General features: G+C 48.1%; 11 protein-coding genes across 21 annotated transcripts in view; 3 read left to right on the plus strand and 8 right to left on the minus strand.

Moving 5' to 3' along the window:
* Positions 1-1,187: 1,187 nt before the first annotated feature.
* Positions 1,188-30,321, minus strand: SLC12A3 (solute carrier family 12 member 3; the record flags this gene model as incomplete). Of its 3 annotated transcripts, none has more annotated exons than XM_080645614.1 (26): positions 1,188-1,996; positions 7,534-7,601; positions 9,025-9,160; positions 9,700-9,786; positions 10,987-11,098; positions 12,057-12,158; positions 12,675-12,752; positions 13,823-13,905; positions 15,108-15,214; positions 16,292-16,432; positions 16,647-16,758; positions 17,747-17,846; positions 18,473-18,628; positions 19,698-19,799; positions 20,551-20,674; positions 21,106-21,213; positions 21,480-21,634; positions 22,949-23,033; positions 24,249-24,379; positions 24,567-24,678; positions 26,141-26,251; positions 26,618-26,757; positions 27,067-27,162; positions 27,835-27,910; positions 29,421-29,564; positions 30,003-30,321. In XM_080645614.1, 26 exons carry the CDS (start codon positions 30,282-30,284, stop codon positions 1,855-1,857), a joined length of 3,090 nt encoding a protein of 1,029 aa, XP_080501740.1. In that variant the 3' UTR covers positions 1,188-1,854. The 3 variants fall into 3 exon arrangements, with proteins under 3 accessions (XP_080501740.1, XP_080501738.1, XP_080501739.1); XM_080645612.1 differs by having other exon boundaries at positions 29,421-29,567; positions 30,003-30,284; XM_080645613.1 differs by lacking the exons at positions 29,421-29,564; positions 30,003-30,321 and adding an exon at positions 28,648-28,700.
* Positions 30,322-40,423: 10,102 nt separating this feature from the next.
* On the minus strand, positions 40,424-134,275 carry NUP93 (nucleoporin 93). Of its 5 annotated transcripts, XM_080645862.1 has the most exons (22): positions 134,197-134,275; positions 118,696-118,888; positions 115,426-115,543; positions 79,475-79,537; positions 73,295-73,423; positions 63,768-63,842; positions 61,276-61,365; positions 59,406-59,545; positions 57,257-57,389; positions 55,901-56,058; positions 54,879-55,044; positions 54,531-54,624; positions 53,588-53,779; positions 53,078-53,204; positions 52,920-52,992; positions 52,602-52,646; positions 50,964-51,080; positions 50,145-50,263; positions 49,218-49,335; positions 48,714-48,797; positions 47,003-47,131; positions 44,383-44,644 (listed from the first exon to the last, which is right to left on the minus strand). In XM_080645862.1, exons 2-22 carry the CDS (start codon positions 118,872-118,874, stop codon positions 44,534-44,536), a joined length of 2,460 nt encoding a protein of 819 aa, XP_080501988.1. In that variant the 5' UTR covers positions 118,875-118,888; positions 134,197-134,275; the 3' UTR covers positions 44,383-44,533. The 5 variants fall into 5 exon arrangements, with proteins under 5 accessions (XP_080501987.1, XP_080501988.1, XP_080501989.1 ...); XM_080645861.1 differs by lacking the exons at positions 115,426-115,543; positions 118,696-118,888; positions 134,197-134,275 and adding an exon at positions 40,424-40,545 and having other exon boundaries at positions 44,503-44,644; XM_080645863.1 differs by lacking the exons at positions 115,426-115,543; positions 118,696-118,888; positions 134,197-134,275 and adding an exon at positions 94,280-94,660.
* An 11,125-nt stretch (positions 134,276-145,400) lies between these two features.
* On the minus strand, positions 145,401-147,573 carry LOC308235181 (metallothionein-1E-like). The gene is made up of 3 exons (XM_080643916.1): positions 146,976-147,573; positions 146,352-146,417; positions 145,401-145,637 (listed from the first exon to the last, which is right to left on the minus strand). The coding sequence occupies exons 1-3, from the start codon at positions 147,001-147,003 to the stop codon at positions 145,546-145,548; spliced, it is 186 nt and encodes a 61-aa protein (XP_080500042.1). The 5' UTR covers positions 147,004-147,573; the 3' UTR covers positions 145,401-145,545.
* A 4,313-nt stretch (positions 147,574-151,886) lies between these two features.
* Positions 151,887-153,756, minus strand: LOC308235180 (metallothionein-1F-like). The gene is made up of 3 exons (XM_080643915.1): positions 153,612-153,756; positions 153,004-153,069; positions 151,887-152,657 (listed from the first exon to the last, which is right to left on the minus strand). Exons 1-3 carry the CDS (start codon positions 153,686-153,688, stop codon positions 152,567-152,569), a joined length of 234 nt encoding a protein of 77 aa, XP_080500041.1. The 5' UTR covers positions 153,689-153,756; the 3' UTR covers positions 151,887-152,566.
* A 5,005-nt stretch (positions 153,757-158,761) lies between these two features.
* LOC308235182 (metallothionein-2A) lies at positions 158,762-160,200 on the minus strand. The gene is made up of 3 exons (XM_080643917.1): positions 159,516-160,200; positions 159,210-159,275; positions 158,762-159,002 (listed from the first exon to the last, which is right to left on the minus strand). The coding sequence occupies exons 1-3, from the start codon at positions 159,541-159,543 to the stop codon at positions 158,911-158,913; spliced, it is 186 nt and encodes a 61-aa protein (XP_080500043.1). The 5' UTR covers positions 159,544-160,200; the 3' UTR covers positions 158,762-158,910.
* Positions 160,201-170,009: 9,809 nt separating this feature from the next.
* On the minus strand, positions 170,010-173,130 carry MT3 (metallothionein 3). The gene is made up of 3 exons (XM_080644405.1): positions 172,356-173,130; positions 172,049-172,120; positions 170,010-170,224 (listed from the first exon to the last, which is right to left on the minus strand). The coding sequence occupies exons 1-3, from the start codon at positions 172,384-172,386 to the stop codon at positions 170,115-170,117; spliced, it is 213 nt and encodes a 70-aa protein (XP_080500531.1). The 5' UTR covers positions 172,387-173,130; the 3' UTR covers positions 170,010-170,114.
* A 3,243-nt stretch (positions 173,131-176,373) lies between these two features.
* On the minus strand, positions 176,374-178,804 carry MT4 (metallothionein 4; the record flags this gene model as incomplete). Its single annotated transcript, XM_080644909.1, has 3 exons — positions 176,374-176,555; positions 177,005-177,070; positions 178,774-178,804. 3 exons carry the CDS (start codon positions 178,802-178,804, stop codon positions 176,464-176,466), a joined length of 189 nt encoding a protein of 62 aa, XP_080501035.1. The 3' UTR covers positions 176,374-176,463.
* Positions 178,805-201,697: 22,893 nt separating this feature from the next.
* On the plus strand, positions 201,698-220,923 carry BBS2 (Bardet-Biedl syndrome 2). Its single transcript, XM_080646094.1, has 17 exons — positions 201,698-202,081; positions 204,030-204,257; positions 205,453-205,578; positions 205,811-205,873; positions 206,902-206,979; positions 210,591-210,695; positions 210,779-210,865; positions 212,475-212,610; positions 212,850-212,989; positions 214,281-214,425; positions 214,517-214,688; positions 215,270-215,399; positions 216,529-216,660; positions 217,239-217,376; positions 218,265-218,377; positions 219,441-219,589; positions 220,257-220,923. Exons 1-17 carry the CDS (start codon positions 201,965-201,967, stop codon positions 220,361-220,363), a joined length of 2,166 nt encoding a protein of 721 aa, XP_080502220.1. The 5' UTR covers positions 201,698-201,964; the 3' UTR covers positions 220,364-220,923.
* A 2,665-nt stretch (positions 220,924-223,588) lies between these two features.
* OGFOD1 (2-oxoglutarate and iron dependent oxygenase domain containing 1) lies at positions 223,589-237,477 on the minus strand. Of its 4 annotated transcripts, none has more exons than XM_080643724.1 (14): positions 237,257-237,470; positions 233,780-233,925; positions 233,554-233,600; positions 232,811-232,911; positions 231,070-231,186; positions 230,173-230,264; positions 229,857-229,985; positions 229,448-229,561; positions 228,008-228,087; positions 227,436-227,749; positions 225,269-225,391; positions 225,042-225,100; positions 224,292-224,375; positions 223,589-224,064 (listed from the first exon to the last, which is right to left on the minus strand). In XM_080643724.1, the coding sequence occupies exons 1-14, from the start codon at positions 237,408-237,410 to the stop codon at positions 223,984-223,986; spliced, it is 1,641 nt and encodes a 546-aa protein (XP_080499850.1). In that variant the 5' UTR covers positions 237,411-237,470; the 3' UTR covers positions 223,589-223,983. The 4 variants fall into 4 exon arrangements, 3 of the variants coding, with proteins under 3 accessions (XP_080499850.1, XP_080499852.1, XP_080499851.1); XR_013959163.1 differs by having other exon boundaries at positions 223,590-224,064; positions 224,292-224,540; positions 237,257-237,465; XM_080643726.1 differs by lacking the exon at positions 223,589-224,064 and having other exon boundaries at positions 224,132-224,540; positions 237,456-237,477.
* Positions 237,478-237,629: 152 nt separating this feature from the next.
* On the plus strand, positions 237,630-253,032 carry NUDT21 (nudix hydrolase 21). 2 transcript variants are annotated; one of them, XM_080643727.1, is made up of 7 exons: positions 237,630-237,915; positions 240,695-240,895; positions 241,752-241,815; positions 243,115-243,204; positions 245,884-245,959; positions 246,780-246,894; positions 248,455-253,032. In XM_080643727.1, exons 1-7 carry the CDS (start codon positions 237,800-237,802, stop codon positions 248,474-248,476), a joined length of 684 nt encoding a protein of 227 aa, XP_080499853.1. In that variant the 5' UTR covers positions 237,630-237,799; the 3' UTR covers positions 248,477-253,032. The 2 variants fall into 2 exon arrangements, with proteins under 2 accessions (XP_080499853.1, XP_080499854.1); XM_080643728.1 differs by having other exon boundaries at positions 237,637-237,915; positions 247,809-248,777.
* Positions 253,033-256,059: 3,027 nt separating this feature from the next.
* The window catches only part of AMFR (autocrine motility factor receptor), a 28,992-nt gene continuing 2,725 nt past the window's right edge, over positions 256,060-282,326 (plus strand). The window contains exons 1-12 of the mRNA XM_080645407.1: positions 256,060-256,680; positions 264,847-264,939; positions 268,074-268,238; positions 269,781-269,933; positions 272,471-272,511; positions 272,667-272,799; positions 273,633-273,766; positions 274,763-274,873; positions 275,398-275,588; positions 276,201-276,304; positions 279,658-279,792; positions 281,232-281,315. Coding sequence (XP_080501533.1) covers positions 256,090-256,680; positions 264,847-264,939; positions 268,074-268,238; positions 269,781-269,933; positions 272,471-272,511; positions 272,667-272,799; positions 273,633-273,766; positions 274,763-274,873; positions 275,398-275,588; positions 276,201-276,304; positions 279,658-279,792; positions 281,232-281,315 — 1,935 coding nt within the window. The 5' untranslated portion in view covers positions 256,060-256,089. The remainder of the gene's footprint in view (positions 256,681-264,846; positions 264,940-268,073; positions 268,239-269,780; positions 269,934-272,470; positions 272,512-272,666; positions 272,800-273,632; positions 273,767-274,762; positions 274,874-275,397; positions 275,589-276,200; positions 276,305-279,657; positions 279,793-281,231; positions 281,316-282,326) is intronic.

The following is a 282,326-nucleotide window of genomic DNA, read 5'->3' on the forward strand; positions in this document are numbered from 1 at the left end:
GCTGAGCCAAAGGCCAGTGGGACTTGTAACAGCCTGAGACCTGAGAAGTGCCAATGTCCTTTGGTCCTAACCCTTCATAACTGAGTGGGTGCTTCAGGGGGCTGGGAGGGGGCTGAGCAGACCCAAAGATGCCTTGTTCCTCCGCCACCCCGTCTACTGGAAAAGGCCCAGCCAGGCGCGTCCGCCAACAGCTCGCTTCACGCTACACACGTTCACCCAGAACGGAGATGCCTTGCAGGAGCCCCACCCACCAGCACTGGAGTCTCTTCACGTTCATTCTGCTCCTGCATCCAAGTTTGGCTGGTGCAAGCATTCCGGGGGTGTTCAATCCCGGGAACCCAACACCTGTGCATGAACAAGGCCCATCTTCCCCAGGTTCTCAACTCTGACCCCCATTCTACGACCACCCACAATGCACGGGCTCTACCCCTTACCAATGGCTCCTCCCCCCATCCTCTCACCTGACCTTGGGCCCCACAGGCACCTTTCTGACCCTTTGTCCAATCTTGCACCCTCCTGCTGCTTCTCCATTCCTGACCTCCCATACCTGCATCCCTAACCAACCATCCATTCTCCATCCCCAACCAAATCTAAAGCTGAACACCCTGGCATCAGACTCCCTAAATCCCTCCCCTCCCTGGAAGCTCTTTCTGGATCCGCCTCCTCGAGTGTTATTCGTTAGTTCTCCTTTCTTCCCTCGGGGGTGAGGACCAGAAGGGCAGAGAGGCCCATCATAACCTTTCTCATCAGCTTTTGTCGAAAAACCTCAGGGCACAAAGGAAGGTCTACGCTGTTTTTCAAACCGGGGTCGCCCCCATTAGTGGGTCCCCCACTCATGAGTGGATAGCAACCAACATTCAAAGGAGAAGAAGAATTAGAGCAGCAGATATCGGTGTGTCACCCTGAGTGAGGATAAGTGTGTAAAACAGTGGTTCTCAACCTTTCTAATGCCGCGACCCTTTAATACAGTTCCTCATGTGGTGGTGACCCCCAACCATAAAATTACTTTCATTGCTACTTCATAACTGTAATGTTGCTACTGTTAATGAGTCGTAATGTAAATATCTGTGTTTTCCGATGGTCTTAGGCTCTACAGCAGTGGTTCTCAACCTGTGGGTCGCCTAAGACCATCGGAAAACACAGCTATTTACATTACGATTCATTAACAGTAGCAACATTACAGTTATGAAGTAGCAACGAAAATAATTTTATGGTTGGGGGTCACCACCACACGAGGAACTGTATTAAAGGGTCGCGGCATTAGGAAGGTTGGGAACCGCTGGTGTAAAATATCCAAGGCTTGACGTAAAATATATTCCTTACTGTGGGCTGCAGCCCTTAACAGTTTGAAAGTCCCTGGCCTCCCAGAGAAGCAGGCAAACAACGAAGACACATTATTATTGAAAGCGCAGGGGTGAGAAGTGGTTAAAGAAATGTGCATGATTATGGAGGTTCCCCTCACTGAGGGCTACAGGTATGTGTATGGGGGGCGCCCCTTCTCCTGACCTTGGAGGAGGCAGGCATGGAAACGTCTGCACAAACAGCCAACACGCTGACTCAAACTTGTCCATGAATCAAAGACTGAAATCTTAATTTGCTGTCATCAAAATCAAAAGAACTTAAAAGGACGATGGATTCACCAGAGAAATGTTCACCCAGCTTCAAAGGCTCCTTCTCCAGCCCGTCAAACCAAGCCCGGAAGCCAGGTCCGATGGGAGTGGGGTCCGGCCAAAGTTTGGAAATCTGCAGCTTCCTCAGTCAGATCCTTGGGTGGGACGGAACTCGGGCTTCTCCCGTGGAGAGGTGGGTGTCCCAGGCACCCTCAGCCTCGGGCAGGCGTGGCCACGCTGGGAGTTACTGGCAGTAAAAGGTGAGCACGTTTTCCTGGTTCCCTCGGATCAGGATGACGGGAGGTCGGAGGTCCTGGGACAGCGTCTCCAGCCAGGCCATGTACAGCGAGCTCGGGCACTTCCCCTTCCTCCCTATGGGCAAGGTGCTGAGGGGCAGGGGAAAGGCAGGCAAGGAGTGACCCGGGGGCCTTCCGCACGCGGCCCAGCTCAGAGGTTGGCTTTCTGAACGCCAACTCTGTTTCGTGACCCCTTCAAGCCCTTCTTCCCAGCCACCCCCAGAATGACCTGTCACTTCCCTACAAGCACGACTCTAAGTGGACTTCCGGCCGTGGAGCATTTCTGAATGAAGCCATGGCCTGTAAGGCACCATGGTCTGGTCCCCACCAGCCTCCCGGATCTTACCTCCTCCCACCCTCAGCCTTGCTCACAGCTCTAGAGCACAGCGCTTTCTTATCGCCCCTGGAAAAGATGGCAAGCTTGGTCCTGCCCCAGGGCCTTTGCACCTGCTGCTCTCTCCACCTGGCAGGCAGCGCCCCAGCTCTTTATCTGGTTGACACTTTTGAATCATTTAGATCCTGCTCAAGTGCACCTGCCTCCCTCGTAACCCCTCTCCCCTGCTTCCCTGCAGAGAAGGTCTCTCATCTCTATCACATCACCCTGTGTCATTGTCTCCACAGCACTTCACACTCTCAAAACCCTCTTTTCTTTCTTTCTCTCTCTCTCTCTCTCTCTCTCTTTCTTTCTTTCTTTCTTTCATTCATTGTCTCCCCACACTAGAATGGATGTTCACTCATAAGCAGGCAGGTCTGTCCTATTCACTACCCTTTCTCCTGCGCCTAGATAGCCATGGGCAAACTACAGCCCGCGGGCCGGATCCGGCTGTTCTATTCGGTTCTCTTGCTCTCCCCTCCGCTCCTTTACTTTGAATTTATATTAGTTCACACAAACACTCCATCCGTGCTTTTGTTCCGGCCCTCCGGTCCAGTTTAAGAACCCATTGTGGCTCTTGAGTCAAAAAGCTTGCCCACCCCTGGTAGAACATGGTCCGATCAGTTGGGATGTTAAGTGGGTGATCCCACCCCTCAGGCCACTCCAATCAGGCCAGCCTTGCCTCTCCAGCCACACACCCGCCTGCAGCCACAACATGACACTTGCACACACGTGTCCTTGTCCTGCCCTATAGGTGAGGCCCTGGGAGCAGGTCTCCGCCCTCGCCCTGGGAGGGCCCCTTGTCCAAACTGCAATGCTGTGCAAATAACTCGCTGCCAGGGAAGGCTGCTCAGCCATATTCTCATGGCTGTTTCAGGCAGGGACTTTTACCGTCTTGAGATTCCCAAAAGGCATCCTGATGCCACAGCTGCCCTGCTGTCGGCGCTGGGAGAAGCCAGCGGCTCACAGAGCCAGCCGGGTTACAGGAAGTGGGGGCCCCAGCACCTTACATGGGGCTGCACATCTGCAGATTTTGTTTCAGCTGAACCTCAAAACAACCCGGGGGGAGAAAGCAGGGCCCACAGCTGGGGACACCGGGCAGAAAGGATGGTGCCGCGTGACGCTGGCGTCAGAGAAGCCTTCTGAGTCGGGGCGTTGTCACGCCATCAGCCATGTGGCTTTCACAGATGGCTCACTGCCCGAGCCGCGTTCTCTGCCCTCGAGTGAGGACACACATAGCTCCCTCCTGGGATGTTTGTGAGCCCCGAGGAAGACGAGCACTCAGAGGGCACCTCGCCAGCGTTCATCCCATCAGCAGCTGTTCTCATCACTTGTTATTACTGACCAAGCTGGTGAGTGGCGGAGCTGGGACTTGATCCAAGGTCCTGGGACTGCCCACCCCAGCTGCCTTTGCTCCCTGCAACCCCCACTTCCGCTGAGAAGGGAATCGAGGCCCCTACACAGCTGCCCCTTATTTAAAATTCCACCCTCAAAGGCTTCACTTGGGCCTAGCTGGCGTGGCTCAGTGGTTGAGCATCGACCTATAAACCAGTTCTACTCCCAGTCAGGGCACATGCCCGGGTTGCGGGCCGATCCCCTGTGTGGGGCATGCAGGAGGCGGCCTACCAATGATTGTCTCTCATCATTGATGTTTCTCCCTCATCATTGATGTTTCTCTCTCTCTCCCCCTTCCTCTCTGAAATCAATTAAAAAATAAAGCTTCACTTGGGACACTACCCTCTTCTAAAAAGCAAGGTCCAAGGCCTGGGGAAGGCGTGGGGGCACAAGGACATGCAGTTAGCCAAGTGTCACCTTGGTCGGGATGAGTTTGTGACCAGTGACTCTGGGGAAAGGGAAGTGGGCATATGAAACCGAACTTCCTGATTTACGCTATGCCAAAGGCTGAAAATGCCCTCTGGGGACAATCACATCATTTTTCAGGCACTAAATTCAGAAACCTCCCAGGTCACGAGGGGACTGGTGGCTGCGTCTCAGGGCGGGGGACACCCCTCACTCCTGCGGGGGCCAGCGCCAGTCGCTGACACGCTAGTCCAGCTCACAGGAGGTGTGCGCGTTAAGCTACTAATCTTTAGAAAAAAAACCACTCCGGGGCAAGGGACTTTTTGTTCAGAATTGCATCTCTTAGCCACAAAGAAAGGCAGCCTTGGATCTAACCTACATGCAAAACCGGTGACCCTGCGTCAGAACTGCTGTCACAGCTTCAAAGCCCAACCCCCACTTCACAGCTGTGAGGCCCCAGGCAAGTTGCCTAACTTCTCTGAGGCTCAATGTCCTCATCTCCAAAGTGTGTGCGTGTGTGTCTGTGTGTGTGTGTGTCTGTGTCTCTGTGTGTGCGTGTGTGTGTGCGTGTGATTGAGCCTATCAGACACTCAAGGTATCCAGCCTGTGTGTGGCGGGTGGTTAAAATAGAGCCACTTCATAAGAGTTTTGAAAATTAATCAGGCCCAATATCTTAAGTGTTGATTGTTATTTTGATTGTCACTATTTGGCTTTGAGGAGGGAGTCTTTATAGGAAAAAGAAGGGTCTAGATCCCCAAATTAGGCCAGAAATAAGGTTGTCGATCCGGGCAGAGCTTGCTGGACTGGTTATAGGCTGCTTCCGCGCAGGTTAAGCAGAACTGAAACACGGCCATAATCAGATAAACGACTGACTTGTAAGCAGCAAACAACCAAATTCTGCCTCAACCCTGCTCTGGAGCATGGCCCCATGCATCTGAAGATGCTGGAAAATGTGATGCTGTCATGTTACTGAGGCTTGGGGGAATTTCTGCTTCCTCAGAATTTCTGGGGAATGCAGGTTTCTGGAAGGAATGGAGGAATGTGCCATTTTCCAGGCCCCTGAAAGTGGGGCGGCAGTCTGGGTTGGAGATTAGTGATGCAAAAAATGCAGCTACGTGCTGTCCCAGAAGAGCTGGCCCCGCAGCCAACAGCCGGCCCCGGTGGGCAGCAGCTGGAGCTGCCGCCGTGGGGTGGGACGCTGTGTGCAGGCGGCTGCTCTAAGGCCACTGGACTCAGTGTTCTTTGTATCGGCTAATCCCACAAAGGCTGGTGGGCAGGGCATGGCTTTCCCCGTGGGGTCTGGGCGGTGAGGGAGGAGTAGGAGGGAAGCGGTGCCAGCAGGTGGCAAATTAACCTAGAACCATAACAGGCCCGAGTGAAAGCGAATCTTGGAAGTCATTTCGTGTAACTCTTTTCTAAAATCAGGGAAACTGGGCTCAGAGAAGGAGGGCTGCGTGCCTAGGCCACTCAGTGGGCCAATTGCAGAGACAAGTACAAGCCTGCTGCTCTGAACAGAGGTGGCAGTCAGGGGGAGGGGGGCATGCCCACGCACCCCAGCTGGCACACACCAGCTACCACACCCAAGGAGACTCTGGGGAGCCGTCCCAGCATGAAGCCAGTCCCACCGCCTTGCACTGTGACCCAGGCTTCACCCAGGCCAGTAGGTCCCCAGGGGACGTTCTCTGGGGACCTACTGGCCAGAGGCTTGGAGATAACCCAGCACTTTTCCTCATTAAAGGAAGCATTTTCTTTGCACAAAAAAATCGATCTCCCTAAGAGCCCCAGGGAGTGTCAGGCGAGCCAGTTTCCCGGGCCTGCAAACTGCACCTTTGCACAACCTGTGCTTCAAAGGGTCTCATGCTGGGTTTAACGCCAGCTGACCCCATCCTGAGATGCCGAATCGGTTTTGAACAGAGGGCTCCCACATTGTCATCTTGCATCAGGCCTCACACATTGAGCCCATGATCCTGGTTTCAGGCAGGAAAACAGGTTCCACAGGCTGCTGGCTGGCCTGCGGGATTCCCAGGGGCTACCCCCACCCTCCACCCCCGCCCCCGAAATGCAAGAAAGACCGGTATTCACCTCTGAGTTGGGGGGGGGGCTTTGGTGGCATCCACTGGGAGACCCTCTCTCTGCCACTGTCACCTCCCACTTACTCAGCCCTGGCCAGTACCCACCGGAGGAGGCACATTACTGGACACGGGCAGCAGCCACGGCAGCCCGAGGGCTGACCGGCTCGGAGCCTGGGCAGTGGGCTGGGGCGGCCTCTGCTCCTCCTGCCCAGACTTGGCACCGACATCAGTTGGGGGTGGCCGGCGGCCAAGAGGGCTGGGTGATTCCCAAACAAGCAGGAATCGATTTCCCTCGAATGACCTGGGTCCCCTTTGCCAAGACGAGTTTGGCAGGAAAAGGCGACAGGGAAGGGAAAAGCAGCGGTGAGGGGCGTCAGGGAGGCCTGGGACGGGTGAGGCCTGTGGCTGGGCCAGCTGGCACGGACCATCCTGAGCTGTGAGCTGCCCCAAAGCAAAGGACAGCAGGCCAGAGGGGGAAGGAGGAGATAAGAGGGGTGGGTCGGTTAACAACTGCTGGGCAAAACCAACAGGAGCCGGCACAGCCTGTGTGTGTGTGTGTGTGTGTGTGTGTGTGTGTGTGCATGTGTGTGCGTGTGTGTGTGCGTGTGTGTGTGTGCGTGTGTGCGCGTGTAAACATCCGCTAACTGCCAGGTGGCAGGTCCACATTTACCTAAAAGGGGGAGAGGCCAGGCGCCACCAACGCCAGGAGCCTCTGCTTATTCACACGTGGACTCTCCCGCCTCTGCCCACGGCCAGCCCCAGGCGCGGACACGTCTTCCTGAGGACCCGCGGCCACCTCGCTGCTGTCAGAGCCACCCAGAGCTCTTCCCCTCTATTTGGTGTGTAAGACGCTCAACTCCAGGAGCGGACACGCTGGCTTTTCCGCCAGCCACAGCCGCGGGGTTTAGACTCCCTGCCCCAGGACCTGGTCCGTCCTTCCTTCCTTCCTTATTTTTTAAAATATATTTTTATTGATTTCAGAGAGGAAGGGAGAGGGAGAGAGAGAGAGAGAAACATCAATGATGAGAGAGAATCATTGATCGGCTGCCTCCTGCACGCCCCACACTGGGGATTGGGCCCCGCAACCCGGGTATGTGCCCTGACCGGGAATTGAACCATGACCTCCTGGTTCATAGGTCAATACTCAACCACTGAGCCATGCCAGCCAGGCTCCTGCTTTTTTTTTTTTTTTGCTAGCAATGGCCCAATAAACGCTTTAAAAAAAAAAGACTTTCAGTCTTGTGAAGTTAAGACTTCTGTTTAAGGGTACTCGGGTGAGACTGTGGGGCAGACACAGCCCTTCTGCCTCACAGGGGAAGAAGGTTCAGGTCCCCAGCAGGGGCCACCCTCCCAAAGCCGCCAGGCCCCCCTCTGCTACTCACATGACCACGAGCGCAGCGTCTCGGGAGTAATCCAGCAGGATCTCATTCAGCCGCACCTGCCGCAGGGACTGGGCGAGGAAAAGCCACTGGTCACGTCCCAGGTCCTCAGGGCCAGTCCCCACCCAGCTCTTCAATGTTGCAGACAGGATGCGTGCCTTGTCCCTAAACATGATCCGTTCTCCTGCCTCCGAGAAGGAAGCGGCCCTACTGCGAGAAGCCCTCCTGGATTTCTCCTTGCCTGACCTTATGACCACAGCCAGAAGGACAGTGGCGGGGGAGGAAGAGTTACGGGGGGCGGGGGGACCACCTTACGTGGTGTTGGGACAGCGGATAGTTCAGCACAGAGAGGACTGAGCAAGGAGCGCGGACTCCCTGGGCTCCATCCATCTGTGAAATGCGTGAGGCCCACCCCGGGGGATGCGGGGAGATGGAGTGACACAGGCACCTGATAGGGTGGACCCGAGCAGGGGTGGGACCATCCTCCATCATAGGCTCATTTGGACTCTCAGCTTTTCCCAAGGAGCGGGGAGCTGTGTGTGCCTCTGGGCATGGCCTCTGGCTGACGGGCCAGGGGATCCCCAAAGCTTGCGTGGGGCCGGCGTGTGGGGGAGACTCCCGCCCAGCCCAAGCCTGTCTCCAAACTGTTTAGAAATGACTGGCACCCGAGTCTGGTAGCAGACGGACACCCATTTGAGAGAATGGAAAATTGAGGGACGCGAATGAACCTAGTCAAGGCTCCCAGACCGCACATTACCGACATCAGGGGAGGAGGAGTTCCTGTGGGCGCTGCCCTGCGGCCTGAAGGATGTTTAGCATCATCCTAGCCCTCCGCTCACCACGTGACAGCAGCAAACCCACCCCCCAGGGTGACACACTGTGACCCCCAAGCCCCTAACCTCAAACCAGCCACAGTGGCCACCCCGCTCCTTCAGCCCTTCTGAAAGTCCTGAGGGTGCTGTCTGGGGAGGGGGTGGCCACGGCTGTGCCTGCATCTGGGGCGGGGCCTCCAGGCTAAGGGGAGGAGCCTCCAGGCTAAGGGGCGGGGCCTCCAGGCTAAGGGGCGGGGCCTCCAGGCTAAGGGGCGGGGCCTCCAGGCTAAGGGGAGGAGCCAGGCAGCTTCTTGGGCCGCACAACCCCCTCAGCCTCCCCACCTGTCTCACGAGTCCCCACCCGCACAGAGGTTTGGGGAAGAGAGGGAGACGGACTCCGGGCCATCCATCGCCATGGCGAGGGGGCGTCAAAGTGGGCAGGAGGACCAGGATCTCATGCCCAGGATGGCTGTGAGTTCCACAACCCACAACCGGTTACCCTTCTGCGCACCCCAGGGACTGTGGCTTGAGGATGCCTCCAAAGCTGGGTGTGAGGGGCAGGGGAGCAGGGCTGGGGGCAAGGGGAGGGTGTTAAGGAAGCTCAGGACGCCGGGGCCCAGGGTCCTGACCCGGGAAAAGGCCTGACACCACTCCCCCCAGCAAGGCCCTTCTCCCTCTGCACCTTGACTCTATTCTTGTTCATCTCCTCATCCGAGATCTTCCAGGGGCAGTCCCGCCTCATCTCGGCCACGGTGGCCTCGTCCTTGAAGCCGTCATTCAGGCGGAAGGGCGCAATCATGTCCTCAAAGCGCTTGGTGCTGGGACAGAGCAAGCCGGGAGACCAGGTAAGAGGGCCTGGTTTCCATGCACCAGGAAGAGCTTAAAGAACCCTTGACCCCGGCCCTGGTCGGGCACCTGCTAGAGGCAACCAATCGATGTGTTTCTCTCATTTCAGTATTTCTCTCTGTCTTTCCCTCTCTCTTGCCACAGGGAGATTTTCTCTAAAAATCAAGGGGAAAATATCCTCGGGTGAGAAGTAACAACAACAACAAACACACACACACACAAAAACACACTTGTTCTGAGAAAAGCACCAGCGGCAGCTTTGGGTGCCTCCACCCAGGTGTGCTTCTGGCAGAGGCCAGAGCTCTGATATGCACAGGAAGGAACCAAAACGGAAAATAAACACCTGCGAACTCCCACCCTCCTCTTCCGTCCCATGAGCCCGGTCTAGGCGGGGAGGACAGCGCCCCTGCCCTTGGCTCACGGGAGAGAAAGGGGTGATTGTGGAGGGGCCACAGGGCATAAGCCGCCCCTTCTGCCTGGACCCCCACCCCCCCACCCCCAGAGGACTCACTGCTCAGCCCGCGGCTTCTGGTTGATGTCCGGAAGGATGTGAACTTCCTGGAATCCCAGTCGGAACTTGCTCAGAAGAGAAATGATCCTGGAAGATGGAGATTTTTTTAAAAATATTTCTTTTTACTGATTTCAGAGAGGAAGGGAGAGGGCGAGAAAGAGAAACATCAATGATGAGAGAGAATCATCCATCGGCTGCTTCCTGCACACCCCACACAGGGGATGGAGCCGGCAACCCCAGCATGTGCTCTGACCAGGAATCGAACTGTGACCTCCTGGTTCCTAGGTCACCGCTCAACCACTGAGCCACACCCGGGCAAGATGCAGATTTTTTTTTAATATAGAAATATTTTTTAATGTATCTATTCATTCCACAAATTTTTATTGCTTGCCCGCTGAGGACACAGCAGCGAGCAAAACGACGCAAATCCTGCCCTCATGGAGTTTACATTCTAACCTGAGCAGGGGGCAGGGGTGGGGGGACAGACAATAAGTGAATTCTGATACGGCAGGTCAGCTGACAACGAGTGACATGGAAAAGTAATTGACCAGTACCTGTGACCAGCTCTGGGCTAGCACACCTCACATTTTAATGTGTCTGCACATCTGATCAAAGAGGTGACCAATAAAACACAGGCAAATAAACCAGTGTCACCAAATTCTGGCTGGATGCCGGTGCCTGCCAACCCCCCAGCCAGGCCTGCCCTCTCTGACTTAGGTAGGAGATAAGCGTGGGTCCCCCAGCAGAGAGCCCTTCCGCAGAGTCAGCCACAACGTCGGAGGAGAACTGTCGCTTAGTCCATAGAATTTGCTGCCCCATCTCCTGGCCACTGCAGTCACTCGTGGACTGGCTGTGGTGGCTCAGGGGTTGAGCGTGGACCTATGAACCAGGAGGTCACAGTTTGATTCCTGGTCAGGGCACATGCCCAGGTTTGCAGGCTCAATCCCCAGTGGGACGAGTGTAGGAGGCAGCCGATCAATGGTTCTCTCTCATCATTGATGTTCCTGTCTCTCTCTCCCTCTCCCTTCCTCTCTGAAATCAATAAAAATAGATTTAAAGTCACCTCTTGTCCCACTAGGGATGGCAACCCAAGCTTGGTGGGGACATGGCCCTGCGGATTCTAAGCTCTGCCTCATTTCCCAGGAGGAGGGGTCTTTTCCAGCCTTCATTTCACACGGGTTTCTCCTTGAGCAGATGTGTGATTTTAAAATGTAACATCCCTCCCTGTCATGGCCGGGACTGGGGCATCTGCATCTTATCAAGGGGACACAGCCCGCTCCCCCTTACGCCTTCCTCTCCTGGTCCATCCTGTTGATCTGGCCGCCCACGAACACTCGGATCCGACATTTGCTCCATCTCTTCTTGCGGCCGAGGAGGTAGGGGATGAGGAGGGTGAGGCCTGCCAAGGAGGGTCCGGGGAATCAAGAGGAAAATGCTCTCAGGGTGGAGCTCTCTCTGGGTTCTCACCAATTCCCGTCTCCAGACCTCAGTTTGCCCATCTGTATAATGGGCATGCTGGCGTAAACCAGGTGGCACAAGGGCTCTGTGGGCTCAGGGTTATTCGGCCTGCACTATGTTTTCCAGTAAGTGAGCTGGCATGTAATAATTGGGGGGTGGCACTTAAAATCAGGATCTTGGGCATTTCTTGAAGATTGAAAATTTGACCAGTGGGTGGAGGCCCTCAGCCCTCCCTGTCATCTCTCCACACAAGGCCAAGGACCGGCTGTCACTTGTGACTGCATAATCTTGGACAAAAATTATTTTACCGCTTTGGGCCTCACTTCCCTTATTTGTAAAGGGGGGTAATATTAGTTCCCACCGGGGGGCTGCCTTAGGTGAAGCCACGTGAAGCACTTCGCGTCAAGCATACAGTAAGTGCTCAGTCAAGGCGGCTGTCACTCACAGAACATAGTCTATTAGAGCAGGAACATCAGAGGTTGGGCCGACAGAGCTGAGTCATGGGTTTTAAGAAAAATGGGAGAGAGCGTATTTCTGTGGGAAGTCAATACCCCTGAGCTTTCCTGGGCACCAGCCCCCCTTCCCCATTTATGTTGTGTGCTGCGCCCCCTGAGGCCCATCTAGTCTGAAGGTTCCAGCTCACGTTGACATGGCCCCTCCCTGTAAGTCCCCATTTGACAGCTGAAAAGCTGGGGACCAACAGAGGAGCCCACCTAGGCTCCCCCAAGCCCAGGGGTGGGTCCAGGGGCCCCGGTCCCCCCTTTGCAGGGCTCCGAGGTCCCACCAGAGGTCGTGTCAAGAGCGGCCAGGAAGGGCAGGCCAAGAGACAGAGGGCTGCGGAGGGAAGATGGCTGGGGAGGACACGTGTGTGTGTGGGGGGGGGGGGGGGGGGCGCTGACCTCCGTCGTCGAACAGCCAGTAGATGTCGATGGTCTTCTTGCCCTGCTCCGACTGGAAGATGGTGCTGGCCTGCTCCTCCCGCACCAGGGCCTCGGGGTCCACTGCGGAGCGGAGCGGAGGGGCGGTCACCAGGGGCAGCTCATTCACATGCCCGGGTCTGCCTGCGACAGCTGCCCTGGGTGGTGGACTGGCTGTCCCGGGGGCTGCTGAGGGCATGCCTGGGGGAGGAGGTGACTCAGAGCACCCCCAGTGGCCCCTCACAGATGCCCACAGGATGCCCCAGCTCCTGCACTGTGGGTTCCCCTGCCTCCCAGAGTGGTGTGGGGGTGGGAGTGGAGGGGCGGGAAGACTGAGGGAGAACCCTGACATTTGAGCATGGCCAGAGAGCCTTGAGGGGGTGGGACGCAGGCCCCAGAGCCTGCTGGGTAGGTTCCCACGATGCCCAGATGCCCAGACAGGGCCGCAGTCATTAATACTGCCCAAGCCACCCCACCCCCACAGTTACCCGACCCCAGAGATCTCAGGGGCCCCCTGCCCTTGACCAAGCTCCCCTGCGACCCCCACTAGCTGCTACACAGGGGGAGAGCCCTGAGCCCCTGAGTGGGCTGGGGACTGACGTGTGCCAGAGACAGACGGCCGGGCCCTGCTGGCGCTGGCTTCCTTGCCGTCCTCGGCCGGATCAAACACGGGGTTAACTGCAAGAGAATGGATGACAGCTGTGTTCCAGACTGTCCTCACCTGGGACCCCCGGTTCTTTCTCCCCCTTTTGCAAGGAAGCAAGTCCTGACACCCCACCTTCCACGGATCTGACCTGACTCTTCCCGCTGCAGCCCCACCCGCTTGCTCTGTCCCTCAGACAGCTGTCCACGCCCCCCCCCCCGCCCCGCTTCCTCGCAGTCCTGGTGGGGGGTGCCCCGGAACCAGGAGCGCCTTCCCCTAGGGCCCCTGCTCAGCAGAAGGCGCCCTGCTCAGAGAGGCTGCTTGGCCCCACCTGTGGTGGTGACACGGTCTGACGAGGGTCCCCTGCGTCTCCCAACAGCGCGTCAGCTCCCCAAGGACCGACTTAGTTTTGCTCCCTCCGCACCCCCAGCGCCTGGACCAGCGCTGTCAGGAGCCTGGCTGCCGCTCTGCGTTAATGTCCACTGACTGCCCCGTGCCCCGTGCCGCACAGGCCTGGCCTCGTTGACAGGATCCAGGCCCTGCCTGCGAGAAACAGCGGCCACCCCTTCCACGCCCCTGGCCCACCGCCCCCATTTGTTTTCATGCATGTCGTTTCTTTTGCATGAACTGAGTCTGCATACTCATACGTGACTTTACACACTAAACACATCCCTACTCCGTGCCCAGCGATGGCCTTGGAGACCAAAACGTCCCGTTTCCACGGCCCTCCTGTGTGTTTTCCTCTTCCAGTGATCACCTGGGCATTCCTCTGCCCTCTCTCCGGTCCCCCTCGATCAGGTCCTTCTTAGCCCATCGGGTCACTAAAGCACTGACCGGGCTCAGCTTGGAGGCCTGCTCTGCCCGCAGCGAGAAGCGTGACCTTGAATGGACCATGTCCCCTCTGTGGGCCTCAGTTTCTCCATTTGGAAACCTGATGAGCGCTAAGGGACCATGAAAAGCCAACGTCTAGGAGTCTGTGGCCTTCATTCCTAACTCATTTTCCCCTCTCTTCCCACTACCACTTAAAAAGAATTGGGTTCTAGAACTTTCTGGGACCCTGTTCTGGTGTTTGACAGGGGTGCCCAGAAGCAGGCCGTGCACTCACTGTGTGCCTGCATCACCTCCGAGATGTTGAGCCCCTCGCGCATCCTCATGACGCACACTCCGTAGTTGAAATCAAAGGCGTCGCTGGAAAGAGAGGAGGTGGGGTGAGGCCCCTGCAGCCCCGGCGCCCATCCCCCCAAAAACCAGAGGTGTGGAGCTGGCCTGCCTCCCACCATCCCCTTTCTCCTCGCTGGGCCTCCGTCTCCCCATCTGTGCAAAGCGCAGGCAGCATGCAGGGTCCCCAGGACCCTCTGGCCCTGAGGTTCGTGCACTGTGCATCCCAAGGACCCTGCACTCAGGGGGAAACGCAGTCAGACCAGTCTTCGAGCCACGCCCTGTCCTCCTGACACCTTTGAATAATCCCCAGGATTCTGGCTACAGGGCGGGCGGGGATTATTACCTCATTTCACAGCCACAAAAGCCGAGTTTGGGGGAGTAAGCTGCCCACGCTCACACACTAAAGAAGGGGTTGTCCATATGGATCATGGGTCAGAGTACACTTACTGCAGGTGGCCCCAGGGCCCCCCATCAGGGCTAATCTAACAGGCTAAGCCCCGCCCTCTCTGGCTCCTCTGATTGTGTCTCTGGGACAGGGACCTTTCAGGGGCTGGACTCGTGGCATGTGGAGCTGGGGGAGCGGAGAGCAGGTGTCCCCGCCTCCTGCTGTGACTCTGAGAGGCCGCTGAGAGGCCCGGCTCAGAGTCTGCAGCTGGCTCTGAGCAGACCTGGGACTCAGGTGCCCCAAGACTGCACACTGCCTCTCGGCACCACGTCAGTGCCGAAAAGCCACTCAGACGGGCATTTTCTGGACCCTGCACAGCAAGAGCTCAGCGAGGGAGGGTGTGGTTTAAACGCTGCCCTCCCACCCCCTCCCACCCAATCCATTCCCCATGCTCGTCGCCTCCGCAGAGGCCTGCTTTCACCGCCTGCTCCGAGGTGCCATCTCACGGTCCTCGAGCTGGCTACCAGGCGGGCACGAGGTTTTCACCTGGACACCCGCAGCTTCAACTTCTCCGTGAAACTGGGAGATCCGGCCGTGCTGGCCCGTGTGTCTGGGCACAACTGACGGGAGCCGAGCGGCTGTCTCCAGCTCGCCACAGTCCCCCTGTGCCCTGGAGGCCCGCGCCTGGGCCGCTTTGCTCTCTGTGTCACCCCTTTCTCAGCTTTGAACCAGTGTCTCGGTGTCGTATGTCACCACTGCTCCCCCTCCACTCCCCAAGGCCCAGAAACCCCATGGCCCAAACGGACAGACCCCGGGCCCCGCCTCCCTGCGAGCCCTCACTCACTGCAGGATGCCGATGTAGTCCTCCACCGTGGCCGGGTGAGCCGACTGCCAGTTCGTCTTGAACCCGATCACCAGAATGTTGGGCTTCATCCTCCCCAGACCCACGGCCTGCGGCGGGGAGGGACGGGGTAGGGGGTCAGGCCTCACATCCCCGGGGCCCTGGTCTGTGACCAGGGTGGGGCCCTGGGCCCGGCTGCTCTCTCCACCACGTGGCAAAGGGCCCAGGAAATATACCCCCTTGTCCAGGGTCCTGTCTGCCTAGACACACCATGAGAAAGCCAAAGCCACCGCCACAGCCACCCCTGCGGCCTGTCCACGCCTGGCTGGCGACTGGACTGTCCCATTTGTTCTGGATTATCCCAGCGCCTGTGTCTCTCTCGAATTATTTCTCAGAAGAAGGGACTTGACCTAGGATGTCAAGCTTGGCATACTCCTGGGTCTCTAATCCAGGCGTCTTTGATAGTTCCCTGTTTTTTTTTAATGTTTAAAATATTCTATAATATTTCGAGGTGAAATTCAAGTAACAAAGTTAATCATTTTAAAGTGTATAATTTGGTGGCATAACCCCAAAAGGAGATCCTACATGTTCTTTTTATTTATTTTTTTTAATTTTGAGAAATCTTGAAAACGATGAAAAGGGATTCCCATGTGTTGAGCCAGAATTAACACCTGTCATTTATCTGTGCATCCCATTTCACAGATGAGTAACTCGAGCAGTAAAACGACTTGATCTGCGTGGTCGTTTCCTATCCCTGAGTAGTGTCCGCACATGAAAACATTTATTAAACTATACACGTAACATCTTTTTTTCACTTTGCTATTGGTAAATTATATCTTTAAAAAAAAAACACTCAAGCCCTAACCGGTTTGGCTCAGTGGATAGAGCGTCAGCCTGTGGACTGAAAGGTCCCAGGTTTGATTCCGGTCAAAGGCATGTACCTTGGTTGCGGGCACATCCCCAGTAGGGGGTGTGCAGAAGGCAGCTGATCGATGTTTCTCTCTCATCGATGTTTCTAACTCTCTATCCCTCTCCCTTCCTCTCTGTAAAAAATCAATAAAAAATATTTAAAAAAAAAAACACTCAAGAGGACACCAAGGCAAGAAAGGTGGGGCTCCTGTTGCAGCAACGGGGTCTTCAACCAGCCCCCGGGCTGTCCTGCCTCCGGGCCACACGGAGCCACGCACCTGCATGAGAACTTGGACCCCGCTGCGCAGGTCCTCGGCGATAACATCCGAGTAGAAGGCCTTGATCTTCCTCTTGTTCAGCCACTTGGTGTGCCCGTTGGCGATGGCCCGGAGCTCAGGCATCCTCTGTTTGCGGGGCCCCTGGGTCGGGGGGCGGGAGGGGGAGGCAGGTGACATCAGGAACTGCCTTTGCCCCTGGCCTGAAACTCAGCCCCGCTCCTGCCCTGGAGGCTGCCCGCTGGGCTGGACGAAGGGGAGAGGAGGGAGGGGGAGGGGGTGTCCCTTGGGTGGACATCTCGCCCCAGGCCCCTGAGGAGCACAGCCCCACCCCAGCCCACCTCCAGGGGGCACTCACGATGAGCACGTGGCCGCAGACCATCAGGCTGAGGTTCCGCGTGAAGGTGCCCACAAAGTCCACCAGGGCCGGGCGGAAGTTGGGGGGCCCCGTGAGCACCAGGCACTGGGGGCTGAGGAGGGGAAGGGCAAAGGGATGAGCCATCCGGACAGAGCCCACGGGGGCCTGGATGCCGACGCCGGGGCCCGGATTTCCACCACCTGCTGGCCTCCCTGCTTAGAACCACGGTGTGGCCTCCGGGAGGCCCCTGCTCACCGGACCTCATCTTCCCGTCCGTGACCCAAGGGTGGCTTTCGGGCCCTGACAGATTCCGTGGTGGCCGTCACACTGGGTCTCCTTTGTCCTTCCTGCTCTGCCACCAAACGCTCCACTTGGCAAACCACCCTTGTTACTACTCTCCCTGGTGCTCCTGCCCAGGCCAGCGTGGTGGTGGGAGAATAAAGGTGGAGTGGGGAGGCCTGTCACGTACCAGCTCCCTGTGTCATCACCTGGGTGGGTGGCTCAGCCTCTGAGTCTAGAGGCAGCCCAGGGTCATGGTCAAGGGCCGCTACCAGACTCAGTTAGACAAAATTGGCCACTGCGCTGTGTGACCCGGGGCCAGTTACCTAACCACTCTGTGCCTCAGCGTTCTCATCTGTGAATGGGGTTAGTCATTTCATACTCCTCAGAGGCTGTGGGGGGACGGCGTAGGGCACTTGCGCAGCGAAGCAACGTAAATAGAAGCGATCGTTAGCATGACGATCTGGCGGGAAGGGGGTGGGGAAGGGGCCCTGGGGGCAGGACGCTGCTCAGTAAGGAGGGGACCAGCTTTGAAGAAGCTCCTCAGTGGGCCTCTCGGATCCCTGTGTGGCCGTTCCCCCGCCTGTCGCCCTGATGGAGCCCTTTGCACTGCAGAGCATCTTCTGAGATACAGACAGGTCACCCCTCTCACCTGGTCCCCTTGGTTGGCAATGTCAACCCCGCCCCTGACCCCCGGGCGGGCACCTCTGTTCCCTCTCTGTGCCCACCCTGCGTCTGCCCTCGTCAGCGGACAGGTCTCCGCCTGGAGCCTCCCGGACAGGGCACGTGGCCGGGTCCCGGGCCCCCGGCGCTGAGCTCACCGGTAGTTCTTGATGTGCTCCTCCACCTCATTGAGGCCCACGGAGTAGCTCAGGGCCATGTTGTAGGAGCCGGCCTGCACGGAGGAGCCCCAGTTCACCTCTGGGGGCAGGGGGAGCGTGAGATCAGAACCACAGGGAGAGGCAGACACGGGGGGCGGGGGTGGCATTCTTTAGGACCCAGCACCCAGGGGAGCAGGGCCGTCTGGCACCTGTTCTTAACCTTGACACATGCCATACGGCTACCTGTTATACATCAAGGTATTAAACTCCGCCGAATGGTCCCCTCCCTTGACAAACAGACCTTGGCAATGGCCTGAAGGCCACGTTCCGATGTAGAATTTAGGTTTCCCTGGAGCTCTGCACCGCCCCCTGGTGGCTGTCACCCCAGCATCCTTGCCTGCATGCACGCAGACACCCCTGCACACGGGCCATGGCGTGCCCCCTGCCCTACAGTCAGCCAGCCCTTGGCCACCCTCAGGCCTAGTGTGCACACCAGGGGGCCCACTCTCAGGAGGACGCGCCTGGCCAGGCGGGGTCCTGGGTGCCCAGGGGAAGGTCTAGAAGTGAGGTGTGGGCTTTCAGTGGGCACATTCCCATGCCCCTCCCGCCACGGGGACCCCGGAGCCCGGCGCAGGGCCCTTAGCTGGGCTGAAGGGTCGGACGGCCTGCTGGGTGGCCTCGGGGGAGTGGGGGACCCCTAGGCCCTCGCAGCCCGTCACCGCGCACCTGGCTTCTTGTAGATGACGTAGAGCAGGAGGAAGAGGACCACGCCGATGGCGATGAGGGCCGCCCACCAGGTGAGGAGGAACATGATGACCACGGAGATGACCGCCCCAAACAGCGCCGCCCACTTGCTGTAGTATCGGAAGGAGGGCCGCCACCCTGAGGGGGCACGCAGGTCAGTGGGCACGCTCGGCGCTGCTGGGCAGGCCTGGGTGGCAATGCCAACAGGGCCCAGAGCCGGGGTCCAAGCCTGTGCCCACCCCCCCACCCTCCCTCCTGGGGCTGGGCCTGGAGGGCCCGGGAGGACCCCACGCCCTTCTTGGCTGGTGTCCTACCACCTCAACAGGCAACTCCGAGGAGGAGGCAGCCCGCTCCGGCCACAGACGGCCACGAGGCGTCAGCGTCAGCAATAGCACGGCTCCCGCGGGTGGGGCCGAGCCAAGGTGAGGTGGAGGGCAAGGATGTGCTCTGCCCGGCTCCACACTGCAGCCCATCCAGGGCCACAGCGAGCGACAGCTGCCCCTAACACCACGTGGGGGCACCATGGTCCAGGGTCTAGCAGGCGTCCTCAAACTACGGCCTGCGGGCCATATGCGGCCCTCCGAGGACATTTATCCGGCCCGCCGGGTGCCGCTGCCTGTCCTGCTTAGCAGCCGACTTGTCCCGGGCCCGCAGGATAGGAATTTGTTCATAGGTTTTTTTTAAACTATAGTCCGGCCCTCCAATGGTCTGAGGGACAGTGAACTGGCCCCCTGTTTAAAAAGTTTGAGGACCCCTGGTCTATAGGAAAGGCCGCCCCGCAACCAGCCCATCTGCAAAGTGGGGCTAATTAGCAAAAGTCTTCCTCGAGACTCTTGACTGCCATCTGCCAGAAAATGTTCATAATAAATATTCAAATCGGTGACACCTGCCAGTGGTGCCCCCTGGAGTTGTGCAATGTGCAACCTGCAGCAACCCCGTCTGTGGCCTGGGCCAATCCCCTTCTTTTTCTGGGGATCGGACTCCGGACTCCGGTAAGACGGGCTGGACATGTATCCGTGACGGTGCACACTGCGAGGCTTGGTAAAGGGCAGCTACTATTATTATGTAAATTGTGCCTTTCATTGGTTTGGATTTGAGAGGCGACCTTGGTCTGCCCACCTGTATCCATGCCTCCCATTACCCCACCCCCCCATTTCATCCCAGATCCCCACGTGCCGCCTCCGCTGGAGGGTGAGGGGCTGCTCACCGGGTGAGTTGGTGATGGAGGCGTGGAAGCAGCTGAAGTTGATGAGGGCGTAGGAGCACAGGAAGAAGTTGGAGATGATGGGGGCGATGGTGTTAAGCTCGGCTTCATGGACCCAGGGAGAGAGAGGACAGCCTGTTGGGCAACTCTGCCAAGGAGCCGCCTGGCACCACCCTCCAAGTGTGGGGCACCCCAGACAGGCCTCTGAGGCTCAGCGAGTCTCAACCTTCTCGTCTGTGGAATGGGCCCAGCCTTTGGGGAAGCTCAAAGGGCCAATGTTTGGTAAACTGTCCCGTGCCAGCTTTTAAGGGGATGGAGAGCGCCGTGCGAGTGGACCCACCCTGAGATGGGGTGACCGAGCACAGGGGCCGTCGCCGTTGGTGTGTGACCACAAATTACGGTAAGAAATACATTTCACACCGTGACCCAAGGCACATGTCGTCTTTGATCTGAAACCCTGAGACCGCATCACAGTCCCCTACAGTGGAAGCTGCTCAAGACCTGCCCCGCTGCATCCCCGGGCACAACTGTGAATCCTTGTCTCGGGGCCTGCTTCTGGGGATCCCAAAACAAGACAAGCACCCTGTCTGCATAGGATCCCACTGAATGGCCACAGGAGCCCCAGCCCAGAGCTTCTGAGGTCACGTCCTCAGTCTGAGGTCCTCTCAGACCCCCCAGACAAAAGGACATCAAATCCAAATCCGGGTGGGCTGCAGGGGGACCCCTCAGGGCACAGCCAATGCACCGATGTTTCTTACATGGACACCTGCCAGGCCGGCTGGGCGCTGGGCACACGGGTGAGCAGCAGGGAAAGGATCCCAGCCCCGTGGCCCTCGGACCCCGGGCAGCCGCTCACCAATGATGATGAAGGCCACGGCGATGGCGTAGGCCAGCAGGTAGCCGCGGATCGGCTCCTTGTTCTTGCCGTAGCCCTTGCCAAAGAAGCCGATCAGAGGGTACAGCTGGTCCTCGCACAGGCACTGCGGGCACAGGACATGCGCTCAGCCTGCGGCCGGGACCCCTCCTTCCTTCCTCTCCCCGCCTCTCCCCTGCAGCTGCCTGGACTCAGTCCTGCTTGCTCCCTTTGGACCTGGCTTCTGTTAAAGGAGTGATCCCCCCGCCCTCCCCGCTCCCCAGGAAGACAGTGAAAAGGGAAAATGAGAGGGTGGGTGGCATGGGGTGAAGCCTGATGGTGGGGTGGCAGACAGGGTGCCAGGTGCACAAGGGAGAGTTTGGGTGGGAGACACACCCCCACAGGAAGGCGCTGCTTCCTGCAGGAGCTGGCTCGCCAACCCCTGTACTCCAGTCTAGACGCCTGCCACCTGTCACCTCCCGGCCTCTGTGGCATCACCCGGGGACCCCTGCACCTGGGCCTCCTGGGTACCGACCAGCCCCCCTTCCGCAGCCCCACCTGGAAGACTTTGGCGGCTGAGACGAGGCAGGCCAGGGCAGAGGAGAGGGTGGCCCCGAAGATGCCGGCTGTGATCAGGGGTGCGAAGCCGGATACCATGCTCATAGTCTGCAGGGACACGGGGTTCAGGGCAGGCATGGTGGGGGGACGGGCCCGGAGCCCCCACCTGGGCACCCCAGTCGCCTCTTCTCACAAGGGCTGGGTCCTGACGCCTCCATCTGAGTCCACAACCATCCCCCGGGATCCCAGTGGCCACCCACGCAGGGACTGAGCCCAAACCTCTTCCCCCCATGCCTGGGCCCAGCGCCCCAAAGCATGTCTATCCTCGGCAGCCCCTGTGTCCCGTGGGGCGACCTGCTGGCTGGCCCGGGTACCTGGTAGTAGTTGATGAGGCCGTAGTGGCAGCTGTGCTGCTGGGAGCACTCGGTGAAGTTCCAGCCGTAGCCGCAGGCCAGCCCCTCGCAGGCGCCCAGGCCCGGGGTCACCGTGTCATTCAGGTTCCCGGAGGCGTCACGAACCACGCAGGAGCCTGAGGAGGAAGGAGGGCCTGGGGAGGTCTGCTCCCTTCCCTTTGCTCTCCTCTGTCCCGCCCCCAAAACGCTGGCCACTTCTGCAGAGAGGGAGATGCTGCCGATGTGATACAACGATGTAATAATAATAATAATAATGATGATAATAATAATAATAATAATGATAGTAAAGACACTGATACTCGCTAACACACAGGAGCACCTACTGTGTGCCAGGCACAGGCCTGGGAAGCAGGTGTTACTAGTACTTTTATTGTCTCACTCCAGAGGCACAGCGAGCTCAGGTGACCTCTCTGAGGTCCCAATGTCCTTCCTAACGCGGAGGCCCGGGCCTCAGACCTGCCTGGCAGTGACCTGGCCCGTGTCCCTTGGTCATCGGGGAGTAGCTTCCCTCACAAGGAGCAAGAACCCCCGTGGGGATCTCGGGGAGAGGCAGGTGACAGCAGCTCGGGCCTGGGTCAGAGCCCGGCTCCACCGCTTTCTTTCTTTCTTTTTTTTTATATATACATTTTATTGATTTTTTACAGAGAGGAAGGGAGAGGGACAGAGAGTTAGAAACATCAATGAGAGAGAAACATCAATCAGCCGCCTCCCGCACAACCCCACTGGGGATGTGCCCGCAACCAAGGCACATGCCCTTGACCGGAATCGAACCTGGGACCCTCCAGTCCACAGGCAGATGCTCTATCCACTGAGCCAAACCGGTTTCGGCTCCACCGCCTTCTGTTTCTGCTGCGGCCAATACCTTCTCGCTTGCTTTCCTACGCTTTGTCTCTCGATTGAAATCTTTCCCATAAGAGGACAAGAACTGTCACCTCGCCAATAACATGATTGCTATTCCCGTCGTCGGAACATGGTTTCCACACCCTGGGATCTGTAACCTTGGATTTGAAGGAACTGAAGGGCCTGGTCTGATCCTCCCCGTCCCCCCATGGAGATGTTCTGGTCACCACAGGTGGCCTCAAAATAAGGTCCATTCCAGGTGTGGCTCAGTGGTTGGTGTCAACCTATGAACCAGGAGGTCATGGTTCGATTCCCGGTCAGGCCACATGCCCAGGTTGTGGGCTTGATCCCCAGTGTGGGGCGTGTAGGAGGCAGCCGATCCATGATTCTCTCTCATCATTGATGTTTCTCTCTCTCTCCCCCTCTCCCTTCCTCTCTGAAATCAATAAAGATATATGTTTTTAAAATAAAATAAAAATAAGGTCTAAGCCTCTACTTCTTGGGGTTGCAAAGTCCTCCCAGCCCAGCTCTCCCTGTGAGAGATCTGAACCCCACGCTGTGACCCCCCCAGCTCTCTGGGCGCTACTTACCGATGGTGGCCGAGATGGCCAGGTAGGAGACGGTGGTCCAGAAAATGGCCATGAGTGTCCCCTTGGGAATGGCGATGGCAGGGTCCTGGGAGGGAGGCAGAGCCGGCATCAGCGATCCCAGCCCCGGCCCTTGTCGGAGGCTCGGGATGGGGCCCAGAGGAAAAGGGACTTTGCAATTGGGGGCTTACAGGAGGACAGGCCACAACCAAGGTCACAGGGCTGAGACCTCATCCAGGGCCCCGGGAGCCCAAAGCGGGAGAGAAACTCCAGCCAGCTCCAGGCCGGTCCATTTGATGTTCGACTGCAGCCACAGGCACCGGCAGGTACGCAAGAAATACCCGCTCACACCTCTCATTTGCTACGTTTCACCACTAATCGCTCAACAGACATGTCCTGAGCGCCTTGTATGTGTCTGAGCGTTAGCCGGACAGAGACGCAGAGGTAGGCCTCAGTCCTCCCGAGGCAATAAAGCCCTGACATAATGGACCATGTGCTGACGGCGGTGCTGGGACAGACGTAAGGATGGAGGTGTTATTTGCAAGAGGAACAGACTGGCCCTAGCTGGTTTGGCTCAGTGGAGAGAACGTCGGCCTGCGGACTGGAGGGTCCTGGGTTCGGTTCTGGTCAAGGGCACGTACCTCAGTTACCGGCTCGATCTCTGGCCCTGGTCAGTGTGCGTGCAGGAGGCAACCAATCGATGCATCTCTCTCATCATTGATGTTTCTATCTCTCCCTCTCCCTTCCTCTCAGAAATCAATAAAAAATATTTTTTTTTGGAAAATGAAAGAGGAACAGGCTTTGTGAGGTACAGAAACAAGGGTAGGGAGTCCCAGAGGGCAGGGGCAAAGGCAAAGGGGGTGAGGGGGGCAGGGCAACACGGCAAAGCAGCAGATCCTGGGCTGGGGCGGAGTCATGGCTGTGGTGACATTGACCTTGAACACCGAGCTGAGGAGCCTGCCTGCATCGAGACAGCGGAGGGCCCCGGAGGGTGTCAGCCCAGCAAAGATCTGTGGGATTCGGCCCGAGTTTTGGAAGTCAAGCTGGGTCCGTCTCCCCCTTAAGCTGACTCCCAGGAGTGAGGGAGGACACTAGCCCATTTTGGGGGTGGCCCTCAAGGCCTAGAGGGTCATTGATGCCAACCGACAACCTGAGAACTGAGCGGAGTGAGCGGCATTGACTTGCACTGAGTTGCGTCGGCTGGACTGGGTTTAGAAGGTCTGCCCGTGGTGCCAAGCTCAGTGCCCAGGGGGAGACCTGGTAGGCAGGGCCAGGAAGAGGGAGGGGCAGGCGTGCTGCTCACCTTGAGGTCCCCGGAGATGTTGGCCCCCGCCAGGATGCCTGTGGCCGAGGGGAAGAAGATGGAGAACATCCCGAAGAAGCTGCCGTCCGGGCCCCGCCAGTCGGGCACCAAGTTCTGGACAAAAATGTCCCCTAGAAAACCAGGGCCTGAGTCAGGGCTTCGCCCCCTCACTGGGCCCAACGGGGAAGGGAGGGCATTCCCGTGGCAGCTCCTGGCCATGGAGTCGGGGATCCCACCCTCCTGGTGCGCACAGAATAGGCCAGCTGGATGGGCAGACTGTCCCTGTCCCCATGGGCAGGGGCCCCAACCTGCACGTACCCCGGTAGCTGAAGAAGCCCCTGGAGGCCTTGTCCTCAGACGGGGGGATCAGCGTCCCCACCAAGTAGTTGGCAAAAGAGACCATGATGACCATGAAGAAGAGCACCTGGGCCTGGGGGCAAAGGACCAAGAGGTCAGATGGCCTGGGCCCCCCCTCTTGAGGGCACCCCAGCAGGGAAGAGCCTGCTCGAGGTCTCTCTCTCTCTCTCATTCATTCATTCATTCATTCACTCATTCATTCATTCATCATCATGCTGCAGGCTCTCCTAGGACTTGTTGCTCACACAAGGCTCTTGTCTTGCTGAGAGAGAGAGAACATGAATCTAGAGCAGGGGTGGGCAAACTTTTTGACTCGAGGGCCACAATGGGTTCTTAAACTGGACCGGAGGGCCGGAACAAAAGCATGGATGGAGTGATTGTGTGAACTAATATAAATTCAAAGTAAAGGAGCGGAGGGGAGAGCAAGAGAACCGGATAGAACAGCTGGATCCGGCCCGCGGGCCGTAGTTTGCCCACGGCTGATCTAGAGTGAGAACAGGGCTGTGACAGGGACTGGGTCGGGGGCTACGTGAGCAGGGTGGCCTGGAAAGGGGTCTTTGAGGGTCCTAAGGAGAGGGTGATGGGGCAAAGCTTGGTGCACTCAAGGGGCGGCGAGGAGGCCAGTATAGCTGGAGGTCAGAGTGAGGGGGAGAGAGGAGAGAAGGTGGGGGCCAGGTCTGGCCAGGCCTGCCAGCTGCAGCCCAACATCTATCCTCCTCCCATTTCCCAGTGCTAACCCTCTGACTGCTGGCTGGAGAGGGGTTCAGGTGAAGACCACGTTCCCCCAGAGCCCCTTCTGCTAGGGGTGGCCATGAGTCGGAGTTCTGGCTGGTGGGATACTAGGGGAAGGGATATTTCCCTTCCTGCTGCCTGGACTGTGGACGTGGTGGGTGGGTGGGGGTCCTCATGGACCATGGATGAAGGTCACACCCCAGAGGTGGAGAGGCCACAGGAGGGAAGGAGTCTGGGTACCTGAGCCCCAAGAACCAGGGACACCTGGGCTGTTAGAAGAGAGAGAAATGAACGCCTCTTGTTTAAGGCCCCTTCCATAGGGGCTCTGTCACAGCGGCAGATCTTAAAGCCTTGCTAATACAGATAAGAAGAGGTAGGCCCAGGTGGCGTGGCTCAGTGGTTGAGCGTCGACCTATGAGCCAGGAGGTCATGGTTCGATTCCCAGTCAAGAGCAATGCCCGGGTTGCAGGCTCGATCATGCAGGAGGCAGCCCATCAATGATCGTCTCGCATCATTGATGTTTCTCTCTCTCTCCCTCTCCCTCACTCTCCCTCTCTCTCTCCCTCTCCCTTCCTCTCTCTGAAATCAATAAAAACATATATTATAAAGAAGAAGGAGAAGAAAAAGGAGAAGAAGAAGAAGAAGAAGAAGAAGAAGAAGAAGAAGAAGAAGAAGAAGAAGAAGAAACATATGTTATGAAGAAGCAGCAGCAGCAGCGACAGAACCAGGAGCAGGACCGGTTCCCTGCTCCCATGACTCCCACATGACACCCCCAGGTCCCCTCTCCAACATCCAGGCCTCACCTTGGACTCCCACTCCATGCCAGCCAGGGAGATGGCCAGCAGCACGGTGACGGTGACCACGCCGATGATTCGGATGTCGTTGACGGGGTCCACGATGGGCGAGCCGTACTCCTGGGGGAGGGGACAGGCTGGCTGCGTGCTGCCCTTGAGCACCCCTCCCAGACTCCTCCACCTGAGTCACCTCATTCTGGTGACCTCTCCCAGGGAGACACTGACCCAAACACCTTCCCTGCCAATAGACCCCCCAGAACAGCTGCTGAGGGCCTGGGCAAGTGGCCCTCAAGGCAGCACACAGCCCTGATGGGGACTTCTGGGGATGGCCTTTCTTTGATGGGATTGTCATGGTCACCCACAGCCATCAGACTGTGGCCTTGGTCCCTGATGGGCAAATGGGGCCAAGGAAGGCCCAGCCCGCATGGGGTGAAGGAGACAGAGAGGTGGTGGGCTCCCTCTGCCCGGGGTCAGCCTTGGCCTCACCTGGAGCAGGTCCCGCACGGTCTCAGCGAAGCCCACCGTGTGCATGGCCACGCCCACAGCGTTGGCGAAAGCAAAAATGAGGCCGATGGAGCCCCCGAGCTCCGGGCCGAGGCTCCGGGAGATGAGGAAGTAGGTGCCACCTACGGGGGACAGAGCCAGGAGCCATGAACCCAGCGGAGTCAGCTGGCTGGGGTGGCAGAAGCGGAGGCTGGGAGAGGGGACCACGGGCTCCAGGGGGCCACGGTGCAGAAAATAACCCAGGCCATCCTGTGGGTGTGCAGAGCTTGCCCCCCAACCCCCACCCGGATCCAGAAGGAGCCGCCTCGGGTGCCCCAGTTTGGGTTGGGCGGTGGGAAGTGGTTCAGAGACCATTCCCAGGGTGAGGACTGGGGGACCTACAAGAGGAGGGGGGGTGGGGAAAGGTAGTAGTGGGGTGGGGGGGGGCCTACCTGACTTGACCTTGCCATTGGTGGAGATGGCTGAGATGGAGAGGCCTGTGATGGAGGTCACCGTGACTGACAGCAGGATGATGATCCAGGTGAGGACTGTGGGGTGGGCGGGAATGTGGTCACCCCAAAACTCAGTCGGGGCATTTCCCAGGTAAAGGAGCCATGTGAGACACCCGAGTCAGCCAACTGATTTGCCATGTAACTGAAATCACTTCCCCTCTCTGAGCCTCTGTTGACTCATCTGGAAAACGGGTCTCTGCCTGCCTCCCTGGTCGATGAGGGAGCTGCTGAGCCAACATGTAAAGGATCACTAGGTATGGGGGGGAAGGTACCCTCCTTTAATAACAAAAAGTAAGGTAATAGTTACCATTTGGTGAGCACTTCTGGGTGCCCCGTCCTGTGCTGGTCACGTGCACCATAGAAACCCCACAATAGGTCTGTGAGGTAGGGACAGTTACCACCCCCCTTTTACTGATGAGGAAACCGAGGCTCAGAGAGGTTAAGAAACCTGTCCAAGGTCACACAGCAGGGCACAGAGCTGGCATCTGAACCCGTTCTGTGCAGAGTTTGAGCTTCTAACCCGGATGCTCTGTAGTAGAAATTCGCTCCAAGAGGTTAAGAGACTTGCTGAGGGGAAGAGCCCTGGGCTGGCTGACTTCGTGTCCCGTGCTCCTCTGCCCCACCACCCTGCCCTCTGTCCCTGCAGGGGACAGGGTCTCTGCTGCCCATGTTCAAGCTCACCTTCCCCTCCCTGCCAAGGGCACTCACCAATGCCCGCCTGGGCCGTAATCCATGGGAGCCGCAGGTAGAGGATCACACCCCAGATATTGAGCATGCAACGGATCTGGGAGGAGAAGGGGGGTCAGAGGCCGCGGGGGGTGGGGGAGCAGAGACCCCAAGACCAAATACACAAGTCCCTGTCCCCGGTTATGGCACGGCACCAGGCACCTGGGCCTAGGGGCGTCTGGGCCCTTTCTTTGCTTTACCCAGTTCAGTGCCCTTCTGGTTTTGTGGGGCAGGGAGGATGGGCTGCCCACCCCCTTTCCTGCCTCCCATTGGGGCCTGAGAATGGGCCGCAGCATCACCACCCCTCCCCTACTCCAAGCCCAGGATCCCGTGTTTGGCAGCGCCAGCCATGGCCCCCAGGGCTAGCTGTTGGTGCAGGGGCTGGCATTTAGGGGGAGATTAGCCAATGCCCCACATACAGGCAGAGATCAGGCCTCGAGTTGCTGTGACTTCAGCTGCCAAATTTAAAACAGAGCCAGAGGCCTTGGCTGAGGCTGAGATTCCCAGTGGAAAGTACTGCCCCAGCCAAGTCTTGGGTTGGGACAAGGGCATGTGGGAGAGTCCTAAGGCCCTCCATCTGCTCGGAGCTGCTGAACGGGCTGGGCTGGGCCATGTGGGGCTCTGCACTCCAGGACTCCAGAGTCCGGGAAGGAGATCCAGAATCTCCATATGCGCCTCTGGGGGTGCTCACGGGTCCGATGGAGACACGGGGCACAGCCAGCAGGCAGCTTGGCAGAGTTAAGGTCAGAACCCAGGCCCACTGCCTCCCAGAACAAGACTAGAGCTTTGTCTTACATCTCATGCCACCCCCTCCACATAGTCCCCTAGTGTCTTCCAAAGCCAAGTTCACGTGTTCCTTTGCTGTCTGGAGACTTCCTGGTGCTCTGCCCCTTCCCATCATGGAAAATGAGAAAAACACATTTGTGGATTTGTGTGTTCGGTGCTGCCCTCTGGTGGCCTTTTGGGGGGAAATGCCATTTCTTCTTATATCTCCCAGGCAGGCATTGCTCCAAACACTTTACATCCATTAGCTGGTTTAATGCTAATTATTTCACAAATAAGGAAACTGAGACACAGGTTAAGCAACGTGTCCAAGGTCACAGGACAAGTAAGTAGCCAAAAAGCGATCTGCCCCAGGGCCAGGTCTCCGTCTGGGGAGTAAATGGAGGTCAGGAAGCTCAAAACCAGAGAAAATGGGCTGGGGCAGTGGTCGGCAAACTCATGAGTCAACAGAGCCAAATATCAACAGTACAACGATTGAAATTTCTTTGGAGAGCCAAATATTTTAAACTTAAACTTCTTCTAACACCACTTCTTCCAAATAGACTCGCCCAGGCCGTGGTATTTTGTGGAAGAGCCACACTCAAGGGGCCAAAGAGCCGCATGTGGCTCGCGAGCCGCAGTTTGCCGACCACTGGGCTGGGGGAAATATGCAGGTGGGGAAACCGAGGCGCGGGATAGGCTTGGGGTCTGCCCGGACGCTAAGGCCTGAGGGTCAGAGCTGAGGCTGGGCGGAGCTCCATCTCCCCACCCCCCGCTCCCCGACATCCTGTTTACAGCCCACTCACCATCACCCCCTTGACCCAGCCAAAGCGCACGGGCTCCTCGGGGCTCTTCTCGCTGCTGGCGCCCGCCTCATCCTCCACCAGCCCGTCCGTCATCTCATGGCTGGGCCGGCTGTCGAAGGCCAGGGCGTGCAGGTGGCTGCCTTCCTGCTGGGAGCCGAGACCGCGGTGAGGCCGGCAGGAGTCACGACCGTGCAGCTCTCAGCCCTCCACCCTCCACAGCCCAGCCTCCCAGGCAGCAAACCCAGCAAGGCTCTTCTCCGCTGCAGACCTTCCCTCCCTCCTCTCTCCATCTCCTTCAGGTGTGTGCAACCTCTGCTTGCATGCTTCCACGGACGGGGAGCTCATCACCTCCCTAGGCAGCCCTCATTTGCTTAATTGGGTTGCCGAGGACTGGGCAACGCCGCACATTACAGGTACCCAGAGCTTCCCACTCCCATGTCCAGGGTTCATTTGGGCCTCTCGACCCCTGAGGAAGACACTAATCCTCATGGCATAGGTGACAGAGCTGAGGCTCAGAGAGGGTAGGTGACTGGGTCAGGTCACGCAGCAGGGAAGCGGCCAGTCTTCTGAGACGATGCTTACCTTAAGGAAGGAGTGCAGGTCAGCCAGTGTGGGCCGGACCTTTCGGGGCTGGCCGGGCAGGGCGCTGTTGGCATAGTGCTCGTAGGCCGGGACCACATCAATAGTGTTGTAGCCAAAGGTTCGCATGTACAAGGTGCTGCCGTGGGTCAGGTGGCTAGGGTGGCTGCTGTCGTAGGCAGCCGGCGGTGGGGACTCATCGCTCCCCAACAGCGTGCTAATGGTAAAGCGCCCACTGCACAGAGTGGGGTCCCCCGGCGTCTCCGACCCCGGCAGCTCTGCCATGGCGGCTCTGGGTGGCAGGGGCGGGGGCCAGGGTCGGTGGGGACACGCAGGGTGGCTTTATAGGCTGGGCCTGCAGCGGGGGGAGGCAGGGAGGTTGGCCTAAACCGCCCACAGCTGGTGAGCAGGGTCCCTGGACGGGGTGGGAGGCAGAGCACCTGCCCACCACGTGATCTCGGAGGTAGCGCCCCGCCTGGGCCCCCGAGGGCTGGGTGTACAGGCCTGATGCCCCGCCCCCGCGAGGAAGGCCCACCCAGCTCCCGAGCTCCCAGCTGCAGGCCTGAGGCTTTGTGTCTACACAGCAGCCCCCTCCGGCCCTGATGAGCCTGCTTCCTTCCCTTCTCCCAGAGGTTCCGACCCCAGAGCCCTCCCTGGGGGATGCCCTGCACACTCACTCTGTGTCCGTTTGCATCCCGGGCCTGGGTGGCCTGTAGGCTCACAGAAAACCACGATCTCCCATCACCCCTGTTGGGGTTTGCCTCTTTCGGCAGGTCACCCAACAAACCTTTAAAGTCCACCCACCCCGCACGGGTGGCGACAGGAGCCGGGAACATGGATGGCGGGCTCATGGCGGGGCCACTGAGTCGGGGGAAGTGGAAACTGACCAGGCGGGCTGTGCGGGGAGGGCGGCCACAGGAGAGAGCAGCCTGGACCGGGGTCCGGAGATGAACAGGGGCCCAAAGGCCACCACCAGCTCCAGGCATCTGAGCTGGGCTTAGGCTCAGGCTCGGGCCAACCTTGGGAGGGACATGGAGGGACACACTTCCTCTCCCTCCCGTCGTTGCCTCTCAGACCTGGGTTCTCAGAGGTCACAGAGGTCACCGGAGGACCAGCCCTGAGATGCCCAGTGTCCCTGGGATGCCACGGCTCCGGCAGCAAGTGGGCACTGTGGACAGAGGACTTGCAGAGGGCCCGCAGGCTCACCTTCGCCCCTCGCTCCCGGTCCAGAGGGCCAGCACAGGTGTGCCAGCTGCGAGCCAGGACAGGTGCTCAGGCTGTTAGAGCAGCAGCTGTGTTAGGGAGTCACCCTCCAAGGCGAGATGTTTAAACTGGAGCCCGGGAGCCCCACAAAATTGTGGGCACGTTTTTATACCCAAGGGCCTTTTTCTGAGATTTTATCCAACGTGCTAGAAGGCCGCCCTCAGGGGTGCAGATCTGGGCCTGTCACGTTCACGGATGACCCCAAGCAACTAAAGAGCACTGAGTAGGTCCTCAAAAAACACCTGTTGAGTGAATAACACAGGGGACCAGGCTACAGAGGGCAGAGAGCAGCCGGCAGCCACAGGAGCCCTTAGTGGACAGAATCACCCCAAGTGGGGGTCAGTGCAAGGGGCAGCTCCTTGCGGGGGTGGGGGGAGGCCTTCAGCCGGGCGTGGGGATCACAGGATATGGTCACTGTGAACCTGTTTGCAGTTTGTATATTTACCTTACGTGGTAATTTTTTAAAAAGACTTCTCAGGGGCTCCTCTTCGTGACCCCCCGGCTTGCCTACCCCCTTCCCAGGAGTCCCAGCCCCTCCTCGGAGAGGCCTCCGCAGGAGTGTGTCCCCAACCGCGTGACAGCGGCCACTGGGGCCAGGACCCCAATCATGGTCAATGTTCTACCTTTCCACCCGACCCCATCTGGTGGGGGAGTTACTCATTCCCTCCCTGGGCCTCGGGGCAGATCTTATCACCCCCTCGCTCTAAAACTGCCACCTGATTGGCGATTCGCAGCTGCCCAGCACCATTCCTCCACACCTGGGCCTGCAGAAGCTGTGGAAAATTCCCGATTAAGATCTCAGCAGAGGAGGGGCCGGAAGGGCCAGGCAGGTCTCCAGCAGCCCTGCGGCCGTGGGCAGAGCGAGGGGCAGATTTGCCGGGTCACCCTGGTGACCTCTTCCTCCCTCCGAGATGCTCAGGCCACGGAGGCTCCAAGGTCCCTTCGAGCCCAGGAGGGGCACGTTTGCTGCTTCGAGGAGCCTTTCCTGCCCCTCCACACCCCACTGGGGCGGGAAGGGGTCTAAGCAGGACCCCGCCAAGGGCTTCTCAATAGAACAAGCTGGTGGGACTGTAAGAAGCCCTTGTGCCAAACCACAGACCCCAAGAAAGGGGGTTCCTGCATGTGGTGTGATCTCATTCATTGGAGACCTGCTCACAGACCCACTTTTTATTTTATTTTATTTTTGTTGATTTCAGAGAGGAAGGGAGAGAGACAGAGAGAAACATCAATGATGAGAGAGAATCACTGAGCAGCTGCCTCCTGCACGCACCCCACTGGGGATCGAGCTCGCAACCCGGGCATGTGCCCTGACCGGGAATCGAACCTGGTTCATAGGTTGATGCTCAACCACTGAGCCACACTGGCCAGGCTTTTTTTTTTTCTTCCAGACCCTCTTTTTGATGGGGACACAGTGCTGAGTCAGATGCAAGTCCCAGGACTTCAGCGGCCAGGGGGCCCCCAGAGCCCTCAGGTCTGAGACCCGGGACTCAGAACCGATGCACCTGGCTCAGCAAAGCGCTGTGACGGGGCCGTGGGGGGTCTCAGGCTCCGTCTCAGCTCTCAGTCTTACCTGACCCTAGTGGGCCTTGGCTTTCTCGGCAGCAAAATGGAAATGCCACCCACACCTGTCAGCTAGGGCTCACCTGTCCAGGGCTCACCTGCCCCTGGCCGAGCGGCGAGGGTCCCTTCAACATCTCCCGATTCTCAGGACAGAGAACAGGGGCAGCAAAGGAACCGAAAAGCCTCACGGTCAGGAAACCCCTAGAAGCGAGCACCCTAGACACAGGGCTCTGGCATGTGGAGGGCGGAGGGCAGGGGCCCTGCTGCCACCTCCGAATCCCAGCGTCCCAGAGGCACCTAAGCATTGGTTGTGCCCCTTCTGTATACCAGGCCCTGGGACTCACAGCCTGGCCTGGCGGACAAACCGGCAGAGGAGGGCAGCGCCCAGGAGAGAGAGGGGAGCTGGGAGGGGAGAGGCTGGGCACCGATGGAGGGGATTCTGGGGCACGGGGTTCGGGAAAGGCGTGGTCAGTGCCAGGGAAGAGGTGGTGAGGTGGGAGAGGAGGGACGACATGGTGGGAGCTGAGGCTGGAAGGGGTCCAATCGTGTCTTCATTGACACACATTTATTGAGTGCCTACTGCATACCGTGCACAGCCTGTGCTGGGCAGCAGAGGCACGGGGGAAGGAGACACAGGCCCTGCCCTCCTGGAGCTCACATTCTAGCGGGAGACACCGACAGCAGATGAAGGAGCAATCATTGTGATACAGTCAGCGATTAAGTGCTACGAAGAAAACAAAGCTTGCTTTTTGTTTTTGCTTTTTGAGGAGGGGCATTTAGGCCCCTCTGAGAATGAGAAATTTGAGCTGAGCTCCAACAATGAGAAGCCACCCGTATGCCAGCAGGTCTGAGCACTGGGGTTTGGGGACGGAGAAAGGGCATGTGCAAAGGCCCTGGGGCAGGCATGTGGTGTGGGCGGGGCCCCTGTCGCTGGAGCAGAGGGATGGAGGAGATGGGTCTGAGACATGGAAGGGGGAGCATTGGGCCTTCCAGCCAGGGTTAGAAGTTCCATGTTCTCTTGCGTGATGGTCAGATTTATATTTTTCAAAGATCCCTTTGGCCATTGTGTGGGGAATGGACTGAGGGAGGCAGGGTCAAGGCAAGACTAGTTGGGGTCAGGGGGCCGCTGTGGGTGGCAGTCGCTGAGAAGCAGTGGGGTGGCGGAGCCCCCAGAGCCAGCCCATGGATTCGTATAGGGCAGGGGCTCTGGAGAGGAAGGGAACGGGGAGGACACCACGGGGAAGCAATGGTCTCATGATGGTCTCACTTCTGGGTAGGGAATCGGAGAGAAGGGCCGTGAATGCCGAGGCAGGAGCCCACCCTGGTCCTGGAGTGTGGGGTCCCTTCTGTCTCTGGGAAGCTGCTAGGGTCAGCGGTGGTGTGGTGAGCAGGGCAAGGCAAACAGAACTGGCCAGGGAGGGCCGGCGGGGCTACGGCAACAGGCAGCAAGGACAACAGCATCGTCGGGGAGCCTGGGGCTCCGCCCTGACTGCACACGGATCTGAGCTTCACGGGACAACCCCCACAAATGCTGGTTCCTGGGCCCCGGCGGGAGCTCCTATAAACCCGGGCGGAGGAGGGCGGAGGGGCCACGTCAGCATTTTGGGCTCCCCGCGGACACTCGCCAGAAGGACACTCTGTCACACAGACTCCCCAGCCCACCCCGTCCCCAGGTCCGAGTCCTGGTCCCACGAGGCTCCCTGGAGAGGATGGGTATGATGCAACCCTGGTGTCGTGAAATAGCCGGGTAAGAGGAAGCGCTGCTCGTCGGCCTGATTCACAACACCAGCTGCAGCAACCATACCAGAACTCCGCCGGCTTGCTCCTCCGGACGAGGCTTCGTGGCTTCGAGACAGCGGCGGCTGGGCAAACATCTCCCCCGACCCCGACCCCACTGATGCCTGCCCTGGACCCGCAGGGCGCCAGGGCCCGCGGTGAGGGACAACGGGTCGGTCCCTGCCCACGGGGGGGCTCACAGACTTGATGGCTCCGGGAAGGGGGGAGCAGGGCAGCAGCAGGGCACAGGGTCACACGGGAGGGGCCAGGCTCTGGGAAGGCCTGGGGAGCCGGAGGCTGGATTGCAACCTCCGCAGCAACCAGGACCAAGACACGGGCTTCTCCTGAGCCTGGCCGACCACGAAGTGTGTCTACGGCATTCCCGGTCCTCCTACCTGGACAGTGGTGTAGCCGTTGCACACTGAAGGACCTCCAAGCTACTGGCAGCCAAAGCCAAAAGGGTTGGGACCCGGGCTGATGAGTTAACACATTTTCATTGTTAAAGGAAGGACCCCTGTGGTATGTTTTTCTCTCGCTCTTCGCGGTCAGACTGGCTTTTTAAAACCTATTTAGCCCACATTCACTCCACAAGTAAATACAGGCATTCATAGCGGAGTGGGCGGTTCTGGGGGACACACAGCGGGCAAGGCGTGCTCACTCCCTCCCCTCAGGAGCACCTGGTTCACCGGAGGTGGCAGAGCCAGCAAGAGCCACCACCCAAGGCGTACAGGCACAAGTCCCTGGGTAAGACGCTGCCCGGGTTCAGAGAAGGGGGAGGTTCCTCTGGCTGGGGCAATGGTAGAATGGGGTGATAGGATAAAGGCAAAAAGGAATAAGCATTCATTTCATGAGGGAAGTGGCCAAATGTTAGCTTGGAGCTTCCTGGCAGCCGAGGCAAAAAGTAGATTCATGATCAACGATCACTCTCTGATAAATCTCCACCACACCTTCATCCCTCCATCCCAGCTGAGAAAACTTTTTAAAAATTATTATTTAATATGTTTTTATTGATTTCAGAGAGTAAGGGAGAGGGAGATAGAAACATCAATGATGAGAGAGAATCATTGATCGGCTGCCTCCTGCACGCCCCACCCTGGGGATCGAGCCCACAACCCAGGCATGTGCCCTGATGGGAATCAAACCGTGACCTCCTGGTTCATGGGTGGATGCTCAACCACGGAGCCACACCGGCCGGGCCAATCTGGTCCCAGCTCTTTAGCTACCAGAAAAGGTGGGAGGACACCAACCCATCCTCCACTCACTGTGTCAGACAAGGCGTTCTGTTCGGGGCAGGTGCTAACATTTATTAAAAACAAACAAAGCGCTGGGGTGTGGGAGGCGCAGCGGGAGGAGCTGCTCGGGAGCGGAAAGCAGAGAGGCGCCCAGAGGGAGTGGCCTTGGCCCCGTGCAGTCATCAGAGCGCCGGCTTTTACAGAAACCCACCTTCAGAGGATCCTAGCAGCTCAGAGGGGCTTTCCCACGTCACCCGCTGACCTCATCAACATCCCAGCGCAGAACCCCAGGGGACCTCCTGCTGGTGGCCGCCCAGCATCCCAGGGCTCAGCTGCAAGATGCCACTTGCCATTCGGCTGCATTTGTGCTAAAGTGGGGGAGAGGGGTGGGTCCAAGGGCAGTCTCCCCTCCAGACGGGGTTGCTTGGCTGGGGGTGCAGGTCCCACAGGGCAGGAAGTTTGAGGAGTGCAAGTCGGGTCCTTACCCCCAGGGGAGCTCCGCTAGCAGCAGCACTGAGCACTGGAGGGGCTCCGGACAAGCCCTCAGGGCACGTGACCGCCAATGGGGGGCACAGGGAGGCGGGGCAGTTGGACGCAAGGAAAGAACATCCTCGATGAGGGGCCAGGGACTCCCCCATAGTTGTCAGAGGTCATTCACTTGTGATTTCCTGGAGAACGTGACACTAACCCCCCAACATACACACAGTGGTGCTCTTCAACTGGAGCCATTTTTACTAGTTAACCAGCAACATCGAGGACCGTGCGGCATGACCGACTTTGACCTTGGTGGGGGCACAATGGGCAAGCTGACGCAGTGGGCCTGGGCATGGTGCCTGTTCTTCCTAACCTGTTAGAATTTTCATCTTCCTGTTTAGTGCATCTCAGACACTGTGATTTGTGGACAACCAGTGTGGAGGAGTGGGGTGGGGGATGGCACTTAGGGAGGCCCAAGGCCTACCCCACTCCCCGCTTCTGGTCAGAACAAGGGGTCCTGACCCTGTTCTTGACTCAGGGCATGAAAGGTCACCTGGGGAGCTTCAAAAAAAAGTGAATGCCAATTAAGCCAGAAGGTCAGGGGGCAGGGGCTTGGCAATCAGTTTGTTTGGTTTTTTAATACGTTTTTATTGATTTCAGAGAGAGGAAGGGAGAGGGAGATAGAAACATCAATGATGAGAATCACTGATCTGCTGCCTCCTGCACGCCCCCTACTGGGAACTGAGCCTGCAACCTGGGCATGTGCCCTGACCGGGAATCAAACCGTGACTTCCTGGTTCACAGGTCGACGCTCAACCACTGAGCCACACCAGGTGGAAATCAGTATTATTTCAGAGTTCCCAGGGCTGAGAACGAGAGCTCTGAACAGGAGGGAAGATGCGCTGACTGAGGCTGCACACAGCACAGTCTGGCTTCTTCAGAAAGGCAGTGCTGATTTAGCGTTCCTTAAACGTTACCTCCCACGCCGTGAAAGGTTTTTAAAGGAGCTCATTTCGCCTGGGGAGACATAAATTCATAACTGGCCACCAGCCCTTTGTGCTGGATTCCTTGCCCAAGGCCCACAGGCAGCCTTTCAGTATCGATCTGTATGGACCCCCAGATCGGACCTCCCCTCCTCTCTCTGCCTTATGGACCACACCTCCCCTGGTGTACCCCACGCCCCACACTCACCTCTTGAGCAAAGGCGGATACCCTGTTACGGTCAGGCTTCTGCATGGCCAGGAAGGGATGCACGTGCGGCCTTTGACCCCTGGCAGGTCCCCACCTGGCTCCAGGGGCCCTGCACTCACCTGAGTCCCGCTGTCTCTGCTGCTTCAAGGTCGTTGGGGTGGTTCACAGCTGTTCGGCACCGCTGGGGCCAGGCCAGGAGGGGAGCCGGCTCCCTGTACCGGCTGCGGAGACGGCCACACCCACACCATGCCCCGAGTCCACAGGTCTGAATCCTGTCACTTGCTCATGGCTCCCTCACCCCCTCCCCGCCCCCACATCTGCCCTTTCACTCACTTCTTACGGCTTCCTATTTTATGATGGTTTGTGTGTGCGCCTGTGCACACACCTGCTTCTCTCTCTTCCCCAACCACACCTAAGCTTAGGAAAGCAGGGGCGCCTCCGTCTCAAGAGCACCCCATAGCTCTTAGCCCTGCGGGCCCTGGCGGTTCCGGAACAGCGACACTCTCACGCCAGCCTGTGGAGAGAGACGCACTTTTACAGGCAGAGGCCGTGGCTGTCCACTCTCACAGGAAAGTGTAAGCTCCTGGAGGGCAGGGGGCTGACTCACTTCACCGCTGTGTCCCCGTGCCTGGCACAGGGCAGAGGCTCAAACCCGTGCTGAGCGGCGTTCTCCACCTGGCGTCACAGAATCAGCAGGAACCCCAAGTCAAATCTGACATGTCCATATCTGTCCCCTAATGGTAAATTTTTAGCCTCACTTCCTTGACCTCATTTTGTCTCGAGGGGAAAAAAAGCCAAACCTGGGGTAGGGGGTCACTGATGCCGCTCTGTCACCACGGGAAGGGCCTACTGTGAAGGACAGGAGCTGGTGGAGGACACACCTCTACAAGGCTCGGAGCAGGGCGGCCCGAAGTGACCTTTCCTGAGGGCTCGCGGGGTGACAGGTAAGGGGGGGGGGGGTGGCGATTTTAGAAATGGACTTAAGCTTCCCAGTTGGCTGCTGGAGTGGGAACTGGCACCCTGCTTTATACCTGAGCTAACCGGCTCAGCGAGGACACTGAACGTGCCCTCAGTCCCAGGATTCCAGGGGATTCTAACCCAGCACGGTGGACACACCTCTCTCTACAAGGCTCGGAGCAGCCCAGCCCAGCCCAGCCCCGCGTGGGGTAGCTGTCTCTTGGAAACTCCGGGTTCTGAGGCCTGGGGCTGCTGCCCGCTCACTCCACTCCCGGCTCTGCACCGAGAGCCTCAGGTCTCAGCTGGTCCCCACTCTCCCTCCCCCACCCCCACTGGTGCTGGGTTCTTTCCTTTCAGAATTTAGTTTTCAAAGAATTTAGCTCCAAATCCTTGTCGGTCCTGTGCTTTCCAATGCTAAGGACCCCGTGGCCCGCCACCAGGGGGCCACCTCTCAACCGGCTGGGCTGTATGGGAGGAATCCAAGTGCCCTTTTCGGTTTAATTTTTTTTTTTTTTAAACGCAGGGCAGCTGACCCACCAGGCTGCCCAGCACGGAGGCTCAGCCCCGGGACCCACACTGCAGCAGGAGGGCCCGCTGGCTGCGAAGGTGACTGATGCCTCCGGGCGGGGGCACGGGGGACAGAGGCATCTGCAACAACCGAGGAAAGCATTTCCGGCCGAGCTCCTCGGGCCTCCTCTCCTGGGAGTGTCCTTGGCACAGCTGAGCTCCCGGCGGGCGCGGGGGCCTCACTGCCCACCCCCCCCCCTACCCCACCCCCCGTCCCCACATGTCTCTGTGGCTGTTTGCTTCCTGGGGCACCTATGGAAACCTGGCCTTTCCTAGGGGACCCCTGGGTACCCCTCGTGTTGGGGTGACCACCTGGCTGGCATTTTTAAAGGTTTAGCTGAGGACACCTCTGAGAGGCCTCCAGTTTGGAGAGCTGGATAAACCGCCACACTTTGCCACCGCGCCACCGCCCCGCCCCCTCACTGGTTTCCCCTCCCGGCCACAGGCTCGCCAGTCCCTGCCCCCAAAGGCACTGCCATCCCAGAAGAGACAGTGAGACCATACCACAGGGGGTGGGGCACTCGTTGGAGGCCCCAATTCCCAGGCGACTCGCCAGGAAATGGCCTCCCCTGGACCCCAGCTGGGGACTGAAGTGCAAAGGGAATGGGCTGAAACGCTTCCAGCCGCCCACTCAGGCCACCTGGTCACCTCAGCGCTCCTCAGCAGGGCCAGGTCCCCCAGGGGAGAGAAATGGACACCCCTTCCTGCTCAGCCATCAGCATATGCCCAAGCAGGATCCCATGCCCAGACCCTGAGGACGCCTCCACAGGTCAGAAACAGGCAGAGACGGTCCAAGACAGCAAGAGGCATCTGTCCTGTGATCAGGCCACGTCTCTCCCACCATCGGACCAAAGCAGTCCCCCAATCCTGCATCCCTCTCCCAAGGCAAATAACTGGCCTTCAACCTCCATTTAAGAGGCTTCCCAAACCAGCCGGCGTGGCTCAGTGGTTGAGCATCAACCTATGAACAGGAGGTCACGGTTCGATTCCCAGTCAGGGCACATGCCCAGGTTGCGGGCTCCATCCCCAATAGGGGGCGTGTAGGAGGCAGCCGATCAATGATTCTCTCTCATCATGGATGTTTCTCTCTCTCTGAAATCAATAAAAATATAAATTAAAAAAAATAAGATGCTTTCCAGTGAGTGTCCAAAATACATGCTCCCAGACTGCACCCCGCTCCAGCCTGGGGTGGATGCCACATGCTGGGTTATCGCCAAAGTGCTCCACCACCCTCCAGCTGGGCCTGGCTCTCCCAGACCCTCCTCAGGGGACTGCATTCCAGGCTGGTGGGGGCAGAGCAGGCCTTGGGGGCCGGGTCGGGAACCCTGTACTTACAGAGACCTGTGGGCACTCCGCAGACCCGGGCACGGGCAGGCCTGAGCCTTCCTTGCAGGGAGCGGAGAAGGGGCCTGGCACAGGCATCAGAGGCCGGGAAGAGGCACTTCCGCTGCCCTCGGAGGAGCCCGGGCTGTGCTAAGGACATTCCCAGGAGAGGAGGCCCGAGAGGTTTCTGCTCCCTGGAAGGACTGAACAAAGGGGCACATGGCACTTTGGGAGAACATTCCAGAAATTTACTGGCTACAGACAGGGGTGCTGGTGAAGGAACCATCCTAAACAGAGTAAATGCAGAAGTTACTGTACAGAAAGGAACAGGCAGACGCGTACACCGACTCTCCTCCCTGCTCCCCACACCGTCCCTGCTCCCCACAAACACCACACGGAGCGACAGGTCAGAAAAGCAAAGACATGAAGAAAATAATCGGTCAACTGAATAAAGCAAAGAATGCTCCCACTGCGTTCCTAATAAAAGTTACTGATCAAGGGCGAGGAGGCTGTACTTGGCACATTTGAAATTCCTGATGGAAAAAAAACCCGGGAGATGACAGCAGCCGAGGTCGGCTGGGGCTGCCTGGCTCTTTGACCCTGAGTTCCAGGTGCTGCCCTCTCCCAAGTGACTGTCCATCTCGCTGTCATTTCCGCAAACCAGGGTGATCCAATTCAGGACAGCCCCTCGCAGCCGGGGCCAAGCCTGAAGCCGCTGGCAGCCAGCGCCAGCAGAGGCAGGCCGCACCGGGTAGCCAGGTAAAACAGAGACATGCTCGTCCAGAGAACTCACTTGTGGTTTATCTGAAAGTCCCATTTATCTCGTGTCCTATATATATTTTTTTAATATATTTTATTGATTTTTTACAGAGAGGAAGGGAGAGGGATAGAGAGTTAGAAACATCGATGAGAGAGAAACATCGATCAGCTGCCTCTTGCACACCTCCTACTGGGGATGTGCCCGCAACCAAGGTCCATGCCCTTGACCGGAATTGAACCTGGGACCCTTGAGTCCACAGGCCGATGCTCTATCCATTGAGCCAAACCGGTTAGGGCGTCGTGTCCTCTATTTTTATTTGCTGAATCTGGCCCAGATGAAGGAGCCTTCGCTGCAGCCCTGAGTGTCACCTGAGAGCTTGTCTGGGGCCACCAAAGGGGCTTGGGTGTGTCTGTTTCTCTGCTAGAAGCCTCTGAGGGGGTCACTGGCTCCCCAACTTCCTCCTCTGAAGCAAACTCTTTTCCCTCCTGATCCCCGAGAAACAGACTCTCAGAGGACCCTGAGGGCAAAGGCCACAGGGGCACAGAGGATGGCCGTGCAATGTGGCCTTCTGCCAGCCCTCCTTGCACGCAGTTTTTAAAGATCTGGTCTTTATTACAGGAAATCACATTTCCGCCCCTTCCTCGAGTCATCTCCCTGCAGAGGGTGCAGCTCTCTAAGTTTCCTTCTTGCAAGAACCCGCCCTGTTTTATGGACCCCAAGAGACACTCCTCCCCTCCTTCCTTCATACACGTGCCTCTTAAGGACCCCAGGCTGAGAGACTGAATCTACGCATGGAGCTGGAACAGAGGGCGTGGGGAGCTGGAATAGAGAGAGGGTGTGGGGTGGCTGGCACAGGCCAAAGCAGAGAACCTGCTCATTCAATCATTGGCTGAACGTCCACTGTGGGCTAGACAAAAGCTATTTCAAAAATCAAAGTTAGGACAGAAAATTCTTTCTAATTCTCCTTAGCAACGTGGCACCACCAGTACTTGCACTTAGGCGATCCTGGTAAAAGAGGACTAGAAGAAAGCCCACTTTTTTGACTTATGCCCAACTCTGGGGCGGGGACCTGATGACCTAGCCGTCCCCAGCTACTGCCCTGGGCTGTGCGGCGGCTGAACTGAATTTGGGCTGGCACACCAGAGGGGCTTGGGCAGCCAGGCCCTGGACAGCCGCCAACCACAGCAGGTAGATGCAGAGCAAGGCAAGGAGAAGGGCAGATCATCTGACATTTCTTTTCAAAATGTTTTAGTTGGTGGTTTTCAGCTTTTCCCTACCAACCTGTGCAGTAAGAAACGAGTGGCAAGAAGACAGGCTGACTGCCCGCGCCCCCGCACCTGTGCGAGGTACTAGAGCACTACCAGTCAGGGGACGTGCTGGAGGCCCGGGACTTCTGAATTCAGCCCAGGAGGATGAAGGATGGGGGACGTTCGGGACCCCGACAACGGCCTCATTTTGCTGACCTCTGACAGTCCTGAAATGTAGGCATAAAGGCTGTATTTTACTGGTTGAGTAATAGCATAAATTGCACGTCCATTAGAAATTTCATAGGTAAAGCCTCCCGGCTTGCTGGACACAGGGTGCAATCTCCGTGGCTGACTAGGATGAGAGTCCCATCCTTGGGGGGCCTGCCAGCCCCAGCCTGGGGTTTGGTCAGCACCCAGCATGCTCCAGTCACTTCCTGAGTGGCAGGATGGGAGTTTGGGGTGATATGAACTACCTAGTAAGGGAGACCAAGGTCCCGATGCCTCATGGAGAAACAGGATTGTGGAATTCAGTCTAAAGCAGCAGGACAGTGCACATCTGCAGGTAATTGCTAAATTCAGTAATACGGGTTTGATCAGTTTACTAAATAGAGCAGGCAGGGGTGAGAATGCAGAGAGCAAATAGTCCTCTATTAAAAAAAACAACAACCCGCAAATGCTGGCTCCTGTGGGAAGGAGTCTAGAGCACTGTGCTTACAGTAACCCATGCCTGAGAATTTAAATGATGCATCAAAGGAGTAACAACCGTGGCTGCGGTACTGCTGCTGAAGTCTCTAATTAGAGGGCACATTCGGAGGGCAGGGCCAGGGCCCACTCCCAGCCCCAGTGTGAAGGGCACTGGGCTCTTTGAATGACAAAGCCGAAGGATTGGCTCAGAAAGTGCTCACTCCAGTTTCCCCTTTGAAGTGAGGCAGCCAGACTGGTTTTGTTAAAAAAAAAAAAAAAAAAAATCAAAGGAACAGATTCCTTGAAATCAAACCTCCAGGCCTCTGAAAAAGACCCAGCTCGAGCCAGTACCTCCCTCGGTGTCTCGGTGAGTTTACGATGAACCATCCTGAGGCCAATGGGAACTCTGTCTCCATGTGCCCCGATTCCACGGGGCGGACTGACTCATCCCTGGAGGATGAAGTTCCCTTGGGGCCACGGTCTCGGTTTCTCTGGGTAAAAGGTAAAATCATGGACCAATGTCGAGGGACAAGATTTAGTTCCCCAAACAGGTGAGCTACGGATGATGTTGAAGCTAATAACCTGCCACAGGGTCAGGCCTCTGGGCTCACAGCGTCATCTTGGGGACACAGAAGCCCTGCACCCTCAGCCTGTCCCTCCGCATCTCTAGACCAGCCACCCACTGAGGAGCAAGCACGCGTCCCATTCCCTCTGCGGTACTGCCCAGGCCTTCGGGACTGGGGCGGGAGAAAGCCACTGCTGGGACAACCTCTGCTCAGGGACCACATACCCACAGTGACAATGCCCAATGGGACTTGTGAACGTGCCCAGCCAATCGGCTTCGTTATCCAAACAGGTACTGACCACCAGAGAAGTCTTCCTGAGGGGAGCACAAGGCCACCACCAGTGGGACTGCAAGAGAACAGCCTGCAGTTAATCCTGGAATCGGAGCAAACGCTGTGGAGGGTGGTCTTAGGTCACCTGGACCCCAAGCCACACCTGAGAAGAGAGGGAACCCGGAGTGCCTGACGATCACTGATCTCAACTCCCCCAAGGCGAGGCTGGCTTCCCCAGTCAAATAAAAACGTGAAACACGAGCCGTGACCCCGTTATATGAAATAGTATATCTAAATAAAAGTAACGGCCAAAGCCTTCATTTCCTTGCTCATGTTGGGTTGATTTTTAATCATTTCAGGTCGACCTGACCCAAATCACAGACGCCGATGGCTACATAAGCCTGTCGTTCTCTGGCCCAAGCACCGCTGAAGACATCCCCTCTCATACACATAAAAACTTAAACAAAATTTCAAAGGAAAAAAGAAAAGAAAAGAAAAGAATGTGAAAAGAAATACAAATCAAAGAAATTTATTGGTGTTGACAAAAAATACATAATACAAAAAACAAAACAAAACACAACAGAAACAAAACCAGAAACCCCACCCCGTGGCCCACGTGCCCGAGGTACTGACAGCGTGTGTCCGGAGCCCGCAGAGGCCGAATTTAATTCATGAGGACCTCCATCTGCACCAGCCTTGCGTTGGTGTCCCCGGACGTCCGGTAGGGTATCATCCCAGCAAAGGTAATCAGGGCCCGGGCTTGACTTCGGAGTTGCTGAGAAAGGGAAGACGAGAAAGCCGTTACCTTTAAGCTGGGGTGCTGTGCTGGGACCACCAGCAGGGTCTATCATTTTCTACCCGCTGGTACCGGGGGCAGGTTCCAGGGGCGGGGGGGGTGGGGGTGGGGGGCAGAAACAGCCACGTTCTTCCGCAAGGTACAGAGTTAGCACAGCCCGTCCCAGGGCCCAGCTCCAAGCTCTCCTAAGCCAAGGCCAGCTGGGTCTGCCAGGCCAGCTGCCTCTCCTGACAGGTGACCAGCCGGGACACAGGCCTGCGCTGCAGACCCTGCTCCACTGGCCCGGCCTCTCCCCTGGCTGGTGCCTGCTGCTTCCCTGGGGAGCAGAGACAATGCACCCCAGGCCAGCTCGCTCTCTCTCTCCCTCTCTCTCCTCTGTCCTTCCTTCCTGACATAAGTGCTTGGCCCTCGTTCCCTTGGCAACAATATTATGGGATTCCAGGGATTGTTCCAGGAGGGGAAAGATTTTAACCCAGGTGTAAAAAAAAAAAAAAAAAAAAAAAAAAAAAAAAAAAAAAAAAAAAGATTTTAACCCAGGTGTCTCTAAAAACAGTAGAAAGACAACCGTCTCTGATTTCTAATTGACAGATGATTAATACAGAACCTTGGAGAACAGCTTTGTGTGCCCCAGTGAGATACATGCGATGCTTGTAGCAGCGAGAAAGGAAACCGCCCGGAAAGAGAACGGGAGAGTCCACAGGCATCGTCTGCCCAGTAACTGGACTCTTACGGAAACTCAAGAGTCACTTCCCAGGCTCCTCAAGGGCCATCCAAGAAGGAAACTGAAGGCAAGTGCTTAACTGACACATACAATAAACTGGCAAGATGTGTCCTAATGTCCAAATCTAAAGAAGAAGTTACTTTATGAGAGTACCCGTGAAACCTTCTTTCAGCGTGCATGCAAGTGCCTGGGCCCTCATGGCTGACTGTAAGCTACCCTGCACGAGCCCAGGGGTGTTCGGGCAAAGGGCTGGGCCCCTGACTGGGCAGCACTGCACATGGACCATGAGGCCACGGCCTGGGACGGCAGCGTGTACATCTAAGTCTCTACTCTGTCCGACTCTACCCCTAAAAGAGAAGAGTGATGGGCAGGAGGAAGACAGCAGAATGGCTTTACTCATGACATGCAAAAACTAACTGCCTGAAACAGAGAGATTAAAACACAGAATGTGTTCCGCCCACCAGGCTAGCAGCTCCACAGGTGGGCAGGGCCTCCGCTGACCTGGAGGCAGCACCCAGCGCACCGGGAATGTCCGCCTCCGCCCTGGACCCACAGCAGCCTGCACTGGGTCTTTCGTCACACACACAGAAGCTGCCCAGGCCCCCGCGCAGTGAGCCGCCACTGGCACACCTCCTGACACCACTTCGGAGGCTGTGTAGCTCTCGCTGCCCAAGAGCAGACAGCGACCAGCAGCTGCCTTGGTGCACACACAACGGCCTACATGTCAGCGCACCCTTCCCCAGCACTGCTCCCTGCGCGGCTGAAGGTGAAACGCTCCTCGGAGGCAGAAGATAGGATTTCTAAAGCTCTAGTTTCTTGGCTGTCAAAATCAGGTATGGCTGTTACACGCCATACTGAGTCTCATCAAACACTGGGTGGAGAAGTTAAGGGAAAGGTAATTTTCAAACACTAAGTTTTGATGGTGTAATTGGGTCAAATGCCTCTGCCCTTTTGGACGTCACACACTGCATGAGTCCCAGGATTCTATCGGCCTGGGCTCTGCCTGACCCGCAGAACACTGAGGCCCCACAGCAGCGGAAAGGCACTGGCTCAGGTGTCAGACCGATGGCTCCTTCCCTACCCCCCGAGGGGCCCACAAAAGCAAACGGCTTCCCGACTCCAGGCCTCGGTTCCCTCTGCTGTGAACCGGGGTAACAGTGCCTGCCCCCGTCTCTGGGTCACTGTGAGGCTCCGATGAGAGCAGAAGGGCTTGCATCAAGGTAATGTGCTGACCAAAAGTGAGGATGGTTTTGATGACAGTGCTGAGCTGAGACTCACAAAGTAACCTGGTATTTTAAAATGAGCTCAGGAAGTTCTTACGGAATCACTACAAATTAGCCTTCTATTTTGGATTTTTAAAAAGGTGATATTCGCAGACTTGGCACAACTTTTTTGTTTGTCTGTTTGTCTGTTTTCAGCTGGAGAAGAACAGCAATCCCATTGATGTGTGATTTCTTCCTGGAGCCTCCTGACCCGGTTCACCCAGGTTTGCCCGGCTGCCGGGTGGAACGGGGGAGGGCAGCCTGGGCTCATGAGCATGGGCTCACGCGGCACGATGGGCGGCAAACCAGAAAGGCGGCTCTCCGCCATGGCTCTGGCCCACGCGGGGATCTTACAGAGTCGTGGTCCTCGATGACTCGCTGGGGCCTGGAAGCCGAGGAGGGACTCGTCCCCTTGAGCCGCTTAAACTGTGTGAACAGGATGTTCATGGTGGCGAGAAGCACTTCTGAGAGGTTGTGCCTGATCTGCAGAGAAACACAGGAAGTCAGGAGAGGAACCAGCTGGGGCCAGCAATGGGAGCGGGTCTCTGGGCAGGCCTGGGCACACACATGCCCGCAGCTGCCAGGTGGAGAGCGAGTCACCAAAAGGTAGCCCATGGCACTGAAATGCCAAGTGTGAGAGCGAAGCCCAGGTGGCGCCGCTCAGAAGGTGGGTCCCTCCCGCCGCCTCCTTTATGCCACGGGCCTCCCGGGCAGGCAGTGAGCAAAGCAGGCTGAGCACATCTGACCAGCGTGTGAGCTTGGACTGGCCAGCAGCGTGATCAGCAAGCAAAGTGTGGATCTGATTGCCAGAGGGGGACACTCCTGTCTCAGACCCATCAGACCGTCTCCTCGGACCCTCAGCCTTAGCAGAGCCCTTGGGAGCATCTAGAGAGGCAGACGCCGGTGCACCACGTCACCCATGACACAGTGAATGATGCATCCAGAGAAGGCAAGAAACAACAAAGACCAAGTGGCTTGAGGGGCGGGGGGGATTACAGCAGCAATGAAGGGAATGCTGTGAGCGGCAAGACCTAAGCTGTGTGGACCACAGCAGGCAAGCCCCACCACATGTGCAGAAGCCAGCCCTCCTTCCTCTGCAACAGGAGCTATTTTATAAGAGGGATTTGTTACCGAGTACCAGTTCCAATGGAAGCTATTAGTGACACCCCGGGACAGGCGGCTCTAGAGAAGACTGCTAGCCCGGCTGCACATGGAATGAGGGGAGTTCTGAGCTGCAACCTAGACCAGGGGAACTGGAGTTTCTGGGCGCAGGGCCTGGGCATGAAGACTTTTATTTATTTATTTTTATTTTTATTTTTTTAATATATTTTATTGATTTTTACAGAGAGGAAGGGAGAGGGATAGAGAGTTAGAAATATTGATGAGAGAGAAACATCGATCAGCTGCCTCCTGCACACCCCCTACTGGGGATGTGCCCGCAACCAAGGTACATGCCCTTGACTGAAATCGAACCTGGGACCCTTCAGTCCACAGGCCGACGCTCTATCCACTGAGCCAAACCGGTTAGAGCAAGGCATAAAGACTTTTAAAGCTCTCCTAGCAATTCCAGTGTGCATCCTGGGGCTAGATGGTGGCAGTGTGCTAGAAATGCTGCAGAGACAGTGGCTCTGGGGCTCCAAGGCTGAGAACTGGTCCATGGCCGCTACACCTGCTTCTCAAGACAAAACAGGTCCGAGAGGCCAGGAGGAAGTGGGCCGTGATGCATGTACTGTGCACCCAATGGAACTACTTAGAGAGGATCCCAGAGAAGCACCAACACACCTTCTAGAACAAGTGGATAACAGAGAACTACTCCAGACCTTACAGGGTCAACCAGAGACTGTTTCTCCCAAGAACATGTCTGATCACTGACGTGACTGTTTTCTGAGTCAGAAATTAATCTTATGGGGACATGTACTCACAGAAAAACCAGCCCAGGATGTGGGAAGCTGAACTCCTCTCAGAAAACTCAGTCTGGGCGGTGACATACTCAGTCAGACTTAGTCACTAGCTACACTGAAAGGGGAGTGGCAGCAGAAGGCAGGGCTCAGAGCAGAGGCCTCACCTCGTCACTGAAGTTCCTGAAGGCGGCCACTCTCTCTTCTACGCTGTCCTGATTCAGGGGCACCAGCTTCAAGCGATCAATGATCTGTTTAAAACAAAAACCCACCAGCCCGTATGACATGTCGTGTCAGCTCCTGAAGCACAGCATCCAGCACGTTCACCAAGGGCTTCTGAGAAAACGCCACTCCTCACACCCAAAGGCTTTGCTTCCAACTTGCTGACTAACTTCATTCCTGTCCTCATTTCCTGAGACCATTTTAAAACTCAGATTTCAAATAACTCTGAGAGCTCTCTGTTTTCAGACTAAAGGGGAAAGGAATAGAAAAAAGAAAAAGGAAGCGAAAGCAACACGGAAATCCCCTTGAAATTCCCGGTTTCACACTTGTCCTTCACTAGCAGGCAGACTGGTGACACTGCCTTAGTTTTCAGGGACTCCCATGAAGTGTTCTGAATTTTTCAAGGGCGTATATTAACCTGCTCTTCTAACACCCCTTCTGACACTCACGTCAAAGGCTCTGTCAATGTGGCCACTGTGATATTCATCGAAAAAGGTAATCAAATCCAACAGGAGATAGAACGTGGAGTCCACAAATTTATTTGCACTGACCCCCTGGGCCCTGTACCTGAAAGAGAGAGAGGGAAGGTGTCAGGGCATATTAGGAATTCCTGGGCAATCCGGAACTTTAGGACAGCATCCCAGAACCGTCAGAACCTCTTGAACTCTCTACGTGAGGTGAATTGAGGAGTGGAATGTGGTGTTTTCTTTTTGAAATGGCCGAGCTTTTGATGGTGGATTTGATATGAATCCTCCTACAAGTACTTTGCATGAAGCAATGCTCTCTAGCTTCAGCCACCATTTCTGCACCCACATATCCAGGAAGGATGGGGGGCCCTGATGGGCCAAAAGCCCAGCGACCACCCCTGGGGACAGTGTGCTAAGTGGAGATTTCTCATTGGCTAAGAACGTCCTCCTGCGCTGCCCTAGGAAAGCACCGCCAGCTCAGCTTTCTCTGGGCCCTTTGTCAGGAGCAAAGGCTCAGCAATGACTCTGCTCAGCCTGGCTGTTACACTCATCAGTCCAACAACTCTGTTAACTCCCAGGGGAAGGTGGCTCCTGAAGCGCTGGCCACTCCCCTCTAAAATCTGCCCCGTCTGGCCATCCCTAGCTTTGCTCCCAAATGCCTTTGAGATGGCTGATAATAGTAGAGAGTGAACGTAAAGCCTAGAATTAAACCTACTGTGTGGGATTAAAATGCTGAGATACCCTTTCATACCCTTCTTTTTGGGAAAAATGTTACGTCTGCCAGTACCAGTGTTGGTGATGGTGCGGGAAACAGGAGCCTGAGGTGCTGTTGGAATGTGAGTCAGGGCTGCTCGGGGAACTGCTGTTACTAGCAGATTTGGTGGGCTCTGGCCCCGGCCCTGGCATTACCGTTCCGCGATGGAGAGGGCCATGTTCTTCAGCCTCTCCTTGTTGGACTGCGGGGCGCTGATCTGGGGCACGACGGGGCTCAGCAGTTTGTTCATCAGCTCCAGCACCTTGTCAGCATTCTGTTGGATGTTTTAAGTTAAGGAAGGAATCAAATAATCAACAGAAGGCACTAAGTAACCACACAAAAGAGGGGACGTTCTGGGGTGGTGGGTGGACATGCTCTGAATCTTGATCTGGGGGTGGTTACACTTACAGACCCATCCGCACTAGTCTACATCTTAATTAGACCTCAATCAAAACATCTTTAAATTAAAAAAGAAATGAAGTGTAACCCCCTTTTTGTCCACTCTTCTGTTGATGAAAGGAGATATCATCTTGTCTAGGCTACACGATCATCAGCAGCCGTCATGTGTTCTGAAGTGGAAACCCTTATTCCCGCTCTCGGAACGCCTCAGCTGCTCCTACCGCGCCCTGATCACTGCGTGTCTGCGCTGCCCAGAGGGTAGGCACCAAGGCATTTTCACCAGCAGCTTCGCCATCAAAATGTGATGACGCTTATTCAGCTGCCAAGTGGGACTACAGCTCAATGCCTGCAGGACATCCTTACAATACGCCACTCTTCTTGGCCAGAAATACGTCACGGGCAGAAATAACTCTGTAGAGCGGAATCTCACCCTGATGGGACCATTGACGCCTAAGCACCAGGGAGCGTGCCTCGGCAGGGGGCGAGCACCACCTCCACATCCCCGAATGTCTGTGCGTGTAACGCCCAGCAGCGACAGATCCATTAAGTGCAGGAGGAAGAAGGGCGCACTGTACCTTGGCAAGGTCGTAAAGCTTTGCAGCTTCCTCGAACAGTCCTTTATTTTCAGCCACGGAAGCAACTTTGTTGATAATAGGCTTCGTGTCATTAGTAAACTTATCTATGACTCCAGGCTGACAAGACATATGATGGATGGGGGAGGGAGAGAGAGAGGTGGGTGCATGGAGCTGTTACTGTAAAGGCAGAGAAGCAACTGGGATCTGAAAACCACTTTAACTGAAAATGCTTGCCCTGGGCAATACACGTATTTCATTGGAGGGCTCTGGCTTTCGTGGAAACGTAGGGCTTGTTAAACACATGAAAGGGACCAAGGGAACTGCGCATGGAGAGGGAGCACAGAGGAGTCAGCAGGAAGACTCTGTGCTTTCCAATCTTCCAAAACGACCCGGAGTGTGGGTGACATCACCGATGATTTTAACTTTGCTGAAGAGTAGGCACCATGGGAGGGGAATCAGGAAACTCAGGAAAAACATCCGAGTTTTAGATTTGCTTTCTAAGACAGATGGCAAAAGAAACGCAGTGCTCAAAATATACCCGGCAAGGGGTATCAAAATTTTTTTTTAAATTTTAAAAATTTAAATCACCATCATCACTCGACAACCAGATGGTCAGGAGAGCATGAGAGAGGCCTCAGGAGCCACAGAAAGCCAGGGCGGATCTCGGGACGTCCGACTGGCCATTCTGATCCTCCATCAGCACTGGACCAAGTCAGGGACCTGCACCTGCCAGCCTAGAGGCAGCACAGATCAGGGAAGAGCAGGAGCTCTGGGGTTCAAATTCCAGCCCCCCTTCTTACTGCCTCTGTGATCTTGAGGAAGATAATTAGCCTCCCTTGGAAAAGATAGGTAACAGTGCCAACCGTGCTGAGTTACTGTGGCAATGAGATTGTTAAACAATCCCTGACGCACTCAGCACAGTGCCTGGCAATCGTCCTGCTCGGGCAGCATGGCCAGCGCCATCAGCCTGCCGCTGGCCTCCCTTCCCAGCTGACGGTGTGAGCACTGTGGGCTCATCTGGAGATCTCTGGGTCCTAGCCACCATTTTACAGGTGAGAAAAGTGAGTCCCCAGGAGAGGCACAGGGAGTGTGCTTGAGTGGGGTCAGGACTGGTCTCCAATGCAGGGCCTCTGTCCCTGCTCCTGAGCCGCCCAATGGGCACGACGGGTCTCAGGGAATCGCTGAGGCTCATGGGAGCAGCTGCATCTTGGGGTCAGTGGGGTGCTGAGCCCTCAGAAGTACTTTCTGAGAGAGGTCAAGCGTATTTCTAACTTTTCCATCTGGGGAGAGTAGGTGCAGTAATCCATCTTTTTTCTTGCATATTTCCCGAGCCAAGAATAACAGTAAAGTAGCCTTCTCAGCTCCTAAAGTGGCAGGCATGAACAGATGAGTACTTTGAACATAATAAAAAGCTACCTAGTCACCAATTTACATATTTTAAGGAGAAACAAATGTGTGTAAAATCAAGGTCATCATTTGGGGCCTGTAACAGTCATTCTTTGTGTTTTAAACTAAGCAACTCCATTCATATCTACACCCTTATTTAGCACCGTGAAACCTAACGTCTAACTGTAACCTCTGGACAATTACAAATCTCAACTGCAAACCAGCACATCTCTAGGGGTGTGTCTAACCCACCTTTCTACTCCCATCATTCTCCAGTTTCCCAAGGATCATGTCGAACTGCGGAGACAAAAATGTTTACTCACTTTACTGGACAAGATATACCCATAATCCATAATTCTTTGGGGACAAAAGAGGGGAAGGGAAGAGGGGAGGTGGGAGCAGGCTTACATTAACTGGGAAACAGTGGGACTGAATCAACATTTTCATTGTCAGAAACCAAAGAAAATGAAAAAACCCCTGGGTCTTCTCCACCGGAACCATGCTGCGTATCCGGTTAGCGTGAGACTGCACCCTGCCAACCATGGGTGGGAGAGGGAAGGACCCACATACCTCTCGGCTTTCTAGCACAAGCTCACTCACACAGCGCAGAAACATGTTTTCTCCCTGACTGTCTTTCTCGTCCCTGTATGGGGGCAAAGGCAACGTGGTTTCTACTTTGGACTCAAGGTCACAACCAGCTGACGTGAAGGGTCAAGAGCAAGTTTTACCTGAGGAAGTAAAAGTACTGGAGGGCCTCCCTCGGGTCCGTGGACTCAAACTTCCGGGTGTAGAGCATGAGAAGGCGCACGAAGTTCAGCCGCCGCATGCAGGGGGGATCGCCAGGCTCGTGGCTGACTGCACCAGGGGGGACAGAACTGGTCACAACCACACTGCCCCTCTGACCCAGGCAACGACGGACTGTGGGGGCTGAGTCTAAGGACCCACCAGGACCTAGTCCTGCCGCCCAGCCAATATCGGCCAGCTTTGGCCAACGCCGTCACCAACTGTCCTCAATTTCTTCCCAAGCGCAGAGTGGAGACAATGGGACCCAGACTCAGGACCTGCTTCTCCTGCCATTCCTCCGGGCAACCTGACGGACCAGCCACTAACCCAGCACTGTGCACGGCACTGTCGTCATGGTTGGTACCATCTGCCCATCCTCGTTGGCTGCAGGGATGTGTCCACTGCCACCCAATGGGGGATGGGACACGGTTACGCTGCTGCCAACAAATACTCACGGAGCTGCGCACTCTGTCCCGAGGACTTCAAAAGCAGCTTCAGCTCAAAGAGCACGAGGGCCACGTGGACGGCATGGCAGCGCAGCCGCTCCATGCGGAAGAGAAAGGCGATGGCCGCCTCGAACTGCGCAGTCAGGAACAGCACTTGGAAGTAGAGGAAGGGCTGCTGGTTCACTGTGAAGTGGGACTCGCCTGTGGGGGGGAGATGCAGCCCACTCAGAGGGATTCAGCCTCCACGGCCAACCCCACGCAGAAGCCTGTGCGCTTAAAGGACCTCTGGTGGGTGGAGGGGCCCTGGACACCGAGCACTGCCACGTGAACCCAACCTGGTTCCATGACCTTCACCGGACCCTACAGCACACTGGCAGGTAGGGATCGTGTTGTGAAACCCGAGCTGCTTGCAGTGGGTGGGAGAAAAACAGAGTTCAAGACCTTAAAACGAAATACAAAAGGGCTGCTGATCTCCTTATCTTGATGAAGTCCCTCAACAAGGAGAGGAATGAAGACTGCAAAGGGGCTTCCGATCACTCAGATTCGCAGTAACTGAATTCAACAACTACTGACCACTAGCTGGATTCTTTTCTTCCAGAATTCTGAAACGTGTGGGCATGCGTGCGTGTGTGTATTCTCCCGCATTTGTGCTCTGATACAGCCACTGCGAGATCTATGAGAAAGCAATAGGCAAGTCCTCTTTACGCCTCTCCCTCAGCAAATGTCGACCAGAGCAGTTCTAGGAAAACAGCTACTGTATAGACCGTAAGTCACAACACTGCTGAAGGCCACATGGCCTCTACTGCGATTTGAAATCGTTGTGCTGGGCTGTGTTTTGAAGATCCATGGGGTCTGGAGGAGACAGAGTTCAGAGGTGAAGGATTTTCCCAGAAGAAAGAAAGTACTGACCTTGGGTGAACGCGGGAAGGAGGTTAGGTTCAGGGTATCTTACCGTAGTCTTCCAACAGCTGTTTCTGGAACTGCGAGAGAGTGAGCCTGTCTTGTGGGGAGCTGGTGCCGTCATCATCGAAACACACTTGGTTCAACTAAACCCCCAAGAGAAACAGGTGCATTGGTACGGAGTATGCCCTGAGCCAGGCGTGCAGCTGCAGCTATAATTGCTCAGGCGCTGTGCTAGTGGCGTGGCTACTGGTTGGGAATTACACAATAAAAAAGGGAGCCAGGAGACAGGAAATCCACGAGCCCGGTCGCCTCATTGGCGTCATACATTAAGCAGGTAAAATCTGCTGGCAGAACTCGGGCAGAGGGAAGGGGCTTGGGCAAGAAAAGCAGCGCCTGCCTTTAACCACAGGTAGTCCTCGGTTTTGTCAGCCACTTCACTCTGGTTGTCGGTGACATCACATCTGCCAATGATACAGTACACGGCCCGCTTGTAGGGGTCTGTGTTGTTCCTGAGGGCCCTGCGGTAATGCAGGCGGAGCTTGTTCTCTGTAGCTGGGGACAATCTAAAGACACAAGGGAACAGACAGAAACAGAGTCACTAAGATCCTCAAGGGCATCTGAAAGCACCCGGTCCCAATGGCGTAACAGAGTTAGAAACTCTTCCTTCACCGCAGGTCACAGACACTGTCCTGCCACCCCCTGGGTCCCATCACTTTAATCTGAAGGGTTTCCGCCTGCCAGCTTCCTCCAGTAGAGGCCTCAGGGCAGGGCAGAAACACTGGGAGTGAATACTCCTCCCCACTCTCCATGGCCCTCCAGCAGTGGTGGACAAGCAGGAATCCCTTATCCATGTGGGATCACATCCCAGATAAACACCTGCATGCAAATCCTTGCCTCCGGGTCTCCCTCTGGGGGAAACTCAAGGACATTAACCCTACTTTACTCTCTGATACAAACAAGACAGGAGTTTATGGCTTAAAACAATCTCTGAACAAGGCATTATTAACATTGTCAAACAAATTCTTCTACACAATGTCCATATATTTAACTTCTAATTCTAGCCTTTGAGCTATGCAGTGCATGACAACATACTGGGCTAACCAGAAAAGCACTAAGTACTAATCAGTTAATCACTTTGTAAGCACCCTGCTGTGCCTGGGATTTGCAGAATAAGTCAAATCATGCTCCCACCACAGCCTCTCCCGCACTGGAACAGAAAATTCCTCAAACACAGACGCGTGAACGTCTAGAAATGAGTACCGGAACGGGGCTGGCTCTTCTTCTACAGTTTTCAACTGTTATTCTCCAGAGACTCCTACTCGCCCTCTACACGTCATTTTTCCTGAGTAGAAACTTATTGTGAGCCACGCGGAGGGAAAAGAGAGCACTTCTTCTGGACGCGCCATCCCGTCATCGTACCTTCTGTCCTTGCTGTTCATGTATTCCTGGAACCAGGTTTTAAACTCTCCCAGCTGGTGCTGGGCTAGGTTAACCACCTGGGAGGCAGCAAGCAGGTCTCCGCAGCGCATGCAGTAATAAATCAACGCCCACACAGGATGGCCTTCCACCTCTCCATCCTAAAAGAGGAAAGATGCTCAAATAAACACACAAAAGCCTACTGACAGCTTTCTGACATGCTGACCCTCAGCTAAGTCCTCTCCTGTATTGGGTCCCTTAATATTGACCACCCCATTAGGTTGGCACCATCCATGGCCTCCTCTTCCTCCCTGTTTTATAAACAAACAAAATGAAGTGTGGCAACGTGAAGTATTTGCTCAAGGTGAGCTGACAAGTAGCAGTCTGGCTCTGAAGCTCTTCCTCTAAATCACTATGGGCCCCACCCGATTCAGAGCCAGCCAGTGGTTTCTCCACGGAACCCAGTGCCTCATAAATCAGGTAACGTGTTCTGTGACAACTCAGACGTGCACTGCAACCCCCACAAAGCGGGCTATAGATGTTCACTGACCAATAAGAGACCATCTTTTTCATTCTGAGTTTATAAAACTCCTCCAGAGAGGTGAACCACAGACCTCCTTTCTGGCTTCTCCATCCACCCCTGCAGGACTCTTTCTAAAACCCAGATCTTATTGTATCACTTCCCCACCTAACCCCCTTTGAGCTGTTTACATCCGAAATGCTTAGCCTGGCACTCAAGGCCTTCACTAGCCAGCTGCAAGACTGCCACGCCCTAGCACACAGCAGATACTCCAGATTCTCTTTCCTGCCTCCAGGCACCTGTTCATACTGCTCCCTCCTTGTGGAATATTCTTTTCCACATCCCAGGCTGGTGAGGCCCCGTTTATCAAGAACAAGTGTGAATCTCGCCTCCTTTATGAAGCCAGCCTCCTGTGTATCCCAGCACTCAGCAGCACTTTCACACGGTATGATAAATAATAAGGTAATTCCCCCAACGGGATTGTGAGCTGAGCAGAGGCCACATCCTAAGAACCATATCAACCTCCATTCTTCTAGCTGTCAGAGCCAACAATCTCAGAAGTCATCCCTGACTCTGCCTCCCACACCCACTTCCAAGTTCTTCAAGTCCTACTGGCTCTGCTTTTCAAACACATCCGGAGCCCAGGACATCCTACGCCCCGTCCCACACACACACACTGAGCTGAGCAAGTGCCATCATCAGCCCGACTCCTGCACTACGAGCCTCCCAAGGCCTCCTAGCTTCTCTCCTCTCCCTCCTGGTCTCTTTTCTACACGTAACTTCACTTTAACGGAAAACTCGGGAGGTATGAATAATCACACAGAGAAAATGGCCAATACCTGAAGTCCAGGCAAAGGAGCTGGCAGTTTAATGTTCAGGAAACTTCGAACCAACTGGTAAGTCCCAGGCACGCCACCCAGCTGGGCCTGATGCAAATTTCCAAAGACAGTCACGAGGGTGTAATTCTTGTAACTGGAAAACATTAAAGGAAAAAACTAAGGAGGCTGAAAACCCATATCACACACATCTGTTTCCATATCCATGGCATCAGATAGGCTGTGAACTCTGCAGGGCGGGGCCTGGACTTCAAGCCTGACACAGAGGAGGAAATGGTGCATAGTTAATGAGGCAAACTGCATTACTTATGCAGGGGGCAGCAGATCGCTGTAACGATTTCTCATCACTGCAGATACTCAACAGAATCCCTGGAGGAACATAACTATGGACTTCAAATGCATTAGGGCTAATGTGCAGAATAATAATGGCTGCCGCTCACAGCCTAATGTTCTAGTGCTGTGGTTCTCAACCTTTCTAATGCCGTGACCCTTTAATACAGTTCCTCAGGTTGAGGTGACCCCCAACCTGTGTTTTCCGATGGTCTTAGGCTCTACAGCAGCGGTTTTCAACCTGTGGGTCGCTACCCACAGGATGAGAACCGCTAGCAGGGTCGCCTAAGACCATCGGAAAACACAGATATTTACATTACGATTCATAACAGTAGCAACATTACAGTTATGAAGTAGCAACGAAAATAATTTTATGGTTGGGGGTCACCACAACATGAGGAACTGTATTAAAGGGTCGCGCCATTAGAAAGGTTGAGAACCACTGTTCTAGTGAGTTCTTTTTAAACTTTTTCTTTGGAAAAATGTCAACCTACAAAAATTTAAAAGAATAGCACCAGCAAAAATACTTTAAAAGTGAGTATAATTATTCTAAAATATTCTTTTTATCAACAGGTGACAGTGAATCCTTTAAAAGAATGCCAGCAGGGAACAATGCCGCCAGAGTGAAAAAGAACATAGTTACAATAATGTGGACAGGAAACTCCCAAATGGCTCCAAGCGCTGCTAAAGGAATTACTGGGACAAGATAATTCTAAGAAAATAAATGAAAATGGTAATAATAATAATAGTAATAATAATAATAAAGGGGTGCGGGGTGTTCCTTACCAGATATAAAACCAAAGAACACAGCCTGGTACCACTGGTGAAGGCAATCACCAGTGTTAATGGAGGCCAGTGAGTTCAATGTGTCTCATGGTATTCATTTCATGTAGCTACTGTACAACATAGGATCTGGTATAAAAACCTATTCTCTGCTCACCAAGTCTGAATTACCTCAGTTACACCCAGGAAGCATTATGAGTTCCTAATGAAGTATTATTCTGTTGATTAAGGGGACCCACTGCCAGGCCCCAGGCAGCTGCACAGGCCCCGTGGCAAGGAGCTGAACGGAGCAGTGTATTCAGCTTGGCTTTTCTTCTCGAGCCAGCAGAGCCCAGCACCCTGTCTCTGAAACAAACAGGGTCTGTTGCACACTCATGACGACCCCTGCTGGCCAATTCAGAACCGGAAGGAGTGTCCACAGGGAGGGATGAATGGCACCAGCCCTACCAACAAAGGGGTATCACAATAGTTAGGGCACAAGGGCACAGCCACAGCCCCCTCGGTGACCAAGTCCAATTAGTGAGGGGGTGGCAAAGAAACCCGGGCACAAATCACAGGCACTAGCAGCTGGGAAGGACTGGACTCACAGGGTTAACCGACTAGAACCAGAAGGAAAAGAAAGGATCAAGGGGCCTTCCTAAGGTTTAAAGGTGGCAAGACTGCCGGGTGTGAAAATTAAAATGCTGAGCAAAAAGAAAGGAGCCTACGGAGTCATTGCTGAGCCGCATGAGGGAACAGGATCCCGACCTAAGGCATTTGGGTCTAATAATCATGTTATCTCCACACGGAGGGGCAGCGAGAGGAGAAAGAGAAAAAGAGAAGTGTAGCAGTGCCCCCACCTACCACGCTTTTACATCGTTGCAGAACTAGTCCTGCCAGAGAAATGCTTCTGAAAACAGGATTATTCCCCTTGGACCTGCTCCACTTGTTTAAACTGTACCCGCTACAGAGCTCTTAGCGTAAGGACTACTTGACACGGGAGAAGTGAGGGACTTTCGGGCATTTTAAAGCCAGCCCCGCTGTGCTGCTGCTGCCTTACCTCTGCTCCAGGTACCCCAGGGCCTGCTTGACCAACTCCATGCGCACTTCCACGCTGTTGCGGCTCTTCAGGGCATCCATCGCCGGTGCCAACAGCACGTCTGTCATTTGCTTTACCATGGTCCACAGGTCGGAGATGTTCTGCACATCAATAAGATGGCACGTGACAATGCTGTGGGGCTGGAGAAAGTGCCTGGCTCTTCCTCGCACTGACCTGCTCACCACAGGCAGGCCAGACGTGGAGGGGGAGAGGCTAACGTCTCCCGTCTGAGGCCCCCAGGCTACGCCCAGCACAGAAGATGCACCTCTGCCCCGCCATCTGCCAGGCTTCCACCTTCCAACAAGCAGCCTGTCCCAAGCTGGCTCAGATCAGTGACTATCCCAGGCCTGACAGAACCACCCCCATACTTACGACCACACAGAACTAACAACATTCAATCTCAGTGGGTTATCCCTGAAGAGAGAGTGAATACATTTATAATCGTCCAACGCGCTAGGAGCTTGAACTCAAGTAGCTGCATTTCAGTCCTTACAAGGTCGTTTCAGTTTTTTAAGGCTTCAAATGAAAGCTTAACCTAAATAATATGTTTTGTCCTCCAGAGACTCTCCAGGGCCACTGCTCTTACCCCATTTTGGGAGTGTCACAGCCTCTTCTTTTCCTTCCCACTCAGTCCCTTCAGAAGGCGCCTCCCGCGACAGGAGCAGGGGGACAGGAGCGGGCGTTCTCGCCCTTATTCCCACCACACAGCTGGGACTCCCTCTCTCAGAACCCGCCTGGCTGTACATCCCTCCTGGAAAATGTGTTCCCTGAACCTCTGCACTATTATAAAGTTAAGAATCCTTGGACGAGTGGAGAAAAGCAGGTCTACACTTTCCCAAAGGAAAAAAGAAACCCTTTTCATTGTCCTCTCCAAAATTAAAACTGTAGAAAATCCACCCAAATGCGACTCTTCCGAGCTGGTGACATGGTAGGTGAATCGCGTACTTTCTTCTTTAGATCTGTTTGTAGTGCCTTATATTTTACTATTTTTAAAAAAGCGAAGTTGGATGCATTTCTGAAGGAAAAAAAATCTGTGTATGCCTGCTTACTTCCATTATGTCCTTCCTCTTTCCCCCTTCCAATCCAACCATCCACATAATTTATTTTCCCCCTGGGGGTAAAATTGGCCAGGGATAAGAACTGAGGGATGGGAATAAAGAGGGGGAGTCAGAGAACAGGGAACCAGCAGCATATAAAGAGATGAAGAATGTTCATGAAGACCCCACCAGAATCACGTTCAAGAGGCTCACGGGTGCGAAAACCACATACATCACCTACACAACTCAGCTCCCATAGTCTGCCTAAGGAGGGAAACCAGTGAGGGAGGAGTTAAAGCCCAACAGGGCTTCAAAGCAAACACAGCTCAAGAACTCCTGTGGCCAAGAATTGATCCTGGCTGAACCTTCTGAAGATGCATTAAAAATACATGTATAGCACCATCATCAAAAAACCAACCCAAGACCTAGCCCGTTTGGCTCAGTGGATAGAGCGTCAGCCTGCAGACTGAAGGGTCCCAGGTTCAATTCCAGTCAAGGGCACATGCCCGTGCTGTGGGCTCAATCCCCAGCAGGGGGCGTGCAGGAGGCAGCAGATCCATCATTCTCTCTCATCACTGATGTTTCTATCTCTTTCTCCCTCTCCTTTTCTCTCTGGAATCACTGAAATGTATATATATATTTAAATTATTTACAATACAACCCTGAGGAACAATTAACATTTTATCCCATGGAACAGAGTGTTTCTTCAGCCCATTTCTGCCAAGTCAGCGAGCTGCTAATCCCCTCTGAACACCGGCCCCCAGGTGCCTGCTCGGGCCGGCTCTGGGCCCTACCTTATCGTCCAGCTCTGCGACGGAAGCGCAGAGGTCCACGAGGTTAGGCTGCAGGTGCCCGTTTACGATCTTCTCGTTATAGATATAAATCTGAAATAAGGAAAAGCAAAGGCACATTTCTATTTTCATCTCTTCCTTTTAAAACCTCTTGAAACAGTGCTAAAGCCAGCTCCTGCCCCACAGTCAGCAAAGCTTTGGCCAACCTGTCCTTCTGCTGTCCATCCTGCCCAGTGGGCAAGGCCACAGCCAGCTTCCCAGGTATGTGGTTGAGCAACAGCATCTGCACACAAGAGCTAACTGCTCCCCCACCCTTCCTGACACCTGAGAACTGAGAGCAGGGTGGTCCTGGGGGGAGTACCGCAGGCCATTCTGTGCCTCTCTGCCCAGCAGACCCTCAGTCCCAGGGAGCAAGGACCACAGGGAGAGATGGACAATGGAAGGACTCCCGCAGCTGCTCCCTAAGAACCCGAGGCAAAGTTTGGTAATCTTTCAGCAAAAGGACGGAATGGGCCAGGCCAGGGCTCGGGGACTGAGTGGGGAGGGTGTGACCGCAGCCCTCCCCAGGTCAGAACAGCAGCTGTTTGGAGTGCCCTTTCTCCTTAGCAAATGTTCCCAAGGAAAAGGAATTATGTGATCTTTAAGGTATGGAGAAACCACTATTACTTTGAATTATATTTTAAAAGAACTAAAATAACGATTGTAAAAACTAGCAAGCTCTAGTCCAGGGGTGGGCAAACTTTTTGACTCGAGGGCCACAATGGGTTCTTAAACTGGACCGGAGGGCCGGAACAAAAGCATGGATGGAGTGTTTGTGTGAACTAATATAAATTCAAAGTAAAGGAGCGGAGGGGAGAGCAAGAGAACCGGGTAGAACAGCCGGATCCGGCCCGTGGGCCGTAGTTTGCCCATGGCTGCAGTCTTTACATCTGAAGTCCTTGCTCTACCAGAAACCGAACAAGGTAGTGATGTTAGACAAACCAGGAACCCACCGAACCCTACTTCCCTCTACCATAAATGGGGGATGCTACCACGTAGCCTCTGGGGGCATTGCAAAGATTTAAAATGGGTTTTAAGCTGTAAGGTGGTGTTTATTCACTCAATGAGCATAGGGGCCCTCCCCGCTTTGCAAGGTACTATGTTCGATCTGAGATGTAAAGATTCACTCCCCACCAAAGGTACAGGCACTAAACAGCTACATGACACTGTGGTGTCCTTAGTGCTGGGAATGTTAGCTCTATGAACCCTAGTATTCACAGATACAAAAGACTCAGTTTCTCTCTTCAGAAGCTTACTTATTAGCCCTGAACTCTGGTGGTGGCTGGGGCAATGGAAGGAGTCAGCCAAACAATGAAGGTGAAATTTAAAGGATGTAGATGTGGCAGGGAGGGATCTCAAAACTGGAGCAGAGGAAAAGAAATGAGGGTCGAGTAGTAAATAAAAGCTGAGGGATTTGGAAGGAGGGGGCTGGCTTCGGCTGCCTGGTTAGAAGTGGCCACGGTATACTGAGACTTTAAAAAAACTATTAGAGCTCTTCTCACCAAGGGATGTAAGAGGGATGGAAGTCTGCCACCCTCGAGTCAGGAAACAATTTCTCCTTTTTGATACTTTGTGCAAGGAAGCAGCAAATTGGAATAAAACATACAGGTGGCCAGCACTGTTTTATTCAAAAAGTCAGTTCCAGCCCTAGCCGATTCGGCTCAGTGGATAGAGCATCAGCCTGCAGACTGAAGGGTCCCCAGTTCAATTCTGGTCAAGGGAACATGCCTGGGTTGTAGGCTTGATCCCTCACCCCGCCCCGTAGGGGGCTTGCAGGAGGCAGCCAATCAATGATTCTCTCTCATCATTGATGTTTCTCTCTCTCTCCCTCTCCCTTCCTCTTGAAATCAATAAAAATATATATATTTTTAAAAGTCAGTTCCAGGTACGTAGTGAACTCAGGGCCTTTTCAGTCCAATGAGTCCCTGTGCTCCCCACACCCGCAAAGTTACCTCAATCCACAGCCATACGATTACATGGTCATGATACACAACTGGACCATGGTCCCACAATAGCATGAGCTTGCCCAGGACAACATTAGAAAGTGGTGAGTACACGATGCTTATGAAGCAGAAAAGCATTTAGAAAATTTCTCAGCACAAGGGTGAAGAAGGATTTCCCATAATACCATCAGCCTACCAGGTAATTCAGTTAATAGAGAACTCCACTTGCTAAGCAGTGCGGTTACCCAAGGCTTTACTGTGCATGGGCTACTGCCAAATGCAAAATGAGATGCCTTGGCCATGTAGAGGCAGAGTTCAATTTCCCTAAATCAAATCGCAGTCAGTCGATTAGCCAATTTGATGGAATTCTCCAGTGGTCTAGACGGTAAAATATTAACCAGTCCTCTGAATGAGGCTTCAGGCTTGGACTTTCACATGAAGTCTCTGCTCTCTTTTACTCCCCAGGGGGCCCACATTCTTCCTGGACTCGGTCTTCCTTGAGAGTGTGCTCACCTGCCGGGCATAGGCCATCTCGATGCTGTCCAGAGAGCTCCGACCAGGGGGTCCCACGTCGCTGATGTAACTTGGCTGTAGACGAATACACATTCAGAACTGGTTAAGAACAGCATTCAGTCATATAAATAAACAAACAAACAAACAAACAAAAATTATATAAACACATGCCTGTCTTTTTTAAATGTTTTTATTTGAGAGAAAGGAAGAGAGAGAGAGATAGAAACATCTATGAGAGAGAAATAGCAATTGGCTGTCTCCTGCACGCCCCCTACTGGGGATCGAGCCCACAACCCGGGCATGTGCCCTGATGAGGAATCAACTGGTGACCTCTTGGTAACCACATGCTTGTCTTTAACAAAGCTATGAGGAGTCTGTTTCCTAGTCAGACTTCCTCCAAATGATGACTTTGGGGTTTCATTAGAAAGCAACTTTTTTATCATGAACATGAGAAGAGGCCGGCCATGGGACTCAATTAACTAAAAAATAATGGGAGGCGGGATAAGTTGTATGGATAGCTCAGTGACCGTTCTGGAAATGTACATTTTCCCAAATTCGGTCTCAATACCAAGGCCCCTCTCCACCTCATTGCCCCGCTCCATGTCTGCAGGGCAGCGAGGCCATCGTTGTTATGAGTGGGCCTCCTGTTTCCATCAATCATCTCACACGGCTGAGGGAATGGAGTTTATAGGGTTCAACACTTCCAGTCTACAGTCCATACTAAGACAACAGCTGCTGATTAGTTTCCTGCATCTGGAGATATGAAGCCAGTCCAGGTTGGGCAGTCCTTCAGCCATTCAGTAAGCATCCCCACTATGTGTGTGTGCACATCGGCCCCCACATGGATGACAGCAAGCCAGGCTGCAGATCCTGCCCTCAAAGACCTTACCGTCTGCTGGGGAGAGTTAGAATATATGGAAAAGAGTAGAAGTATTTAAAAGAGAGAGAGAGAGACTAACATTAATCTTTAGCTAAGCTTACTCCCTACTGTAAACAAATATGGATCAAAATTAGGTATATCCTATAGGTATATTCTTAAATTTCCAATACTTTGTACTGTACTGTTGCAGAAACCAATTTTTTTTATACACTTCTCTCATTTGTAAAGAAATAAATGCTCTATTCTCTAAATCTAAAGCAAAGCAGTTTAAAGTAGGCTTCTAGGAAACCAGGGGAAGAGAGCAGCAATACTTGCTAGCACTAGCAAAACCAGTCAACGGAAGACGCGTGTGAGCTTGCCCTGGGAGTTGGGTAGAGGAGAGAGGGCTGGAGGCGGAAAGGTGGGCTGTACACACTCAGGTTCTGGAGAATGAACTGGACTGTCGGGACACCTGGGTTCCAGGAAGGCCACTTTCTCCCTTGCTTTGGGGACTGGCACATTCTCTTAGAGCCTCTGCTTCCCATTAGCTGAGTGAAGGGGCTGTCCCAGACAATCTCAAGAGGTCCTCCTCAGCGCTGACCTCTACAGTCACTGATAATAAAAGAGCTTTAAACACTTCACCTACCTTGGTAGAAGCTGGCTGACCCAATGACTATTCCAAATCCCGACCTCTTATCTTCGCCCTCTGCTATGTAGTTAAACATACATCCAATGGCCATTCCTATCTGAGTCACGCAATTACTGAAAACTACGAGGTTACAATAATAACTACACTCACTGAGCACCTACTACGTGCCAAGCACTGTCTTAATGTCCATTTATTCACTCCACAACCCTATGAGATATGTACCTTCACCGCATCAGCTTTACAGATGGAGACACCAAAGCACACAGAAAGCAACTTGCCCAAGGTCACTCCTATAGGAAGCAGTGGAACCATGGTTTGCATCCAAAGTTGACACCACACTGCCGACCAGGGCAGCTTGGCACAACTTTCCAAGGACAGCCATTGAACAAGAGTGGTTAGAAATGCTGGCTCCACCACTCTCTGGCGTGTGACCTGGATTGAGTATATTGCTTCTTTTGAGACTCAGTTTCTTTAGCTATAAAACAGGAGCAGGGATGAGATGCATCTCATAGGTCTGCGATGAAGATTAAGTGGGGAGAAAAGCAGTATTCACAACCACTGTTGTGAAGAATACGTAGAAAGAGCTCAGCATAGCCCTGAACGGTTTGGCTCAGTGGATAGAGCGTCGGCCTGCAGACTGAAGGGTCCCATGTTCGATTCCGGTCAAGGGCATGTACCTGGGTTGCAGGCACATCCCCAGTAGGGGGCGTGCAGGAGGCAGCTGATTGATGTCTCTCTCATCGATGTTTCTAACTTTCTATCCCTCTCTCTTCCTCTCTGTAAAAAATCAATAAAATATATTTAAAAAAAAAAAAGAAAGAAAGAAAGAGCTCAGCATAGTGCCCCACACTCAGCCAATAAATGCTAGCTGTTACCATGTTTTAAACAAAAAATAAACACAGAAATAAATCCTACACTGAACAATAGACAGATATGGACACTACAGAAACATAACTTAAAATATTTTACTCTGAGCTGGCTGGAAATTCTCATCTGGTCTTTTTATAATAAACACATTCCTGTAGGAACAGAAGCCCCAGCAGCTCGTTTTCGACATCTGGACTAGTTGTGAGTGTTCCCGGTAACGGAGTTGAGGGCTGTTCGATAAGCCCACCGTTCTGGAACAGCAAGTCTTTTTAAAGAACAGAGCTCTATGCCTGTTAATCCCAGTGACCTGGGGAGGAATGAGGCGGGGGATGACAGGGGAGCAGTACTGAAATATTTCTGCAAGGACACAGCTGTTTCAGCTAAATACACATAAATAGCCTTGAGAAACATCCAGTACTAAAAACCCAATTTTTAAAATTATCCATTTAAAAAGTAGTTGGTTTTCAGGCTTCAGATTTCCATTTAAATTAATTTTGCTTAATGCTCTTGTTTCCAAAAGCACCGTTCCTTCATTTGCCCTTGGCCCAGCCTCTACATCACCACACATAAAGTCAATCATCCGTCCACGGATGTGTACGTGCACATTCCTGAGCCGAGGAACCAGCAAACGCTTGTTGGAATTCCAAAGCCAGGGGCTGCTTGAGGCTGGGAAACCAGTACACTCTGTGGGAATAACACTGCAAACTCCTCGTACTTATGGGTTTCTCTCCACGGGGCCCAGACTGAACACAGTGGGGGTGACAGGAACAGGAACCAGAGATCAGAAAGGCAGGGAGGGAAGATGGAAGGCAGGGCCAGAGAAGGGGCGCATCCAGGAGTCTAGAGATATGTGGAGAAACAGCCACTTCTGGGAGCACAGCCACGAGGCGAGTCCTTTCAGAGCAGATGGTGTTCACAAAACAGTCATTCTGAGAGAGCATCCCAGAACAGGTGAGGTGGGCTGGAGAGTGGCAGGAGGGAATGACAAACTTCTTCTGAGCATCTACTTTTGTTCAAAGCGTATCCAGGGATGAATCAAACTTTTCCCAAGGAGGGCACATTCTAGTCAGGGAGAAAAGCATGGGAACTAACACTCCTAGAAAAACAAGTACAGAATAAAGAGGAAATATGGCGATACTACCGAAGAAAGGGAATTGGCTTTATGTGAGCACAATGGGACCAAAGTGATTAATTTACAACGCTGGCTATGAAATCTGTACACAGAAACCAGGACTACTAGTGCAACTCTCAACACTGAATTTAAGACATCCTGATTTCAGAAATGTTAAAATGTGGGAAATATACACATATCTTTCTTGGAATTGATGAACTATGGCACTAAGTCAGTTATCAAAATCAGACACTATGTCCATTTACGCTGTTCACACGTCACCGTGTGGAATGTGACCATCATTATCTGTAACTATTAAGCTACAACTCGCTTCTCTACTGAGCCTATTAGTGGCTAGGCTAAGTCATATTCCAGACAATATAAAGGACCATCCAATGACTATGTCTAATTCCAACACAGCCACTGGACCCCACTAAGGTTAGATAAATTTACCTTTAAGTGCTGTTTCTAAAGTTGGCTAAGATACATCGATTCCCAACACTGCTCATACCCCATGTGCTGTCAGGTCAGCAGCGCCACACGGACCAGAGGCAGGAAGGACTACGTAGGGTACAAGGACTCTTTGCCAGGAGCCTCTTTCTTGCTGCAAAGTATATCCTTCTTATTCAGCCCAACTTGAAAAGTTATTAACAATCTTCCAATCTCCACCTTCCTTTAAAAAGTAGACCTCTTATTTCAATGATATCCTAAGGAGATTAACTTCCCAAACTGAATTTATACCACTGAAGCACCATTTCCCTTACCGGAACTTGCCAGGAGCAGACATGAGCAAGCTCTGTCACTGCTCTTCTATTATCAGACGGCTTCGGGGAACATTTCTCAGGAACCACCATATCCTAGTTCATTTTTGCTTAAAAAAAAAAGATAGCCTCAAGCCTCTCTCTATATTACATTACCCAAATTTGAACATTTTCCTCCAAATGTAAGGTCAGCTCAAAATGACTGGAAGTCTCCTTTCTAACTAATGACTCTGTGGATTCCAACAACCTTTTCCCTGACAATAAATTCTTAAAAAAGAGCAGGTCCTATTAAAATAAACTTAACGGTGTAGAGCTCACCAAATAATAACAGTCACCAAAAATGTCACTAGGATGTGCTGTGTGCTCTGTGCCAGCACTGGGCTAGGGCTTTATACCTGCCCTACGTTCCTTCCAACAGTTAGTTCTTCAAGAGAGAACCTGGATTTCAAGTGCTGTCTCTGGCTTCCCACTCTGTGGTTTCCTATAAGAGGGTAGAGAGAATGCCTGCCCAAGCGAAGGTAATATTACCTTCCCATTACTTTGAAGAAAATTGTATGGAAAAGCCTGTAAAAACACATAGTTCCACATACCCACTTTCCATTACTTTGAAGAAAATTGTATGGAAAAGCCTGTAAAAACACATAGTTCCACATACCCACCAGAATGGTTAAATTTAAAAGGACAAAATATTCACAACAGTGCTATTTATAAAACCCCCAAACTGGGAACTATTCAAATGTCCACCAACACCAGAATGGACACACAGATTGCAGTTACACTGTTCAGCCATGAGAATGAATGGCCTACAATGATATACAGAATGTTAAGCAGAAACAGGAGTACATATTGTATGACTCCATTTACATAAAGTTCAAAAACAGGCAAGACACACACACACACACACACACACACACACACACACACACACACACATATATGCCTAATATGCAAATTGTCCAGGGGGCGGTGTGGAATAAAGGGAGGCCCTGGCCAGCAGCCAGAAGGCCCTGATTGGCCCTGATCGCCTGGCCAGGCCTAGGGACTCTACCTGTGCACAAATTTCATGCACTGGGCCTCCGGCAGTGGGGGTAGTAACTGAAAAGGCGTATAAACGAGGACGACTCTTGGGTGCTGGTAATGTCCTGTTTCTCCGTCTGGGTGTGTTCCATTTGTGATTATTCACTGAGTTGTATTCTTAGGATGTGGGCTTTTCTGGACACGTTGTACTTTAGGAAAAAAGTTCAAAACAATATTAACAAACAATAAAACCCACAGGGGTTCATAAAGTGGCAATTTTCTAGATAACTTGGAGAGAAAGCCACCACACCATTCACTGGCTTTTACGGCCAACCCACCCACTCTGCTAGGTGTCACAGAGAAGAGCAAGTGCTGGTAACTCCCTTCCCAAGGGGACTCGAGGTCAGGGAAGAAGAGTCTGCTAAATAGACTAGTCTATTTTTAAGAGAAGAACAATCAAGAAAGAACATCTCATTAACAGCTTATAATTACTTCCAAATCCCAATACAGACCACAACCTATTAACACCATTTTAAAAAATGAAGTTTATAAAACCATGAGCTATTCTATTTATCTGCCCAGACTCACAAAAATTTGAGAAAGAAACCTTAGGCTGATCAAGGGCTTTGGACATTAGTTCTTCCTTCCCAAGACTCTGATCGGAATCTTGACATCTCTGAGTCTAAGATATGTGAACAGAGCCTTAAGGAGTAATTTCCTAAGACAAATGACTTTAGCACCTTTTTATTTGAGGGCTAATTTAATAGAAAAACTGGTTTTTAAATCAGGAGTAAATCTGTAGATATGGGATGTGTGAAGTTATCCTGCAGGCATGACAAACTGTCTAGCTACCCACCCTTGACCCAGACTTCAACAGAACATGGTCTAGAAGAGATAATCCTGGGTCTCACCAGCATATTACACATCTCTCTGAGCCTCAGCTATCCTAGCTCTTGTGGGAGAAGAATGCTAGCTACCCATAAAAGAACTCTGGGAAAAATAACTTATCGAGAAGCATTGGTAAAAATATTTGAAATGTCTAACACTATAATTTCATAACATTATAATTTTTAATCTGCACCTCTAAATTATCTGAAACTGCTTTTTACAAAATATAGTATGGGATGGCCATTATGGGTCAGGTTATCACTAATCTTCCCAATAATCACATTTCACCAGTGAAGACACTGAAGGTCTGCAGGGTTAAATAACTTGGACAAGGTCAGTGGTGAAGCTAGAATTTGAACCCAGGGCTGTGCTCTCCCCACACCAGGGTGGCAAATGTGTGGCAAGCCACAGCTTCTCAGCACAGGGCAGACATCACTAATCAAGCCACAGTGTCCCAGCACAGGGCAGACATCACTGATCTAGCCACAGTGTCCCAGCACAGGGCAGACATCACTAATCTAGCCACAGTGTCCCAGCACAGGGCAGACATCGCTAATCTAGACACAGTGTCCCAGCACAGGGCAGACATCGCTAATCTAGACACAGTGTCCCAGCACAGGGCAGACATCACTAATCTAGCCACAGTGTCCCAGCACAGGGCAGACATCACTAATCAAGCCACAGTGTCCCAGCACAGGGCAGACATCGCTAATCTAGACACAGTGTCCCAGCACAGGGCAGACATCACTAATCTAGCCACAGTGTCCCAGCACAGGGCAGACATCACTAATCAAGCCACAGTGTCCCAGCACAGGGCAGACATTGCTAATCTAGACAGTGTCCCAGCACAGGGCAGACATCGCTAATCTAGACAGTGTCCCAGCACAGGGCAGACATCGCTAATCTAGACAGTGTCCCAGCACAGGGCAGACATCGCTAATCTAGCCACAGTGTCTCAGCACAGGGTAGACATCACTAATCAAGCCACAGTGTCCCAGCACAGGGCAGACATCACTAATCAAGCCACAGTGTCCCAGCACAGGACAGACATCACTAATCAAGCAAGACATTCTTCCTACTGATCCCAACATGTAGCCGTAAAATCCCTCTCAGGAAAGGTCTCTAGAATATATTATGAGAAACAAGAAAGATACAGAACAGAGCAAACAGTAAGCTAACTTTTGTGTAAGAAGGAGGGGGGGATAAGATATGTATTCTCATATACTTGTATTTTATAAAGAAACATTGGAAAGATGCACAAGAAAGTATTAATAGTGACTGCCTCTGGAAGATGCAAAAAGGGAGGGAATAGGCTTTTGGGAACAGGATACTTCAGTTCTTGAATCATATAAATACACTGCCTTTTAAATATATATATATTTTACTGCTTTCAGAGAGGAAAGAAGAGGAAGACAGGCAGAAACATCAATGATGAGAGAGAATCATTGACAAGCTGTCTCTTGCATGCCCCCTACTGGGGATCGAGCCAGCAACATGGGCATATGCCCTGACTGGGAATCGAACCGTGACCTCCTGGTTCATAGGTTGATGCTCAACCACTGAGCCATGCCAGTCAGGCTACACTGCCATTTTTAAAAATTAGATTTTCAAGAAGAGAAAACCCTCAACCTAGTACTACCATCAATCAATACATCCTAAGGAGAGAAACAGACAATAAGCAATGAAAGACATAAAACATATGCAATGGTATATGGGAGGAAGTGCTAAAAAGAAAAATGAAGCAAGACAGGGGACTTAGGAGGTGCTGAATGCAAGAGGTTGGCTTGGGTTCCAGACAATAAGACCTTGGAAGGCCCTAGTGAAATGGCACTGGGTAAATATTTGAAAGAAAACTATTAGAGGGAGATAGCCATGCAGCTATCTGGGGGAAGAGCATTCTGGGCAGAAGCAACAGGAAGCAGAAAGGCCCCGAGGCAGGAGCAAGCCTGCCAGGTTTGTTCAGGGACCTGTAAGGAGCTCATGTGGCTGGAGCAGAGAAAGCAATGGGGAGAGGAGCAGAAGGGGAGCTTGGAGAGACAAGACGGAGTCTGGTAGGGACTTACAGGCCATGGTGAAGATGCTGGCTTTCACTCCAAGTGAGCAGAGGAGTGACACAATCTAACCTGTGTTTTAATAGCGTTACTCTGGCTGTCGTGTTGAGATTATGCAGGGGAAAAAGTGGGGAGACCAGTGTGGTTGTCAACCTCTAAGATGGTCCCCAATAATCACCACCTCCTGGGACTCAAGTCCTTGTATAATCCTCTCTCCTTAACTAGATTTAGGCCAGGTTTAGTGACTTACTTTGAACAGAGGGGATAGATAGGATATCACTTTCAAGATTAAGATATATGAAGACTGGTTTTTGTACTGGGGGCATTTTAGCTCTCCCTCAGATCCCTCACTCTTGCTCTAAGGAAAGGGAGTTATGTTGTGTGCAGTACAATTGAGAGACCTGTATGACAGGAAACTGATGTCCCTAAGCCAGGAGCTGGAGAGGACCTGAGGCTTGCCAAGAGCCACGTGAGTGAGGTTGGGAGTGGATCTGTCCTGAACTGAACCTTGAAATGAGTGTAGTCTCAGCCAATACCTTGCAGCAGCCTCAAGGGATCCTGAGCCAGAAATACCCAGCTAAGCTAAATGCTTGTTTTCAGCCTCTATGGGTTGGAGTGCTTTGTTACCTGGCAATAGCTAACTGTAACAACCAGTTAGGCAAGTTCAATATCTGAGCAGGAGCTGGCAGGGGTCTGAATCAGAGTGCTAACAGTGGAGGTGGTTGGATTCTGGGTATGTTTTAAAGTAGTGTTAACTGCATTTACCAACATGTATGAGAGACAAGGTGGAAGGAGAGGACAAAAATCAATCTGTGGTTTTTGATCGGAGCAAGTGAAAAACTGGAATTGCCATTTATAAAGATGATAAACTCTGAGAAGAGAGGCTGGCATTGGGAGGGACATGGGGGGCGGTTGCTATCTTGACTCAATTCTGTACAAGTGTAGCTTGAGTTGGTTCTGAGACATCCATGTACAGCCAAGAAGCCGTCAGATAAATGAGTCTAGGGCTTGAGGCTATGATGCATATTTGAGTCTTCAGCAGATAATAATTATTTATTTATTAATATGCTTTTATTGATTTCAGAGAGAAGAAGGGGAGAGAGAGAGAAAGAGAGAGCTGCAATTAATGATGAGAGAGAATCATGGATCAGCTGCCTCCTACATGCCCCCCACTGGGGATTGAGCCCACAACCCAGGCATGTGCCCTGACCATAAATCGAACCATGACCTCCTGGTTCATGAGCCAATGCTCTACACTGAGCCACACCAGCAGAGCTACCTCCCATTTTTATTAACAGTGTTTCATCTTCTGGGCCCAACCTACCTCACTTTCTTGAGTAAAGTCCAGGGCATCTTCTCCTGATGCCAGCAGTGTGTGCAGAATTCGCTGTTTCACTTGTTCCCACTCGACCAGCATTGACTCTCGATGGTACTCCTCAGCCATACCAAAGGTCTGTCAGAGACGAGCAGAGAGAGGCGGCCCAAATGAAAAAAGTCAAGAATATGGTTTCCATTAAGCCCCGCCCCTCCCAGATCTACCATCTGTCCATAAGTAGAGATAAAGCAATTAACTTTAAAAACTACCCTTAAAGAGTTCACTGACACGTGTTTGCAATATACCATTTTATCAAATCTAATACATTAAAAATTTTTAATTGTGATAAAATATACATAACAAAATTCACCACCCTAACCATTTTTGGGTATAGTCAGTGTACTGAGTACATTCACACTGCTGTGCAACCATCACCACATCCATCTCCGGAACTCTTTTCATCTTGCAAAACTGAAATTCTGTACCCACTAAACCGTAACTTTCCATTCCTTCTTCTCCCAAGCCCCTGGCAACCACCATTCTATTTTCTGTCTCTATGACTTTGACTACTCTAGCTACCTCACAGAAGTGGAATCATACAATATCTGCCTTTTTGTGACTGACTTATTCCATTCAGCGTAATGTCTTCAAGATTCACCCATGTTGTAGCATGTGTCAGAATTCCCTTCCTTTTTCAGGCCAAATAATAATATCCCATTGTATGTATATACCATAATGTGTTTATCCACTTATCTATTCATAGGCACTTGAGTCGCTTGTTTCTACCTTTGGGTTATTATGAATAATGCTGCTATGGACATAGGTATACAAATATCTCAAGTTCTTGCTTTCAATTCTTTGGGGTATGTACCCAGAGTGGAAATGCTGGATCACATGGTAATTCTGTTTTAATTTTTTTGAGGGATTGTTTCCATCAAGGCTGTACCATTTCACAATCCTATCAATAGTGCACAGAGTAAAGTTCAAATTTCTTTACATCCTTGTCAATAGTTACTATTGTGTTGTTTTTTTATAGTAGCCACCCTAAATGGGTGTTAGGTGATATCTCATGGTTTTAATTTGCATTTCCCTGATGATTAATGATGTTGAATATCTTTTCATGTGCTTATTAAGACAAATGTAGGGTGGAAAATAATATAATAATACAATAAATAATAATACAATAATAAACTCTGTTTCACACACCCACAACTGTAAACCAACTTCTGCCTCACCCTGTATATTTTTAAAACCTCTGAAATTAGGCTACATATTACAACTGACAACATGTCAGTTTATTTTCTCTGTAGTACATAAAATAATGATGGATTATAAAATCAATGCTAAAGATTTAATAAGCATCTAAGATAAGAAAACAGAAAAAACAAAAGTGTCTTCATTTTTTAAAGAAAGTCTTATTTTCATGGGAGGAAGCAAACCAGTAAAAGAAAAACAGCCTTCTATGGTGAGGTTTCCTACCCGCCTACTCCCAGTCACCACTGAAATGTCTGGCAAACCTCACTCCTGTCTACTGCTGACAATGCAGTTGTTACCAAAACAAAGGCATTCAGAAAGAAAAGAAAAGAGGGAATGGAAGAGAGAAGAAAGGAAGGATAAGAGGGAGGGAAAGAAGACAAAATAAAACCTCTGAGGAGGAAAATAAAGCAACTTATAGAGATATACTGAATCATGACCATTCTTAGCCTATTATTCTTTAATTGGCAGAGCAAGTTTCTATCAACTTAATCCCACTTTTCGAAAAGCCATTTCATCTAAAACATGATTACAATCAGACTGGCATCCCATTAGGCCTCACCCAGGGAACGAGCATTAGTAATGCCTGCTTTATTTTTGGCAATGCAGATAATTTATACTGATAATAATCATATACGTGAGCTTTGGAAAACGGTCAGAAAAATTACATATACTCTTCCCACAAATGGGATGTCTGACTATGGACCACTATTTATTAAAATGTGAAAAAGAAGCACACCAGAGGTGCACAAAAATGACTAGGAAGAAGGCTGGCACATCTTGCAAGCTTGATCTAGCAATGGATGCCTTTTTTAATATGCATTCTGAAGACACAAGGAGAAATGACTATCGCAAACTTTAAAAACAGTGTCCCACCTAGTTTTCTTCAGAGAGTCAGGCGGAATGGACCACTCCAGCCAGTTAGCCTGGACTGAAAAAGCAGTTAAAGAAAAATCTTTTTCTCTTGTTACATTAATAAACTTATATGTGAAAGCTATATATTTTGAATAGAGAGAAGTATGTTAGAACAGAAAGGTGGGGGTGAGAAGGCGGGTTTCCCTAGAAGATATACAGAAATAGTGTACAAGTGAATCTCAATTTCTTCTAAAATTCTTTCTATTTAGTGGTCAGACCAACCACCTCCTCAGTCTTGAGCCTCTCTCAGCAAGGGACAATGGAGGGCCATGAGGCACAAGGACCAGGGTGTGTAGAAATAAGGAGGCGGGGCAAGGCTCTCCAAGCTCGCAACAGCCAGTGAGGCACTGGCAAAGCTGTGGCACTAACCCGGGACATACACAAAAGTTTTTCTCACGGACAAGAATGGCAGAGTAGGAAAGGAAATGGAAGAAAACAGACAATACACCATCCAGAGATACTGCTGATGAGGATGGTGGAAGCAGACTTCCAGCATCATGTAAGGGTCAGAGTGAGAACAAGTGGGGATTAACCATCCCATTAAATCAGGCTGCCCACCTGTGTGCCAAGAACTCTTGGGTCTTGAATACAGGATGTACTCTGAAAACTGGCAGCTTTCTGGGCTCAAATCCTCAGATAGATCTGAGAGGTATGCCAGCTTCTCATTTAGAAACAACCCCACAACCTGAATAAACAGCACTGTGGTTCCACTCATCATTAGTGCGATAAGAAGCCACAAATAAAAATGAATGGCCCAACATTAAAATTCTCTTCCCTTGACCATGCCGCCCCCAGCTTATCTTAATTACATTAGAGATAATGGAACATCCAATTTGTGGGCTAATCAGGAATGATCAGCCACCCATCTGCCCTATTCCAGCCTATTCCCTTTAGATCCACATGATGGATTAGGTGCAAAGAGAATGTCAACTAGGGGAGCTCATGAGAAAATCAACAGTGCTACTCAACTAAAAACCATGAGAAGAGGACAGTGGGGGTTGGAGGCAAGGTGGGTGCAGGGAAAAGGAACAAAAAGGAAAGAAACCCAAGGGAAGAAGAAGGAATGAGCAGGAAGGGCATGCAAAGGTCTAAAATTAAAAGAAGACAGAACAAACCATAGAAAACGTCGAAGCAGTTATGTGTGGAAATACAGCTCTTTGAACACAGTTAAGAAAGGAAGGCAGGGAGAGGACTGGGCAACTGAATTGAGAACAGGTGGGGAGCACTCAAACCCCTTTTTCATAAAGGGAAGAGGGCAATATGCCTTGACTTCACACCCGCTTATTATTGAGCTGTTGCTGGCTTTTAGACATTCTACATATGTTCTGATAATGTTGTTCTGTTTTTGCTGGGATGCACCAAATGGAAAAAGATAGGACACATTTGTGGTTTCGTAGCTTGTTTTCTTGGCATTTAAGCAGGACATTGGCATGTTATTCAAACATGAAATTACCACCAAAATGCCAGGAGCTCAGCCATTGTTTGAAAAATGACTCCTGCTTCATGGCAATTTCCCAGTGTCCGGCCAGGGGCAAGGTCTCCCTGAGGCTGCCTCCGACAGTGGAACGTCTCCCTCACAAACACATATGCACGCATTTTGCACTGTGGTATGTCACTTAAATGTTTTGGCTGGCTGCACATTTAGTCTCAGTATGGCACAATGTTCAGAGACTGCCAATTCTAGAAACGCATTCCACAGGGTAAGTGGATTAATAAGGCTCGGTAGCATTCGACAGTCCTAATTTTATTAGTCCTGTATAGGCAGGAGAATCAAAGTTGGTGGCTCACTCAAAGTGTGAACAAAAAACAAATTTTTAAAAAATATTTTCAAATCCGAATCAAGTGAGTTTCTCTATTTCTAGAAATAAGTACTGTTGCCAAAAATATAATTAATAAAATTTTAGGGCATTTTACTCTGATAATTAAACATGTCAGTCCTTTGGAACATTTTCTTATAAATTAGAGCTAGCAAGCTCCCTGCTGCCCTATCTCACAGCAACCCCACTGAGACACTTCTACCTGCATGGAACATTTTAATACAGCACACTGAGAAGCAGCTTTTTTTTTATTCCTTTTTACATAAATAAAACAGAAACGTATTTCACTTGATGTAAGGATTATAAAAGTAAACCGCAAAACGAAGTTCTCTTTCACCCCTGCTCGCCTTTGCAGATGCACCCGCTGCTGGGACACAAGCTGCACTTTTAGAATCAACTCCACAGGATTGATAATCTTCCTCCTCCCTCCCCAAAAGACTCCGGTGGCCTGAAAATAGCTTACTCAATAATGGGAAATTTTGGAAAGGTTTTTATCTTTTAATCCTTGTCAGAAACAAGTAGAGATAACTTACATGTTAGTAAAATAAGCAACCTTTGAGTATCTTGAGGGAATGCTTGTTGCAAAATATTGCTGCACTTGTAATGGCTGTCCTGGCTGACTTATTTACTACTCTTTCAAGGATCAAGCTAGTTTGTTTTGTTTTTTCAAGAGCTTGGAGAAATCATTAATGTAGAAGGCAGCATAAAGAATAAGATCTTAAAAAAAAATAAATGAGATCTTGCCCTGACCAGTGTGGCTCAGTTGGTTGGAGCGCTGTCCCTTACACCAGAAGGACATGGGTTCGATTCCCAATCAGGGCACATAGGGTTACCTAGGTTTTGGGTTCAATCCCCAGCCAGGGTGCATACTGGAGACAACTGATTGATGTTTCTCTCTCTTTGATGTTTCTCTTTCATCTCCCTCCTCCCTTCCTCTCTTTCTAAAAATCAATAAAAAATAAAAACACAATGAGATCTTGCAATTTACAACAATGTGGATGGACCTAGAGCAGTGGTTGAGAACCCACACGGGTTGAGAACCGCTAGCAGGGTCACCTAAGACCATCGGAAAACACAGATATTTACATTATGATTCATAACAGTAGCAAAATTACAGTTATGAAGTAGCAACGAAAATAATTTTATGGTTGGGGGTCACCACAACATGAGGAACTGTATTAAAGGGTCGCAGCATTAGAAAGGTTGAGAACCACTGACCTAGAGGGTATTACATGAAGTAAAATAAGTCAGACAGATATAGAAATATCATGTGATTACACTTATATGTGGACTTTAAGAAAACAAAACAAATCAACAAATAAAACAAAACAGAAACAGACTCATAGATACAGAGAACAGGATACAAACCTCCAGTTATTAAAAAAAAAAAGTCATAGGCCCCGGCCGGTTTGGCTCAGTAGATAGAGCATTGGCCTGTGGACTAAAGGGTCCTGGGTTCAACTCCAGTCAAGGGCATATGCCCGGGTTGTAGGCTCGATTCCCAATGGGGGGCATGCAGGAGGCAGCCAATCAATGATCCTCTCTCATCATTGATGTTTCTATCTCTCTCTCCCTCTCTCTTCCCTCTCTGAAATCAATAAAAATACGTTTTTTTAAAAAGTCATAGGAATGTAATGTTCAGCATGGGAAAAATAGTCAATATTACTGTAGTAACTATCTATGGTGACCGGTTACTAGATTTATTGTGGTGATTATATTATAAAGAATATAAATGCTGAATCACCATGTTATATACCTGAAACTAGCATAATATGTGTCAACTATAATACAAATAATAATAAAAATAAAAGGTAGCATAGAAAGTCAACTTGGGTGATAAAAGGAAAATAAATTGAGGGAAATTATCAATGATCATAATTGCCTCTCTGAACTGCTGATTCAGTAGAAACCAAAATACCACTTTTTCCTATAACAACGAAACCAAAGAATTGTCTGGCCCTTACATTTTAAGGTTAATTTAATAATTAATCGATAGTCCAGTGTTTCAGATGCATTTCAGTCACTAAATACACATGGAAGTACAAGCATGATGTTTTCCTGCAGAACTCCTTCTGGTGAGCTCACTGTCTAGGGAGGAGGAGTGCTGGGCCGTGGGTACAAGCTCCATATTCCAGAACCTGCTCCCGGTACACAAGACCGCCCTCACCACAGCTGTACATCTACACTTAGGCTCATTTCTTACCCTCTTCCGGGACTCCTCAATGGCAGACAGCAGGGCATTGTCCTTCTCATTCTTTAGGAAGCCCTATGAAAGGGGGAGAAATGACACAACTTAGGTTCAAATTAACCTTCCAAACACCAAGAGTACACTGTAAGGAAAAAAAAAGTACCATTATGGATATCTTCCATCCTGCCCACCTTAACCCTCAAAAGACTCTCTCAACTCAAAAAATATCCAAGCAGATTTTTTTAAAATACACATTTCCTAGTTTCTTTCATTCTGGGAGCACATGATGATTGTCAGAAGGTAAAGTCCCCATGAAACAGTAAAGTCTCGTGTCCTATAAACATACAATGTGAACAGTCAGGAGTGTCCTTCAATTCTTAAATGGCTCATATTATAGACTAGGGGCCCAGTGCATGAAATTCGGGCAGTGGGAGGGGGGGGGGGGGCCTCAGCCCAGCCTGCCGCCTCTCACATACTGGGAGCCCTCAGGGGAAGTCCTATTGAGGCGACCAGGCTGATCAGGGGAAGGCACCAGCCCCATCACCCCGCTGCTGCAGCCACTGCCAGTCACCGCAGCCACCAAGGTGTTTTCATCAACACGGACTCCAGTCCCTTCACCATGAAAAAATGACAACCTTCTTTAGGCATTTTCAAGATGTGTCTTTCATAGGATATGACATTTCTTTCTTTCTTTCTTTCTTTTTTTATCCTCACCTGAAGATATGTTTCCATTGATTTTTAGAGAATGTGGAAGAGAAAGGGAAAGACAGAGAGAAACATCAAAGTGAGAGGGACACTTTGATTGGTTGCCTCCTGCATGAGCCCTGACCTGGGCCCCAGCCAGGGAGGAGCCTGCCCTTGATCAGAATCGAACCCGGACCCTGCGGTCAGCAAGCCTAGGCATTATCCACTGAGCCAAACTGGCTAGGGCAGGATATGACATTTCTTAGCCCTGCAGCAGCAGACCTTCCTTTTTTTTTCTCCAGGAGTGTGGTGGAAAAACCCTAGATCACCTTTTTGGATTCTTATACCCAAGTTACTAAGAATATTACCAGTGGCAAACAGGGAGCTTAGCCAATGAGCCGTCAGAAAAGGTGTTTCCTCTGTAGTTCACACCGATGGCCTCCGATCTCTGGCTCCACCCCTGCCAAGGCCTAAAGCCTCCCCGCCTGGGCAGGGGCCCCCCAGCTCCCTCCGATCACCAACTCCACCCCTACCAAGGCCTAAAGCCTCGGGGCCTGGACAGGGGCCCCCCAGCTCCCTCCGATCGCCCGATCGCCCGGCTCTGCCCCTGCCCAGGCCCCAAGCCTCTGGCCGGGGCATGGGGCCTGAACAGGGGACCCCCAGCTCCCTCCGATTGCCAGCTACACCCCTGCCAGGCCTATAGCTTTGGGGCCTAGGCAGGGCCCCCCCAGCTCCCTCCGATCGCCCAGCTCTGCCCCTGCCCAGGCCTCAAGCCTCTGGCCCAGGCTTGGGGCCTGGGCAGATGACCCCCAGCTCCTTCCGATCACCTGGCTCCGCCCCTGCCCAGGAGCCCCCTGGCTCAGGCCCTTCCCAGGTCACTCAGGACCCACTGTGGCCTACCTCGGAGTGACCTGAGTACTGAGAAAGTTCCCGGGACCCAGGCTGCTGGGTGCCTACATATGCAAATTAACCTCCATCTTTGTTGGGTTAATTTGCATACTCACTCTGATTGGCTGTGGGCATAGCAGAGGTACAGTCAATTTACATGTTTGTCTATTATTAGGTATGATGCTATAGACATAGCTTTGGCTACGCAGCCAGTCACAGTGCCTCTAATGTTCCTTATCTATATTTCTATCTATCTACCTTTCTATCTATCTATCTATCTATCTATCTACCTTTCTTTCTTTTTAATGAAAAGGTCATTTATTTCATGCCTAGAACATTTATTTATTATTTATCTGTTTATTTCTCTGTTGCTTTCAATTAATTCTTCCATTTCTTCCTAACATTGAGGAAGCCTGGATCTACTTGCCTGGATGTTTTTCACTTGTTTGTCAATGGCTGGGATACCCCAAAATTCATTTCTTCACCATTGCTGCTGGGGTTTTGCCACATGCGTTTCCTATTTCAAGCCTGATGACATCCGCTACTTGTTTAATACAGGTGGCGTGAGGAAGAGACAGCCAGTTTGGTTTAATATGCACACTTGCCTACATTGCAATGGCCTCAATAAACCAGAGCACATACAGCTAGGACCCCGTTTGCCCATGCAGCCTGTGGCCAGGCTTCTGGCCATGGCAGGGAAGCCAGACAGAAGTGATGGGAAGGATTTTAATGAAGGATAATGAAGGACTTTGTTTATATCCTTCACAGCACATGACTACATCAAGTCAACAAACTCTTCTTATGAATTTCCTTTCTTGAGTGGTCTTCAGCTTTAGTGTCACAGTTGCTAAACAAAGCTATGGAACCACTGTCACTGAATGCTGGTCCTGAACAAAGCGCAGATACAGATTGTGCTTTGATGCACCTTATCATGGCGGCTGCTGCTATGGGAAGCCAACTGTCACATCGGGGAGGGTGCCAGGAGGCTGATAACCACTACCTGACTAGGCCTGGTCTTATTTTATTCTTTTTGGTTGGGGTGGGAGGGGCTATGCCAACTGCCCCACCCCCTCACTGGGCTTCCTCTGCTCTTCCCAATCAATGACCAGCCTATCCCATTCTTTTGATTGCTCCCATGTCTACATATAACCCACATACATACACACACCATTAAAACACAAATGCAAAGCAACAATCAGACACATTTGTTTTAATGCAACATACTGTAAGAAAATTCTAAAAGTTTTTTAAGAAATTAAATTTTAAGTAGTAGTTAAGAAAGAAAAAGAAGAAGAAAAGATATTGCTCTGGGCAGATTATTTTCTCCCTTAAAATATTCATTACCACCAGAACCGGTTTGGCTCAGTGGATAGAGCGTCAACCTGCGGACTCAAGGGTCCCAGGTTCGATTCCGGTCAAGGGCATGTACCTTGGTTGCCGGCACATGACCAATGGGAAGTGTGCAGAAGGCAGCTGATCGATGTTTCTCTCTCATCGATGTTGCTAACTCTCTATTCCTCTCTCCCTTCCTCTCTGTAAAAAATCAATAAAATGTTAAAAAAAAAAAAAGAAATTCATTACCATTATGTACCTCAACAACTAGGCTTTCTCTACAGCACAAACTGAGCCCACAAAAGACAGAGAATTTGAATTTTTCATCCTTTATTCCTTTCTAAAATGAAACACTAAAATAGGCTACAAGTCACATTTTATTTAAAAAACAAACAAACATTTTTGGTGACTATCTTTTGAAAAGAACCTTAAAATTTATAGTCATACCGCTGGATCTGTGCACCATCTAGTGGCTGTTTCTTTTCAAGGACAACAAGAAAAATAACAAATTGAAGAATTTAAAAGTTGGGCAGAAAAATACCTGCCTCAGCCCATGCTTCCCACAGGTCTCTTCCTCAACTTCCCTTTTCCACCTGTTTCCTTTCCAACTGTCCTGTGAGACACCTCTCATCCCAGATAGATACTTTTAGAACTTATCATAAATGGGTTTTCTGGAGAGGTGAGCTGGGCAGGAAGAGAGGTGCCTTCTCTCACTGGGTGGGGATCCCTGCCACAGTGAGGACCCCTGGTCATAGAGAAGGTCCACCCTTCCATGTGGAGAAGGCTCACCTTCCATGCAGAGATGCCAGTGGTCTACCTGTGACCCTCAGCGCTCCTCATCACTAATATCCCCTCTTCTTGCCAACAATCACGTTTTAATTGCTCATAGGCTCCCACCCAACCCTTCTACTGTAGACCTACTCAATAAGGAACAGTCCATGGACATCTGCAGGCCTGCTAGGTGAGATAATTACTCCTGACGTCCCCATCTGTATACTTCTCCTCACAGCCAGAGTCCTGGAAACAGAACCTCTTCTAACTGGCTCCCTGAATGGGTTTTGGTTTCAAGCTTTCTCTCACATATTATAGCTCCCATTCAGGAAGCAATTAAGGGTCAGACACTGCTCTGAGCAATTCAAAGACAGTATTGCTAATCTTTTAACAAATGGAAGAGTGGACATGATCACCCTACTCTTCTCCCTCCCCCCGACTGCATTTTATAGGTAAGAAACAGATTTCAGCATTTAATGTGACCAAGGGTTCCCCCCACCAGGAAGAGGCAGAGGCAGAGGCAGAATTTTAACTCTCAAGAGTTTTAACTCTCAAGAGACCAACCGTTTCTGAGATACTTAGGGTATCTAAGTAAACTTCAAAGAAAAACCTTTTTATCTCTAAAAGGAGAGTCCAGGAGGGGAGCAAAAAAGCCTTAAATTGGTTTTCTTCATCAGTTATTAGTTACCCTTTATAGATGATGAAGTTGAAGGCTCAGAGAATACTAACCCTTAAACCAGTACTAATAGGAGCTAACCCCCATGGGTATGGTGATTACTGTGTTCTACATCTTTGTTACACACATCTGGTTATAGGCCTCACCTTTAACCTAATTCTAGACTCTCTCTCAATACGACTTAACTGGACCATACTTCAAAGTGTGTTCTTAATATAGGTTCGTACTAGACTTACCGGGGTGATCACTTTGTAAATTATATAAATGTCTAATCTGAAACTAATATAATACTGTATGTCAACTGTAATTGAAAAATTAAAAAATGTTCTTTAACTTAAAAAATAGATTAAACATTTAAAAAACTGTTGATGGTTTCCAGAGCTTCTACCAACTCTCAAATGATATTAAGATCACCTGGTTTATAAGTAGCAAAGCTCAGACTTAAAATCCAAATTTTCTAACCGCTTTTCACAGTGGATAAACAGATGTAATGCTTGCGTTATTTATTTATTTATTCCTTTCTTCCTCCTACTTCACATAGTAAAGTTTTTGGCATTTCTTTACAACAGTGCTGTTCAAAATGTGGGTCAGGACCCATAATTGGATCACGAAATCAACCAGCAATTTTTTAAATGAAATAGAATACTACAGAGATATTTGGTATGGGTAAATACTGTGTTGTGGAACTTTTCTTTCAATTACATATACTTATGTGTATGTATGAAGTGGGTTATTCCATAAAATGTATTTCTTTCTATGGGTCACAGGCAAAAGAGCTGGCAATTACTGCTCTAAATGTCAACTCTGTAGCATTCCAAAATATTAATATTTATTGCCATGGAACAATAAACACCGTACACCTGTCCAAGCAATATACTCAGTTACATGTTCCATCTTTAACAGAGGAAGTGGGCTACCTTGCAATGTATACTGGCTGAGAACAACCCAGAATGTAACGGCAAGGTAAGTCGATTTGCCTATCAAATGTGTGGTCACATCTCAAGGACCTGGCCGCCAAGCTGGCTTTAAAATAGCTCAGGTTGAGAAAGACGGGCATAAAAATGCACCATTTTTAATCATCTTGCCGACTTTGGGTTCCAGAAGACAAGTGGCAGCTAATGCCTACTGCAGAAAAAGAGAATGAGCAAAAGGATGTTTGTTTTTGTCAAATGGCCAAATTCTCTTAGCTTATTTGCTTTCCAAAAGTGAGAACTGTAAAAAATAAGGGTCTCTATGAGAAAAATTTCAGGATACACTTCAGTGAGGAAAATAACAAAGCAATAAAAGCCGACACTGATTCTTTCACATGTCTGTTTCCCACCTACTACAAATAAGTGATTTGTTAGTTACATAAACGGTTTGAATGGAAGAACACACATTTCCTGATCAGCATTAAAAAATAAAATGGAAAAAGATAAAATAATGAGTCTAAGGTGGCCCCACAAAGCAAAAGCCACAGTTTACATGGCTCTCAAAAAAACAAAAAGGCCATTCCATGCCTCTTCCTCTTCAAGAGACCAAATGGCAATCCACTCTGTCAAAACTGAAAGTGAGGCACCCACAGCAGGCCAGCATTTGTGCCAGAAGGAATCTGACATAAGATAAAAACACATGGTGGGAGCAATAAAAGTCTTGTATCCTCTCTCATTTAACACATACACTATATACAAAATAGGAAACCTGTAACCAACATTCCAAATCAAATAATGTTAACAATTGAAAGCAGTAACAGTAGAAAATGGTCATTGTGGTTATTGCCGAGATACAAGCAATAGCTAGGACAGCAATAAGACGGAGTGAAAAATAAGCAGAGGAAAAAAACTTAAAAAACAAACACAGAATAACGAAGAGGGTCTGCTCCAAGATGAAACAAGAATTCCAATACGCACTTGTAAGTATTCATTAGATCTTCAGGCGGTGAATGAGAAATGTCCAATTTCCCTAAAGACAGCGTGAGTTATATCCATTATTTTGCTTCAACTCCTTCTCAGGAAAATGCCTACTCCCGTAACCTCTCCCAAACCTCCCTCCCAATTTCTGAACGAAGGACCTCTTCTGCAACCTTCTCTTGGGTGAAATTTTTACGAAGGTAAATGGTTACTTCAGGAGAAGGTGAGGAAGGACAAAGCAAGATACTGTTTTCAGATGAGCACACAGAAATCCTGTGGTCCTGGGAGCCCCGGGCTTATCAGATGGTGTGGACACTCTTTATTAGCTCCCTTTGTGGTGCCTGCAGAGAGCACGTCAAGGAATTTCTCAGGCGGAAGAGATGTTCATTGTCGATAAAACCCAAAAGATGAAGAGAGAAATTTTAAAACCAGGGCATTTTCAGGATTTGGGAAGCTTTTACATTGTTTATAGCACGTCTATTATCTTAGACCAATATTTAATGTAATAAAATAAGAATACATAAGATGTCAGCTTAAAAGGCCCACGAGAGCCCTAGCCTATTTGGCTCAGTGGATAGAGCGTCGGCCTGCAGACTGAAGGGTCCCAGGTTCGATTCCGGTCAAGGGCACATGCCTGGGTTGCGGGCTCAATCCCCAGTGGGGGGTGTGCAGGAGGCAGCTGATCAATGAATCTCTCATCATTGATGATTCTATCTCCCCTCTCCCTTTCTTTCTGAAATCAATAAAAATATATATATTTTTAAAAAGGCCCACGAGAGAATGAATCTCCTTTTGCAAGGAATACAAACTGAATAGCAAATCAAGGCTTTATTCTCCCACTCAGATATTTAGAGTAAGCCCCACTGCTTGTTTTCTGCAAAAAAAAAAAATATATAAAAAATAATAATAAATAATATTTTAAATAATTTGTTCACAGATTGAATTAAAATATCTGTCTTTAAAACTACCCCTGCAGAAGGCAGTGCTAAGCTGGCAGAGCTGACATCGCCAACTGTAATCCATTTTTAAGGCTGCTGTATGACTTCTCACTGTGCCCTTACGCAAAAGCCTCGCTGCTCTCATGCAGCAGGTGGCAGCAGACCCTGCAAGAGTGGCTGTGGAGTCCCACCATTTGCCAGCTCTGCATATCCATCGGCCCGCAGGCAGCTCTGGAGCCACAGGTGGCAGACCCTGGCTCTATAACACGGTGCTGCATGGGCACCAGGCCATCTGTCCCTGCCAAGCTGCAGGGTCCCATTTTGTACATGGTTTCTGCTCCTGGGCTAAACAAAGGGTCACAAACATATGTGATGGCTTTTGGTTCATTAAGGTAAAATGAATCACTTGCTCTCCATAACTCAAATTTGTTTACAGGATGGTCTACAAATTCTCAGAATGAAGAAAACCCAAAGTGTGCAAGAAAATTCTACACCCAAGAATACATGGCTCAGAAAAATGCCTCCTCCGGGACCAGCATTAATTGGCACACCTGATCCCTTCAAGGACATACCATACAATATAGCCATGATACAATTCCACCTCACCTGAGCCTTGTAGAAAAAGCCACCCGCCTTTGAGAAAGCCATTCATGTGAGTCCATCTAACTGCCTTTTGTGAACCCCTCCCTATTATCGTCCCCATCCCAACAAAAATGGAAGAAAAGGAAGGGAGGGAGGATCTTATAGCAAAAAACACACACCAACTTTCCAAGATTTTCAGCATTGGGTCAAGAAATGACCCAGAAGGGAAAGTCATCCTTGAGAATGAAGATGTGCCATTGCTGTGGTACAGGAGGAAGGGGTGCAGGGGTGGAGGTAGCACACCTCCTTTGTCAACAAAATGTGAGTACATAACTACTAGGTGCCTCTTCTTATCTCTACGACAAAGCATCAGGCTAGGGCTGCATCCTTGGGAGGGCCATTTAAGTCTCTTGTGCTATTGCTGCAAAGCCATTTCTGCCCCTTTTAGGGGGCCCAAGGCATTCCTGTTATCTGCTACCTATCTCTGGCCGTCCAGGAAAGAAAGGCAATCTATCCAGCTCAGTCACTGGGTAGGAGACCCCATGTAGAGGGGAAGCAAGTAGTAAGGGAATAATATAAATGAATAAAATAATAAATGATAGACAGTTGGGCACGAGTGGGGGAAAATGCTTTCCAGCAAAACTCCCCGTCCTCCCAAATCCAAGGAGGCCTGGATAATCTTCCAGGTAAGTAAGCAGTTCTCCCTGCTGGTCACCAGGTCTGGGGAGAGGATGTGATTTCTCAATGCTAATACCTCACCACTTCCAAAAGAAACTAGCCAGAGCCTGCACCCTAGTGAGAGGGGCCATCATGCAGCAGAGTACTAAGCTGCAGGGCTGGGCTTGTGCCGGCCATCCTCTCCACCACTCCACTCCTGGAACTGGGGTGGGGGGGGGGGTGGGGGGCTCAGGGCGCAGAACACTAGGAGCCAAGAAAGGGGGAGGGACCGCAGCCAGCCAACTGCTCCCAGACTGCTGAGGTGGCCCCATGGGAGAAAGCAAGGACAGCAACTCCAAGCATTTTATCTTCTCCCTGCCACCCCCCCCCCCACCCCAAGCCAACATACTTGCTAGGGCTAATTTGGGGGGACACAAGATCAGGGAAGATTCTGAAGAGAAAACTTTCCAATCTAGCTTTGCAAATGGAACTGCAGTGTGCCAAAATATGCTTGGGTTCAAAGAGCAGCAGCAGAACCCTCTCCGCACACAAAGGTACACACAGATCTAAAAAACATTAATGCCATAGCCACTCTAACGTGATGGGAAGTTAAAGAGGCTACATTAAGGGACAATAAGAAATGCTCTAATATGTCTTTGAGGAACTGATTCCCATCTTGAAGATGGATTAGTCCACATTCAAAGAACTTTGGGTACTAAAACTGCGTTGCAGTATAAAAGAAATGGAAATGCATCAATAATGGCCTTCATTGTACCAACATCCCCTCCACTGCCCCCCAAACCCACTCGAGGACAACTCATTAAAACAACCCTGTATTCTTTTTTAAACAAACAAACCCACAGATCCCCTGCTTTGTCAGATCTAGTGTCCTTTCCCTTTGGGTTCAGGAAACAAAAGCAAGATTTGGGGCTGTAAGAAGGGCAGATAGGAGAGGGTGTTCTCCCAGCCCCTCAGGTGGGAGCTAAGCTGTTTTTGCCAGGCTGGTTTCTACAGAGCTCAGGATTAAGCCTCGAGCTCTATTTAGCAAGCACAAGGAGCGCTATTAGTCAAGACAACGTTTGGGCACCACGTGCCACATTAATTCCCCGCTGGTACACGGTGTCAGTCATGTACATTGCAGTCGAAAATCACAGCTCCTCCCGCGATGCAGCACAGCTTATGCTGATGGGACTGGAGCACTGATCATCATGGCTGTCACAGCAAAGGGCACTCTGCTTTCCCTGCAGTTTCTTCTAGTTCAGAAATTCTTTTTTTATTTTAATGTATTTGTCTGGAGACCAGTAAAACAAACAAGAAAAACAAACAAGAGTCCTTCTCTTTTATAGCTTCCCACTGTCTTAAATGTAATTTGTCACGGTATTCCTCTGCTAACAGTACTTGGGATTTCACACTCTCTCCAAACCTTCATTAAGTTTGCAAACGTTCTGACTTCACCCTGTCAGAGCTAACTTTACCCTGTCATACTGCAGGAGGAACCACTCACCAATGTCACCACGGGTACAGAAAACTCAAAACACTGCTTAGCGGGAGTGACAAACACAAGCAACAGGAGGAGAGAGGGCAAGACCATTTGTCAAATACAAACTGCCCGAAACTGAAGGGAACTAAGACCTTTCACCCAGCCCATCCATATAGGAGGAGGAGGATAGACCCTGCGCTGTGGCACCCGCACACCTAGAGTCAAAGGGCACATCAGAATGCCCACTCCATCCCTGCTCAGAACAGATGAATGTACGCCCTTGCCCCTCCCAGGAGACTTTCGCCCTTCATGTCCAGCCAACACAATGGACCTAAAAACTTGACCTGCAGGTTTATCTTTTTTTTTTTTTTTAATCCTCATCTTAGTATATTTTTTTCATTGATTTTTAGAGAGTAGAAGGGAAAGGGAGAGACAGAGAGAAACACCAATGTGAGAGAGACACATCTATTAGTTGCCTCCTGCATGCCCCCGACCAGGGCTGGGAGCCTGCAACCCAGGTACATGCCCTTGACCGGAATCAAACCCGGGACCCTTCAGTCCACAGGCCAACACTCTATCCACTGAGCCAAACCAGCTAGGCAGTATATCTTATTTTTAAATGTTTGTTTATAGGTGATAAATTTATAAATGCATATCATCTACTACCACACAGGCCCAGGAAGACTCCATACACAGCTCAATGAGTCATTTTTGGCAAGCTCAACCCATAGATCTATCAGTTACCAGTAAACCCACAGAAAGAAAGATGGAGTCAAATGCAGACAGAGGCACAGCACAGACCAGGAGTCAGGTGGCCTGGATTTAGGGCAAAATTGACTGTTTTCCAATTTGTGACCTTGAGAAAGGTTGTTTAACTACAGTAAACCTTGCTTCACCTAACTGTAAGATGAGCTGATTGTACTACAAAAACTCTAAGGCCAGCTCCAGAAATTCCAACTCCATGACAGGTGGGAACAGGTAAGAAATTAGCACAGTCACTAACACTATAGCTATAGTTCACTTCCAAAATAATCCGCACCTTGAACCACAAAAGAAATACAATCAACTTTGGTTTTGAAAGCAGCAGACATATATTTTATATATAAAATTACCAAACCCACAAAGAATGAGAATGAAAATCAGAATCAAACATGAATAACATTCTCATAGGAATGCTAGTTTCATCTTGCATAAAGGAGCAGCATCCTGTCTTGTTTTCTGAATATCCATCTTACACTGGAAAGAGTAACTTTCTACATTTTAAAAAAGAACAAGGAAGCACAAAGCAATGGATTGCAGAAGTGCTGATATAAAATATCTGTTTAAAATTTTACTTTAGTCATATTTGCCAACAATTTCTTAAAAGCATTCATCGGAAGCTATCTAGATATAAATGCTAATTAAGTCTTTACTTCAGGAACATCTCAAAATTTCTATCTTCCAACAGAATAAAAAGTAGCTGCTGCAAATTGGCAAGACAGTGTTACAAGGGTGACTTCAAACTAGACTGAAGGAAGATAACTCACGTGCGGTCACCTCTGGCACAGAGCTCCTGGTGCCGCCATTTCCTTTCCTCCTCACTGCCATCTTAGTGCCACCACGATGCGTCCTAGCGGGCCGGCAGGCATGCTTGCTTATCTACATGATGCCACTCACTGCCAGAGCATTCAAAGGTTTGCTCTGAATACATTTTTTTTTTTTTTTTTTTTGTAGCAAAAAGAGCCAGCCCCTGACTCTTTACTACCAGCCAGGCTAAAATTTCATGAGAAAACTGACGAGCTTAGAGTCAAGCGATTTGGGAAACCCCTACAAGTACCAGAAAGGAGAGCTTCTTCCCAGCAGCCCAACTTGAGTAGCCCATGGTGGAGGCAAAGAAAACGAGACGCACCTGGGCCTCTGCTGTCTCCCTGAGCACCTGCTACACAGCTTCCATAAACCAGAGAAAGAAAATCTGACCAGAATCTCCAACCAAGTTTTAGTGTAGAAATTTCAAAGGCAGGCTGACACCTCTCATGCCATCCAACCAAACATTTTATGCACGCAAAGCTGCAAGTAAAATGGAGTTCTAATTTGCTGCCCTCACACTTTTATTTCAAGTGCAAGCCTTATAAAATCTAAGGAGAAAGACTCCTTTCGCATTTTATGTATCTATATACCATGTATCTAAACAATTAATATACTAAATGTCCCTCTTGGGGTTAAAAAAATATACAGAGATCTAGGCTTTTATGATGCAAACATAAATAAGATTTCTGCAAGCTTTATGGAATCTTTGTAGGATTCTAAACAGGACAACTGAGCCTTCGATTTCAATGAAAAGACTGATGTGAAAATCCTCCTCTCTGGTTTCAAGAGCATCTATTAATTAGAAAACAGCACTCAGTGAATACGGTGAACAACAGCTAGTGCCACCAGACCTGGAAGAACAGCTGTTTTATAAATCTGATATCAAGTTAAAAGGCTTCTCCAATAACCATTCTGTGAAGATTCAACTCCTGGAACAGCTACTACAGCCTTTTGAGCAAATTCTTCATGGTACAGTTTACTCTAAATATACGCTTACTATAAATCTTGAGGGTTAAGTACCTTTAAAAAGATAAACACACAAATCAAAGTTAAAATCCACTTGTTTCCTCTAAGTAACAGCATGAAGGAACAAAGGAATTAGCCCAGTCAAATCCAATTAATTTTAAAAATCAAGATTTCTAAGCTTACAATTACAAACAAGAGTTTTCCACAAGTAGTTTGAAATGAAATTAAACAGAAGGCACTAAAAATTATCCTCATTAGTGAATGAGAGCCCCAATCTATTGATCTTTCAGGGCAAAATCTTGTCTTGTTAAAACGTTTTTTCTTGTATATTTTAATCAGCTGTTACAGATCATGAAAATATTTTCTTAAAAATAAACAACAACAGCAACAAAAACCACCTAAAATCCAGCAATTTTCTTTAGGAATGGAAAATAAACTGACTGTAAAAGACAGTGAAAAGAAGCCTGAACTCTTTTAAATATACCATATTTAGATTTCTTTTTTCTCTCAAGTGTCATTTTCATCTTTGACTAGTGATAAATTCATACCTCTCATTACCTTAAATTAACAATGCATAGTTAATTAAAAGCATGTGTTAAAATCTTCAATAAAACCTATATTTCAAGTATATATATCACACTTGGTTTCTAACACATACATAAAAGAATGTATCCAAGAACCTTTGTTACACCTTTAGCATTTGCAGCATTCATTTTAAAGTCTTTTTTGCCCATTCAACCAAAGGCAATTTTTCAACCTCTCACAGCTATATGAGTATGAGAAATACTTACTGTAGACAAAAGGATTCCATTTTCTTCCAGGGAATGTTCTCCACCCTCCCAGAGAACTCTTGTATGCAGTGTGCAAATTCATTTCTGAGTTTTACAGTAACAAAGCTCTCGTGGCACAGACCTAATGTAAATGAAATGGCCCTGCAGCTGCCTTCAGAACCCAGCTCACCTCAACCGTGATACAGCTAATTGTTAAAAATGGTGGCTGAGACATTTTCCATACATTAAATTAAGGAGCTCTGATGAAGGCGCTGGCATCCACCCACTTCAGACAAAGGAAAATAATTTGCAACTGTACCGGGCATGGATAATTGAGTCATCTCCCATACAGGGTCAGTGTGAGAGGTTTCCTCCATCTTTACAAAATGCAAACCACAGCTCATTGTCTCATCTCAGAAATCAATTCTTTGCAATGCTGCGCTGGGTCAGAGTTTTAAAGGATCCTGGTCTTGGGTAAATCCAGACCTCCAACACCCAGACAAGCTAAATTCTCAGTCCCTCTCCCTTCCCTGAGCAGCCCTCCTCCATTCCCCGTTTGACAGCTCCTCAAGTCTTCCTATTGTTAAGAGTACAGAAAGTCCCACACCTCCGAAGGCAGCTAAACCTCTCAACTAGGTGAGCAATTTCCAAGTCCCCATTGAGGAAAGAAGTCCAGACCTTACTGGTCCCATGACACAAATACATTCCTGCGATAAAAAGCTATGCGTCATTGTAATATGCATATACAACAAGAAAGCTGCTTTTTAATGCTGAATTAAAAGCATTTTATCTCTGATATTACTCAAGGCATTAAAAGTGTTATAGGCAACATTTACAATTTTATTACCCTCTGGATAATGCTTGCATGACTTAGGAAGTTTTCATTTCACTTACACAAATCACATTCTCTACACCAAACGATCTGAAATATATTTAAAGTACTCATAGCATACTCTTGCGAGGATGAATTTTAAAAAGTAAAGTAACTTTAAGAATCCACATCTTTGATGTTACTATTTCTTTTTCATGTAAAGCCTTATGCTAAAGCATTTCCTGGGAGATAATTCCAGATATCTCTAGTTCCAATAGTACTTTTTCCCTGTAACAAAATATAAATGACTGAATTCCTTGGTAAGGTATCCTACACACACACACACACACACACACACACACACACACACACACACACAGTCATCTACAATCCCAAAGAAGGATCTGGTTTTAGCAATGAAAAGAAGTTCTACTTTAATATTTTATCTCAAATAAGAATTGCACTTCACATGCATCTTTTTAAAAGAATCCTAAAGAAAGTCCCCACTTAAAGATGAAGTCTGCAAAAATCCTAAATAAACATTTAAATCTCTAAGCAAATACCTCTCTGCCCCACCCAACAGATTTTTTTTTAAAAGAAAAATATTAGAATGACAAGGCACAAATCTGAACAATTCTCAGGAGAATCAAGTACTTTTTCTATCAAACAAGTTAAATGCCTCTGAATTTTTCTCAACATTTTAAACAGACCAAGACCCTGTCTTCCAGAGGTACTACAACGTGCTGTCACTCTGTTTACTAGGTGCATTTATTTTCATTTCTTTACAAACACAGGCAAAGGCAATCCTACCTGCAGCTCTCAAATTTAAGGAGTTCCAGACCGGTGGCTGCTGTTGGTCACTGCAGCTCTTCCATTCCTTCTGTGTGGGATGAGCTCTGTTAGAACCAGTGCTCAAGTTTTTCCCACTCTGAACAGCCAAAAGTGGAGGGGGGAAGAGGGGGAGGAAGAGAGAAGAGAGGAGAGAGAGAAAGAAGAAAAAGGAAAAGAGAACACCCTGCAAATGTTGACATGACTGAAGCACTAAATAGTCCAATTAGACAATGAGATTGCAGGGCCCCTGGGAAAAGGGTGCCTTGCAGCCCCCAGGGCACAGCATCATCATTCCTTCTGCTCTACACAAATTCAGAGAAGTCAGCCATCAGTTTGAAGGCACAAACTGATGGGAGTAACAGTTTATAGGTTACTGAAGGGTATTTTATTGTTAACGGACTGTACCAAGTTAAGATTTAAGAGGGGGAGAGACAACATGTAGGCAAGAAATGCTATGATACTTTTTCCCCCCCCCCGACCCAAGCTACTGCAATTACTCTGATGTGAATTTTTGATGACTTCCGACATCTTGCATGGTTAGAAATCGCTTCAGCTGTCATGTCTGGTTAATGTGGAAAATGCATTTGCTGCATTGTGATGCAGTGCTGTAGCCACAGATTGTTACCCCAGTTGTGAAGCTGGTCCCGTAACTGAGCAGCAGGAATTTGCACATGCCATGATGCTAAAATAAATGGTAGTTAAAAGATTTTATACAGCAGCAGGCAGATTCTGCCATTTTAGCCTACAGAATGTGTAGCTCCAACATACACAAGCATCTCAGATGACTGCGCCCTCATCAACTGCACCGTCCTCCACACAGAACAGCAAATTCACCATCTTAAATGTTTGGCCTCTCAGTAGTTAAAAGGTTTTGATACTGTTTAAATAACTATTCAGATTAATTATAGCTTTGAACAGAAACGAGGTTATTTGCATCTCAGGAATATACAGCCAATGAAACTGTCAGTGACACAGGGAAATGCAGACCTTTTATTAACATATGCTCAGCTCAACTGTCACTTCTTTATACAACATTTAGGGGGGGAAATATATGATGTGTAAGTAATGAATATTCCCATTATACTTAATAGTTTTTAAAAGTGTTCCTCAGGAGGAGATTTTTCCCTCCATGTTTTAATGTACAGCCTGAAACTTAAAGACTCCATGAAAATACTAACATGTGTTTTCCATTGTCGCTAAAAGAAATTCAATGCAGCAAACAACTATGCAATTACAGGGAAGCTTGTGAAGAAGCCAAGATGAAACCTCACTAACAGGAGCTAGATGATTAAAGTAAGGCGGGCAGGTAGTGGACTGTCATTACGGTACAGACTGCAAAAGAAAAATCAAGAGAAAGACTCTTTCATCTTCAAAAGCAAAATCCACAAACCCTATGATTGCAATCTGCTGGCTGCAGAACCAACACCGATACTGCAGAACCCGAAGGACACATGAGGCTTACAATTCCATAAAATATTTTAAACAAATACTAACTTGGCTACCGGGCATCTAGAATTTGGCTACTTAAGGTTCTTATTCATCTACAATCATCGATTTGGTATTTAAAGCAGAGCCAAGTTACAGATTTCATTGCTTTAAAAGAAAAACAACTAATATAATTAACCAATATATCTTTCAACAGAACTTTTGCCAATTAAGTGCTCAGAGTTGAGATGTTTCAGACATTTTATAAAAAACGAGAAAGCTATACGAAAGAGAATGAACATAGGAACACACTGGTGTGTGAACAGTGAGTAACAGCGAAAGAACTTATGTTACTAACATAAAAATCAACTCATGACTTCCTTTGTTTTATTCATTGTGATAGCACCAAATGCATAATTTGGAGGTGCATGTGTTAACAAGCACTGTAAAGCTCCAGAGCTTTCTCGTTTTGTTTTTCCCCCCTCACTTAAAATTAACAGCACCAACAGTGCTACTGGTGCCATAGCAGATGTCACAGTAGTTGTAGCGAACATTCAACAATTCAAGTTTTTTTGTTCCAGACCCAATACAAGGTACCACTAGCAGCTGAGAAACTGCACAAGGAAGGAGGGAGAAACGGTGTGTGTTGGGGGTAGCTTTGAAATTAACCAGGCTCGGCTTATGCTCCAATTACTGAACAAAAGACAATCCTGGGGGACCTCTTTCTGAACCAGTCCAAGAAGCAAATTCTTTTGTTTGGGATCAAATAAATACTGCATTGGAGCATAGTGGATATGCAGCAATAAGAGTTTCTGCCTGGGGATGGAAGGGGCAAGAAGAAAGAGAACCCAAAGACCCCAGTGTGGTTACAGTCAAACCATTTCACCGATGGTTAAAACCTATTCTCTGAGGAAGCCCTGTGAAGTTCACTATAGGTGAATGAGAAAACCCCCTTTAATAGCTAAGAAACAAAACAAAACAAAAAATACCTCATTGAGTCACTCACTATTAAGACACTTTTCTTCAGCAGTACGCCCAACAAATAAATTGAAAGGATATTTATGCTAGAATAAATACCAGCTCAGACTCCATCTCCCTTCAATCTAGGAGTATCCCAAGGAAAGCAGATTCTGCCTGCAAAGAACCTCGGAGCAGAGGGTACTGAGAGGTGTTAACTAACCTGCCTCAGACCCCAGGTGCCTGAATATGTATGTGAAGGCTGTAAACACTGGAAAGAAGCCACCTTATACCTCTCCGCTTGTTTTATCCTCAGCTGAACATAAAGTGGTCCATTCCTAAATGTCTGTTCAGTAGTCCCTTGTTTAATTTTGTTTTGTCTTTATATAGCCCTAAGCACCAAAAACTAAAAGAGAAAAGGGAGACAACTACTGGACCCAGCATCCTATATAATAAATGGCTAATATGCAAGTAGATCGAAGGGTGGAAAGACTGGTCGCTATAATGCGCCCTGACCACCAGGGGGCAGACGCTCAATGGAGGAGTTGCCCCCTGGTGGTCAGTGCGCTCCCACAGGGGGAGTGCCGCTCAGCCAGAAGCTGGGCTTATGGCTGGTGAGTGCAGCGGCAGTGGCGGGAGCCTCTGCTGCCTCTGCGGCAGCACTAAGGCTGTCCAACTGCCGGCTTAGGCCTGCTCCCCCAAGGCCTAAGCCATCAGTCGGACATCCCCTGAGGGCTCCCGGACTGCAAGAGGGTGCAGGCCAGGTTGAGGGACCCTCCCCACCCCGAGTGCATGAATTTCGTGCACCAGGCCTCTAGTTTATTAACATAAGGAATAAAAATGGGCTTGCTTATACAAATGCAAAGATTACATTTAATCCTTTCTACCAAAGAGGACCAACTTTTCAAAATCCTCTGCACACTGCACCATTCTGCATATAACAGCAGCTAACTTGAACATCACTTACACACTATATAAAAAAAACCTAGACACCCACAAGTGTAAAGACAGATGGATCTTTCTGCTACAATGGCCAAAGTGTATTTAGGTCTCTGTGTATTTGAAAGATCTCCAAATTTCAGGTGAAGGCTTGAATTTTCAAACAGTATTCCATATAAAACTCCAACAAAGCATGCCTTTAGATAGTTCCTTAGAATCCTTTGTAATCTTTCATAGAAAAGTTTCAAGTATTATTTCTATTTTCATCTCTCTATAGATTCTCCCCAATGAGTCCATTAAAGAACTTCCCAGCAAAGTACATGTATAGGACCCCCACCGAAAAGTTTTCCTAAAAAGTAGGAACAGTTACTCCAATTTAAGATATTCAGATTCCAAAGACTTTCTGACCTTCTCCCTCATACAGTTAATTGGTTTGAAAAATTTCTGAGTAGGAAGGAAGGAAAAATATTGGAAGATGGCTCCAATTTCCATCGGCCCAAACCTGAAACACAACAAGGATGAGGAGACATTTTTGAAGGTGTGGCATTACTATTCTACTTTTCCTGTTATCATTAATGAACAAGATTACAGAATAGAAAAAAGGAAGCCGCTGAAATTTTGTGGTTCACGTAGAATTATAATAACCACCAGTGAAATTGTGTCCAAGTGAACACCTGGAAAGCTCTGAAGTGCACTGACAATATGCAGGGCGGCAGCCAGAAATCAAACTTTCACAGATCCCTGGTGAGCTCTGTTCTGCCTGCTGCCAGGTTCCCTGGGCTGCTGGGAAGATCAAGTAATATCACTGGTGGGAAAGTGCTTTTAAGAGTTAAGAACGAGAGGACATGCAAGGTTGGGCAATTAACCATCCCTGAGTCTCTAGCCTTCTGAGGCAGAGCTGGATCCTGGCTGCCTTCCCAGCCCACCATCACCATCCTCCTCCTGGCTCCTCTCTCCTCGCTGAGTCCTGGTTCCCTTGCCCAATGCTACGGACTTGTCCCATATATTTCTTTTCCCTGCCACAAGTCTATACCAGTGGCTCTGGAAAATTCTGTCTGGGGCTATTCTCTGAGTAGTGTTTCTTATCCTATCGCTCAATGTTTCACTGTGATGTCTTCCCAGAACATCAAAAACTGATAGAAACTCTCAACCCTCAATCTAGTTAATCTTCCTAATTTCCCAGCCTTGACCGACAGCACCAATCCTCCTTGAGTTATTTCTGAACCTCCTTCTTAAGCCCAAGGGTGATGTGTTTTATTCCAAACGTCTCTCATACATCGCTGCTTCCTCTCTGTTTTCTCGGCCACCAACCTGGTCCTGGCTGTCATCACCGTAGCTGGACTGCTACAACTGTCTCTGAAAGACATCTGAGCAAGTCTCCTTCCACTGGCCAAGCCACTTGCTACTTCCATAAGTGTTTCCACACCCTCCCTGCTTCCTTTTTACATTTACCTGCTCCAAAATTTTCAACAGCAAGTACTGCCTACACTCCACTGCTTGGCAGTCCCTCCTTCCACATTTGAGGCCCCCTCTCGGACAGATTTTATTTCTTAGCATATAACCTACCTTTGGTCAGGTTCTTACGCTCACATCCTCCTTCACTTCATGCAAGCTAAACCTATTTAATCGTTCAAGGCCTATTCAGATCCCGTCTACTCTAGGAGGCCATCCTCAACTACCCCCAAATTCATTCATCAGCACCCCCTCCCCCTCCTCTGAACCCCCATGGCATTTAGATTCTCATGTCATCCTCTTTCAATTTTGTCTGTCACTTTACACTGTCTTGGACAGCTTAATCCTATCATAGGAATGTTAGGCTTGGTTCTCCAGGTAGCTTTCAGAGGGCAGTATCCGCAATTTATGTTTACTCTTCATCAGTGCCTACCATAGTGCTGTCCTTATGAGCACTCAACAAAACCACTTGGTTGATTTTTAGTGTTCACTGGGCCCCACCCAAGACAGATGCAGGCAACTACTTAAAGGGGCACTAAATATAAATATTACTTTTGCTTGTTGTTTGTTCTTTCAAATCTCTTCAGCTCCCTGAGAAAAATGCTGCCTTAGGTAGTAAGAGAAATGCTGATGTGGTTCTTGGCCACTGTGCAGAGGCACCAAACTCTGCTTTGTGACTAAGCATCATTACCAACAGTATTCAATTCTCAAAGTCAGCTTCCTTCTCAGTTGCATCTAGAGCCAAGGAGTTTCAGGGAAAATGAGATGGTCCTGGCTAAAAGTCAGTGTTGTGGAAGTCATAGCTGATATGTCCTGAAAACCAGCCCACAATGAAAAAGCAATCTGCTAATTTTATCAGTGGCATGTCACCTTGAGTACTGTTCTAAGTGAGGACCACTGCCCCGGGTATGCCCACAAACCAAAGAGTGTAGAGGTGGGCTGGAAGCTTAGCCCACATGAGTGAAAGTAATTTCAGAGGTAAGATTTCCACTTTGAACATGTTTTCAAGAAGTAGTTCCCAGGAAATACAGTTACTGATGGGAATAGGCTAACGGGGGAGGAGGAAGCATCCTCAAATATTCCTCCAGGGCAATTCAAACTGTAGTCACTGCAGTCCCAGGTTTCAGAAACTCAGAATGATGAGAAAGAGCTCCAGCGTGCACACACACACACACACACACACACACACACTCTCTCTCTCTCTCTCTCTCTCTTTCTCTCTCTCTCTCTCTCTCTCTCTCTTTCACACACACACACATAGCATCTATCAAGTCTTAGTATTCAGATACAGGGAACAAATGATTTTGGCAAGGACTTGTAGACTATATGGAAAAGTTCTATCTTAATAAAAAGTAAATAAAATAATAAAGTATATGAAGACTTATCAGAGTCACAGCCATAACATTTCAGGGGTAATTAATTTCCCCTGTGGCACAGATTAAGAAAATAAGGCTTACAGGGCTCTTCGCACAGCACTATGGGACACTATACCAAGAAAAGCTGCTCAGGTGTGCGCCGGAGCCCAGATTTCAAGTTATTACATGAGGGGTGGGAGGGAGTGGACACAAAAGAACAGCTGCTAGCTTGCTAGTTCTTGTTACCAATATACTTTACACAACAGATGTATTTATTACCAGGTTGATTGTAAATAGAATTCTTTTAGACAAATTCTATTTTAAACTGAGCAGGGAAGCTGTTATTTGAAGGAGTACTAAAGCTCAATATGGCCCCAAGATCTTTTATAAATGCATATATTGAGTTTGACTTTGCTTACTAAAGCAGGCTCCATCATATTATTAATATTATTTTAAAGACACTAAAACCTTCATTTTCAAGTACTTTTTTTGCTGTACATATTTACTATTTCTGCTATTGGCTGGAAAACACTGATGAGGCTAAAAACTGATTTAAAAATAAAAAAGAACTCCTCAATAGAAAAAAAGAAAATTACTAAAATTATCCAACCATCAATGACTTAAACAAGGGGAAAACTATATTCTGTTATCTGGTCAAAATTTCAAATTCACTGACATACAAAATATAGGTTCCTGAAATTTTTCTATGAAGAAAAATTGTAGGCAGAGTTCTATTTTCTCATTAATCCCTTTTATAAAGTTGAATATGGCATTACTCAAAGCAATACATAAAATCTGAAATCAAGATATAATAAAATTATATTCAAGGATGCAGCCTTAAAAAAAAAAGAACAAGAGTAAAATTATATGAGAAATAACAACTAAGTGAATTTGAAACAGAAAACATGGTGATAGGATGCTCATCCTACGTGAACAGGAGAGAGAGGAGAGTGGAGGCAGTGACTTGCATCAGGACTGACAGACAAGGCAAGTGAGGCAGGGACTTTGTCTAACCCCAGGAGCTTACAATGTCCTATAATAAAACACCAGGTCAGGCCTTCATCTCTGTACTGCACCCTTCTCATCTCTAGAATAGGAACACAAGGATCTGTAATTCTAAAACGTTTGTGTGTGTTTTTAATTAGGCTGATTTTAAAATCTGCTTTTCCCACATCATTCTTCTTTCTGTCAGCCTTCCAGAGTGACAAGGATAGAAATCATTTTTAAGCCAATGGTTCAGTTTGATTAACATGCTTCTTACCACTAAGTCCCCCAGCGAACTATGAGGTGACTAAAGGTGACTAAAGCAAACAGTCCCAGTTCTGCTACTTTGCCATCTCAGATCCTAGGCATGTCAGATAGCTGAACCCCTCAAGTAAACTAAAACACCGAAAATCTAATGAAGGTAGGAATCTATTATATCCACTTACAGTGCTTAACAAAGCATCATGCCCAGGGTTAAGTGCTCAACATATATTTACTGGTTAACCTTTAAGTTGCTGAGGGATGTTATTCAGAAGCTCTAGAAATGTCTGCACAATTGCAGATTGTTATCAGCCTTCTCCGACTCTGGTGCTTCTTGGCAAATTTACATTTAGAATTTAATCTGTGTGTTCCTGTGTAGCTTCTTACATATTCTTTGAGCCTAATTTAATTAAATTCTATTTAACGCCCGATAAGATTACCTACATGTGATTTCTAAAAGCAAGAGGTAATCAAGTCTAGTGGAAAGTAGAAGTTGGAGGCAAAAGAACTCAGTTCTAGGTAACCCTAAACAAGTGAGGGACCTCATGTCTCAGTATTCTCATCTGTAAAATGGGAAAATGTCATCAGACCTAAATGAAGTAAGAACACTATTCTTCAGCTGTCTATACCAGGGGTGGGCAAACTTTTTGACTCGAGGGCCACAATGGGTTCTTAAACTGGACCGGAGGGCCGGAACAAAAGGAGTGTTTGTGTGAACTAATATAAATTCAAAGTAAAGGAGCAGAGGGGAGAGCAAGAGAACCGGATAGAACAGCCGGATCCAGCCCGCAGGCCGTAGTTTGCCCACGGCTGGCTATACAATATAATTATTCTTCAAAGCAAAAAGAAGTCATTTTAAATGATTTCTAAAACACAGGCTGCACATTTTAATACATTTTTCAAATATGCAGACTGATTTAGGCATTTCTAAGGAAATATTTATTCTGCCTTTCAGCTTTCTCTCATGGCATCTGTTGTGACTAGTAGCTAAGGAAAAGAAAAATCTAATGTCATTAACAGTAGACCCCAGGTCCCCACCACTCACTTAATGAGAGAGGGGAGTACAGTGAGAAGCAAATGAAAAGGTAAACGAAATGAGGATGAGTGGAGCTAAGGAGAAAGGCAGAGAAAATCGGGTTAGTAAAGAAAAACAAGTCCATCTTTCATCTCTCCTGGCTCCTACTGATGGCAGACGGTGTATTTAATCTACTGAGAGACCAGATTTAAGGCCTCCCTTTGGCATAGTCCATCCATGAATTATTAACGTTTGCAGAAGCAATAGCAGATCCGCTCACAGCGATCTGAGAGGACAATGACGATTAACCAAGATGGGATTATTAATCCCTCCACTTCCCTTTCCTCTGTCTCCCTCTCTCCATTCCCCTCTGGGCTCTGACTGCTTTTTAGGCAGTGTATTTTGAGCTACAGCCTCAGTTATCGGAGTCAATACTACCTCCATGGTGAAAAAAAAAAAAATCAATGACCAATTAGAAGTAATAAGTTTTTAATATATATAAGTTTTAAACATATTTTTTTGACCGCTGTGTCCTTGATGAAACAAAGATAAAAACAAGGGTGGTAAATTCTTTATGGACTCAAACAAATAATAATTTAAAAGTGGGCAGACAGCTGGAAAAACAGGGTTTACCTACACTAGACTTCTGTAATCACTTAACCTGGTGGATCTCAAACTGGAGGACTTGTTAAAACACAGATTCTGGGATCCCACCTCCATAGATTTGGATCCGGTAGGTCTGGGGTGGAGCTGAGAATTTGCATTTCACACAAAGTCCCAGAGATGCTGATGCTGGTCTGACCCCACACTTTGGCATCACTGAGAAAGAGCCTCTTTCAGTTGCCAAAGGTATTAAGGGCATGAGGAGAATGGAGAAGGAAATTAAAACCAACCAGAGGTAGAAAGCTAATACAAAGACAGAGATGAGATTTACAGCTCCTTTCCCTTCCGAACTCCCAAAGAAAGACCTAGATGCCTGAAGGGCTCTGCAATATGTCTGCTAATCTAAAACAAACACAGTCCAGCACAATCCTTACCCCTTACCCCAAAAAATGAGCTAGTAGGAGCCCTGGCAGGTATTAGTGGTCAGAATGTCGGCTCGCACACCGAAGGGCATATACCTGGGTTGCATGCTCAATCCAGTCCCAGTTGGGGCTTCCAATCGATGTGTCTCTTACACATCTATGTCTCTTTCCTCTCTCTCTCTCTCTCTCTCTCTCTCTCTCTCTCTCTCTCTCTCTCTCTCTCGTGAGCTAGTAGGATGAATAGTTAACAAATGGTGAAGAACACACATGAAGCTGGGAGTTAATCTATAAACTGATTTCCTAAAACATGAGAAACAAAATTAAATATCCCTTGGTCATTTTCTTCCCCATCATTCTCTCCACTTAGGATTTGGCTTTAAAGTATAATCAGTTCTTTTGCTATGTACTATAACAGAAAAATCTTATACACCTTCGATATCAAGCTGAGTCAGGTATCAAAAACACAAAAGTAGAATATAAGCAGAAGCTTTGGGCAAGGGCCAAGAATAAGAAAATACAACTTCCGGGTACCCATTAAAAAAGCCAAACATGAGCAGGTTAGCTAGATGGAGAAAATAAATTCCACTTCTTTGGGGTTTGCAAATGCAGAAAACACAGTAATGAGAGCGTGTGAGGAAGAGGCTCACCTCTGGCAGCCAGCAAGGCCAGGTTCCCACAGAACCAGTCTCTCCAGCAGCCCGGTACAACCTCACATCTATATGGTGCTCACTCTACAGAGAAGGCAGCCATGATTTCACAGCTAACCCGTGATTGGGAAAAAAGGAGGTACACTCCCATTAGCAATGGGTGCTCTGAATGACAGCCAGCCTAAAAGGCTGGGGAAAGAGGTGCAGAGAAAGAGGGATACAAAGGATAGAAAGAAAGAAAGGAAAGCAGAAGAAGGGAAGATAGCCAGGGAAAGGAAGGAAACGGGGTGAAAACGGAAAGCAAAAAACCTGGCAAAAACAAATAAAAAATCTCTCCCCCAAATCTGCTCTAAACCCTGACGTCTACCACTAGTTCGCCTGAATGTGACATTTGTTCTGGTTTGCCACGTTGCATTCGTTGGCACCAATGACCTACTCAGACAACATAAACCAGGCTGAAAGGCCCTAGGGTGACAAAGCTCAGGAAACCCTGAGCCCTTCACTTAAAGGGCATCTGTAAACTAAGTCAGCAGCAGCAACGAACATCAGCACCACTTTTTGTTCCAAAGTGTATCTAAGATGGAAAAAATGAGGCTTGGTTTACTCTTCTAAGTAGCATTTTCATCCCTACAACTGATTTCACTAACCAGCAAACCTTTCACATGGAAAAAAATGGAAATGTCACTTCAAAGAAAATAGGTGAGAAAAGGTCCAGGAGGAAGGAAAGGACCAAAACATCAGTGGCCAAAGAACTACCTTAGTGTCTTTGCAAAAACTAGTAACGTGGCATTCACCCAACCAGTCCAGCCCTTGATGCTTTCCACAGCAAGGCATGATAATAAGGATACAGGGCAAGGTACCAGAATTATGTGTTCAAGTTCCACCTCAGATCGTAACTAATCTCTCTATCTGGGTCTCAACTTCCCCTTCTAATAGAAATGATGACAACATCCATTTAACCCACCTGAAACATTGCTGTGAGGAACCAGATGGTACTGGACAAATGGAAGAATAAAAGAAAAGATGGGTCGTTTATAGGAATTGAGGAATTCTAACTAATAACAGCTATTTTTTATAGTTTATCTCTAACACATGCTTTATGGACTAATTCCTCACCTGTTAAAATACATCTATTTTCCTTATCATTTCAAACAGATGTTCTATAGTCTCAAGTACCTGCTCTGTACAATTTAACACTCCCAAAATGGTCCAGCAACTTCCAGGGGTAATACAGCCATCAAGAAAGCGCTATGGAGCCATTTTTCAAGTTCTCTAAAGTAAGCATGTCTTCGTTTTGTAATTAGGGAGAAAAGTGGATTTTCCTCCTAAAGCCATTCAGTTCACATTCACTCTCAAAATCCCTAATGTAATGTTTCCTTGTCATCTAACTCCCTCAGCCCTCCCTCAAGACGTGAGACCCGCTCTCTATTCCAATCGAGAGGTGTCCAGGTTGGGAATGAAAGTCTGTAATGGACAATGATTACTTCTCCTCCAACCACTCTGAGCCCAGCTCCCTCCGAAAACAGGATATTGCACCAGCCCTCAGCTGGATTCTAGAGAGTGGCATCAGATCCATGCTGAGGGCCACTTACCCGGGAGTGCTTAACTGGGACCTACTCTTGAACACCACAAGGACATTTTGGTTCCCTGCTTGGTCTTCTCTTTGAAATTCTGTTATGTTAGTTTGCATTTATTTAAAAGAGCCAGTTAATCCAAAGGATACCAATTCGTATGACTTTAGTTAGCATTCTATTCATGCTGTCTCCTAGAAATGAATAATTTTGCTGTATAGAGAAATTATTTCCTGTATTCTGGAGCAAACACAAAGTTGAGGGCTTTGTCTGTATCTTTAAAAACCAAACACACATAATTCCCTTAGACAGCCAAATCATATTATAAGATTCAAGATTTCAGCATTCCGGCACACTGCCAGAGCCTAATGGCCAGTCAGACGCTAAGTAAGGAAATGGGTCTGCATTAAACCTACAAATAAGTCAACAATCAATAGTTCAGAATTACAGTAAAAATTTGATGTGCCCTTTAAATTGCTTCTAGCATCATCCTTCTAACTCAAGCTCAGCTTCAGAGGCAAAACAAAACAAAGATGATCAAGCAGAAGCTGAACACAACCAATTTTCAAAGCACAAAGCCTTGGCATTTCAAAACTAAAAGCTGCTCCAGGATTTCAGAGAAATCCTTTACTGTGTACCTGCAGGGCAGCAAAGCTGAGACATATCGGCTGAGCTTTAGACAGTAAATTGAACTGACAGCTCAGAAAGCAGAAAAGCATGACAAAAAAGCAAGCACCTGGAGAAGATAAAGGGATGAAGCAGGTTTGGCCTTCTGTAAAACTCAACTCCCCCAAAGCCAGCTGGAAAGCACGTTCCACCTTCTCCCTCAATCAACATTGTTTTATTACTAAGCTTATGCAAATAAGAGCAATGCCTGCCACACCCAGAGAGGGCTTTCTACTTGTTATTTTGCTCTAAATGAACACTCAGTTATACTTCTCTCTCATACTTCCCCTACCTCTCTCCTTCAAATATATCCTGGAAATTCACTCCTTTACTAAAACACTCAGTCTACAAATGAAATTTAAAACCTAAGGGCTGCACTCAAACCAACAGAAGGGAGCTCAACTCTGGCACACCTAGCCTTAGGCTCCTCCTCAGTGAAATTCGGTGAGCAATAGTATCCACATCAGGCTATAACTGAAAAGAATTAAATGAGGAAACCCAGAAAGTGTTTGGTACAGTGTCTGGACATAATAAATGTTCAGTAAATCTTAGCTTTGCCTCCCTGATTTTAGCTGCCATAAAAGAAAAGACAGGAATTCAAACTTTGGTGCCATGTTTCACTGTAACAGCAGGGAACACTTAAACTAAAGAAGGGAAAAGGAAAGGGAGTGAGAAAGCACAGCTATTTAAATTAGAACTACTCAAAGTAAGGTTGAAGGGGTACCAGCCCGCAAATAGTTTGTTCCCAGTCTAAAAGGCAAGGACAAAAACTGAGAATAAGCATTTAGAAACTTTTACAGCAATCTAACAGAATCGTTTTACATCTATTGAATTTAATTTTAAAAACTAGGGCTTATATCTTACGTCTTTCGTTTCGTTTTTCCTGGTCAATTTATTTTTACTCTATTTTATAAAAGTATCTCTCAGTTTGACATAAAATGGGCGTTGTGGGGAAGAAGCTTGTTTGAGAAGCACTGATTCCATGAGCACCTTTTGAATGAACCATACTCCTTCATGAAGACATCTGGGCACTGTGGAATCTCATCACACAGCCAAGGGCCATCGCGAATGCCAGTAAACCTTCAAGGATCCGCCAGGCCCTGCTCATTTAGAGAGCGGACCTGCTGAAACAGACGGATACGCATTGTGGATAAGAGAGACCTAATAAGAGAGGAGAAAGTACTCCCAGATAATATCACACCAGTGTGTTTTGGTAACTGGAGCAAATCAAGCATATTATAACCTTCCACAGCAGTTTCTACCTGTCCCTAAGATAGTGACAGCATTTTAAAATAGACAAATAATATTTTTAAAGAAAAGGGAGTGGAGCATACTGTCCCCCATATCCTTTTGCTCATGCCATTCAAAGAAATATACCAAACTGGTTAGTAATAATGAAATCAACCAGTAAACCCACACTATGCACGTACGTTCTGCTGACCTAACCCTCCCGTTTTATAAGTGAAACAGCACAGTCCTAGTTGCGAAGATGTTTCCTAAGACAAGGGTCTTTCTGGACAATTTCCTGGGAGCAGTGGCACACCTGGCCTTGCTCAGCAGATTCGGCCGCAGCGCTTCCAGTGCTGCTGTTTTCTGGAAAGCACTGCAGCGTTTTGCTGGTGGCATCTCAGCCTCAACAGCCACTCCACAGTGAAAAGAGGGCTCACCCTTCGGTCCTCCAGCATAATTAAGGTGGCATGTGCATCCCTAAGGATCACTGCAGATCCTTAGTGTTGCAGACCAGGGACTGCCAGCCGCCTGGGCTTGGGGGACTTGCTCAACCTCTCCATGTCTGGAGTACAAGATGGAAGCGAGCATTTGTGAGACAGGGAAACGCTTGAAAAGAAAGCAATACACACTGGCGCTGAGAGCTCTGAAGCAAGAGAAACTCTAAGCACAGGTCTTGCCAGTAGAGGATGCTGCCCACCCTACCCGCCAGCTGCTTTTCCTGGTCCCCAACACACAAACCAACAAAAAGGCAAAACCAGCGGTCTGCCCTGTTGGAGCCCTCCTCTCAGTTCCTTCACGGACTGTGGGTTTTTAGTGGAGACAGTGGGAACCCAGGTGCAAAGCTTTGTAACTGAGGAGCCACACTTTGCAACCACCACCAATGGAAGGAGACACTTCAGGCTGCAGGCCTACAAAGCCTGGATTTGACATTCCAAAATGGAAATAGATCACATGGCGCTGTGGCAAGCAGATCAAAGCAGCGCACAGAGTCAAGGCTGCCACCTGGGAATAAGAGACTGGTCTACAGTAATGCATTCAATGGAGGTTTTAACCTCACTTAAATCACACCTACTCCAGTATCAAACAGTGCCCATTCCTGGTTCCTGAAACCCAAGCAATTTAAAGATACCAGACTGAAGATGCTGACGTATGTTCCCCACCTTCCAAGTGCTGGGCATCAACAGAATCGGAGGTTAAGAGACACCTCATGAAGGAGGAAGGATGACTCAGCTCTAGTTCAAAGACACCAGGCCTGGCCAATATTTGAAGTGCTCTATGAAATTGTTAGTTAAATACTTTAGCCCTTGGCTTCTCCCAAAAAACTCTTACCGAACCATTCCAAGTTCTTGAAGCTGGTAATTGATACTCCCCTGCTCACCACAGGATATTAGAAACCTCTAAGAAGACAAAGCAGCCTGTCATTTCCTACTTGCTCCGAACACATTCAGCATCCATTTATTTGCTTTGTGAGAGCCCTGCATTCAGGATAAGAGTAAACAGACAAGTCAAAACCTGAAATCTTATATCCTTGGCTCACCTAAAAGCAATTTTTCACATTTTCCACAAACAATGCCTTTAACATCCATTTTATTTCCAGAGTTACCATTTTTAATTCCAGTCAAAGGAAACTTTAATGTAATTGCATACTTTGGCACCAGCCACACTGCCTACCTTTTCCCTTATCACATGCAGGCAGAAAAATTAAATCATTTCAGTACTGACCGCAGCAATCAGCATCAGACGACCTCATTATAAACACAGAACAGGATGGCACATGAACCTGCTTCTGGGAAGTCAATTACTTTTTCTTCTTTACATGTTTGCTGGCTGTTATCAGCTCTGAGTTACACTGGGTCAGGATTTAATGACAAGGAACAGAAAATATGTTTATTAAGTGGGGGAAATGTGGACACTGCGGTGCTCACACAGGAGACAAAGCCTGGCATGATGGCTGCCCTGAACAAGAACACCGGGCACAGCAAGATGTGTCTTTTCCACATGCACTGCAGCTGCTACAATGGAGTCTTGGCCCAAAGTGTACCTGGTGTTTGTTCCAGGAAAGGGTTTCTCTCCAACAGGATTTGGATACCGTGAAAACTGGATTCATTTAAAAGTGAACCCAAGAGCATTAACTACGGGTTGAGTCCAGAACAGGCAGCGGTTATAAGCTGGGAAAGGGCAAGATTCAAATACCCATTCAAGTCCTTTGAAACCTCAAGAGAAAGGTTACCATGAAGTTCCCTTAGGGGCAAGAGGGATGTAACAAAGGACACCTGCTTAAATAAAAGCCTTCACACTATTACATTCCATGCCATAGTCTCTCATCTTTTCTGATGTGAAAACATTTAAAGAGCAAAGTCTTATTCCTTCAGAGTCCACCAATTCGGGATTTCTAATACTCCATTTGGCCTTGGTCACCATTATGTGCAGAAAAGCCTACTCAAGCATATCAACGGCACAAAGAATATGAAAGAATTGTGTTTTTCCTACTCAGACTATTTCTCAAACTTGTTACATAAATTCTCAGTATGCAAATAGATGCAATCTTATAAATGAACCTCATCTCTTCCTTAAATTTACTAAAGCAGCTCTGGCAAGACCTCTCTCCTTGGTACACATGCTTAGTAGTTTCAATTTCTAGAAACAGATGAAAATGACAACTACATTTCTTTAAAAATAATCCTGGAATTAAGCTACAGTTCACCCAAGCAGAATGCACTTTCCTTCAACTGAGTTGAGCCAGGGAAAGCTTACTGTGCTTTTTCCTCAATGTTACATTTTACCTATAATCTTCCTGATCAGTCTGACCCTCTTTCCAACAAATTACCACAGGATTTCTGAGACCAATTCCTACTGAGAACTTGCCAGTGCCACACACACATAATTAGCAAGCAACACAACCACTTTTCTTCTTAGGTGTTATATATAGTTGCATTTAAGCAGCAGTATCTTAATTCCAAAGATATAAAGTTAAAAGATAAACCATGAAAATAACAATGTAGGTTATATAACAATAAGGGGTTATGCCACCAGTGTGATTCATTTTTATACTTACCAAAGCCATTTAGTTTCTTCTGATTACTGAAATAAGCTAAGAGCGGTTTGAGCATACGCTACCTTTCCAAAGCCAAGAACAGAAAAAAAGGAAGGAAATAATGAATATTTTATTACAGACACAGTGTGGTAAGCAAAACAAGGTTTTAACAAGTCAATTATTACTGCACCATTAGTCTTATATGTGATAGATCCGTTTCCCTGACTTTAATTTTCTTGTAGTCATTTTATTCTGTTTAAGACGTTGTTTTCTCTTTCCTCACACAGGACAGATTTTCATCTGGAAATTTAGACATTATGAAGACCTTTGGTACAGGATTTTTTTTTCCTAAAGAAAAGGCTAAAATCTAAGATTTGAATTGGCTGCTAAATCAATTCCAACAACGTATTCTAAATTTCTGTTTACTTTGTGAGGGAACATTCAGAAAGTTTTGTTTTTTCTTAAGCAGTAAAAGCCAACACATTAACTTTGGAGGTCATGGGGAGGAGAGAGCTAAGAAGACCATTGAAGGGGTGGCATCTAAGGAAAGCCTTGGAGTGTTAGACTGAAGTTAGGGCTTGGGCATTACAAAGGTGCTATCCACGCTAAAGGAAAGTGGTAAGCAAAGGCCGAACGTATAAAAGAAAAGAGAAAAGATTAGGCCACTGTTTGGCTGAATACACAAACACCCAAATTAGCTCTTCCTGCCTTAGAAAAGTACCACAACCTAATCCTACTTATACTTACCCTAAAAACTAGGTATTTCATACAAAGCAGACTGTTTCTAGTTGGAAAATGTCTCTACAGAAATCTCTCAAACACATCATCATCCTGGATGTAGGGTAGGCCCTAAACCAGGGACCAGTAGAGCCCTTACAAAAGAGGACGTGGATTTGCCAACACGAGAAAAAACCTGGGAAGATGGAGGCAGAGAATGGAGTTACGCTGCCACAAACCCGGAATGCCAGGAGCTACCAGGGGCCAGAAGAAGGGTTCTCCCCTAGAGTCTTCGGAGAGGAGCATGCTGCTGCCAACACCTCAATTTCAAACTCCGGCTCCAAAATTGGGAGAGGTAAATTTCTAATGTTTAGGCCACTAAGTCTGTGGTAATTTGTTGTGGCAGGCCTAGGAATCTAATGCAATGCGTTTAGCAATAATATTGTTCTATTTGATCTAGTGTCATTAGAAAATATTATGGTCTAATGCTGAGAAACGGCAGCTCCCATTTTTATGACTAACTCGGGCTACTTCTGCATAGCCTTGAAATATATACGCAATCTAGTGGGAAAGCCAAGGCTTTAACTGAACTGTGTAAATCTGCACTTTATTACTATATAGTACACGTCAGCCATGGTACATTAGGTCTGTTCAGATCATAATAAAGATGTGCAATCTGCCCTCAATATTTCTCTCCACAGACAGAAGTGAGCAAGTGGGCCTCGGGGAGAGGACTTGTGCTCACAAGCACCTTGATGTCACTTTAATACAGCAGGATAGTCGTGTCGGTAACATGCCCTGGTAATAGTTTTGCTCTTCCGCCTCTATTACGCAAATGTGCAGGCCTTCTTTAGGACCATTTCCAAAAAATAAAATCAATAAACATTTTTTAAAATTCTACTAGCACCAGCCATACCTATATTTAAGTGTTATTTTAAACAATGTTACCTTTGCTGGCAACAACGTTTTTAAAATGTATTCTCAGTGCATGCCAACCAACATCACTGATTATGACAAACAAAAAAGTAACAACAAAAAGACCTGCATTAACTTCAAGCTCCATTAGAAACGGAAGGAAATATGATCAGTGTTTACCAAACAGAAAAGGACTATCCATGTATACATAGATGCAAGCTTATAAGTAATGCAAACAACTACATCTACCAGTTGGGCAGCATCTACTCGTATAAAGGATCCTGTAGCATTTCCTTTTATGAACTTATAAACTGACATCATAAATTCACTCTGGGTGGTACTCGGCCCAAGAGATTAAGGTGTACTCTCATCTCAAAAACCACACTGGCTAGAAAAAAAATGTTCATACACAAAAATCCATCAGATTTATGGTATGTTAATTATATATTAATAAAGCTGTTAAAATAAATGAGAAAAAATGTCCATCAAAAAGTATGTCTGGATTTTCTAAAAACAAAAAAAACTGAAAATTTCCAACTTAACTTTTCTTGGATAATGAACACATTATGAGAAGAAAGAAAAGGAAGACCACTCCATACTAAGGGCAAAAGCTGGCCTGGTTCTTACCTTTGACTTCCAAATAAGAAATCAGACAAGGACATGACACTACTGTGCAGACCGGAAGTTGAAGCATAGGTCAGCTGAGCCACACAATGCAACTTAAAGCTTCCAATCCCTACCAATAACTAAAGCCATCTCAGATCAAGCCCAAGTGTCAGCCCTTTTAAAGTTAAATTTTCTCCTTTAAAGCCTTTGCCGGCAAGAAGATGAAGTCAATAGAGGACTTATTTGAAAACTAGTAAGTCTTTACTTCAGGTCTAGATGCTCAATTCCCAAGTAATCAAAAGTTATCTTGAATTGACAGTTTGCATTTCTGAAGGTATTCCAGAAAGCCCAACTGAGAGGTAAAATTTTGAAATTGAGGCAACCTTCCTCTCAAAATTCAAAGATTTCCCAATGGTAAGACCAAAACTCTTAGCTATGCTCATTCCAAATCAAAAAACACTAATGTGACCAAGGGTACCCTGCTTGGAAGCCATCTGATGGGAAGTTGAAGGGGACTGTTCATGCATTAAGTAGAAGGTCAGAATAAATGACAGTTATGACTCAATGCATTCAGGAGCCCATCATTCACATCTCAAAGCAAAAAATGGAGTACCACATCAGTGGGAATTGGTAAAGTGCATCAGTAAATGTGGCCGAGTATTCCAAATATGGACTATAAACAAACCAAAGAAAACTTAAAAAGCAGTTAGTTTTTAAAAACACACACACAACTTCCTTGGTATTTTAAACATAAAAAACAAACAAATAACCTATCTGACATCAAGTGTCATGTCTTCCCAACTATTGGGGTACTCCCCAAAATATATGGTGATTATCCTAATTATTTGAGCACTTATCCCATTCACCCACTTCAACCCTGTTAAAAGTATTTGTTTATAGAGTATCAAGCAGTTGAAATACAAGGAGGGGAGAGGAATAGCTAAAACTAAAAAAAAAAAAAGTTAAGTGACAAGTATGTATCCACGGCATTTTTGTTTGTTTTTGTGGGGGTTTTTTGTTAATCCTCATCCAAGGATATTTTCCCATTGATTTTTTTTTTTTTTAAGAGAGCGAGTGGGAGAGGGAAAGACAGAGAGAAACATCGATGTGAGACAAACACTGGTTGGTTGCCTCCTGCATGCACCCTGACCAGGGCCCGGGCTGAGAAAGAGCCCGCAACCAAGGTATATGCCCTTATACCTTGAACCTGGGACCCTCTGATCCACAGGCCAATGCTCTACTCACTGAGTCAAACTGGCTAGGGCCTCCATGGTATTTTGAGATTACATGGGAATAAGAAGGCAACTATTAGGTAACAGGCAAATGTGATTTAGTACTAGAAAAAAACTAGATTTCCATACTCTGGGACCATATCAGTAACAGGAAAAATAAAGAATATCTACAGTTACTCAACTCTCAACTCAAAGTGGTGCTTTAGGTTTCTGAATAGGACTAAATACAAAACGGTGGCCATTAGATGGATTAAAACAGCTCTTGGGAAGGGTAGTGGGTAGAGAGTATTAATCCGAATTGAGCCCAAACAATAACACAATTAGTACCATTTGTAATATGATTTGCCTTGTATGGCCCGGGTCCTTCCAATTCAAAGGTAAATCAGTAAGAAAAATGGTACCCCATTATCCCTTTACTCTAACACAAATGCAGTTTCAATGCCTCAAAACTAAATGGATTACACAAGTTTATTCTTTAACTATGTTTCACACACACACACACACACACACACACACACACACACACATTTCTGATTAGGTTAAAATAGCAATCAACTGTGCCAGTGACATGTTAGGTTAAATGAGAGTAGAGTGCTCTATTAGACAATTTCCTGGTACCACTAATGTAGCCAAATACTTCCTAGAAATTGATGAGTAGGTTTTAGTAAATAGTGCTCTAAGTTTCCCCAGCTCTTTGCCAACCAATGCAAGCAAGATGTAGAAAAGAAATGTGGAAGACGAACAGTAAAATTACTTGAGATGTAGCAAAGAAAACAAGAAAAACATACAACTAATGTTTGTGCCTTGGATTAAGCCCAAAGAAGGAAGAGAAATCTGTCCTCACAATTACAATAACCTGAAAGTGCAGGTCGGAACTGCTTCCTTAAATTCAGCCTAGCAGAGCACTCTGAAAATAACCCAACGTTCCCCAGTAACCTCCAAAGCCGAGTATCCTGAACATCCGAGGAAGAAGAGAATTAAAAAAGAAATCGGGAATTTCTAAATCAGCTCGTCAACAAAGGGCCAGGGCCTTCAGCCTGGGTTGCACGCTCAGGTTTCCGCCTGCATCGGTCCAGGCACCTGGCAGCCCTTACCTGAATGTCTGTGTCCTTCACAGGTTCAAGAGGTTCGAAGGTGGTGGCCGCGCTCAGGCTCTCCAAGCGCTGGGAGATGTGGGAGATGTCAAGTCCCCGAGACCCAAGGAGAACTGACCTATGTAAAGATATAGGGCAGGGAGGAAAAGGTAGGATTAAGACCTCAGTAAGTTTCATAAAATACTAAAGAGTATTTCTTATCCAAAACTCCCTAGACACTCTTATATGGTTGGTTTATACCTTTCCAGAAAGATCTATCACCTGAAATAATAGACCAACACTGCATTTGGTAGCTAGAGAGAAAGTTCTGGTTGTGCCTGAATTAGAGGAAGGGACTTGTCAAGAATAACATGAGAGTATGTCAATAAAATAACAGGCCAGACGGCTCCAAACAGTTTCCAGTAAAGGAGATCATGAGACAGGTGATCTTCTCATCGTTTTGTTATTTACAGCAGCTGCAGCACAAAGCACCATGGACAGTACATAAACAAGCGTGGCTGTGCTCCAATACACTGAACAGGCAGCCGCTGGCTTTGGCTCATGGGTCACAGCCTGCCCACCCTTGATGAACACCTTTATATGTCACACATATTCTTCTTCATGTGTGAAAAAAATTGAACAATTTAAAAATATTAAACAGAAGCAAAAATCTATCAAATCTGTTCCCTAAAATAAAAAATCCAACAAAGTGTATTTAAACTAATGAATTCAGCACCGAAGAGTTCAATCTTAAACCTACAATCTAATTTTAACTAAAATCTGTAAGACAGAGTTTTCTTTCAAAATTTCAGTTAAGAAAAAATTTCTTACTCGGTTCTCTTCTCTGCCCTCATCCTGTACTAAAATATTCACAGCACAATTTATGTCTCTGGCAAGAAGATGGAAAAATACAGTCAACAGCCCTTTGGTTTCTTTTTAAGCACCTGCCCCACCTTATACCCATTCTTTCAGTATTCTAACTTCCTCCTCCCTAAAATAATGAATTTAAGGTAGAAAGAGATGAGGAAGAATGGAAATTTACAAGAGAGCATGACTGATAATTGTTACCAAGAAAACATTTTCCATTTTTGCTCTTAATAGGCTGTAAAGCTGATGCAATTAAATTATAACTATAGCAACTCAGCTGGCACGATGATCCTTGGGCTCCAGCAGCATCCTTGCACACGAGCACAGAGCCTGCACACTCAAGACCAGGGGAACTACAGGCAATGGGGAGCAGCAGTAAGGAGCCTAGTTAGCAGAAATGCCTAACGGCTGGCTGGGGTGCTGGGGAACACAGTCGGGGAGCAGTTGTTGCAGGTAGCTGCAAGGTTGGATAGTTCAAAATCCCTGCCAGGGCTCCTCTGACTTACTTTACCAATACCAACAGAACCGAAACTAACTAGAACTGTTTTTAAAAATAAACTTCGGGGAGGCCTACAGAACAATTTCTACAACCTACTTACTGACTTAGAAGAGCAGCCAAAACTTTCAGCTCTCAAGATTAGCTGGGAAAGAATGCAGCCCTTATACTCATTCCTGGGACATTTATTACGTACCCAAAACAATGTAACCATCTATAATAATAAAAGCGTAATATGCAAATGGACCCAAGGGCCGAAGAGCGGAAGGACCTTCCGGACGACCTTGTGGACAAAGCCGGGGCTGCGAGGGCCGAGGCAGCCAAGGCTGCGAAGGCCTACTCTTGCACAAATTTCATGCAAAGGGCCTCTGGTGTTAACATAAGCACTTAGGTCTTTCTCAAGTTCACTTCATAAATCGACAATTTCCCACATCTTTCACACAGAATCTCTGACTTTCCAGACCCACCAAGGTCACAAATAACAGCACCCCTCCCCATTCGCATGTGCTCTGGAGTCAGCCTGTCTGGGTTTGAACCCTGGCTCATCACTCACCAGTTGTGTGACCTGAGAATGACTTGCCCTCTCTGAGCCTCAGCTGCTCAATGTAATAAGGGGACAACAGTCCTAATATTCATTGTGAGGATAAGCAAAATCTTAAGTAGTCAGTAAATCACACTTCTTTTTTAAAAAAATATTTTTATTAAGCCGAAATCGGTTTGGCTCAGTGGATAGAGCGTCGGCCTGCGGACTGAAAGGTCCCAGGTTCGATTCCGGTCAAGGGCACGTACCTTGGTTGCGGGCACATCCCCAGTAGGAGATGTGTAGGAGGCAGCTGATCGATGTTTCTCTCTCATCGATGTTTCTAACTCTCTATTCCTCTCCCTTCCTCTCTGTAAAATATCAATAAAATATATTTAAAAAATATATATTTTTTTATTGATTTCAGAGAAGAAAGGAAAAGGAGAGAGATACAGAAATATCGAGAGAGAATCATGGATCGACTGCCTCCTGCACGTCCCACGCTGGGGATCGAGCCTGCAACCGGGCATGTGCCCTGACTGGGAATCAAACCATGACCTCCTGGTTCATGGGTGGATGCTCAACCACTGAGCCATGCTGGCCAGGCTAAATCATGCTTCTTATGGAAAGCACCAAGATTTGTTTTCTGCCTCCCAAAATTATAAGCTCCTTAAAGACAAGGACCATGTCTAACTAGTGGTAGGAGCCCCAGAGAAGTCCCAGGCCTGGCACAGTGAGGACCCCAAACACATGTCTGTGGAATCAACAGCCCAATCAATGTTGTGCAGCAGCAGCAGCCACTGGCCGGCCAATCAGTCAGCACTTTTCTGCAGCTGCACTCCCTGGCGCTCACCTACTTTCCTGTATAATCCACTGGCAGATACTGCATTGCCAGTTCCCTCAGAGGCAGCCCACGGGGTCACTGACAACAAGCAGACAGAATCACTCCTCGCTTGGATGGCTTCTCGCCACTGACTGTGCATCAATTTCTGCCAAGTGCCCTTAAAAACACTGCTCATCGCTGGGTGCTCACTGGCACAGGCAGTAAAACTCACCTGTGTGGCCCACACTGACTAATACACTTACAGGAGCCACTATGACCCAACCGTCAGCGAACCCAAGCAGGAACTGCTGTGACTGGTTTCTGCATGACAAAACTCTTCGCCCCTTCCCATCCTGATCATCTTTGCTTGTGATATGGGCTCACAGCTTGGTCAGAAAGCAGGCTGGAAAACCCGGGCAAGGAGACAAAGCAAGGCTACTGACCCGTTTACAAAATCACTCTGAGTTCCCAAGAAGCTGGCTTGTGTGTCATTTACAAACTGAATCCAAATTCAAGACAGGAAAGAAGAAATGGATCCTGCCCCCAACCACCCAGCACCAACGCTGCTTCCCCACCAGTACTCACGCCTTGACATCTGCTGTCTCCTGGGACGTGCGTGTGAGGGTCCGGGAACGCAGCCGCTCGCCCGCCTGCTGGATCTCCTGCAGGTTCCGTTCCACATGGGGAAGCTCTGAGATGCCCTCGGTCTCAGCAGCAAGCTGTTCAGCTTGCTGAAGGAGCTCACCAAACCCCTCGGTATCCATTGCCGGTGCAGATCCTAGAGGGGGGAGAAGAAAGGAGACCTCAACCAAAGAAAAGATAGGCTTCAAACACTACCTGAATCTGTTACAAGCTTAATGAAACGCTGGGACTTTTTTTTTTTAAATATGGAACACTTCACGAATTTGTGTCATCCTTGCGCAGGGGCCATGCTAACCTTCTTTCTATCATTCCAATCTTAGTATATGTGCTGCCGAAGCGAGCACAACACTAGGACTTTTTGTAAACAGACAAGTGGATTTGTTCCTGAACTTACCCCAAGAACAGGCCTGACAGAGAAAATGAGTCAGACTGTGAAGAAATCGATCATTTCTAGCCCTAGCCGGTTTGGCTCGGTGGATAGAGCATCCACCTGCAGATCCAAGGGTCCTGGGTTTGATTCCTGTCCAGGGCACATGCCTGGGTTGCAGGCTCAGTCCCCAGTAGGGGGCGTGCAGGAGGCAGCTGATCAATGATTCTCATCACTGACGTTTCTCTCTCTCCCTCTTCCTTCCTCTCTGAAATCATTAAAAATATTTTTTTAAAAAAGAAATAGATCATTTCTGTGTATATTGACAGTTCCAAGATTGACTTCTGCCATCAGAACAAATGCAAAGATACTAAGCCACAGACCAGGATTCCTGCCTCCTTCCAACGGACTCAGAGCCGACAAGGAAATGGAAGTGATGGTGGCAACTTCTGGGAGACTCAAAGAACCACCACACTCCACCTCCTGTTTCTCCACCTGTCTAAGTAAAACACCACTGCCCGCAGTGCTAGGCAACTTATAAGGCCCTTATCTCATGACTAGAGGCCCGGTGCATGACACTTGTGCACTGGGGGCGGGGAGTGGGCCTAACCCAGCAGTCGGACATCCCCCAAGTGGTCCTTATCACTGCCGTGGAGGCAGGAGAGGCTCCCACCACCGCTGCTGCGGCTCGCCAGCTGTCAGCCGGCTTCTGGCTGAGTGGCGCTCCTCCTGTGGGAGCACACTGACCACCAGGGGCAGCTCCTGCATTGAGCGTCTGCCCCCTGGTGGTCAGTGTGCGTCATAGCAACCAGTCATTCCACTGTTTGGTCGATTTGCATATTAGGGTTTTATTATATAGGATTCTCAGCAACTCTCTAGAGTCCTGAGCAAACAGAAGAACCAACTCCAGCCCACAGAGCTCAGCTCCATGCCCACAATACTCTCCACTACAAAGGGGCTGAACCAAGTCCAGAAGATAGGTCTTCTGAATAATTTCATGTTATTTTCACACTACTGGGCCGGTGCACGAAATTTGTGCATATTAAAAGGAGATTAATTAGAGGAAATCCTATCTAATAAAAGAGAAACATGCAAATTAACCATCACTCCACTACGCCCACCAGCCAATCAGAGCGAGTGTGCAAATTAACCCAACAAAGATGGTTAATTTGCACACGCAGGCGCAGAGAGGCCTGGGTCCCAGGAACATCCTCCGGACCCAGGCCGCTCCTAGCCTGTAGGCCCACGCTTAGGCCCTGAGTGGCAGGGGTCCCAGAACGCCCCCCAGCCACTCCGGGCCTATGGGTGCAGGCGCCAAGCGGCTGGGGGTGGGGCGGGAACATCCCCGCCCCTAGTCGCTTGCGCATGCTCCGGCACCAAGCGGCGGTTTGGGTCCACGCCCCCAGCCCAGCGCCCACGACAGGGGGCTGGCTGCTGGCCTCGGGGGCGTTCGGAGACGGGGATGTTCCCGCCCCGCCCCTAGCCGCTTGCACATGCTCCGGTGCCAAGCGGTGGTTTGCGTCCACGCCCCCAGCCCAGCGCCCACGACGGGGCAGGGGGGATGGCTGCCGGCCTCTGGGATGTGTGGAGACCCCGGCGGCCACCACCGGGTGGCAGGGACACACCCCTAGCCCAGTGGACACAACGCAAGGGCTGCATGAGCTGCAGAGGAAACACCTTTTTAAAAATATATATATTTTATTGATTTTTTTTACAGAGAAGAGGGGAGAGGGATAGACAGTCAGAAATATCAATGAGAGAGAAACATCGATTAGCTGCCTCCTGCACACTCCCCACTGGGGTTGTGCCTCCAACCAAGGTACATGCCCTTAATAGGAATCAAACTTGGGACCCTTCAGTCTGCAGGCCCACGGTCTATCCACTGAGCCAAACCAGTTTGAGAGTAAATACCTTTTCTGACAGCTCATTGGCTAAGCTCCCTGTAGGCCGCCACTTGCAGTGTTCTTGGTAACTTGGGTTATAAGAATCCAAGAAGGTGATCTAGGGTTTTACCACCACACTCCTGGAGGAAAAAACGAAGGTCCGCTGCTGGAGGGGCTAAGAAATGTCATATCCTGCCCTAGCTGGTTTGGCTCAGTGGATAGAGCCTTGGCCTGCTGACTGCAGGGTCCGGGTTCGATTCTGATCAAGGGCATGTACCTAGGTTATAGGCTCCTCCCTGGCCGGGCCCCAGGTCAGGGCTCATGCAGGAGGCAACCAATCAAAGTGTCCCTCTCACACTGATGTTTCTCTCTGTCTCTCCCTCTCTCTTCCACACTCTCTAAAAATCAATGGAAACATATCCTCAGGTGAGGATAAAAAAAAAAAAGAAAGAAAGAAATGTCATATCCTATGAAAGACACATCTTGAAAATGCCTAAAGAAAGTTGTCATTTTTTTCACAGTGAAGGGACTAGAGTCCGTGTTGATGAAAACACCTTGGCGGCTGCAGTAGCTGGCAGTGGCTGCAACAGTGGGGTAATGGGGCTGGTGCCTTCCCTTGATCAGCTCGGTCGCCTCCCACAGAGGGTGGCCAGACTGCGGCTGAGGCCCGCTCCCCAGCAGGACATCCCCTGAGGGCTCCCAGTCTGTGAGAGGGGGCAGGCTGGACTGAGGGAACCCCCCCCACTGTGCACGAATTTCGTGCACTGGGTCACTAGTAATGTAATATTGCTATTTGCCCTTTCTCTATAATAGAAGTGTCAGAAATGAAAGAAAATTAGTAAAATGAAAACCTTCCTCCTATCAGAGTCTGGGGCGCACCAAAGTCCCGCCCTCCCACATGCACCTCAAAATCGCGTGAGACCCAGAACCGGCTGGCCCCCGCCCCCATTGGCCTAGATCCAGACCTGGCCAGTCCCACCCTTGTCAAGCCCCGCCAGGCAGGGGACGTAGCCTCAGGTGCCCTGGCATGGCGCCAGGATGGGGGGCGTGGCCTGAGGTCCCCCAGCCCAGACCAGGGCGGGGGGCGTGCCTTGAGGTCCCCCGTCAAGCCCTGCCAGGTGGGGGACATGGCCTGAGATCCCCTGTCAAGCCCTGCTGGGTGGGGAGGCATGGCCTGAGTCCCCCATCAAGCCTCGCCAGGCGGGAGGGCACAGCCTCAGGTCCCCCGGCCCAGCACCAGGAGGGGGGCACAGCCTCAGGTCCCGCGTCAAGCCCCACCGGTAGGAGAGGTGCACCTCAGGTCCCCCGTCAAGCCCCGCTGGGCAGGGGGTTCAGCCTGAGTTCCCCCGACCCAGCACTGGGGGTGCACCTTGAGGTCCCCTGTCAAGCCCTGCAAGGCAGGGGGGTGCAGCCTCAGGTCCCCTAGCCCGGTGCTGGGGCGGGGGGTGCAGCCTGAGGTCCCCCAGCCTGGTGCTGGGGTGGAGGGTGTGGCCTGAGGTCCCCGGCCTGGCGCTGGGGCGGGGGGAGCAGCCTGAGGTCCCCTAGCCCAGCACCAGGACGGGAAGCGCACCTTGAGGTCCCCCGTCAAGCCCTGCCAGGTGGGGGGCATGGCCTCAGGTCCCCTGTCAAGCCCTGCCTGGTGGGGGATGCGGCCTGAGGTCCCCCGTCAAGCCCTACAGTGGCGGGGGACAGTGTAGCCTCAGGTTCCTGATGATTGCTCGTTAAGGCTCCTTATGGGAACTTGGCTTCAGCTGTGGGTGCAGCCATCTTTGTGATGGAGTGATGGTCAATTAGCATATTCCCTCTTTGTTAGATAGGATACCTGCTCCTCCACTAACATAATAGACAATCTCTTCAAATTCATGTCCAAGTCTCCACTCTCATGTTCTTTAGCTTACAAGATTACTGAGAGCAGAGATCCATGTTTGTATGTTATGATATTCAGATATTAGACTTAATTGTTAATATACCTACTACTTTTAGAAATATGATTGCTACTAATAATTATAATATAAATAGCAGCTGGCTTCTAGACCATGAATGTTAACAAGACCACCTGTTTCTCCACCAAATGACCAAGAAAAGCCCTATGAACAGTGTTAAAATTTAACAGATATTACATACTTATGAATTATATATATCCTGTACTATCCTTATATAAGGTTCTTAACCAAAACGATGTTAAGTCCTACAAATATTTAAATAATCAGAAGATAAACAGTATCACCATCATTAGGGAAAAAGGTTTTTATGTTGCTAAAAGGTTAACAAAGTAATTTATTTAAAAAATAACAAAATTCCTTAAACAGTAGCTCTTGTTGATTATACTTTTCTACTTTGCTTTAAACCCACTTTTGAAATCCCACTGGTCTAGAATTGTAGTTACAGTACTAATGTAATATATATCTCAGCTGTGAAGGACCGGTTACTGTTAAAAGGGCATAGTTACCATCATAAATCTACAGCAGGAGAATAAGAACTTTTTAAAGTGAGCATTAAGCAACATTAACTTTAAAGGCAAGGGCTCAAGGTTAAAACAAAAGTAGCTTAGGTGGAGTAATCATGAAAACACTTTGAAATTCTTTATGAAGTACTAAACTGAGTTCAATCTTTAGACAAAAAGTCATATACACAGTAACTCGTCACTTAAAGTTTCTAGATAATCATTGTCTTTACCCAAGGTGATCTCTACCTGTGGGAAAATGGGGATGGCAGAAAAAGGCAGGTTTTCTCAAGGACAAAAAAAGAAGAATATTTTTAAACGACAGCTCCTGCTAATGGAGAAATGTTTTATCTCAGAAACCCTTAAGGTCAATGACATTCTATTAACTACCAGGAACATGGTCGATCACCAGAAAGAGGAAAGAAAAGTAATTTGCTGCCTCTTCCCCATACATTTTTCTCACTCTAAGATAAACATAATTTGTCTATCAGAGCCAAAGCAAAGGAAATACTGTTTTTCTTTCATAAGGAATACTTTTGAACTCCCTGAATAAAGAACTGAATGAAATAAAACTTTTCTATGTTTAAAAAAAGAAGAACCCAGCCGGTATGGCTAAATGGTTGAGTGTTGACCCATATATCAAGAGGTCACCAGTTCCATTCCCAGTCAGGGCATATGCCTAGGCTGTGGGCTTGATCCCTAGTAGCGGGCATGCAGGAGTCAGCCAACCGATGTTTCTCATCTATCTCTCTATCCCTCTCCCTTCCTCTCTCTTTGAAAAAAAAAAGGTGTGGGGGGGGGGGAGGAAAAAAGAATAACATTTTACAATCATGTAAGAGAAATTCAGACAAAGGAAATGCTCAATTTCTCAAATGACCTACCCATATAAAGATTTAGAGTGATGATACCCAGCCGAATGTGGCTCAGCGGTTAAGCGTTGACCTAGGAACCAAGAGATTCGATTCTCAGAGTATATGCTCAGGTTGCAGGCTCGATCACCAGTGGGGGCATACAGGAGGCAGCCAATCAATGATTCTCTCTTATCATTGATGTTTCTATCTCTCTCTCCCTCTCCCTTCCTCTCTGAAATCAATAATATATTTAAAAAAAAAAAAAAAAGGTTTAGAGTGAAGGATTTGAGTATAAATAATTAAGACAAAAAAAAGTCATGATTCACTTTCATGTGGTCCAATAAAAGACTTTCTAAAGTTATTTAAAGAATGATTTTGACCATGGTAAAAATAAAGCCTGAATCTCTAAACACCCTAAATTTTATATGCCCCAAACTGAGCTCTAACCTTGTCTACAAAACTTGTTCCTTGACTTCTCAGTGTGGAGACACCATTACTCAGTTGCTTCAGCCAAAATCTTTGAAGGCTTGCATGACTCATACCTCCCATCCAATAGGTCAACGAAGCCTTTCAAATCCACCTTCAAAACATCCAGAATTGACCTCTTCCCACCACTTTCACCCATCTGAGTCACTATCACCTCTTCCCTGACCTCCCGCTTCAGCACTTCAGCCCTCACCGCCTACAGTCTATTCTCAACCCAGCAACCAGGGATCCTTTTTAAGTCAGATCACATCCCTCCTCTGCTTCAATCTCTTGTACAGAGTGAAGCCCTGTAGAAGCAGCCCCACCACTCCTTACCTCCCAGACTCATTCCAGACCTGTCCCCACTTCCTTTCCTGGGCTCCAGACACTCTGAGGCCTCTTTGCTGGTCCCCCAATGGTCAGACATATTCCGACACTGGAGTCTTTGTACTCCCTGTTTTCTCTACTTGGATCACTCCGCTCCCAGATATGCTCAAGACGATTCCCTGTCTCTCTGTTTCAGCTAAAATGTCACCTTGCCTTTGATGACAACCTAGAACAAAATAGTTAAGAGTGCAATCTGCAACCCCCACCAGCACGCCTCCATCTCTCTTACTGCCTGTCATCCCTGCGAAATGTAAGCTGCACAAGGACAGGGACTTGTCTGCTTTGTTCACTGATGTTCCCCAGGCTCTTAGAACAGTGCCTGGCACATAGTAGACAATCATTTTTTGTTGAATGAACAGGAGTTGTTTTATTCTTCCGTTCGTGGGGTCTGTTCTTCTCAAAGGCTTCCTGCACTCCCCTGCCAAATCAGCACCCACTGACAAGCAAAGAGCAGAGCAAACACATTCCCTTCCGACTACCAACTGATACTTAACATTTCTGAGGCTGCAGAGCATAAGGCAGTGACAGTATAAATGGCATGATTTCAGATCACACTTGGTCCAGACTAGTGCTTTTACCAGACAAAAAAAGCCAGTGATATTTTAGAAGAAATAACCCAGTTTTCAGGTGAACAGAATCCCAAACCAAAAGAATAAATATACATAAAGGAAGAAATTTGCGATAAAACTTCAGAGTAGAAAATAAACGTGTTCCATGTCTCTGAGAAGAGATATGTATATAATATCATATTTAAGAAATATTGGATCTATCCTGCATTGTATATAAAGCAACCAGTGGAAATTAATTTACAGAAAAATTATTGCCAGCCAGCATGGCTCAGTGGTTGAGCATCAATCTATGGACCCAGAAGATCACAGTTCGATTCCCAGTCGGGGCACGTGCCCGAGTTGCGGGCTTGATCCCCAGTGTGGGGCAGGCAGGAGGCAGCCGATCAGTGATTCTCTCTCATCATTGATGATCCTATCTCTCCCTCTTCCTTCCTCTCTGAAATCAATAAAATTATATCTTTTTAAAAAATTATTAAAGTTTCCAAATCTATACTCTGATATAGCCATCATCCCATTTAATTAAGATGTTTTAATGTGTGCCCTGGCCGGTTTGACTCAGTGGATAGAGCATCCACCTGCGGACTGAAGGGTCCCAGGTTCGATTCCAGTCAAGGGCATGTACCTTGGTTGTGGGCACATCCCCAGTAGGAGGTGTGCAGGAGGCTGATTGATGTTTCTCTCTCATAGATATTTCTAACTCTCTATCTCTCTCCCTTCCTCTCTGTAAAAAATCAATAAAAAATATATTTTAAAAAAAAAGATGTTTTAATGTGTGGTTAATTTAAGGACAGCTTTTAGCACCTCTGCAAAATACATATCAAATTAGACATAAAATATAGAGGTTAAACCAACCAAATAATCAGTTTTGACCCGATACTGGAAACTGAGGATGAAATTAACCTCCCTAGCTTTGTCCAACAGAAAGAACTAAAATGATGGGGGTGGGAGAGGGATGAAGTCCAAGCTTTGTGTTGTGAAAATCTGGCCAGGACACATGCCGAGACTGGACGCCAGCTGCATGCTTGGGGAGCTATGGAGGAGGGAGCCAGGAGGAGCCTGAGAACTCTCGGAAGTGGGTTGTGGACAGTCAATGGAGCAAATCTGGGGCGGGATGGGAAAGGCCGGTAAGGACCACTCACCGCACTGAGTCCTGTCTGTCTGCAGTGACTCAGCCTGATTGCAAGGGCTTTGGAAACACTGACAGGTGCTTCAGAGAGCATCACAGGGCCCCAGGGCCCACACAACAAATTGCTCTCTGGGCCCCCTGGCAGAAATCCTCCTGAGCCTCCAGACCTCCTCAACCACCAAGCAACTGAAAGCCTTAAAATGAAGGGCAACTCACCACTGCTGTCAGAAGGCAGGACTGTTGACCCTTGCAGGGGGATAGCAGGAGGGAGGCTTCGAGAAGGTGGGATTGGGGTGGGGGGGCCATAATTTTCTGGTTTTTTAAATCTGGGAGCTGCTTAACAGTGTGTTTGTTCAATTAGAAAATCCATTGAGCTTCACTCAAAGGGGAAGATGATCAGGATGGGGCTGGTCACCAGAGAGACCAAGTGATTGGAGGGCTGAAACTTTCAGCCTCACCCACCAACCTCTGAGAAGGGGAAGCGGGGCTGCATATTAATCTCCATAAATACTCTTGAACAGCCCAGCCTGCATGACTCAGTAGTTGAGCATTAACCTATGAATCAGGAGGCAACAGTTTGATTCCCAATTGGGGGCACATGCCTGGGTTGTGGGCTCAATCCCCAGCAGGGGGCATGCAGGAGACAGCTGGTCAATGATTCTCATCGTTGATGTTTCTACACCTCTCTCCCTCTCCCTTCCTCTCTGAAAGCAATAAAAAAAAATATATTTAACCTGCGGGGTGGGAGTGGCCAGGGGAGAGAGGTGTCAATCGGGGATAAAGGAGACATATATGTAATACTTTAAACAATAAAAGAAATGCACACATATACATTTTATACACACACACACACACTGAGTGGCCAGTGTGTGATATTATGATCTCTGAACACATAATAATCTGGCCATTCAATGTATATTCTATATCAGGGGTGGGCAAACTTTTTGACTCGAGGGCCACAATGGGTTCTGAAACTGGACCAGAGGGCCGGAACAAAAGCATGGATGGAGTGTTTGTGTGAACTAATATAAATTCAAAGTAAAGGAGCGGAGGGGAGAGCAAGAGAACCGGATAGAACAGCCGGATCTGGCCCGCGGGCCGTAGTTTGCCCAAGGCTGTTCTATATAATAAAAGGCTAATATGCAAATTGTCCCCTCGACCAGGAGTTTGACCAGCAGGCAGGCCAGCCAACCGCCCATGTCCTCTCCCCGTGGCCAGGCTGGCCGGACCCCACCCATGCACGAATTCATGCACCGGGCCTCTAATAAATAAATATATACACACATACACACACACACACACACACACACACACACACACACACACTGAGTGGTCAGATTACTATGCGTTCAGAGATTATAATAATCTGGCCACTCAGTGTATATATACATATATACACTGGTGTCCTGGTGCACGGATTCATGCACATTGAAAGGAAATTAATTAAAAGAAATATTTTAATATCGCTATTCATGTCTTGCTAATGAAAAGAAAAGAGGATTCTGTGCTGAAGGGTAGGGGAGGCTGGGAGAAGGTCAATGGGGGGAAAAAAAGGAGACATGTACTACTATTTGTAATACTTTAAACAATAAAATAAAATTTTTTTAAAAAAAAAGATATACTAAGAGGTGGATATTATGAAAGAATAGTAAACTTGGAGGACAGAATAAGAAGTTTGCAAATATATCATGTAAGAATTGCAGATTAAGAGACTACAATGTTAAAAAACTGAAGAGTCATCAAGACTGAAAAATACAACCTGATGCTAAAGATTTAGCTGCTTCTTAACTAAAATAGAATAACACAGGCGTTTTTTTATAATGATCAATTTAGAGAAAGATTGAAATAAAATGTACTCCCATTTAAAAAAAAAAAAGGAAAGAAAATAGGATTCTACCGAGTCTCCTATCTACCTACTCCAGGACTTCTGTGAGGATCAAATGAGATGAGGCATGGCAAAACGCTTCACAAACATTTGGTTAAACTGTAAAATGTTTGCACCTGGCTATAAAGCAAGTCGGGTTCCTGGACTGAAGAAACTCCAAGGATACTAGTTGCTAGGAAGAGGAAGCTGGGCATTGCTACCTGACGTCATTATCCGGCGCCCACAGCCACTGTTTCCAGGCTGAGCTGGGCTGTGGGCCACATTTTGTGCCATGGGGTCTTGGCAGCATTGGCTGCAATTTGGTGGGGTGTCACTCCAGGGTGGTAGCAGGGCCTGTGTCCCACTTGGGGGAAGCTGAGTGTTGGTTGTCGGCATCAGGCCATGGTGCTGTTTATTTTTAAACTAGAGGCCCAATGCACAAAGATTTGTGCAAGAATGGGCCTTCCTTCCCCTGGCTGCTGGTACTGCCTTCGCTCCAGCCCGCAGCCGCCTTTCTGCCTTCTTACTGGCCTGGAGCTGCCTTTCTGCCTTCCCAGGCTGTCCAGAGGCCTGGAGCTGCTGGGGCAGTGCGGAACACCTGTGTCGTTGCCATGGCGATGACGCAAGCCTCCCGCCCCCAGCCGCTCGGCACCTGCGTATGCAAATTAACCCGCCATCTTTCTTGGGTTAATTTGCTTACTCCTGATTGGCTGGTGGGCATCACGAAAGTATAGTCAATTTGCATGTTTCTCTTTTATTAGTGTAGATGGCCAGTGCACATCATGGCAGCTCCTGCATTGAGTGTCTGCCCCCTGGTGGTCAGTGTGCATTATAGCTACCAGCCAGACAGACACTTAGCCTTTTATATAGAGAGATATTTAAGAAAACAAACTCTTGAACAATGAGATTTGATGAGCTTCTGGGTGGTGAGTGCTTCCACAGGCTGGAAGGATGGGGCACCTGTTTCATAGGACAGAAGCTCTGGTGCTCAGGACCCTTCCAGATCCCACCTTATGTACCTCTTTATCTGGCTGTTCATCTATATCCTTCACGATAAACTGGTCAATGTAAGTAAATGTTTCTCCGAGTTCTGTATCCTGCTCTAGCAAGTTAACTGCACCTCTGACCTTCAGTCAGTTGGTCAGAGAAGCACAGGTAACAATGTGCTTCTTGCAATTGGCTTCTGAAGGAGAGCAGGCGGGGGTGGGGGGGTAGAGGGTACAATTTTGTGGAACTGAACCGTTAACCCTTGGGATCAGATGCTATTTCCAGTTAGATAAGTGTCCAGAGAATCTGAGTGTGGCTTGATGTGTGGCAAACCCACACATCTGGTGTCAGAAGTGAAGCAGGGTTGCAGTCGATGGTGTGAGCGTAGGAAGACTTTCCCTTACCAGTACAGCAGACACTTAACTATTCGCAATGCTGAGCACTTCCAGACCATGTTAAATCAGTATTCTCAAAGAGTGGCCCCTCTAGGATTTTGCAGCTGATCTGACTCTTAACCTGGGTCCGAAGGACACGGCAGGAGGCAGGCTCACCTGGCCCTGCAGCCGTCTCCACTGCTCAGGTCCTGACCTAAGAGTATTCATGCTTATTGTATTAAAATGTGTACACATCTGTTTTCTGGCATTAATTATTAGCTCATTCGTTTATTGTCTTTTAAAGCACCAGCCACAAGTAGACTATGTCTTCATTTGTCCAAAGCTTTGTGGATTCTCAGGCCAGGGAACTACTGAGTGCTTTTAAAGACTGCTGGGTCATCCCAGAAACAGCTGTTACTCACTTCTTATGCTGGCTTAAGCCTATGTTGCTTCTAGTATATATTCCCCAAAATTAGCACCTTAGGACCTCAGAGCTGGCAGAAAACAAAGGAAAATACGAAAGAGCCTCAGAGCTACCCATCCTAGACCTGTCTACCAAACTCTCTTCCCAGTCTCTGAGCCTGGTATCCTAGGGCCAGGGCTGGCAAATGTTTTCTGTAAAGGGCCAACAGTGAATATGCTAGGCTGAGTGGGCCAGTCTCTTGCTATTACTTAGCTCTGCTTGACAGGGGATATGTAAACAAACAAAGGTGGCTGTGCTCCAGTAAAACTTGAATCATGGCTCACGAAATAATCTTTGAATTTTTTTCAATGGTTTTTAAAGACGTAAAAATTCTTCTTAGCTTATTTGGCCCACAGGTTGTAGTTTGGCAACCCCTCGTTTGCTGAGGGCATGTGAGCTAGACCTGGCACGTAAATCCTGGTTCGGTGCTTGCTAACTATGTGCCCTGGCAAAGCCACCATCACTAGGCCTCTGCAGTGGAAACACAGAAAGATTAAGTGAGTGACACAGTAGCCCTGTTGTCATTCCCCTTCTCTCTGGAAGCTGTTTATCTGAAGAGCATATTTGGGAGAAGAAATCTGTTTTATACATGATGAAATATGTCCAGGATAATGTGTTCTTTGGACCTACCACACAGAATGCTTGAGGGAACTCACTGCCCTTTTCAAGTACAACACAACATTAAACCATGTGAATTTTTCCTTTTCCTTATCACCCACAATCCAAACAGCCCAGTTATCCAATAAATACAAAGGACTGAGAAAGAGATGAAAGGACAAAGACAAGGCCATCTGTCTTCCCTTCAGTGTTAAAGGAATCTCTCCAGATTCACCCATTTGCTTGAAATGATGACACCAACTACTTCCCCTGTGGAATTTTAATATATTCAAACAATATTTGTTACCTCTCACTATGGAAATCTAATTTTACCACAGACCCAAATATTATCTCTTCAGCTACAAAGATCCTGCACTCTAACAAATGCAGTTAGCACTGCTATAATATTCTGGACTAGAGGCCCAGTGCACGGATTAATGCACCGGTGGGGTCCCTCAGCCTGGCCTGCGGGAATCGGGCCGAAACCTGCTCTCCGACATTCCCTGAGGGGTCCCGGATTGCGAGAGGGGTGTTCTCAGGTGACGCACCCTGAAATCGGGCTCCCTCCTCTCTGGTTCCCAGTGCATCACCGCAGCTCAGCAGCTCCTGCGCTGAGCGTCTGCCCCCTGGTGGTCATCGCATGTCATCACTACCAGTCTGACGTCACGTAGGCTTTTATATACCAGTATATAGCTGCTGTCTGAGGGGGGAATTTTGTATACATCAGAGGAAATAACTCATGCTATTTATTTATTCCTTTTTTCTTCAAAATGTACAACTAACAATGTTATTCCCTTTTTCAATTATTTTTAAAAGTTTTAATATGACAAATTTAATTTTTTTTAAATCTTAAACAGAATGGGTAAACAGAAGAAGACTGAATTTTGAAGCCACAAACCTGGTTCAAATTTACAGTATTCACTTACTAGCAAAACATTTCTCATCTATAAGAAGATAATAATTCCTACCTACTTCAAGAGGTTGGTGATACACAGAAAGTATTTTATAAACTCTACTGACTTATGTCGTTGTAAAAATGCTACTTTAGCTTTTTTCCAAAGCTGCCAATTTGGCAATATTTTGTCATTTAATTATAAACATCTCTGCTTCAAAAGTAAATATGTGATACTAAATTATAACTTATTTAATCATAACTCATATCATTCAATAAGAACTTCTGGAAGGCAGTTAGTTTTTAAATATGTTATGCTCCCTATTAAAAAATATGGTTATTATTTTAAGTCCAATTTTCACAATGAAGGTGTGATTCAAAAGAAATTTAGCATTTAATTTAAAGTTAAAATCTTGCCCTCAAACCTTCTTATTAATTAAGCTATAATAAGAGCAGTGTTCAGTATTCAACACCAAAGATTAATGAGTAAAGCCTCACTCGAGATTTCAAAGACTGGTTCTGCTCTCCTCTCTTCTTTTGAATATATAAACTATGGTTAGATGACAATATCACTCCACTTTTTACTGTATCTGTCAGCTGTCAATTATAACAACAACCAAAAAAAATTACATCTTAACAGATACTACTGTTTCAGAAGCTTCTAGGAAGAGAATAATGATTCTGTTATAATAGTTGGATAATTCTTCATAGTCTTGTAAGACTAAAAGAAAGTTAGCCCTAATCATTATTCAGAAGGCAGACTTCTGGAGAAAACGAAGGAACGGAAATAAATTACCCTGGACAGAAGAGAAATTAAAAAACAGGGTGATTCAGGACTAGCACTGGCCTGGATGACTTCGTGCCTGCAGTCAGGGATCTGGAGGATCAGCTTTCCTGATACATAAAATACCACTTGCATTATTTCAGACTCAATGAGCAAAGAGACGCAACCTGGTATCACATGGAAACATCCAGTACCCACCTAGGTCCTAGGTTACTACTTTCTGATAAACTCTCAGCTCCCAGTAGCAGCCAGACTTGGGAACGAAGAACAATGGACACCAGCCTGGCTTTGCCCCACATCAGTCCTTTACTTTGGGACTAGCCCTCTCTGGACCCCAGTTTGACCACCAGTGAAGATGAGGTTGGCTCAGATGATCCCTAAGGGCCTGCCCTCCAGGAAGAATTTACAAATGTGGGCTATGTTAATTCAGTCTTTAAACTCCATGTGTCTTCAGAAGGGGCAGCCCCGTTTCAGGGATGGAAACTATCTGTATACCGAACCTCAGGCGTGACACCCACCCCACCTTCCAACAGATCACCAAGTCGGCCTCCAAAAGGTCTCTGGATCTGGCTTTTCTCTCTAAACCTACGATTCTCAATTGGGGGCAAGTCTGTCCCGCAGGGGTCACTGGCAATATCCAGAGACATATTTGGTTGTCACAACTGAGGGAGAAGGGCCTTGTGCTCCTGACATCTAGAGGGTGGAGATCAGAGGGACACCCCACAAAGCACAGCTCCGCCTCCACAACAGAGAATTACCCAGCCCCAAATAACTACGGTGCTGAGTTTGAGAAGCCTGCGGTCGGCCCTGTAATTTTGAAAAGGAGACCCCATCAACTTTGGTTTTGCCTTTGCAGAGGATGGGGTGCTGTGCGCCCAGAGAAAGCCCGGGGAGCCACCTCCCTGGATGGGAAGCAGCATGGCCCTGGGTGCGGTAGAGGAGACAGGCCAAGGGTCGGGAAGGCTCACAGGGTCGTCACCCTCGCCCAAAGCCCCCTTCCCTCGGAGGGCGATGCCTGCCGACAGGGTGCACCCCCGAGGGGCGATCGAGCTGCGGCGGGGACCCGGCAGGTAGGCTGGCAGCGCTGGGTGGGGGCGTGGCTACAGGAGGGGAGCGGGGAGTCGGAGGGGGGCGGGGGCACACGGCTCCGAACACAGAAAGAGGGCAGACAGAAGGTCCTCCCGGGACGCAGCCCGACGCCCTCATGGAGGCGGCTCGCCAGGCGCTGTCTCGCCGGCGTCGGTCAGACATGCCCGGCTCCATGAGGCGAGTGGGAAGTGTGGGCAGCATGGCTCCGGGCGTGGGGACCCAGCTCCGCCCCGCCTCGGGGTCCCCGGTTCAAGGCAAAACTATAAACCCAGGTCCGCCAGACGCGGCCGGAGACAGGCTCACCTGGCTCAGCAGCCGCCTCCGCCGCTCAGGTCCCGGCCACAGAACGCGACCGCCGCTTCTCGCGCCGCTCGCCCGCGCTTCCTGATTGGCCCAGGCCGGCGCTCCCAGAAGCCCCCGCGCGCTGCGCCGCCCATTAAACTTTATGGAGATCCGCGGAGGTGGACAAGGACAGGGCGGGGCCGGGGGCGGGGCCTTCCGCTGAGCTGTCATTCCCCGCACGCCAGCGGCCACCGCCCTCGCCTCTCCCACGTGGTGACAGAAGGCTCAGTCCAGAGAAAGCGATTCCACAATTGCCAGTGCGGGTTTCTTACCCTTTATTGAGCGCCATCCTAGTGACAGGCACTCATCTAGACGCTGCGGGCGCCGTGGCGACTACGACAGAAAAGATCCCTGCCCTAAGAGAGTTGGCAGGCTAAGCGAGGGAAACAAAATATAATCAATAGCTGCTGGTTTGCAAGGAGGGCTATGTGGTCAGGGAAGGCTTCTGAGGAGGTGACGCCGGAGCCGGACCATGGCTGATAGGAGAGAACCAGCCGTGTAAAAATCGTGGCTGCAGAACATTTCCAAGCAGAGGGTTTCTCATGGACCAACACCAACTTCTCACTTTTTGTGATTTTTCACTTCCCTGACTCTACTGAGCTCCCACCACCACTGTGCACCCCCTCCCTATTCTCTCATTCTCTTTTTGAAATATTCAGTCAGCTCTGTAGAAAGTAAAGTTGAGGTTAGTTCATACCGGACCTTTTTCCCTATAGCAATAGTCTATTTTGCTGACTAAAATAAGCCCTTACTGCTTTAACTAGTGTCCGACTTTGTTTATCTGAACACTTCACACCAGCATATTGTGGGTTCTGGATAAATGACTGGTGTTGGTTGACAATATGCAGGAGCATGGCCTTCGTCCTAAAGCTATTAAGTATTTATTTAGATCCTGCTGTGGTCAGACAAGATCCACAAATATAATAGCATCGTACATCTGAATAGTGTTTTATGCTGCTTTTTTCCTTTATGTAAAGAAGAATTTTAATGATAGACAAATACTCATAAAAATTGCCAAGTGAAAAATCAGGGCATTTACAGTACCTTTTAAAGCAGAATCTTCCCATATCGTAAATGCAGCATTTCCACTCCTAGATACCTGCCCAAAAGAAACTTACACATGCGCACCAGGAGATGTGAGCAAGAATCTTCTTTCAAAAATTAAGGTATTTTAATGTAAAAAAAATAATCTTTTTAGCAGCACAGTTCACAACAGCAAAACAAAACAATAAACAAGCCAAATGTCCATTAACAAGAAAATAATAGCCCTAGCTGGTTTGGCTCAGTGGACAGAGCGTGGGCCTGCAGACCAAAGGATCGGGGTTCAAATCTGGCCAAGGGCACGTACCTCAGTTGTAGGCCCCTCCCCAGTCTGGGCCCTGGTCAGGGCGCATGCAAGAGACAACCAATCGATTTGTTTCTCTCACATCGATATTTCTCTGTCTTTCCCTCTCTCTTCCACTCTCTCTAAAAATCAATGGAAAAATATCCTCCAGCGAAGATTAAAAAAAAGAATAAATAAATTGTGGGTGTTATCTCAATGAAATATTACACAACATTAAATAATAAGTGAATTAATAGCCATAAAAACAACATGGATGAATCTTGGAAACAATGTTAAGTGGAAAAAGCAAGTAAAACCAAACAGTATATTGCTTCTGCATGGAATGATAAATAGGGAATTTAAGATTGTAATTATCTCTAGGGATAGAAAGGGATTAGAGGACCACCGGCGAGGATTAAAGTATTGAATATGTTCTAGTTCTTGAGTTGGGTAGTTGGTTCTTACGCAGTTGATTATATTATTATTCGTTATTACATATATTACATATAAATTCTTTTATATGTGTAATATAATATTTTTATTTACTGATTTGAGAGAGATTTGTTGTTCCAATTATTTATGTATTTACTGGTTGATTATTGTATGTCCTGACCAGAGATCAAACCCACAAGCTTGGCATATTAGACCGTGCTCTAGCCAACTGAGCTACCTGGCCAGTGCTATAATATAACACTTTTAGGTAATAAAGAAAAAATGCCCAAGGAGAGGAAAAAGCAGAACAATATAACTGTAATTTCAACAATGTTAAAAATATACATTATAGCCCTGATCATGTGGCTCAGTTGGTTGGGCATCAGCCCGCCTACTGAAGGGTCTCAGGTTCGAGTCCCAGTTGCAGGTTCAATCCCTGGCCCCCATGGGGCACATGCGGGGCGTGGGGATGGGACCAATTGATGTGTCTCATATCAATGCCTCTCTCTCTCTCTCTCTCTCTCTCTCTCTCATTCTTCCCTCTCTTCCACTGTCTCTGAAAAAGCAATGGAAAAAATATCCTCAGGTGACAAGTAAAAAAAAATAAGAATTATAAAAAGTGATTCACATCTAATATTACACTTGAACCTCGAGTTAGCTAGGAGTAGGCAGGGCTGGGCTGATTATCATCCTGTATCCTGTGGGGAAACTAAACTTAAGGAGGGTTCAATGACTTACCCAAGGTGACACAGGGAAGTGGTGGCGGCCCAGGGCCTGCAACCAAGTTTTCTGATACCAAGACGAGTGTTCTCTAGCCCAAGAAAGCCCCAGCGATGGACCTAAAAGCCTCCGTGAACCGTAATGACTATCAAGGGAAACGAACTGGACCGTCAACTTTCTGAATTGGGCCTGGAATGAAACCCTTGTTCTCATTTATTCGGCAGCAGTTAACCATCAGACGACATTGTGAAGACGGTAGGAGTTCTTAAACATCTGGTTGTTCTGTTTGTTATTAAACATACTGACTATTGAGTGGGGGGAAAAAACACCCATCCCACACATCTCTCCATTGCTGCTGTTTAAAAACATCTATCAGCGTTGTTTGTGTCAAATTGCGCAATTTGTCACTGATGCTGAATCTGCCAGAGGAAAAGTGAATTTGATTGACAAAGCCCCAGGGTTTCTCTCTCTTCCTTTTCAATGTTCCAGATGTTCCAAAAAAATTGGAAGGCTCATCTGCGGATGAAAAGTGTATGGAAGGAACTTGGGGTGGGGGGGTGGGGGAGGTGTGGAATATGTAGAAAGTTCTGTAGAAACTGCCTTCAAGAGCCCCATCCTCTTGATTGGTTCCCATTAGCCTCCGTTTTCAATCACAGTCTTTCAGTGGAGACATCTGTTTTGAGGCCCATCTGTCAGGGGCTCTGTTGTCGTTGACTATTAAATGTATTTGCAGCTGGAGATTCAGGAGGGGTTGCGGGGGGTGGGGGGGGGGAATACAAACCCAACCTTAAATGACAAAAGTGTCCCCAAGAGTGAAGGAAGAAACAGACTTTTGGTTATTCCCACTCTTAGAAATCAGAGGACACAACCATTCTCTAAACACACAGGAGAAAATGATCGGCAAACAAGGATGGCCATGAACAGTGGACATGGGTGGCTTTGGGGCTTTCCACCATTCATCCTCCCTTTTGTGGTGACGGTACCCGAGAACACCCCGGTTTACGTTGGGGGATCACCTCGTTCACATTGTGGATACACTAGTAGGGATAATAATAATCTACCATGAAGTGTTGTTCTAAGTATTAAATTAGTTAATACATGTGTAAGGTCTTAGAGCAGAATCCTGCACATAGTAGGCACTCACTAGGTGTTAACTGTGTTTATTTCTGGAAAGCCTGTATCCACAATACTCTAGAATTGAGTAGAGGCTTCTCTGACCGTCCAGAACTAAGCTGCCAGTCGCCCTCCTCCGCCCCCGTCTCCCCGCCCTATTCCCAGGCATCACAGGGCATTGCAATAGTCTGTAACTTGCACCAGACTCAGCAGCCTGGGGTGTTCAGCTTTATGTCCACCAGGGGGCGCTCAGTCAGTGTTCGTTGAAAATATACTGCTTAATGGAAAGGCCAGAATGGAGGCTCCAGCCCCCAAATTATCAACGATGCTGGAAGGCAGAGCCTGAAGCTCTCAAATAGAATTGGCACCCCCAGCTTTGGGTCCAAACTGGGTTAACGGTGGCCTGGCATCGTGGGGCTGGGCCAGCTCCAATATGTGGCCCTGGCTTGGTGGTGTGTGGTTCTGTAATATTCCTGGACAAGGGAAGCATTTCCTGAAACCATAGTGTGTGCAAACCTTATCTCGCCTTGGTTTATCTCACCAGCCAGCAACATTTAGGGAGGACCCATTGCAATCTATTTTTGCAAAGAGGGGTCTTTGCTCTCAGTGCTTCTGTGGGTGCACTGCCAACTCCGGCATCTTCTTCACTGAGCATCTACTATGTGCCGGGCACTATTCTGGGCACCGGGATTGGCTCATAGTGACACGCCCAGTGAGGAGCAGAGACAGGGCTTGTCCCAGGCCTTTGGATGCCACATCTAATACCGATCCAGAACCATCAATAATTCAATTATTGTTTTTATTAAAGCCATCGCAGCAACCACAGTTCATTTCTCGGCACTTATTCCCCAATGTGGTTGTTCTGAAACCCGGGGCAATTACTCTATAGCGGCCCTTCACTGTTCTCCTTGACGGAATGAATCATAAGGTAACAAGCAGAGGAAATGAAGAAGTATAGGTCAGATCTCATCTGAGCCTATAAAACCAAGATGTGAGATTATGCTATTACTTCCTGGGCTAAGTAAAAATGATTGAACATTTGTTACCGTAATTGTAAAACATCCTTTATAGTAGCTACATAATGGCTTGTAAATGGTCTCCTTCAAATACTGTCCCTATTTCCAAAGAGAGAGATCTTCAATTTGCAAGTGTGTCTTGTCTTACTTATTTCTCATGTATATGCCCTGCCATTGACTGTCTGCAGTAAGCAAGAAATTTTTCATTAAAAGGCCTCATGAAATGCACATTCTATTAGGGGAGACAGGGGGTTAGATAACAGCAGGTGCTCAGGAAGGAAATAAAACTGGGAAGGGGGCTGGGGTGAGTTCCCAAAGGGGAGGGGACGGAGTGAAGACTTGGAGGTGAGGGAGGGAACCACTGATAGCATCCAAGGCACAGGAAACAGAAGGTGCAAAGGCCAGAGGCAGAACATTCCTGATGGCCCTGAGGAACAGGATTCGGCAAATGTAGCGGGTGGGAGGGAGTGATGTTGGCCTTATGAACCAATGTAAGGACTTTAGCTTTTACTCCAAGAGAAATGAGGAGCCACTGGAGGGTTTGAATCAGAGGAGTGACATGTTATATCTGGGTGCTGTGTAGGGAATAGTCCAAAGTCCTGGCTGCACTCATTTGAATTCTCTCAAAGCTTCTTGAATCGTCATCATTATTGCTATTAAATATTATATATATTAATAACAGGTACAGAACTTGGCTTCTGTCCAAGACTGGGCTCTGAATAACTATCATATCTGGAGTCAGATGGACAGGAGGTAGCACAAGTCTGGAAACTGAGTCTTGAGGATATTCACCATCCTCAAGGTCAGCCAGAACACCGAGTCACCATAGCAACAGCTCTGACACCCCATGACACTGAGATTCCCAGACCTCCTTGCTGTGAACAGTCCCTGGGAGTGTGTGTGTGGGGGGCGGGGGGGGGGGGGGGAGCAGCCTTAGGCTTATGGCATCACTTTGTCTATTTCTAAATTTGGAAAACACTGTTTTAATATAATATACCCTCATTTTATGGCACCTTAAATGTGTGTAATTATCCCCAAGTCTATGCAAATTTTTCTCAAAATGAATTAAAATGCATTTGATCATCTTACCTAATAAAAGAGAAACATGCAAATTAACAATCACTGTGCTGCACCAACAGCCAATCAGAGTGAGTATGCAAATTGACCCAACAAAGATGGAGGTTAATTTGCATATGCAGGTGTGGAGCAGCCGGAAGGGGTGTGATGCCTGCTATGAGGGGAAGCGGGGAGGCAAAGGGAGCTACAGGAGCGAGGACTTGCCGGCTCCCCCACGGGCAGGGAGCGGGGACTTGCCGGCTCCTGGGCGGCTGGGGGTGAAGCCAGGGGAAGGAAGGCCTATTCTTGCATGAATCTTTGTGCATCGGGCCTCTAGTAACTTATAAACACAGTCCTAACAGGACCTGTAGTCATGGAGATGGTGGGAGCAAAGTTGGTGCACTAAAAACTCAAACTAAGGCCTGAGGAAAATTGGCAGGACATTGTGCATACCAGCTCATGCTAACTCCAAACCACTCCCCAGGGCCTCTGTGTCCTCTCCCGGCGTCCTAGCTGTGAGCTTAGAACTGCTTTCGAGCATCTGAGGAAAGCAAGTCTGGTTGTCTTAACCTTTTGATGTGCATGTTGATTGACAAGTGAAACTGAATGGGAAGGGGAGGGTTTCCCGTAGCTTGCAATAAATGAAATGACCACCAGGTGGCAGAAAACACCCAGTAAGGAAAGTCAATGCTTTTAAGCTTCCATAGAATCTTTTTTATTTTATTTTATTTTTTATGTTTAAATATATTTTTTATTGATTTCAGAGAGGAAGGAAGAGGGAGAGAGAGAGAGAAACATCAATGATGAGAGAGAGTCATTGATTGGCTGCCTCCTGCACGACCCCACTGGGGATCAAGCCCACAACCCAGGCAGGCATGTGCCCTTGACCGGAATCAAACCTGGGACCCTTCTGTCCGCAGGCCGATGCTCTATCCACTGAGCCAAACCGGGTAGGGCCATAGAATCTTTTTTAAAAACCTGGGTATTTTAGCCCACCGGTGTGGCTCAGTGGTTAAGCATGGACTCAGGAACCAGGCGATCACAGTTTGATTTCCTGTCAGGGCACGTGCCACGGTTGCAGGCTCGATCCCCAGTAGGGGGCGTGCAGAAGGCAGCTGTTCGATGTTTCTATCCCTCTCCTTTTTCCTCTCTCTAAAAAAAAAAAAATCAATAAAAACATGTATCTTAAAAAATGACATTGAGTAAATGTGTTGCAATTTTCAAATATTAGAAGAGCATTTCCTCAGTTTTTTGGTGCTATTTATAATGTAATGGTTACAACATTTCAGGTTTAATCTGCATTATCAACATTTAGTGCCTCACTTTCTTAAGTCTAGACAACCTACAAACAATAAATCAAGCCCTGCTCTTCAGGGTCTGCCCACTTAGAGAGGGTAAGTACTGCCCAATCTCAAGCGGCCCGTGTGATGTCACTAACACAGAGCTGGAAAGAGATACCCTATTACATAGCGTTTCCATCAGTCAGATAGGCTAGATGTAAACAATCTCAAAAGCACAGGTCAAGGATCAGTAAATAATAGCCTGTGGGCTACATTGGGCCCAACGCTTGTCTGTGAATGGCCTAAGAGTGATTCCACATTTTGAAAAGGTTGTATAAATAAATAACTAGCCCTGGCCAGGGTGGCTCAGTGGTTGAACACTATCTCATGCACCAAGAGGTCACTGGTTTGATTCCAGGTCAGGGCAAATGCCTAGGTTGCAGGCTCTATCACCAGCAGGAGGTGTACAGGAGGCAGCCGATGGATGTTCTCTCTCCCTCTCCCTTCCTCTCTCTCTTTAAAAAAAATAGGTAAGTAAAATAAATAAATAAATGACTAGGCAACAGAGATCGTATGTGGCTTTCGTCTTACTAATGAAAGCAACAATATGAATCTGCGTTCATCATATTGGAACTACACTTATTCGGCAATTGCAAACCGTAGATAGACTGGTTACAGATACAACAGTTTAGCAACAATCGACGAATGCATTCTGTGAAAAAATCAATAGACTATAGGGACAGTATCAAGTACAACAAAGAGTATTGCATATTTTGTTGTTGTTTCTAAATTGTGTTATTTTTTTCTATGTGTCCCCTATATTATAATTTATAGTGAGTGTATGTACTCGTGTGCATGAATGCACAATTCATTTGTATTGACCCGTGCTTGTCACAGGCCCAGTACAGTGGCGTGCCCAGGAATGAATAAACAAACAGCCCCAATCCCACGGTTCCCTTGCCCCTGAACCCTCTATGGCTCCACCTTGTCTGGGAAATGATCACACAGGCTGTCCTTTCCATCTCCAAGCCTTTCCTCATACTCTTCCCTCCTGCAGGATGGGGGTGGGTGCGCTGTAAGAGGAGTCGGTGGAGCCAAGGGCCTTGTGCACATGCTCTCTTGGAGCAGTTCCCCTCTAGGAGAGCTGGCCTTTGGGGAGTTGACCTTGATTTCTCATCTGTACCAGGCCCCACACCCTGTGACCTGTAAGGCTCTGAGGAACCGCATCTGAGTGGCACAAACGTGAAAAAGTGAGTTTCCCAGGCCTGAGAGTAGCAAGCCCGCCCCCCCTCCTTGGCCCCCCTCAAGGGCAGGGAGGAAACACCTCATTACCCAAAGAGAACCTCACCCAGGGCGTGTCCCACAGGCCCAGGCAAGAAGCAACGTGGCCCAGGACGGGAGGTGAAATCCAGGCGCTGTCCTGGTCTGCCTTCAGAGTCTCAGGTCCCTCCGGGTGGGCCTTGATGCCCTGGGGGAGCCCTGTGCCCCACCAACATCTTCTCCAGACTCCTTGCTTACAAGCAGTGGGACTGAGCTGAGGATCACTTGTTGGAAGGGTAAAGGTGAGGGACTGGGAGCCAAGCATGGAAAGGGGGCAGGAGCAAGGAAATGCCATAGGGTTGAGGTGCAGGATCCACAGGCCTGGACTCAGGGCCCAAAGAATCCGGTCGGGCACGTGCCTGTGACAAATGTCCTTGGAACTCATTCTAGCCCGGACTTGAATTCCAAAGGGGACTATCTGATCGGCTGAGGTTCCCTTTGCTAGCCCACTCACCACCAATGCTCTAATCAGTCTGGCCAACAAGTGACCATGTGGATGGATGGATGGATGGATAAACAGGATTTTCTCCTGGCCTGGGCAGTCTGACTCGCACCCCCTTCCCCAGGCTTCCACACCTCTGCCTTAGCTGCCTCTCCCAGAGTCAGTGTGAATGGAGCTGTTCCCGGGAAGGCAGAAAAGTTCGCTCTCACTCTCTGCCCCAGCTCGGCAGCTGCATCTAGAAATGAGAAATAAATGCTCCCTGAATCCCACGGGGATTTCAAATAAGTCCTCCTCCAGCAAAGAGATTGGATCTTGTGTGTATGTTAACTTCCCTCTCTCTGTGTGTGCTCAGCACAATGATTTACATACAGTAGCGGTCCAATAAATGCTCCTGGAGTCAAATACAGAGCATTTAAGGATCGCCTACTGATTGTCAGGCACCGTGCCTGGCCGAGAGGGAAAGAGCATTTACTAAGTACCTGGTATGTGCCAGAGACTGTGCTAGACACCCGTAACCTCACAACGGCCCTATGGAGTAGGCACTATTATTGTACCCATTTTCAAGGTGAGAAATATGAGGCACAGACAGGCCACAGAACTTGCCTAAGCAGCGGAGCTCTGCTTCCAGCAGGTCTGGCTCCAGAGACGACGCATTTCACTGCCTTCCAATGAAGCAAGGTATTAACTTCTGGAGTTAAACAAGGCATTCTGATGCAGCCATATGAAATTAGAAAAATATTATTGTAAATGAATCTCTCCAACAGTCACCCATAATGGTCACCCCCGCCCACCCCTTGGAGAGACGGGGCTTGGGGGCAGAGTGAAGCTGTCACTCCACACATGGCTGGGAAAAGAAAACGCAGGCAAGTCGGTGACTGTGTTTGTCAGGGCAATGGACACATCACGTCCCCTTCCCTGGACAGGTTTGGCAGCTGCGGTTCCCGAGGGCAGAGTGGCGAAAGAGCAAACTGTGGGCACGTTTGTGACCTTGGCACGGGGACTTGCAAACAGGACAGTGCCATGTCCCACTCCTGCTCGAGCCCCACGAGGTCCGTGCCAGGCTGGGACGCCAGCCCGGCGATACCGCGGTGGTTTTCACGGGGCGAGCCCCCAGGGAGGCGTGCGACATCCTCTCAGCTAGGCCAGCTCCCTACGAAGCCTCTAGCCAGGGGTGGGCAAACTTTTTGACTCGAGGGCCACAATGGGTTCTTAAACTGGACCGGAGGGCCGGAACAAAAGCATGGATGGAGTGTTTGTGTGAACTAATGTAAATTCAAAGTAAAGGAGCGGAGGGGAGAGCAAGAGAACCGGATAGAACAGCCGGATCCGGCCCGTGGCCATAGTTTGCCCAAGGCTGCCTAGTCACACATCCTGCAGAGCGAGCCTGCCTGCCAGACAGGAATCGGGTCCCTCCGGGTTCCTTCAGCCACCAGCACCGACAGCCACGGGCTGGGGGTGATGGCTTCAAAGACTCACTGGGGTAGAAACACTTCCTGCAGAAGCCCCTTTCATTTCACTAAATGACTCCGTGTGAGCGTGTCTGTGGGCTGCAACCTCGGGTACTTGTTAAATATACAGGTCCCTGCCCGGCCAGTGTGGCTCAGTGGGTGAGCATCAACCTAAGAACCGGGAGGTCTCGGTTCGATTCCCGGTCAGGACACATGCCCGGGTTGTGGGCTAGATCCCCAGTGGGGGGTGTGCAAGAGGCAGCAGATCAATGATTCTCATCATTGATGTTTCTCTCTCTCTCTCAACCTTCCTCTCTGAAATCAATAAAAATATATTTTAAAAAAATACAGGCCCCCCCCCCCCCGCCCATCTTACTTCTCAGAAATCAGGCTGGGGCTGGGAGGGGGTGCAGGGTGGTGGCTTGGGGCCCTTTCCACCCCACCCAGTGATTCAGCTGCGGAACCAGGCTGCGAGTCATTCCGATGAATGAGGCACGTGGTCTCTGCTCCCCTCTCCAAAGCAAACTTGAGCTACACCCCTTACACACTGGCCCAGACATGCTGGCCTCCTTCCCCCATGTCCCCCCCAGCACTCAGATCTCAGTGCCAAGGTCTCTCCCCTCAGGCTCACCCCAGCACATCCTGTCTTAGCCATTGTTTCTCCTATTTGGTAAATGTCTCTCCCCAGTGGTCTGTAAGCTTCGAGTCACCGCACCCCTGACAGTCCACTGCCTGTGTAAATAGTAGGTGCAGCATAGGTGGCCACCAAACGAATACACACGGTGGCACAGATACACAAAAAGGACAGGGACCAGTTCATTCTAGAAGGTGGTAGAGGATCCACTCACAACGGATAGCCAACGGCAGGCCAGACAGCAGGAAGCGATTCATCTGCCCCATTTCACCCGCCCCACTTCCTGTGCCGACTCCCCACCTCCCCCCAACGCAGGTTCCCTTACTGCCCAGTGGAGAACCAAGTCCCGTGTTCCCAGAACACCATCAGGAACACGGAGCCAGAGGAGTCTAGAAACGTTTATTGTCATTCAAATATTTCATACAAAAAGGGACACAGCAACTGGGTCAGGGTTTATGAAACAATATCCGAAAATGCAGGTTTGTAGACATTTCTCTATTTACATCCGGGCAGGCTCTCCCCGCGTCACGCACAGCAGCTGCACTTGTCGGAGGCTCCTTTGCAGACGCAGCCCTGGGCGCACTTGGCACAGCCCACGGGGCAGCAGGTGCAGCAGCCTGGGAGAGAGGGCAGAGGGAGAAGTCAGCACACATTACGGGCACCTCCCTGCCCAACAGCAGGCCTGGCACAAGCTACCCCACCAACCCCGACGGGCCCGAGTTTCAGATGGCAGGTGCTGTCCTGAGACAATGGTGAGAACCTTTGGGAAAGGTCCCACCCCCTAGGAAAAGGCTGCCCTGCCATCCTGAGCCCACACAGGTCAGAAAGCTTAAAGAGGCAGTGCCAGGGCCTGGGGGTGGAAGGTGGGTAGAGGGGAAGGCAATGGAAGTCGGTCCCCAACCTCCTAGGACCATACAATGAAGTGAGGAAAGTCCTCAAGATGAGGGAGGGGCAAACCCCTGCCCTAGCAGCGCCCAGGGGGGTCTGGAAAGCTTTGGGCTGACTCTCCGGGAAAGGGCTGTGGTGGGAGAGACCAAGTTCATGTGCATAAAGGGTCAGGACACTAGAGGGGTCAGAGGGCTCCATCGTCAGGAGACAGGTTGTAGCTGGGGCTCCATCCCTGACACTATTTGCTGACTTCCCTGGACCTCAGTGTCCCATCCCAGAACGAGAGGTTGGACTCCACGGCTCTCTCAGCTCTGGTTCTGATCCAGTGGCTGGGGAATTGGGGTAGAGATACTGGGTCATTGGTCCGCGGGTGCCTGCTGAGCTCTGGGCTCCCTCCTGACTTAGTTCAACCCCCAGCTTCCCAGGGAAGGGCCCTCACTCACTCTTCTTGCAGGAGGTGCATTTGCACTCTTTGCATTTGCAGGAGCCGGCGCAGGCGCAGGAGCCACCTGCAAGGAAGAGAAAGATGAGCAGTGAGATGCCTGATTCAGGAGACACAGCAGCCAATCAACCATCCCTCCCTGCCCCTCCTCGGTCCGGACCCATGCTGGAAGCTCCTTTCCCACTCCGGGAAGTTAACGTCACTCTCTTTTCTTCCCAGGAAGGTAGGTCCCCTCCTGGTTTACCCCAAAGGGAGGTCCCAGGCTCCAGACACAGCCCAGACAGACTGGGGCTGGGGCCAGGGTCCTAGATCCTGAACTGCAAACAGACAACGTCCCCACCGCCCATCAAGTCCGGCGCAGAACACTGGGTCCCAGTCCAGCAAACCCCCCTGACCCACTGGTCCACCTGGAAAACAGCAGCTTTGAGCCTCGGGACCCTCAACTCTAAAACAGAGGCAAAGGGCAACTGGAAATGCGCTCAGCAGCTAGGCTAGGAAGGACGCACTGACCGAGTACAGGATCCACTACAGCCATAATCCAGATACCTACCCCCTGCTCCACCCCAAGGACCCCCGTCCTGTGCCGGGGAAAGGGGCATCCAAGGCCCAGTGCCGGGGTGCTTACCAGTGGCGCAGGAGCAGTTGGGGTCCATTTGGATCAGAGGTGAGGCTTGAGATCCCAAAGCGAGAGAAGAAAGGGTACTCGTTCTTGTCCAGCGCGTGGTGGCGTGGAGGAGCCCGCGTGCTGGTTTTATAGCCCAGAAGAGGCGGCCCGGGCGCAGAGGCCCCGCCCCGGCCTTGCACCCCGCCCGCCCGTCGGCTGCGTGCCGCTCGCAGCGCACTTGGCCGGGGGCTGTGCGCACCTGGCGGGGCCGTGCGCACTGCTTCCCTGGGGCCTTTGGCCTCCGTGCGCACCGTGCGGGCTGCACATTTGGCGCGTGATCACGTGGAGGAGCTTGGGGCACACGGTGTCCCAGCTCCCGGGCCCTGCCCAATCACCCCCAGAGGGGCGGCCACCCTTGTTCCCGGTGTTCCGGGAACTCAGCCCCTGAGTCCTAGAAGTCTTCCCCACCCCCTGGCCCCCTCCTCTTTGTCTTCATGTTCACCCTTTTCTGAGCCCGTGTGCAAACCCAGCCTTGTGCTCACTTCCCCTGACTTGGCTGGAGGCCCGGAGTTGTGTGCAGAAACGTGGTGGATGTGACCTTCACCCCCTCACTCCCTGCCTCTGCCTCACCCCCTGCTCCCCTGCCCCCCTCCCCCCGCATAGATGTCCCTCCCTTGTTTCCTGTTTACAGCAACGCGGGCCAGAGCAGAGAGCGACCCCTTCCCCCTTTCTTCCATTCTCCCAGCTAAAGCCGTGATTAGGCATATTGTCCTGTTCCTCCTTTGCCTAAACTTTCCAGGGTTTGCTCAGCCTAGCGGTCCACCCCACTCCAGGATGGAGGTTCCCAAAGCATGGGATGCAATCTCCCTCCCCCCCCGCCGCCCCCCAGTCCCCCCAAGGAAGGAAGGATCCTTTTTAGGCACTAGGCTGAGCTGGCATAAATAACAAGCAAGAAATAATGTTATTTCCCTCTCGGTGTCCCTGACAGTTACATAAGGTTTAGTCCGTGCCAGTCTTGCTTAATCACTTTCACTCTTTCAACCCTACCAACTCCGAAGGGAAATCCCAGGGCTCCACGTGGCACAAGGAGTTTACAAACAGGCGGCTGGGTGCTGGGACGTGGTGCCCTGGGTCTGATTCCAGTCACTTGCCAGAGGAAAGAGAAAGAACCTTCCCTTTGGCCCAGGGCTATGTCCTTCACCACCTCTCTGTGTCCGGCTGAATCCTGGGGGTGACAAAGTGATACCCACGAAAGGAATACACATTTGTGTGACTTTGTGGCTCCCTTCTGTGTCTGGACGTAAACTGAGTCTCATTTTAGGTCGTGGTAAGGAGTTAGCCTTTCATAGAAATATAGTCAAGGAAATAGGAATGATTTAAAAATTAAGTACACAGGGCTGTAAGAGATCAACCAAAGGACTTGTACGCATGCATATAAGCATAACCAGTGGATACAAGACACTGGGGGGTGGGGGGCAGGTAAAGGCATGTACTGGGGGGTAGGGGAGGCCGGGGGGGAGGTCAATGGGGAAAAATAAAGGAGACATATGTACTACTATTTGTAATACTTCAAACAATAAAGATAAATTTAAATTAAAATTAAAAAAAAAATAAAACAGTTCTTTGACACTGAAAAAAAATTAAAAAAAATAAAAATTAAGTATACCAATAGTGCAGGTGACAGCGGAAATGGTGAGCCCTTCAGTATCCGTGAGGGACACGGCCTGTGTTGCTGCTGCTGCACGTGGCCAGTGCTGATCCTTCTTGGTGGGAGAAAGGCTACCCTCCTCCGGCCACTGGTTTCGTGGTCACGTGGTCGGTAAGGACAACGCAAGGCACTGTGGGCCTGGTGTGCTTGTCTGCAAGTAGAAACCCGTCTCCTGTGCTACAATGATGCTATAAATGGATTCTTCATATGTTTATTGCAATTACATGTGTTGAAGGACGAAATGGGTTTTGTACATGGTCCTTTCAAACTTCTCCTTTTTTTTAACATATGTTTTTATTGATTTCAGAGAGGGAGAGAGAGATTGAAACATCAGTGATGAGAGAGCATCATTGATTGGCTGCTTCCTGCACGCCCCCCACTGGAGATCCAGCCCACCACCTGGGCATGTGCCCTTGATCAGAATCAAACCCAGGACCCTTCAGTCCACAGGCCGACGCTCTATCTACTGAGCCAAACCGGCCAGGGCAAACTTCTTCTTAATAATTCACTTTAGCCGAAACCGGTTTGGCTCAGTGGATGGAGCATCGGCCTGCGGACTGAAGGGTCTCGGGTTCGATTCCGGTCAAGGGCATGTGCCTTGGTTGCGGGCACATCCCCAGTGAGAGGTGTGCAGGAGGCAGCTGATCGATGTTTCTCTCTCATCGATGTTTCTAGCTCTCTATCCCTCTCCCTTCCTCTCTGTAAAATATCAATAAAGTATATATTTAAAAAAAAATAATAATTCTCTTTATTTGACCATAGTCGAGATCCGTGAATGTTAGAAACTACAAAGTGGTCCTCCCCCGGTGCTTCAGAAGCAAGCGGCCCTCACAGCGTGTGCCCTGAGGCTCTTGCACTGACAGCAGATGCCTCTCCTTGACATCACCTTCCTGCCTTAAGGCGCTCATTTTTGGGAGATTAACTGTTCCATCTAGCACTCAGCTCTCTGAAGATACAGCCCCGTCTCCAACCCAGCCCTGTGGGCACAAAATTCCTTCCTCTTGTTGCACAGGAAAGAAACCAGAGTCAGAGCAAACGCAGTCACTTTTCTTATCTTTCACATATTTCACAGGCAAGGACTATGGCAAACGGGTCAGGGTGGACTGAAAAAAAAAAAAAAGCGGGTTTGAACATGTTGCTCTGGTTACATCGGGGAGCAGGCTCTAGTCAGGGGTGGGCAAACTTTTTGACTCGAGGGCCACAATGGGTTCTTAAACTGGACCGGAGGGCCGGAACAAAAGCATGGATGGAGTGTTTGTGTGAACTAATATAAATTCAAAGTAAAGGAGCGGAGGGGAGAGCAAGAGAACCGGATAGAACAGCCGGATCCGGCCCGCGGGCCGTAGTTTGCCCACGGCTGCTCTAGATTGTAGGTTCTATGTTATAGGTTACTCACAGTGTGCCCGGCATCCTTCTAAATTCTTTGCATGTATGAGATCATTCAATCCTAAGAGCCAGACACTATTATTTTCCCTTTTCATAGTGGAGGAGACTGAGCCACAGACAGGTAATGACACCCAGCGATCAGTGACACAGCTGGGACTGGCACTCACGCCAGCTGCCCGCAGCATCATGCCCTCCCCCCCCCCCCCCCAGCACCGTGGCATCACATGAAAGAGGAGGACGCCGCACACCTGGCCCAGAGGCAGCGGGAGGAGCCGAGTGGCCGTCAGGTCCCTGTGCGTAGCCCTGTACACCATCTCTCAAGCCAGGAGCACAACATGACTATCTCAAAGGCCTCTCCCAGCTCTGAATAACGAGAGGCGGGATCCAACACCCGGAGACATCACGTCCCAGGGGGCTCATTGCCGGCCATCCACACTCCCCAGGGCACGGGGTCAGCCAGGTTCTAATGCCATCTCTAGACCCCAACCCTGAGCAAAGGCTTCAAAACCAAGGAGCCTTTCTCCAGGAGCATGCTGGGAGTTAAAAGGATTCTCTCCATGGGAATGTCAGTGTGGGCATAGTGATCATCACAGCCTCTGTTTGCTCTGCCCTCATCTGGAGCCCGGACACGATCACTTATTCCTCAGATGGAGAGATAGTTTCCTTTCTGCAGATGGGGAAAAGGACTTTTCCTGGTCACATGGCCAGGGAGTGGCACAGTGGGCTGTGAACCAGGATGCCTCGCACCGGCTGGCTGCGGAGAGCCCCGTCACCCAGGGCACCTGCGGGCAAGCATGGTCCTGACTCCGGTCCGCGGGACTGAGACTTGACTTTCCCTTTGATTTTTACATCAAATAGCAACTCCCTCCACCAACAGCCAGCGGGGCCAACCGTGGTCATTAATTACAAGTCCCTTAGGGCCTCACGCCTGTCTAATGAACAGCACGCCCGCTGAAGGGCAGAGCCCGCCAGCACCCCGCCTGGGCAGACGCAAAGTCCTTCACCTGCAAATGCTCAGGCACCCTCCCCCTTGCTGAGCAGAGGCTTTCCCGGGCACCTCCCTGCAGTTCTCTCCGCATCCCTAGTCACTCTGCCGACTTCACGTAGCCAAGGACTGGATTGGAGCGGGGGGAAGGTATCTGTCTGACTCGGGAGGGACTTCCTGAGATTCAAAGCCAAACCACAACTGGGAGCTCTCAGGGGGGTGGCAGGTGCCCTGTCACAGACACTGGGCAAGACAAGAAGGATGGCGCCCTGTGGGGATATCGGGGAGGGGGGGCATGGCTCCCAGGCTGTGTGCTCCACGCACCTGGCTGTTCACGACTTGTTTTCAAGTGCTCAGTGCACACTTTTGGTGGAAATGCGCACAGCATTTGTAAATACCTAATTTTCTTATTCATATATTTACTAGAGACCAGGTGCATGAAATTCATGCACTCGAAGGGGGTTCCTCAGCCTGGATTGCAAGAGAACACAGGCCAGGCTGAGGGACCCCACCAGTGCACGATGGGGGCTGGGGTGGGATGTGGGAGGTTGGCCAGTGGGGGAGGGACTGCAGGAGGGCTCCAGAGCATGTCTGGCCTGTCTCGCTCAGTCCTGATCGGCTGGACCCCAGCAGCAAGCTAACCTACTGGTCAGAGCATCTGCTCCCTGGTGGTCAGCGGACGTCATAGCGAGCAATTGAGTGGCCTTAGCACATCATTAGCATATCACGCTTTGATTGGTTGAACAAACGACCGGGACACTTAGAATATTGGGCTGTTATTATATAGGATTGCAATTACATGTGTTGAATGACGAAATGGGTTTTGTATACTTTCCTTTCAAATGTTTTCTTTAAAAAAAAAATGTTTTTATTGATTTCAGAGTGGAAGGAAGAGGGAAAGAGAGATTGAAACATCAATGATGAGAGAGAATCATTGATTGGCTGCCTCCTGCACGCCCCCCACTGGAGATCAAGCCCACCACGCGGGCATGTGCCCTTGATCAGAATCAAACCTGGGACCCTTCAGTCCACAGGCCGACACTCTATCTACTGAGCCAAACCGGCCAGGGCAAACTTTTGCTTAATAATTCTCTTTATTTGACCATAGTCGAGATCCGTGAATGTTAGAAACTACAAAGTGGTCCTCCCCCGGTTCTTCAGAAGCAAGCGGCCCTCACAGTGTGTGCCCTGAGGCTCTTGCACTGACAGCAGATTCCCCTCAGTGACATCACCTTCCTGCCTTAAGGCGCTCATTTTTGGGAGACTAACTGTTCCATCTAGCACTCAGCTCTCTGGAGATCTAGCCTCGTCTCCAACCCAGCCCCGTGGGCACAAAATTCCTTCCTCTTGTTGCACAGGAAAGAAACCAGAGTCAGAGCAAACGCAGTCACTTTTCTTATCTCTCACATATTTCACAGGCAAGGACTATGGCAAACGGGTCAGGGTGGACTGAAAAAAAAAAAAAAAGAAAGAAAGAAAGCGGGTTTGAACATGTTGCTCTGGTTACATCGGGGAGCAGGCTCTCCCCCGACTTCACGCACAGCAGCTGCACTTGTCCAACGCTCCCTCGCAGATGCAGCCCTGGCGCAATGGGCACAGCCGAGGGGGCAGCATGAGCAGCAGCCTGGGGACAGCAGGGAAAATGAGGGGTCAGAGATGGCTACCAGGCCCCTCCCTGCCCAACGGCAGGCCAAGCACAGCCCTGGGCTTCAAAGGACCATGAGAACCAAAGAGCATGCTCTATGGAGAAACAGTTAGTAAGACCATTAGGGTTTGGGTTTCACCAGGAGAAGGCTGGCCTGCCCCCTCTGAGCCCAGGACAGGGCAAGGCAGAGAGCCTGCAGAGGCAGTGACAGCTTCCCAGGGGCAAAGGAAGACCAATTCTCCTGATCTATCCACTCCCAACCAGCTCAGGGCTCCCTCCTCACACTCCCCAGCCCCCAGATTCCCAGGGAAGGGCCCTCACTCACTCTTCTTGCAGGAGGTGCATTTGCACTCTTTGCATTTGCAGGGGCCGGCACAGGTGCAGGAGCCTCCTGCAAGGAGGAGAAAGACAGGCAGGGAGATGTGTGATGCAGGAGAGACAGCAGTCCCTCAACTCTGCTCCCACACCCCTCCCCTGGGCAGGGGCCAGCCCCGGAACGCCTGTCCCACATGGAACAGATGCTGGCCTACCCCACCTTCTCTGCCCTTCTGCTAGAGAGGGCAGGGCACTCCCTGTGTTTACCCCCCAGGGATGGTCCCAGGCTCCAGGCCCAGTTCAGTCAGGCTGAGACTGGGGGCCAGGACCTTATGTCCTCAGCCCAGAAGACACACTGTTCCCTGCCTCCAACCAGCAGGGACAGCTTAGAGTCCTGGGCCAGCAGCCCCCCGACCACATGATGATGTGGAGCCAGGACAACCTCAAACCTCAGGCCTCTCCAACAGGAACCACTGGGAGGCTGCAAATGCTTGAACAGGATGAGGGCCCTTGGCCAGGGAGAAAGCACAGAAGCTGCTCTCTCTCTCTCTCTCTCTCTCTCTCTCTCTCTCTAAGGAGTCTGCTTCCTCTCAAGCTCAGAATGCTCCCTCCTCTCGCCTCAGGGTGAGGAAGGGGCCTCCTGAGGTCCAGAGTCGGGGTTCCTTGCCAGTTGGGCAGGAGCAGTTGGGGTCCATTTCCAGCAGAGATGAGGCAGTTGGTCCAAAGCGAGAGGAGAAGAGGCACTTGCGCTGGTGCACCGCGTGGTGGCGCCCAGGAGCCCGCGTGCTCACTTTCTATCTAGAAGAGGCGGCCCGGGCGCAGAGGCCACCCCCCACCCCCCCGCGGCTCTTGCACCCCTGCTCTTGCACCCTGTCCCTTGCGCCCGCCCCGCGGAACAGTGCGGCTCCTTGTCTGGGCTGAGCGCACCTGGCTGGGTGGGGTGCACTGTTCCACTAGCCCCGCTGAACTCTGTGCGCACCGCGCGGGCCCCACCTTTGGCCCCTGATTATGCCGAGCGGCTTGTGTGCCGTGTGGCACACGGTATGCAGCCTCCAGGCCTGACCCTTCCCAATTTTCCACCCGGGGCAGCCACCTCTGATCTCCACGGCCTTCTTCCTGGAATCCAGCCCCTGTGACCTCACCATCTTCCCCGGCCCTGGACCCCTTGCCACTGACCTCAGGCAAAGAGCCCTTGTGCAACACCCCCTCCCATTCCTGTCCATGACTTGGCAAGAACAGGGGAGAAAGGAAGGGAGTTGTGTGCAGAGGACCGTGTGCAATGGGACCTTGGCCTCCCACCCGCATTTCTTCTCTTTGGTCCTCTACCCCCAACCCTCACATTGGGCTTACAGCCCCCTTTCTGGGGTACACTGCACCTGGCTAGCACGGGCCCCTGCCTTCTTCCACCCTTCCAGTCTCCCCTGGGGGGATCCATGGACACGTTTGTCAGGTCCTTTGCAGAAAATGCTAGTGTTCCCCACAGCCTGCTGGTACACCCCACTCCCAGAGGTTCCCGCAGCCTTGCTACCCCAGAGGAAGCATCATTTTAGGTGATGGGAAGACTTGGCTTGGAATATTGTTGTAGGCAGCGGGAAGGGCACCAGGGGTGAGACTGGTGGGGCCACAAGGGACCTGGGTTCAGCAACATGGGTACTTGAGTTCTGGCTAAGGAAGGATTCAGAGGATCTTCATAGACTGTTCAACAGCTTTCAGCCGTGTTCACTCAGGGACGGGTACCGCAGATTGATTGGTGGGTGCCAGGGCAGGGGGTCCTTACTCAATGCAGCTGGTCCTGAGGCCAGCCATGGGGTGGCTTGTCTGGTTTTGCCGCTTTTCTGGGCCTGGAGCTAAAATACAACTGAGGCCTAGATGTTCTTTCTAGGGAGGATAGGTCAGGGGGTCCCAACCTCAAGACCAGTGAGTGATAGGCTAGGAGAGGAAAGGTCACCCTGGGTGTGAGGTCCCACCCTACAGTTGTCCTTTGCTAGACACCCAGGGCTCTCTGCCCTGGCGACCTTCTGTACCTGGCCCATCAACCTTGCTCTGCTCATGCCTGACTGCCTACCGCAATATCACTGCCAGAAGAGTGTTTTCCCCGTTCCCCGGCTGATGATGACACAACACTTCGTAAGTGGCAGGCCATGTTTTCATCACTCTGGATCTCTGTACTTTCACAGCAGCCATATAAGGGAAATACTTCTATTAGTATGTAGGAGCCATTTCTGCTAATGGGACCATTGCAACACACGGAGTCTAAATCACTTGCCCGTGGTGACATAGCTGGGAATCTGTATACTCGGTGGAATCCAGCGAGGCTTTCAAGGGAAGGGGAAGAAGGTCCCCGGATCGCCAGCCTGTGGCTGAGGTCTGTTGACAACACTTCTCTAAGGCTCGAAGCCTTTTAAACCAGAGCAAGCTGCCAGCTCACCCACTGTCGCAGCAATACAAGTGAAATATATAGATATTTATCATAATGATGTGCGTAATGATTAATAGAAATATTTATTATAATAATAGTAATATAATTATTATGATGATGCTAACTATGAAATCATCTGGCTAGCTCCAATGTCTCCCATCATACAGTTTCTTGCTATCAGTGGTAAAATAGTCGGCTTTCCATGTAAATGTATTTAAGAAAATATGAATCATTTCAAAGCACAAATGGCAGGTTTCTTTGGGTTTCTGAGAAGATACAGGGCATCTTCATCATGCCTGGACATTTCCTGAGCCGATCACAATTGGTAGAAGAGTGAAGGACTCTGGTCTGCAGGTCACATCCTCATGGACAACACGGGACACACGGCCTGGCATACCAGCCCTGGCTTATTTGTCTGGAAGCAAATATATCTCCCCCCAGCTACGGAGAATAGTCATAAGACAAGTAGGTTGTATTGTAGACCACTCCCCACGTGCCAGCGCTCATGTAGGTTCTGTACCTGTACACATTCATTCACTCCTATGACCCATGTGGCTCACTTTACCCCTTGACAGTGAAGGAGGCTGAGCCACGTAGAGGGTATGTCACGTGGTCTAAGTGACACAGGTGGGACGCGCGCTGCAGGCAGATGCAGCATCATGGCCTCACTCACCGCCCTCCACACACATTTCCCAGGGAAGGTGAGGATGCTGGAACCTGGCTTAGTGGCATTCGTGGCAAGAACACTCAGCAGTTTCTCATCTCTCCAGCCAGGGGCACAAATGGCTCTTCTGGAAAACCCCTTCTGGCTCTCTTTGTGAGAGGCAGGGTTGAGCAGCCAGTGACAGGGTGACCAGCTCGCTGTGGCCAGGGAGTGAAGCCACCTGGAGCATAGGTTCAGACCAGTGACTTCTTGAGCAGGTAGTTTAGCTTCCCTGGAAAATGACATAATCGCTTCAGCCCTTCCATCTGCAGTCTCCCTGGCCCCGTAAGGATGAAATGACAGGGTGGGAAAGGCTTGGGGTCCACCCAAATGCGGTGGCAGTGTCTTGTCCCAGGGTGCTTATTACAGGAGGTCACCTCTATCTTCCTGGCGCCGGGTCAGCACATTTTTAATCCCACCCATAATGTCCAACCCAGAGTGATGCTTCTTTTCTTAAAAATATGTTTTTATTGATTTTATAGAAAGAGGAAAGGAGAGAAATAGAAACATCAATGAGAGTCATCAATTGGCTGCCCCCTGCACACACCCCCATGGAGATCCGGCCTAAAACCTGGGCATGTGCCCTGACTGGGAATTGAGCCAGCAGCCTCTTAGCACATGGGAGGGCACTTAACCAACTGAGCCACAGCGGCGGGCCAGGGCGGGAATAATGCTTCTAAACCAATGAGCCTTTCTCCAGGTGCGTGGTGGGATGGAAAAGGATTCTCTCTACACGAATGGGCATAGTGATCATTGAACCGCGTCCAGCACGGCCAGGGCTGAACCTGTGGAGGGGCGGTGAAGGATTAAAGAAGAGGGGACAAGAGAATACAGTTGGGGCCAGGTGGGATCACTGTGCCTGGATGAGGAAACAGTGACTCAGCCTGTAAGCTGAAGCTTTATTTTATAGTCAGATCACACAAAACAAAACACCGGGAGTGATCAACATGTTTACAATGTTCTTGCGAGTTTCAAATCTATTTCGTTACTCAAGCCTTGTTTTGGCAGCACGTGCTGCACCTCCCACCGCCCATTAGCTACCTAGGAACAAGGGAGGACTATAAGGTCAAGTTTAATTGTGTTAGGAGGGCTCTGCTCTCCAAGCTGGGACTTGTATGTGGCTCTGCCACAGGTCAGTCCAGGCTTTACCCTATAGCGGCTCCCTACAGATCTTAACAGCACCGTTTATTAAGCCTACCCTGGAGCCGGGACACTATCGCTTATTCCTCCCTTAGAGATACAATCTCCTTTTTACAAATGGGGACATGGAGGCTGAGAGAGTTTCAGCGACTCGTGCAGGACATGCCACTTGTGGCAAAGCAGGCTGTGAATCAGGCTGCATGACACCAAAACCCATGCGCTTGGCACAGGCTGGCTCTTATGATCCCTTTTTACATAGAGCCTTGCAGGCAAGCATGGTCCTGACTCCTGGTCCATGTGACTTGTCTTTCTCTTTGATTTTACATCAAATAGCAACTCCTTCTACAAATAGCCAGGGGGCACTAACCGTTGTCATTAATTACAAGTCACTGCTTCTGAACTGCAGAACCTGACATCACCCTGCACAGGCTAATGGGGGTGGGGTTGGGGTGGGGATGGGGAGTGACTGTTGCGGGGGGGGGGGGGGGGGTGCCTCACCGGGAACCATTCTCAGCCACCCCTCCCTCTATAGAACTGAGAAAAGAAGCCTGGGCAATTCTCTCCAAATCCCCAGGCACTTAGCTGGTTTCACATAGCAGGAGCTGGATTTTGGAGGAGGGCCAGGTTTGAGCCTGCCCTACGGAGGAACTTGCAAAGATTCAGAGCCAAGTTCAAACTGGGACAGTGGTACTCCCAAGTGTTTGTGGTCCACACTTTGGGGGCCTTTATGAATTGTCTCCAGTGCTCAAGGCACCCTTCCGATGAGCCATGTACAGCGTTTTAAAATCTCACATATCTGTTCTCTCTATATGGAAAATGTGTCTTGAATCTAAAAATGTGGCTTGTGTTGATCTTTTACGCCATTTCATAGTAATTATTATTTACCAAAATGTAGGTCTGGGATGGATTAGGGGGGGAAGAACTGCTTCTTCACTACAAGGATTTTATTTTTTAAAATATATTTCTTTATTGATTTCAGAGAGGAAGGGAGAGGGATAGAAAGATAGAAAGATCAATGATGAGAGAGAATCATTGATCAGCTACCTCCTGCACACCCCCTATTGGGGATCGAGCCTACAACCAGGGCATGTGCCCTTGTCCAGAATCCAACCGGGGACCCTTCAGTCTGCAGGCCACGCTCTATCCACCGAAGAGCCAAACTGGCTAGGACTTCTCTACAAGGATTTTAAAGCCCACATCAGAATCAAGCAAGTCAGGTTTACTCTATATTTTTCAAGCCTTCCATGCAGTGAGGTACTGAAGTGGGTCCGGGAAGCCACAGAGAACGAGCATTCTGGGTTGAGAAGTTTCTGTGCCATCAACGTTGCCGTGACCACAGAGGGAACCGGGTATCCACCCAATGCCCGTAGAGCCTCTCGGTGAGGCCACGTGGCTTGCCTGAAGGCTGAATGAAAACACTTCAGTCCCCGGCCCAGGTCCCTTCACTTCCCATCCAGTCCCCCCAACCCAGCCCTGGTAGGTACGCCAAGGAAAACAGACTCAGAATAAAGCCAACAACTTTTATTATGTTTCATGTGTTTTCTGGAAATAAAAACAGGAATGTAGCAAACGGGTCAGGGTTGTACAAAAAAAAGCAGGTTTATACACGTGGCTCTATTTACAACCGGGAACTGGCTCTCTATCCGCATCACGCATCACGCACAGCAGCTGCACTTGTCGGAGGCTCCTTTGCATACGCAGCCCTGGGCGCACTTGGCACAGCCCACGGGGCAGCAGGAGCAGCAGCCTGGAGGAGGGGAAGGGGCGGCAGAGATGAGCGCTTGGGAGAAAAGATCAGTAAGAAATCCCGTCCTTCCCAACAGGGGCCATGGTGGAGGAGGTGCCACCTTCCCTAGGGGCGTCAGCTGCCCTGTTTAACTTCCCCTCGGGGCGGAGGGCATGCAGGGTGGGGCGGGAGGGGCACGTAGGGAGCAGAAGAGAAGACTGCACTCACTCTTCTTGCAGGAGGTGCATTTGCAGTCTTTGCATTTGCAGGAGCCGGCGCAGGTGCAGGAGCCACCTGCAAGAAGAAAAACAGGTGCGAATGGTCCCCGGATACCCAACCAGTGAAGGGGGTGCCCGGAGCCGCGTTAGCATCCCAGGTCTACAACGAACCCAGTTCCACAACCAACCGTCAGTAAAACGGAGGACCGTGGAGAAACGTGCACCGGTCGCTTTAAGAACTGTTAGCACCCTGGGACCCAGCGATTAGAAAGAGCAGGACACCCGGCAACCCCAGCCCCGGACCAGGCCCACTTACCGGTGGCGCAGGAGCAGTTGGGATCCATGGCGAGATGAACGGTGGCTGGAGTCCGAGGACAGATGTGAAGGTGATCGCTGGAACTTCCAGGAGGCGCTTTGAAGCGGAGCGCGTGGAGGCTTCCTTTATAGCGGGACGCAGCCGGGGCGAGTGCAAAAGCCCGCCGGGGCCGGGCGCCGCCTGCACACGCCCCTCGATGAGTCAGAGGGGGCGGCGGGCGCACTGGGCCGAGCGCACCGGGCTGTGCACACGGGTCCAGGCGGCTGTTGCCCGGAGCCGCCCTTGGGGCGCGCCGGGCGACCTCGCGCGGGTGGGGCCGGGTGCAGAGCTGTGACTAGGCTTTCGGGACGTGCGCCCAGCACCTGGCTCTGACCTCCCGCTGTGACCTCCGGCTCAACTCAGCACCCCCCACACCCCGTGTGCCCCGTACTTGAACTCTAGTGGTGAGAGAGCCTGAAAGCCGACTTTGGGGATTCTGCTCAGACAAATAATCCGTTGGAAGTGAGAACAGGTTACCAACAATTCTTTGTACGTGCCAAGGTTTAATAACTGGGTAGCATCATGTTAAACCCGTGGGACGGTTATTGAAATATCTTACCCATTGTATATACAGTGCTTTGGCAAGCAATAGTAAGTATAGGCTTCCAGTTCTGTGCGAGCTCTCATTTCACCAACACTGGGAGGTAGGGACTATCTGTCATTTCTGTTTTAAAGAGGAAATCGCCCCAGCTGGCTGGCTCAGAGGTTGAGCATTGACCTATGAACCAGGAGGTCATGGTTAGGTTCCCCTTCAGGGCACATGCCTGGGTTGCAGGCTCCATCCCCAGTGTGGGGGGGTGTTCAGGAGGCAGCCAATCAATGATTCTCTCTCATCATTGATATTTTTTTTCTTTTCTTTTTTAATACAGAGTTTTATTGGTTTCAGAGAGGAAGGGAGAGGGAGAGAGAGAGGGAAGCATCAATGATCACCTGCCTCCTGCACATCCCTACTGGGGATAGAGCCGGCAACCCGGACATATGCCCTTGACTGGAATCGAACCCAGGACCCTTCAGTCCACAGGCTGACGTTCTATCCACTGAGCCAAACCAGCTAGGGCCATCACTGATGTTTCTCTCTCTCTTTCCCTCGCCCTTCCTCCCTGAAATCCATAAAAATATATTTTAAAAAATAAATAAAGAGGAGGAAATGGAGGTTAAGTAACTTGCCCAGGGTCACAGGGCTCGGGAGTGCAGAACCTGGTGATTCCATGAGAGAGCCCAGCCGATGCTGAGGGCTTTCTGAGGGTAGGCATCACCCAGCCACAGGGGAGAACAGCAGCCAAGAAGCCACGAGCCTCGTGCTCCAGAAACTCACGGGCACGGGGGCGGTGTCACCACGGGGCCCGGGGAGAAGTGACAGCAGGGTCATGGCTAGCATGGAAGGCACCCTCTGGGGCAGCGGGAGCAGAGAGGAGGAGACCCAGGACAGCCTGGGAGGAAGTGGGTCAGGGACGCGAGGAGGGTGAGGCCATGCCAGGCAGGGGAGGGAGGAGCAGAGGAGGCAGTTGGCCACAAAGTTGACACTTTTTTTTTTTTTAAATATATTTTATTGATTTTTTACAGAGAGGAAGGAAGAGGGATAGAGAGTTAGAAACATCGATGGGAGAGAAACATCGATCAGCTGCCTCCTGCACACCTCCTACCGGGGATGTGCCCGCAACCAAGGTACATGCCCTTGACCGGAATCGAACCTGGGACCCTTCAGTCCGCAGGCTGACGCTCTATCCACTGGGCCAAACCGGTTAGGGCAAAGTTGAGACCTTCTGAACCATGTGGAAGGGAAAAACCCCACAAGAACTTTCTTCCCCCCCAGGGGATGCTGAGAGAGAGGAAGAGAGGCCAGGTGGCCCGGATTCCTCTCCGGATCATCAACCTCCGAATGCCAAGAATGTGTCGTCAGAGTCAGGAAACGGGTTACTGGAAGGTCCCTGGCAGGCCTAGGGGCTGCTGGCGGCTGCGGCGCGTGCAGTGAGGAGGCGGCAGGGAACAGGCTGTCCTGGCAGCGTTTACGGTCAGGTCCTCTGGAGATGTCTTCACAGCTCAGCTCAAACGCCACTTCCTCCGGGAGCCGTCCTGAGCCCCATGCTCCACCAGGGTGCCCGTGCTACGTGCTGGAAAACATCCTGTCCTTTTTCTTCCTGGAACTTGCACGTCTGTAATACAGGCGGACATATCTGTGTCCTCCCCCAGCCCAGGCTACCATTGAAAACTCCAAGAGCACTCATTGCCCCTGCAATGTGTCTCCAGCCCCGGGGACACGGTGCGCTTCATAAATATTTGCCACGTAAAGGATTGGGAGTGATCGTCTTGATGGCTTCTCCCTTCCCAGCCTTCATCTTGTGTTAGGGCTGATTGCAAAATGAAAGTAAGAACTTTCTCCACCTCTCTGCGACCTGTGTGCTAACTCCAATAAAAATACCAAGCAGCGCCCTGGTCGGTTTTGCTCAGTGGATAGAGCACTGACCTGCAGAGTGAAGCGTCCCGGGTTTGATTCCGGTCAAGGGCGCATACCGCAGTTGCAGCCCCCTGGTCGGGGCACGTGCAGGAGGCAACCAACCAATGTCTGTCTCTCACATCGATGTTTCTCTCTCCCCGTCTCTCCCCCTCTCTTTCACTCTCTCTAAAAATCAATGGGAAAATATCCTCGGGTGAGGATTCACAACAACAACAACAAAAACCAAGCAGGGAGGGAGAGGTGGCCTGTCAGAGGGACTAAATTCTAATGGTCACTCTGCTGGATGACCTGGGGCCAGTTATAGGCCAGGGCCCCTCTAAGCCTCCGTGTACTTGTCTGTGAAATGGTCAGATTGTACCCGAATTTGCGGGTCGCGTGCAAACGTTCCCTCATTTGAGAGCCAAGGTTCTGGAAACCTCTCTGTGTCTGGCAGCCCCGTGGCCTGAGCGCCTTGCGGGCTGCTCTCGGGCAGAGGGCGGGTTGTGTTGTTGATCCCTGGACACACACATTATAGGCAACATTCCTGCTTTCTGACAAATCAGATGCCCATTTGTCCACCCAGTGGAAACACCCCACTGCGCGAAGAGACAGTGGGGCTTGTTTGGGCCCCGAAAGTATTCATCTAAGCCCTGGTTTGGGCCATCCATTCCAGGAGAAAAACTTGCTTCCAGTCTCAGCTGTCTCCCTTGAATCATTTTGACTCTGGAAGTCAAGGGGTGACCAATCAACAAAGGTGGAGGGGGTCCTGGTCTTGCTCATCTCCACGCCCCTGAAAGCCTCACTGTGCTTGGGACAGATGTGGAGAGGGAACACTTTCTAATGTCTGCATCCCTGACATGGTAGGGGTGTAGGGGGGGAGGAGGCGGGGTGGGGGGCGCGGGGGGGGGGGGGGAGATGAAGCCAAGCATCATTAGATGGAAAAAACATCCCCTGCCGATCGGAAGCAGTGATGTGATCCCAGCCTGCATTAACAGAAGGATGCCGTCTGGAATGGAGGAGGTGATTTTTCACTCTCCTTTTACTGCCCAGGTGGCTATTGATAGCTCTGCTGCCCAGCCGTTCATCCATCCTTCCCCTGGGACAGTACCCTGTGCTTTCTTTTGGGGAACCCCTCCTCCCCATTCTTACTTGGTTTGGATGGAGGAGGCCCTATCTGTGGACTCCCAGGCCATTCCACCCCCTTGGCCACAGTGATTGGCTCTGAGGGGGTAACCTCGCCACCAACCAAAGAGACTCAGTGAGCCTTCTGCTGGGAAAATGGCGGTTAGTCTTTGCAGCAAGGTGATCCTGAGAGGATGTGAAGCTGCGTTGCTTTTGTTTCCAGCAGAAAAGCCTGAGATAATAAAGTCTTCACAGAGGAAAGGGAGCCGAACAACACCACTCGAGCACCTGGGTCCAGCCATGCCTGAAGGCATTGTGAGGCCATCATTTCCTCTTTCGTTAAATCATGCTGGACACGGTCGTAACGGGCACAGCGGGGCAGACCACGCTGAGGGCTGTGTGCGTCATTGGGCTTTCACTGTGCAGAAGACTGTTTGTTAATCACAATGGTCCTTGAAACTCCATCATGTGCCCTGGCTGGTTTGGCTCAGTGGTTAGAGCGTCAGCCTGTGGACTGAAGGGTCCCAGGTTCGGTTCCGGCCAAGGACACATGCCTGGGGTTGCCAGCTCGATCCTCAGTGGGGGGCGTGCAGGAAGCAGCCGATCAATGATTCTCTTTCATCATTGATGTTTCTATCTCTCTATCCTTCTCCCTTCCTCTCTGAAATTAATAAAAATATATATTTTTAAAAAAACCATCACGTGAGCAGCAGCCACGAGGGTGGGCAGGTCCCATCTGGAAGAAAACAGTGACCTTCAAATCTTTGAACTACGGTTGCTCCTATTATCTGTAGCTATGCAACAAAATACCCAAAACTTAGCAGCTTAAAAGAACAACGACTGTATTGTCTCCCCTGGTTTTGTGGTTCAGGAATTCCAACAGGCCTCCTTGAGGTCATTCTTTCCTTTCATGTGTCCTTGACGGAGGGGTGGCATTCAGTGGGTGGACGGGCTGGTCTGGAGTATCTGAGGCCGCGTCACTCCACACCTAGCAAGGAGGGCTGGAGAGCTGAGCGCAGCTGGAACTATGGACCGGGACTCCCACGCGTGGCCTCTTCAGCGTGGCGGCCTCAGGGCAATTAGGCGCCTCACATTCAGTTCAGGGCCCCAACGTGAGAGTCCCAAGAGACAGGAGTGGTGACAGTAAGCACAGGTCATTTTCAACACATCCTGCTGGTCTGGAAGTCACGGCGCCTGCCCAGATTCAAGGGGGAAGAATGAAGCTTGATGGAAGGACTCCACACATGTGCAGCCATCGCGAAGCTGTAACAGTAGAAACGGGGAGTAATATTGAGCGGCTACCATGCACCAGGCCTTGTGCTGAGGGCATGCTGAGTTCATGGCACTGAGACCTCAGCACAGCCCTCCAGGCAGATGCCGATGCTATCTCCATTGCACAGAGGAGGTGTTGAAGAGTGACGTGGCCTGCTCGGGGTCACGCAGCTGGAAGTGGCAGCAGCGCTGGGATTCGAACCCAGGACTTTCTGACTCCACACCTACATGTTTCTGCCACCCTGGGCAGGGACTGCAGGGTGAAAGATTTTGCTCTGGTTAGAAAGGCCTTTCTTGCAAGGAGAGCTGGCCACAACTGGAAGGGACCGCCCTGACAGATAACCCCCTGTCGCCACAGCAATAGAAACAGGAATAGAGAGAGGTTAGGTCCTGTCTTTCCGGGGGGTGGGGGGGTGGAGGGGTGGGGATAATGTGAGTCTGTGATCCCCATCACAGGTACCACATGTCTAATCTTAATTCTTCCTCCTCCAACTGCCCTTGCCTTCATCCTCTCTCATCATTGATGTTTCTATCTCTCTCTCCCTCTCCCTTCCTCTCTGAAATCAATAAAAAGATATATTTTAAAAAATCAAATCAACTCAATAAGTTAAAAAAAACCCACAAAACTTAACAAAAAAGAAGTCATTAGGTGCAGGCCACGCTCAAGGGGAAGGGGTTACACAAGGGGGTGGATAGTGGAGGCCGGGATCACTAAGGGCCCCCTTAAAAGGGCATGGCTGTTTGCAACCTAATCCCAGAAGTGAAATCCCATTTAGGGGGTGCATTAGTTATCGATTGCTGCATAACTAATTCCCCCCAAACTGAGCAGCTTAAGACAACGCTCATGTAGCATCTCCCACTTTCTGTGGCTCAGGAATCCAGAGAAGGCTTAGCTGGGCCCTCAGGCCCTCGGACAGCAAGCCAGGTGTCCCCAGGGATGCAGTCATCTCAAGAGTGACCTGGGGCAGACAGCTCTGGTTGGGGGGTGGGGAAGCGTTGGAGGGGGCGCTGAGCAAAAAAGAAAAAAGAGAAGAGAACTGATGGACATGGACAACAGTGTAGTGATTGCAGGGGCAGGGGTGGTGGAGGTGGAGGAGGGCATAGAGGGATAAATGGTGATGGGAAGTTAAAAGGGTGACCTGGGTCAGGATCAGCTTCCACGCCCCCTCCTGTGGCTGCTGGCAGGATTTGGGTCCTCGTGGGCTATTGTAGTGAGGCCTGGCTTCCTCCCAGGCGCTTGGCCAGAGGCCTCCCTCGGCTCCCTGCCACGTGGGCCTCTGCATAGAGCATCTCACAACCCGATGGTGAGCAGGCAAGAGGGCAAGAGCGGGTGCCAACAACAGAGTGTGAGCAAGACAGAGGACATGGTTGTTCGTAACCTAATCCCAGAAGTGCTATCCCATCGCTGTGCAGGGTTCTGTTCGTTAGAAGAAGTCACTAGGGCCCTGGCCCCGTAGCTCAGTTGGCTAGAGCATCATCCCCATACGTCAAGGTTGTGGGTTCAATCCCCAGCCAGGGCACATACAAGAAACAACCAATGAATGCAGAAATAAGTGAAACAAACAAAATCAATGTTTCTCTCTCTCGCTCTTTGTCTCTCTCTCAAATCAATAAGTTAAAGAAAAACTTAAAAAAAGAGGTCACTCGGTCCAGGCCGCACTCAAGGCGAAAGGGTTGCACAAGCGAGTGGATAGCAGAGGCCGGCGTCACTGAGGGCCACCTTAGAAGTCTGGTCACCTGGGCAAAGGCAGTGGTAGGTTGTCTGACTTCCGGCTCTTTGCCTAGAATACTCTCTCCATCCTTCTCTCCTCTTCCTCTATTGGGGCTCATGTTAAAGGCTATTTCCTCAGAAAAGCCTTCCTAGACCCACAATAGGCGGAATCCTTCTGTTATAGCAAATGCACCCCCTCTCTGTAGCCCTTATGAATGACAAGGACAGTTACCAGGAGTACCAGGGGTCCTCAAACTTTTTAAACAGGGGGCCAGTTCACTGTCCCTCAGACTGTTGGAGGGCTGGACTGTAGTTTTTTAAAAAAACTATGAACAAATTCCTATGCGCACTGCGGGCCCTGGACGAGTCGGCTGCTAAGCAGAACAGGCAGCGGCACCCGGCGGGCCGGATAAATGTCCTCGGCGGGCCGCATGTGGCCCGCGGGCCGTAGTTTGAGGACCCCTGAGTTAAACAGCTCCACTGACAAAGCCCGTGTCTCGTGCAGGGTCTCCGTGCTTTCCTTACCCGCATGAATTCACTCCTGACAACCCTATACCATAGGCTCTGCCGTGAGCCACATTTTACGGAGGGGAAACTGAGGCTCAGAGAGGTTAAGGAACGTTGCTCAAAGCCACTTGCCAGGAGGGGCCCAATCAGGCTACACGGGTAGCTCCGGAGCCGGGGCACTCAGCCACTCTGCCCACAGCCTCTGGGCAGCCAGTGTTGAGCATGGCTTTCTGTTTAATCTGACTCTCCGCCCCGGCTGTGGGCGGCGTCTGCTCTCTTCACTGTCCTTGCTCTGGCCCCTGGCACAGCGCCCGGCTGGTGGCGGCTTAATAATGCCGAGGAACGAAGACCACAGAACCCTCCCGCAGTGCGCAGGCTCCTTGACGGGCGAGGCCTGCCTGGGGAGAGCAGCTTCGACACCTGCATGCAGGGGGAGGCTAAGCTTGCTCTGGGGTCACCCCTCCCTCCAACCTGACCTCAACTTCCCTTTTCTGTCCCCAAGCACGTCTGCCTTGGGATCAGAGCATCCCACACCTACCTCCCAATACATTTGATACTCCACGTGCCTGGTTTATGCTCCCTCCTGTCATCCTCCAATGTCCCCCCCCCTTTTTTATTAATGTACCAAGGAGTTCAATGAGTGGTTGAATGAAATCAGCTCCTCTAGTTTTTTTAAATATATTTTATTGATTTTTTACAGAGAGGAAGGGAGAGGGAGAGAGAGTTAGAAACATCGATGAGAGAGAAACATCAATCAGCTGCCTCCTGCACACCCCCTACTGGGGATGTGCCCGCAACCAAGGTACATGCCCTTGACCGGAATCGAACCTGGGACCCTTCAGTCCGCAGGCCGATGCTCTATCCACTGAGCCAAACTGGTTAGGGCCTCTAATATTTTTTGTAACTTTTTTTTTTAATTGATTTCAGAGAGGAAGGGAGAGGGAAAGAGAGATAAAAACATCAATGATGAGAGAGAATCATTGTTCTGCTGCCTTCTGCACTCCCCCTACCAGGGGGCATTGAGCCCGCAACCTGGGCATGTGCCCTTGGCCAGAATTGAACCTGGGACCCTTTAGTCCACAGGCCGACACTCTATCCACTGAGCCAAACCGGCTAGGGCTTTTTGTTTTGTTTTGTTTTTTTAATGCTCACCCAAGGATATTTTTTTCAATTGAATAAATATCCTTTTAGAGAAAGGGAAGGAGGGGGAGGGGGAGAGAGAGAAACATCAATGTGAGAGAGACATCGATTAGTTGCTTCCCACAAGTGCCCTGACAGGAGCAGGGGAACAAACCTACAACCCAGGTACCTGCCCTTGACTGGGAATTGGACTCGTTACACAACCCTCTGGTCCACCGGCAACACTCTACCACTTTGCCACACTGGCTGGGGCCCCAAGCCCACGTTACGTGCCTCTTCCTGATCCCCCAACCTGGTAGGGTTTCTTCCTTCTTAAAGCTACCAGAGCTTTTAAGTGTCCGCCTCCATCCCTGGACCTCAGTCTCCCATCTCTAAAGCAGGAGAGCCTCTGTGCCATGGTCTATCAGTCTTCCAGCACTAAAGCATCGAGAAGTTCACTCTGGCTGTTCTGCAGTGGCTTTACCCTCCCACAAGTCCATGAGCTCCGTGAAGGACAGAGACCATTTCCTTTTTTTAAAAAAAATGATTTCAGAGAGAGGAGGAGAGAGAAACATCAATGATGAGAGAGAATCATTCATCAGCTGCTTCCCGCAGGCTCCCTACTGGGGATGGAGCCCCAAACCAGGCATGTGCCCTGATCAGGAATCAAACCATGACCTCCTGGTTCGGGGATGAATGCTCAATCACTGAGCCACACCAGCTGGGCCAGAGACCGTTCTTTTCATCTACCCTCAGTGTCCAGCATCCATAACTATTCTTGCGATGAGGTGGTTTGGAGGGCCAAGTTGAGATGGCGGACTTGGTGGAGATGTGCGTCTCCTTGCCTGCTCAGAATCTCACGGAAAGATGGGAAAGATTACTCATTCAAAGGCTGAATGATCTTCAATCAGTCCATCAGGAACCACCTGACACCACCGGTTACCCAACCCTTAGGTAATCTGCCTGCGTGATCCCTGCCGTCCCCTCAGGGAGAGTAAATGGCAAGAATCAGCCCATTTTGTTTGGCCGTTTTAACTTCCTCATTCCCGCTCCCTTCCGCCTGTCACAGTCTTTCCTCGTGTGCAGCTCGATAGATCGGATGCTTCCCAATTCAAACTGACGTTTGCTTAAGTAAACGGAACATTTTTATGATGCCTCAGTTTATTTTTTATTTTTTAAAAAATATATTTCTTTATTGATGTCAGAGAGGAAGGGAGAGGGATAGAGAGATAGAAACATCAATGATGAGAGAGAATAATTGATTGGCTGCTTCCTGCACGCCCCCTGTTGGGGATCGAGCCCACAACCCGGGCATGTGCCCTTGGCCAGAATTGAACCCGGGACCCTTCAGTCCGAAGGCTGACGCTCTATCCACTGAGCCAAACCGGCTAGGGATCAGCTGAGCTGACACCACTTCCTTCCAAACAACCAGGGCTCGCCAGCGACAAGCCTTTTTTGTCGTTTCTCTGCAAATCACTGGGGGTGGGGCCGGGGCGTGACTTTCCTTGCTCTCTTCTTTTTTCTCCACGTAGCGTAGCCTATTGAAAGTACATCCTGGTGGGCGTTTGAAGGGACCACTCAAAACTGGCTTGGAGGAAAAGGGGTGCGTTCACAGCGCTGTGTCCTCCCACCGGCAGCCTTTGTCTCCCGCCCCCGTGTCGCCCTGCTCGGCCAGCCCCGGCAGGCTGGGTGTTGGCATTCACCAAGGCCTGGACCACAAGGCCCTGGGACAAAAGCTCTTATCGCCCTACTTCCCCAAGAAGAAAGGGGGCGCGGAGACAAAGTGCCGCCTGAGAAGCTTTGAAAAGGAGCCCAACTCTGTTTCAGGGAGACGGGCTTTCAGGGCTGTGATCTTGGAAACGCAGCTGAGTTTGCCCAGACGGGCCCGGAGCCTCCTGGACTCCCCGTGGTGACTCTGAAAACAGGCAGCTCTGTAGGAGCCACTAGAAAATTCCAGAAATGACAGGCGTTGGGAGCTGGGGGCTGGTTTTCACTCCCCCCAGCCCCACGGTACAGATGAAGAGAGGTGGAGACAAACCTCTGTGGTCTGCTCTCCCCTTTCCCCAGAGTTGATCCTGACGTAGCAGGAGGATCAAGGGCCACCTGTGGGGGTGGGGATGTACTCCCACTCCATCTCAGCCTCAAACGGAACAGTAGCCAAGTCTCGGGGTTTCACTTTTCAACTGGGCACCTCAGATTAGGCACCGACCCTACACACACCCTTCCCCTTTAAGAAGAGACCAGTCCTTGGCTTATTCCATTCATAGGCTTTACTATCACTTGCCAGCAGCTAGCAGGGGTGGGGGATACACAGCCGAACCCCCCCCCCCCAAGAGGTGGCACTGGGCCACTCAGCACTATTTACACGTGTTTCCTGGAGGGGCAGGTCCTCATCTCAATCACAGCAGCTGCACTTCGGAGCCTTGGCCTCCGCCGCCTCTCCATCTTTGCACACGCAATCCTTGGCGCATTTTTCACACTCAGGGGGGCAGCAGGAGCAGCAGCCTGCAGGTAAAACAAGGGGAGGGGGCAGAAGGAGGCTGGTCGTTGTCCCCTACCTAGGGTCACCCCTGGTCTGACTCAGCATCTCTGGTGTGTCAGCTGCATGTTGGGCTGCCTGTGGGCGAGGGGTACCCAGCCCCCAACCCCTCAGGTAAGTGATGGTGAGGCAGGATAGTAGGAAGCTAGGAAAATTCCTTGGCAGGTGGAGCTGAGAAACTGAGACAGATAGCTGAACAGACTAGCAAGCAATTTACAGCCACATACAGGTCACCAGGGCAGAAAGCCCTGGGTGCCCTAGTGCCAGACCTCGCTGCCCCGGGGGTGCCTTTCCTGCCCCAGCCTCTCGCTGATCCTGCGGTCTGGTCCCGGCCTGACCTTTCCTCCCTGGAGATAACATCTAGGCCTCAGCTCCAGGCCCCGAAAAGCAGCAAAACCAGGTGGCAATGTCGAAGGCCCCCCTGCCCTGGTGCTGACCCATCAGTGGCCACCACCATCTAGAAATGCTGGGGAATAGTCGATTGAGATGGTCCCTGAGAACTCCCCTAAGATCCCCACCTCTGGAAACCAGATAAAACCCTTGGAGACAAAGAAGCCAGAATGCCCCTCCTTGGACACATTCACGTGGACCTCCCTTTAGAGGGAATTTTCTTTCTCTAAACCAGCCTTGGGTAAACTACGGCCCAAGGGCCGGATCCGGCTGTTCTATCCGGTTCTCTTGCTCTCCCCTCCGCTCCTTTACTTTGAATTTATATTAGTTCACACAAACACTCCATCCATGCTTTTGTTCCGGCCCTCCGGTCCAGTTTAAGAACCCATCGTGGCCCTCGAGTCAAAAAGTTTGCCCACCCCTGTAAACTTTAAGGGTCCCCATGGACCTGTAACCAGGGGAGCAATGGGCAGTGACAGCTCCTCTCGGGCTCACCCCCTGGACCTGTCCCCAAGCCCCTTTCCTCCCACTCTCCAGTGAGCTGACAGCAGGCGCCTCGGCTCACTTCTTTCCCATAACGTTTCGAGGGAGCCGAAGCAGCCCTCCTGCGCTCTCTCCTGTTGCTTCTTCTACCCTAGCCCTTCCTGGTTTCACCATCCCCAGCTTTAACAAACGTGCACGAAGTAAGAAACCCACTCACTACCGACTGGCCTAAGGCCCAGTCCCCTTTCTGGTAACACAGGGGAGTCCGGGATGGCAGGGTCAGGCCAGGCTGGAGGGGACCTGGGCCTTACAGAACAAGCATCACAGGGTACATGGCCTTGAAAAGAGGCTTGGAGGATACACTTGCAGGAGCAGAGATGATACGGGTGTAGGGGGGTCCAGGAGACCCATGGGGTCATCCACCCCTAGTCTTACACACCCTGGAAAAGAAAGGCCTCCTCCCACCTCCTACTCCCCATGCACATTACACTGCTGCTGTGTCTGGGGAGACCAGGGGAGGTCAAATTGGGGGGAATCCACAAAGGCCTGAGGGGCCAAGGGATGGGAACTCCAGAGCCAACCCCCAACTCACTAATGGCTCCCCCACCCCCCCCCCCCCCCCCCCGCACTGGAGGTTTTAAGGGGGTAGTGGATGGGGGAGGGGTGGACCAGGATAACAGTCCTCAGTTCCAGCTTCCTATTGGAATCTGCTGGGAATTTCCAAAATGTCTTGCCCCAGGCCTACTGGATGAATCACTGGGGGTGGGGCCAGGGCGATTGTATCTTCAGGCCTCCCCAGGACCTCTGTCCCAGAAAGAGTCAGAAGCAATGCAGTAGGGGGCCTCGGGGTCTCTCCATGTTGCCTGGACAGACTGGGGGAGCAGAGCAGGCAGGGGGAGAGGGGGTCCCACACTCACTTTTCTTGCAGGAGGTGCATTTGCATCCCTCGCACTTGCAGGAATCTGAGCCAGCGCAGGTGCAGGACCCACCTAGACAGGGAGAAGCCGCAGGAGTGGTTCAAGTGGTAAAACTCGGGCGGGGCCAGGCCTAAAGGGAGGAGGTGGGGTGCCGAATCTCAGTGCCCTTTGGGATATGCCTACCCTTCACGAGGTTCAAAATGGGAAATAAGGGTCCCTTCCCCCAAATGTCCTTGACGAAAGCCATAGGACATGGGATTCTTTGCGAGTGAGGGGGCGCGCTGTGCCGCATGGGGGAGGGGCTCACCAGTAGAACAGGGGCAGGTATCAGGGTCCATGTCGAGCGGAGCTGGCGCTGGAGAGGGTGAATTGGCTTCTCCCGACAACTGGAAGCTCAGTGGCCGCAGGTGCCGAGGCTTTTATAGCTCCAGGCGGGGGCGCGCAAGCACAGCCCGCGGCGCGCGCGCCCGGCGCCCCCTCTCCATCTGGGCTCCCAGGAAAGCGCGCATTGCGACAGCGGTCCCCCTCCCCCACCGGGCTCCCTGACTTCCCCGACTCCCCGCTTTGCGTGCAGCCACCTCACTTCTCACTGTGTGCACAGGGGAGGACACTCCCCACCCGGGTGCGGGCCTCCGTGTGCACCGCGGGGACGCGTCCTTGAGATGGAGGCTTCTGAGCCGGGAGAGCAAGCTCCCCGTCCACGCCCCACAGTGATGGGTAATTTATACGTCAACCCGCCTGGGCTGAGGGATGCCCAGACAGCTGGGAAAACCTCATTTCTGAGTGTGTCGGTGAGGGTGTCTCCAGAAGTGATCAGCATTTGAATTGTTAGTCTGAGTAAAGCTTGCTCTCACCAATGTGGGTGCGCAGCAGCCAGTCTGTGGAGGGCCTGGATAGAGACAGGCAGGAGGGCGAATGGACTCTGCCTGAGCTGAGACAGCCCTCTCCTGCCCAGAGACGCTGGCGCGCTCCTGGTTCTCTGGTTTCTAACGCGCCTGAAGACACCACCTGCTGTCTTGGTTCTCCAGCGCGCAGGTGGAAGACTGTGGGACGCAGCCTCCACATCATGTGAGCCAAACCCTATCATAAATGCATAACATGTGCTAATATATGTGCGGGGCGGGGCAAAAGTAGCTTTACAGTTGTGACTATGCAAAACAGTTTATTCTTGTATTATTATTTATTAATGATTGTATTGATTTCCATATGAACAACTGTAAACCCTCTTTTGCCCCACCATATATATACATATATATGTACATAGATATATATGTATATATATGTCATATCTTTATCTATATCTATATCTATATCTATATCTATATCTATATCTATCTATACTAGTTCTGTTTCTCTGGAGAACCCTAATACACACCCCTACACCCTTAGGGTAGCCAGGATCTTGAGGGGTCTAAAAACCATAACACCCTTCTGAAATACCCTCCTCCCCTTTATTCTTTCTTTATTGTATAAATTTTTGGATAATTAAATATATGCATATATAATCCTTTCAAATATAAAATTAGAAGCCTCCAGTACACACTGATTTATAAATGACCTTTCCCATATTTATCAATAGACTGTAAATTTCTGTCTCTGAAATTAATTTCATTTCTACAATTTTTAAAAAATATATTTTTATTGATTTCAGAGAGGAAGGGAGAGGGAGATAGAGACATCAATGATGAGAGAGAATCATTGATTGGCTGCCTCCTGCACGGCCCCCACTGGGGGTCAAGCCTACAACCCGGGCATGTGCCCTTGACTGGAATCGAACCCGGAACGCTTCAGTCCGAAGGCCAATGCTCTGTCTGCTGAGTCAAACTAGCTAGAGCTACGTCCATGATTTTTCCCTTAGAGGACAACAGTCTTTAAAGTAGAATTTATATCTCAAAGTATAACATATTTTTTTTCTTTTCAAACAGTATTTATTTTAATAAAGGCCATGTCAGTAAATTTTGGAAAATTTTGAAAAATAGAAAGAAAGAAAAATATCTGTGATTTGAACACAGCCACTGTCAACATTTTAGTATATTGCATTTTCACATTTTGTATTCTATGTGGCCTCTCTTCTGAAAAAAAAAAAAATTACTGCATAACTAATTCATAGCCTATAATTTACGATTTTACCAAATCATTTCCTGTGAATTTTTAGTGGCCATGTCATATCCCATCATGTGCACGGGCCACAGCTTACTTGAACAATTTCATAGACTTAGACATGAGGTTGTTTCCAGTTTTTCACAATCATAAATAGTACTGAAGTGAACTCTCCTGTGAGTGAGTGAGGCTTTCCCCCCCCCGAATATGTGGTGAATTCCCTAAAATAGATTTCCAGTAGTGAAACTATTGGGTAAAATGGGAATAAGTGTTTTTATGGTCCATTGATTACATTGCCAAATTATTTTATGTTTTAAAAATATTTTTTAATTTCATTTTTAAATATATTTTATTGCTTTTTTACAGAGAGGAAGGGAGAGGGATAGAGTTAGAAACATCGATGAGAGAGAAACATCGATCAGCTGCCTCCTGCTGGGGATGTGCCCGCAACCAAGGTACATGCCCTTGACCAGAATCGGGTCTAAGCCCTTTCTGGGGTGGCTGGGACCCAAAGCCAGCCAGCGTGAAGCATGAACACCTCTGTCAACCCCTGTACAATTCCCAAGGGCCCAGCGTACGCCTGCCTCAGCTGCCTGTGTGCTTCGAACGCCCCCTGCAGTCCACACGTGGAACTTCCTTTCTTGTCTTGTGACCAGGCCTCCATTCCTTTCCCACCAAGCCCTCCTCTGGTCTCCATCCAAGTTGGAATATATCCTGAGCAGGTGCAGAGTCCGTCACAGCCTGTCCGAGGTCTCCATTGTCTTCATTAGGCAGCACAGGAACACGATCCATGATGTGTCCGCCTCCTGACACAGCACTTGCCCGCTCCAGGAAGCTCTGCTGTGAGAAAGCTCTCCTTTTTGACATAAAATCTGTTTCCTTTATGTCTCCTCTGCTTAAGTTTTCCTCCTGCAAGGTCACTTGTAACCCATAACCCCTCAACACCTACCCACATGGTGCAGAGGGCATCCATGTCGTCTTGTTGTCCCTCAGATGAGCCTGGTATGTTTGTAAGGTCCCTTCCTAAACTCTTCATGTAACAACTCATAGGAGTTGTTAACCACTTTCTTTGGTATCTCGGCCCCAAGAAATTTTATCAAACAGTGTGAGGAAAGATGACTTGGACACGTACATCAATGAATCAGACTTGAACATTTTTCTGGAATACCAGGCTGGGTCAAATCGCATTTATGGGTAAATGGGAGCAGAGAAAGGCACAGCTCAGATCAAGACGTAGAGGGAGGTCAATGGGGGACTGTGTTTTGTGTTATTGGGGAATCAGGCTGGGAGAGCAGAAGACGAAGGAGCTGCAGAAACCAGGACTTCTGGGGGACAGTGCGGACCAGGTCTCAGATCTGTCCCACTGTAAGGGTAAAGATATGGGGCATCTATTTTACATCCTAACTACTATTTGTCATTGGTTAAGGGCTATTCCCTGTGGCCTTGACTCCCCAGTCTTCCCAGCCTACTCTGTGCTTGCAGCAAGAAAGCTCAGGGAACCCAGCCAGTGTGGCTCAGGGCTTGAGCGTTGACCCAGGAACGAAGAGGTCAGGGTTTGATTCCGGGTCAGGGCACATGCCCGAGTTGCGGGCTCAATCCCCAGTGTGGAGCATGCAGAAGGCAGCCGATTGATGACGGGCTTTTTGTTGTTGTTTTTTTCATGTTTAAAAAATATTTTTATTGATTTCAGAGATGAAGGGAGAGAGAGAGTAAAAAAGAGAGAGAGAGAAACATCAGTGATGAGAGAGAACCATTGATCGGCTGCCTCCTGCACACCCCACACTGGGGATCAAGCCCACAACCTGGGCATGTGCCTTGACCCGAAATCGAACCTTGACCTCCTGGTTCATAGGTTGACGCTCAAACACTCAGACATGTGCCTCTGAGCTGGTGATGTTTCTCTCATCTTGATGTTTCTACCTCCCTATCCCTCTCCCTTCCTCTCTCTCTCTCTCTCAAAATCAATCAAAACATATTTAAAAAAAAAAAAAAAAAAAAAAAGGCCCAGGCAGCAGGAGAAAGCCCTCAGGCAGAGTTGCAGGAGCCTGCACTTAGCAACCTGGGCAGAAGGCATGCAGGCAGGCAACCACCGCATCTGCAATGGAGTCAGCCCTTCTGGATCCTTCCGAGTGAGGCTCAAACAGGGCTCTGACCACCAGACAACCATGAATGAAAACTTTATTGCTCCAACACTTTGCACGAATGTCACCAACGCCTCACTGGGGCAAATATACAAAAAGCACGCGCATCTCAACTTCTCCACTAACGCACTGTACAGACGCTTCCCGGGCCGCACCCCAGCGCCCGGGGGCCCTTCAGTGGCAGCAGCTGCACTTGCTGGAGCCTCCTTTGCAGACGCAGCCCTGGGCACACTTGGCACAGCCCGGGGGGCAGCAGGAGCAGCAGCCTGGAAGGGTCAGGAGATGGACAGATGAGCTTGGGGTCCACACTGCTCTCTTACCACCTCCGCTCCCACCGCTCAGAGGAAGGAGGAAAAGAAGAGCCTGCCATGGCTTCAATCCACAGTCACAAAACCCTGGGACCGGAAGTCGTGGGGTGTTGGAGCTGGAAGGAATCTCAGAGGCCATGCAGCGTCCGTCAGAGGCCCAGCGGGGGCCAGGGTTTGCCCAGGGTTATTGGACAGTGGCTGATCCGGGACCAAACCCCAGAGCTGCTGACTCCAGGCCAGTGCTCTCTCCCCTTCACCGCTGGGCAGGCTGGAACCTCCCCTCAGTCCTCCCAAATGGGTAAAAGGCATCCAGATCCCTCTCCCTCCCACCGTGGCTGGGGGGTTGCGAATGGGGGGAACAGATTTTCCTAGCGCCTGGCCCTCGGTGCCCCGGTCACCGGACTCACTTTTTCGGCATGTTTTACAGTTGCAGGTTGTGCATTTGCAGTTGTCTCCACAGATGCATGTTCCTCCTAGAAGAGAGGACAGAGCAGAGACTGAGGACCAAGGCAGACGGGGCACTCAGGGTGTGCTGCAGAGCGCCACAGTGGCAGCGTCTCTGGGCCGTCGCTGGGCAGGGCTGGACAAGACGGGGAGATGCTGCCAAGCATCATTCCAAGTGGCAAGGACCATCCAGGGGTTCCCAGGCCCAGTCCACGCACGGAAACCAGGGTGGCTGCCTCAGTAACCCCAGGATCCTCGTTAACATGTAGATTCCTGGGACCAACCTTTGAGATGTTGGGATTCAAAGATCTGGGTGGGGAAAGGGAGTCAGTATATATATATATATATATATATATATATATATATATATATATATAATATTTTTATTGATTTCGGAGAGGAAGGGAGAGGGAGAGAGAGATAGAAACATTAATGATGAGAGAGACTCATTGATCAGTTGCCTCCTGCACACTCCCTACTGGGGACTGAGCCCACAACCCAGGTCTGTGCCCACAACCCAGGTCTGTGCCCATGACCAGAATCGAACCTGGGATCCTTCAGTCTACAGGCTGACTATCTACTGAGCCAAACCGGCTAGGACAGTATTTTTATTTTTTAAAATATATTTGTACAGTATTGATTTCAGAGAGGAAGGGAGAGACAGATAGAATGATAAGAGAGAATGATAAGAGAGAATCATGATTGGCTGCCTCCTGCATGCCCCCTACTGGGGACTGAACATGCAACTAGGGCATGTGCCCTGACCAGGAATCGAACCATGACCTCCTGGTTCATAGGTCAACGGTCAATCACTGAGCCACACAGACTGGGCGGGAGTCAGTATGTTAAAAAAGCAACATACAGGTGATTCTACTGTAGAATCAGGTTTGAGAACCACTGGGCTAGGCCAGTGGTCGGCAAACCGCGGCTTGCGAGCCACATGCGGCTCTTTGGCCCCTGGAGTGTGGCTCTTCCACAAAATACCACGTGCGGGCATGCGCGTACAGTGCGATTGAAACTTCGTGGCCCATGCGCAGAAGTCGGTTTTCGGCTCTCCAAAGAAATTTCAATCGTCGTACTGTTGATATTTGGCTCTGTGGACTAATGAGTTTGCCGACCACTGGGCTAGGCCATCTCCACCAAGCCCAAGTTCCCACAGGAACCGCTGAGGAAACTGAGGCCTGGAAATACGAAGTGTCAGAAATGATTGCAGCAACGGACCAAAAGCAGGTTTCCAGGACCTGGGCTGGAGCTCTGTCCCTGTCCTGGTGGCTGCCTTTAGGGGCCTGCTGCTAGGTTCCCCCACAATCATTCCAGAGCCAGGCTATCAATTCTAGCAAATGAGGAGAGTGGGAGCTGCCCCAGAGGTCCCCAGTCTGAGACAAACACCCCTGGTGGCTCCTAACTGCAGGAAGGAAGCATGAATCAGACTCCTGCAGGCTCGGCAGGCTCCCTGGAGGAAGTGGGGCACGGTCCCAAAGCCCAGGGGTGGGCATCCTTTTAAGAAATATGTATTTGTATTGATTCAGAGAGGAAGGGAGGAGAGAGAGAAACATCAACGAGGAGAGAGAATCATGGATCGGCTGCCTCCTGCACACCCCCTACTGGGGATCAAGCCGGTCACCCTGGGCATGTGCCCTGACCGGGAATCAGACTGTGAGCTCCTGGTTCATAGGTCGACGCTCAACCACTGAGCCACACCAGTCGGGCAAGGGTGGGCATCCTTACTCACCAGACAAGCAGGAGCACTCCCTGGGGTCCATGGTCCAGGTGTCTGAGAGGCTCGGGTGCTGTCTGTGGTGGAGAAAGGAGGTGAGTGAGCAGCCACCAGAGGCTGCCTATTTATAGCCGAGGAGCTGCTGGTGTGGGTTCGCCCCACCTCTCCCTGGGGCCAGACGCCTTGCACACGGCTGAGCCAGACACCACAGGCGAGGGGTTGGGGAGAGCAGTACAGTCACCCAGGTGGCTTTTTATCACTAGGGATGCAGGTGACTGCCCCCCTCCCACATGCCCACCTGCCCAGGTGTCAGGGACCCAGGCTCAGGCTCAATGGCACTTGTGGGGCTCAGGTTGGCAGCTACCTCCACCCAGTGTCCCCGTCCTGTGCGTCCTATTATCTGCCCTTTCTGCCTCCTCCTTCACAGGGGCTGCTCTGCCCTGGCTCAGGGCTGTCTTCTGTCTCCCCTGGTCGGGCAGGAGGGGCTGGATCCTAGTTCTGGGCTTTAGAAGGCCCCACTCAGGCCTTCTTCTGGATGTGACTCCCAGTCCCCATGGGGGAGAAGGCCAGAAGTCAGGGGCCTGTGCCACCTGGAGCTTGCACCCTGTCTGAACTCAGTTTACTCATCTGCAGTCAAGCTAATGAAAAGGAGAACCCTACAGCACTGGCCCCGTTGTGTGGCTTAAATGAGAGAATGCCTATTAAGTCCTCAGTTCAGAATCTGGCACATAAATATTATTAGTACTAGAGGCCCGGTGCACGAAATTCGTGCACTGGGGGGGGGTGTCCCTCAGTCCAGCCTGCACCCTCTCCAATCTGGGACCCCTTGAGGGATGTCCGACTGCCCGTTTAAGCCCGATCCCACTGGGATCGGGCTTAAACGGGCAGTCGGACATCCCTATCACAATCCAGGACTGCTGACTCCAAACTGCTCGCCTGCCTGCCTTCCTGATTGCCCTGACCACTTCTGCCTGCCAGCCTGATCACCCCCTAACCACTCCCCTGCCAGCCTGATTGATGCCTAACTGCTCCCCTGCCAGCCTGTTTCCCCCCAACTGCCCTCCCCTGCAGGCCTGGTCACCCCTAACTGCCCTCCCCTGCAGGCCTGGTCCCCCCAACTGCTCTCCCCTGCAGGCCTGGGTCCCTCCCAACTGCCTTTCCCTGCAGGCCTGCTCACCCCCAACTTCCCTCCTCTGCCGGCTTGGTCACCCCTAACTGCTCTCCCCTGCAGTCTTGATCGCCCCCAACTGCCCTCCCTTGCAGGCCTGGTCCCTCCCAATTGCCCTCCCTTGCTGGCCATCTTGTGGTGGCCATCTTGTGTCCACATGGGGGCAGGATCTTTGACCACATGGGGGCAGCCATCTTGTGTGTTGGAGTGATGGTCAATCTGCATATTATTCTTTTATTACATAGGATTACTATTATTATCATTACCTGTGCCTATTACAACGTGGCGGCCACCCACCCAGGTGTATGTTTCAGGCTCCTCGGACAGCCCTGGGGGTCCTGAGCAGGATGCACTCATCAGCAGTACATATTGGGAAGAGTTTTCATCTCTGGGGTTCCTGCTTTTAAGCTCAACCTAATTCTTTTTTGAGTCCCCGGTTCTGGGGACCACGGGTCCCTGACTCCCCTGGCTGCAGTTTCCATGTTTGGAGGCAAAGTTGACCTTCCACCCACAGAGCCCTCATGGGGGTATTTGTGGCCTCCTCTGTAGGACGAGGCACGAGAGGTGGGTAGGACAAAATCAGAGCAGGCAGGGACCCGTGAATCCTGCATGGTCCGCATTAGGGGAACCCTGAGAAGTTGCAGATCAGCCTCTCGTTGTTTTAAACGGAGAATCAGAGGCCCAGGGAGACCGTCGATCCCCCGGCACTGGGCACGGTGGCATAGTGGTGGCAGGGGCATTTGAACCCGGCTGCTCAGCCATCACAGCACCCACGCTTTAGGTGTAAGACACCCCTGACAAAACTGTTCTGCATTCATTTACTTTATTATGAAAGAGTTCAGCCAAAGCCAGTTTGGCTCAGTGGATAGAGTGTCAGCCTGTGGACTGAAAGGTCCCAGGTTCGATTCCGGTCAAGGGCACGTAACTTGGTTGCGGGCACATCCCCAGTGGGAGGTGTGCAAGAGGCAGCTGATCGATGTTTCTCTCTCATTGATGTTTCTAACTCTCTATCCCTCTTCCTCCCTCTCTGTAAAAAATCAATAAAATATATTTAAAAAAGAAATAAATAAAATAAAAATGCGTTTGCATTCCTTTGAAAAAAAAAAAAAAAGAGTTCAGACATACTCAAAGTACCAAGAACAGCGTTAAAAACACCACTGAATCTGCCGCCCAGAATCAATAGATGTCAACACCGTCATATTTGCTTCAACTCTTTTATTTATAAGAAAGAAAAAGATGAGCAGGTGAGCCGAAACCGGTTTGGCTCAGTGGATAGAGCATCGGCCTGCGGACTGAAGGGTCCCGTGTTCGATTCCGGTCAAGGGCATGTGCCTTGGTTGCGGGCACATCCCCGGTGGGAGGTGTGCAGGAGGCAGCTGATCGATGTTTCTCTCTCATCAATGTTTCTAGCTCTCTATCCCTCTCCCTTCCTCTCTGTAAAATATCAATAAAATATATTTTTTTAAAAAAATGAACAGGCGCAAGGCGTTACACTTTGTGCGTTGGGGCTCCCAATTTACACCTCCAGCTGGCCTCTCTTTTGAACTCCAGATTTAGGTTCCACACGGATGCCACACAGCATCTCACCCTTGACATATCCCCACCCAAGCTCCCGCTCCCAGCCTCGCTCCAACCAGGTCCTCCCGCAGTCTGCTGCCTCCATTGCCCCCCTGGTTTGAGCCAGCATCATCTCCCACACAGACTCAGCGCTCACTTCCTAAGTGGCCTCCTGTGTCTGCCCTTGACCTAGACCCGTATGCCACACTGTCTTTATTATAAAACTGCTGTAAGGAACATCCCTGTTCATAGCATGTCCCTGAGTGTCCGAGGCTCACTCATCCTTCGAAGGAGGATGGCTAGGGAGGAGGGAAACCATGGCTCTCCAAAGATCCTATCCTAACTTACATTCCTTCTAGCAATTTCTGAGAGTCCCCATTCCCCTACCTCCTCCTCCAAGACTTCCTATAGTCAGACTTAGAAATGTTTGCCCATCTGGTATGTGCAAAGAAGTGTAGTGTGTCTCACTGAGGTATGATTTGCATGTCCGTGCCTCCCACCACCCATTAACACCCAGAGTGTGAGCCATGGGCTAGTCGTCCCCACACGGACTGTGGGTGTCTCATCAGCCTTTCACACTCTAGCAAGAGAGAGCACAGTGAAGATCATGGGCTGCGGTTCTTCGCACGGGGTTCTAATTCTGGCTCCTCCATCTGCTTGCTGGACAATCTCAGACAAGTTTCTTTATCGCTGTGAACCTCAACCACAGAATGGAGATAACTGGGTTCATTCCTGGAGTTGCGGTGAGGATTAAGAGAAACTGAAAAAGATCAGGCATTTAATACCCAATTGCTCAAGGAATAGATTTTATTAAGAGTTTGTGGCCCTGGCCAGTTTGGCTCGGTGGATAGAGCGTCAGCCTGCGGACTGAAGGGTCCCAGGTTCAGTTCCAGTCAAGGGCACATGCCCGGGTTGTGGGCTCAATCCCCAGTGGGTGCGTGCAGGAGGCAGCCAATCAATGATTCTCTTCCATCATTGATGTTTCTATCTCTCTCTCCCTCCCTCCCTCTCCTTCCTCTCTGAAATCAATAAAAATATATTTAAAAAAAAGAGTTTGTGTTTATAATGGAGTGATAGGTTGATAAGCAGCTCGCTATGGAGTCAGATATGCCTGGAGCTCTGCCCCAATGCTTTGCCACCTCTGCAAACATCAGTTTGTCATCTTTATTTTTTTTTAAACATATTTTTAATGATTTCAGAAAAGATGTGAGAGGGAGAAAGAGACACATCAATGATGAGAGAGAATCATTGGTTGGCTGCCTCCTGCACGGCCCACACTGGGGATGGAGCCTGAAACCCGGGCATGCGCCCTGACGGGGAATGGAACCCGCCAGCTCTTGGTTTCTGGGTCGATATTCAACCGCTGAGCCACACCAGCCGGGCTCATCTTTAGAAGGGAGATGATCATGAGCAGGACAGGAGAGACTGGGCAGAAAGCTCAGAGGAGAAGTAAGAAGCCATAAAGAACACAAAGACAAAAGTCTTCTTTGCCTCAAATCCGTCCATGGCCCGGCCTGGAAAAGCATCGAGGGCACAGACCCCCAGCCCTGGTGGGTGGGCTTCGGGGTGCGAGGCTGGGTGAGAAGCGCAGGGCAGCTCCCCCTTTCCCACGCACTAGTCACTCCTCCCCTGCTGGGCTAAGGAGGAGCTTCCTCTCTGCGGTCCAAGTTCTGACAGCTGTGCTGGAGGAGTTTCAAAGGTCTTCCCATCAAGAAGAGGTGCCGTGGGTTTTGATGAGCTGTAAAGCTATTCACATTTCCTTTATATACATTTTTCTAGAGATTTGTCCCGTCCGCTAAGGTAACAATGTATGTGTCGGTGTGTGTACACATGAGAATGGGAGAGAGAGAGACATGCCAGGGAGGTTGGGGTTGCTCTTTCTCAGAATAGCTCTAAGAAAGCACACCCCCACCCCACCAAAATACACACACACACACACACACACACACACACACACGATTCTGCGTTTCTGATGTCCAGTTCCACTCAGGAGCCCTGGCAAAGAACCCCACGGCCTCCCGGGGGGTGGGCTGTGACAACCAGGCCAAGGCTAAATGCAGACCCAGTCACCTGTGCCGTCGGCAGGCTTCACAGACTCTCCAGGGCTGGCGGCTGCCGGTTAATTAAAAGGGACTGCAGCCCCGCAGCTGTCACTCAGTACCCAGGGCGCAAGTGAAAGCCTCCGCTTTGCACACGGCCCGAGGAAGGATGAGTAAGGCCGCAGCCTGCGATTACCCACGCTCCTTCTCCCCCCCCCCCCCCCCCCCACACACACACAGCAGAGCCTCTGGCCCAGGTTGGCTGGCAGCCCAGGTTAGGGCTTTGGAGAGGGGAAAGGAGGCTCAAGTTCACCTTTTTTCCTTCTTTTCTCCCCCCACCCCTCTCCTCTGCTGTCTTACTCTCTCTCTTTCTCTCTCTCCTTTAATCAATCATTCAGCAACGTATTCAGGGCTGCCTATGTGCTAGGCTTCAGGCCAGCCCTCTGAGTGGGGTAAGTGAACCAGACACAGGGCCCAGGCCTCAGGAGCTTGATCCCCAGCGGAGGCGGTGAGCGTGCCCATAGCTGTCAGAGAAGGAGGAAGCAAGCGGCACCCGAAGGACCTGGGAGTGGGGACCTGTCTACCTTGTGAGCCCTAGGTGCCTCACTGGCCTCACCCTAGCCTCGGCCCTCCCTCCCTCCCTCCTTCCCTCCCTCCCTCCCTCCCTCCCTCCCTCCCTCCCTCCCTCCCAGTCCAGGCTTCCTTAGGGCATGTGGGGTGCATGCTCAGAGCCCTGGGCCTCACAGAGGTGTCTGCAGGAGCTGCTGCAGATGGGATGTTAGGCCACAGGCCTCCGCAGTGGGAGCGGGTGCAGGGGCAGCCCAGAGCCGCATCCTCAGCCTGAGCCCAGGGGGGTGGTCAAGTCGGCAAAGCTGGTCTTGGGTCCCTGCACTTGATCCCCTTTGCTCCCTCTGACTGCAGTGGGTTCATAGCCAGGAACCGCAGTCATTCTAGAACGCCAGAGCCATCAGGGCAATAGTGCGGTCCGCACCTTCTCTGGGGCTCAACCCCAACTGCAGACTGGAAGTGCGAGGCCGGGGAGGGAAAGGCCTGGCCTGTGGCCCCACCGCCAGTGCGGCCGCTGGGGGAGGACAGGGGTTGAGGAGGAGCCCCTCCCAGGGCCTTGGCAACCTCCTAGGTCAGTGGTCGGCAAACCGCGGCTCGCGAGCCACATGCGGCTCTTTGGCCCCTTGAGTGTGGCTCTTCCACAAAATACCACGGCCTGGGTGAGTCTATTTTGAAGAAGTGGCGTTAGAAGAAGTTTAAGTTTAAAAAATGTGGCTCTCCAAAGAAATTTCAATCGTTGTGCTGTTGATATTTGGCTCTGTGGACGAATGAGTTTGCCGACCACTGTGACCTAGGTGACTGCAGAGTGTGCCCATTCGCAGAGCCGGCGGCTTGGAGGAAGCAACGGCTGAGGGCCCACAAGATGCCACACGTGTCCCCGGGTGCTGAGAAGAAGAAGGTTTTACGGTGTCATAGGGATGCTGAGACGCGCAGAGAAGAAACCGCTGGCGAGCATCGCAGAACCGTGTGCTCTGATGATGAAACTAGGGGCCTGGTGTACATGTCTCTGTCTCTTCTCTCCCTCTCTGTCCCTTCTCCTTCTGTTTTTCTTTCTTTCTTTCTTTCTTTTTTTTTTTAAATATATTTTATTGATATTTCACAGAGAGGAAGGGAGAGGGATAGAGAGCTAGAAACATCGATGAGAGTGAAACATCGATCAGCTGCCTCCTGCACACCTCCCACCGAGGATGTGCCCGCAACCAAGGTACATGCCCTAGACCGGAATCGAACCCGGGACCTTTCAGTCCACAGGCCGACGCTCTATCCACTGAGCCAAACCGGTTTCGGCTCCTTCTGTTTTTCTTTAAAAAAAATATATTTTTTATTCATTTCCAAAAGGAAGGGAGAGAGAGAGAGAGATAGAAACATCAATGATGAGAGAGGATCATTGATCAGCTGCCTCCTGCATGCCCCACACTGGGGATTGAGCCTGCAACCCTGGGCATGTGCCCTGACCAGGAATCAAACCGTGACCTCCTGGTTCACAGGCCTGAGCCACACCGGCCGGGCAAGAGAGTGGCTTTTAAACTGGTCAGGAAGTGCCTAGCTCTAAGAATTTTAAGGCAATGCCCTCAGCCACGTCCCCAAAGTGCAGTTGGTATCTAACCACTGGGGTCAAAGCCACGTTTCAGAGAAACTTCACTAATTGTTCATCGTCTGCAGGCACTTTTGGGTCTTGCCTTTCCTCCAAAGATGCGAGAGTGAGTTCAGCAGCCCGGGGCCCTGTACGATCCCCATTCCTCCTCCCCCCGCCCCCGCAGCACGTGCTCTCCCAACAGTGGCTGGCCAGACCTCTCACGTTCCCTCCAGGTTGCAAATCCTGGGGGTCTGAGGACGCCTGTCGAAACAGATCCCTCAGGTACCGGGACCAAGAGACCTTCCCCACCTGTGAGGGCTTTCACTCATAGCTCCGAACCATAGTGCATGAGTATTTTTTAAAAAAATATATTTCTTTATTGGTTTCAGAGAGGAAGAGAGAAGGAGAGAGAGACACACAGAAACATCAATAATGAGAGAGAATCATTGATCGGCTGCCTCCTGCACAGCCCCCACTGGGGATCGAGCTGCAACCCAGGCATGTGCTCTTGGCCAGAATCGAACCTGGGACCCGTCAGTCCGCAGGCTGAAGCTCTATCCACTGAGCCAAGCTGGCCAGGGCTGCATGAGTATTTTAATCTGTTGATTTCTCCAACATAAATCCATAGCTCTTTGCAAACAATTGGATCATCCCCCATCCACGTTAAGGGGGGGGAAACAAAGATGCAGTGTGAGGGTTTTATAGAAGGGGGGTGATTGTCCTCTGCTGTCATCTCCTGCATTGTAAGGGGTGGACGACAGGGTTCACTGCCCCCCTAGGCACCTGGGGCGGGGCGGTTATTGACCTAACGTCTGTGAGCAGCTCGGGTCTGGGAAGCCCAGTGTGAGAACCAGGAGGGGTGGCCATGACCCCCCGGCTAGGCATTGGCGCCTGAGTGTGCTACATTCCTGGGCCAACTTCAGGTCTGCATGAGCCTTGGATGGACACAGATTTCGTCCGCCACTGCTTTGATTTTCCCTCTCTCTCTCTCTGTGCAAGCCATTTGACCTCGGTTTCCCTGCCAATAAAATGAGGTTAATAACATACTCTCCTAAGGGTGTCTCTTAAGAATAATTGCCCAGTTCTTGCTGGGTGCTTTGAAGAACATCGCTATGAAGATGTTCTGCTGGCTCTGGAATTTTCCTTGATGCAAATATCAGAGGAGAATGGCCCAAGTTCGGATTCTGGCCTTCCCCACTGAACCATTGCCCCTAATTCAGTTGGAAGAGAGGAAGGCACGGGAGGGCCTGTGATCAGAGCCTGGGCCTGCCTGGAATGTTAAAGGCACAGCCCTGCCTTTGATGCTTGCCTGCAACGCTTGTTAATTTTAATAGGGGGCGAGCAGAGGCGGGAAGGGTCTGCCTGGCAGAAGAAAACAGGTGGAGGCCAAAGGGGATCGGTGCCAACTCAATTCGGAGCTCATTTGGCTTTGAAGTCCTTGGCCTCAGAGCTGGAGTCACAAAACAAGTTCTCGTGTCAGGAGGGTAAGTGCAGACAGACGTCTGGGGGAAGTATGGACCGAGGGCTCCTCCGTTCCCAGCTCAGCCAGGAAGCAGATGGCTCCCGTCTCAATTCAGAAATCACTGTAGCACCAACAATCCCCCTAACTGTGACTTTCCAGGGAAACATCAAATAGGGGGCTCAAATGTAAGTGACCTGAGGGGCTATCAGCCGTGGGCAAACTACGGCCCGCGGGCCGGATCCGCCTGTTCTATCCGGTTCTCTTGCTCTCCCCTCCGCTCCTTTCCTTTGAATTTATATTAGTTCACACAAACACTCCATCCATGCTTTTGTTCCGGCCCTCCGGTCCAGTTTAAGAACCCATTGTGGCCCTCGAGTCAAAAAGTTTGCCCACCCCTGGGCTAGGTAGTTCGTGTGTAAGAGTGAAGTCAGTTGATGGCGGATAATCGGGAATGGTGGGGACTGTGGCAAAGTGACTAAGCTCCAATTGAATAGTGAGATTTGGGAACGAGGGTCAAATTTTGTCAGCTCTTCCGATGGCATAAGAGACATCTAAAACCTGGATTGTGTGTGTGTGTGAACTATTCCAATTTTGAACACTGATAAGAATTGCTTATTTGTTTCTCATGTTTCAACGATCTCCCCATGAACAACGAATGCATCCGTAGGCCAGAGCGGCCCCCGGGGTCCTGTTTTGTGACCTCCGTTTTAGAAACCTAAATCTTCAGGATGCAGTGTCTTAAAACTCACCAACGCCTTCGGTTACTATTTTCTAGAGTTTTCAGGTCAACCCCTGGTTGAGGGCATCAGGCTCACCTAGCGAGGGCTTTTCAAAACCAGCGTTTTGTAGGGATTCTGATTCAGTGCCCTTGGAGTGGGACCCCGGGAAGGGTCCTGTATGTTTTGACTCCTCAGACGATTCTGATGCACAGCCAGGTTTGAAAAGCGGTGACCTCATCGCTTCCTCTCGGTAATTTTTAATCTGGAGTCATAAACCCTTTTGAGAACCTGAAGAAAGGTACCCACACTTTCCCTTGCGGGGGTGGCGGGGGGAAATAGGCTCATTCAGAAAATATTTTGCAAACTACGTCAGGGGGCCTGAGTCCCCTCCCTCTGATGGTCAACCTCGGCCACCACGTGGAGAACCTTGGAAGTCTGATGCTGGAATTCCATCTACAGGAGCCCTGAGAATGGCCTTCGGGGTCCCACTTGCCCTCCTGCAGTGACAAGGAGTTCATCATCTCTGGGGGCCTATCCCTATTGGGGGAACAGTCTATCCCTCCTGGGGGAACAGTCTATCCCTCCTGGGGGAACAGTCTATCCCTCTTGGGGGAACAGCCTATCCCTCCTGGGGGAACAGCCTATCCCTCCTGGGGGAACAGTCTATCCCTCTTGGGGGAACAGTCTATCCCTCTTGGGGGAACAGTCTATCCCTCTTGGGGAACAGTCTATCCCTCCTGGGGGAACAGTCTATCCCTCCTGGGGGAACAGTCTATCCCTCCTGGGGGAACAGTCTATCCTTCCTGGGGGAACAGTCTATCCCTCTTGGGGGAACAGCCTATCCCTCTTGGGGGAACAGCCTATCCCTCCTGGGGGAACAGTCTATCCCTCTTGGGGGAACAGTCTATCCCTCTTGGGGGAACAGTCTATCCCTCTTGGGGAACAGTCTATCCCTTCTGAGGGAACAGTCTACCCCTCCTGGGGGAACAGTCTACCCCTCCTGGGGGAACAGTCTATCCCTCTTGGGGGAACAGTCTATCCCTCTTGGGGGAACAGTCTATCCCTCCTGGGGGAACAGTCTATCCCTCTTGGGGGAACAGTCTATCCCTCCTGGGGGAACAGTCTATCCCTCTTGAGGGAACAGTCTATCCCTCCTGGGGGAACAGTCTATCCCTCCTGGGGGAACAGTCTATCCCTCTTGAGGGAACAGTCTATCCCTCCTGGGGGAACAGTCTATCCCTCCTGGGGGAACAGTCTATCCCTCTTGGGGGAACAGTCTATCCCTCTTGGGGGAACAGTCTATCCCTCTTGGGGGAACAGTCTATCCTTCCTGGGGGAACAGTTATCTCTACAAAGTGTGTGTGTGTGGTGGGCTGCCTCTTTCCATTAGCGGCCTTCTCCACCTCCTCTAGCTTTCAGCCACAAGTCCCACATTTGTCCTCTGGCTAATCTCTCCCCTTTTGCTGGGTGGAGAGGGAGAGTGCTATAGGGGGCAGGAGAAGTTGGGAGGTGGCCCGTGATAAGGAGCTAGTCCTCCTGGGATTTGAGACTTGGGGAGCAGGTTCTTGGCCAGATCCTGGTGATTCTCGCTCACACCACCTCATTCCTTTGCCCCCTGAGGGACCCCCTCCATTCACCCGGGACACAATGCCAAGGCTGAATGCTCACTTTGCTCCCGCATCGCCGTTCTCTCCCTATACCTGTCCCTGCGGCTGAGCCTCTTCAAGTGCCTGACCCCAAGCCTGGGAGATGAACCTTTCCAACATGAGTAGGTAGAGCTTGTGGATGCCAGGAGCAGCAAATACGTGATCATTTGGACCCCTTCCGCCCAGCACCCTTGCTTTGACCAGGGTTTGGTAGGCACTTGGAGGACAGGAATGCTAGTCTCTGTGAAATTCATGCCATCACGTTTCTAGTCAACGTCTGCCAAGCATGGACCTCACGGTTGTCAATGTGACGGCCTCAGATCTGCCGCCCAGCCAGCCGGAGCCCTCTTAGACCTGGCTGTACTCTCGGGGCCTCCTGCGTTCTCAGGGAAGAACACAACGTAAGGACTTTCTGAGAAAAGTAGGTTGCGGGTGGGTTGTGGCTTTTCTTTGCCTTAAACCAGGGGTGGGCAAACTTTTTGACTTGAGGGCCACAATGGGGTCTTAAACTGGACCGGAGGGCCGGAACAAAAGCATGGATGGAGTGTTTGTGTGAACTAATATAAATTCAAAGTAAAGGAGCGGAGGGGAGAGCAAGAGAACCGGATAGAACAGCCGGATCCGGCCCGCGGGCCGTAGTTTGCCCACGGGCCTTAAACTCTTCTAAACTTCAAGGGAAACCTCTCCTTCTAACAGTTGAGGGGGTTGTCCACCTCCCCTCCCCCTGCACCCACTTTGGGACTTTATGGGTTTCATTCCAGCCGAGCCTCCCTTCTCCACCTGCAAGAAGCCTCGTTGTGTAGCTCTGTCATCCCACCATCCCTTTGATCACTTCAGTCATCGTATTTGCCTGACAAATGCACACAGGTTTGAATGCAAATGCCCTGACATGTTCCCACTCCCTTTCAGCCCAGGGAGTCTGGAAGAAGGGAACACGTGGGCCGAGGCGAATCCCGTAGGGAGGCTGGGGAAATGGCATCCTCGTACCAACCCCGCAGGAAGACAGGGGTGACTGGCCACGTGTGCTTGAATGGACGCCCCACTCATGTGCTCATTCATGCGTCCATGCCACAAATATTTACCGAGGTTCGGTTGGCGTGGCTTAGGGGCTGAGCATCGACCTCTGAGTCAGGAGGTCATGGTTCGATTCCCGGTCAGGGCACATGCCCGGGTTGCGGGCTCGATCCCCAGTGTGGGGTGTGCAGGAGGCAGCCGATCCATGATTCTCTCTCATCATGGATGTTTCTATTCCTTTCTCCCTCTCCCTTCCTCTCTGAAATCAATAAAAATATATTTAAAAAATATTTACCGGATTCCTAAGATACATCAGGTTCCAGACTCTATGCTGAAGATCCAACAGTCAATGACACCAAGCAAAACCTCACCGTCCTAGAGTTTCTATTTTCGTAGGGGAGACAGGAGAGAAACAAGCACGCCTACAAGTAATCTCAAGTCCAGATAAGTGACATGAGCGATAACTACAGATATGTTGAGGGGAACTCAATGTACAGAGAGGGTTGCCCTTCAGCTGAGGTTTGTGGGGGGAAGGGTATTCCAGGCAGAGAGAACGGCATATGCCAGGGCCCCGTGGCAGGGAAAATAAAATGGCTCTTCTCAATCCAGCACTCGCACTGGAGAGGTGGGTCAAGGGAGCTCTGAGGAGGAGCCCAGGCTGGGCTCTGCATGTGTTTGCATACTAATGAGGCAAGGCCAGGGGCTAATTAACGAGGGCCTGACCTCCAGGGTTCTTAGGCTGCTGCCTGCTTTTGTCCAAGTCTTTCTCCTTCAGAGAACCTTGAGCTGGTGCCTGGGCCAGAGGCACACAATAGGGCCTTTCAGGGCCTCCTTTGAATGAAGCGTCCTGTTCCCACCACAGTGTTGAAGATGTGGGGACAAAGCAGAAACTCAGAAGGACTAAGAAGTTTTGTTCCTCGGTGTGGGCAGACCAGCGCGCTGCAAAGTCCCAGGACCGCTGCCCTGGGCCTGGGCTGAGTCATGGTCCCAGCATCCGGGCTAAATGATCGCCCTTGGTTTACAGCTGGAAAGCACCAGGACAGGCAGATCCCCCTCTTTCATCCCCCACAGGGGCCAGAGAGGGCTCGGCGTGGGATTAATGGCGTGGGTTTCCCAGGGGGAGGCTGGGTCTATGGTAGAATATTTAGATCATTCATATCAGTGCAGGAAGGGATGACCAAGAAAAAAACAACACAAATCGCTTTTACAGGAAGTGACAGATACTCATCTACACTTACGATCATAGAAATACAAATGAAAACTACACCCAGATATCATGTCTTGAATGTCTATCTGATTGGCAGAGATCCGGAATGCGCAGTGTGCTGCTTGGGGAGGTAGGGGAGGTGGGGGACAGACGGGATCTGACAGGGATGGTGACACACACAGTGGCCCCCAGAACATAAACGGCATATGTGCTGGCAGGAAACAACACTGCTGTTGGGAAATTACCCTATTTATTACACCTGGCGCACCAGGACGTGGGCGCAGTTCATGGTGGTCCTGCCTGTAAAGCATTGGGAAGGGATCGATGTTCAGGAATCATGAGGCATCGATGCAGTGGAATTCCAGGCAGCCCTGGAGAGCAGCAGGCAGCTCTGCCCGTCCGGGTGGGGAAGGATGGAGAAGATACAGTGTTAACCGAGGGGAGCGAAGTGCAGCATGGTGTGTTCAGGAAGGTACAGGGGGAAAGGCGGGGGGAGAAGCTACCGAGTCACACATGATGGTATGTGAACAGAATCCGCTGGCAAGGAGACCAAGAAACACGTAACAGTGGTTGCCTCTGAGAGGGGACTAGGGAGCTCGGGTCAGCTCAGCTGGGAGGGACGCAGGAGGTTAGCCAGCCAGGGAGGAACTGTGGGAGGGCTCCAGGGCATGTCCGGCCTGTCTCACTCAGTCCCAACCAGCCAGACTCCAGCAGCAAGCTAACCTACTGGTTGGAGTGTCTGCCCCCTGGTGGTCAGTGCACGTCATAGCGAGTGGTTGAGCGGCCTTAGTATATCATTAGCATATTATACTTTGATTGGTTGAACAGATGACCCAACGACCGGACACTTAGCATATTAGGCTTTTATTATATAGGCTATATACATATAGAGCTTTGGGACCCTCAATTGTTTTCATCTGTGAACTGGAGAAGCTAATAGGGTTGTTGGGAAGACTCAACATATGAAGTGGCTGGTGCGGGACCACTGCTCCATACATGCTGGTCCCCTTCACACTCAGATGTCACCTCCTCCACACGGCTTCACTCCTCACCATCTCTCCTCTGCTCTTCAGGACACTCAGTGTTTCTCCCTTTTAACGCTGATCAGTTCTCTACCTTGCATTAGGGTGAATGGTCTCCCTGTTGTAGTCATTAACTCCTTGAAGCTGGGGCTTACGTCTAAGGCATCATCGCGTCTCTCTCGCCAGGAAGCTCAGGGCCTGGCATGAAGCTCAGTAAATGTTTGTGTGCCCAGAGGCCTGCAGCCCCGCTCCGTGGGCTTAGTCCGGTTCTCTCAGTCATTAGCTCCATGATGTTAGGCACGTTCCTGACCTTGCCTGGAAGGCCTGGCCTGTAAAATGGGAATAATTAATAATGGCACCTACATCACAGGCTTGTTGTGAGGATTAAATAAGTTAATGTGCTTAGAATAGTAGCTGCCACAAGGCAAGAGCTTTATAGCTGTTGGCTATTATAACTTTTTAGCTATTGGGATTAGTTCTGCTATGACTATTGGGGTACAAGAATCTGCAATGAACATGGAGGTGCAGCTATCTCTTCAAGACAGTGATTTTATGTCCTCTGGAGACATACCCACAAGTGGACTTGCTGGATCCTTGGGTAGTTCCATGTTTAATTTTTTTGTCTGTGTATGGAATCTTTTTAAAAATATATATTTTACTTTCATTGATTTCAGAGAGGAAGGGAGAGAGAGAGAGAGTGAGAGAAACATCAATGATGAGGGAGAACCATCAGTCAGCTGCCTCCACTAGGGGGGAGCTGCAACCCGGGCATGTGCCCTGATCAGGAATACAACCCTGACCTCCTGGGTCGACGCTAAACCATGGAGCCACTCCGGTTGGGCTCTCTGTTTAATTTTGGAAGAACCGTCATCCTGTGTATCACAGTGGCTGTATCATTTGCATTCCCACCAACAGTGCACCCCAGTTTCTCCACATCTTTCTGTGTATGCTTTCACACTTTTTAATTTGGTTGATATCAAAGAATTACCTATTCAAATAATAAATTACACATATATTTTTAAACTATATTTTTATTGATTTCAGAGAGAGAAAGGGAGAGGGAGAGAGAGAAACATCAATGAGAGAGAATCATCCATCGGCTGCTTCCTGCATGTCCCCTACTGGGGAAGGGAACCCACAACCCAGGTGTGAGCCCTGACCAGGAATCCAACTGTGACCTCCGGGTTCGTAGGTCCATGCGCCACCACTGAGCCATGGCAGCTGGGCAATAAATTACATATTTTTGGAAAGACCTGCCGTGTTAAAGAGGTGAGGGTGGGTGAGCGAAGGACAACAAGGATCAAACAAACAGCGGCCCCGGTTGGTGATCTGTCCGGCACTTTCTGGCTTGGCAACGCCAGGACTGCAGAAACGGAACTTGGAGTCTCCTGGGGCCTGCTCTGCCCCTTGGAGAAGTGGTGCTCAGACCCGTCCGGCTGCGCGCTGCTTTCAGCTACAGGAGTTCATTCGAAGGTGGAAAACCTCAAGCCTCCCAGAGCGGGGTGCGCCAGAGGCGGCTCCCGCCCAAAGGGGTGGTTACGAATGCTGAGTGAGTCAAGCCTCAGCCAGCGTCTGATGCTGCCCACGCCCAGCCATGGCCCCAGGGCACCAGAAGGAGCACACTCCTAGGAAACTGGAACGCACTCCCGCCAGGAGCTTTGATCTGAACCCTGGGAGCGCGCTGGGCCAGCAGCCGGGCCCTCTGCTCCTCGGATGCTGGGCTGACCGCATCCCGCTGTGGCCTCTTCTAATTTCAAAAGCATTTGAAAGCTCTTGCAGGGGTCCTCAGACTTTTTAAACAGGGGGCCAGTTCACTGTCCCTCAGACCGTTGGAGGGCCGGACTACAGTTTAAAAAGAAAACTATGAACAAATTCCTATGCGCACTGCGGGCCCGGGACGCGTCGGCTGCTAAGCAGGACAGGCAGCGGCACCCGGTGGGCCGGATACATGTCCTCGGCGGGCCGCATGTTGCCCGCGGGCCGTAGTTTGAGGACCCCTGGGTCTTCCTTGCCTTGGCAGGGCCAACCGGTCATTGTCAGCACAGCTCTGGTCACATCTTCCCATCAATGCCCCTGTGGGTTTGGCTGGGGGAGACCAAATCAGGAGCAGGTTTGCACCAATCATAACAACAAAGAGATTAAGGAGAGTGTATTTGCGGATTAAACAAAAATCACAACTTATGTAAGTTATATTGATATCTCAAAATCAGAATCTTATGCCTGGAGTCAGAGAAGGTTCGGAAGAACTACATCAACAGAAATGAATCAGTGTGTTTCTTTGAGTGAATTGTTTGTCAAGGCTATTGTGATATTCGAATCCTGCGAGATCAAATCTTTTCTCTCGTTTCCAAAAGAATCTGCAGGTGTAACCTCAGGAGTCTCTGGCTCACCCAGAATCATGAGTCAAGCTCAGAATCCCGCCCAGAATCTCAAGCATGGTCTTGTGGGTGTCATAGTGCCAAACAAGGAGAAGAATGAGGTGCCATTCCACAATGCTTATCAGTACAAGGCCATCGATCAATTTAGAACTTTTTAGCAGGGAGAAGTTAGTAGGCTATCTTCTCTGAAACCCTACACACAGGGTGGGATTGAAACTCGGGATAATGAGAGTGCTGGGGGCTCAGGACAGGCCTCTGTGAAGAGGCCAGCATTGGGCTGAGAGATCTGATTGACACGGGAGCCAGACTTATAAAGATCTGGGGGCTAGTTCAGGTGGAGAGAACTATAAAGTGGGGTAGTAGGTCCTGCCACATGAGTTATTTAAGATGTGACTATTGATTTATTTGAAGAGCCCGATCACTCATTGACCAAATATTTAAAGAGCACCCGCTATGTGCCAATAACGGTTGAGGGTGCTTGGATGCTGTTAGGCTGGTAGAGGGAGCGAGGGTATTGTGTAACAGTCCCGGTGTCCCACGCCCTGCTGCTCCGCTCTGATCCCTGGGTGAGCAGCTCCTCTTTCTCTTGGTTGCTGGCCTGTCCGCTCCCTGCCCAGTGATGGGAGAGGTCTGCCCCAGGATTTGGCCTGCGGTTCTCCAGTGATAGACACATCTCCCTGAGTCTGGCGTTCAGAATTTGGAAGTTACTTTTCCAGCAAATAGAAGTCACAGTCTCTATTATCAATGTTTGAAAATATATTTTTATTTTTAGAAATACATTTTTATTGATTTCAGAGAAGAAGGGGGAGGGAGAGATAGAAACATCAATGATGAGAAAGAATCATTCATTTGCTGCCTCCCGCATGCCCCCCCCTGAGGATCGAGCCCACAACAGGGCCATGTGCCCTGACCCAGAATCGAACGGTGACCTCCTGGTTCATAAGTCAATTTCCAAGTCCAGTTCTATATTTAACACTTACAACTCACCTCCACTGGAACTAGCCACATTTCAGATTCTCAGCGGCCACAGATGACACGGAGTGACCATCCAGGAGGCCACAGCGCCAGGCCTTGCTGAAACCAGCACAAGGCAGGGCTGCCCTGGTGAGCGTGCCCTCCGCTTCCGGTCTCTGATCGGACCGTCTCTGTGGTCACCCTCTGGCTGTGACTCCTGAGAGCTCCTGTTCAGGAAGCACCTTGATATCTAGGTTCCGGGTGCCAGTTTTAGACCCTGAGGAAGCCGGGTGCCAGTCATGTGAGTAGCTGGCGTGGTCACACCGGTTCTCCCTTCCCAGCGTGGCGATGGCGGAGTCCTGAGCTCCTTTCATGTTTTCTTCACGGTGCCTTTCAGGCTGGTCCTCCTCTATGCTTTCCTTTGAATCTTTAAAAAATTCAAACTCTTCTTTTGCGATATAGCTTCACATGAAGTTATAAGAAATAATACAGAGTCCGGCCAGCGTGGCTCAGGGGTTGAGTGTTGACCTAGGAACCAGGGATCATGTTTCGTTCCTGGTCAGGGCACATGCCCAGGTTGTGGGCTCGATCCCCAATGAGGAATATGCGGGAGGCAGCCGATCAGTGATTCTCTCTCATCATTGATGCTTCTCTCTCTCTCTCTCCCTCTCCCTTCCTCTCTGAAATCAATAAAGAAATATATCTTAAAAGAAAGAAAGAAAGAAAGAATAGCGAGAGAGCTCACATACCTTTGCTCAGTTTCTCATAAGGCCAAACACCTCCTCCAGCGGGCTGCCCTGCCCCAGACCGCTCCCCAGAAATCAACCCCGTGGCTGTTGGAGGCCTGTCCAGGGCGCCCTCTCACCCTGCCTCCTTCCAGGCCTCTAGTCCAGCGTCCTAAGGTGCTTCACCTCCATTCTTTACACCTGCACACCCTCTAGTGGGGGTGCTTTGCCTACGCAAAAGGAGGACAAGGAGCCGGAGGGGCAGGCAGCAGGCGTGTGCATAAGTCAGCATCTAAATTCTTGGCCTTGCCCTGGCCAGTTTGGCTCAGTGGATAGAGCGTCGGCCTGCGGACTCAAAGGTCCCAGGTTCGATTCCGGTCAAGGGCATGTACCTTGGTTGCGGGCACATCCCCAGTAGGGGATGTGCAGGAGGCAGCTGATGGATGTTTCTCTCTCATCGATGTTTCTAACTCTCTATCCCTCTCCCTTCCTCTCTGTAAAAAGTCAATAAAATATATTTTTAAAAAATAAATAAATTCTCGGCCTTAATGGGTTCCCACCAGGCCTTAACTGGCTGGGTGGTCTTTCCCACCCCAGGGCTGAGACAGAACCTGGAACAATGCTACTGGCTAACAAGAAGAGAAAGAAAAGGCGCCAGATTTATTACAATAGCAACCCTGACAAGTCAGAGGCAGCCTTTTCCTCTAGAGGTAATAATAATAATAACAACCTAATAATACTAACTTTTTATGGGCGCGCTTATTAAGTGCCAGGCAGAGCTTTGAGTGCTTTATTTATATTAGTTTGTCTAATGCTCACAGCAACACTCCCCAGAAGTTCACTGCAGGACACAGTATGTGCAGAGGTTAGCAGCTCAGGCGACCACCTGGGTTTGCCATCTTGGCCCTGCCACCTACCAGCTGTGTGGCCTTGGGTTTATGTCATACTATAGGCCTGGTGCACGAAATTCGTGCACTGGGGGGGGGGGGGGTGTCCCTCAGCCCAGCCTGCACCCTCTCCAATCTGGGACCCCTCGAGGGATGTCCAACTGCCCGTTTAGGCCAGATCCTGGTGGGATTGGGCCTAAACGGGCAGTCGAACATCCCTCTCACAATCCAGGACTGCTGGCTCCCAACTGCTTGCCTGCCTTCCTTCCTGATTGTCCCTAACTGCTTCTGCCTGCCAGCCTGATCACCCCCTAACCACTCCCCTGCCAGCCTGATTGATGCCTAACTGCTCCCCTGCCAGCCTGTTTGCCCCTAACTGCCCTCCCCTGCATGCCTGGTCACCCCTAACTGCTCTCCCCTGCAGGCCTGGGTCCCCCCCTCCCCCGCAACTGCCCTTACCTGCAGGCCCAGTCACCTCCAACTTCCCTCCTCTGCCAGCCTGATCACCCCTAACTGCTCTCCCCTGCAGGCTTGATCGCCCCCAACTGCCCTCCTTTGCAGGCCTGGCCCCTCCCAACTGCCCTCCCCTGCTAGGCATCTTGTGGTGGCCATCTTGTGTCCACATGGGGGCAGCCATCTTTGACCACATGGGGGCAGCCATCTTGTGTATTGGAGTGATGGTCAATCTGCATTTACTCTTTTATTAGATAGGATAGAGGCCTGGTGCATGGGTGGGGGCCAGCTGGTTTGCCCTGAAGGGTGTCCCGGATCAGGGTGGGGGGTTCCCTTGGGGCGTAGGGCGGCCTGGGCGAGGGACCTGTGGTGGTTTGCAGGCTGGCCACGCCCCCCCGGTGACCCAAGTGGAGGCCCTGGTATCTGGGATTTATTTATCTTCTACAATTGAAACTTTGTAGCCTGGAGCGGAGCCAAGCCTTCGGCTTGCTCCGTGGCGGCAGCCATTTCTGTTGGCATTTATTTATCTTCTATAATTGAAACTTTGTAGCCTTAAGCGGAAGCCTGGGCCGGCCAGGGTGTGTGGAAAGCTTGGCTTCCTCCATCGCCGGGGAAACCCAAGCATCCCTCCTGCTCTCTCCTTGGCTGCAGCCATCTTGGTTGGGTTAATCTGCATACTCGCTCCTGATTGGCTGGTGGGCGTGGCTTGTGGGTGTAGCGGAGTGATGGTTAATTTGCATATTACTCTTTTATTAGATAGGATAGCCTCTCATGACTCAGTTTTCTCTCTTGTAAAATGGGTGTGATGACAGGATCTCCCCCCGGGGTGGCTGTGAGGATAGAAGGAGTATGTGTGTGTCAAGAGTGCATAGAGAAGGCGCTCAGTAAATTCAAGTGACTGATGGGTGAGGAATTTGAACCCAGGTCTTTGTGCTGTTGAGGCCTGCGGGCTTACCACCACACAGGGCTGAAGGGCAGAAGCTCAGACCCCAGGCATTTTCCATGACAGGACTGGTCAGAGAACCACTACAGGACTGTGGGGTCTGGACGTGGGGCAGAAGAGGAAGTGGGGCAGAAAGGGGCTGGGAGAACTCAGAGGCAAGGCCTATCCGGCTATCGGCTCAGGTCTTGCCTTCTGCTAACGCCCTCAAATTTAGTCTTTGGACACCATTACAAAAGAGGTTACAACTAGTTAAGATGCACCAATAGGCTTGGGAAGAAAGATGCTCATTTGTACAGCTGAATTTACAAAATGCAAATATCGACAATATTCTAGAAGTCATTTTTTAGAAGAGATTTTGAAACATATTTTATTGATTTTTCACAGAGAGGAAGGAAGAGGGATAGAGAGTTAGAAACATCGATCAGCTGCCTCCTACACACCTCCCAGTGGGGATGTGCCCACAACCAAGGTACATGCCCTTGACTGGAATCGAACCTGGGACCCTTCAGTCCACAGGCCGACGCTCTATCCACTGAGCCAAACCAGTTAGGTCTAGAAGTCATTTTTAAGACCTACCTACAGCATCTGACATCGTTATCCTCCTGGCAACCCTCTCTTCCCGTGGCTTCCAGGACACTATACCCTCCTGGTCCTCCTTCATCAATGGCGGCCGCTTCTCAGTCTCCTCTGCTGGTTCTGTGAATGAAGAAGAGGCTACATAGTAAACCCGACAAGAGCAGGCGGGCACATGGCAGGCCGACAAGCTCAGTGATGGAAGGTCACCACACAGGATGGCCTGATCGTAAGTTCCTAACTGGGCAGGCCACGGTGAGTAGCCACATCGCAGGCTCACAGCTTCTTTAGCAAAAGTCAGTCTTAACCTTGATCCCTATCGATTGTTCTTATGCGTCTAGGATAAAGTACCTTTGAAAGGTTAGAGTAATTCTCTTTTCCGGACCACTCAGAGTCACAACTGCAGCACCAGATCACGAAACTCCTCATTGTCATCTTGTTGCCCACATACCACCTCTACAGTACTGTGAAGGTTAATGTTAACTATCCGGCACCCACCTATGTAAAAGAAGTATGCGTTTCTGCATTTTGCATTTAATACAATCCTAGAGATTTCTTCACTTTGCCTTTTTTTCTGCCTCTTTAATTGACCAACAATGGATTTCATGTAACCTTTCTTAAGTTTGTCTCCTTTGATTCTAAATGTATAAAATGAACTGCAAAATAATAATAATAATAATAATAATAATAATAATAAAAAAACAAAACAAAAAAATAAAATAAAATGAACTGCAAAACTGCCATTCTCCAGAGCATGTTTTTCAGTCTGTTGAGATCTTGCTTCTGGTCATGTCCTCAAAAATTTGGCTTAAATTCTTATAAAATTTTTCTGTTGGTTTGACAGTTCCTACTCATGCCATCCCTCCCCTAAATGTCTATTTCTGGAAGGCAGCCAGGCGGCCCCTGAATTTCCTCTGCTGTACACTCTTCCTCAGGGCTGACTCCCTCACTTCCTCTAAGGCCGCGCCTGAGTGTCGGGAGGTCCCTTCCCTACCACTTTTTTAGAAATTGTACTCCCTTTAATCCTCTCTCCCGCTTCCCTCCTTTATCTCTGTGGTGCTATTAAAGAACAAAAATTCAGTGGAGTCTGAAGATGAAGTAAAGGCATTCCAGACAAACAGAAGCTGAAAGAATGCATTGTCAGTAGAACAGCACTTCAAATAAACTGTAAAGGAAATTCTCAGGCAGAAGGAAAGTAATACCAGATGGAAATTTAAATCTGTATAAAGGAATGAAGAACACTAAAAATGATAGGTAGGTCGGTAAATATAATTTTTCCTCATTTAAAAATATTTTAAAAAGTTAATTGAATATTTGTAGCAACAAAAATATCCAGGTATTCTGGGTTTATTGCATATGTGGAAGTCAAATGTGTGAAAAGAATGTCATGAAGGAAAAGGGATAGGAATAATGGATACAGCAGGTCCCTGAATAACACTGTTTTGTTCAACATAGTTTTATCATACTGTTGATGAGATGCCTTAGGGACTTGACTCTTATTTATATCAATTAGCCTAGGGTAAAATTGGTTTTTCATATGCCATTTCCCTGAATGTTGTAGAACCTATCAATGACTTTAAGGACTTACTGTTCTAAAGTTTTTACATCAGGAGTTGACAAACTATGGCCCATGAGATAAATCCAGCCATTCACTTCTGTTATTCTATGGTCCACAAGTTAAGAATGGTTTTCACATTTTTAAATGGTTAGTGGAAAAAGCAAAAAATGACTAACATCTTGTGACATGTGAAAATTATATGAAATTCAAGGGTCAGTATCCATTAATAAAGTGTTATTGAAACACACACCAAAAAAAAAATGCAATGGAGTAAATTTGAAGATCTAATTGGCTTTATTGAGCTATTATTCATGAATTTGGCAGCATCTTACAGGACAAACAGAAGTTGTACAACATGGAAAGCTGTAGTGCTAGAAAGAGAAGCCCCGCGGGTGCGCTGGTGCAGGCACGGCCACTGTAGACACGTTAGTAATGGAAAATAAGGATAAATTCCAGCAGCAAAACACGTGACTCCAACGATTTCAGGCTCTGCCTCGGGAAAGGCTCCACTGCGCAGCCGCAGGAGCTGGGCGGAGCCTGCGCAGCCGCAGAAACAGCTGGGAGGGTCTGCGCAACTGCGGAGTAGATGGCAGCTCGGGGGTGGGGACACCTCGGACCCGCGCTGTTTCGCGCTCGGCCCGAGGCAGCTGGAGCCGCCGAGTTGGCCTGATCCCTGCGCCCCTCACCGCAGCGGGTGAGACCGGCTCCGCTGCGCCGGCCTCGGGCCACAAGCCGTCCTCCCCAGGGCCGCCGCCATCATGCTGCTGCCCGTGTTCACCCTGAAACTGCGCCACAAAATCAGCCCCCGCATGGTGGCCATAGGGCGTTACGACGGGACGCACCCGTGCCTGGCGGCTGCCACCCAAGCGGGCAAGGTAACCGCTCCCACCTGCACGGAGCCTGGGCCCCTGGAGTCCCACGATCTCCGCGGGCCGCTACCCTCGACCCCGCCCCTCATCTTCCGACTCCGCCCCCAGCCATGGGTTGCCCGGCAACCGGTCGATAGTCCTGTAGTTCTCCATCCTGCCCAGAATAAAGAACAATGGGGTCTCGCATGAATAGCTCTTCTGAGCAGTTAACTTTGCAAGGGGAAGGAACTGGTCAGGGTTAGCAGTGGTGACAGACCTCAGATTCTCTGCCTTTCCCTCTGAACTCCTTCCACTATTTCAGACTCCCCCAGCCACACAACTTGATGGGGCGGGGGGCGGGGGAGGGAAGAATACAATGACCCCCTCCCAAATGAAATGATTCAGATTGCACTTTTGATATGTATCCATGTATGTTCACATCTTTTCCCATAAGTTATTCACTGAATACCTATGTACTTAGTGAATAACTTATGGAAAAGATATGCCAGGTGCTGTGCAAGGTGTGGGAGTCACAGAGATGAACAAGACATGGTCATTCAACGGTCACCAATTTTTAAAAATGTGGTAGATGTTGAGGATTGACATTCATTATCTCGGCATTCTTGCAACAATGCCAAGGGCAGCAGCACATAGCGCTGGCTCTGGTACCTACTAATTTCATGACCTGGGGCAAGTTACTTAATAATAGTATCTACAACATCGGGTTGTTCTGAGGACTAATTACTAGTAAGTTAATATATATGAAGCATTTGGCATATAAGAAATGGTCACTAATGGTTAACTGTTATTTTTTACCCCTCCCACTTTACTGACGAGTGGTTCAGAGAGGTTTGAAGTGCTACTGGAGGTCACTCAACTAGAAAGTCCTGGAAATGAGATTAGAGTCCTTGTTCTCTGACCCAGTGCAGATTTCATAATGATTAAAACATGTACATAATAACACTTACCCTTATGTTGTATATTCTTATGATATGCCTTGGGGTACATAATTTAAAAAATAATTTAAGTAGTTTAATGGAGTAAAGCACTTAGCACAGGCTCTGCCAAATAATAATGCTCATTGTTATTGTTAAGAAGCACTGACAAATGCCAGAAAGAAATGCATATTGTTGCCGAAACCGGTTTGGCTCAGTGTATAGAGCGTCGGCCTGCGGACTCAAGGGTCCCGGGTTCGATTCCGGTCAAGGGCATGTACCTTGGTTGCGGGCACATCCCCAGTGGGGGGTGTGCAGGAGGCAGCTGATCGATGTTTCTCTCTCATCGATGTTTCTGACTTTCTATCCCTCTCCCTTCCTCTCTGTAAAATATCAATAAAATATATTTAAAAAAAAAAGAAATGCATATTGTTTCTGCTGGGAAGGGCCCATTGATAGTAGCTTAGCCCCTAATTTATTGAGGTATTAATATGTGCTGGGCACTGTTCTTAGCTCTGCAGGTGCAAGGGTGAATGTGACAAGTCTCTTCCCCTTAGAGCTTACATTGGGAACTGGACAATTAAGGGGGAAAAATGCATTTTTATATCTAAGATTTGTATGATTCAGTTGAAGTCTGTAAAACAAATTTACTGCCAGACTGTTTTAAGGGTTAGGAAGTGAATTCATTCGGTGCTTGGTTGAAAGATACTAAAGGAAGTGTTTATTATTTTATTTGGTGTGTCAGAGTGTTTGGACAGCCTCTCGGAGCCTAGCATGTAAGCTGCCCTAGTAAGCAACTAGGCCTTGTACATGACCTTGTTCTTTACAATGCCAGGAACCACGGCTTCCCACAATTCATAGTGATTGAAAGCCAGCCATGCACAGAACTGTGTTGTAGGTGTTTTAAGTAAGTTTATCGGTGATTAAAGTGACCTTTTGTTAATGTTGATATCTGTTAACAACCTAGTCTTTTAAAAAATGTATGTTAATTTTACATTTTTGGTATTTTAAGGGAATGTAACGAACTGGTTTTGTTGTAGGTTTTTATTCACAATCCTCATACACGGAGCCAGCATTTCAGTGCGCCCAGAGTCTTCCAGAGCCCCCTGGAGTCTGATGTTTCTCTTCTCAACATCAACCAGGCTGTCAGCTGCCTGACTGCAGGAGTATTGAACCCTGAACTTGGCTATGATGCTCTTTTAGTGGGGACACAGACTAATCTTTTGGCTTACGATGTCTACAATAATTCAGATTTTTTCTACAGAGAGGCAAGTATACCTCTTTATAACCATAAAATCCCCATCACCCATTAAGGCTCATTTTTGTTATGCTTGAACGAGATCAGACATTTATTTTGGTTTATTATGTGGCTGTTGTACTGTAGTCAAACACCACGGTGATTTTGCCATTTGCATCTGCTTCATCCACTTGACGTTTATTTGGTCAAGATTGCTAACCGCTTTTATTTTGCATTCCCCGCATGAACAGTGATGTAGAACACCCTTTCCTGTGCCTATTTACATGTCTGTTGTGAAGTGTTGAAGTTTTTGCCTATTTATTTATTAGTAAGTAGTTTGTGTGTATTATTGATTTGTAGATGTTCTTTGGATATAATGGGTACAAGTTCTTTGTCAGATTTATATATAACAAATATTTTCTCCCAGTATGTGGCTTATTCCAAAGTAAAAGTTTTCAATTTCGATAAAGCCCAGCTAATCAATTTTTTTTCTTTAACTGTGTGTGAGTGCTTTTCCTGCCCTTCTAAGAATCTTTGGTCACATAGATACACTTTCTGTGTTATTGCACTAGACCGGAATTGAGTTTAGGACTGTATTAGTCAAGGTTCTCCAGATAAACAGAATTAACAGGATGTGTGTAGAGAGAGAGGGGTGGGGAGGGATATATTTTAAAGAATTGGTTCACATGGTTGTGGAGGCTGTCAAGTCCAAAATTTGCAGGGTCGGCTAGCAGGCTGGAGACCCAGGGAAGAGCTGATGTTGAAACACAAGTCTGAAGGCAGTGTTCTGAATTCTTCCTTCCTCAGGGACCAGTCTTTTTTCTATTAAGGTCTTCAACTGTTTGGATCACCCACATTATAGAGTATAATCTGCTTTACTCAAAGGCTACTGATTTAAATGTTAATCTCGTCTAAACATACCTCCACAGAAGCATCTAGAATAATGTTTGGTCAAATATCCTGAAGAGCCTTGGACTTCGTAGCACTTTATTGCAGCAGATTAGTGTGTGCCGCCAAGGGCCCGAGCGTACCCTGGATCTGTGCTCAGCCTTGCATCAGCACACCTACGCCACAGCGACATACACCTGCCTCTCAGGAGACCATGTGGTTTCTCCCAATTGATGACGGAGCAATTTGAGTATCCAAATACAGATAAGGATACATGTTACCTCCCATGAGCCTGTGCATCCTTGTTATCTGAGATTTTATTTATTTTTTCTTCTTAGGTGGCAGATGGGGCCAATGCAATTGTGTTGGGGACACTGGGAGACATTTCCTCTCCTCTTGCGATTATTGGTGGAAACTGTGCTCTGCAGGGCTTCGATCATGAAGGAAAGGACCTCTTTTGGACGGTATGAAGAACAAAACACTCTCTTTAGGACTCTTAAACATTTTAACTTTAAATGTTCTTTACTTAGCTTTGTTTGTTTTTTACCATCCATATTTATAATTCTGTGCATTAAAAAATATGCAAAATTTGAATAACACCTGTTGGTGGTTTGTCATCTTCCCTTTCCTGTGGCTCTTATGGTCAGGTTGAGTGGGAAAAGAGGGCATGCTCATAATACTGGGTTTTGTTTTCAGGTCACTGGAGATAATGTTCATTCCTTGGCCTTGTGTGACTTTGATGGTGATGGGAAAAAAGAGGTATGTGGGGGAGGAGATACTTCTCTTTGTGTTCAGCTGAATAAATCTCCCCGTGACAGTGACCTTGGTGTTGGGAGAAGTGTCAGCTTCTCATGGTTGCTGCGGAGGCTCTGTTGCCTAAATAATGAGCTCACTGGCCTCATTTGTCTTTCTCCTCTCTTTTGAACAATACATTCCTTTCTTTATCTAGTGCAAAGATCAAGGCCGTGATGTGTCAAAGACATAGGAGAGGGAGGGAGGGTGGAACAGTTGTTGGGACTGCAGTCATAGTCACAATCTTATAACTTGCTTTTGATGCTTTCGAATCATATCAGTAAACAGTTTTCAATTTTGGCCAACTTTTTCAGGAATTTCGAAGTTTTAGAAATTGGCTCTTAGTCTTTGAAATGATCCTCATGGTTCCTCTAGAAATGAGCTTCTTGAGCAGCCAGTGAACTGCTGTGTTGGGCAGTGAGTTGCCCCTCTCTTGCCCATGGATGCCAGGCTCTGGCATTTGAAATGGGGCTTCCATCTGCAGGCAGGCAGGCGCTGAACCAGCGAGCACTTTCAGGTGCGGCTGGAAGAACACGCCCTGGCGGGTTGTGCAGCCCCCATGGCTGGAGGAAATCTCTAGAGCCACTGCTTCTTTTTTTAAACATCATATTTGTATTGATTGCAGAGAGGGAGCAAGAGATAGAAACATCAATGATGAGAGAACCATTGACTGGCTGCCTCCTACACTCCCCGTACTGGGGATCAAGTCCAGAAACCCAGGCATGTGCCCTGACTGGGAATTGAGCTGTGACCTCCTGGTTACAGGCTGATGCTCAACCACTGAGCCATACTGGCCAGGCAAGCCACTGTTTCTTCACTGACTGAATTTGTTGACCTTCACATTGGAGGGAACTTTCCCCAGCATTGGCTTGCTGGGAAACTAGAAGTCTTGGTAGCAGTAGCAACATACAAAATGTTATGCAATTTTTTGTTTTATTTATGGGAATTTTTCTGTGTTCACTTGCTGAACTAAATATGCATGTTTTTATTTTAAGCTTCTTGTTGGATCTGAGGACTTTGATATCCGAGTTTTTAAAGAAGATGAGATTGTGGCAGAAATGACAGAAACAGAGGTGAGAAGTGGGACCTTGGGCAAGATAGATGAGCATAGTCCAATGTAACATCAGATGAGAGTGCTGGGCCTTCTCACAATCTAGACCAGCCTTGGGCAAACTTCGGCCCACAGGCCGGATCCGGCTGTTCTATCCGGTTCTCTTGCTCTCCCCTCCACTCCTTTACTTTGAATTTATATTCGTTCACACAAACACTCCATCCATGCTTTTCTTCCGGCCCTCCGGTCCAGTTTAAGAACCCATTGTGGCCCTTGAGTCAAAAAGTTTGCCCACCCCTGATCTAGACTGTTATAGGGTAAAAATTGTGGGGGTTAAACAGAGCTAGACATTACAGAGAAGGAAGCATTTAAAAATCTTGTATAAGACATATTTTGAAAAGACTGATTAAACAGAGGAAAATTACTGAGTGGAAAGGCATTTCCTTTAATGAGTTATATCATCATCATCATCATCGCAACTATTTATTGTGCACCTAATACTAGTATATGCCAGTCACTGTTCTAAGTGCTTTACAGGAATTAAGTCATTTAACTCTACAACAAACCCTATTGGGAAGGAAATACTGTCATTCCCATGTTAATGAAATTAAGTTTCTTTGTTAAATTACACACACAGCTCTTGGCTATTCAGTGGCTTGGTCAGGATTTGAACCTTTGTGTCTTGTCCTTCTCCTCCTCCTCCTCCTGTCTGTTAAATGGGATTGAATGAAGTGCCCAAGTGAGATTTTTACACTTTTTCTCTTCATTCAAATTAAGCACTTTTTAGGCACATTTCTGTAGGTAAACTGAAGAATTAGATGTTAGAGAACTTGGCTAGTTTCTTTGTGACTATAATTACTTCATGTGATTGAACCCGATATGTTTCCTAAAGAATTTAAACTTCATTTTTCAAAGTGGTCCCTAAGATTGCCTTGTCCTTTGTTGTTTTGACATTCTTAGGATATAAGCTGCTGGTTTTCCAGCACTGAGCAAGATGGAAACAGAGTAATTAGGATATTCTGAATTAAGGAAGTAGAAGAGGATAAAGGAGCAATGGCTTGTGAACATTATAAACCGACAGAAAGAGAAAAAAAAAAAAAGAGAGAGAGAAGGGAGTCTAAGAGGTCAGAATGGCCCGATTCTGGAAAATGTAGTCATGTGGTGTTTGGGAGTCTGGCCTGAAAACTGCACTTGACCACTTATTCCTGCTTCTCAGCACTTACAAAGCAACCCAGGAGAGTCAGGGTTCTGTTCCCCTAACTGCAGAGGAAGCCGAAAAATAAAGCTTGCATATTGCTATGTAAAGTGTTACCAATGACTTTAATTCATTGACGGTTACCCTATAGCGAGAGCTTCGGATTTTTACTTAGTCCTACTATGCTTTTTATATACTTGCAGTTACTATGGTTGTGAAGTGGTAGTTATGGACAAAGAAGTAATGAAGGAGGGAGATGAATGCCAGAAGCAGTAGTCTGAAGACATGTATCTGTACAGGGGGTTCTGTTTTATGTGTAGGTGCTTAACATGTGTGTTTCTGGAGAAAGGGTCCTTAGCTTTCATTAGGTTCTTTAATAAATATTTTTTTATTGATTTCAGAGAGGAAGGGGAGGGAGAGAGAGAAAGAAACATCAATGAGAGAGAATCATTGATTAGCTGCCTCCTGCACTCCCTGTACTGGAGATCGAGCCTGCAACCCAGACATGTGCCCTAACCAGGAATTGAACTGTGACCTCCTGGTTCCTGGGTTGACACTCAACCACTGAACCACACCGGCCAGGCTCATTAGATTCTTAAAGGGGTTCGCCACCTCTCAGCCTGATCCCGCCCCCACGCCGCCCCCAAAAAACCCCAAAAAGCTGACTTGACAATCACTGGCCTGAGGGTGCTGTGCCTGCATTGTCATTTCTCTTTCATGCAAATTTGTAGTAAATCTTTTCCCATTTGGTGGGAATCATTCACATTTCATTGGATTTCTGTTTGTTGTCAATACTGGATGTGAGGAGGGTGCAGTCTTTTCCTAAGTCCTAGAAGAGGCCAGGAAAACATGAAGTAGAACTAGGGTTTTGAGGTGACTATTGACCCTCTAGTCCACACAAGAAAAACTGGTGAACTAAGGAAGGACTAAGGGACACAGGCAATCTGGGCTTAAATATATGAAAATGTGGACTTTATAAAATTGTTCATTTCAGGGCCATTTTCTTGTCCTGTCAGTTTGATTTTGCCGCTAGCTCAAATGTCTTTTCCCAGATCAGCAAAATCATAATTTATTTGGCAGTTCAGCAGTACCAAGTATTGCCAGAAGAATGCCTCGAGCTAAATAATTCTGAAACCCTAACCACACTTTGTAGTCAGAGTTAGGTTATGTGGGTGGTTTTGTAGAAAAGCTGTAGGTGTAGAGGAAATTACATAACTATTCTCTGCTTTACAATTTATTTCTTAAATATCTTTTATTAGGGTCAGAATGAGAAAGTAGGTCTGCAAGATCATAGATGTTATTAAGCTTTGGTTTTAACTTTAAACGGTAGTTTTGTTTAGTATGTAAACATTTATGTTTGAGATGTTGAATCCCAGTCCTAATATATGCATTCTGTGTATTATCACATACATACACAGAGGCATGTGCTTGGGTTGTCACTTTCCTAAGGATTATGTGGGGTTTTTTTCTTTCTAAAAAAAGTCTTTCATCTCTAGCAAACAAATTATGTCACAGAAAGAGAAGTACACACATAAAAGACATTCAGTGGTGGATTTTGTACGTTTTTTTAAAATTTAGCTCATGGGCCCTGGCCTGATAGCTCGGTTGGTTAGAGTGTCACCCTTATACACCAAGGTTGTGGGTTTGATCCCCACCAGGGAACAAACAAGAATCAACCAATCAATGCATAAATAAGTGGAACAACAAATAGATGTTTCTCTCTCTCTCTCAAAACTAAATTTAGACAGTGGGATATTATAAGTGACGGTAAAATATTGGAATAATCATGAAAACATTTTTGAGTTAGTGTGAATTGTACATACTCTAGATCAGTGGTTCTCAACCTTTTTAATGCCGCAACCCTTTAATACAGTTCCTCATGTTGTGGTGACCCCCAATGGTCTTAGGCGACCCTGCTAGCGGTTCTCGACCCACAGGTTGAGAACCGCTGCTGTAGAGCCTAAGACCATCGGAAAACACAGATATTTACATTACGATTCATTAACAGTAGCAAAATTAGTTATGAAGTAGCAACGAAAATAATTTTATGGTTGGGGGTCACCACAACATGAGGAACTGTATTAAAGGGTCGCGGCATTAGAAAGGTTGAGAACCACTGCTCTAGATCTTGTGTACTTAGCTTATTTCCTCATTTATCCCTCAATCTTATTGTATTTCTTTTTGTAATTTGCTGAAACTTGCCACATAAGCTTGATCTAAAACAGCAAACTTTGGGAGTTTATTCAGTTCTGATTATCCAGCCTGTGAAATAGATGAATTTGAAAAGAGGAATATCTTACCCACTAATGGACTGGAAGTGCATTTCAATCTAATTTTAACATGCTTGTAGCAAGGCATGCAGTTTTATAAAGCCATGCTTCACCTTAAGTTGAGTCTTAATGAACCGCTGAGGTATTTCCATGTGCTATTTTTTGCAGATAATCACCTCTCTCTGCCCGGTGTATGGCAGTCGATTTGGTTATGCTCTTGCCAACGGCACAGTTGGAGTTTACGACAAAACAGCCCGATACTGGAGAATTAAAGTTAGTATGATTCAGCCTCTGCTATGCAGAGATTTTCTACACACTGAGAGACTTCTGTACTAATTATTAAAATTCCTTTTCAGTCCAAAAATTATGCCATGAGCATTCATGCTTTTGACCTTAATGCTGATGGAGTGTGCGAACTGATAACTGGTTGGTCCAATGGGAAGGTAAGTTAAATAGCAGAGTTCAGGTGTAATTCAAACTAATAATTGTCTGAGACATATTGGCTGCATGATTCAGAACAGTAACGTGAGGGTACAAACTCGCATTCCTTGGCTGTGCTTTAAAACTTAACTTCTTAATCTTTCTACATTTTTTCTTTCTGTTGTAGTTGTCAGCACTATAGTGAGTGTCCTTTCGGCCTTATGGCCCTAGTTGGGTGATTATCTCCAGAAGATTCTTTCTAAATCTCTTCCTGGAAGGACTGAGAATACATGTAGTCAGGGTGACCCTAGGCATAGTCAGCATAACAAGGAATTTTAATAAGCTAGTAAAGAACAATTTGTATTGCTCTTTTCAAATAAATTAATGCGAATGTTTCCCCAGCTATAACTTCAAAATAAAATCTTTTTGCTTTCTTTCCTTTCCTCCCTTCAAATCAGAATTTTGTAGTCTTTTGGCAGGTCAGGACTGTTTTGTGAAAGACTGCCTGCGTGCTGCCACATCTCCATGGCACTGTTTGCCCTCACTCTTGTCTGCCAGTGATGATTCCCTGAGGATCAGCTAATTCCTGGCTTTTCTCCTTTGGTTTTTCTTTACTTTTGGCCGGACCTTGTCACCTTCCTTTACTATTATGCTGGTATGGGCGTTAAAAATGATAAGGGAAGACTGTGTAGTTGCATACTAAGGAACTTGAAAATCCAAACATGAAAGGCTTCTGCATCCATAATTTTCAGGCTTCCATGATGTTACTAATAGCATGGATACGTGAATGTGATGTCCTCCAGACCAAGGGTAGGAGCCGGTGGTAGGCCATGACCTAAATTACTTTATTTTCTCATTGCAGTTTTGAATAGAGGATGTTTATGAACAGATAAAAGTAGTGAGCGGCCGGGGCCATTGAGATTTTCTATAGCTAGTCTTTTGTTGGTAACACGTGTTTTGCTTAAAACACAATCATCACAATGGTCCTTCCTCATTGTTGGTTTTGAGATGTATTTGTTTCTGGTGAGTTGGGTATGTATTTGCCTCTCCAAGGAAGAGGAGACTCAAAGATGACAGGAGACTCGCTAGGTATCCCAATAGTTTTTAAGGGGAAGAGGGACTCTTAAACAGGGTGTTATGAAAAGGTTATATCTATGGTAGAAGGTTGGCTAGTTTGGCATTTTCAAACTTTAGATATAGCTATATTTCACACATTTATATGTAATAGAGAAAACTTTTTTGTATAGAACTAACCTTCCTTGTCTACCTTTCCATGCCAGGCCCTGTTCTAAGTGCTTTCCATATGTTAACTCCTTTAGGCCTCATTCCAGCCCTAAGGGGTATATGTGCAGTTATTGGCCTCATGTTCTTGTCATGGACCCCCAGATGAGGAGACGAGCCCAGCCAGGGTGGTTAAGAAACTTGCCCAGGATCCCAGAGATAGCAAGGGCAAAGCTGGGACTGGGACCCAGGCAGCTGGCCTCGGACCCGAGGTCACAGGTGCCTCCTCAGAAACCACAGGGCTCCACGGAGTACACTCTTGGAAACTGCTAACTCAATGACCTGTAAATTTTCATGGTTTTAAGAAACAGTTAACAAAGGCGATTTTTCAAGTTCTCATTTTATTTTCAGGTTGATGCTCGAAGTGACCGAACTGGCGAGGTCATCTTTAAAGACAACTTTTCTTCTGCGATCGCTGGTGTGGTAGAGGGAGACTACCGGATGGATGGCCACGTCCAGTTAATCTGCTGTTCAGTGGATGGGGAAAGTAAATGGGGATGGGAAAACCCTTGAGGAGTCCGATTTTCAGTGCGACTGGGTCAGAATATCAGAAATTCCACCCTAAAATGTTTGCACTGCTCTCCTCTGGTCCTCACACGTTCACCCCGGGGGGCAGTGAGAACTTGGGTGTTTGGTTATTGGACCAGGTAACTGGTGACTTGCAAGCAGACCGGGCTGTGCTTGGGCTCTTCCTTAGTGTGTGGTGCATTTGTTCCTTCTCTTCAGTCCGGGGCTACCTGCCGGGCTCGGCTGAGATGAGAGGGAACCTCATGGACACCAGCGTAGAGCAGGAGCTCATCCGAGAGCTGAGTCAGAAAAAACAGAATCTGTTGCTGGAACTCCATAACTACGAGGAAAATGCCAAGGTGGGGCCTAATGTGGACGGGACATGGAATCTGAAAAGTTGCGGGGCGGCACGTGAAAGCAGAGCGAGAATGTCAGGGTCTGCCACGTGCGGGCTCCCTCCCTCCCACTGGCAGGAGCACAGCTGCTCCAGCCTTTTGCCTGGGTCAGCATGGAGGGGCACGTATCCTTTCATCCAGAAGTGCCACCTGCAGGCAGCTGAGCGATAGAGAGCTTTTCAGTGGTCCAAGACATTTACTGCAGCGCCATTTGTAGCAGCGAACGGTGGGAAGCAGCTTAGATGGTGACCAGGAGCAGAGAGTATATGCTGGGGAATATGAAGCAGCTCAAAAGAATGAAGTATATGTGCTTGGGCTGATATGGAAGGATATGTGGTATTAAGGTAAAAAAAAAAAAGGAACAATAGGTATGGGGTATCTTTTTTAAAAAACAACATAAAAAGTGACAACTACAGAGATGTGTGTGTGTGTGTGTCTACATATATGTACCAAACTGGCTGGAGGATGAGCTGGGGAGGAGGATTTTATTTATTTATTTATTTAAATATATTTTATTGATATTTTACAGAGAGGAAGGGAGAGGGATAGAGAGCTAGAAACATTGATGAGAGAGAAACATCGATCAGCTGCCTCCTGTACACCTCCCCCTGGAGATGTGCCCGCAACCAAGGTACATGCCCTTGACCGGAATCGAACCCGGGACCCTTCAGTCCGCAGGCCGACGCTCTTTCCACTGAGCCAAACCGGTTTTGGCAGGGGAGGAGAATTTTAATTTGTCCTGTCACACATGACTATTTTTTAAAAAAAAATATTTTTATTGATTTCATAGAGGAAGGGAGAGGGAGAGATAGAAACGTCAATGATGAGAGAAAATCATTGATTGGCTGCCTCCTGCATGCCCCCCACTGGGGATCAAGCCGCAACACTAGCATGTGCCCTTGACCAGAATTGAACCTGGAACCCTTCAGTCTTCAGGCTGACACTCTTTGCATTGGGCCAGACCGGCTAGGGCACACATAACTATTTTTGAATTTGCTATGCTAAATGAATTTTGTTACTTTAAAAGATCAGTGTGAAAAATGTGAAAGGCGTGATGGGGTACAGGGGACCTGAAACACAGAAAGGGACGAGGGTGTTTTTGCTTGGGAAAAGGCTGGGTAGAGCAAGGGGGCGCCAATGAGGAGAGTCTTCTGAATTCTGAAAAGCCAGATGAATATAAGATAACCACAGTATTAAAAGTGCCGTTAGTTCACTGTGTGGTGACTGAGTTGGCAGCGGGTGGGATGTTTTGCAGGCCGAGTGGAGCAGTCCGCTGAATGAGGCCGATGGGCAGTGGGGCATAATCCCAGCCAACACCAAGCTCCACACTGCCCTCTCAGTCAACCTGGGGAGCGAGACTCGGGCTGCTCACACAGAACTGTGCATTTCCACTTCGAACGGTAAGAGGTTATTTATAGCTGGCATTTTCAGGCACCTGTGCCGTCTCCGAGCGGTTCTTCAACTGCCTTCCGTTTCCCCTCTTCCCTGCAGACACCATCATCCGAGCCGTATTGATTTTCGCAGAGGGCATTTTTCTAGGTGAAAGCCATGTGGTACACCCCAGCATTCACAGCCTTTCCAGCTCCATCCGCATCCCTATCACACCTCCTAAAGATGTCCCTGTGGATCTGCACTTGAAAACCTTCGTGGGTTACAGAAGCAGGTGACCCTCTGCAAGTCCGTTTATTTGCAGACGACACTGAGAGGAGGGCGAGATGTGTGGGTTTTTCCATCACGCCAGGGATCCTGCGGGGCCACAGGACCCTTTAATGGTTCCCAGGACCTTATTTCCCTAATTTGAAATCTTCCAAAAAGGGGGAGTATTTAAGTGTCAGATGGTTATTTTCTGGTTTTAGTCTGATGATTTTATAATCACAAAATACGGTTAACTGATGATTTGTCAACTTCTGGTTTCGACCGCTAAGATTGTAAGGGTTGGGATGCAGCTTTATACTAGTCTTATATAACCTCAGCTTGTGGAGGAAATCCACTGGATTAGTGGAAGACAAAAAGCCTTTTAGGGTCTTTTAAGTCCTTGGTTTATATGTATATGTAGACTTATGTTATCTCCAAATTTCAGGCCCCATTAATGTACTACTTAGCCCTCAAGTTTTGGGTGATTTTTTTCCATCTGTGAAACCCTTAAATATCAACATGATGACTTAAGTGACTATTTTCTGGGACTTGTGCTTTGAAACACCATTCTATATGAAAGTTCTCTTGTGTCCTATTGGTCGGCCACAGCACCCAGTTCCACGTATTTGAACTGACAAGACAGCTCCCAAGATTCTCCATGTATGCGCTGACCAGCCTGGACTCTGCCAGCCAGCCGCTCGGTTACGTCAACTTTACCATTGCTGAACGGGCCCAGAGAGTGAGCATCTGGCTTTTTTCTTTCAATACTTTTGCATTTTAGCATCCTTTGGATGTTATTTATTAGAAGAAAGGAATCACATGAATGAGTTATTTGATAGCAGTAAATATGAGTGATGTGGCTTGGAGTTGGTTGATAACCTGTAACAAAAATGTTGCTAAAGTACCCCCCCTCATTCTGAAAAAATACAGACCGTATTTACCTGAACAATCCTTAGTTACAGGTGAATGCTCACCAGTTAATTTCTTTCTATGGTTATGGTCTCAGTGTGGTTGTCCTGACCTAGTATTTAAAGAGGACCCTGCATCAAAATGGAAGGAGAGTGGGACTTGGGGCTGGGAATATTTTTGGGCTCAAATGCTACCTTAACTGATTAAATTCTTGGTGATTTCGGGGAAATGCCCTGAACCAGTCTGAGCCTGTTTCCTTATCTGTGAGGATATCTTACCTCCCACATGAAGATTACATAATTGGTGTGAAAGCACCTTGTAAATTTGAGAGCCCTGATACCAATGGACTTTAATCATGGCTGGACCTCAGAATTCTTAGTGAGGCTTTTCAATCATGTAATTCTCAGGCTCCTGCCCAGCCCATGGAACCAGACACTCTATAGGTGGGCCCTTCCAAAAGCCTCAGGGTGGTTCTTATGTGGAATTTGCGTTACAAACCACTGTACAGTAATATTAACTCATTAATATTAAATTTTATTCTTATTGTGTGGATGTGTCACAGTGTCTATGCTCTGTGCATGCATATTTCATTAATTTTTTTTTTTAAAGAATGGACTGGAGTAATTTTAAGCAGATTACATTGTCCAGAACATAGCCACAGAAGAGCTATCGTGTGAACAGAATTAGCATCATACCTGAATTGTTTCTGCATTGCATATAAGTTTATGTCTAATTTGAAGATACTATTAAATCATGCATGCTGTGGGGCCAGACATAATTATGAACATGCAGAAGGTGGGGAAAGGGAGTGTGATTAGTATGTTGCTGGTGGGGGTGGTGTATGAAGTATAATTCTTCGTTTACCAAACAATGAAACGAGAAAGGAGGATAACTCTTAACAGTGACTGTACTTGAAAATGACTATACTTGAAGTTCACGTCATCCTATTCATTTTTAAGGTGTTTGTATGGCTCAACCAGAACTTTCTGCTCCCAGAAGACACTGACATTCAGAATGCTCCATTTCAAGTGTGTTTCACATCCTTACGGAATGGTAGCCAGCTGTATATAAAAGTAAAGCTTAATGGAGAGGTAAAGTTGAATGTTTTGGACTTAACTTAGTCTATTAGGTTTGCTGCCTCCCTCCCTCCTTCCTTGTCTAACTTGGGGAGGGTAAGGAATACAGAGGTGAACAGAAACATTTTCACTGTTTGAATGATTTTGTTGTTTAGTTTATGAGGCTAAAGCAGCCGTGGGCAAACTACGGCCCGCGGGCCGAATCCGGCCCGTTCAGCTGTTCTATCCGGCCTGCGGAGCTGAAAGAGCGGAGGGTTCTCTTGCTCTCCCCTCCGCTCCTTTACTTTGAATTTATATTAGTTCACACAAACACTCCATCCATGCTTTTGTTCCGGCCCTCCGGTCCAGTTTAAGAACCCATTGTGGCCCTCGAGTCAAAAAGTTTGCCCACCCCTGGGCTAAAGGAATGATCTTTTAGCCTGCTGCTAAAATAATGAATGTGGTTTATAATTTCCTTGAGGGCTAACCCCTATCTTATTCATCACCACATATACATTTGTACTGAATGTGTTGAGAATGGGGAAATGCAGGTTTCAGCTTAGTCTATCTTTAATATCTGAGGATGCTGAACTTGTCTTTGTCCCTCTGGATAGATCACGGTGAAGACTGATGACATCGATCTGGCTGGTGACATCATCCAGTCAATTGCATCATTTTTTGCTATTGAAGACCTTCAGGTGGAAGCGGATTTCCCTGTCTACTTTGAGGAGTTACGAAAAGTGCTAGTTAAGGTGAGGGCCCCAGTGGATGCATTTATGAGAACGTGGTAGTTTAGTAATGTCGGAAACATTTCTCGTAGGAGAGTAATGGCACTACGACTGTATGTATGTTATATGATAGTTATGTTTTAAAGAATTCTGCAAATTCTTAAAATCAAAATTGAACTAGTATTGGAGAGTTCACTAGTTAAAGGATTTCTTTTATAACAATGAGTGGTTAGCTCTTGACCACCCTGCTTTCTTTCTTTGATTTAGGGCAGTGGTCGGCAAACTCATTAGTCAACAGAGCCAAATATCAACAGTACAACGATTGAAATTTCTTTTGAGAGCCAAATTTTTTAAACTTCTTCTAACGCCACTTCTTCAAAATAGACTCGCCCAGGCCGTGGTATTTTGTGGAAGAGCCACACTCAAGGGGCCAAAGAACCGTGTGTGGCTCGCGAGCCACAGTTTGCCGACCACGGATTTAGGGGAATACTTTTTAAAATATATACCAGCAGTTTCCTTTGCTAACCCTTCATCTTAATTGTACCTACTTTGCTCTTTGGTTTAGGGATTTCCAACAACACAAATTGAAAAGAAAAAGGAAAACTACCAATTTTGATTGGCCCCAAATTATAACAGAGTTCCCACCCCCACTCTCTAGAATGTTAATATGAGCGATGCTAGGGCTCCCATGCTTACACACGGAAAGGATCCAACTGGAATGTCACTGTGAGTGTTGGAGGCAGCACAGACTAATCACTTCACTGAGGAGGAGCTGACACAATGGGGTTAAGATGGGCCAAGTCAACAGGCGGGAGAGGGCCTTACTATACGGTAGACAGTGTCTTCTCAGTCTGTCTGGTTTTCAAGCAGTCGGGGAGGTCTTTTTCATTCCTGAGTGTTCATGGTCTCCAGGTAGATGAATATCACTCAGTGCATCAGAAGCTCAGTGCTGACATGGCTGACAATTCCAACCTGATCCGAAGTTTGCTGGTACGAGCTGAGGATGCTCGTCTGATGAGGGACATGTGAGTATTTACCGTGACTAGGACAGGTGCAAGATGAAACATGGCAGCAATATGGAATAGCAGCTCTCAGATGCTACTAGGAGGAGTGTGTTTGGTACAAAGACTTTGTAAAATAACTTGGCATTATCAGTAGAGTTGAAAATATGCATATCCTATGACCCAGCAACTCTCCTGGTTTATAACCTAGAGAAACGAATGCATGTATGAACCAGGTTATTTTTATAAGAATGCTCATAAAGGCATTGTTCATAAGAACCCCAAAGAGGAGACAATCCAAACCAGCATCAACACTGTTGTGGATAAATTATGATATGTCCATACAAATGGAACACTACTCCCAATGAGAATGCATGTATCTCAATAACGTACCAACGTGAACAGATCTTATAAGCATAATGGAGACAGAAAGAAGACTCAAAAGAATGTGTAAAATGCTACCATTTACTAGTATATATAGTGTGAGAACAGATTAAACTAAACTATATCATTTGGGAAGCATAGATAGATGACAAAAATATAAAGAAACGCAGGGAAGAGATTTTTACATAAGATAGCATTTTCTCCTTAGGAAGAACATGTTGGGAAGCTTCTGGGATGCTGGCAATGCCTTTTTAACTTGGATAATAAACATTTGTTCTGTGAGTTTTTTCGAATTTGCATTACATTTTAAAATAAAAAGGTGAAAATAAATAGGGGCAGGCCTAGCAGATTTTCTCTAATGAATGTTAATGTGAAGCCTGGAAGACAGGCTGTCACCTTGCTCACTTTCCCCAGCACAGTGGGCACTTGATCATTCTTGGCTCCTAAATTCAAACAAACCATGGACTGATAAGAGAGGAAGACCACTTGTCTTCCATGTATTTGTAAGAAATAAAGAGTATTTTGATAGAAACTTCTCGATGTTTTCAAAGAAAAATTTAGACTTACCCTGCTTTAATGACAAACAGCTAAGAATGTGGTGTCTTCTATTCTTTATGTGTCTAAGAAGTTTGCACTTTTTTTTTTTCACTTAAGCCTGCTGTATCGAGGTACAGTGATGTTCAATTTCTATTGATTTACACAGGAAAACAATGAAGAGTCGCTATATGGAGCTCTATGATCTTAATAAAGACTTGCTAAATGGATATAAGATTCGATGTAACAATCACACAGAGCTGTTGGGAAACCTCAAAGCAGTAAATCAAGCAATTCAAAGAGCAGGCCGTCTGCGTGGTAAGTCTGTATAGTGAGTGCTATTATTAGTAATGTGGGGGTGAGAATCACTGAAGATGGCAGTAGCTTCGAGAATTCATATCGGGGCCTGTATCTATAGAGACTTTTAACACTCAAGTTGGCACCAGGCGCTTAAGTTTCAGTCAGCCTGTTCAGCTTGGTTAGTATCCAGATTTCAGAGGAAAGAAAGCTTGTAGCTCCTTTTCTTAGACCTACTGGCATATACCCAAGAGGAAAGCCTTAAGTAACCTTATTAAAAAAAACACAAAGGGAGACTGAAAATTAATAAGTGTCCAACTTAAAAGTTAGAAAAAGAACAATAAAGTAACCCAAAGGAAGCAGAAATAACCAGAGATTTATACCTAAAGTCTCCTGTTTGGGGTCAGAATCCTTAGAAATAATCTTTGGTAGGTGGATATGAGCTTTGATCCTTTTCTATAAAACTGACTTGATTTCTAGGTTTGAAATGGTCTCTAGATTTGGTTTGTGATAAACTGCCGCACACAGGTTATCTTTTTAAGGGAGTGATAATATAACTTAGTTGAATTTGCACTACCTGTAACTCTCTTCTATCTTAAATTTACAGTTTTAGAGCTGGCCTCTGATTTGTAATCTCACTTTTAATAATCTTTCAGATTGCACTGATTTGGTCTTTCTTTTCACACAGTTGGAAAACCAAAGAACCAGGTGATCACTGCTTGTCGGGATGCGATTCGAAGCAACAACATCAACACCCTGTTCAGAACCATGCGGGTGGGAACAACTTCTTCATAGGAGAGAGAATAGGGGGTGAAGTTCCTAGAAAGTGTTCTTTCCCAAAAACCTAGGTTGGTTTGCTTTGGATCGCATCCTGGTGAACCGAGGGTGCGGAGAATGAAAACAACCTTGGTGGGTTGTACAAATGAAAGACAAAGCACCGCATCTGAAAAGTGTATTCACTTTCTGTTTTTAAGATCCAGTAGTACCATTGCCAAATACTAGGTTGGTATGGAGGAAGGTGAATACTTTTGAAACATCAGGGCTCCGAAGTCCAATTATTTCTGCATATATGTAAAGCTGATGTATAGATGCATCTATTTTCTTGTAATTGAATTTGTAATTTTAAAATAGATTATCTACCTTTACATTACAATTTGTGTTGACTGATTTTAAAATCACCACATCAGAATTGCATAAACCATTTCTATTATGTGCAGAGAAAAAATACAGACATTACATTTGTGTGCCTTCATTTTAATCACTGAAAGGTGGGTGTAAACAAATTTGTATTAAAAGTTCAGGGTGATCTATTGGTTGGAGTAATGTTAACTGCTAAAACAGACCTCAGAATGCCCAAGGACCCGTTTATTTCTCAGTGTGTCAGATTTCTCTATAGCTGGTGAGGGACCACCTAGGGCAGCCTTTCTCAGCCTGAGTGCTCTAAAGCAGCGGTTGCCAACCTTTCGGACCGCGCGGACCACCAGTCGTCTGCGGACCACCGGTTGCCAGCCGCTGCTCTAGAGAAACCTGCCTCAGGAATGACTGGGGTGACCACTTCTACATGCAGTGAAGACCTGTGGCCTTGCGGCTTCCCTCTCACTTGGAATCCTACTGGACAAGGGCTGTCCTAAAGCCTTGCAGTTACTTCTGTCCAAGCCAGCCGAAGAGGCAAAGCTTTTCAAGGCTGTGGTCTGGAAATGGCCCGCTCCTTTCCATTCGTACTCCACAGCCAGTGTGGCCACGCCTGACTGCCAGGCCGGGAAATGTTACCGAGCTGTGTGCTTACCAGGAAGAGAAAGCTGAGGTGGGTGGGGCCAATACCTAGCAACTCCTCCTCTTCTTCTTCTTTTTTAAAAATATGTTTTTATTGATTTCAGAGAGGAAGGGAAAGGAAGAGAGAGATAGAAACATCAGTGATCAGAGGGAATCATTGATCGGTTGCCTCCTGCATAGCCCCTACTGGGGACCGAGCCTGCAACCCGGGCATGTGCCCTTGACCGGAATCGAATCTGGGACCTTGGAGTCCGCAGGCTGATGCTCTATCCACTGAGCTAAACTGGCCAGGGCAGCAACTCCTTTTCTAAGAGTTAAAATTTTGCCTTAAGGTTGAGTTCAGGACTGGTTTAGTCTGTCTTCCCATCTTAATAGCATTCATTCCTAAGTGGTTAAGGGAGAAGGGCCTTTCCTCTGTGGTAAATGAACTTTACTGGTTTCCTCCAGTTGACCATTTAGGAATATGTCTTCCATTTCTGATAGATGAGCTTTATGGAGTCCTAATTTTAATGAGATTATGCCTTGTAATACCTTTGTTTTGCATTTTTAACCTGTAAGTGCAAAAGACAGCCTTAATATACTGTTATTTTTTGTAATCCCTGAAGTAGTAGAGAATCTTCTGCTTCAAAGGTGCAGAAATTGAAGTGCAGGGATTAATTACTTGCCAGTCACAGAGCTATCGGCAAAACTCGAGTCCTACTGTTGAGCCCTTTTCAGTTTCAACCATAGTCTAACCCAGTGGTTGGCAAACTGCGGCTCGCGAGCCACATGCGTCTCGCGAGCCGCGGTTTGCTGCTCTGTTGACTAATGAGTTTGCCGACCACTGGGATAGGGGCTTAATCACAGGGAACAACAACAGCCTGTAATTATTGGAATCGAGAGTCTAGGTCAGTGGTCGGCAAACTCAGTCAACAGAGCGGCAAACCGCGGCTCGCGAGCTGCAGTTTGCCGACCACTGGTCTAACCTATACCCACTGAGATGAATATCTCTACTTGGCGCTGGTTTTAAATTGTATGGCTCTTTTCTTTCATAGGGACCCTAATAGCACACTCTCAGCTCACCATTCTCTTGTTCTTTAGTCAAAATACTTCCTTCTTAGACCTTAAAATATTCACGGGCAAGCTTGATGGCGCCAACCAGAAGCAAGATATTTTTAAGTACTCTTGATTTATAGGTTGTAAGTGCATTTTCACATTACTTTGATTCCCCCTGATACTAGTATCTCTGAGCTCAGAGAGACAGACTCTTTCCTACAGGGTCCCACAGCTTAGCTTGGTGGGTCATGTGGAGGTTTGAAACCAGGTAGTCCTGGCCCTTTCTGCTATTCTGAACTGTTCCCAAGCAAGTAGGACTGGATGAGATGAGTGTTTATAGAACATTCAGTTACCTTCTTTTCTTAGCAGTCACCAGATTTAACTCAGGGATGAGAAAAGCTGGTTATCAGTTACTTCCCTATGTTCTATCCCAGGGGTGGGCAAACTTTTTGACTCGAGGGCCACAATGGGTTCTTAAACTGGACTGGTGTGCCGAAACAAAAGATGGATGAAGTGTTTGTATGAACTAATATAAATTCAAAGTAAAGGAGCAGAGGGGAGAGCAAGAGAACCCTCCGCTCTTTGCGCTCCGCGGGCCGGATAGAACAGCCGAACGGGCCAGATCCAGCCCGCGGGCCGTAGTTTGCCCACGGCTGTTCTATCCTGATAGAATCTGGTGCCTTCTAGAAGCTACACTTTAAGCTCTATTCTGTTGCTGAATTTTGTTGAAGCTTTAAGTGAACACTCAGCCTTTATGTAAAAGCTGATCTTGAGGATTTTGCTATCTGGGAGAAAGCTTTACAGTCACTTTTTGAGCATCCCTTTGAAAAAGTCCCCACCACCAGGTACTCAATATCTTAGAATGGTTTGTATTATTTCCCACCATGTCTGCCTATCCACACACAAGGCTCAGCTGAAATGCTCTCTTCTCAGGAGACCGTTCCTCTCTCATGTCTATTCCTTAACCCTCATTACATCCTGTTTATATAAATCTTAAGCCCCTCTTAAGTGAGAGCAGGGGCTGCGTCTTAATCAGCTTTATCTCCCCACAATGCTGAGCGAATGCCTTCAGCACATACAGCATCTGCTCCTCTCCGTGAGACTGTCTTGTCCTCAGTCAGCCGTCAGTAGTTTTAGAAATCAAAGAACTAGGAACTTTATAACTATTATGCAACCCTGGACATGCTTTACAAGAATGACTCTCAACATCATTGAAGTTTTAAATTTTGTAATTAGCAGTTACAAATCTGCCAAGAGCAGAGTCCTGTGATCACAGAACTAAATTATCTCCCATTTCTCTCTGAAACTAAAGCACAAGATGATACCCATGCAGCCTGGTGTTCGCATTTTCCCCTCGTTCCCATCTGGCCCCGCCCACACTATGTGCTCTGGTTCCTCAGTTATCTTTTTATTTGTATGGTACAGAAATCTGCTTTTCCTAAAATGATACCATGTGGACAGTTCCTAAGTAGTTTTCAAAACTGCCTATGTGGACTGACTTCGTGTCAATCAGAGAAGGAGTCAACTTTTGTGGGAATGTTCAGTTCGTGGAGACTGGAGCGCCTGCCTCTGGTGTCAAAGACTCTCCCAACAGGATTTGGACGTCCTCACTCATTAGTAGTGGTAAGTAGATAGCATGGCATTGAAGAGATCCTGCAGCCAAAACTTCTTGCTAAAAAATTACTGCTCTGGGAGAGAGAACCCAAGAATTGGTATTTTTTGGTATTCTGTGGAGAAGAAACTACCACATGTGGTGGAATTTGGTTAAAATGGTAAATTTTATGTCACATATTTTACCACAAAAGAAACCCCACATTTAAAAACTCCCCAAGTTCAAGGTCTAGACTGAGGACAATCACTGTGAGTCCAATTGAAGGCCAACCACGCGGTTTTAAGAAGTGTCAAGACAGGTTACCTTGTAGCTCTCCTTTGCTCGATGCCAGCTCTTCCAGCCTTTCCAGTGCCAGTGAAGGGTCTCTCTTCGCAGCTTCGCCCAGCCCTGTCATTCATAATAGACGAATGAGAAGTCCCAGAAACCTGTTCTGTTTGGGAAGGTTTTCTTTTGTTCTAGGCTTCGGTGGTTAATATGCTTGACAAATTTAAGAGTCTCTCTATCTCTGTAGACCAATGCCAAAGAATTGTTTTCTGGATTCACTGTTAGCAGCTGAAACAGGCAAATACAATGACACATCAGAACACAGAGCTTATTCTAAACTCTTCAGTGATTCATCACTAAACAGATGAATATCAAGTACTTCCATATCAAGTACTTAAGTCGGGCGGGCATAGGGGATAATAAAGAGCTTTTACTAGGAAGAGCTATTGCTCTGGCTGTCAAGTCATTTTCCAACAAACCCCATTCCATTACATACCCAGAAAAATTTCAGCTAATGCACTCATTTATTATATTGAAAAATTGATGGGAATGTACCATGTGGCTCTTAATTCATTTGGAATTTCTTAGGGTAGAATAAATAAATGCTTAGTGATTATCCTTTAGCATCTTTGTTCCATGCCCAGTACTTTCTACTAGAAATTAGATCACTGCCAGGCAGACCAACATGGATTTATCGGTTAAAGACAATGGTAGGTCATAAAAATTGGGTTTTTGAAGAAGGAAAGCATCAAGAACTAAAAAGATAGAGTGCTTTCAGGAGCAACTTACCTCTTCATCTTCTCCTTTGGCAATGTAGGAAGTAAAGCCACCATATTCAGGCTCCCAGCCTTACAAGGGGAAACAACGTTCAGAAACATTCACGACCCCTAACACCCCTCCCAATACTGAGATCCTGGACAAGGCAAATACTTCTGAACTGGTTCAGTTGGAGAGGGGCACACAGGAGAGACTGCCCCCTTAAGGAAACAGTCACTGCTTCCTATCCTCCCTCCTACCTTCACAGCCACAGTAAAGAAGTAAGTCCAGGGCAAATTCAGTCTTGCTGTTGTCATGGATTAAAGTGTAGTGACCAGTCTGCCAATGCCTCAGTTCGCCCTGGCACGTGGGAACACTTGATTCTAAAAAAAATAAATGAAAGGCCAGAAAATCCTATATAATAAAAGCCTAATATGCAAATCAACCGAACAGCAGAATGACCGGTCGCTATGATGCGCACTGACCACCAGGGGGCAGACGCTCAATGCAGGAGCTGCCCCAGCCCACAGGCTCCAGGCTGGCCAAGGTGGGTGCCAGCAGGGGCCCCCCGATTGCCCCGCCAGTTGCCCCACAGATCGGCCCTGATCACTGGCCAGGCCTAGGGACCCTACTTGTGCATGAATATTGTGTACTGGGCCTTTAATATGGAAATAACCTTGATACCACTGCTAGACTGCAAGGGAATGACAACGATTTGTTCTTCTAAACATTCTGAAATTGATGTTATTTTTTTATATATTTTAAAAAACAAACTTAAAAATTGTCAGGTCTGGGTATCTTACTAAATTAACACTGCTTAAGTTGCCTCAGCAACTTTATAGCTTTTATTTAAAAAAAGCTTTTTAGCTTTTCTTTAAGATGCTAAACTTGCCCTGACCGGTTTGGCTCAGTGGATAGAGCGTCGGCCTGCGGACTGAAGGGTCCCAGGTTCAATTCCGGTCAAGGGCATGTACCTTGGTTGCAGGCACATCCCCAGTAGGGAGTGTGCAGGAGGCAGCTGATGGATGTCTCTCTCTCATCGATGTTTCTAACTCTCTATCCCTCTCCCTTCCTCTCTGTAAAAAATCAGTAAAATATATTTAAAAAAAAAAAAAAAAAAAGATGCTAAACTTGGTAAACCTGTCTCATTTACCTCTGTACTCCCCCTGGCTCTGGCCAGGGCCTTGCACACAGAGGATGCACAATAACAGAATAAGCATCTTTTGGTTGCTAGTGTAAATTTTCTTCCAAGTTGCAGGTTCCCATAAAAGCGAAATAAAAAAGGCAAAGAAGTGGAGAAAATACTTTGGTTTCTTTAAACATCTGTGGTGACCAAAGTGACAGTATGGCAAACTAAAGACCCTGAGTTTATGTTGTGTGTGGTTAGCACCTCTCACTGCTGGTCTCATTTCCACGGTATCTACCTCCCTCGTCTTTGCTCTCCTGACTGCACAGGGCCCTTCTCAGGAAATCAGAATGGAAGCAGGGCAGGTAAACTGACAGAGGAACTGGGGAACAGACTTTCTAATTTGATTTCATAGGTGCTGTAACATTTAAGCTGAATTTGTAGCTGCTCAGTTAATGCGGCCAAAATTCCCACAGAAGTGTTACCTCTTAAATTTCTTGTATTTTTCTATCCTTTACTTTTAATAATTCCTCCTCTCTATTTATCCAAGTTCCAGCAAGTTTTTCTTAAGTTTGTTATTGGTCGTTAGCAGAAATAAGCTGCTCACCTTCCTCTCCTTTATGTCCTTGTGTTTGAGAGTAATTTTAGGCAAAGCCAGTCATATCTCTCCCACCATTTGTACTAATCAGATATACCAGCTGTTCCTCCCACCTGGAAATACTCTTCCTGCAGATTCTTCCTGCCATTCAGATCTGAGCTTAGCCGACAGCTCCCCAGACAGGCTTTCCCAGGTTGCCCATTCACTTAAGAGGCCACTCTGCCATTCCTCAGAACATAACCTTACTGAAATGATTTGTATAACATGTGTCATTATTTGACGTTTTAGTTGTTGGTGTATACAATTAATCTGTCCTCACCTCTTATTTTTTTAAAATATATTTTTATTGATTTCAGAGAGGAAGGGAGAGATAGAAACATCAATGAGAGAGAACATGGATCGGCTGCCTCCAGTATGCCCCCGCAAGGGGATCGAGCCCACAACCTGGGCATGTGCCTTGACCAGGAATCGAACCTTGACCTCCTGGTTCACAGGTCGATACTCAACCACTGAGCCTTGCTAGCTGGGCTGTCCTCTCCTTTTAGAATGTAAGCTCAAGGACAGCAAGGACCTTGTCTGTGTTTCTTTTCTCCAACTCCCAAAACAGGACCTAACAAACAGTAGATACTCAAGAAATGTTTGTCGAATGAATGACTGAATGGTGAGTGCTGAATGGAAATCCAGGACAAGTCATGAAGCTTACCTTCCTTGGCTTCGTTTTCCTCTGGCTCTGGGTCTGCCTGTTCATTGGTCTGCTGGCTGTTGTTGCTGGCAGCTGCCAGGTTATTCTCTGGCTCCGAGGAGCTATAGCTCGTCCCTTCTTCAGTGCTCTCAGGAGCAGAGGCTGCTTCTCCCTCTTTTGTGCCCTCCATCTCCTCTTCTTCGGAAGGGGCCAAGAAATGAAGTTTCAGGCCTGTGAAGTTGGACAGCAGCAAGAACAGTGCCTCGGAGCGAAATAATGTCATGCAATCCTGGAGAATGTCGGGAAGCGTGCTCTCCTCGGCTTTCTCATAAAACCTGGAAAGCAGCAATGGCAGTTTTCATCAAAGCCACAGATATAAAATTACTCGTGGGATAAGCTGCTAGTTAGCTTTGTGCCGCTCCCCCTAATTCTTGGCATAGCTACCTACTAAAGCACACAGGACAACAGGGAGCTTTTGCTTGGGCCTGCTACTGGATGGCCCTGGGAACCAGATATCATTAGGGAAGTGAGCCTTACAGACAGACAGGCAGGCGCCACACGCAGAAGCAAATGTCTTGGATGATGGGTTCTACCTTTTGTTAGGGGGCCCTCGGCTGTTCCATTTCACACCTCCTTTCTCCAAAGCCTCACAGACCGCTGCAAATTTCTCAGGCTGGAATATGAGCAAATAAAGAAGCAGTCAGCAAATCTCCCCATGACCCCTCCCTGGTCTTGCTGGTGTCGAAGCTCTGCAGAATCATCTGGCTGATTCTTAAAAGGGTCAGCTGACTCTCACCCCTTTCACACAACATTCCCCAGTCCTGATAAGAAGCCAGAGGAAAGATGGGACAAATCGTCAGCAAGCTTTAGCCAAGAGTCTCAGTGTCTATTTGGACCATTTCCTTAAGTAGTTGTTTATCTTGTATCAGATTGCTCAACCTCTTAATCTCCTTCATTTATAAAATGAGGATCATAATACAGACTCTGTAATTCATAAGATGTGAGGGGGAAAAATTAAAGCAAAACAGTCAATGTCATTACAATGAAAATCTGTAAACAATATGGATTCTCTAGGCCTCAGCTCATTCCTTTCATTTAAGCAACATTTTAAACTTAAAACGTTAAGTTCAGTACAAGAAGTAGGTTAACCTACTGAAATATTTTCCATTGGAGCTACGTACCTGCTTAATGCAGTTTCCCAAGGAGTGTTCTGAAAATAGTAGGCCTATCAGCAAAGTAGGAAAAGGATTCCAAAGCATGGTTTAGTTAAGCTGAATTACATGGGGTTTAAAGAAGTCTATTTTCTACAATACTTCTCAAATTCCTTAATAGCTAATGTCAGCAATAAAATTCTGAGAGAGAGAGAGACAGACAATATGTACTGTCTCAACCCTTTTCTCATGGAGGAACCGCTCTTGGGACTGCGATGCCATGGGACTCAGGGTCAACTGTGAAGCACCACACCAGTGACATGATCTCGTCTGGCCCTCACAACCCTTCAGGATGGACAGGGCAGGTTTAGAGCTCAGGGACTGAGTGATCTGGTCAGGCTAGTAAATCACAGAGCCAGGACATGACTATAAGGTCTCTGACTTCTGCTCTAGCTCTCTTCCCACTATAAAGTGCTGCTTCATCACTGCCAAACATTCATCAATAGGTGCTGATCAATTAGCAATCTGTCTCACTAAAAGTCATAGCATGCACCATAGTCATCAAATGAACAGGAAGGGAATGACACACAACTCCAGGGTAGAAGCTTCCCCCTGCCCCCCGTCCCGCCCCACCTCTGTGTATCATTAAGATTCTAGAGAAATGGAGAGTACCCAAGGGACTCTTAACTCACGAAGCACACAACTGATACCGATGTTAACTATTAACATCATCTCTATGTTTTATTTGAAGTAGAGGATGACAAACATCCTAACCAGGAACAAAACAAAAACAACAAAAACTCTTGGTGATGCCTATTCACCCACCCAAGCAGCAAGACTGCATGCCAAACAAGACATACCAGACAGGACATGCGGACCTACCTTAAGGAACTCCTTTAGGAGAATTTCAGACTGTTGTTCAAACTCTTCTTGAATTTGAATTTGGTAATCCATGTCCAGATAAGTAGGGTTGATCCAATCATACAAAATTTCATGCTTACAAAGAAGCAGCAGAGGCAAAAGGTGAGTTAATTCCTATTGCTTTTGTTCTCACATCATTTTACAGTAGTAAAATAATACGTGCAAACCCTCAATTTATAATTGTCTCCTTGTTAAATATAAAGTGCTGGGAAACTGCCTGAGAAGGACACCAGCCAAGTTTATCTAAGGAAAATGGGAGGGCAAGCTCAAAGTCTGGTTTCATTATCAGGAAGAGCCACTTCCGAAACCACAAAAACACCTGGTATGCTACAGCTAAGATAAGAATCCGGCAGCAGGCACTTATCCTTACATCTCTTGGGATATGAGGGCTCCGAGGTATGGGAGGTTCAATGTAGGTGGGAGGCCTGGTCAGTGAAGGACCATGAAACCAGCCGCTTATAGACAGACGTGACTTTTCTTCAGACAGGACTTCAGACACCTGAAAGGACAAAACCAATGGTACCTCAACCCAAAGAATGAGCAGGGAGATTACCAGCCAAGGCACACTAATGTCTAGATCCTTCCCGCTAGGTGTGAAAACCATCTGGCCAGCTAGGTCTAATAGGAATGAGTGACTATAAGGCACAGCCTGAGTGCTCTATACAGCTGTGGCTTACAATCTTTACCTGGTGAAAGGACACAGGAGACACTTCAAAGAAAACCAGTGTGTTCCACGAAGGGATAAGGGACTTGACAATCTGCTTCGGCTGAAAGTGTTCTGCACCAGGAGAGAACATACCCATAAATGTGTTAGCACTTACCACTTCCAGGCCACCCCGTTTCATCCTGACAATCCTCAGATTTCTAAGTATCTCTAAATGTACCCTTGTGATCCTCAAATACCACCCTTCCAGCTATTTCGCTCATACTTGCTAGTTCTGCCAGGTGATACCTGTTCCTCCTTACACCACCCATCTATTATTGGATGAGGGCTGAAAGCTTCCTGGAGTCAACCTCTGGGGTCAGTCATTACAGTAAAAACCCCTGATGCCCAGCCAGTGTGGCTCAGTGATTGAGCGTTGACCTATGAACCAGGAGGTCATGGTTCGATTTCTGGTCAGGGCACATGCCCAGGTTGTGGGCTCGATCCCTAGTGTGAGGCATGCAGAAAGCAGCTGATCAATGATTCTCTCTCATTAGTGATGTTTCTATCTCTCTTTTCCTCTCCCTTCCTCTCGGAAATCAATAAATATTTATTAAACAAACAAAAAACCCCGATTTCCTGTCAAATGGACTGGTCCTGGCAGATTCACAGCCACAGGCAGTTGTACATGGTCTGTGCTACCCTTCCACCGTCTGTATTCAGATGCCAGGTCTGACTGCTCCTCATCTAAACCAACTCTAACTCATCTCTGTCTGGAGTGATCATTATCTCAAGTACAACTCAGGGAGGCAGTTGTCAGGGCTGGCATTCATTCCTCCCGCAGCATGTAATCAATGGCTTCTATCTCCTTGGAGTACAGACATTGTGCATAAGGACTGGGAAGTAGCTATAGGTGTTGAAGAGCATGCGTATATCTTACCATCAACATTGTACAGGTCCAGGGTGCCCCCCAAGCTCCTGTCCCAGGGAGGAACCAGGTAAAGAATGAAGGCGATCCGGCGCCCCTCCAGCTCATCATCATGGCAGAGCAAGGCATCTGCAAGTTGAATGCACAGCTGCATGTCCCTGCACAGACAAGGAGCAGCTGGGACCTGACCCTGCATTTATGTCAAGCCATCTGACATTCATCTGTAATGTCAGCTCCTTCAGCCTTAAAATGACACTGACTTCTCTATTATAATTATAGAAATAAAACTGTCAATTCTAAAAACATTGAAGAATCACTAACAATATTTTTACATACTTCTTACAATATTGTTTCTACATACGTGTTTGCTTTAGAAAAAAAATATTATCCTGGGTGGTTGTTTTGTGGCCTGCTTTTTTTAAACAATTACTACATGGCAAGTGTGTTTCCATATACTTTTCATGTCTTTTAATGGCTGCATAGTTATTTTACTCTATGGATTATGAATCACTCCCTCTCCCTTTAATCAGTCTTCTATGTTACGTTGTTCCCATTTTTTATTAAGAAAGAATGTTTCAATGGAAATTACTGCACAAAGATTTTTTTGTACTTGTTCCCATTAACTTCTCGAGTTAAACTTCTAAAACCCATGAGGTGGGGTTGAGCAAGGTGGGAGCTGTGCAGGGTGGGAGAGGAAGGTATGCTACAGTGAATAAATATATTAAAGATAACGTAACCAGGTTTCTCAGTCGAAGAAGGGAATTACAAATATGAAAAAGGAGAACTCTAGAAGGAACCCTATGGAATGTATGATCCTGGACTGGATCCTTTTGCTGTAGAGCACCAAATAATGGAACTAAGTGATTTTAATGGTTTATCACTATCATGTAGAATGTTCCTGAGGGATTACTGAAGTTATTCACGGAGCATCACAACTGTAATATGTTTGCAAGTGAAACAGGAAAAAAAATGATTTGTACTATGTGTGCCACTTTTCTGTTAAGTTTGAAATTACTTCAAAGAGAAAAAAATAAAGTGAAAAAATAATCATCTGATATGATTCTTCATGTACTTCACTAAGTTATCCTCAAAAAGTTGTTACTAAGTTAAACTTCCAAGATGGGAGTTAAATCCAAAACAACACACAACCCTTTTCCTTCTAGGCAAAATACCAAACGTTTTCAAAAAGACATGTAGATGCTCAGAATGGGAACTGAGAGGATGCACCCCAAACTGGTAACAATGGATACCTCTGAAGAGTTAGGGGGGGGGGGGAGGGTGCTGGGAGGGGGATTTGACAAAGAGCAGGTGAAGGGGACTGTCAAGGTTTACACTGTATATTTCTATATTGTTTGAATTTTTTATAGATTATATTCACTTATTACCTTCAAACTTAAAAAGAAAAAATGACATTGAGGGGGACATTTGTTCCTTAAGCAATCTAAGAGGAGAGTTTACAATATCACCTCTGAATTTCCCATATTGTATGCAAAGTTGGTATGTGTGTTATCAGCATTTTTCTGAAAATATGGTCAATAGCTTTCATCATATTCCCAAAGAGAACCACTGCCTTACACCTTCCAATATGAAGGGCATTTCTGTATATGAGCCAGGTCAGATCTTCCTTATTAAGATCCTAATGATATACAGGGACACAGTCCAGGATTTTGATACACTGATACTATCTATCTTTCTACCATTGTTTAGATAAGGCCTTTCAATCTGACAGACATCAGGGCTTTATCTTTCTTACCTGAGAATTCATATTTAGCACAGGACATGTCAATGGTTGATTCCAGGTCAATCTTGGAAATGTCAGAAAGCCAAGCCCGGAAATCTTCAAACAAAATTTTCCTAGAAATGCAAACAAGATAACCTGTGATGTCACAGTGTGGCCTACATTTGGGTATATGCCACAACTGTTTTTTCCTAGAGGTTGCTGTTTATTCAAGAGATCTATTCCCGAGAGTCTCCCTCACTTTAAACTTGCATAGTTTAGGGCTAATATTCCCAGAGCACATCCTTAATTATTTGCTCAGGATAAATTTTTATAAGTAGAATCACACTACAAAAAGAGAAAGCCTAATTTGAAGGGCTTTGATACATCTTTCAAAACCACTTATAAGAAAAGACTGCAGCAGTGTATAAAGGTATCTATACTTCTGTCAACACGGGAGTTTTTGTTTTTAATATTTGCCAACCTAATATGTGAAGAATGGTAATTTCAGTGTTAATTTGTTTCCTGGACTACTAACAGAGCTGAACATTTTATCACTGAGAATTGGACCCTGGGATCAGACACACTCAGGCTTGTATCGAGCTCCCTCAATTTTTACCTAGGTGGCCTTGAAGAAGTTACTTAATTTCTCAGAAGCTGGTTCCTCCTCTACAAAATAGGATAATACATCCACAGAGATTTAAGACATAACATTTTAAAGCATTTACTAGCCAGCCTGGCACATATCAGGCACCCAACAAATATGATTACTTGTTTACCGTAAAGCACAGATGTGAGGCTCTCTTCTTTTCTTCAAATCATCAGACTTGACCATGAAAAGAGAGAGAGAAAAAAAAAAATATTTCCTTCATTATGAGTCACAACATCAAGGCAAGGCCCCTCCAAGGCAAACCCAATCTGAAACCTCAAGTGTAAAGGTACTGACTGATTTTTGTGTAAATAAGCTTCTAAAGTGGAAGAACTAATGGAAAAGGTCATAAATACCTGCTGGAACTTATATAAATCATTATACTTTTCATGGAAGTCCAAGTTCAAAAGCTCCTTCTGAAGCCCTTCCAAGAAGTTTTGACTTGGGATGAAGTTTGGGATCACGCAATGAAGAAAGGGGTCCATGTCCATGATAATGGCTTCTATTGGGAAGAAAACATTATGGCTTATTTTTCTTTTGTACTTTTGACCCCTGAGTAGCATAGTACAGAGAATACAAAAGGGGATGGTCATGAATTTTCAGGAATCTAATACCTAAAGTCTCAGATTTGGGGGATTATAAGCTGTTCCCTTTTTTTCTTTACCCACCCAAAACTACTTTTTAATGATACTGTGCTTAAAATATTAGGCCTTAAAACTGGGGGGCGGGAGGGTTAGTTTAATGTTCACTTGTTGAATTGAATATATTCTAAAGTCTTAATTTATCGCCCCCACCCACATTTAAAATGAGAGAAGCAAATTAAAAATGAGAATAGCAACACTGGCTGGCAATTTTCCTCAACCCTTTTTCTTTTCCTAAGTTATTTTCCAAAGCAGTTAGAACATACATACTTTGTGGGTTAAAAAACAAACAAAACCAAAAGACAACAACAACAACAAAAAACACCAGTTTAGGCATAACCCCTTCTAATTCTTTTTACCCACTGCTTCTGTTGGGCTATATTTTGTACCCATAATCACCACCAGCCACCAAGCGCCAAGCACAGTGGTGCTTTGCATGCATTATTTAATTTTCCCTATCATGCTAAGGCAGACATGACCACTGTCTCCATCCCACAGGTGAGGACACTGAGAAATCCCTGAGTGTCCAAGGCATGCACTTTAAACCCTGAGCTATCATGTCTTTCTTTTCTTTTTAATTATGCGGGCATCCGGGTATAGTTAACAACAGAGTTGGTAGGAACCAGGCCCAGGATGCCAGCCAGCTTCCGGCTGCTGTTCTCCCAGCAGTGTAACACTTACCTAGGTACAAGGCAACCTAGGCAGCTGCCTACGGCTGGGGCTATCACTTTCCACGGGCATTCAGAGCCCCCAGGACTCACCACTTCAGAGCACGTCACCAAAACAAAAACCACGGCAGACTTTAGAAGGGAAAGCATGATGCATCAAACGGAGTACTTATGCTATAAGGTGACATGTGAAGCTGAGGTTGGAATTTTTCATTGTAGGTTCCTTCCTCCCACAACACGCTTTACTTTCATAGGCCAAGTGGTTTGATCTATCTATCTATCTATCTACCTACCTACCTACCTATCCTATCTAATAAAGAGGGAATATGCTAATTAACCATCACTCCACAAAGATGGCTGCACCCACAGCTGAAGCCAAGTTCCCATAAGGAACCTTAATGAGCAATCAGCAGGGACCTGAGGCTACGCCCTCTCCCGCCCTGGTGTCAGGCTGGGGGACCTCAGGCCACACCCCCCACCCCGGCGCCAGGGGACCTGAGGCCATGCCCCCCGCATGGCAGGGCTTGATGGGGGACCTCAAGGTGCGCTTCCCGTCCTGGTGCTGGGCTGGGGACCTCAGGCTGCTCCCCCCGCCTCAGCGCCAGGCTGGGGGACCTCAGGCCGCGCCCCCCACCAGGTGGGGCTTGAGAGGGGACTTCAGACCACGTCCCCACCCCGGCAGCAGGCCGGGGGACCTCAGGCCGCACCCCCCGCCCCAGCACTGGGCCAGGGGACCTGAGGCTGCGCCCCCTTGCCTGGCGGGGCTTGACAGAGGACCTCAGGCCGTGCTCCCCACACAGCGGGGCTTGACGGGGGACCTCAAGGTGCACCCCCAGTGCTGGGTCGGGGGTCCTGAGGCTGCACCCCCCTGCCAGTGGGGCTTGACGGGGGACCTGAGGCTGCACCCCCCTGCCAGTGGGGCTTGACGGGGGACCTGAGGCTGTGCCCTGCTCCCAGTACCGGGCCGGGGGACCTGAGCCTACGCCCTCCTGTCTGGCGGGGCTTGACAGGGGACCTCATGCTATGCCCCCCACCCAGCGGGGCTTCACAGGGGATCTCAGGCCATGTCCCCCACCTGGCAAGGCTTGACGGGGGACCTCAAAGCACGCCCCCCCCCCCCTTGGTCTGGGCTGGGGGACCTCAGGCCACACCCCCCCGTCCTGGCACTGGGCCAGGGGACCTGAGGCTATGTCCCCTGCCCGGTGGGGCTTGACAAGGGTGGGAATGGCCAGGTCTGGATCTAGCCCAATGAGGGCGGGGGGCCAGCCGGGTGTAGGGCTCATGTGATTTTGAGGCGCATGTGGGTGGGCGGGGACTTGACTCTGGGTCCCATGGTGCGCCCCAGACTCTGACAGGAGGAAGGTTTTCATATACATTTTACTAATTTTCTTTCATCTCTGACACTTCTATTATAGAGGAAGGGCAAATAGCAATATTAAATTATTTCCTCTAATTAATCCCCTTTTAATGTGCACGAATTTCGTGCACCAGGCCAGTAGTCATCTATCTAAAACCTTAATATGCAAATCGACCAAACAGTGGAAGGACTAGTCGCTATGACAAGCACTGACCACCAGGGGGCAGATGCTCAAGGCAGGAGCTGCCCCCAACCCTCAGGCCTAGACCAGCGAAGGGGTGGGGGGTGGGGGGCTGCGAGCAGGCAGTGCCAGGCCAGCCAAGGCGGGTGCGAGCCGGGCATAAAATACCCAGTAAAACCGGTTTGTCTCAGTGGATAGAGCGTTGGCCTGTGGACTAAAAGGTCCCAGGTTCGATTCCGGTAAAGGGCATGTACCTTGATTGCGGGCACATCCCCAGGAGGGGGTGTGCAGGAGGCAGCTGATTGATGTTTCTCTCTCATCAATGTTTCTAACTCTCTCTCCCTCTCCCTTCCTCTCTGTAAAAAATCAATAAAATATAATTAAAACAAAAACAAAAACAAAAACCGAGTACGCTCAAATGTTCTGGCTGCACCATCATGGGACAACCCAGCATTACCTTCATAGGAAAATATCACCTAAGCCACTCAGATATGTGTCCAAATGTTTATTGGTCCTTCTTCAGGGAAACATTTATAGATACAAACATGCATTAGCTTACTAATCTCATTCAAGGTCTTTCCGAGGTAAATACTATTTAGCTATCCCATTTTACACAGGAAGGAACTGAAGTTTTAAAAAGTTAAACCCACTGACGACGACGACGACGTACAACCAGTGGAGGGATTCCAGAATTCAACTAGCAGTCTTTGATTCCAGAATTCAATTAAGAACTTTCACGCCCTCTACTTCCCCAAACTCTCCGACCTACATGTCTGCCTCTTTTCGGGCTTCTAAATCCAAACTGAACTTGCACCGAAAACGGGGCAGCAGGCCGGGCAGGAGGGTCGGAGGTGCCAAAGTCACGCTCTCTCCACCAGCCTCTATCCTTGTGGCCCCGCTGCCCCGGGCTCGGCTAGAGCGCCAGGACTTCCAGAGGCCCCAAGACCCGGTCACATGGTGGCTCCCCCGTCACAGCACCCGGTTACCGTGACTGAACGGCGTCCTGCAACTCCAGGCCTCAGCCACCTGCGTTTTCAAGATTTCCTCCGTGACAGCGTCCGAAAACTCCACCATCACCTCCTTCTTTCTCTTTTTCCCCATCCGGTTCGGGTTAGGGTCAGGGGGCCGTTTCCCATTCATCTCCTCAGAAGTGCGGACCCACCCCACACAGACCAAGCAGCTTACCGAGACTATAATTCCCAGAATGCTCTCTTCCTCAGCGCCACCCAATAGGAAGCACCAAAGCAAGAGGAGGCGGAACCCATACCTGCTCTACCAATGGAAGCTCAAGATGTTGCGACATCCCACCAGCCACCGGTCCAGGGGTGCTCCTGGCTGGCTCCCGCCTCTCTACTTCCTGCCGCCCGAGGCTCTGGATGCACTTCCGGCGTGCGTACGCCTCCTCTAGCGCTCTCATGTTAATGGCGGGCGGCGGCTGCTGAGTGGGACGCAGACAACCGCTGCCCGCACCGGGAAAGTCTCCCTGCCTCTCCTCTCCCCCTTTCCGCTCGCCGCCAATACTCGCCAGTATGTCCGTGGTGCCGCCCAATCGCTCTCAAACCGGCTGGCCGCGGGGGGTCAACCAGTTCGGCAACAAGTACATCCAGCAGACCAAGCCCCTCACCTTGGAGCGCACCATCAACCTGTAAGTGCGGCCTGGCCTGCCCGAGCCGCCTTCGCCGGCTTACCCGTCCGGAGTTCTCCTGCCGGCGCGCCCCCGCCCTCGCAGGCTCTATGCCTCCCCACCACCCCACTCCCGCTGGCGAGTGCGCGCCTTTATCCCCTACAGGCCCCTTCCACGTTCTCTAGCGCCAAGGGGTTAGAGTCCTATCCTACTCGAGAGGGTTTTTCTTTTTCCGAAAGAAGGCTGGTTCCCATGCGCCTGTATTCATAGGAAGAAGAATCATAGTGCCTGTATTCATAGGAAGAAGAACCATAGTTTGCTTTGAATTCATTCTTTTCTCCACCTCCCCACAGATACCCGCAAAATATGGTGTCTTAACAGTTTCCGAGACCCAGCTTTAACGCGTAGCGTTAGTTTTTTCCTTCTTAACGGCTGTGTTGCATTCCAGCTCATGCACACACATTTTATTCGCGTGCTTAGGGCTCTCTGGCCTGCCCTATGCATTCACACGGTTTCTCTGCCGCAGTGAGAGCATCCAGCCACACATCCGCTTGGGAGGGTGGCTGCTGAGACGGTTGGGCCTTAAGACCTTGGAGGAGTCTCCAGTGTAACCCCAGGGAACTCGTTGTGGCTGCGTTTTGTCATCCACACCTTTCTGTTTAAGCACTTAAAGCCATTGCATTTGGAGGCCACTCTCTAGCAATCTCGCTGCGGCAGATAGCTGGCCGGCCGTGGGCTGTGTCTTACTCAAGAAATGGTCCTGAGAGTTTGTGAGGCACTGTGATGCTGGCCTTAATGGAGGAAATGGCCACTTAATTCTGGTCAGTGTTTAAAAGGTGCAAGGGTTTGCCCTGGGTGTGCGGCTCCTCGGTTGGGCATCCTCCCAAGCACCAGAAGGTCTCCGGTTTGATTCCTGGTCAGGGCACAAGCCCGGGTTGAGGGCTCCATCCCCCGTTGGGGGGGCTTAAAGGAGGCAGCCTATTGATATTTTTCTCTCTCTCATTAGTGTTTTTTTTTTTTTTTCTACTTCTCTCTACCCTCTTCTCTAAAATCAATGAAAACATAGCTTTTAAAAAAAGGTGCAAGGATTTTCTGATATTGGTGTTTTGATAGACACTTTAGATGTTTTCTCTGTTTTATATTCAAATAAATGAGTTTCCCTCCCTCAAAAGCGAATTGAAATTGAAAAGACGGTTATTGTTTTATTTGGCAAAACAGATGCTGGCTTGGAAATGTAGATAATGAAACGTGGGGGCTTATGAAATCTGGAATTGGTAGATAGTTGCGTATATACAAGTGAATAGCTATTACGTTAACATAGTAAATTGTAATTGCATATCGCCGCTTTTAAAAATCCTCATAAGATTCCCGTGACGTGGGAAAGGCAAATGTTCCCCTTTTAAACCATGTGAAAGCACAGCTTCCGGATTACTTGTAGCGGTGATTAGAACCAGGACTCACAGTTTTCCCTTGATTTGCCTTGGTTATTGGATCAGTTTGCGCTAAGCCATTACGAAGAATTAACTTGGTGAAAATGTTTTAATCTTTGCTCCATTAAAGTTACGTGTTGATGGATTTACAGTACTTTTCCTCTCCTATATAAATGCGGTATTCAGTAAATCAACTTACGTGTGTGAGCTAAATTGAAAGTAAGTCCTTTCCTCCCCCCCTCCCCACAATATATACTTTAATTGATTTCAGACAGGAAGAGAGAGGGAGAGATAGAAACATCAATGATGAGAGATAATTATTGATTGGCTGCCTCCTGCACGCCCCCTCACTGGGAATTGAGCCCACAACCCCGGACTTGTGCCCTGACCTCCACTGAGCCATCATGGCCGGGCTCAAACCAACTTTTTAAGTTTTGGCAACCACTTTCAAGAATAGCAGAGTGGCTTAGTTATGTAGTTACTGACTGAATGTCAAGACGTTTTTATAGAATAGATATCTTGGGAATGGGCAATGTGGTCAAAGCATTCTTACTCAAAGGCTTATAACTAGAGGCTTCTTACTGTAAGTCTCATGATTGAGGGGTTTCAAGGTGATATGTGTGATAAAAATATCAACATGGTATTTTTAAGGAAAAATTTGATCTTTGCTAGGCAAGATGAAAACGGTCTTCAACAATATGAGCCATATTCTGATAAAGAAGGAGAGAATATTCAGTTTGGGTCGAAGATATGAATGAAGAGAAGGGAAGAATAAGGATAATGAATGAAATAAATGCAGAAGGCTAAAAGGTTTTAGAGGGGAAAGAAAAGTTCATCTAAAAAGGAAAGGGTTATTTATGGTACTAAAAAAGTCTGCGGATACTTGACTGGGAGAAATACAAAAAAAACAGAAGAGATGATGGAAGTGGTAGCTCAACTTTTAGACAAAAGAGATTAGCCATTTAAGCTAATAGAATTAATAGAATTTCTGATTACCTGTAAGAGGAGCCCAAAGGGACATTAGCCAACTTGGCAATGCTATTTATACTAGCCACAACCTAAAACCAGAGGATTACCAGATGTCCAGATAACTACTGTAAGCATTTAAGGGCCTTACGGATAGTGGTATATGCTTGATCTGATAGAAGCTCGAGCTTTAGAGTTCCAAGATCTGGATTCTAGTCTCTGCTGTTTCATTAACTAGTTGTGTAACTCTGGACAAATCCTATGTCTCTGAGTACAATATATACACTATTTACCATATACATATGTTATATATACGTACATATGTATATGTTGTATGGTTGGTATCTATGATGATAAATTATGGTCTCCAATTCTCATGTGTAATGTTTGTCTTTGGCTCACAGGTACCCTCTTACCAATTATACTTTTGGTACAAAAGAGCCCCTCTATGAGAAGGACAGCTCTGTTGCAGCCAGATTTCAACGCATGAGGGAGGAATTTGATAAAATTGGAATGAGGAGGACTGTAGAAGGGGTTCTGATTGTACATGAGCACCGACTACCCCATGTGCTGCTGCTACAGCTGGGAACAACTTTCTTCAAACTGTAAGTGTTGTTGGCAATTAACAGCAAGACAGCTTTTAATAAGGTTGCTGTTTTATGCAGCTTTGGGATATAGTTTTTACTGTAGACATTTATCTCAACAAACATGGCTGTTCATGGAGTCTTTAGAAACAGGAAAATCACAAGCAATTTTTCTTCAGGGCAATGCTCACTTATTGCCTAACTAGAAAGCCACATGTCTCTGTATATTGTTGGTATTAATGACTGAGCTTGACAGGAGCCCTGTTAAACAAATTGGTCCAAGTTCTATTACTAGATGTCATTGTAGCATTGCTACGAACAATGGATATTATTTCTTAGGATGAATAGTGTTTCCTGTTCTTGAAATGGCTTACATTTTTATGGATAAATTTCTAGTTTTACCATTTAAGCTTATAAATTTCTTGATACACATTTAGTTCACAACTATTTGACCAGATTGTACCAAAAGCGAGGTCTCAAATATTTAGGTTGGAGTTCTGGAAAATGCCCCATTCTTCAGACTAAACGAATGTGGTTCATTGCTCTCTGGATGTTTCCAGACTTCACTATCGCTAGATAGCTTCCCGAGAAAAGAGATTGGGATGGATTGATGGTCAGCAATTATGTAATGTTTACATTATGCTACATATTTTGTTTGTTTAAAATTAGGGTTTGTGTACTGGTTAGTCTGGTGAATTAATGTGAATTCAGCTTTCTATTTCTAGCATATTCTTCCCCTTCACTTTGATTGCCTCATCATGTGACACTGGAATATGTGTGCTGTTCAGTTACTTGATAGAAATAACTATTACTGTCTTCTTCCTATTATCCCAAAATTATATTGAGTTGAAAGCTGAAATTCTTAACCTTTATGCAGACCTGGTGGTGAACTTAACCCAGGAGAAGACGAAGTTGAAGGACTAAAACGCTTAATGACAGAGGTATTTTTCTATTTAAGCACTTGGACGGTTATATTATTGCTCTTGTTAATACCACCCACTCTCTAGATAATTAGACTTTTTATGTCTTCTGAAAAGGATAAGTTTATTTTGACGATTACTTTTCAATAAATAAAACTTGCCCTGACCTGGTTGGCTAAGTGGATAGAGTGTCAGCCTGCGGACTAAAGGGTCCCTGGTTCGATTCCAATCAAGGGCATGTACCTTGGTTTCTGGCACATCCCCAAGTGGGGGGTGTGCAGGAGGCAGCTGATCAATGTTTCTCTCTCATCGATGTTTCTAACTCTCTATCCCTCTCCCTTCCTCTCTGTAACAAATCAATAAAATATATTTAAAAAAAAACACCTTAAATCCCAGAGTGTTAGTATGTACAATGTTTATTTTCTGGAAGTTGAACTTATACTTACTTTTATTTTTTCCCTTGAAGTGTTTATGTAACAGTAATGGTTAACAAAGGTCAATATTTATTGGGCCCTTAATGTGCTATACTAAGTGTTTTACATACAATAACGTCTTTAGTTATCACAGCAGCCCTAGGAAGTAGGCATTATTATTAACTCCATTTTACTGATAAGAAAACTGGGGCACCGAGAGTTCAAGTAACTTGTTGATGTTATACATCTGGTAGGGCTTGACGCCGGAGCTCTGAACGCAGGTGGTTTTGTTCCAGGGTAGGCCTCTCTAGAATTTTGAATGCTTTTAAAAATAGAGGCAAATGTCAGGGTAAAACAGCTAAGAGTTGAGAGTTATAGCCAGTGGTAATGGGTGAAGTGGGGCAGGGAACTGCTCTTTGTTGTTATGAAACTTTTAGAACCATTTTTGACTAATTAAAATGTAGAGTACAGCTTTGATTAAAACAATGTAAGTTTAATGTTATACAGAATCATAAAAAGGAACATTGTGAATTTTGCACACTTATTTTTATAACTTCGTCAGATAGGTGACTTACAGAAGCTATAGTTGATTTTATAAAAACTATTCTATAACATTGGCTGATATAGGTAGTTGATTATCTTTGGTTTTTTAAAGTATAGTCAGGGTATAACAATATTTGTTGGTCTTCTCTGGTTATGTCAATGCTAGATTGCCAGTTTTGAACTAATAGTGTATGTCTTGGGCAGGGTGACACATACAGTAATAAATAAGAGATTATAGAAAGGAAGCCCATATGGAAAGCATGTATCTATTAGGAGTGCTGCCAGAAAAATCTCTTCATTGAAGAAGAGTGTACGGGCATGTATGTTTTATTGTTTACTGGCTGTATCATTTCTTTTCTGACAGATACTAGGTCGTCAAGATGGAGTCTTGCAAGACTGGGTCATTGATGACTGCATTGGTAACTGGTGGAGACCAAACTTTGAACCTCCTCAGGTCGGTGTTCAGTTGTATTTGCTGGGCATTTGGGGAAGTAGGAAATGGATTTAATTCCAGCCATTTAAAAAGATCATAGTAAAAAAATAAATAAAATAAAATGGAATAAAAAGATCATAGTAGACTTCGACTTGGAATTTCCTTTTTACCCTTCTTAATTGAAAAATTTTTTCTTTAAAAGAAAACTTTAAATCTACACAAAAGTCCAGAAAATTGTAAGAGTAAATATATCCTTTACCTGTCATCCAACTTCAGTTAACAGCTGAGATTGTTTGGAAGCAAATCCTTGATATAATTTCAATAGTAAATTTTCCAGTGTGTGTCTCTGAAAGATAAGGATTTTTTAAAATAATAAAAATAAATAATTCCATAATGTCTTTAAACATGTAGTCACTGTTCACATATTCCTTATAGTTTCAAATTTTATTGTTACTTTGTTTATTTGAATTAGGATAATCTCTTAAGTCTTTTTTACATCTACAAGTTGGTTCCCTGTCTTTTCTTTTTTTTAAATTGATTTTTTTAGAGAGAGAGAAAAAGAGAGAGAGGCATGATTTGTTGTTCCAGTCATTTAGCATTCATTGGTTAATTCTTGTAAGTGCCCTGATCAGGAATTGAACTTGCAACCTTGGCGTATTGGGACAATGCTCTAACCAACTGAGTTATCCAGTCAGAGCCCCCATCTTTCTTTTTCCCCCTTGTAATGTATAATGTAGTGTTTCTCTTGCTTATTGCATTCCCTGTTGTCATTGAACATGTAGCTCTTTATCTTCTCCTGTAAATTGTTAGATCAATAGATTAAATTTGGGCTAATTTTTTGGGAGGGGAGTGCAAGGCTCACCAGTGGAGGTAATACTATTTATTGTTGCTTAATCTATTACCCCGAAACTTAGCAGTCTAAAACAGCAAACATTTATTATCTTAGTTTCTCAGGGTCAGGCATCTGGGAGCTGCTTAGCTGGGTGTTTCTGGCTCATGGTCTCGTGAAGTTTTGGTCGAGTTGTCAGCTGGGATTGCGTCATCTCAAGGCTGAACTGAGGCTTACAGATCTGATCCCAAGCTCACATGTGTGATTCTTAGCAGATCTCTCAGTTCCTCTGGGCTGTTGGACTGAAGGCCTCAGCTCCTTCTTGGCTGTTGACCTAAGACCTTCTTCAGTTGCCATGAGAGCATCCCCATAGGGCAATTCCCAGTAAGACAGCTGGCTTCCCCCAGTGTGTGATCCACAAGATGGAGACTTTGACAGAAAGAGTGCCCAACTAGGAAGCTATAGTCTGTTATAACCTCCTAATATTGGTGGTGACATACTATGTGTTCTGCTGTATACTGTCAGTCACACAAACCCACATAGTACATTGTAGGAGACAGCTACACAGAGGTGTGGATACCAGGAAGGAGACTGAGCCCACTGGGAGTCATTTTGGAGGTTGGCTATCAAGGGTGGTATTGTGTACTTTTATCAGGAATGTTACAATGTCTGGTTGTCTCCTTTGTAATGTTATTAGCTCATTCATGGATAACAGTTTCCTGGATCTTTTCATTTCATTGGTATTCTGATCCTTAATAAAGAGAAACTTTTCCCATCAAACACTTGGTTACCCTGAAGCATAGTTTGTGTAGGAAAGAATAGAGCCTCGAAGTTGGATCCTGAATTCTTTTGGCTAGGCTCTATGACTTTATAGCTTCTTTGCATGACAAGATGTCCCAGGTCAAGAATTTCACAAAATGTTGGCCAATCTAAAGGTTGTTCTGTCTGTCCTCTTCCTTCTGACTTCCCAGTAGAGCTGAGGGATAGGAAGATAAGGTGTGATGGAAGCTGGTGCTAGTGCTCACTACCTGAGAATTGTGTTGGCTTTAAGAAAGTAGAATTTCACCTGGAAATGAAGTTCCTGGTCAAAAGATGCACAGAACAATTACTGTAAACTTCTTTTTGAACATTCCTTGATCTAACTGGAAAACGCTCAGTCAAAACCCAAAACTTTCTGAGTAGTCTCATTCATGTCCCCTACCATGGTCCTAGGACAATTCCCTTACTTTACTAAACCCTAGTGTCGGCTCTGCTAGTGTAAGATATAAGGGTTGTGTTTTTAGTAAACTTGGGGTATTGGTTAGGTGTCAGGGGGAAAAGAGCACCATTTTTGTATCTCTGTCTTTTTGTAAAGCACAATTGACTTAAACACCAAGATGAAGACTAGAGAAAAAGGCTTAAAGAAAAAGGAGCACATCAGGATTCTAGAAAATTTAAATTAATAATATTTGTAGGAAAAACAACTTTTTAAAAAGCACTAAATATTAGACTTAATTGTGTTGTAAATTTCTCAAGCTGTAAATCCTGTGTCTACCTATTTGTCTTGAGCGGTTGAGTAGTTCACTATTTGTTGTTTTATATTTATTAGAGCATTTCTTTATTAGTACATCTGTTAGGTACTAGATCCTGGTAAAGAGAAGACTAGAAAGGATTCTGGTTCTCTCAGCAGCACTGTAATGGGGGATAAACATGTAAAGAAATAAATGAAGTTACAGGATATGTGTTAAAATAAAATGTTGGGGTTGTGAGGAACTTGGACTCAGAGGGTTTATATTTGGGCTTAATGTCTGAAATGGGAGAAGTTGATAAATAGAGGCATGGAGGTATAAGGGATGATTTGGCAACAACAAATTATTCTCTTGTTATTTTAGTATCCATATATTCCTGCACATATTACAAAACCGAAGGAACATAAGAAGTTGTTTTTGGTTCAACTTCAAGAGAAAGGTAAATTATTTTGTTTTTGAATGCAGCCATCTAAAAACTTGCATAGAGTAATTTCAAGGATACTTCTATTTGTCTTTTCTTCAATTTCGAGTTTTTTTAAAAACACAAACCATGTTTATACAGAACTATCTAGTTTTTCTCATAGATATGCCAGTCATATACTATTGGGGAGAAAGTAAGTTTATTTGTTTATTTTTTTAAAATACATTTTTATTGATTTCAGAGAGGAAAGGAGAGAGGGGGAGAGAGAGAGAGAAAGATCAATGATGAGAGAAATCATTGATTGGCTGCCTTCTGCACGCCTCCCCTCCCCCCACAACTGGGGATCGAGCCTGCAACCCAGTTATGTGCCCTTGACCGGAATCGAACCTGGGACTCTCCAGTCCGCAGGCTGATACTCTATCCACTGAGCCAAACCAGCTAGGGCGAGAAAGTAAGTTTAATTAGAGCCTAAAGTACCAAATGAATTAAAAAAAAAAAAAAAATAGCATCTTTAGGCTTGTGCATTTTAACAAATAATTATCCCATTTCTTATAATATTCTTAAAGGGGAATCCAAAATAAATTACAGATTACTTCTCCCCTTCCTCTCAGGGCCAGAACTTACATCAGGTGCTCTTGGTTGTTAATAGCACGGATCTCTTTAGAGAGTCAGTTTCAAAGCTCTCACTATGAATTTGCTTAAAAGACAGAACCAAAATGTATTGAGATTATCTTTTCCCACAAATGTTTCTCAAATGTAAAATTGGGGATTACAAATGAAGTGGAAACTGGTTATATAAGAAATTAGAGAAAATGAGTACCGCTTTGTTTTCTTCTAGCCTTGTTTGCAGTCCCTAAAAATTACAAGCTGGTAGCCGCACCATTGTTTGAATTGTATGACAACGCACCAGGATATGGACCCATCATTTCTAGTCTCCCTCAGCTTTTGAGCAGGTATGGAATGTTGAACGTTGGTGGTTGATTTGACTAAGCTGCCAGATTTAAAATATTCCGAGCCACTTGAGAAGGGATAGTTCATGAATTTTGTCAGCCTAAGGAAGTTAAGACAGTAGATGTACCCTTACATCATGTGCAGGCCATAGATTAAACATGACTGACCAAAAGTGGCCCTAACTTGTGGCATGACATTATGGTATTTGTGTAACTGCTCTTCCCCAAATTTGATACTCTGTACAGTTAAGTTTGAAGTCTTCATTCAAAGAAGCTATGGAAAAATTGTAGTCAGCAATGTATAATAAATACGAAGGGAGTTACCTACATAAAAATGTGGGGCTTGAATCTCTTGGTGTAATATATTGTTTTTCCTTTCTGGAACCTACTGTATTTAGGCCCAAATTGGGGGCATATGGGATTACGTCCTGCATTTTTACATGGAATTTGGTATTTTTTTTAAGTCAGAGTGATGAGAAATGCATTTTTTTTTAAAGTTGACTCATAGTGGTTGAACTTAGAGCCAACCATAGCCAGGAATTGCAGAATAGCATGGTGGTTAAGAATACAGATTCTATGGTCAGTGTTTGGATTTGATACTTCAATAATTCCTGAAAGTGTGGCCAGGACAAAGGGTTATACATACCTATTTGCCTCTTTCTTCATCTGTAAATGGGGATGGTGGTCCCCACTTCATAGAATTGTGAGAAACAAGTGAAATAACACACACAAAGTGCTTATAATAATGCCAGGCACCTGGTAAGTGCTTAATAAATGTTAATTTAAAAACAATTCCTGTAGTCATTTTGCCTTCTATTAAAGCTTCTTGAGTAAAATTGGCCTTTCTGTTTCGTTACACTAATCAAACTTCATCTTTTACTCCTCTGCTTTCGTTGAAAAATGGGATATGAAAAAAGGTCATATTATTCATTTATTTAAACACCACCTATCAGGCCAGGAACAATGCTGAGTGGTCAGAATACAGTGAAGTGTAAAAACTTTTCCTTCCCTCGGGGAACCTATTAGTGGATAGTTAATCAAATTTAGACTCTTATTATTATTTTAACTTTCAATAACTGTTATTTAATGTGTAAGATGTGACGGGTGAGAGAAAAGTGTGTCTCGGTGTAGAAAATGCCAAAAATGTCAAGGGAGGGTAGAAACGTCCAAATTTTTTTATCATCTAAGGCAGCGGTTGCCAACCTTTCGGACCTCGCAGACCACTGTTTGGCGACCACTGATGTAAGGCAGTAATTGTTCAACCAGTGTGCTGCAGAATTCTTAAAACTTGCAATACGTGACTACTTAGGGGCACTGACTCCTTTTCCCTTAGATTGTCAAAGTGCCAGCCAACATAGTAGCTGTTTGGTGTGAATGAATCAAAGTTATACCTATTTTTATTTTGGTCAGATCAGCAAAAATACAGTTTTTGGCGTCCTGCAAAATTTTAGTGGTTAGCTTACATGTGCCATGAGATGAAGAAGGTTGAAAATTGGTGATCTAAGGTAAAACTATGTAAAGAATATTGTTTTTAATAAAGCTGTTGTTCTTTTTAAAATTCAGGTTCAATTTTATATACAACTGAATTCCTGCACAGTGGAGAAGTAAAAGAAGCCGTCTCTGTGAGCACAGCTCTGCACACTCTAGAAAAAACATGGTAGAAAAGGTTTTTTGTTTTATCTCTTCCACCTCCCCCCCCAAATTGCCACCTGCTTTCTATTTGAATAGTAATGTTGATATGAAGAACCTAGATAGTGGTGTAAACATATGTGATAATGTTTAATTTGCTTTTGTTTCTACTCATACGTTTTTGTACATTAAAGAAAGTGGACTTCTTTTTATTTGTATTTTTTTTTTAATTTCACATTAAACTTGTAAAACTGTTACAGGTGAGGATCGTGTTTTTCTCCCCCCTTAGGCTGGTGAGTGTTCAGAGACAATGGCAGGTTTAGATCAGTCAAGTTTAGGGGACCCTTGTTTGGGTGCCACTCTTTAGGGTACACTCCAAGGCCGTGTAGAGATCTTTGTGATGAGGATCTTCTGTTACTTTTGGGAACTGGATTGGCTTGAATGAGCCCAAGGTGCAACTCCTGTACCAAACTCTACACTCTGATGCGTTGTATTACAGCAGAAATCCCAGTATGTTAATGACTGTTACATTTTATACTGGTTCAGCCAGACCTTACTTTATAAACAGTGGACCTTAAACATAAGGGAAACCATTAAAATGGGGTAGGTTTGGGAAAATCATGGGGATTGGTATAAAAAGAGATGGTTCTAGAGCTCATTTAGAGTTTTTTCCTCACATAATCAGGGTATTAATTATTTGTGCTGTTCTGAATTTGGTGTCTTAGTTATTCTTAGGGCCATGGTAAAATGGCAATCTGTGAAGGAAGTTTATGAAAGTGAATGAGTTAGGTTTTGAACTCGTGGATTGCAAAGTTAGTTATTTCAATTAACTTCAAGTTGTATCCATAGAGATGAAAATTTGATTTTAGCAGCTGATCCAGTGGAGAAGTAATATTTCAAAGTAATGTTGGAATAATCTGAAATCTAAGGACAGGATAGGGGATAGATTTTTGTCAGCCTAAGAGAAAAACAACCAATTTTAAAAACTTTAAAAATACTGCTAAATTAGTGTCAAATTTAAAGGAATAAAAAAACAAATCTTAGGGCAGTTTGCTGGCTGTGCCATTTCTTAGTGGTCAAAATATATTGTGTATGCCTTATTACAAACTTGTTTACTGCAGGCTTAATGTAAAGGAAATCTTACAAGCTACAGCTATTAGAAGAGATTGGCAAGTTAAGTTTTTAATAGAGATGAACTGTTGATTGGTTCTCACAACTTTATGGTACTGATCACACGGCTATTCTGATGTGAAAGCTGTATCATGTTTTTCCCTATTTAGACTCAGTTGAGAAAGTCAGACCAAGAGTGCCTGGGCAATTTTATTTATAAACATTCAAATTCATTCAGTTGAGGTCTTGTCAAACCTTCACATGGTTGCATATCAAGTAGTGACTGAAACGGGGCCTCTGCTCAAGTTGTAGGTAAGCTCCACACTCCAGGACCAAAAATGAGCAGGTTTCCTTCTAAAAAGCCTCTAGTTCTGTGGATAGTTCTCTTCCCTCAAGGGCTAACAGTCCTGCCCTCTGGTTTACATTAGCATATTTCTAAATAATTACTTTATTGGTGAGCTCACTGATTAGCTGAGTCCTAAAACACTGGGGAAGGCAGAGCTGCAAACTGCTTGATCCAGCCCACTTTCCATGATTGCTTCTGAATCCAAGGGAAAAGCTACAGGCGGCCACATTCCAGACCACGTTAGCTCTTGCCACTCGGGGTGGGTGGAAAGAGGTAGCCTTTTTTTGGGTGTGATTTAGAAAGTGCTGTCCGTAAAGGAGTGAATTGAAGAGTCATCTGATTTGAGGCCACTCATGTCCTTGGTAACTTAAGCTCTGACCTAGAAATTCTTTTTTAATCACTGCTTTCCAGTATAAGTACTTGAGTCAGTCATCCATACACTGGGGTCGAGGTGAGAAAAACCTTTCATTTAGGCCGGCTGGATGATTAACCTTGGAACGTAAGAGATCTGGGTTTGAATGTAATATTCATAACACACAAACATAAATTTTTAAAACTGCATTTGAACTGGTTAGTTGTAGTAGTATCCCCACACTCTTGTTCTGGTTTCTGGAAGGAAATAGGGATGTTTAAATATGATGTATTCCTACAGCATTAGAAGAGGGTTCAAGGACACTGTTTAACAGTAAGGTCTTGGATAAATAAAGGTACCGCACTTCTTCAAGAACTAAGTCTTAAATTGTGCATTCCAAGTCTCTACTAAATACTGAATAGTTTTTAAATGAGCTCTTGATTAACATATTTTTGACTGCCTTCTATGTTCAGGTTTGTTTATAAATGCATGCTCTTTCGTATTGTATAACTATAATATTTGTCATATTATTTTCCCTGAGTAATCCAAGTAGTATATATTTTATATAAAACTACTAAATGGCACTGGGAAATATCCAATAGAAGATTGAGGGGAAAAAAAAACAAAAGGTTTTACTCAAATGTTTTAAATCATATTTATTTAGCATTGAAAACCCATTTGAACAAAAATGAAATTTTTTTTCTAAGTGGTGAAGATGTGTGATTTTTTTATTTTATTTATTTTTTTGAATACTCACCTGAGGATATTTTTTCCCCCATTAATTTTTAGAGAGAGTGGAAGAGAGAGGGAAAGAGAAAAATATTGATCGATGTGAGAGAAACACATCGATTGGTTGTCTCCTGCACGAGTCCTGACCAGGGCCCAGGCCGGCGAGGAGCCTGCCGTCTAGGTACCTGCCCTTGATCAGAATCGAACCCAGGACCCTTCAGTCCCCAGGCCGACGCTCTATCCACTGAGCCAAACCAGCCAGGGCAAGACTTGTGATTTTTTAAAAAGTAGGTAATACCTAAAATGGCATATGATAATCTATGAATTTGTGCTTTTAAGAGCAGGTCTGGGTTTTTATCTTACCTTGTAACTAGCATTGTGTGGCTCAGTTATTACTTTGGATATTTAAGAGTTCCTTTAGGGAGCATTTTGTTTGGCTAAAATAAATTAGTCTATTTTTTTCCTTCCATAATTAATTAGAAGTGAGAGGTAGAGGCCCTCCAGATTTAGCAGGCCAGCAGTCAGTTTAAAATTCCCTTTCTTTTCTTTTTTTTAAAATATATTTTATTGATTTTTTACAGATAGGGAGAGGGATAGAGAGTTAGAAACATCCATCAGCTGCCTCCTGCACACCTCCTACTGGGGATGTGCCCGCAACCAAGGTACATGCCCTTGACCAGAACCTGGGACCTTTCAGTCCGCAGGCCGACGCTCTATCCACTGAGCCAAACCAGTTAGGGCTGAAATTCCCTTTCTTAAATGATGTGACTCTCATGCTTCCAGGTTTTTAATGACTTTTTTATTTTTTAAGTATTCAGTCATTTGAGATAATGGTGTAGTTTTTCACATTGGGGTTCCTCAAACTTAATGTTTTTACTAGTTTATAGTGTTGGGGACAGTATGTGCCCATCACTAAGACTGTGTCAGAGAGTGTGCGTGGCCATAGAGGGTTAGTGGTTTTTGACTGTAATGCAAGTCAGCTTCTGTAACATTAGGTTTCATTTCCCGTAATTATTCCACTTGTTTTCCATCACTTATTTGGGTTAAACTGGACTCACTTAGATTTCCCTTTGTTGCTTAAATATGTGATGAGAAACATAATACTATAATTTTCACTTCAGCCATAAAAGACACTTTAGTATTAGCTCCTCTTATATTTATAAGGTTTGTTTTGGTGAAAAAAAAGACAAAAACAACAGACTAAAGCCTAAGTCAGTCTAGATTGAGCCAGTTTAGGTGTAGTTTGTATTTTAATGATGGGCTGTATTGTTAGACTAGAGTCATACTGGGGAAATGAAAGATCACTACATTTATAAACTTAAACTTTTGGTTACTGTATTTACATCCTAGAGCCGTGGTCGGCAAACTGCGGCTCGCGAGCCTCATGCGGCTCTTTGGCCCCTTGAGTGTGGTGGCTCTTCCACAAAATACCACGGCCTGGGCGAGTCTATTTTGAAGAAGTGGCGTTAGAAAAAGTTTGTTTAAAAAATTTGGCTCTCAAAAGAAATTTCAATCATTGTACTGTTTTTTGTTTTTCTTTAAAATATATTTTATTGATTTCTTTTACAGAGAGGAAGGGAGAGGGATAGAGAGTTAGAAACATCGATGAGAGAGAAACATCAATCAGCTGCCTCCTGCACACCTCCAACTGGGGATGTGCCAGCAACCAAGGTACATGCCCTTGACCGGAATCGAACCTGGGACCTTTCAGTCCACAGGCCGATGCTCTATCCACTGAGCCAAACCGGTTAGGGCTGGTTGTACTGTTGATATTTGGCTCTGTTGACTAATGAGTTTGCCGACCACTGTCCTAGAGTACAGGCATCATTTATAGTTGGGCTTGGAGAATTTTTCTTATATTAAGTTTTCTCGTATAAATATACAGAAAATGTATAAAAAGAAACTGAAGTTTGGTTATATTTTTATATTTGTAATTACAGTAAAAGTTCGATTAAAATGGTCAACTGTTCTTTTACATTTTTATTTTGTTGTCATTTCAATTAAAACAATTTAAAACAATGACTCTGTGACTGTGTGCACTGCTACAGTTAGTATGCCATTCAAACGTGCAGGCTTTTTCAGTGCCAGTGGCCAGGGGCCATTAGGTAAGAGGCAGATAAGCCTAGCAGCGAGGGCCTGAAGACCCACCTGGTGCACCAGTGATGCCCTCCCCGCACTCCTCCATTGGTGTGTTAGAAGTGCTCTTGGGCAGGCAGACTCAGGATCTTGCAGTGTGAAGGGATCACACTGCAGAGAGAACCTGAAGACGCATTTACAAGTTGCCACACAATCGCGTTAACTGCTGTCTCTTCATCACTGGGAACTCAGTTTCTTCTTCCATAGGAGAGAGTTGACTCCTGCAGTTGGTTTGTTTTTTTTAAAAAAAATATTTTTTTATTGATTTCAGAGAGGAAGGGAAGAGGGGGAGAGAGAGAGAAACATCAGTGATGAGAGAGAATCATTGATTGGCTGCATCCTGCACGGGAATTGAGCCTGCAACCATACATATGCCCTTGACCGGAATTGAACCTAGGACCCTTTAGTCTGCAGGCCGACACTTTATCTACTGAGCCAAACCACTAGGGCACTCTTATACATCATCTGTGTATTGTGTGTACACCACCCCAAATCAAGTCTTCCATCATTATCTCCTCTGTCCTTTTCTACCTTCCTCCACCCCTCTTTCCCTGTGGTCATCACCATACTGTTGTCTGTATGACACATTTTAAAATTTCATTGAAATCAAAATCAGCTGTCATATCTCAAAGATGGTAGGAAATGCAGTCTCTCAGGCATTGGGAGTGGGGAGCCTATCCAGGAATCAATCCAGAAGGCATGGTAGTCTGAAACGAAGGTGGAGGTGGGGAGAGCGCAAGCTATGGTGGACTCCACAGATACTTTTCTTGGCCAAGCTACCAGCCCTTTAAAGTCTGATGCCTTGCCTCCCTGCCACATGTGGGCCTTGGGACTCAATTGACACAGTCCGGGTGCCTGTGGTCCAGCCTTCCTGGGCACACTGTGTCTTGCCTTGTCCCCTCTCCCTGTTCTCTCCTGGAGTAGGAGTACAGAGAACCAGAAGAACTGGTTGACTTTAGAAGGTGGGTAACCGTCCTTAACAACAATAAAGCGTCCTTCAGGGAAGGATGTGCAAAAGTGGGAGAGGACGAAATGTTGGTAAAACAAAACTATATATCTTAGTAAAATGTCCAGACACAAACCTTTAAAAATCTTCTAAAATGCAAATAAAAATACAGAGTGGGTTAATTTTACCTATTCTCATATTGGATCTTCAGAAAATTCAAGTTTCTAAAAGTTTACAGGAAGTTTAGACTATAGTTCTTACGTAGTCAGAATCAGAAATAGTTGCTGTTAAACACTTTACAAAGTCATTTCAGAAAACATTGAATTTTTTTTAAGTAGTAATTCCACAGGCGTATAGCACTCTGAAATTTAAGATGGTGGAATATAATAAGGGGCGATCTATTAACAGCAATCCCTATTGGCAGGACAAGTTTGCTGTGGCATGTTGTAACTACATTGTGACTTGGATTGAATATAGATAATCTGATAGTATGGTTTAGAAATTATGGGGGCTCAGATAAAGTAGAACACTTCCCCGGACAATTACTATCATTTTTTTCAAAATAAAGCTTTATTTTACTAATAAAGATAAAAGTTAGCATTTCAAATGAACTGAAGTCTAATATCATACAAGCCTCATAAAAAAGTGTGTGTGGCAACCACTTGCCCACCCTCCCTGCCAAGAGTGGGAACTATTATGCTCCATTACAGGCCCTTTAATAGGATTTTTCTAAAAATTCCCAAGTGGACGGCAATAATCTTGAGAGATCCTCCTTTTGTTTTCTAATTGATTTTTAGAATTAGAGTATTAGGCATAAAGGAGACCTTGAAGATAATTTAGTCCTTTTGAAAGTTTGTAAGATTCAATAAATACATACTGAGCACCTACTGTGGGCCAGATACTATTTCTAGGCCTTGAGGATACAGTGAGGAATAAAACTCCAAAGTAACACTTTTGCTTGGTAGCGTCTTTTTGTTTGTTTTGGTAATGGCTTTATTGAGCTGGAATTCACATATTGAGATATACCTCACTAAACTGCAATCAAATGATTTTTAGTCTATTCAGAGTTGTGCAACCATCACAGTTTTAGAACATTTTCATTACTTCATAAAGAAATCATATTTAGCTCTCCCCTCCCCACAGTTCCATCATGCCCCCATCCCTAAGCAACCATTAACCCACTTTCTGCATCTACAGATACATTAGCCTGTTCTGGACATTCCACATGTTGTTGGTCGGGGCTGCTTTCACTTAACGTGGTTTCAAAGTGTGTCCAGGTTGTAGCATGTCATTACTTCACTCCTTTTATGGCCGAATAAAATTCCACTGCACCCCGTATTTATGGGTTCATCCCTCCATGGACATTAGGGTCGTTTCCACCCTTTGGCTATACAATAATGCTGCCATCAACACTAGTGTACAAGTTTTATGTGGACATGTTTCCCTTTCTTTGGCCATAATACTCCCGGCAGTGGAATTGCTAGGTCAAGCGATCCCTTTTATGTTGAGCTTTTTAAAGAACTGAGCAAATCCATTTTACATTTCCTACCTCGTGTATGAGGAAACACATTTTTATTTCCTGCTAAATCAGGTTCGTTAGACTCTCCTCCAGGCTACTAATAAACGGCAGAAAGTTGACGATCTGTTATTGGCAACACATTGAAGACTCGATTAATAGTCTTTGTTTTGAGGTCAGGTCCTCTTATTATTCCCATCTCTTTTGGCCACCAGGGCAGCCGCTAGGCCCACAGGGGGGCTCAAGGGTAACATGGGGAGGGGGGCTAAAGGGATTGAACTGGCCGGAGGCCTGGGGTCCAAGTCCCCGCGCCCTGCGGCCGGGCCACGCGGCCCGAGTTCCATGCCGTCAGCGCCGAGTGACGCGCGAAGACTCGGCCCCGGGCGGTGTCGGTTGGGTCGGCGGCCCGGCTCAGCGGGCGGTGGGCGGAGGGGATGCTGGGCGCTGGGACCCAGGGCCTGCGGCCGCGGCCCTACCCGGCCAGGCGGCGGCGCGACCGCTGGGGGCGGGGGACCGAGGCCGCGCCCCCGCGCCCGTCCCGCCCGCACCCCGCGGGAGGCGGCGACCCGCCCCGAGCCCGCGGAGGCTCTTCCGCGCCGGCAGGGGCAGCAGCGGCAGCGGCGCGAGCGGCCAGGAGCGGCCCGGCCCGGCCCGGCGCGGCAGCGGCAGCGGCGGCAGCGACGCCAGAGCCCGTGGGCGCCGCGGGAGCCCGGCCGCAGCGCGGGGAGGCCTGGGGGCTGGAGCCCGCCGCGCCCGCCATGCCGCTGCTCTTCCTCGAGCGCTTCCCCTGGCCCAGCCTCCGCACCTACGCGGGCCTCAGCGGCCTGGCCCTGCTCGGCACCATCGTCAGCGCCTACCGCGCGCTCAGCCAGCCCGAGGCCGAGGCCGCGCCGGGGCCGGGCGAGCCGGAGCCCATAACGGCCCCGCTGCAGCCGGACCCGGCCGCCATCGCCCGGCCGAGCGCGGGGGGCCCGGGGCTCCGCGACGTGGCCCAGTACCTGCTCTCCGACAGCCTGTTCGTGTGGGTGAGCGAGGCTGCCCCGGCGGCGGGGGGCGCGGGGGGCGCGGGGGGCGGGGGCCGCCATGGCCCCATTATCTGCGGGGGGCGTGGCTGGGGTGGGGGTCCCCTCCCCCCGGACCCCCGGGAGCGCGGCGCCGAGGGAGGCGGCAAGGTGTTGGGTCGGGGCGGGGTGGGGAGGAGATCGGAGGTCGTGAGGAGGGGCGGCCCGAGGGGAGGGTGGAGGGAGGGGTCGGGGCGCGGGGGACGCGTGCCGGTGGGGGTGAAGGGTGTGTGGGGGGAATACATGGTGGGGTGTCTGAGGGACCTCGTGGGAGGAAACCGGAAGACCCCAAAGAGCAGGGGTCTCCACTGGGGAGTGTGTTCGGCCAGCCAGTCGCAGGCTCTTTCATGAAACCGGGGGGGGGGGGGGGCGGTAGCGGGGGGAAGGGGGAGTCGAGAGGCTTCAGCCCGGGACTGTGACGAGCGGGTTTGGGGACGCGGCGAGGCCAGGCCGGGTTCAGGGGCTGAGTGTGGGGATTGGGGACGTTTGCCTGTGCTTGGACATCCGTGTTGGGAGAGAGGCCGTCTCCCACAACTTTTTTTTTTGGGCCACTTAGTCTCTGATTGTCCTCCTTGGGTCACAAACCTACAAACCGAGCTTCCTGTCCTGTTGCTCCAACGTGATGATTCACCCCGGTTTCCTTTGATGTCTGAAGACAGCAAAACATTGGGAGTCCAGGGGCGGCCCGCCCGTCCTTGTCACTCGGGATTTCTCCTTTCAGCGACGCACTTCGAAACAAGGTTTCCAGTGTGTCTGCCCGTGCCAGAGAGGCACCGTGTGCCGGGCGGAAAGGCCGGGTTCGCGTCTTAAAAACAAACGCCCGGTCAGCAGCTCTTGTGGCTGAAGAACTTGGCTTCCACCTTGGCCTTGAATGCCTCTCCTGTAAACCCCACGGTGGTCGCAGAACTTGCTGTAGGATTTAAGTCTGTCACTTGGGTGTTCTGTCTGCAGCTTGCACGCTCCCCTTTGGGGTTGAGTGAGTAGACTGTAAATGGCTGAGGTGAATATTCCAGTGTATAGATGATACGCAGCTTATTTGTTGTAATTAATCCCACTGTGCTTCATCAGGAAGCGGTGGGATTTGTGGGCTCCGTGGGCTGTGGATTAAGTCTCCTGGTGCCTCTGACGAAGAGGTTAGCGGAAGGCAGTGGGGGGCGAAGTTGCCTTCTCCCACTTCTGTGTGAAGCTGGGCCGAGCAGAGCCAAATCAAGAAAGAATTCCTCCTGTCTCCTAATTTCACATCTATTTTTGCATTTGAGTTAGCAGGTAAACAACTTCAAGTGATGTGAAGAGGGCTTTTGCCAAGTGTTAAGGTTATAGTTTTTGATATATTTTTTAAGTATAGGATATAAATGAGTCTTTGAGAGGGATCCACTGTGGTATTTACAGAACCACTACTAGTATTGTTTAATGATTTATCCCCCCCCAGGAGGTTTTTTTATTTTTATTTTTACAAAATCCATGTTCAGATTTCAAGGTTAACACACGTCTTCATAAAAACAAACAAAGCCTGTTGATTTTTTTTCCTGTGAAAATTGTTAATTCAAGACATTTTTTCTTCCTAGCGTTTTCAGTAGCGGTCATGCCTCAAGCAAATTTATCGTTTCGTCCTGTCTGTTGATAGGCTTTTCCTTTCTCGATTGAGATCCTTACTGTTTTCCTTCCATCGTTTCTCTTTGGTTTTCCTACTTTCCTCTTGGCCTGCCTCGGTTTCTCAGGCCCTCCACGTGTTTACTGTAAGTTCTTCTTATCACCCAGTAAGTACATAGTTTCTGCTTTTGTAGCTTAGTGGGGCTCACAATCTCAAAGACTCCCTTGGGTGGAGAGACAGCATAATCCGGGCAGTAGATAGTGGGGCATTTGTGAAAGTGGATCCTTTTTGTGCCCTGCCCAAAGACATTCAGATTCCATTTTTAAAAACCAAGCAAGACAAAACAAAAATGGATCTTTCTGCCAGTTTGCAAATCCTGCCAGCTAGTGTGTGGCAATTGGGATCTCTGAAATGTATCTTCATAGAGCACAATGTAGGTTCGTGTAGGTCTGATGGCATCTCAGGAGGTTTTGATTATTAAACTCAGAAACCTTTCAAAGGTACCCTTTGGGGCACTCTGGAAGGCACGACTGTGAACATTTCCCCCTCCCCTCAACAGTAGTCCATATACAAATCAGGCAGCATTTGATAAGTGACAATAGACATGCAAAGAAAATATGGTGGAGTTTGGAAGAAAGAGAAACGGATGCCTTCGGGAAGGATGCCTGGAAGGTGGTATTTGAACCCAGCCTTGGAAGATGGGTGGGATCTCAGCAAGAAGCACAGGGCATTCCAAGTAGAGAAAACGGCCTCAGAGTGGTGTGTGGACAGTGTTAGTATATACAGACAGGTCCATAAACTGGGCTGTTAAAACTCTAGTGGCTCCTGATTTGAGAGTGAGCTTGGTTGGGAAGGTTAAGGGGAGACTCAGGAGGTGGGGGAAGTGACCCCTCTGTGAAAGAAAGGAAGAGGCGAGCAACCCCTCCGAAGGTATTACTCAAAGTGTGGACATCTGGCAACGTGGTCCATGTTCACTTGGGGTACTTGTAACAAATGTAGATTCTCAGGCTCTAGCTGGGGATCAATTCCAGGGAGAAGGAGGGAGCTTTGGAATCTTCATTTTGATTAATGTCCAATGCGATTTTAGGCACACCCGTGGTAGAGAACTGATCAGGGAGAGGATGGAGTGTGGCGCTAATGTCTGGTTATACAGATCTAGCCGCAGCACTAAGGAGTATGGACATCATTTTCTGGGCCATAGGGTTAAGAGTAGGAGAGGCTGTCATGATGAGGTGATTTTTCAGGGGATGGTCTGTGGCAGCAGTGGGGAAGATGGATTCGTGTAGAATGGGAAGAGGCCAGGAGATGTAGTGACCTAAGACGAGCCCTGCAAGGCAGTCACCCCAGTGGCCCTCTGGCATGGACTCTGAGAATAGGTTGGAGAGGAGGCACCAGGATTCTTCTATTGACAAATACTCAGGTTTGTCATCATCTCTTGCTTCCTCGTATCTTTCTAGAACCTTCATTAGAAAGTTTCCCTCCAGATAAGTTTTATTTGTTACTCATTTCTAGGCTCATTTTACCTTTCCATATGTCCCTTCCATTCAGGTACCTCTTGAGTCATTCTATCATTGTTGTGAATTGTTCAGGTGTTTGGCGTTTCCACTCCTTCATTCTTTTTATTACTCATTTTTATTACTTCCTCCTTTCTGGTTTTTTGTTTTTTTTTGTATGGACTTGCTTCTGAAATTGCAAAAGGACATGGTAAAATGGTGAAATAGAAATACGGAAATATGAAACAATAACTTAATCATATACAAATCTGACTCAATTATATGCAAATAAAATAATTTAAATAGAAGTCTCAAGGGAGCCCTAACTGGTTTGGCTCAGTGGATAGATGCAGGCGTCCTCAAACTATGGCCTGCGGGCCACATGCGGCCCGCCGAGGACATTTATCCGGCCCGCCGGGTGCCACTGCCTGTCCTGCTTAGCAGCTGACTCGTCCCAGGCCCGCAGTGCACATAGGAATTTGTTCATAGTTTTTTTTTAAAACTCTAGTCCGGCCCTCCAACGGTCTGAGGGACAGTGAACTGGCCCCCTGTTTAAAAAGTTTGAGGACCCCTGGGAGCATCGGCCTGCGAACTCAAGGGTCCCAGGTTCGATTCTGGTCAAGGGCATGTACCTTGGTTGCGGGCACATACCCAGTAGGGAGTGTGTAGGAGGCAGCTGATCGATGTTTCTAACTCTCTGTCCCTCTCCCTTCCTCTCTGTAAACAATCAATAAAATATATTTAAAAAAAAAAAGAAGTCTCAAGGGAAAATAATCACCAGAAACAAAAATGGATAAAAGTAAACTGACCATTTAGAGCAGAGATTGGCAAACTGTGGTGGCCTGTTAGGCCCAACCTGTTCTTGTACAATCTGTCAACCAATAATGGTTTTTACATTTTTTTAAGGAAGAATATATGACAGGGTGTGGTCCCAAATAGTTACTAACTGATAGCCCATTAAAGGAAAAGTAGCTGACTCCTGCTTTGAAGAGCCCATCTTCACATAACTATACAACTTCAGAACTGAAAATAATTTACTAGGCTTGAGTCCGTATGAGTTGAATATTCCAAAGAAAATTAGAGAAAAATGTTAGCTCCATAAATATTGGAGGTGTAGAAAGAGTCTACTCATAAATAATAGGATATAAGCCTCAATAGACAACTTAATATAGGAGGAATCTCCCAGGTCAGGAGGAAGAGACTGCTGATTGGTTACTTGCTGGATGTGTGCGGAGTGCTCTGCGTACGTAATCTCATTTATTTCCCTAGTATTGCGGAAAGGGGAGTGCCAGTGTACTAAGGGGCCATATGCCTCCTTGCATGTTATTGGCATCTTATACTTGTCACTGGGAGGCTGCAGAGAGGTAATGTATTCCAGTTGTCCTTAAAGGGAGAGACAGACAAATGGTGTGTGGGGGCGTGGTAGTTAGTGCTGGTGCTAAATAGACTAAGAAATATCCATGTTCATCATGTCCTTGAAGCAATTCCTGGTAGTTTAACCACATTTCATCTCAAGCTCATAAATAATGCCCCTTGGTGGCCAGCATTTTACCGAATGAAAAATACCTCCAAGGTTACAGTGATAAATGTGGCTAAGCCAAGTGTTATCACCCTCTTCTCTTTTCCTCGAAGGTCAAACTAGCTTGTAATTTAGTTTCTAAAGCAGAGAATTTATCCCATCCTTTCTGGAATGACACAATATTTGGGAAATTAAGACATTTCCCTATAAATTTTTAGTTGCTTCCAGTCTTGCGTAGGTTAAGCTTTTCTATAAAGTTCGCAAATGGCATCTTTCTTTTTACAAAACTTCCCTTTCTGGTATCTGTATAGTTTCTCAAGCCTTTATTTCCTTCTGTCAACTGATTGTTGTTGGCGCTCATTCAGTGCCAACAGGAATCCCCAATTTGAGGTGCGATGAAGAAGGAAATTTTATTCAGTGCAAACAGCTCAATTATGATACAACAGGGCTGAGAACAGCACAGCTGTGGAACAGCTCAGGAGTGTTACAGCTCAATGAGGAAGCAAGGCTGTGAGGTGGCCCTGGGGTGAGGCCCCTTTCCGGCTGGACAGCTCTGGTCTGCTCCATGCTGGTCTGCTCCATGCTGGTCTGCTCCAAGCAAGATGTCTTCAGTGTTTCCACTAGAGTCGGAGAAACAGAGTCTTCGCTTCTCAGTGGAAAGAGAAAGTGAACTCCCTGTGTCAGAGTGCAGCTGACTTTCTGTTTTCATGCAAATGAGGACTCCACATCTTCATAGTTTGATTGGTCCAAAAGGCACTGTCCTGATTGGTCAGAATGGAGCCACTCTGATTGGTTGGTGAAGATGCTGATGGTGATATAACTTCACAGCTCTGAATAGATTGGGAATGCCTCAGTCCTATTGGTTGAAATAGGACTCCAGGAACTCCTTTATAAGGGCTGGTTCAGGTAGCAGGAACACAGTGCCTGCAGATAGTTCAGTGCAGGCTTCTCCCTTAAGTGCAATTTGGGTGAAGAGGACCCTGTTTAGAAATGGGTGCTCTGCTCTGCTTTTACATTTGAGCCCACTTAGTCACCAGGAACCCTTCTTAGTATCTTCTTTTTCAGGGTCCACACTTCTTACCCTTGCTAATATTTAACTCTGCCATTGAAATTAAAATAGGAGCCCAGCAGGTGTGGCTCAGTGGTTGAAGTCGACCTGTGAACCAAGATGTCACAGTCAGGGCACATGTCTGAGTTTCGGGCTCAATCCCTAGTAGGGAGCATGCAGGAGACAACCAATCAATGATTCTCATCATTGATGTTTCTCTCTTTCCTCCCTTCCTCTCTGAAGTCAATAAAATATATATTTTAAAATAAGAAATGGTAATGTGTGGGTGATGGAATTATGAGGGCTTTTTGTTTTGAGCTCTTATTTTTTTAAAAGTCTAAGATACAACATTTGTACACCTTTCTTTGAATTTAGATAAACTTCTTTTAAAAAGTTTAACTGAGAAATAGGAACTAATACTTTTTTTTTGTTTTGTAGTCCAAGATGTTGGAGAATGCTGCTTTGGGTAGAACAGTTATTAAGCAATTCTAAATTTGATTTCTTTCCTTTGCTCTCAACAGCAGCCTGCTTGTTAGATGTCTCCAAGTTCGGTGTCGCGTAGATTTTAAAAGCTCTTTGGTTGGAGGTGCTAAATGTGTTAGATTCATTTTATTTCATATGCCTGCGTGCAAAAGCAGCAAGAACTCTTTTTAAAAGCCTGCTGTGGTTAGGTTAGGTACTTTTGACTGATTTTAAGAGTCTTGTTCAGCTGGGGGATGTAGCCTGAGGGGTTGTGATTGTGGTTTTGTCTTAGGACGATTTTCTTAACATGAGAGAGGTTTCATTGACTGGTTTAGAAGCACAATGGAGGTGCGCTTTTTAATACCTACTTCATTGCCTCAAAAATTAGGATCCTCAGCCATTTGTTGGAATGTTTGAATGGGCTGTTCTACTGGGAGTCCTAAGTTAGGGATACAGGATGTTTTGGATAACTAATTGGAGATTTCCCCCCTGGTTATTTGAAGGATTTAATTACCACAACAGTTTCTATTTTCAGCAGAACTATTTTTGTTTCAGTTCTTTAAAAATGTGTCACACACCTCCTTGCCCCATTAGGCAGGCAGAATAGAACTAAACATAATTTAATATTTTCCTAATGAATCAGGGCTGTTCTAATAAAGGGTGGGTGATGTGAGATGCTAAGGGGAACCTGGAGAGATCTTAGGGAGCGTGCTTCCTTATATTACTCTCTCTGGCTCTTCCCTTCCTACCTCCCTCCCTTCCTTCCTTTTTCAGTAAAAACAAACAAACACTATTTGCTTCTTTTAAAAGTAGAGGGGAAAAAATGACCTGGGAAGAGGAATATGGCCACCTTAATGTAAACTTAGTGAATCAAAGACTGAAGCAACCTTTACTTTGAGTTGGTGTTCATTTTCATTTGCTCTAATGAAAGCCATCTTTACTACCTTTATCAAGGTTCTTTGGCTTTTTGGGGTCATGCAGTGTTTTAAAAATCATTTGAGCACCAGTAATGTGCTGTGCCACATTAGCCTTATGGTCAGGGGCAGCCCACCCTTTCATTTTGTAAGCATTAGATTTGCCCATCTCTTTCATTTATTTTAAAAATTATATTTTTATTGGTTTTAGAGAGAGAGAGAAAGAGAAATATCAATGATGAGAGAATCATTGATTGGCTGCCTCCTATATCCCCCCTCCTGGGTACATGTGCCCTGACCAGGTATCAAATCTTGACCACCTGGTTCATAGGTCAACGTTCAACCATTGACCCACACAGACCATCGATTTTAAAAATTGCCCCCCTATTGCTGAAGAAGGCCTTGATTTTGCATTGGTGTTTCATGGTTGCCTTTCAGTTCTCAGTCCCTCCTGCCAGTTTCTTCTGCCTCCTTACTGGTTTATTTTCCAATCCCTTCTCATGTCCCTGGACCTTTACTTTAAGGCCGACAGTAAGCACAGAGTACCTTTGATTGGCAGATCATCCCATTACAATGAATTTTAAAATATCCATGTGTATTTTGATTCTCAATTTTTAATGCTCTTGTGACTCTTTTGTGACCACCACCTTCTTCTCCCCACCTCCTATTTGTCTGACAGGCAGGGCTGGGTATTTGGGTACTGAATTCTGCTGTTCATGATAAACCTTATTTTCTAGAAAACTTTCCTTTGCGGCTATCAAAATCTTAATGCAGGAAATGATGTACCTACAGTTTGTAAGGTACATAGAGCTTTACACATGCAGTACAAAGTTTACACACGGTTTGGTTAGGACTAAAGGGGAACGTGGCCTCTGGAGGGTACATTTTAGAATAGGCCTGTGAATTTCCTGGTGCCTCTCCTCCCTCTCCTGTACCTACACCACCTTGTAAAAGTGTGCCCTTCAGATATTACTTACCTTGTACTGTAGGGAATTGGGAAGGCTCAGTCATTGGGAATGACGGCTGGATTCCTACCACCGTTCTAGAGCTGCTTCAGTTTTCAACAGAAGGAAACAAACTTTCTTTCTTTGGTTTGTGTGCAGGTTCTAGTCAACACTGCTTGCTGTGTTTTGATGTTGATGGCTAAGCTAATCCAATGCATTGTGTTCGGCCCTCTTCGAGTGAGCGAGAGACAGGTAAGTCCAGAGGGCAAGGATGGATTCTTACGACCAGATTTTTTTTAGTTGATGTAATTTCAAAATTCCAGAAAAGTTGCATGAACGCTACAAAGAACTTGATTCAGAGTGAACATTTTGTCTCGTTTGCGTTAACATTTGCCTATTGTTTCTGTATACTTATTTTTTATGCTCTGTTTGAGAGTAAGAATGGGTCATCATAGGCCCATTCTCTCCAAATACTTCAGTGTGTGTTTCCTAAGAGCAAGGACATTTTCTCGTATAACTGGAGCACAATGGTCAAAATCAGGAAGTTCAGCATTGATAAAAATACTTTAATAATCCGCAGTCCATATTCAATGTAGCCAAGTTGCCCCGATATTTTTTATAGCTGCTTTACCCATGACTTTTATGAATGTAGTTTTAAAAGATGCATAGATTTTAGTTTGAATAATCATAACTATCAGTCTTTAAAGTATAGAATTCTTTCCCAAAGGAATTTACTGAGAGATTTTAATTTTTCCCTTTGGAAAAGTAATTTAGGGTGTTCTACAAGCAGGAAAGTAGGTGATTTCTTCTTCTTTTAGGTGAGACGGTCTGACTGCACATTATTCTCAGAATGCATATGTGAGCAGGACATGCTTTCAATAAGAATGATTCCCCAAGATACTGCACAGATCAGCAGGCCCTCAAAGCTTTTAGTGGATAGAGTATAGAATGCTGTGTTTTAAAATAAGAATTTAGAACTGGCCGTTGAAATAACAACATACAAACAAAACTGTATTTTACTTTATCTCCTCTCAGTGGTGAGACACAGGAACCGACTCCATTAAGAGTACAATGGCTTCCCTCCTTCCTTACCCTTTTCAACCCAGATCTCCTGTTATCAGATCAGCAAGGTCTTAGTTTAGAGCTGAAATGCACTCACTGTGGGGGTGGGGCTCTTGGATGCTGTTATGAGCAGGACTGTTTGTTTTCCCAGAGACTTTTCGTGAGTATCATCACTTTCTCCAAAATATCAACTCCAGAGGTCTCCCAGATGGGATCAGTGGAATGTAGGGGTTTTTTGGGAGGATACAAAGCTTCTTTTGATGCTTTCTTCTTCAAGAAAAACTTCTGACTTGTGGGCCAGAAGTTGGTCAGGCCAGGCAAGCCATCTAATTGCTGATGGACTGAGCTGGCACCGTGGGCCTGAGATACTATTGCTTTCTTTTTCTGAAATGCTAAGTATCAGTTTGAAACTTACAGAAAACAACCTCGGAGTATTCCAGAGATTTTTTAAGACCTAGCGGTAATCATAATGGGCACATTTGTCACTCAGCTCTGTGTTCAGTGTTTTCAGTATAGAGAACATTTTCATGCGGTTCTGTGATGACTTTTTGACTAATGTCATCCAGTAGCATTTATTAAGCATTTTGAGTTAGGACTCAACAGAATTGACATGGGTTTGCTCTGTGAGTGCTTACAGTTCAAGACTAGAGGAATGAAGAGGCAAAGACAACCTAAAATGGGACAAATGTTAAACCGTAGTCTAAAGTGGAGGTTTAGAACCAGGAAGTTTTTTAAGCACTTAATGCCTATGATGGCACTTGCCTGAGCACTGTACATACATTAACTTACTTAGTTCCCCAACATTTTATGAGTATGAGATATAAGCCATGAGAAGACCCATGTTATAGGCGGGGACACCAAAGCATGGGGATATTACGTGAGTTTCCCAAAGTCACACAGCAGAGAGATGGCGGAGGGAAGATTCACGCCAGGGCGCACACTGTTCTAGGTTCACTGTGTGCTTACCTGCCCCAGATCTGAAACAGACACCCCACCAAGGACTCCTGGTTCTTTGTTCTTTGTTCAGAGGGTGTAGTCAGTACCATCGTAAACGTTCCCAAGAGAGTTCTTTACATCGTCGTGTATCTAGTTGTTACACATTTAGGTTCAAGTTCAGTTTTTATTCAATTTTGCTTTTTCTGTTTTAACTTTTGACTTTGTGAAACATTTACTTGATTTAAAACTATATATAAAGTATACTTAGAAGTCACATTTTTATCCCATCACTCCCATAGATGGCTTGGTAGTATATTTTAATATCTGTTGGCTAGATGCCCCTCATTGCCCTTTTTGCAGTATAGGAAAGAGTTTTTTAAAAATATGTTTTCATTGAAGTGGTTAGAGAGAGAGGAAGGCGGTGGGGGGAGAGGGGGAGACAGAGAGACATCGATGTGAGAGAGAAACAGAGATCAGTTGCCTTCTGTATGCACCCTGACCAGGGATCGAACCTGCAACCCAGGCATGTGCCCTGACCAGGAACCAAACTGGCAACCTTTCGGTGCCCGGGACAATGCCAACCAACTGAGCACACCTGCCAGGACCAGTGTAGGAAGGAACGATTTTAAAACTGGAAGTCCTTCCTCAGTGTAGGCGGGAGAGTACAGTGAGGCAGATATGCACTGGTCATGGGATGTGCACTTTCAGGGCTTCTTCGGAAGTCTGGATGGTTCAGTAACGGTGAGAAATAGACGCTCATACAGAGACAGTCATCACCATTTTCTGAATGGCGAGAAACTACAAACAGCTTCAGTGTTCATCTGTAACCACTTAAATGATATGTTCAGAGAATATTCACTGACATTGGAAAGGTTCTTACATATGATAAGTGAAATGTGAAGGCTGATGCCTTTTTGTTGTGCATTTTTTGTACTTACATTGATTATGGGCTGCCAAATGAGCTGATGTTATTCTTGAATCGGAAGGAGTTTAAAAAAAGTCTAATCTTTTCTATTGTTTGTTCTAAGAATCCAGAGAGCAAACATGGTAAAAATGCTGTAGCCCCCGCCATTCCTTTCTATTTGGTGTTGGAAGTATATGTGTTACTTAATTCATAAGGCACTAGACTAGACTAACAGCTCTCCCCTTTTGGTGGCTAAAATTCCTTAAGTGATTTAGGATTACAACCCAAAATTTGCAAATTACTTTCAAGGTGACTTCTCTATTCTTCAGAGGGCTTATTTTTTCCTTTGCCTTTTATTTTCTGTGGACGTGATAGAGCTGAGAATAGAATATTTCCTCCATAGAAGTCAGCTTTTGTTAGGTTAACTTCTCTTATATTGGTCAGGTGTGATGGTACTAACGTTTGTAAACCTTTCTCTTTTTAGCACCTCAAAGACAAGTTCTGGAATTTTATTTTCTACAAGTTCATTTTCATTTTCGGTGTGCTGAATGTCCAGACAGTGGGAGAGGTGGTCATGTGGTGCCTCTGGTTTGCCGGACTTGTCTTTCTGCATCTGATGGTTCAGCTCTGCAAGGACCGATTTGAATATGTGAGTGTTCAGCCACGCCCTTTGCTTGCTGTGCTGCACATTTGCCAGGTTTATATCCTTTAATGTGAATGAGCCATATGAGGCATGTTGGGGTAGCTCTCTAGAGGAAGGCTCCTGGAGCTGGTACCCACTGACTGTTTCTTTTTTTGTTTGTTTTTGTTGTTATTGTTAATCCTCACCTGAGGATATTTTCCCATTGATTTTTAGAGAGAGTGGAAGAGGGAGGGAAAGAGAGAGAGGAACATCGATGTGAGAGAAACACATCGATTGGTTGCCTCTTGCACAAGCCCTGACCAGGGCCCGGGCCAGGGAGGAGCCTGCAACCAAGGTATGTGCCCTTGACCAGAATCGAATTCGGATCCCTTTGGTCTGCAGGCCGTTGCTCTATCTACTGAGCCAAACCGGCGAGGGCCCCACTGCTTGTTTCTTGGGGGACTTTCTGCAGCAGCTAAGGAATGCGGGATCAGTGTCTCCTAGGGAGGTTTCCTCCCCTGTCCAGTCATGTCTTACATTACAGCCCACGCGGGGCCAGTTCACCTACACAAACTGTTTCTGTCACACCGCAAGAACCCTCAGTGTGTAAACTGAATAAAAGCTGGTCTCTTCCAGGAATTTTCTAGTGTCCTTCCATTTCCTCCCTCCTAGTCTGCTTCTTGGAGCTCTCCTTGCCGATTAGTTTACACTGTTTCCACCCCGGGGCAAGGGCTGAATGAGCTCTCTGGTTTCCTTGGTCCCGGGAGAAGTGAATCCTTCTCTGTCTGGGCACAAGATCTGCATCGTGCTTTAGGTCAGATCAGAGCTCTGCAGGTGGACCCTCACTCTTATTTCATGAGCCTGGGTAAACCTACAGATCGTCCCTCCAGTGAAACCCACTCCAGGGCCTGTGCCCTCTCTTTACCCGTCATCACGGACCTCTGTGTGAGTTAGTTCCGTCTCAAAGGCTGCAGCTTTCACAATGCAACCTCCCTAACGGGTTTGCTGTCTGCACCTTCCTGCTCAAGACCTACAGCTCCAGGCCTTCTTTTCCGAGCTGTTGCCTCTCCTTGCATATATTAGCATAGCATTATGGTAGGAAGTCTGCGCCTGGGTACATTTCAATTGTCCTAGTCCTGACAGACTCCAGGTGCCCTCCAAGTGGTTTTGGGGAGGAGGGCTAGAGCAAGATCAGAAAGAAACAACGGAAGTGGTGCTGTGCTGAGCCCTGTTAAATGTTAGAAGAGGGGATTACGTGCCTCTGGAAATGCTTCTCTAGAGGCTTATAATCCCACTGGTAAGAGGATCCTTGAGAATTTGAGATGAAAACATAATGTATATTGTTGTGTGCAGTAGGTCAAATGATAAAGGTCTCTATACTTCAGCTCATGCTCATATTTTGGTTGGTTGGAGGATTTTGGCCATCTGGTAATGGATGCTTTTTTTCTGTGATTTGCATTGGGCCATGCAGCTATGCACGGATCCCCAAGCAAAGCCACCAGGATTAACCTTGAGTTCCTCACTGCTGCGAAGAAGAATGAGCTCCTTCTCCTGTTTTGTACGTTTCAGCTCTCCTTTTCTCCCACCACACCGATGAGCAGCCATGGCCGAGTGCTGTCTCTGTTGATGGCGATGCTGCTTTCCTGCTGCGGGCTAGCGGTTATCTGCTGTGTCACAGGCTACATCCACGGGATGCACACGTTGGCTTTCATGGCCGTGGAGGTAAGATGCAGACAGGCTTTTGCTCTGATCACATTTCTGAATATTTTCAGGGAAGCTACAGGAGTATGGACAGGTATTTGCACCCATGAAGTGACTGATGGACATCTGTCTTTCATTTTAACAAGCATTTTTTTTGTCTATTTTGTGTTGGGTACTGGTACTGAATGCTTTTATTAGTGTTATTTCATGTAATTCTTTCTACAATCTAATTAAAAGTGGTTATTTTTGCCATCATTTAAGTAGTGCTTACTATATCCTAGGAATTGTTCTAAATGCCTTACCTGTATTGACTCATTTTTACATGTGCTTACTCATTTCATTGTTCCTGTTCACGAATGGGGACGCGGGCGTAGAGGGTGAAGCGAATTGCTAAGGTTCCAGCGTGGCAAGTGGCACAATCTAAGTCCAGAGACTCCCAAGTAGGAAGGTTTTCCCTTAAAACACTATACGCCCTGATTAGTAGTAAGTAAAAAGGAGTACTCTGTACTTGTTTTTTCTGAGGTAGGGCAGGAATTAAGATTTTATAGAGTAATACAATATTTAAAATCTATTATTTTGAATGAATAATTTGATGTTCATGTATATTTTAAAATTTGCTTTTTAGACCTTTCTGAAAATACCGATTTCTACTTAATAGAAGTCAAAATTCTCTGTGCTTACATTCTGAGCCTTTGCTGTTTACCTCAGGCCAAAGACAAAATACTTTTTATCTTGTCCATAATAGCTATTATTAATTAAAAAAAATAATAAATATATTAAGGCTGATGAGCTAATACCAAAAAACACTAAGTTTGAAGTATTAATTTGGAATTTGTTGGAATAGGGTTAAAATTTTTTTGCTTATAATAAAAAAATTTTTTTTTAGCTTAATAGCGTTCATTTTTGAGTATAATATAGTAGTGTAAGTAAAATTAGAAAAGGAACATTTAAGTACTTTATAAAAACATTTATAATCCTGGTTGAATACTTTCTATATGTGAAAAGTATGCAACTATATTTTCTCTCTTAAAAAATATTTTTATTGATTTCAAAGAGGAAGGGAAAAGGAGAGAGACATAGAAAAATCAATGATGAGGGGGAAAAAAAAAGAGGAACACCTGTAATAATCTGAACAATAAAGATTTATTAAAAAAAAAAATCAGTGATGAGAGAGTCATTGATCGGCTGGCTCCTGCACTCCCCCTACTAGAGATTGAGCCTGCAACCTAGGCATGTACCTTGACCGGGAATCGAACCGTGACTTCCTGGTTCATAGGTTGACGCTCAACCACTGAGCCATGCCAGCTGGGCCTGTATTTTCTCTTGAAAAATATCTGTCTAAAACTTTACACTGACGAGTGTTAATTAGCTTATATTAAATATATTTTATCATAAACCATCATTTGAATAATAATGTGTTTTCTTTTTTTGGCTCTCTGTTAATTAATATTAAGCCAACCTTTGAACAAGGTATACCTAAAAATGAAGACACTTAAATTAGGCCTATGGATCATACTGTAGTACATATTTTCTTTCAGTTCATTACCGTTTATTCTTTTAAGATAATTTATCACGCTATAGATTTGCTATTTTGAGCTAAATTATATTTTTATATTTATAGTGTTTCCCTTCTATGTATGGTAAAATATTTTCCACTTATAACTGGGAGTGTCCTAATTTCAAATATTAATTTAACAGTTCTGACAGATTAAGAGGGAAATCTTAATTTCTATGATACAAAGACCACGAGGGTTTGTTTTGTTTTTGTTTCCTTTATTCTCTTTTCTTCCCTGTGGGCAGAGGGAGTGCACTCAGGGTTGTGTGGAGAGCAGGTGCTCATATCTCGGAGCGTGCTGTCTAAACTATACTTTGGGTATGGGGTCACCAAGTGCCATAAACCCTTCCTAGGTAGTCAGCGGTGTAACTGAATGCTGTATAAAATAGAAGTGATCATCCACCTACTGGGATGACTTCAGATTGTAGAAGGCAGCCTTAGGAGATGGGCAGGTGTAATTGATTGTCACCTGTCAATAGAAAAGGGCTCAAAGAAGCTGGGTTGCTAGATGATGAAAATACTCCGTGGAAATTTGAAGCAGATGAAAGAAAATGGTTGGTAAACTTGAACCACCTGCCTTTTTTTCCTTTTCATTTTATTGAGGTATAGTGACATACGGTGCTGTATAAGTTTAGGTGTACAGCATCATGACTTGACTTCATATACTGTGAAATGATTATCATAATAAATTTCGTTAACATCCATCATCTCATACCGATACCAAACTTTTTTTCCTTGTGATGAGAACTTTCAGGATCTGTTCTCTTCACAACTTTCAAATACTAGTATAGCACACAGCAGTGTCAACCATAGCCCTCATGTGCATTACATCCTTAGGACTTACTCTTATAACTGGACCCCCTTCATCCTGTTCCCCACCCACACCCCTTGCCAACCTGCTTTTAAATTGAACTGAGCAATGTTTGACTTTTATCACCCTGTAAGAGTAAGAGGAACCCTAAATTTGACTAAAAAGAAAAATATGCCTTTATTTTTTTTACAGTCTCTTCTTGTTACAGTGAGGACTGCTCATGTGATTTTGCGGTGAGTAGAAATTCAGGACGGAGGTGATTGAGATCTATCCATACAGTTAATTTTAAGATATAAAATATATTAAAATGTGACTATCCTATATCATGTTTAAACCAAATTCAGTTGTAACAAAAGAATATTAAGACGATTTTCTGTATTCATTGCAGATACGTGATCCACCTTTGGGACCTCAATCACGAAGGGACATGGGAAGGGAAGGGAACGTATGTCTATTACACAGATTTTGTCATGGAGCTCACTCTCTTATCTCTGGACCTCATGCATCATATCCACATGTTGGTAAGTGTTCTCAGGGAGCACTAAGGTTTTCAGAATCAGGAACCCTGGTTCGTGCATTAATGAGGGAAACTGCTGGATGAACCACTTAAGACCATAGCAACGAGCGCAGCTGTGCCGTCCCTCTCTGCCGCTGGGTGTAAAGCGTGTCCTGGAACCACTGCGCCCAGCTCAGGGGAGTGTGCTGACTCTCCTGGGAGACTGGTTAACTCTATTAACCAAGTCAATAGATAATTCTTTAGCAAAAAGTTAAGGGAATTCCTCTCCCCATAGTTTCTGTGGGTTCTAATATTTAGCGGTTACTTAGTAGACGGTAAATGGGAATTCTTGCAGAGTTAGCTACTTCATGGATTCATACATTTTCCATTTTTGTAGTAAAAAATGTCTTTGTACTTAAATCCTCCCCCTTCATTGTTTACATTTTACTTTGGGGTGCAAGAAATGACAGTGTTGAACTCCTTCATTGGTTAGTACTTAAGTGATCTAATAATGGTGAGAATTAACATATTTGGCCGGCAGTTTATTTAAATTATAAGCCTATCAAAGAAGTATTTAAAAATTATTGGGTTAGACTCGCACATTTCTAAATACTTTGAAAGTAACTTTGAAAATATACCTAAAACCCCCCCCAAAACATGTATAGGTTTTGTTAAAAGAAGAGCGCCCGCCCCCCTCCAAATGCTCGGAGATCACTGTTAACATTTTGTTTTATTTACTGCTTCTTTCCATACTCAAATGCATAACAATTAGAGCTTCTGTTGCACACCTCACCTTCATCACTCACAGGTTCACATTCATTTTTCATGTGTGTTTTATTCTCTTCCCCTCTTGTTAAGTTATTTGGCAACATCTGGCTATCCATGGCCAGCTTGGTCATCTTCATGCAGCTGCGGTACCTGTTCCATGAGGTCCAGCGCCGAATCCGCCGGCACAAGAACTATTTGCATGTTGTTGGGAACATGGAAGCCAGGTGAGTAAGCACAAGTTGACGTGGCCCAGGTTGTCTCCGTTTAGCTCTCTAAGATAACCCATCCCGGGTTATATGAGAACTTGCTGTTGTGAACCGGTAGCAGAATGGGGAAGATGGTAGGCTCTGGAGCCAGACTGCCTGGCTGTGAATCCCCACCTGCTTGTGGCTGTGAGCAGTTCATTTGACTCTCTGTGTATTTCCTCTCGGGATGATAGCAGAACCTTGCTCCTGGAACTGTTGGCAGGATTCATGGGAGGATAGGTGCCATCAACTTAGAATATTCTAGTACTGCGTACGTAGCATGTGCTCAGTAAATACTAGGTTCTTTTTTCCTGTTGAATTTATTGGGGTGACATTGGTTAATAAAATTATATAGGATTCACGTATACAATGCTATAATAATCATCTGTATATTGTATTGTGTGTTCACCACCCTAAGTAAATATTAGTCCTTATTATTATGTCACTTTAATCATCATCATTATTATATGGGAGCTTCCTTGGGCATCTGTCCTCCTTATTTTAAGAATGTGGGTCTCACTTATTCTTCACTCATGTGTATTTATTACACACACATGCGCACACACACACACAAGCACACACTCACACACTCTTATCCTCATTGTAGGAGGCACTCACTTGCCAGCCTGAGGCTAAACAAGCCTAAAAGTGTGAGATTAATGGGGACCCTCTTTGTGCCCGAGGGGACTGTTTGGCTCTTTGGGGGTCTTCACTCCTCTTCGCCCAGAAATGTTTCCTGAAGTCTTCACTAACAGGAGTCATGGTCGGGACAGAGTCTCTGCCTTTGATAGGCCATGAAGGAAAGCAGGTGTGCTATTTTTTATGGCACTTTTTTACTGGGTTCCTCTGTGACTGTGCTGATAGAAAAGCTCCTGTCTTCGTTCCCGGCTAGAACAAGACACCTCCTGTCTGTACAGGGGTGCTTGGAGTACGCTGTGGAATTGATTCCTGCCGGGCGCATTCTGTCGTTCACAGGTTTGCAGTTGCAACTCCAGAGGAGCTGGCTGTCAATAACGATGACTGTGCCATCTGCTGGGACTCCATGCAGGCTGCACGGAAGCTGCCCTGTGGCCATCTCTTCCACAAGTAGGAGCTCCGGAAAGGGCCACGCGGGGTTGGCGTTCTGCCCGGGGCATGCGGGTGCTTTTGTGCCGGCTCAGTACGAATCCTAGCAGGGGAGTTGGGGGCGTTACCTCAGACTGACTGGTGCCCTTCAGGATTTTGAAGAGAAGGCCAAGGTTTTGACGGCGCTAGTGGGCAGCTAACGTAGCGTGAGAGAACAGATCGTTGGAGTAGAGAATAAGTCAGCCACGTGCATTTTCAGGTGCTCAAATAGGGCTGGGAAGGGAGATGGTGAGCCATGTGATGAAGTCGTATTGGAGAAAGGTCTTGGTAGATGACCATGTATGTGAATGAATTAATGTTCACAGCTGAACATTCTAGAAGTATATTAGAGTGAAGAGGTAATGTCAACAGATGTTTCTCAACATTTAAATCTCACCTAGTGGTAAATAGAAAGTAAAATTACAACACATTTGATACATTCAGAGTACTTCTGGTGAGTTCTCACAAAATATGCTAAGGAGATGTGATTTTGTACTTTTTGGCAGCTCCTGTCTTCGTTCCTGGCTAGAACAAGACACCTCCTGCCCGACGTGCAGAATGTCTCTCAACATCGCTGACAATAATCGCGTCAGGGAGGACCATCCAGGAGAGAACTTGGATGAGAACTTGGTTCCTGTGGCAGCTGCTGAAGGCAGACCTCGCTTAAACCAGCACAACCACTTCTTCCACTTCGACGGTGAGCGGCTTTCAACCTCTGAAACAGTACCCAAGGGGTTGATGCTGTTTCAGTTATAAACTGCCCTTACAGGCCATTGTAATACAGTATTTCAGTTTTAATTGAGAACGTTCAGAAGGTATCGATAGCGCTGAGGGGTTATTGTGTACCAGGCATTCTGCTAGATGGTGTGTGAAGGTGGCTGGCTGGGGCAGGGAGGAGGAGTCGTAAAATGGACTCAGCCGTGCCTGCGAGGAGCGCTCCTGACCACTGTACTAGCTAACTGCTGGTAACAATTGGTTGCATTGGTGTAGTGCTCAAGCCTGGAACGCAGGGTCACAGAGCAGCCTTTCCAGTGGTGTCTGAAGCAGAAGCAGAGCTGGAGCCCTGTTTGTTTGCCCATAGATATTAACATTGTGCCTCCCAGCAGTGGGGAGAGGAGCGAGAATAAAAACCACACTTAAAATTCCAAGGCCTTGGGCACCATGTCAGGGGCTGTGGATCATCCTGTAATTCATACTGTCGGATTCCATAAACCCCAGTACTAAATTGGATGCGTTCACATTTCCCCTGGCATTCTCTTAGGAGGAGCGCTCTTCAGATCTCTACACCGGTGCTGTCTCTTTGTTTCAGGGTCCCGGATTGCAAGTTGGCTGCCGAGCTTTTCAGTCGAAGTGATGCACACCACCAACATTCTAGGCATCACGCAGGCGAGCAACTCCCAGCTTAACGCAATGGTAAGGACTGCCACCTGCTCCGAGAAGAGGCTTAGTAATGGGAGGGAAGGGGAGGCTAGAACCTGGTTGGTCCTAACTTAGCTCTGGCAGAACGGCAGGATTTTTAGGGGCATTTTAGTTATTCACTGAGATCACTCAGGTTCTTGTGTTTTAAATTTTGAAATTGGCTTGCAAAATTCTTTTTTACTTTGTGGTAGATCCTTTTCTGGGTACTGTGAAGTTCATTCTGTTGTGATCTAGGCCAATCTTGGACTCTCCTGATTTTAGCCAAAATAGTTAGTGGGTGAATTATTGACTGTGGTGAATGATGTGCCTTTTATTAACAATTGTGCTAGGCCTACCAAATGTTGTTTTTTTTAATTAAAAAATAAATATTTTTATTGACTTCAGAGAGGAAGGGAGAGGGAGAGAGGGATAGAAAGACCAATGATGAGAGAGAATCATTGATTGGCTGCTTCCTGCACGTCCCCCACTGGGGATCAAGCCCACAACCCGGGCATGTGCCCTTGACCGGAATCGAACCTGGGACCCTTCAGTCCCAGGCTGATGCTCTATCCACCGAGCCAAACCGGCTAGGGCTAGATTCTTTGCATTTTTTCTAACCTTTGTCACATGGTGAATTATTTTACAGTGTTGGAAAAACATGTTGGACCATGGTTGAAATTTAGTCTTCATTGTGATAATAAATGCAGGAGTGTTAACATGCATCCTACCTTAGTCCTTCTTGAATAGGACCTCTGGCTGATGTGGGTAAGCCTGCCCAGTACTTCAGCAGGTCATTAGTCATTTGCTCATTTATTCATTAACCTTAATGTATTTTTTTAACAAATTTGTAATGAAAGCTTGCGACAGGCGATCCATGATGTAAACAAGTAAACAAGGTGGGAGTGTGATTCTAGTTGGGGAGACTGGCTATAAACAGATGAGGTCATGCTGATGGGTGAGTTCTCTGAAGGCCGCGAGGCAGGGATGTGCAGGGGGTGGTAAAGGCCTCAGCACACACCCTGGAGAGAAATGATCAGGGTGAACGCTGAACCCTGCACAACGCTCTGCTTGAAGTCACCGTTGGGGTGGGAGAGGGCAGGTGCACCTCGACAGCCAGCTAACATTCATCTCTGCTGCCCTGACTGAGGCTCAGTCAGAGGAGGCATTCTGAGAAGTTCTCTCTGACGAGGTGATACTTAAACTGAGACATGGAGGATGGGAAGGAGGCAGATCGGAGGAGCCACGGCTATGAGAGGGGACGGGACTAAGCAGAAGGTGGCGAGTCAAGGCTGTGGGAATTCTCAGAAGACGAGGCTGGAGAAGTGCATATGGACATGGCCGTGGAAGTGGCCGATTAGCTGGAGAACACAGCCGTTGGTGTGGCCTGAGGAGCTGAATACAAGATTGTGGTGGATTGAAAGCTGCATGCAAGCTGAAGAAACAGACAGTGCCTGACCGTATGCTATAAAAGGGAGCAGAGATGTGGTAGCTTGCTGGGGAGGAGGCATCGGGGGAGCTTTTTGTTGTGGGTTTTTTTCCCCAAACATCTTTGAACAGGGCATTTATTCACAACTTTCAAAACCTACAGAGGAGTATCAAGTGAAGTCACGCTCGCACTCAGCCAGGTCGGCGGCAGTTGAGGGTGACGCTGTGATGGGCAGAGATGGTCTGCAGCCGAATGCGGCCTCCGACCGGCTTGTGTCGGGCTCTGTGTGGAGACGGGTCAGGCAGCCGTGGAAGCTGTGCAGGTGGATCACGTCGCCTGCTCCTTACAAGCCCAGAATGGCGTTCCTGGAGTTGGTGTGTAGAATTCTCAGGCGGGCCCTGGCGTTCTTCCTCCAGGAACGGCCTCTTGTGAGCATAACTAACTCCCGAGAACCACGCCTTTTTTAACACGGCCCAATGTTTAACTTACTGGATTCCCTGGAAGAAGAGCTTTGGTCAGATAAAGTGAACCTTGGGCATTTTTAACTTGGGAAATGAGGGAAGCTGTTGAGCAGTAGGGATGAATGTCAGCTGGTTGTTGAAGTGCACCTGCCCTCTCCCACCCCAACAGAGACTGGAGCAGCGCTTTGTGCGGGGTTCAGCGTTCACCCTGATCTTCTCTCTCAAGGCCCTGACGCTGAGGCTCATTCCCCCTCTTTGTGCAGTTCTAGCAGCACGCTCCTGGGGAGCCACTCCTCTCCTGATAGTAGACTTTGCTGTACCCTAGAGCAATTACATTTTTCCTCTTCCCCCTTTTCCCCCAATGAAACCGTGACCGTGAGCACTGTAAAGTACATGTACGAGGTCTGGAGCCTCCTGGATGGAAGTCTGAGTGGTGGTGTGCTGACACTGGTGCCTGCTCCCCCACTCGCACGCACCTACCCCGGAGCCCTAAGTGGACTGAGGCATTTCTGGAGCGCAGGTTGGAAACCACGACTCCAGAGCGATATTAGCAGTTCACAGGCCTTTTTTTTTTTTTTTTTAAATATATTTTTAATGATTTCAGAGAGGAAGGGAGAGGGAGAGAGAGAGAGAGAGAAACATCAGTGATGAGAGAGAATCATTGATTGGCTGCCTCCTGCACACTGCACACTGCACACTGGGGATCGAACCCACAATCCAGGCCTGTGCTCTTGGCTGGAATCAGACCTGTACCCTTCAGTCCACAGGCCGACGTTCTATCTACTGAGCCACACTGGCAAGGGCTAGCAAGTCACATTTTTTATAATCCTTTTTATTCAAATTAAGGTATTTACATATAGTAAATTCACCCTTTTCAGTATCCAGTTCTGTGAGTTTTGTCAAACTCATAGTTGTGTAACTACCACCATTATCAACATAGAGAACAGTTCCATTCCCCTTCCCCCCAAATTCCATGGTGCCCCTTTGTAATCACTTTCTCACCCCACCTCCACCTCCACCCTCTGGCAACCGCTATAATTTTGCTATGCCAAAGTGTCATATAAATGGAATTTTTGAGTCGGGATTCTTTCATGTGACATAATGCATTTGAATTTCACCCATGGGGTGTGAATCAGAAGTTTGTTCCTTTTTGGAACTATGTCTTTAAGGAGAACACATTTTTATACCCAACTTAATGTGCACTTTTAAAAACTGGAATATTCTCGTTGAGCCTGTTTTAGGATCCAGTTGGACTTCTGTCCCTTTTTATTTTCAAACCGATGTCTCAGGTTACCTGTTGCATCCTGGAGAAGTAGGAAAGGGAGGGTGGTTGCCTGGTGATCTGCAGAACAGAAGTGGCCCCTTACCTTTGCTCTCATGGCAGATGCCACGTTCAGTGCCCAGAGCCTGCCACACCAGGCCCTCCGGGAGGAGCTGTTGAGAGTGAACATGTCTGTGGCCTTTACCTTGTATTCCTATAGGCTCATCAGATCCAAGAGATGTTTCCCCAGGTCCCATACCCGCTCGTGCTGCAGGACCTCCAGCTGACACGCTCAGTTGAAATAACCACAGATAACATTTTAGAAGGACGGATTCAAGTACCTTTTCCCACACAGGTAAACCGGGGTCTTAAGCATGACAAAGGGATTCTGTCTTCACAAAGATTTGATCCTCTAGAGACTTTTAGGTACTTTAACAACTAGATATTATTTATGATTTAATGAAGGGTTTCTGTAATTTGCCTAATGACTTTCCAAATTATGACTGAGAACAGACCTACCAAAGAGGCTCGGATTAAGACAGGAACAAATGTATTTAGGTCATTATTTTTTGTGTGTGTAGACATACCCTGCAAACAAGCCTACCCTTGCCAGTCCAGCAGGTCATAGCATTGGTTCCTTTTGGCAGGCATTGGCATCCTTTTTCTGTGAAGGGCAGACAGGACTATTTTAGGCTTGGTGAGCCTTATAGCCTCTTTGTAACTTCTCACCTCTACCCTCATAGCACGAAGGCAGCTGTGGAGCACATGTAAATGAACGCAGCTGTGTTCTAGTGAAGCATGAATTATAAAAGGAGGTGGAGGGTGAATCTGGCCCACGGGCTGTAGTTTGCCAACCTGTCTCTAGGAGATAACGCCCTCGGCCCTGGTCGGCTTTGCACATCGGCATGGTTTTCCATTTGTTACAGTAGCCATGTGAGGCTTGTGCTCTTGGCTTTTCTAAAAAGGTCAGCTTTCCTGGCCCCTCACATATAACCCCATTGATGGGTACAAGAAATGTTAACATCTTAAAGGCAAGCTTTGTGGCAGGACCAGAGAATCATCTATCAAGAAACTATTCAACTTCTGTATATAAAAACATGGAAATCTATGAATAAAACCCCAATACTTGAGAATCTTTGAAGGGAGTGAGCCTGGATTCGGCATCAAGTCGGCTGGGATACTCGCTGTGGCTCGCCGGTCCTTACCTATTTGACCTTGCTGTTGGCTTCGGGTGTCCCAGCTGCAGACCCCGGGACAAGGATTCAGTAATTAATTTGGGAAGTGTCCCAGGAAACACAGGCGGCTCGTGGGGCTGTGAGAAGAGGAAGGGAAGGTGGCTAGTAAAGGGTTTGCTATCAAGCAGGTTCCCGGTGGGGCTGACTACAGCTGATCCCATGGGGGCTTCTGGGATCCAGTTTTTGGATGCATTGTCCCTCCTGACAGCTGAGGAGCTGCTGTGTAGACACCAGTTCCCAAAAATCGTTGGTTGAGGGCTGAAAAGAAAAGAACAACAGCTCCTGTTTCATAGACGCTAAGATGAACGAGGCGATCAGATCAGGGGCTTCCCCAGAGTGTGTAGTCGTGTGACCTGCTGCTGTCACTTAGTTACTGTGCAGTTACTGCTGTTAGAGGGACACGGTCTGTAATCATAGCAGCGTTTCCATTTCTTGGTGCTGTAGGCCTTGTTGGGGCTCAGACCGGCGGGACCTTCGCTCCCTCTGCCTCCAGGGTTTCCCTGTGCCTGCACTTTAGGCTCAGATGGCTCTGTACTGACTGTGGTGCTGTCTCTTTCAGCGGTCAGATGGCATCAGACCCGCACTGAACAGTCCTGCGGACAGGCCAAACGGTGACCTGGACGAGGGAGAGACTGCGGCCCAGGTGAGGCCTGACGCCAGAAGGAGGGAGGGAGCGTCCGGGGTTGGGGAGGAGGTGTGTATGCCTGGCAGTGGTCTTCGGTCCTGCCTTGTACAGAGTTCGTGAGGCTCAGGGCAAGAGCCTAAGAGAGGGTGTGCGCCACATCTGTCTCAGGGTTTAAGGTGAACCCCCAGCGCAGGCTGCCTCACCTGTGCGCATCCTCCTCCACTCACCACCCGTTCTTTTTAAGCTCCTGTAGGGTCAGGCTCAGGAAGAGAGCTTAGGATGGGCCATGTGACCCCAGTGTGTGTGCGTGTCCCTGTGTCTGTCATTTTCTCTGAGATCTCCCTGCCCCATCGGGTTCCAGAAACCTTGACTATACTTGGGAACTTGAGCTGACTCTTTATGACCACCCCTCCCTTCATGGGGGTCACATCCCCCTCTGAGGGGTTCTCTTGGGCAGGACCCACACCTGCTCCCCCATCCACAGAGCAAGTGGAATCAAACTTGCTCTCATCACAGCCTTGTGAATCTGCGGTAAGCCAGTTTCTTTCCCCTGGATTTCTCAGTGTGTTGGTTACACCAGTCCCTCCGTGCCCCAAACTCTAGGGATGTGAGTCAGGCGACACTGTTCTGAAATCTCCTCACTTGCTGGGCTGAGGCAGAGGGAGGTGTGGGTGCAGGAGACGGAGAAGCTCTTAGGCCTGCCCTCGGCCTCTTCGTGGCCTGGAGGTGGCAGCCATGCTGACACTGGGCAGCTGGGCCTGTGTCTGCTCACAGGAGCGTGCATGGTTGGCACCTGCTTGAGCATGTGGGGGCCCACACCGAGAGAACCCCATGCTGACACCCTGTTACACAAGGAACCACATGATCTTATATGTTTAAAAAGATCCTTAGAATTTACCCTTTTTATCTGCTTGACTGTTTTCAGAGCCAGGAGAGGGTATGCAATTTGTGTGGTGAGCATGGTAAGACTTGTTTAAATTTTAGAGCAGTTATTAGAATTGAACAGAAAATTCCCAGAATGCAAAGTGG

The sequence above is a fragment of the Plecotus auritus genome (genome assembly GCF_963455305.1).
Source record: "Plecotus auritus genome assembly, chromosome: 10".
In the NCBI taxonomy this organism is placed as follows: domain Eukaryota; kingdom Metazoa; phylum Chordata; class Mammalia; order Chiroptera; family Vespertilionidae; genus Plecotus; species Plecotus auritus.

Coding starts and splice junctions, on each gene's coding strand:
- NUP93 (XM_080645862.1), bottom strand. CDS start 118,874: ATGGATACCGAGGGGTTTGGTGAGCTCCTTCAGCAAGCTGAACAGCTT. Junction 79,538..115,425: donor TGAAGGACACAGACATTCAG/GTAAGGGCTGCC, acceptor CCCCTTTCATAG/GGCTTCCTAAAGAATGAGAA. Junction 49,336..50,144: donor GCCCTCTCCATCGCGGAACG/GTAATGCCAGGG, acceptor TCTCTCTTTCAG/GTACAGGGCCCAGGGGGTCA.
- LOC308235181 (XM_080643916.1), bottom strand. CDS start 147,003: ATGGACCCCAACTGCTCCTGCGCCACTG. Junction 146,418..146,975: donor CAACTGCTCCTGCGCCACTG/GTAAGCACCCCG, acceptor TCTTCCTTGCAG/GTGGCTCCTGCGCCTGCGCC. Junction 145,638..146,351: donor ATGCACCTCCTGCAAGAAGA/GTGAGTGAGGGC, acceptor CCTCTCTCCCAG/GCTGCTGCACCTGCTGCCCC.
- LOC308235180 (XM_080643915.1), bottom strand. CDS start 153,688: ATGGACCCCAACTGCTCCTGCCCAACTGGCAAGGAACCCCGACTCTGG. Junction 153,070..153,611: donor GGCCCCTTCCTCACCCTGAG/GCGAGAGGAGGG, acceptor TCCTCCTTGCAG/GAGGCTCCTGCACCTGTGCC. Junction 152,658..153,003: donor ATGCACCTCCTGCAAGAAGA/GTGAGTGAGGGC, acceptor TGCTGTCCCCAG/GCTGCTGCTCATGCTGCCCC.
- LOC308235182 (XM_080643917.1), bottom strand. CDS start 159,543: ATGGATCCCAACTGCTCCTGCGCCACCG. Junction 159,276..159,515: donor CAACTGCTCCTGCGCCACCG/GTAAGTGGGCCT, acceptor TTCTTCTTGCAG/GTGGCTCCTGCACCTGCGCC. Junction 159,003..159,209: donor ATGCACCTCCTGCAAGAAGA/GTGAGTGCAGTC, acceptor CCCCTCCTCCAG/GCTGCTGCTCCTGCTGCCCC.
- MT3 (XM_080644405.1), bottom strand. CDS start 172,386: ATGGACCCTGATACCTGCCCCTGTTCTACTG. Junction 172,121..172,355: donor TACCTGCCCCTGTTCTACTG/GTGAGCCCCTCC, acceptor CTCCCTGTCTAG/GTGGGTCCTGCACCTGCGCT. Junction 170,225..172,048: donor ATGCACCTCCTGCAAGAAAA/GTGAGTGTGGGA, acceptor TTTTACCTGCAG/GCTGCTGCTCCTGCTGCCCC.
- BBS2 (XM_080646094.1), top strand. CDS start 201,965: ATGCTGCTGCCCGTGTTCACCCTGAAACTGCGCCACAAAATCAGCCCC. Junction 204,258..205,452: donor CAGATTTTTTCTACAGAGAG/GCAAGTATACCT, acceptor TTTTCTTCTTAG/GTGGCAGATGGGGCCAATGC. Junction 212,990..214,280: donor ACTACGAGGAAAATGCCAAG/GTGGGGCCTAAT, acceptor GATGTTTTGCAG/GCCGAGTGGAGCAGTCCGCT.
- OGFOD1 (XM_080643724.1), bottom strand. CDS start 237,410: ATGAATGGGAAACGGCCCCCTGACCCTAACCCGAACCGGATGGGGAAA. Junction 233,601..233,779: donor ATTTATATAAGTTCCAGCAG/GTATTTATGACC, acceptor TTCATGGTCAAG/TCTGATGATTTGAAGAAAAG. Junction 232,912..233,553: donor CCTCACATCTGTGCTTTACG/GTAAACAAGTAA, acceptor TTGCATTTCTAG/GAAAATTTTGTTTGAAGATT.
- NUDT21 (XM_080643727.1), top strand. CDS start 237,800: ATGTCCGTGGTGCCGCCCAATCGCTCTCAAACCGGCTGGCCGCGGGGG. Junction 240,896..241,751: donor GGAACAACTTTCTTCAAACT/GTAAGTGTTGTT, acceptor ACCTTTATGCAG/ACCTGGTGGTGAACTTAACC. Junction 241,816..243,114: donor TAAAACGCTTAATGACAGAG/GTATTTTTCTAT, acceptor CTTTTCTGACAG/ATACTAGGTCGTCAAGATGG.